We start from the raw sequence: 225,000 nt of genomic DNA on the forward strand, positions 1-225,000 counted from the left end.
CAGAGGAAAAGGGACATGAGACATATACTGTTTGGTATTCAGTTCAGGAGATGTGGAACTGATGTGTACAGCATGTGTGTGAGGGAGTGCATGTTAGAGAGAGAGAGAGTGAACTAGTAAAGATATCTAATAAGGCACCGCTCCGTACTGGTGGGGAGACACAATCATTTCCCTTATGTCACTGAGTATGATTACCAAACACTATAGATTTTCTTGTTGTATCCATGAATCATTGTCTTGGTGAATCAACATCTTGTTCTTACTCTAGCACCGAGCACATTTACACCATGATGATTATGATTATGCCAGAGGTTTGTTATTATTATAGCAAGAAATGAGCATAATATAACACCAATATCATATTTGGATCCCAAAGGGCTCTAAAGAGATTGGAAATATTCATACAAAAAAGAGGAACACCACTTCTCAGCGCTCCTGCACCTTGCAAAAGCGTTTTGGATACGTACATGTGATTTGGTTTTTGAAGACAAACATTGCCACATTTGAAAAAACAATATTATGACAATTTTATTTTCATAAAGCCTGGCGCTTATCTGAAAGGAAGAGGGGATACAGAAATTAAAGATTGTAACAACAGTGCAACCTAGTGGTTGAAACTAATTATTCACTCATAAAATGTTTTATTCATACCAGACATTAAAATCACAGTGGAATATTTTTTGTTACTGAAAATATCTATATCTTTATTTTTTTCCAGGACTCAAAATCGTGGCTGATGAACTTTGCATCCGTTCATACAATGTATGTGTTTACCGTCTAGCTTACAGTTGGTGACCCAGTCTGATATTGCATTAATTAAAATCTTGATGTAGAAATTGTGCTTGCACTATTTGTGATTATACCAAAACAACCTCAAATTTATTAAATCCCCAAACTTACTTGGGCTTGGAGTTGGAAGAGAACACTACAGAAATCTTGAGACAAACAAGTCAAAACAAACTAGCTGCACCCACACAGTCTCTGGATAATGAGGTCCCCCGCTGACTATTCCCATATAAAATACGTGTCCAATCCATGACCTGGATACTGACACCATTCTACAATCTAACTTTTCTTTTCTTCAAATAAATAACTCCACAGTATAAAAAGATAAAGAGTATAGGTACTATGTTGCAAGTAAGTTGTATGTATTGCCGTAGTTACAACCTAGTGAAATATATTATTTATTGAATACACTGCAATATATTTATGGTGTACTATACTAATCGAAGGTAGTTCAATCTTGATATTGAACTACGTTACATTACCTTAAAGCAATAATGTGTAATACCCAGCACAACTTTGATCTAACACCCTCCCCCTTATACTGTAAGTGAGTCTTGTCTCTTTTGATAGATCATCCACATATCTACTTAGATGAAATGTGGCATCAGAGATGAACTGCCAGCTGTGGAGATGTTAGGGTGAAGAACTAAGCTACAGTACTTGCAGGTTGACATGGTGATATCCATAATTGGGCCTAAGTAAGCCATGGCAGAATGTGCAGAGGGCAGAACCAAACCAACCTGATCAGCTTCCAATGCTGGGTACAGGTACTGAGGTGGAGAGACCAGTAAGATCTGGACCGAGGAGAGGATCGTGGGTGCTGACTCAGGGTGGAGACAGGGAAGGGAAGTGGGTGAGGGCAGTGTCTGGGTCATCTAGGCTAGGGGCCAGTAGTCTCTGGGGCTGTATTTGACTGTGGGGGGGTGCTGAGGAACATGTAGATTGCAGGGGTGAAGATGAGGATGGTGCCCAACACTGACACGGTGAGGAAGGCCCACAGGAAGATCCTGTCCAGAACCTGAGCCACAAACTTCCAGTCCTGGACCACCTGGGAGGCAGAAGAGCGAGGAACAACGGGAATGCCAAGAACCAGGAAAATAAGAACGTTAGAATATGTCTACTTTCTGTGTCTTTGTGTCAATAATTATAATAGTCATGACACAACTTTCTTGTGTTATAATGAACAGCATTTGCTTAAAGAGTGCTTTCGCATCACACATTAGAAACTTAAAACACAGCATTATAAAATTGTTTCTGAAAAATGCTCCATAGGAAATAGGTTCCATAGGTTTGTACGGTTCTATTCTATATAAACCTTATACAGGTCAGAAGGTACTATCTAGGGTTCACAACAGCACGTTCTACCAAAAATAATAATAATATTTTATTGATACAAATTGTATTTGTAATATATTATATGCTGCACCTTATTTTAAGTATGGAGAAAATTGTTAAAAAAAACACTGAAATCTATTAAATGTGAATGAACCAGGTACATTGCAGGCTGCCCCACCTCTCGGATGAAGTGCTCTTTACGGATATGGCGACTGATGTAGCGGACTGAGCACGTAGCCCTCTCCAGCATGTTGAGCCAGGCCTGGCTCTCGTCCTCCTTCCCCTCTGGGGAGGCCTGTCCGTGGGCCTCGCCAGAGCCCCTCTGGCCCCCCTTCCGTGCCCCTGTCTTGGGCTTCAGCTCGGGGCTCTCAGGCGCCAACTCTGGGTAGTGGTAGCGGTCGGTATGGCCCCGCATGCAAAGCATCCTGGGTAGCCTCTGGAGGAAGAGGTTGCGTACCCACGGCGACATGGGGTGGTAGGTGGACGAGGAGCGGTGATGCACGTTGATGACAAAGACAGTGACGATAATAGAGAGGGTGACGAAGATCATGATGAAGAGCAGGTACTCCCCGATGAGGGGGATGACCTTGGAGGAGGAAGGGATGATCTCCTCGATCACGAGCAGGAAGACAGTGAGCGACACCAGGACGGAGGTGGAGAGCGACAGTTTCTCTCCTTCATCCGACGGAAGGTAGAACACCAGCACGGTCAAGAACGACAAGCCCAAGCAGGGGATGATCAGAAACAAGGTGTAGAACAACGGCAGCCTCTTCAGGATGAACGAGTATGTGATGAAGGGATAAGAGTAGAGGCCGTCTTTCCGGTTCCCCTTTGCCCCTGTGGCGTTGAGGATCTGCCACTCGCCGTTGTCAAAGAAGTCCTTCCTGTCCACGTGGTCGTCGATCAGGACCATGTCCACCATGTTGCCGTCGTACGTCCAGGAGCCGAACTTCATGGAGCAGTTCTGCCGGTCAAAGGGGAAGAAGGTGACGTCCATGGTGCACGCTGACTTGTAGCTGGCCGGCGGCGTCCAGGTGATGGCGCCGTTGAACTTGACAATGGCCTTGGTCATCAGGGAGCCCTCGAAGCGCCCATCAGCACTGGTGGAGGAGCAACAGCATAGTCACTATTCCATAAGAATCATCATATCATTAATACTAACCTTAATATAAACATAATCATTGAAATTAAAATGTTGCTGTTATGTTATGAGCAATGTGCAATGCTCGATTTGTTAACCTCCCAATCCATTCACACCGGTGTGTAATTATCTCCCACTAAAACCACAGCAGCACCAGACTTAATGACTGTTAAGTCATCATCTTAATGAATGTCCTCTATTTCTTAATTTAAATAATAAATCAGTTCTAAGAATACTGGTGTGTATTTGTCATAGTCATTTGTCGAGACCTTATAATATTTGCTACTCACTATATCACCACAATGATTTAATATGAAATGTATTTTCTTGTTTCAAGTCATACAAGTTCCTCTTACTTCTCATAGAGAACAATGTCTGGCAGCCAAATAGTCTCTGAGGGAACTCTGATGGATGTGATTCCTCCATAGTGAGCAGGGTTCCATCGCAACTTGTAGTCAATCCACTCCTGTCCAGGAACATGTTACTGTGGCTTATACCATGGTCTTGGTGAATACTCGATTCTGATTGGCTGCAGGGGTGTCCATTATCAGGTGATATTGTACACCTCGTCGGGCATTATCCCTTACATAACCCACATGCACTGCATCCCAGACTATAACTTTAACCATACAGGGCTTGGAAACCTCTCCATAATAGGATACTCATGTTTATCTTAGATAAAATACATCCCTTTCCATTAACCGGACCAAACGGTGCATGAAGTGTTTCTGAATAAAGAATAAACTTTATCCTGCTCACCTGCCAGAGCCAGACATTGGTGGTCATCAACTGGTTCTTCTCATCCTGTTGTAAGAAATCAGAGAAAGAGCATTCATTTTAATTGATAGGGGGAGAAAGAGAGAGAGAGAGAGAGAGAGAGAGAGAGAGAGAGAGAGAGAGAGAGAGAGAGAGAGAGAGAGAGAGAGAGAGAGAGAGAGAGAGAGAGGGAGGAAAAGAGACAGAAACAGGCAATAACAGCTAGTTTTGTATCGGTCTCGTACTGACACTGTGGCCTTTCTACATCACCAGGGCAGAGGCTCGTTAAGAAAGAGAGAGAAAAAGATAGAGCGAGCAAGAAGGAGAAAGAGTGCAGTTAATCGTATTAGCTGAGCAGGAACACAGCTGTCAGAGTCAGTTTGATGTTGCGGTGATCACATAGTCCAGAGGTGAACTGTAATCCAATACAGGTCTGCTGTCTGGGAACACTGGAACACACACACACACACTATCTGTGGGTGTGTATGAGGCTCTCCTTCTGTCACACACACACCCTTTCAACAACATCCCTCCCCAGTCTCTCTTTCTTTCTCTCTCTCTCTCTGTCAGAGTAGGTCTCATCCACTCTCTCAAAAGGACCATTCAATATTTTAGCAACCTACTACAAAACCTCACGTAATTTCCTGAGCCACCTAAAACAGTCATGTCACAAAGTTATGATCTTGCCTAAACAGAAGAATTGTCTTATGGCACATATTATCATGGAGAAATAAGAGTGAGGAGACAACCCATGACAGAGAAAATCACTCCATCAACCAAATTAAATTAATCCACCAAACACATTCATTTCCATCACTGAAACAGGGCAAAACCTAAAAACCCACGAAGCTGTGTTGACACTACACATTACCTGCTGTTGTTGTGTGTGATGATGTGTCATTACAGTATATGCTGATTGTTTTCTTGTTGGTCCAATAGAAATACTTTTTTATTGAATAAATAAAATGTTCAGTGGTAGGTCTTTGCACCATCATGGCCATGACTGTCAGCAACTGAACATACAATGCATAGTTTATACATAACTTAGGCTTTAGCACTCACACATACAGTACGACTGGTGGATAGCGAGGTGGCATGGAGAAAAAGGATGAATATTTTAAGCACATGAGGACGGATGTTCCATTAGCTCCCTATGTTCTCAGCTCAATAACAGCTAAACCACCTTAACCCATCACAGCCAGTTATTGAAAGATTTAAATCAGGCCCTTGTTGGGAATGGAAAGTAAAGAGGAAGACTTGGAGATATGGGTTATGGCTATTTCAGAACCATGGACAGCCGCACTGTGGGACGAGTGAGGTGAATTTGTCAGAGGTGCTGATTTCAGCACCATGGACAGCCCCACAACTCAACTGCTAAAGGCCCCTTCTGACTGATAGTACACCATTAGCTTCCTAACTAAAGCGAAGGCAGTGTCTTTTACATGTAATTCAGATTTGAAGAAATGCATCTCTCTTCATCTCAGTGTGTGTATGCTGGTGCCTGTGTGCGTACTGCAGGCGTCCTCACCACGTCGACCAGCTGAGAGATCTTCAGACCAAAGCGTACAGTGACCGTGTCGTTGGCGTGCTGGATGGGTCGGACCCAGCGCTGGTAACCCTGGAACAGGTTCCTGAGCAACGCATCCTCCATCTCTGCCAGGGACACAAACTCACCCGGGGCTGGGAGAGAGGATGGAGAGAGGTAGAGAGGGGGGGGAGGAGGAAGGTAAAGAGGGAGGGAAGGGGGGAGGGAGGTGGACAGGAGGAAAATGGCGGAGGGGGGTAAAAGAAGAAGAAAGTGAAGGAGGGAGGGAGGTAGAGAGAGGTAGAGAGGCATGGAAGGAGAAATGTAGGTTAAGTGGCAGGAAGGAAATTGAGGGACAAAAAAAATGCAAATGAAACACTGTTTAATGTTTCTTATGAATACACACACAACAAAACTGTGGCTAAATTAACAACTCAGCACGGGGACAGAGTGTGTCATAGCATAAGAGTGGTGTGAAAGGAAGGGATGTCAGTAGACAGAGAGAGGGCTGGAGTGACCTAGCCTGTCACCCAGACACCCTTCAGCCAGGGGCTGTGTGCTGATAATGGACATTGGTACTCAAGAGGAGAGACGGCAGAAGCTCAAATGGAACGCCAAGGGTAGAGTGTGTTTAGGTTTAGCCTTTTATCTAGAGTTTCTTTTCTCCTCCCCTTTGTGTGTGTGAGTGTGTGTGTGTGTGTGTGTGTGTGTGTGTGTGTGTGTGTGTGTGTGTGTGTGTGTGTGTGTGTGTGTGTGTGTGTGTGTGTGTGTGAGAGAGTGTGTGTGTGTGTGTGTGTCTGAGAACTTTCACCTGCCAGGGGAGTTCATCCCCCTCTGGCTGGCCATCTGTAGGACCTCACATCATCTCCTTCTAGGACTCATATCATGAGAAACTCACTAGTTCTCACTTAATGTTGGTGTGTGAGGGTGTTTGTGTATTTGTGTTATAAAAGTGAGTGATTGTGAGTGCAAGAGGTCATCTTAGAACAACATTTTAGTTCTCATTGTCATGTAATTATTACAAACAGATCATAACTGTTCATCAAACATTTCATGACTGTAAATTGTATCTGGCAGAAGGAAAGAGCATAGCCGGAAAATAAACACCGTCATTCGACCCCTGTTTTGTCCCCGATGCATCTCGTCATCCCGGCGGTCGGCCAGCAGGACAGACCGGGATCACGCGCACCAGAGAACAAACCCCGATTCCGGGGAATGACTAGTGAACAGGGCTTTTTAGTTTGGAGGTGCATAGACAGAGCAGGATCAAATCCAAAATCAACGCTTAGGAAGATTAAAAAACACATAAACCCCACGGTCAATAATCAAAAATAAAGCGTGCGTTTTCATGCTGACAGACACATGGCTACAGAAGAAACTGCATGCACGACTACGGGGATTGAGACAAGAAGTTTACCATTTCTCGAATATAGTCATAGCTACTTACCCGGGATAGTGGCAATGGAGAGCGCACACAAGACAGTCAGAAAGAGTAGGGAGAGTCGCAAGTTCATGGTGATTTTCTTTTCCTTTGAAACCTAAACCTATTCAAACTAGAGATAAGTTATGGCTCTGCGTCGGGTTGGAAGTTACACTACATTCCAAAATAAATTTGTATTTACTCCTGAATTACAGTTGGTGATGAAAAAAAAAACAGAGCCCCGATTCCACGAAATGAAACTCTTGTCGCGAGGAGAAAAGGCACCGGTGACGCGCCACAACCGTTGTGCACGTCTCTCCAGCGCGAGGCATGCACGGCCACAACGGCTACCCAGTAGTAAGTTGTGGAAGATAGGGGGCGCTGGCGCGACCAGGACGCGAGCTCAGGGGCGGCTTGGATCAAATTGCCTCAAACCAATTAAAGATAAAGATAACTGTATTCCAGTCGTGCGCCCTCGCCGGAAAACAAAACATGAGGTCATGCTCGTTTTTTTAAAACATTTTTATGAGAATCATTTTGTTTTAAGTAAAGGCTTTTATGTAGGCAACTTCTACAGTTGTCATCTTTGAATGGAATTGAGAGCAACGTGTTAAAGCTTCATACCAAAAGAGAAATAACCATGGAAAACAGGAACTTACCTGTAGGAACTGTACCACAAGTAAAAACATTTTTTGCCTTCCCGTTGCTTGTTGACTCGATTTCCTAAATGGAGCGCATGTCAATACCGTAGCAGCCACTGGGGAGCGCTGTAAAGCAGTACAGTTCCATACAGTGCCATCAGGTAACCATAGGTCTTCACCGTGGATTCTCTTCACACATGGTTTCCTTTGAAACAAAGATACACAATGGAGAAATGAACCCAGCTTTAATATTGAGGCGAGCCAGTGATGCTTTATTGAGGTCAACCAGTGATGCTTTACTGTAAATTCACACTCCGCCCCCCTCCTGTCTGTTTTTTTATGTGCATTAGTAGGTTACATCAGCATGTATGTGGATCGGTCTGTATTTTACAGTACCCTAACCCTTCCACCTCACCCCAATCCTCTCTCTCTCTCTCTCTCTCTCTCTATCTTGTGGCCCGATGTTTCTTACGTCAGTCAAGCATAATTTAACTGACTTTCCTCACGTGCCTTACTAGCAGCAGCCGAGGGATTGTCAGTGTCTGCGTGTTTGTGTCTGGTGTGTGTGTGTATATGTGTGTGTGTCAGGAGGGCTAGGGGGTGGAGCTGGGCAAAGCATCAGGATTTGTGTGGCATAATTGGGCGTGCATCAGTGCAGTGTGCCCAGATGCAATGCCAACCTTTGACTCCTACTGGTGGCACTCCTAGGGGCATTGTGAGGTGCCAACCTCCCCCTGAGACACACACAGGAGAGAGAGAGAGAGAGAGAGAATGAGAGAGAGAGAGAGTGAGTGAGAGAGAGAGAGAGAGAGAGAGAGAGAGAGAGAGAGAGAGAGAGAGAGAGAGAGAGAGAGAGAGAGAGAGAGAGAGAGAGAGAGAGAGAGAGAGAGAGAGAGAGAGAGAGAGAGAGAGAGAGAGAGAGAGGACTCCACTGCAGACTCCCTGGGGATAATCCGGCTGGACATGAGCCTTAGTCTTCTGTGCTTTCTTTCCATAGACAAATCAGGTCGAGCCAGGAGAGATGAAATCAGAGGGAGATTAACTGAGGGCAAGAGAGAGCGATATCTTTAAAGAGAGATGACACACATTGTGCAGACAGTGGCACACATACACACACTTTGGGAGACATTTAGTCCTACATTTTCTCTTTTGTATTTGTACTCCTCTCAGTTCTAGGGAAGTGGCCATGATAACGGGAGGCTGATTATCACAATGAAATTATCCTGATTTTCCGCTCCACTTGGGGCCGCGGGGCGGGCAGCTGCTGCCTCAGAGAGGCTCCCGTTCTCCTGCCGCCGTCGCCCGCCCCATTCCTAATCGCTCGGAAAAGGGGTATTCTCGCGGGCTAGAAACCTGTACGCCAGTTCTCATCCTGAGTGACCGGGGGCAGCTGCAGTGTGTGTGTCTGTGTGTGTTTGTGTGGGAAAGAGAGACAGAGAGAAAGTGTGTATGTGTAAGTTCATATATAAGTGAATACTTTGTGTATTAGCCTGTGTGTATCAGTCTGTGTGTATGTGTTTGTGTATGTGTGTGTGTGTGTGTGTGTGTGTGTGTGTGTGTTCTCTGTCGGCATCTCAGTTTTTTAATTTTTGTTTGGCTTATTATTATTTTCTGCATAATTTGACTTCACTCACAGAGTATAAATAAGAGACACAACCTAGTGTTTTCTGACCTGAGGGCTCATCTTAATCTGTTTGTTATTTTAAGGATTAGACATGACAGATAAACCAGGACAGGCCAACTACCGCCATCGAACCTCAAACAGGCGAGCTTCAAAGGAAAACCACTGTTCCAATCCCAGTTAATACCATTAGAGATCCCACAAGCACCAAGGCAAAGATGAGAGATTAATTTCTAGCAATAGTGATTTGCAGCTGAACCCAAATATTGTTTGACGTAGTTTTAGAAACGCAGACTTAGCTTGTTGGAGATGTGAGAGAATGGATATCAAGAGGTCTCCTAATCTGCAGGAGTATAAGACTTTCATCAACAAAGACTTCATGGTCCGAAAACCAACAAACGGGAGACCAAACACTCAAAGGCACAGATCGTGACAAGGGAACTGGCTCAGAGCAGAAAATAACTGTATCAGGGAGCAAACACACACATGCCAGGAGGAGGAGAGGGATTAGCAGAAAATGGCCACTTAGCAATTTCCCAGTGCATGCTATGGTTGTGGACCTTTGGAGTTCAGGGGTCAAAGGCTAGGTAGAAAAACAGAGGAATGTCCGTCTGTCTGCCTAAAGCAGAATCCTCCAGAAAGTTGTATTTGCTAAGCAGACTCTAAATATCTGAAAATACACAGACGACACATACCCTCTCTGTGTCACAAACACTCACATGACTTTAAGAGGACACAGCACAGCCATTGCCTCACATTTGCTCTAAGGAACATAGAGGGCTATTGACAACATACTTCAGATCAATGAAGTGTTAAACAACGTCCAAAAGCAGGCTGGAAATGTTCTTAACCCAAGCATGCAAGCCAACACGCCATCCCATAATTTTGCTCCTAGTAACACGATACCCTGTCAGAGATATTGGAAGAGCACTGTTGGAATGGTGCATGGAATTTCTCTCAAAGGATGATGCCGAAAAACTAATACATGCATTTGTTACGTCCCGAAACATGGACTATTGCAATGTGTTGTTCTCTGGCCTCCCAATTACCCACCTAAAAAATTTACAGCGGGTGCAAAATGCTGCTGCTAGACTATTGACCAGAACAAGAAAGTTTGATCACATAACATCTACTCTTGTCTCTCTACACTGGCTCCCTATCCAAGCCAGAGCTGACTTCAAAGTTCTACTACTAACCTACAAATCTCTGCATGGATTGGCACCACTGTACCTCTCCGGTCTCCTTGCACCCTATTGCCCCGCAAGGACACTTAGATCTCAAGATGCCGGCTATCTGGTGGTTCCCAAAATTAAGAAAAAAACAGCTGGAGGTAGGGCGTTCTCATATAGAGCACCTCTTCTCTGGAACAAATTACCCGTCTCAATTAAGGAGTCTGATACTGTTTCGACATTTAAAATTAGGTTAAAAACGTTATTGTTTAGTCAATTCTACGACTGTTAAAGGTAAGTATGTTACTAGTTGGAGGCAACGTGGGACGGGTTGTTTCCATCCTTATTCTATAAGTATAACTTATTTTAGAGTTCTCTTCCCCTGGAACAGATTTCATGTTCCAAATGAGGGGGGCTGTCGCTGTCTTGGTGTGTGGGGTTGCATAAAATTCCCCTTTTTTGCTCTGTTAAATTGCTGCACCAGTCCACACTTGACCGGTGGGGATCTCATTCTATTATGACTGTAACTGTTAGCTGCTCCTGGCATTCTCTAATCCCTGCTCTCCTCTCTCTGTGTCCCCCCCACACACATCCCTTGTGGTGTGGGGGGTTTGAGTTGTCAGCACCTGCCTGGTCGTCGGTCAGCCAACGCTGGACCTGGTCGCGAGTCTCCCGGTCCTGTCCTACATCTATAAAGTTGAACAATGGATTTTGGTGTTTTAAAAACCCATCGACACTGTATGACTATGTTTAGCCTGTGTTCTGCTCCTCTCTCTCACCAACCGTCTCTGGAGGAGGGGATCCCTCTCTGAATTGCTCCTCCCAAGGTTTCTTCCATTTTTTTCTCCTGTTGAGAGTTTTTTGGTAGTTTTTCCTTGTCTTCCTTGAGGGTTTAGGTTGGTTGAGGGGCAGTTCTATGGGCATATGTGAAGCCCTCTGTGACATGCTTGCGTGTAAAAAGGGCTATACAAATAAATTTGATTTGATTTGATTTGACATGGAAACCTATGCAAACTACATAGCAGTAGCGTACCCACAATCCATTGACACCATTGACGCCCAAAATACAATTCTGGCCACGCTACTGCTACATAGTACTCATTAATGGAAAATAGATAGTAATGTGTTGATAACCAGCTATACACAAATATCATACACATTACGGTGAGAGATGGATGGTTGATGTAGCACTGCAAACACATTATCAGCATGAACATCTACTGTAACTCACAATCATCATGCCTAATGAACAAATTAATAAGCAGGGGGGTATTCCAGAAAGCAGGTTATGCAACATAACCGGGTAAGTTAACCCACCAGCTGATTCACAATGTTGCAGCAACCTCCTGGCAATGTTGCTACAACGCTGGGTGTCAGCTGGGGAGTTAACTTACCCGGGGAAGTCACATAACCTGCTTTCTGGAATAACCCCCTGGTGTGGGAGTGTATCTCTTTTGCCCTCTCTTTCTATCTTTGTATCTGTCTTTATCTTGGTGTCCGTCAGTGAAGGAATTTAGCGCTTCTTGTCACGAACTGATCAGTCTTTCATCTTTTGCGGCATTGAGCATGATCCAAGCATGCACACATGGTCACACGCGCACATCTCCAATGAGGAGTTTCCCTGTTCGCTCTCTTCTCTGAGGCTCTTCTCACTCCGGTCCTCCTTAACCGGATCCTCACAGCACTCTTTGCCTGTCCACCCTCCCAGTCTCACACACACAGGCTACATCTGGGCACACATGACTTCACCATGCACATTCATGTTAGTGTGTGGAGCTCAGTTTGCCATAGGGCTGTGCAGTGCATTACAGAACAGGGAACTAGTCCCTCATGTTCATCACCCCATGTATAGTCCATGTTCCACCAATCTCACACATGACATTGCATAACACATACACTAACTTAATATAGTCTGTCATTGATACCAAGACCCTTAGAGGCATGAATGTATACCAGTAAATACAAACTCTGACCCTTGAGAACATTTTGGGAAAAATAGTTACTTTGACACACACAGACATGATAGACAGTACTATCTATTTGTTGTATGTATGTATACACACATGATTTGTGTATGATTTGTTTACAATAGCCATTTTACAACTTCCTCACTACAAATTCATCACTTTCTAGTGACCAAAAATGTATATTATATTACATAGATATAAAAAAGGGAGTGTGGTGCAGAAACATCAAAGAAAATGCTACAAAAAGTTTGTACTATTAAATATTGTATAATTATCTTTTTGGGAAATATCTAAAAGCAGAAGCACGGCTCTGAATGAAGGAACAGTAAATCATAGCTTTTTCGGTGTACATTAATGCTCTCACACAAAGACAATACAGTCCATAACAAATGCACATTTCCTTTCCAAAACAAACATTATTTTCTTTTCTTAATTTAGCGGACAGTGTTCCTTAGTCCGACCTTCCATAAATATTCAGCGGCGAACAAAATTAGGACCGCGCTCTCCCCTCTATGAGTGGGTGTGTTTGTGAAAGTATATTAGAGAACGTCTGCCTGGGTGTGTATGTGCATTAGTACTTGTGTGTGTGCGACGCTTACACAGCCTCTCATCGGTATGAATTATTTAACAGAGTCTCCTCTGGTTAGCCACGGTCGACTGGCCCCTGGCACGTACCGTTCTCCTCCGCCAACACTGGAGAATACCCCCCCCAACTTACCGTTCGGTTTCACGTCAACCACCGCCTTACCACAGCCATCCTCCCTCATCCCCTATCATCGCCCCTCTCTCTCTCCTACCCTGGTCCTCACGAATGCTGATTGGACAGACAGCTCTGGATTAACGATATAAGACAGATAGAGGGAAAGACAGGAAGAAATAGGGGGTGTGTGAGACATCACCAACAGAGCAGTTTGGGGGAGAGCAGAGAGGGACAGATGGAGAGGGATAAACAAAATAGGTGTCAGAGAGGAACAGAACAGAAGGGAGAGAAAACGATTGAAACAGTAGGAAAAGAGAGGTGGAACGGAACAAATGTGGGGAAGATGAGCGGGGCATCATGGGGATCAGTGAGGATCAGTGAGAGACATGGAATGAGGGAGGGAGAGAGGAAGCCTGAAGGCCAAACACCGAATGCATCTTGTCTCACAGAATGATGTCAGACTCCAGAAATGTATAAAAGTTTGACTACATGAGACATGTTGCATGAGAGATATCCATCCTGTCCCAACTAATATGAACAGTCAATAGACACACACACACACTCACACACGCACACACATGCGCACGCACACACAGACACTTTCGCAAGACATCTTGAATGCTGTGAAGCTTCTGACGAGTGAAAAGAATCATGTAAAATATTCATCTTTAGTCACTCTTAATAATGTATAATCCCTTCCACTTACAGGCAGGCTGGAGCACCAGGCCTTATACAAGCCAGCCATGCGATAAAAATACACTGCATTATCATTAAAGAGATACACTCCCTGTCAGCCAACCATCCTGCAAGCCTGCCGACCAGTCATGCCTTGGACTGAGGACCGTTGCTACATGTACATGGATGACGTGTTTGCGGGGGGGTGGGGGCTGCTGGCTAGGAGGGAGATCTCCGGTGACAGGTGTTAACAGGAGGATGCATTCCCTGGCTGAACTGTGATGACGTCCAGAACAGAGGTAAGCTGAGGTGGAAGAGATGGGTCGTGGAGAAGGGGTGGTACCAGGGGAAAGAAGAGAATCAACTTCACACCTCAAATTACTTTAAATATGGGAGGCCCTTGTCACCCTCTTTCTGTGTCATCGTCTTTAACTTGGGACACACAAAATATTCTCTCTTTCTCTCTCTCCCTTGTCAAATACACTCTTCTCACTTAACATTGAGGACCTGTTTCATCTCCATAGCAATGACGCGAATCCTGCTTCACACATACACACACACACACACACATCCAAACTCCCCATCAGACAGAAGCCTCACCCCAGGACAGAGGCTGTAGTTCTGACAGGGATTTAGCCCACAGACTTCCCAGGCAGGCCAGGGAGGTCATATTCACCATTTACCCAAACACACAGACTCAGACAGACTTAGACTCTCGTCTGGCAACGGGAGAGAAAGAGAAAGCTGACCAGCATATTCTGCTTCACCTTTGACCCCCAAAATAGAGAGGGAATAAGTCAAATATCGAAGTTTGTGTGTTGAGTATGTGGGCAAGTGCATGTCTACATTTGACATTGACACAAGAGCAAGGATCATGTTGATATAAATGTGACTCTGATCCGGCCAGAGTCTACAACAGACCAAGTCATGACTCATTAAAACCCAAATGACATTAAATAGCCCTCGGGCTGTTCCTAGGAAGCACGGGTTGACTTTGCTGTCCTCTTCTCCTCATTCCTTTCCTTATCTACTCTTTTCCTAGCCCGACTCCTCTCTTTCCTCTCTTCCTTCTTCCTCTCTCCCTCTCTGTCAATCCTGTCTCATTTCTCCTCCCTTTGCTCTCCTCTTCCCTTGCTGCCCTGCCCTTCACTTCCTCGTCATCCTCTTGCCTCTCCTCCTCTCCTTTATTCTCAGTGTCTCCTAGCCTCTGGGGGCATGTGTGATATCAGACGTGCTCCTCCTGTCTCTGTCAGCTCCCAGAGGCGTTGACCCCAATGAGAATTCGTTTTTTTTACATAATCCCATTGTAGCATTAACCCTTTCATGATGACATTAGCATTATCCCCCACCCCCCACCATCTGCTACATGAACACAAACACACATACCTGCACAGGGCACTTAGACAGGATCACAGATTTTCACCCTGCCTTCAAAATACTGCATGGAGAAGAGCACTTTTAAAATGTTGGAATCTTATTGAATATTGGAATCAGCTTACAAACAAGCACTCATTATATATAATGTATGAATCTGCCTATGGGACACAGTATGTGTCTCTCTAACACACACGCACACACACACACACACTACTCAGAACTAAAACAGAGATACAATCACACCAGAAACATTACTACTTTAAAGTCAGTTTACAAGTTTAATCAAATGGTGCAGTTCAAGTGTATCTTTACATTTAGTACAGATGAACAGAGAGCAGGTAGTGTGTGAGATGTGTACTTTCATACTATGTGTATGAGAGAAAGAGATTGATAAGAACATCCTACAACTATGTCTGTATAGTACACATAATATGCCTATACAGCCATCATGCATCATTGATTGGTTTTTAGGTATAAACAGCCTAACACAGTGTCGCTGTTGTCTGACAAACGGTAGGCATAATAAACAGATTGTTTGCGACAGTTACAACATGACATGTACGTTACACCATCACGGTTCAGTTATCTACACGGCCTCGGTCACAGAGCTCGATGCAGCAGAGAGCCTCCGGTCGAGGCTGGCATTCTTCACCAGGGAAGGGGGGTCTTTGAACAGACCAGCAAACATACAGGAATACACAGGAAAGGACAACAGGGAGATGGGAGACAGAAGACTGACAGAGAGGGGGGGGGGGGGGGACAGAGAGAAATATGTACGTAGAAGTCCAGTAGTTCATGTAAAGAAACCCAATAAAAGACACAAAGGGAAGGAGGGAGGAGAGGAGGAGAGGAGGAGTCCAGTGGCGTTCATGTGAAGAAGCTGATGAGAGGCTGGAGGAACAGTCCCACAGTACCCAGCACACAGACTGTCACAAAGACCCACAGGAAGATCCTGTCGATCACCATGGCGACGTACTTCCAGTCATCCTCCACCTAAGAAAGGAAGGTGATGGAAGAGAGAAAGAGAGAGAGAGAGAGCAGGAGCGAGATAAAGAGCCAGAGGGGGAAGGATAGAAATCGTGAGCGAGAACAGGAAGGGAAAAAAAAGAGCGACAACTAGAGAGAGCGGAGGGCCTCACGCGTCGCTGAGGGCCAAAGAAGAAGAGCAAAACAAGAAGAAAGGAGAAGGACGTGGGCATGTGCAAAACACTCCTGCCCCTACATCCATATATCTGTCTCTTCCTCCCTCACTGACAAACCTTCTGTGAAAACACATCATTGACCTTTCCTTAACGGCATCTGCAAAAGCCACAAGACTTCCAGCTCCAGTAGATCATACACTAACCGTCACAGTATTACATGCTGCCACCGCACTAGTATGGTAAAATAGTCTTAACTCTGAATTGTGCTAAATACTCATGCATAAGTGAGAACGAGGGATTAAAGGAAGTTATGGAATGTCAAAGAGGGGGAGTAAAGGAGAGAAAAGATGGTGAAATATGGCATTTCTACACACCCTACACTCCTGGCCTGGGATTTAGGGTCTGGTGTGTGTGTGAGTATGTATGTGCGAGTGGTATGCCTGTGTGTGCGTGATTGCATGCCTATGTGTTAGGTTAGTTGCGTATGTGTACTTTTGCATGTGTGCTTGCATGCATGCATGCGTATGCGTGCGCCTTTGTAGGTGTGTGTGTGTGCAAAGCTGAAGCAGACAGTCAGATGTGCTCCACTGGTTCAGTAATGCTCCAGTCTACTGAGGGATATAGCCATTGTGTATGCATCATTTAAACACTGGGGCCTTACTAAGAAAAGCCTGGCCAACCACAAACGTATCAGGAGGCTGCAGGAAGAGAGGCCAGAATGCTAAAGCTCACAAACAGCTTTACACGCCCGTTATAGCCCCGCCTGGAAAAGGCTTTACCGCAGTTTAGATCAAACCAGGTAAAAACCAGGGAAGTAGATAACGTTCAGTCACGTGTGTGTGGGGGAGGGGGGCGTGGGTGTTTGCGTGGGTGTGTATGTGTGTGCAAGCGTGTTCTCAATGCATGTGTGTGTGTGTGTGCGCATGCTTGTGTGTGTCTCAGCGGTGGCGTTTTAAGAGTGCTTGGCACAGCACTATTGGCCATCCCATTTCTCAGACGTCCAATAACAGTTTCTATCATATCCCACCACAAGCCACAGCACAGAGTAATATCAGCATCTGGAAACACCTCATATCTGCAGGTCTCACTTGAGGATATAATCCAAATCCTCAGCTCCCAGGAGCTGAGCTAGGACTAAGACGGATGACTGAGGGACTCTATACCAACTCAAAATTGGGCCACCTACTTCTACCTGAATCTCTGTGAAGGACTTTAAAACAAGTAGAAATTATAATTAAAAGCCATACTGTATATTTACATTGACTACTTAAATTAGAGCGCTGTTTAAAAAGTGCATGAAGACACAGTGTGTTTACCTCCTTGGCCTTGTTGCGCGTTCTCATGTTCTCTGCGATGTACTTGACACTCTCGATGGCCTGCTTGATCTCGGGCGACACCACAGAGAACGCCACCACGGCGCTGATGGGCGGGGGTGTGCTGAGTGCCCGGGGCAGCTTGGGAAGCTCCGCCTCTGGGGGCACTGTGACGGGTGTGGGAGGGGCCACGGGAGGCAGGGGCGGAGGTGTAGGGATGGGCACCTCCTTCCCCCGGTAGGGCCCCTTTCTGTTCATCTCCCCATACTCCACACAGTTCAGGGCCCCGCCCCCCACCGCACCGCCATCCGGCTGGAGTTGGACTCCGACAACGACACTGTTCTTCCTCTTCTTCACTCCTGCTCCTCCTCCTCTTCCTCCTCCCCCTCCTCTTCCTCCTCCCCCTCCTCCTCCTCCCCCTCCCCCTCCTCCTCCTCCTCCTCCCACTGCTCCACTTCCACCACAGCTCCCTACCCCCGTGCTGGTCAGACTTCCTCCATCTCCTCCCCCACCCACGCTGCTCGCCCCCGAGGAGCAGCCCTGGTCGATGGGCCTCCTCATCAGCATGACCCGGGGTAGGACCCCCAGGAACACGGAGCGCACCCAGTCCGGCATGGTGTGGGTCATGGGGGTGCGGTAGTGCACGTTGAGCACGAAGACGGTGATGACGATGCTGAGGGTGACGAAGATCATGGTGAAGAGCAGGTACTCTCCGATGAGGGGGATGACCAGTGAGGTGGAGGGGATGGTCTCGGTGATGACCAGCAGGAATACAGTGAGGGAGAGGAGGACGGAGATACAGAGCGTGACCTTCTCCCCGCAGTCGGAGGGCAGGTAGAAGACCAGCACGGTGAGGAAGGAGATGAGCAGGCAGGGGATGATGAGGTTGACGGTGTAGAAGAGAGGAAGTCTCCGGATGTAGAAGGAGTAGGTGATGTCGGGGTAGATCTCCTCACAGCAGTTGTACTTGATGTCGTGTTTGTAGCCCGGCGCGTCAATGATCTCCCACTCACCGCTCTCCCAGAAGTCTTTGAGGTTGACCTTGGACCCAATAAGGACTAGGTCGATCTTGGCCTTGTCATAAGTCCAGGAACCGAACTTCATGGAGCAGTTCTGATAGTCAAAGGGGAAGTAGGTGATGTCCATGGGGCAGGAGGACTTAAAGATGGCCGGAGGGACCCAGGTGATGGTGCCATCAAACTTCAGCAGGGCCTTTGTTTTGTCTTCAACCAGGAAGTCACCCACAGCACTGGTAGTGAGAAGTGTAGCAGTTAGCGATTAACATTCAGTAGCATTCAGCTTTAAATTGTTTCAATTAGAATAGAAATTTCCAACGGTTGCTTAAAACAATTGGACTCCAAGATCAACTGCCTTTTTACAATGCACTTTAAGAGCATTAGCAGAATGTCCAATATTCATGAGATGCTCACTTGTTGTAGAGGACTATGTCCGGTCTCCAGATTTTATTAGAAGGCACCCGTATAAACTCTATGCCATCATAATCAATAGGAGCCCATTTCAGCTTATAATCATTCCAGATCTGCAGAGATTGAATAACAAGGATATACATGGAGTTGTGAAGTGACATTACGTTCAGGATTAATCTTTGATAATGTACTATCCTATGCTAGAATTTAATGTACAGTACTATTTGATGCGAGACTATACTAGCCATAATATACTTTGCTGTTTTCTAAACTCTCCATATTAAGTGTGTAAAGTGAACGTACATGTGTCAACCATAGATTGGTCTCCATAATCTGATTCACCTCATCCTGGGTAAAAACAAGAAGGAATGTGGTTTAACAGGTGTTGAACAGTAAATCACTGTTACTAAAAGGTTGTTTAGTAAGTTATAAAGTGATGTTTCTATTCATTGCTACAATGTCATCATTATGCGCTCCACTGGTACACGGTCCTGTTGTACAGTTGTACTGGATTGTGCAGCCTCACCACTTTGACCAGTTGGGACATGGAAACCTCAAACTCCACAGTGACAGGGTCTGAAACATTCTCCACAGGTCGGATGAACTGGTTGTACCTCCGGAACAGCCTTCGAAAGAGCCTGTCCTCCCCCTTGGAGGCAAAACAATCTAGAGAGAGAAAGAGAGAGGAGAAAGGACAGAGAAAGAGAGAGAGAGAGTGTGAGAGAGAGAGAGAGAGAGAGAGAGAGAGAGAGAGAGAATAAAAGAGAGTGATGGCATTATCACTTGTAGTTTTGATCTTTAACTGCTGTGCTCCTGCTAAGTATATCTGGTAAATGTGCTACTCAACCCATATCCTTTCATCGCTCTGTCTATATTAATGTTTGAACTAAAGCGCTGTGCAGGGGACAGAGAGAGGGCTATGGAGGATCAAAACCTGGTGTGAGTCACATGTTTAAGCTGCACATGTACAAGGGGGCAGGCAACTGGAAACTTTGAGCAAATCTCCCTGGCCCGACTATTTCATCCAGAAGCAGAATTAGAATGTGTCCTATCTGTTTATATGTGTGTGAGGCTTTCCATTGTAAATGCTGAGTGCAGCTGCACCAACGCGAAGGTCATTTTATTCCCCAAAACATTTGAGTGGTGGAGTTGCTGGGCACGACGCACTGAAACCACGCCCGCCCAAGCAGAAAATGTTCCCTCGCATGGGACATCCACCAACTCTGACCCCCACGCCTCGCTAACAGCTTTTAAGGACTCACCTTTTTTTAGAACTCAGTCAGACAGTCAGGATTACTGTTCGTTGTCAGGCGTTCCAAACCCCGTTGGGCAGTCAGTCAATCAGTCTATCTATCAAGTCAACCAGCCAGTCTACTCAGAGGACAGCCACCAGCACACTGCTCATACATGTGGGGTACCATGCATGGTGGAACTGAGGGACAGAGGCTGTTACTGCCTCTGCCGAAACAGGACCAAAAAAAACCAAGTTTTCCTTGGGACAAATAAATAAAACATGCTTTCAAATAGGACACAGACACTTTCATCCAAGTGTCTCCCATCGTGTACTCAGTTATTCATCCATCAACTTCTAAACAAAAGAAAGGCCTGCGTCAGTATGATCAACCATCTGAAACACAACTAAATATTTGAAATGTATCTGTGTAATCACAGCTCTCAGGGTCATTAAATTGTGTGGGTCTTTAACATCGGGGGTTGGTGAGAAAACGTCCCACAATCCCATTCTTCCACAGACACTGACTCTCATATTCTCCAAAAGAACACTTTACATAACAACCACCCTCATTTGTACATGACCACACGCTGGCCTGTGTGTGACACACAAACTCATACACTCACACACACCATCTGACAAAACATGAAGCAGGTCAAAATGTCAATCTTAAAAGATTACATCAACTAACATGGAAGATTGGAGACTGTGGAGGAGAAGGCAAAAGATTTAACAGATTAAGTCTATCTGTTAGACCTGGATCAGATCTTGAAGAATTTTAAATGTACAGTATTTGAAGGACACTTGATTTGAAGTCTGAGAGTATTCAAGTTCCTTTTCTGTCAGTGGTCAAAATGTTCAACGCAAACTAGCATGAGAGTGATCTTGATGTTAGGAAACATTCTCTGCATAAGGGCTCTAGAGTTACATCACAGCCAAACTTTGCTGAAGTTTTCTTGAGGTCAGTCTAGTGGCGCGAGCAGAGTCTTAGCATTTAATGAACTAGCTTCTCTCCAGAGGCCTGCTGGGTAAATTTCTGCCTCGGCTACCTGCCTTAAAACATGCGGCACTCCCTGATTCGCTGTGCTCCAAGAACCTTGTTTAAACCTCCCTAATTGGCTAAGGGAAAAGAGGGCAATTATAATCTGTTAATTAATTGGACCTTTTGTTCTCAGTGAGGAATGAAGGAAAGTATTCAGCTCTGCCGATACAGAATTCCTGTTTCTTTTCCTCTTTCCTAATGCTCATTTGAAGGATCTATAATGAAGACCTTTACCCTTTTTAATCCTTTACCTTTTCAACTTAAACAAAAGTTAATGTAAAGTTTGGTAATTAGCTACATTTGTTACCATACGGAGTCTGAGAGTGTATGAGAGAGTGAGTAAGAGATTGTTTTATATATCAACTTTGTGCCAAGCTCTGTTTTTCAATGAACAAATCCACTCCTCTTTATCCCCCTTCTCGCTAAGTCCCGATAAACTGACAAGCCGCCTCTTAGACGGCGTTGAGAGGGAGCGAGACAGCCAGCAACCGCACATTAGTCCTCTCAACGTAAGCATTGATTTTGAATTAGGAAGTCTAACAGAGAGCTTTCCTTTCCTGCTAATGGCACCCGGAGCCACGTGGATCGTGGCCCCTGCAGCTGAGGGCCCTTTGATCACGCATGGTTTTGACGTGATCAGCCCAAGAGGCGGGGGACATGTGTCGGCCCGCTCTTAGGGAACTAATTACGTCCCACAATAAGCTTCCAGGCCTTGATTGGTCTAGGACTGTGTGTGTCAGCAAGGGAGAGATGGAGGAAGGAGAGGGGGGGGATAGCAAGACAGAGCAGGGGAGAGGGGTGGAGATGGCATCAAAGAGTGGCAGAGATGAGTATGGAGGGAGATAGACAGCAAGGAAAGAGAGATAGCATGTTTATTCTCTTCAGGGTCCATGCTGTTTGGGACACGTTTCGTAATTACGGTTTCCTGGCTTTATTGTGTGTGTGTGTGTGTGTGTTTCACATGGACTCCCCTTCTGCCGTCTGTCCATATCTGGGAGGTAATTTGGTTACCAAGGGTTATCCAAAGTTTATGGCTGCTCTCCAACAAAAATAAACGCTATTCCCCATGACACAAATAACCCCGCAAGTGAACCTCATACACACACCAAAACCATTCCATCCTACTCCCCCCCTCCAAACACACTCAAACGCAGACACATACACACATAGCCAGACAGATGACACACACTCCAGATTTCACAAGAGAATCCCTGACCCCAAACTCCACAGAAAGGTCCAGACTTCACCATTTGCGTCAGATGAAAGCAGGCGGTAAATCATGGTGAGCTAGATAGAGACTGGCATATGCAGAGTGCACATGCAGGCAGCAGGCAGACAGACAGAGGGGGAGAACATCAAGGTGCAGCAGCTCAGTGGTGACTGTCCAGGGAAGGGAACATTCAGATCATTCAGCATTTGGTGATGCTTCACTCATGTTCTAAAATGTCGAACACCTTTAAAGGAGCACTTCACTCAAAGTATTTCCATCCATGTACAAAAACACACATCAGTTTCTATGTAACAACTTTATAGTGCTACATCAATGTGAAAATACTGCTGATATCTGATACAACTATATTGTGATTTTCACCGATTCCATATACTTCTCTGACACAAACCAGGAGTGTATTTAAATTGGACTATTACAGATTTGATGTAAGATGTAATGTAAATAATAGTAAAACTCTCTTTCAAGGTGACTTTTACAGTTGGTTTGGTGCCAACCACAAATGTGTACATAAATATAAATGTGTGATCATCAATGCATCTTTATTCATTACTTTAAGAAACAACTTCAAAAGGATATATCTGTGGATAGTTGTTTCTAAATGTTAAAATAGTAGAGTAATACGAGGGAGAAATGGAGAAAGGGATGGAGAAGTGTGAAGGAAAGTGAAAAGGGGATGAGAGAATGATTTTGAGACTTGCTGTTGTTTTAGAGACTCTAACATGAAAGCACGGATCGCAGTACTGTCCTCAAGGAGCAGCGGGTGCTGCCGTGAGGTCCTCCTCCGTCCCAAAGCACTCACAGGCGGTCAGTCTCACTATAGCCTCGCGCAGCACCACTACTTTCCTTACTGAGGTTGGCAACACTGCTGGGGAGGCAAATCATACGAAGCCAGGCACGTGTAAAGTATGCTAACCAGGGCTATTCCGGAAACTTTTTTATTGGATACGTCACCTTTGTCACTATGGAAAATGATTTGCCTAAATGAAAAAAATAAATTACTGTTTGTGTAGTGTTCAATGTTGTTATATGTCTTGTTGGTCTTCATCCCCCATTGAAGTTTCACAACAATCTTGTGTTTGCATTTCAAGTGACACTTGCGCTTGTGCTGGTTGAATAGGCTAACGTTAGCTGTTAGCCTCGTTTCCCTCAGCGGAAAAAATGTCAGACAACAGACAACAAAATGTGCTTAACTTTTTCAGTCCCACAAGTAGCCTGCTGTTTACATGGTCATGGTCACATGATGGACTGTTTGTCTCATCCACTGCGTTTTTGGTTAATTTAATCCGATGGATAATTGCTGCTTGTAAAAACGATTGTTGCAGTGTTTATTTTTAACGTTTCACACCCATGCAGTGCATGTTCTGAAATTAAAATATACACTGCCCTGATGTACAAGCAGGTTTTTTTAGTCAGAGAAGCTATGTAGGCAGTGTATTTTTTTGTGTTCGTTTTTTTCGGTTTACTCCAACCCCCGTTTTGAGTCGCCGGATCCACCCCCCTTCTGCTCTTTGAGACCTCCCACTTCGCTGGATATACAGAAAATACACCGAAAATACAGAGAGAACACTGAAATTGTAAAAAAAAATTCTTCCCCCTAATTTGCTAAACAAAACCGAACCGAAACTGTGAACCAAAAAAACGAACCGAACCGTGGGCTTGTTGAATTGTTGCACCACTAGTACTTACTGTAAGCCGCTCTGGATAAGAGCGTCTGCTAAATGACTAAATGTAAATGTAGGTAAGAGGAAAAAATGGAAAGACGATGGGTAGAGGGATGGAGAGAGAAATGGTAGTACATTATTGATGCAGTTTAAGCCAGAAGGGACTATACTAAGATGTACAGTGGCTTAACATACAACCGACAACCCGACATTTACTGTAAAGCAAGAAGATAAAACCTCAGAGACTTCTTACAATGAAGGGTACGTGGAAGGATGGAGAGAGTGGATACTCAAGAACGGCACCTCAATCTGCTGTGAAGTATTCCTTCTTTTTGTCATCCCTCCATCCTTGGCTATGACTCACTACGTTGGCTGCGGTGAAGACTATGATGTCTCTGGGGAGACATGGGATGGGGGGTGGTGGTATAAGCCATAGGGGGCATAGAGAGGGTCCCGTTTCTTGCAAGACGAATGTGTGTGTGTGCAACAGCGTCCGTGCACATGCCCGTGTGTTTGAGACGCGCGTGTCTATAAGCAAAGTTTATGCGAGGCAATCGTGTTAAGAGGATCCTCAAGCTACTTACACACACACACACACACAAGGACACCATGAAAGGCTGACAGGCTTGGGAGACTGTAGCACCACGGCTGGAGGGAGAGGGGCTCATGCTGTGAGAGATCTAGAACCCTGGAAACTCGGTATTGAGGAATGGTCAAACATGGGCCAGATGTTTGCCACAGATCGGTAATTTACACTTCAAGAATGATGGCCATTAAGGTGACTGGACCTTTAAATGTGAGACTATTTGTGCTGTTGTTTGAAAGCACCGATTAAGTTTGGTTGTGGAATAAATAACCTAATACCAGATCTCCACAGACGGCCATACCTTCAGACTGAGATTAGATTTATTCTCTGATAGTTGGAACAGACTTAAAAACTTGGTGGTTGTACTTAAAATGGTGCGCTGTCATTGGTGTGACAGGGACTGGGTGGTGTCGCTGACGACTCCCTCTTCTTAAAAATTATTCTATCCGGCTACTGTCACCAAAAATACCTTTCAATCCCTGGATTGGCGGATCAGCAAATTCTGTTTTAGTTGGAACAAATCACCACAGATACGTGTGACTGAGACAATACCTGCTGTAATACCCTCTTACTGGATGCGGGGGGAGGAGGGGTTGGAAGAAGCCTTGTGTTTTACTGTATTCCTCTGATGGTACACACTGCGAGGCTCAGATACAGGCCACACACATCTGAAGGATGGGCAGGAAAGGAGGAGGTGATGGGGGGGCATGGAGAGGGCAGATTAAGCCCATCTACGCCTACCATGAGACTGAAGGAAGAGAGAGGGTTAGGTTAGGGGGAGAAGAAATCAGACTATTAAACCCAGCAGAGGGAAGGATGGAAAGAATGACAAATGTAGAAGGGCGGGGGGGGGGGGTATTATAAACTATACAGGTGCAAAGAACGGTCATCAATTAGTTTGAAAAAAATATCACTAGCCAAATATTTCTACTAAATTCCCTGTTCCATCTACAGCAGTAACAGCCATGACACCAAACCCAATCTGAAGACACATATCAACATAAAGATGTCATCTCCTTTAACTCCACCTGGATAATCAGAGAACGACAAAATGCAACATGTCCTAAACACGCCATACTGGTCTCACAACCAATTCACACCAGTTCAAGGACACTGCAGTGAAGCTTGCTGATCGAGAGACCACTCCACCCCAGACCTGGTGTTCACACACATCTCTCCCCTGACCTTCTCCACCACACTGTTAGATGGGGAGGTCTGTCACTGTCAAGCCCGGGTGACAGTGTGACAATAAGGCACTTAGCACTAGCTCCCGGGGGGTGTTCCTCAAACAAGAACACAGCGGAACAGAACGACTTAAAAAGCCCAGGAGACGGAGGGACTAACAGGAAGAACGCACGCCCCCATCGGATCTGAAGAAGAAGAACCAGAGTGCAACCAGGCTAGATCCAGACTAGAATTTGTTTTGGTACATGCTAGAACCAGGCTAGTTACAGGCTAGAACCAGGCTAGAACCAGGTTAGGTCCAGGCCCTGAACACAGTAAGGGTCAGCAACGAGATAGAGACACTGTGATTTGGTTTTCTGTAAGTCTGTCTGGGTCAAACCCACTGAGCTTGCATTCTCATGAAGTTAAGAACAGGTGTAGTGATGACCTCTCCAAACAGTGTCAAAAGCTCCACACAAAGTTATTACTATATGCGTGATGCTTATCAATTTCCCATTGAGGCATACTCTGACCTAAAAGACGAAAATATGTAATCTTGTGACACGTGAGTAATGTGTGCAGCGTTGTCAATATACGAATCAATAAACACACAGGCGCGGGAGAAACGTATGCCACACGAGTTTGATTGCGCGTGGATGCGCTACTCGGATGCCTAGTCTCCGGTGGCTCGAGGGCTGACGCATTAGACTTTATTAAGGAGGCATGTGAAGACGACTGATCATCCTACGGGGCAACACTACTTGACTGGTCCGTTAAATTCCCCGCGTGCGAACGTAACATATGAAGTGATGCAATATTAAATGCCGAATTTACCCTATAGGCTATGTTGTTTTATATTTAATCCAACAAATGTCCAATGACTTAAAAGAACAAACTACTTTTACGCATAGCTCAAGCCTCAAGGTGACATATGCTAGAGTAAAGTTCTAGCTCCCCTTCGGAAAATGGGCATCGTCCTAAATACGGATGTAAGATGTAAAAGGGAAACAACGAAATATTACGAACATTCTTTGACATGTTTAACCCTTAATTATTACTTTATTTGTGTGTTTTTTTTTATCAACTGCATCTGAAGCCCGTCTTTACCCGTGAACAAATTACAAAAATACGACACTGAACAACACCGTCGCGCTCCCAAACTCCAAAACCCCAATCAAAACACATCGTCTTACCTTGCGCTGGAACTAGGACCACCAGCACGAGCGCGACGGTGAGTTTCCCTAATAGACTCATCTATACGTCGTCGCGTGGGGAGTACTCTGTGTACAGAAGCAAGTTGGTTGAGGAATAAACGACAAGAGGGGAAAGATAAATCAGTGAAACATTTTCGGGGCGCCGAGCATGGAGAGGTTGATGCCAGCGCGCGCTTTCCGAGTCCGACATGGAGAGCTCTGCTTGTCCCGCCCCCCCTCGGGCGCAACCTCACGCTCCCTGTTTTTACATAAGGTAGTAATTAAAAAAATCTAAACCCAAACCCCAAATGTGTTATATGCAATGGCTGATTATGCTCACAAATGAATATGTCTTTTGCGTAATTGTGCATTGGGCTATAAAATAAACATATTGGTTGTATTTGACAAAATAATTGGGTATGTTTTTTTATATAGGCAAGAACTTGGCTTAAGCAGGTTAAGCCAGGTACATTTACCACAAGACCCCCACATGCGCACACATGCACGGCAAGAAAATGAATGTTTAAACAGAACAAAATGTGCGTGTTTGCTAGTAGTACGCTACACAAACACAGCCATACACAAGCTGATGGCGACGCATACACAAATACACATGTATGCCCTCACACACTGTGCCCACATACAAACATACGTTTTTCTTGCTGATCTGTCATTGACCTATTTGACAGATAATTGATTTTGCTTGCTCAACAATGATCAGCCTGCTCCAAATATTAATTTAGAACTCAAGGAATGGACTAGGAGGACCCAACACTAACCTTCACAACTTGCCAGAGTAAGTGATCCCAATGACTGTGGTGCAACACTGAACTGTGAGGAATTAGGAAAACCCCAGGCCTCTTCACAGATGATCTTGTCAGCAAGACATTTTAGCAAGGGTTTTCAAAATAGAATAAAGATGTTAGTTGCTGTGTGCGAGGTGTGGCAGTTGGAGACTGTGTGCGTGTGCGTTCTCACAGAGACAATGTACAGCTGGTTTGTATCACTAGCACCATGCATTCCTCTTATCTGATTACCATACATGTTGTACTGTGTTCCTGGCTGGTCGTTGACCCTGAGATCAAGAATGTACACATACAAACACACAAAAAACACTTACACATAAACACACAATTAATCAAGCACACACTGTCATTATAAAATGGTGTTTGTGTGTGTGGGGGGGGGGAGTTTTGTCAAGAATTTAGGTAAGTGCTGATAAGGTTCAGATAAGGTTATGGTCATAAGTTTCATTCTGGGGCAGTAGAGACCAACAAAGAGTGAGAGAGAGAGAGAGAGAGAGAGAGAGAGAGAGAGAGAGAGAGAGAGAGAGAGAGAGAGAGAGAGAGAGAGAGGAGGGTGAGCAGGGAAAACAGATAGAGAGTGCCGGAGGGTTAGAGGATGGGGGGGAGACCTACAGCATGATGACAACCTCCCCCAGACCTTACATCACCACCCAGCCCACCATCAAATGTTAAAAAAGGTTGAAAATAGACTTCACCTCCAGGACAAGTGAGAGAAAGAGTGGAAAAAAGGAACGGATAAAAACGTCTGGATGAGTCTCCTTCAATGTGACAGAGCTTCTATTTCCGGAAGGTTCTCTAGACTCTGAGCACAAGGAGCATCCTCCCATGGGCACTCTGACTTCTCTCTCTTTTCCTGCTCTCTCTATTTCTCTCTCTATCTATACCTTCTTTCATGCTCACTTGCCTCTCTTTCCAGTCCCATACGAAACACTTCTCTCCTCTCAGCCCCTCACTTCCGCACACGCTTCTCCATTGTTCACCCTCTTCGTTTGTTCTTCCTTCACTGTCTTTTGAGCTTAGAGGATACAGCACAGTACTGTTTAAGGATCCAGCCAACATGACAGTAAACTATCCACTTTTATTATCTCTCTAACCAAACGCATATACAGTAATCTATTTCAGGGTTGTCTGCCTATAAGAGAGGTTTTGGACAGACAGGTCCACTACCCTGTTAAGTAACATGAAATATGTATTAGCTGTTTCTTCAGAATTGATGAGCCAAAAGCTCTGTTTGCTATGTTGATGTCCGCTGCTCTCTGTTTCCTGGTGAGCAGACAGAGTTTGGACTAATGTTCCTTGATCAACCCTAGAAAGAGGCTCATGCATCAGCAGTCATTAACGCATCACTGATTCACTGTCAGTGGCAGTGATATGAACAGATTGTGTGTGTTTTTGATGTGTGTGCATGTGGCTATCTATATGTGGGTGTGTGTGTGTGTGTGTGTGTGTGTGTGTGTGTGTGTAGCATGCTCACATGCCATAATCTGTGGACTCTGTCTTTCTGAGACAGGAGAACAGCTTGTATTTACTCTTACACATCTTACACATCAGTTAAACAACAGCTCGATGCTCCGAGCAACCCGATGAGAGACAGAACAAGGGATGACTGATGACCGCTTTGTGAGATGGAAGTAAAGAGACGAAAGAGAGAGGGGAAGGGGAGAGAGAGAGAGAGAGAGAGAGAGAGAGAGAGAGAGAGAGAGAGAGAGAGAGAGAGAGAGAGAGAGAGAGAGAGAGAGACAGGTCTGTGTAGGTCCTGGTGTGTCACAGTGGCTCTGCTGGTGTCAGGGGTCTGGCGGTCTGGATGTGACACGCCAGCTTCGCCACGCTACGAGGACGAGGAAAACGCAGTCCTCTCTCTCCCACTCTCAAACCAACACACACACACTCTCTTTTGCTCTCCTCCTGTGTATCCAGCCATTCCCAGTCTGCGCGGTTGTTGAAAACAGCAGGCATCCGCTCGGACAGCTCGGACAGAACGGCGAGGACCCCCGAGGGCAGGCGGAGACGTGGAGGGAAAAGGGCAAGCGCATCTACATTACCCAGTTTTGAACACGAACGTCTTCACTCACACATGTCAACCCTACACACACACATCTTTCTCCCAATCTCTCTCTCGCACACCCTCTTTCTCTCAGAAGCACACACTAACCAAATGGCTTTGACTTCCTGACTCATGCTCTCTTTACCACGTTTTCATTCCTCTCTCTATTTCTCTCTCTCTCTGTGTTGTCTAACTGATTGGGATATCCCCATCCTTTTCTTAATGACATTTCAGTATACACAAGGAGAGAGTGAAAAGTGGGGAGGGATGCAATAATTAAAAGGTGATAGATAAGAGGAGGAGGATGAGGAGGGGAACTCTCGCCCTTTGTCTCTGCAGAAACATACTCATTGTATTATCTTGCCTTTACCATGATCAAGACACAAATGTAGCCACACAGCCAAGAGCATGCTGCAGGCTGGTTTGGAGGCTGTTGAATGATGTTATGGTGTTATGAGTGTGTGTGTGCATGTGTGTGTGAGAGAGAGTCAGTGCTAAGAGAGCGAGGATGTTCATGTACAAATTTGTTTGTGTTTGCGTGTGCTTATTTTGCGTGTGTGTGCATATGAACTGACCATTGATAGTTGCAGATTTTTAGGCTGTATTCTCCTTTTACAGGAGGAAACACAGCGCTGCCCATGAAACACTCTAGTGCATTCTTCTGCCCCAAAGTGCCATGGACACAGACAGTATGATCATGCATTGACCTTCTCCTTAAAGTATGACTGTTGTTTCCCAAGTGCAATTTACATTTAATCTGCTAAATAAGGGAAAGTATTCAGTTCATTTCCCCTCTCTTTCCTTCTCGCTCTCTGGTTCTTTCAGTCAAGTCAGTGAAGACTCACCACTCATTTGAGCGTGTCTAAAATTTGCTGACTCAGAGGGAATGTGGAGATATGACAGCGGCACGTGTGCTTGACCCCACTCACCCTCTCTTCCTCCTTCTCCTCCCCACTCCATCCCTCCCTCCTCCCCTCCAGCCTCCCCTCCAACCTCGCCCTGCAACGCTTGCCTCAATTCATCCCATCCCACCAAAACCTCCAGCCAATTCCCTCCCAGCACTCCACCACCCCAAGCCCAGAACCCCCCCCACCCCCCTGTCTTCCACACCCAGAGTCCACAGTGTGTTTACATTAGCGAGCTTAGCTAAGCTAGCTTCGCTCTGTTTATGAAGCTGCTGTACGCTTATGCTTGGTCATGCTGAGGCCTGTCGCCCATGGCAACCAATTAAACTCCCCCGCTGCTGAAGTAACTGTTATCTGATTAAAGCCATCGTTGCTAATTAAACAGCCATCTTCTCTCTCTTTTTGTTATTCTTTCTTTCCCGCTGTGACGTACATAGCGTTTCTCTTTCTCAACCCTCCTCCTTCACAATATCACCCTCCTCCCTCTCTTTCTTCCTCTCTTTCAGAAGCAGTCAACCTCATCTTGGCCTCTTTCACTTCTGCAGGGGGAACTTGCTACAATGGATGTGACCACTAGTTGGCAGTAGCTGAAATGTGATCTGTCGGGAAGGTGGGAGCCTTCAGATGTTTATCACTGCCCCACAACAGCCCCACAAGGCAGACTGTGAAAAGTCGGTAGCATTTTAATGCCAGGTGTCTATCACTCTCACCATCTCTCTGCCTGGGTCCAAGAGTATGACAAAAGTCAGCAGAGAGAGAGATATATAAAGAGAGAGAGACAGAGAGAGAAAAAGACAGAGACAGAGAGGAAGTGAGTGAGAAAGTGAGGAGGAGGAGGAGGAAAGAAGAAAAGGAGAGATCGATGCCCTCTGGCCCCAGTCGCTCAGCAGCTACACATGCAGTCATGCAGTAATGTACTTCATAAATATCGACTGGAGAGCCGGAATGGGGGTTATAAATCCTGCAGCATGTCCTGTTGAGGAGAGAGAGTGCAACTGGGAGACGCTTCCGTGTCACTGGGGCGGCCATGATGCCTCAAACTGGAACGTATGTTTTAGACGTTATGTGGGTAATAAATTGAAAAGCACTGAATAGGGTAGAATATATGATGTATAATAAAACGAATTGAGGGTGTGCACGTTTCTGAAAACAGGAGATGCATATTGATCTGAGTATTTGCTTTATGACTCTTTAATATATCATAATTTCTCTCTCTCTATTTCTTTTTCTCTCTCTCCATCCCTTGTTTCTATCATTGCAGGAACTCCATCTCTACTGTCCTGCTTCCTGATCACCACGTATATGTGCGTGTGTAAACCACCCCTCGGTGGAAAAAAAATGTAGTACTATTAACTGTTGGTTAAAGAGCTAAATCTAATTTTGATGCTACATGCTACATGGTTTTATATATTTTAATATGAAAGAGGAATGCTACATGACAGTGAAGATAAATAGTAACAAATAAACACAAATAATCCACTTAAAAAAAGGTTACATAATGTTGAAGAAAACTTATAATGGTATAGCTTATTGAATATTAGAATAAGCCTTCATGTGATATTTAAAAAACAGAAATATGTGATTGATATATTGACTCTGTCATGCTCCCTCACTGCACACAACTGTACATGCACACACACATCCACTCCCATAATGGAAATTGATGCAGAAGTCAGACATATAATTTATGAAGCATAACAATATGCATATTGGGGGCCATGAAACAGACTGTTTATCTGCCTGAGCCTGCTCAAATCAATGTTCATGTCACCATCTTTATTCATGTGTGTGATCTGATTCCATGGCCCCATAATGTCCAGTCCACAAGGAGGTCACAACATCCACATTCAGTGTTACATCAATGGTACATGCATGGTACTATATTTGTTATATTAAATGTATAATGTGAAGTATATGAGCTTTTTATCAGCCCTCAGGAGGAATACAACCTTTTGGTCCGATATTACCTTTGTGTGGCTTTTCATGTGCCAGTATGCAGATGTGTGTGTATGTGCAGGCACAGGATATCAATGCACTTTACATGTGCACGTGTATTTTTTGTGTGTGCATAATTAAGTGGACCGCCATCTCCCCCTCTGCCATCCCAGGTCAACAGCAAGTGGGGTGTTACTGAGACAGAGACAGAGCTTTCTACTGAAGTCTTACTCAGACGACTGACATTTTGTCCCACACTATTTATAAGAGACAAACAGCGCCTACAGCCACACGCATTCCAGAAACCTCCAGAACCAACTGTTGTGAAAATATGCTCAACTCTGTGTGTCATCTGTGTTTCAGAGAAATTGCCATATTGCTCGTATTCCTCCGCCGATTTTAATGAAGACCAGGGGCCTGTTTCATAAAGAGAGTTTACTGAGTAAGCCAGGCTTTTGTCAGTTACTTTCCCAGACACAAGCCTGTCTTATTTGGTAAACTTGCTTTATGGATCAGGCCCCATGTCACATGTTTTTTAAAGTTGGTAGCTTGCCGCCCACGGAAGGCAATAAACTGAAGTACACGTTGAAACACTAATGGTGTCTGTATAGAGGATGGGAGGATGGGGTTAAACCAAACAGAACTTCATCAAGTTTGGGTCTGCATTTTCATTTTTATTGATTCCTTTTGCATGGCATTAGCATAAATTACTTATTTAGTTTTTATTGTTTAGTTTTTTGCTTTGCTTGTCCCGGAATATACCTGTCCACTTAAAAAACTAAAATAGGTCACCTGACATGGATAGCCAATAGAAAGACACAAAAGCCCTGGCCTTCCACTGAGAGAGCAAAAGACAGGAAAAAAATACACTTACATTTGTATCATAAGCTTTTCCCTTGGCATTGTTAACAATTACAAAGTGAATTTTGACAGTGATGAGAAGTTAAAATAGCAGATATTGTTGACACAGAAGGATAGAACTGACCAAGAATTCACACCAAAAGCAAAGCTTGCATCTTATTTTCCTATTGAATTAAATGGATAGGACATAAATGTGTAGTAAAAACTAAAAAGTCTTAAAACGTTTAAATTGAACTTTATTTAAATAAAGATGCAAGCCTTGGTTTAAATGCTTAGTAAATCTGGTCTGGAATTCCATAACATTTCCAGAAAACACAAAGCGATATTCATACGGTATGGTAAGACTGTGAGTGTGTAGACAGACCTAGTTAAATCCTGCAGGTATGCTAGCTGATATGTGTATACAATACTGTATGTACTGTACTGCTGCTGGTTTCACTGCATTATGTACAGGGACACTTCTTGGATAAACCAGCATACTGTATCTTTAAGAGAAGCAAAGTGAGTGACAACAGCCTCATTGGTCATTGTTGTTAAAAACGACAGAATTTCCAAAACTATTATACCCCCCTGCTTCCCCACACCCCAAAAAATTGCCATTATGCACAGAAAACATAGACACAACTTGGCAGACGGAAGTGATTCGTTGTTATAGCTTTCACAGTCTGTCAACGGAGAGTGGCCAGTGGCGGGCCCTGTCCAGGCGCTGTGGCGTGAGGGGAAAATGCCTCCACAGCAAAACCAAGTTCCTTCCGGCGCTCCCGTCCAAATCCATCCCTGTCTGCCCCATCCTGCGGAAGGCAAGCGTTACACGTTCGTGCGCGTCGTTGGCAGGGAGACACAGAGGAGGCTAAGCCATCGCCCTCATCATCAGGGATTGGTGCTTTTTGCATGTGTGCGACTACTTGTCCATGAGAATGTGTGTGTGTGTGTGTGTATTTGTGTGTACATGTTGTGTCCGTGTGCGTCTAAGTGTGTGTTTGCGTGTGCGGATCTTTGGACTCAGCTAATGATTCCGGAGTGGTTCAGAAAGGATTTCCAGTTCTCTATATCTGTCCTGTATCTGCACATGAGGCCAGAGTAGAATGTCACATCCCAGTTCTCATAGGCTTCTCACAGTCAACAAGACAGACTGAACCAGAAGAGATTGTAAGATTGTGTGGGGAGAGAAAAAGAGAGAGAGAGACTGAAACGCATCTGAACAGAGAAGAGAGTCCAGTCCTGAGTTGCTCCTGGTCAGGTGACTTCTTGAGAGTGACCGAGGAAAGGGGGAAGATGAGGATGGAGGCCTCTCTTTCCTCTATATGCAGTAGTATGGGTGGAGGCCAAGGGCATCACTAGAAGAGTTAGAAAGCAGGTGTTGGTGTGTGTGTGTGTGCGCGGGTGCATGGAAACCTTAACACAGTTCTTTATCTGCCGGGAAGGAGCAGTTTGTTCAGTGTTGGGGGGTCAGGAGTGTTGAGGAGGAATGGGGGGAGGGTTAGGGTTCAGTTCTGTTCTAGCTCGTCCACTGTGGGGGTGTTGTAGCTCTGGAAGAGAGGCTGCATGAAGAGGCCCAAGGTGCCAGTCACACACACCAACACGAAGATCCACAGGAACAGCCTGTCAATCACCATGGCTACATACTTCCAGTCTTCAATGATCTGGGGGAGAGGAGAGGAGTGGAGAGGAAAAGAGAGGAAAAGAGGAGGTAATTGAAGTATTTTGATATGAACAATTAAAAGAAAGAGTGTTAGAAACGACAACAAAGTTAGAAAACACAAAATATGCCTTTAAGAAAATGTGCACTGTTATAATAATGATTGTGAACAATGCATTGGGAAAGCAGTCACAGTGTATCTGTACAGACTGTAGCTGCAATTCATTTTGGCCACAGATGGTGTGCAGTGCCTGCAGTTAGGACATGCCAAATACCCTGTGATGCAATAGGCCCCCACTTAGAAACAACATTGTCTGTTTTGACTTTTTATATAACACTGGAACACACTGCGCACACACTGCGCACACAAACAAATACGCACACATTTCTCAATACGTCACCCCAGATACCACTCACCCCTTCATCGTCGTCCTCACTCTTCATCTTCTCGGCCACGTAGCGCACCCCGTCCACCGCCTCGTCCACGCCGGCGTGACACTTGACCGTCATCCTCTTCCTTAAGTCCGTGTTGTCCCCCAGGTCGCTGATCCTCCAGCCGTAGCGTCGCGCCGACTCCTCGTTCGCAAAGAAGGACGAGGGCGATGACTCTGCCGCGGCCGCCACCGCCCCAGCCACCGCCACCGCCCCGTCCCCCAGCTTGAGGTCGGAGTAGTACGAGCGCTGATGGTGTTTCCGGCGGAAACGCTCCCGGATGTTCGAGCTCCCCGGGCGCCGCATAAACAGGAAGGAGGGCAGGCGGTACAGGAAGATGCGTTTGACCCAGGGGGGCATGGTGTGCGTGCTGGGCGAGCGGTGGTGCACGTTCAGCACGCACACGCTGGTCACGATGGAGAAGGTCACCAGCACCATGGCGAACATCAGGTACTTGCCGATCAGCGGCACCGCCAGGGAGGTGGGCGGGACGATCTTGGAGATCAGGAGCAGGAACACGGTCAGGGCCAGCAGGACGGAGATGCACAGGGTCATCTTCTCTCCGCAGTCGGAGGGCAGGTAGAACACCAGGATGGCCAGGGAGGTGATGAGGACACAGGGGATGATCAGGTTGATGGTGTAGAACAGCGGCTTCCTCTTGATGATGAAGTCGTAGGTGATGTCCAGATACGTGGCATCGAACGGGTCCTCGTTCTTGCGGCCGGGCAGCGCCACGATGTCCCACTCGCCGCTGGGCTTGAAGTCGTCGCGGCTGGCGAAGTCGCTGAGCAGGATGAGGTCGATCTCCGTGCGGTCGTACGTCCAGGAGCGGAACTTGAGCGTGCAGTTCTGCTGGTCGAAGGGGAAGTCGCGCACCTCGATCTTGCACGCCGACTTGTAGATGGCGGGCGGGAGCCAGGCCACCTCGCCGTTGTTGGAGATCACGGCGTTGGAGTAGAAGGACACCTCGTAGGTCCCGTCTGCACTGTGGGGGGGGGGGGGGGGGGAGGGGGAGGGGGGGAGGGGCATTATTGTGCACCGTCTGTGTCTCGCTGTCACATTGAAGTAGGGATAAGAAGGACAGTTGAAAGAAAAGGAATATGGGAGGACAACGAAAGTGGGTAGAGAGAAAAAAAATAGAGAGAGAGAGAGAGACAGGGAGAGAGAGAGATAGAACCACAACCACACAACACAGTATCTGTCGCTGAAGCTGCAGAGATTCCTAATGTCCCCATGACACCATGCATTAGACATCCAAGACTTATCAATAATGGAGAGGGTCAGCACCCGAATGCACCCGTCACACTCATTCTCCTCGCGCCGTTGCCCCGAAATATACATCTAGTTAAATATGAAGAGCTGTAGCCCACACACCAGTCACACAACACCTGCAGACATCAACATGTACACCCTAAACATCAACCAGGCTCCTGTTTGTTCATGTCCCAGTTGATCAGATAAAAGGTTTGCACCCAAAACAGCAGTGAAACTCTAGAACCTTAGTAGCTGAAACTCAATCGCAAAACAATTAAGTGCTTCAAGAAAACACATTTTTGTGCAGTTCAAATTCCACTTAATGTCATCAACCAAACCCAATAACTATCATATCGACCAAACCTAGCCATGAAAAATGAAACCAGTTTACATTTGTGACAAGCCACATGCGAATCAAATCCAGTCTTATCTCATTAACGCTCCAGATGAAACATGACAGAGAAACTGGGCTCCGCTCCCGCTTGCGAATCCGTGTTCCGGAGTGTCCTGATGAGACACGCCCCAGACCCCCTCCACCCACCAGCCCCAGACCCCTTTACCACACACACACACACACACACACACCCTGAGGCAAGAGGACGAGCACCTCGACATGCCCCAGGGGCAAGGCTGGCATGCTGTTTTCATAATCTCCCCCACCCCCCACCTCCTCCTCTCCAGATTGACATGGCTCATCTAACCCTGCTCGCTAAGCCCTCATCTCAGTCACCACTATGGCCGACGGGTTACATAACTTTCCGACCTTGGTTTAAATTGGGAGGAAGTGCAGAAGCAGTCGGCCCAGTGAGTTGGAACACACACAGTAACAGAGTAACTTACCCACTTGCATTGTGAATATGAAAGAAACACGCAGGTGGTTTATGGAGCAGAGATTTCTACTCATAAAACCCTAATCTCATAAAAAGGAAGGAATATGTTGTTCAGGGCTGCACACCCAAGACAAGCAGAGACACACACACTACGCTGACTCACTTGTTGTAGAGGACAATGTCTGGAAGCCAGATGTGTTGGGAAGGGAGGCGAATCTTTTTAATGCCTTCATATTCCTCAGGGTCCCACATTAACCTGTAGTCATGCCACCCCTAGGAAGATCATACACACAAACACACATTTCAACTAGAAAAGGTTATCCACATTAGTCTATGTAGCATAACATACATGTGCATAAGACCTTTGCAAAGGTCTTTCCAAAAAAAGGCCAATGTGCTGAGGAAGGTGGTGAAGAGAATAACAGAACTGTCTGCAAAACCCTGCTGATGAGAAAATTCAAACTGACAATATTGGCCTCACACACACACACACACACACACACACACACACGCGCACACACACATGCGCACACACACACACACACAGGCAAGCCCGGTCCTGACCTGAGTGAGCCAGCAGTTGGTCGTCATGATCTGTTCCCTCTCATTCTGCAAAACACAACAAGGAAATTAGATGTGTGTGTGTGTGTGGGGGGGGGGGGGTTGGGATGGCATGAGAGAGAAAGTGTGTGTTAATGGAAGTAAGATAATCTTTGGCAAAAAATGGCAATCTATTTCTTTGGTATACGTGTGTGTGTGTGTGTGTGTGTGTATGTGTGTGTGTGAGTTTGTGTGTACGTGTGTGTGTACTTACCACACTGATAAGCTGCGCGAGGGACACCTGGATGTAGATGGTGACCTGCTGGCTTTTGTTGACCGCTGGTCTGATCAACTTATTATACCGCTCCGGAGACAACAAGTGGTTTACTAGTCTCTCCTCCACCTCAGCGCCCAAGGCAGCTGCACGCACACACAGACACACAAGACAATGGTCAAACTACAAGCACTAACATAAGAGTTTTAAAATGAGCACAAACCTTTAATACATTATAAGCCTAACCCTATACTAGCACCTTCTTGGAAGGCTAAACATATATTTTTAAGTATTCCCTGATCATAACATGACCCCATCCTGTCACAGTTTGTCACTGAAAACCCTCAAAACAACCTAAAGACCTATCTTCTATCTTTTGACGTCATCACAGTGAAACGGATATTCATACAAAACACCTATCATGCATCTGATACATATTCATGGTTTTGTTCAGAATCCATTTAGTACTGTATGCATCTGACTATCTCTCTTGGTGTATTTTCATGGGTCCCACACACATACACAAACATACACACACAGCTGTGTAGCAGGCAGCCGCTAGTCATCGAGGCTTATCACACAGCCAGGCTGAGTCAGCACGTTCTCTGATGGAGCTCTGCTCTAACTGCATCTTGATGAACATAATCGCATGAACCCGTAATTAGTGTGAAAACGACCGCCACACAGGGCAGTGTTAAGCGAAGCGATGTGGAGATCTCGTGCCGAGCAGAGCTCGCCTCCTCTGGTCTGAGGGGCTGTTGGATGCTCTCATCATCTGTTGCAGAGATAATGACAAGGCAATATACCACAGAGAAGAGTGAGTCAGTGGTGTGTGTATGTGTGTGCTTTTGTGTGTGTGTGTATTTAAAATGTGCAAGAAGGATTACTTTGGTGACAGTCCGATACACATGCCCATGCAATCATTTACATAAACGTACACCCCTTCTACACACACACGCACACACATAAACACACACACACACATAAACACACACACACACATAACAGATGTGGGGGCTTTCTATTGCTAGTCCCATATGGCCCTGGCTCCATTACAACATCCTCAACTCTGACACATATAAGAAGAACCCCATCTTATGTGTATATGAGTCTCTGCAACTGGTGTATGCAAAAGAGGGAGAGAGAGAGAGATAGTAAGATGGTAAGTGATTAAATGATTAGGTAAGGGAGATGGTTTCAGACAGATGTAATCTATTCAGCCGTGCTTTTTCTGGATCAAATGCAGATGATGTCATGACACAACAGCCCAGGAGGTCAGTGTTTCACTACGCAACATAAAGAATAGGTTATGGCACTGTTTGTGCGCATAGGCAGTGAGCCACAGCGACATGATGCTAACGCACCCAGAGGGCTGGTGTCCTGAGTGAAGTATGATACACTGAGACCTGTCACTCAGGGTTAGAGAGAGGGAGAGAGGGGAGAGAGGGGAGAGAGAGAGAGAGAGAGAGAGAGAGAGAGAGAGAGAGAGAGAGAAAGAAAGAAAGAAAGAAAGAAAGAAAGAAAGAAAGAAAGAAAGAGAGAGAGAAAGAAAGAAAGAAAGAATGAAGGTGCACGTCCCAGAGTAGTGGAGGGGTCTGGGGAGGTCAGGTCTCTTTACCACCCACGGACACACTGATGCATTAGTGAGCAAAAGGGAATGTGTCACACAGGGGCTTATGGGTGATGGATTTCATCAAGGCTCTAGCTGACATATGACTCAGGTGGCTCACCCAGGGCTGCAATGGAAACACTTCCTGTGGCAGAGAGAGAAAAGACCTTTGAAGTCACCCAGACACACACCCTCACTCGTATCAAAACACAGACACTACCTCAATGACTCTTTCAGACTAAAAGGAACACAGTCAAACACAGTCCCATGAACACTGACACACACACGGAATGTTATTCACTCATCAAGGTCCTACAGGCACTGTCCAGTGCATCTGGGCTATGGTGACAAATGATTGACAGATGTGAGTTGAGTGAGGTTAAGTTATCTGGGTCTCTGACCCTGTTGTACAGGTTCTACTGTCTACCTATGGTGCTGGCTGAACAACTGAACACTGGTAGACAGACATGGGTACAGCACAAGGCACTGATAAGTCAAATATGCCAATAACAGTGTAACTTTACTATGAAACAGTCAAACATCATGCTATCAGAAAAATAATGCATGAAGGAGTAAAGGATGTGTTGATGAATAAACATTAATTAACGAAGTATTGTAAATAGACTATGTGTGTAATACATTTTTGAAGGACCTATGGCAAATAGTCTTCTTCAGACCATTATCGTTTTATCACACACACACGCATGCAGACACACAGACACACTCACACACACAAACACAGACACACACACATACACACACATAGACACACCTACCTCCGGACCAGAACACACACACCTTAGCACCAACACACTCACATACACACTCCTCCATTCGGTCAGTCCGCCTCACTGCACTCCAGCTTCAATAATTAATTGCAGCTAAAATAAAAACGCTATCATCTCACAGGCCCAAACCCTGAGCACAATCAAAGGTTTTTCAACAATGCTTTACAACAACCAAGATCTAAACAGCTTTTCTTCAACAACATATAAACTTGAATTATACTGTGCTTCTGTTGAATTATGTTATGCTTTCGAAAGATGTTTGGTTGGTAACAGCACAAAGAATCTACGCACCTCATATTTAGAGGGGAGCAGACCTCCTGTGTTAATTATTAATTGTACCGCAAAAACAGGTCATCCCTGCCTACATTTCCCAGCATTCAACAGTTTAAAAGTAGCCCTTGATGGACCCAATGGAATTGTAGTCAAAAGTGTACTGGTTTAAGATAATCTTCATTGATCCCCCCCCCCCATCGCTCTCTCTTGCCCTCCCTTATCTAGCCCACCTTCCTGGTTCCTCTCATCACATGTTCTCCTTTCCTTTTCTACCTATAATTCCATCCACCACTTATCCACCTCTCCCTATTCCTCTCATCTTCTCCACCTCCAGTTCTCAACCCCACCAGAGACTGAGAGGATTGGTGGAGGGGGACAGGGCTGTTCTTCTCTTCACCCACGCCTTCATTCTCACATCATCTGCTGTGGGACAGAGATAAAGACTGCTGCCTCTTACCACACACCTCTCACTCCTGTTGTAATTGTTTGCTGTATTCATTCTCTTTCTGTTCCTTCTTTCTTCCTTTCCTCTGTTTTGTAGATTGACTGTAAACAGCAAGTGTTGTTTTGGGCTAGAGTTCTTCATTGATTCTCTAGTGTTAGGGTCTGCAAGCCTTGTGTGGTTTTGTAGAAGGAAAATCGTTCCTTGTGTGAAAACAACAACCTAAGAATAGCTCTTGCGCCAATGACCTAATAGAGAGAGGAATATGGGCAGGCCATGACGTTGAGGTGATTCCCATGCCCGCAGACTAATGTGTGTGTATGTGTCTATGGTAGGGGTGCAACACATGCTAAAGAGAGATGATCATGTGATTCCTCCTTTTTTTTGTGAGTCAGCGAGCAAGAGATCTAATCAGGGTTACAGTAACGTTAGTATGCCTTACAATGCATACTAGAAAATGCAGCTTCCATCGAGGGAAAGCGAAAGAAAAATAGAAAAAGAGATGAGGAGGGGGGGGGGTGGAGAGGGAAATAGAGAGGGGAAGAGGGAGTGAGAGAGAGAAATGAAAAAAGAGACAGGGTTAGGTGGGAAGAGAGATCAAGAGAAAGGGGGAAAGACGGGGGAGGGAGAGAACGACAAAGGAAAATGTAGTGAGAGACACAGAAAGAGAGAGGGAGAGAGAGAGGTGTGTGTGAGTGAGAGAGAAAAGTGGCTACGAGTGAAGAGCGTGTGTGAGAAAAGAGAAGTTGCAGCCAGTGAGAGATGCACAACCCAAGAAAGAACAGAATGTTTAAATGGAGGGAAAACATGACAGAATGGTAGAAGGGAGAGAGGAGTAAAGAGAGACCATTGGACAGGGGGAAAGAGTATGAGACAGGCAACATGAAACTCCTGTGCAGTGGGTTGCCAGATGTAATGGTTGCCAGATTTATCCCCTCTAGGATGAGGTCTCTCATCCCACAGGATGAGTTCTGAAGGTGACAGTGACTTAGTCACACAATGACAAGCCAGTGTCCCCGGGTGACCCTCAGCCATCCCTCCCCCGACCCTAAACATTGACCGCTCCACAGCAGGTGCACTGCCTCTCTGTGTGACTTGGTACAGGGCTACAGAGAGAAAATGGTCAGACACACTGTAATATACATAAACTATCAAGGTATAGTACTAATCCGGACCCAGGACAATCGGTGTCCGTCCATTACTTGTGAACAAAATATGGAATTGTTAGTCTGTTAGGTTATAGAAATGAAAACCTAACGTCTAAGGAGTATAATCTAAAGGAATGGAACATATCAGCCACAAACAGGAAGTCGTATGAACTAATCTCACTGTCCTCTGATGTTTCTTCTAATTTCTTCTCAACTTTAGAAGTTGCATTAACCCCAGTAATACTTTGAGGGACCTACAGCATAACTGGAGCGGAGAGACTAGGGTTCAGCACCATGGACAGCACCACTGGGATTTCCAATTGACACTAAATCAGCAGTCTGGTCAGATGACCTCCACAGTCTAGCAGATCTCCAACTCACACTTAAGGGTTTTCTGCTGGTCAGTCTGTTTAGACTGTCCATGACTTTACATGACAGTCCATAGATTGGAGCTTGAATCTCTCTGAATGGCAATACATTTTAAATTAGTTGTCCATGTTCTTTCACCAGGACTGAATGGGACTTGAATCCCTGATAGTCACTTTTAGTAGACCGTACCCGTCATTAGACACATAGTGGGCCAAAATCATATGATTTATATTTTACTTTAATATGATTCTTAATGTGATAAATGTATCTGTTAAAATGCCTGGGCGATTTCATCAATCTCTGATCTGGTGATGAGAGATGTCAGTAGGATAACATCAAAATGTGACCCATATTTAAATCCAAATAGAAATCTTTAGAGCCTATGAAAAGAGTATTTCATAATTTCACGTCTTTCCGCCTTTTGCAGTAAGCTTGTTGTTTGTGGTGTAAAAGAGAGAGTAAATTAGTTAATCGAAGCGTATTATAAATCACGTGCTAAACACAATCTGACGCACGAAAAACGTCCACTACTTTTTGCCTGCGAATTGCTGTCCCGTTGGAATGTGTAACCTGAAGAGAGCAACAATTAAATCCTAGACATCACAATCATTTTGACACAATTCAGAGGATTACGCATATCTTCCACTGTTGCCTGTGCCTCCAATGTTAGCTCATCTATCTCATTTTAACTTGTAAGCTAAATAACCTATCGAACAGTGGATGTATAGCTAATAGTTGACAGGCTACATTGGAAAATGGAGAGCCGATATGCATAGTCAACAAATATACCAAAGTGCCAAGACGGTCATTTTCCCTTCCGGGCGTCCAAATTAAAGGGGATTACTTACATGCCACGGTGAGAACCAGGAGAGCGAGTGTCGCTGTCACCGAGGCTGCCATCGCTGCCTCCCTCCAATGTGACCGAAGCGCCGAAACTTGGCGATGAAGGAGTTGCGTCTTTTTTTCGCTTTTTTTTTTGGTGTGAAAAAATTACATTCAATCAAGACGCCACGTAATAGTGAGTGTGGAGACGGTAGTTTATAGAGGTGTCATCTCCAATCTGTAAAATCCGTCAGTGTCTATTCATTTCATAAAGGCGGGAGTGTTCAGCTCCGGTGTGGAGACTGTTGTTCGCTGTCCCAGCATGCGAAGGTCTCTCTGTGACAGCGCGTAGGAGTGGGGCTGCTTGTCTTACCCCCGCTAGTCCTGGAACTGCCAGCGCACAGCAAACCGGGAAGCTGAATCGGTTCCTAATTCCGCTAGAGTACTGTCAAAAGAGTTTCCCGAAATGTGACGACTATGGAAACAACATATTACCCGAAATACATCAATCTCGTTGATTGTGGACCGTACATGCTGAAGCCAGATAAAAGAAGAAAGCGTCCGTCTTCACTTTTGCCCTGCCGTGGTGCGTTCTCAGTCGGGGCGGTGATTCTATCCTTATTCGCAGCCTCAACTGACTTGACATATGTGACAACAAACAAGAAGCAAACCCCAGGCAGTTTTTAGAAAAAGGCTATTGGGACAGTGGCCTCTTATGCTCCATTATTTCAGCTACAAATAGAATCATACCCTGCAAATTGGTGTTTTTAAGTTGTTTCCAGAACAGGAAATGACTCCACCCTCGGCGGAGTATATTAAAAGCGTCTCCAATCACTAAAATCTCCCATTTGAATAAAAAGAAAACTTTTATATTTTACCCCCTTCATAATCAGGCAACGAAGAAAAAAATATGAAAGCCCTGAAATCTGTATTTAGATTAAATTACCTTTCTGTTTTCGACGGGCACAATGTATGATGTCAGAGTAATCTACATTCTACACATTCGCCCCGGGTGGCTTCACCGCTTGAGGCTTGGAAAGGTGCCGTCCGCTGGGAACCGAACGGTGGCGCGTCCGTGCTGCAGAGTGAGGTTGAGTCACTCACAGGGCAGAAGTAATAATTAATAATCTGATGTCTACCGATATAAATGTAGTCATAAATGGGGTACCCAAGTTACTTAAACGATTTTAGAGGGCATTGTAGATGGCAGGGGAATGGAACCACATTTTATGGTTTAGTTCACAGGGGTTGCTAAATAATCCCGTTGGTAAAATGTGTCAGATAAGGCCAAAATGAATTAGGCCCACACTCACAAAACGCACACCCACACTGGAAACTAGTTCACACCAACAGTAGGCTACACACATAGAATACAAGGACTCAAATCCGCACAGAACAGATGGGTGCATCCTAATGGGCAACTCCGTATGAGGTTAGCGGGGAGTCTCGGTGAAATAGGTCAACGGAGACAGAACAACGCGAGTCATTTCATTTCATTACCCGGGAATAAACACAACCACTTCAGCTGCGCGCGCGGTGGACTCAGCTGGTAACCAGGGGCTACGTAACAATTACGGTGGGGGATTATGCAATTAACTTTGTGTGAACTTAATTAACGCACGATGAACGGTAACCTCACCCGCAAAGTGGCCAACGCTGAGACTGGCCCTGCTTAACTACCCAGAGAGAGGGGGGAGGAGTGTGTGTTGGGGTGGGGTGTGGGGGAGGGTGGGTGGGTGGGTGGGTGGGTGGAAGAGTAGAAGAGAAAGAGGAAGAGGACAAGAGAGAAGAGAAACCAACAGAGCCATCACTCCATACCTGCTTCTCTGTCATGAACACACACACAAACAAATATCTATCTCTTAATTTGCCATTATCCTGGTCTCTAAAAACTGTGGAGTAGGAGGGAGAGGAGCTATGGGAGAGCATGAATCTAATGAAAGCTACTTAGACCTCTCTGAGGGCCTCACTATTGGGACTATGAGATCAGGCCTTGGAGGGAGCAGCTAAAACACACACACAAAACACACACACAATCCCCATGCACTTTGTCCTCCTCTCTACACACTGCATCATCAGGTATGGGATAGTGATCAATCACAACTCCCTCACAGGCACTCTTACAAACACACGCACACACATAATCTCATTCAATCATGTAATGGCAGCACAGTATCCGGTGTGCTCATCCTATCTTTCTTCTCACTACTAAAACAATGGTAACGTGATCAACACTGGCACCAACATACAGTATTTGTCAGTCTCCTCAATAGATGGGTTTTAAATGACTTTACACCCCCCCCCCCCCCCCCCCCCGGCGCACATATGTCCCCCCAGGTCATCATTAACTATGCCCATGCCCCCCCACCCCTCTCTTGAAATCTTGGGTTGTGGTGTTGTCATGCGTTCCCAGGGACCCAGAGACATTGCTGATTGCTGTGCCTGTTTGAGTCTGATGATGACCCAGATGAGCCTGGGTTCTCCTTCTCCCATGCTGGTGGACTGTCACATCCAGGCTCTGTCATTCTGATGGTTGAGACTTGGAATGGGACTTCTCTCTCTCTCTTCTTTCTCACTTTGCTCACTCACTCCATTTCTCCCACTTTCTTCTTTTTCCTTTGCTTTTTCACACTCTCGTTCTTTCCCCTACTTGTTTCTCTCTCGTACCTTCCACCTTCCCCATGTCTCACTCTCTCACACCCCACCTCTCTTTCTGCTTTCCTCTGCCCCCCGTTTCCCTCCGACTCTCTCTCACCCTCCTCCACCCACATTAAGAGCTAGTACAGTGTGTCTAGCCTCACTCAACAGACTCAGCGGAGTGTTCCGGAGCACAAAGCCTCTTGTGTCATCATCGCTGAAGCCCAGAAGAGATGCATGGCTCAACATAATCCAGACCCGGCTCCAGTGTGAGCTGTCACCTACGAGAGTTTATCCAGCATGACAATGTGACACGCTTCAGAATTTCACATGCTTCAGTCGTGTTCCAGCATTCCCAGGCAATAACGAGCAAGGGGAAGTTGAGGGAAGAGTGGTGCAGTGTATGTGTTTGTGCGTGTGCATGCATACTGACGAGATACAGGTCCAAATTCATTCATCCAGGTCGTGTCAATTTCAGGAGAGTAACAGTCCTGGAAGTGATGTCATTTTGTACACGGGTGACAGGAAATGTTCCATGTTTTTCCTGAAAAGATGTATGGCATAACAGGCACCTGAAACCAGTACCAGGCCAGCGTACAACATACATCATACGTCTGACCACACATGGCGGAACAAATGTAAAGAGAGAGAACGCTGGGACCAACATCTCGAGTGAAGAAGAAGGGAAGGAGGGGAAAAGGAGCTAAAGTGAAGAGGTAACAGCTGAACAGTGGTCACAACACTGCCTGGGGCTGTCCCCAGGCACAACAAGAAGAACTAGAGAGGGTACCATTTCTGGGGAAATTGTAGGGTGTGCTTGCTTGCGTTGGTTGCACAGGGGTCCATTTTTGAATTACATTTTTACAACTGATATTTCTGTATATTTTATATAAAAATGCATACTTATTATTTATAAAGATTACATAGATTTAAAAGCTTTTTTTTTTTGCTGCTCACTTACAACTGAAAATACGAGTGAAGTGTAGAATGAAATAGATGGCTTCAAATTTCCCCTGCAAGAGGCAGCCTCATCGTTGAATCAAAACGAATACATTTGGCAGACCGGTGTAAAAATTGACCTAATCTCTATGACTTAAACGTCCTTTTAAGTGTTTCACTTCTCGTGATATTTTCAGGCATTTAGCCTACTCATTGCATTCATTCATTAATAAAGCACCCCCTTTGAAGATTATTCTACGACGCAGTACTGTAGATTAGAAGATGGAATTGCGATTCAAACAGTACCATCTGCTAACTGAAAATATGCCCCCCAAAACGTAAATAAGCTTGACATTTATTTAGTGGAAAATCGCTCATTCATAATAAGCGTCAGTAACAACGCAAAATGCGAGAAGCTGCCCCGGTAAATTGTACTACTACGGTACAGTACTAGACTACTGCTGTGTTTGTCTTGGTAGCGATTGTGTTGGTTGAATTGGATTTAACGTTCCGTTGTACGGTTTAGGCTGAAATTAATTATTTTCATGAACAGATTGACAAAGTTTAGGCTGTGGCAATGAAGTTCAGGTTAGTAGTTAGATAGACTTTTGATTTAAGTAAGGGGAGTGCCGAACATGTTCTGTTGCCGTTTGACTTTCTAAACAGCTGTGTAGATGTTTTTGTAGTGTCTCGCGTAGGCTACAGCGTTGCAGTGAGCTACACTAGTTTGAAACGACAGGTAATGATAATTTCACCCACAAATCGTTTACTTGTAATCTAATGTCATAATAAATCCTACAACGAAAACGTATTTGTGAGGAATGTTTATTTTAACGATTGAAAACAGATGCATCATAGACCACTGTTATGTGTTGCCCGGGCAACAGAGGCTAATGTCATGATGCTAATACTTCAGTGAAATAGTAGACTACTGTTTCCGAAAGTAGATGTACTTCCTTAATAATATCAGCTTATATTGTACATTACACATCACAATTGTGTGTCATATCACAAAGTAAAATTAGTAAATAGTTATCACCCTGGCCTCTTTGCTTGTGGCGTTTCTGCAGCTGCCTTGCAGTAAAGCTATAGTTAGCCTAGCTATCTCCCAGAAGTTAACGAGCTGCTAAACTAATATTCTGCTAGAGGTAGTCACGCGAGTTTTCGTGACGTTAGTGACGTAAGTAGCGTCATTGACTGAGGTTAGCAAGTTAGCCACCGTTAGCTTCACTTTTCGACACAAAAACGTAATTTCTACTTAAACCGTGCAACGGAACTAAATCCCAATAGAAGCAACTCAATCGGTACCAGGACGAAACGTTTGACACCTAGGTTGTCTATGTAGGCCAAATATTGACTGAGTTTTAGGGGGGCAAAAAGAATAATAATATATATGTGAGAGAACAAAGGTTGTGCCCTTGCCGAAGGCAAAGCACACCCAATGAGGGAAGAGGAAAGCAGAGGGAGAGGGAGGAACCTACGGCTGAGGCCGAAATACTGAACAAAACCGATCAAACGTCATCATTGCAGAAAACCACAGAGACACTGCAGATGGAAGAGCATGGTTATCTATTCCATGATATTTACTCAGACTGCCTTCAAAATCATGGATAAACTGAAATACCCCCCTTAACCTGCACTACAGATTGTATGTGTGTGTGTACATTCACACACACGCACACACACACAATACATACACAGAAAAGCCCTGTAGGTAAGGTCAGCCTGTTACCAGTCCATAGATATGTACCTATGTGAGGCAGACTTCAGGCTATCAAGACACCAGTGGAGTCCTATATAGCATGAAGTGGGCAAATCTCTCCAAATTAATCTGGTATGAGATTCTGAGGACTTTTAACATTATAAACCAGGCAAAAACTAACTAATTAACATGCTAATTAAGTACTGTTTAAGCTGTGAGGATTCTTCTTATTGTGGATTATTATGCAAAAGTAGTTTCTCAAGGGGAAGTTTCAGAGCACTTAATGATGAGAAATGGGGCAGAGAGAGGAATGAAAGATCATGTATGTCTGCCTCATTAACTCATCGGAACCCTTCTATCTCAGTTTTTCTTATTATCGTGTATTAATTCATCTCTTTCTTGAAAACGTACTTGATTTTGGTATTTGCACACAATAAATGTGGGTGTTGATGGGTACCACCACACCATTTCATCTAATCGAGTTTCAAGGTCAAAAGATGTTTGACTAAAGATCTGCCTGTAGGACAGATAGCGATGGTGAAAGAGATGGACAGAAAAAGAGAGTGTTTTGGCTTCTGGCTTTCAGCTGCACCTGCTCTTTCTTATTCCTTCTTTTTCTCTCTTATTCCCATTTTCTCTCGCTGTGTGTGCATTTGAGCATTTGAGTGTTTTTGTGTGTGCGTGTGTTTTCATTAAACATAATTACCAGGATGGCCAAATCCCACTCCTAATACCAGTAGGTTATGAGGCTTGGGTCCTCCCTGCAGTACTCTGGAGTGTCAACATACAGTATGTAAACAGGAGGCCTGTACCATGTGCATGAAGCACAATGACAGGGCCCAGAGTAGAGCACTTTAGCTCCTGGAAACAGGCTAATGTTTTCCACTATTGTCTAAGTCAGAGACCGCTTTATTAAAGAATGTAAATTTACAGGACATTTGTAATGGCAACTATCATAGGAAATTGTATTATTGATATTCAGACTGCAATTCATGCTAGACCTAAATAGAGTTTAGAGCACATTTGTATCAGAGAGGGAGCCAGCTCTCCAAAATAATATCCGACCATCAAACTATAATATCAAATTTTATTGAGGTCTCGTTTTCTAAGGACAGCCGGGGGCATTCAGGGAACAACAAACTAAAATCTAATCACAACTGATAATGTTATCACAAAAGTCAGATACGTAAATGTACACAGACAAACACACACACACACACACACACATTTTGATTGTGCTGTCATATATTAGATTTAAGGTGTATTGGATGCTACCTCATTCTGAAGCTTTCTACCCTCACCACCTGCTACCCGGGACATGGGGGAGGAGCCTATCGGAGTGCTCTCAGAATCCAACCAATCACGAACAAGATAGCATGGATAAGGATGAGTCAGCAGACAGATTTTATAAACAGCCAATCAGTGAAGCGGGATAAAATGATCGGTTCCTGCTGGGACAAGAGCATAGTGAATTACAAGCCACACCACATAGTTCCACACACAGTGTCTCAAACAGGAGAAAGGTGCGTTTTCTGGATCCCTCTCACATACATAAAGGGAGGGAAGGATCGGGGGTCAGAACCAATCTCACCTTCAGCAGCACCTACACCTATATGTCCAAACACATGCTCAAACTTCCCAGATCTAATGCAAACGGGTTTACAAGTCAAACCCCTCTGTTAGTGTGTGTTTCCTCCAAAGGTTGTTTAAGCCTTCTTCAACCCTAGAGACATCTTCATCTTCTGAATGTACTCTTCAGAGTACATTCAACGTCTATAGATTTGAGTGACCCCTCTGGTGAAGCCAGATGTAGCTGGGTTTCCTATGATCTGAGTTCTCGCGGGGTGGAGCATATGTACAGCCCAGGGCATACGGATGCACGTCCACATCAAACCTTCTCCCTCACCGTCGTTTTGGCGCTCTACCGCAGTGGAATGTGTCAAAGGGACAGCCATGGCCCGACTCTTAAACCCTGCATGGCCCTGAGATATTTACACGCACATACGCACACACGCACCTCAGTTCCCGAGGATGACAGTGATAGTCTGTGACAGCTCAGAACATGATGACATGGCTGGCAGTCACAGTGCAAGCAGACAGGGGGGGAATCCCTAGGAAATAAATATCACACAAACACACAGATATAGACGCACACATTCCACTCCAGGAGATGAACTAACAGGGAATTAAACCCCTTATGTACAGTATCTTCCCTCTGACACATAAAAGGTTATCCCTGGCACTACTGGTTATGATGTATATGTGGGTGTGGGTGTGTGTATGAGGGTCAAGTGGGTGAAGCTGCGTGGGTAAGAACATGCATCTGAGCTCAGTGCCGCGGCAGCCTTTAGCACAAGACAGGATGGAGAATCCATGTAGTCTGTCAACCTAGAGCACACATGCGTTCTGAACTGTGGCTGAAAAACACACAGACACGCAGTGAAATACACAAACAAGCTGAAAAACATACACGCATTCTTATATACACTCACAGACACTTAAGACTGAGGAGGAGGGAGACAGAGTTAGTAACAAATGACCAAAAATAAGGGTAACCAGTTCCTTCATACACACACTTAGACGAAGTTTGTGGACTTCTGGGGAGGTCGTTCCACCAATAATAAAAGAGCCTGAGGACACAGAGCCAATCCAGGGCAGCTGGAGGACAGCCAGTAAACTGGAGATTGGAGGAGAATAAAACAGGGGAAGGGCTCTTGGAAATTCAAAACTAATAGAATATTGTTTTTTTGTGTTTCTCCATGTGGAAATTGGAGATAAAGTTATCTTTGGAAAAATGCCACAAGAAGGCATGTTCTTTAGGTCAAAGTGTAAAGCGTTTTAGGTTTTGTTGAACTGTGTCTATGCAAACAGTATTAAAACCAAAGAGTTGTAATTCTGATGTTATGTATCCAATACAATCCACTTTTTGTAATTAAAGCTAACAAAGTGATACATCTTGGAGTGAGAGAGTGAGAGAAAGTGAGTGAGTAAGTGTGAGAGAAAGTGAGTGAGTGAGTGAGACAGAGAGAGAGACAGAGAGAGAGAGAGACAGAGAGAGAGAGAGAGAGAGATAGAGAGATAGAGAGAGAGAGAGAGAGAGAGAGAGAGAGAGAGAGAGAGAGAGAGAGAGAGAGAGAGAGAGAGAGAGAGAGAGAGAGAAAGAGAGAGAGAGAGAGAGAGAGAGAGACAGAGAGAGAGAGAGAGAGAGAGAGAGAGAGAGAGAGAGAGAGAGAGAGAGAGAGAGAGAGAGAGAGAGATAGAGATAGAGATAGAGATAGATATAGAGAGAGATAGAGAGAGAGAGAGAGAGAGAGAGAGAGAGAGAGAGAGAGAGAGAGAGAGAGAGAGAGAGAGCAACAAAGAGAGTGCAAATATTTTCAGTGAATTCATCATGCTTTAACTGGAGAGACAGTTTTAGGCGGAAATCCAACATTTCTTCAATGTCACTGAACCCTGTAGAGGACAAGTTGGTTAGACTGCAGGGCGGCAGTTACAGTGAGAGGGAGAAAAACAGGAAAGCCGGGTTGTAAAGGACAGAGGGTGGACCACTTGTTTTTCTGACGCATACTCATTGGACCAGGAGGGCTTCTAATTCAATTAAACATGAACTCCCCCAAAAACTTGCTCTTCCTTCTTGTCCTTCTTTTACTGAACTATCCCTCTCTGAATCCATTCCCGTATACATGTGCAATGACCTTCCCACTTTCCTTTCTGTCTGGCCCCTATCTTTTCGTGTGGGTGTCTGTTGTATGTCCTGGACATTTGTCTTTGTCTTGTGTGTGCATCTGAGCAGAGGAATTTCACCCATATGACAGGACAAGGACACCTACACACCACTGGAGCCTGACAGGACAATAAGCAATAGCTCTCTCTCTCTCTCTCTCTGTGCAGATAAAAGAAAGGGAGAGGCTCTCACACACAAACATGCAGTCTATCTAACATGAAACAGCCCCAGCAACCCTCTCTTGCCATGTCCATGTGTTGCTAAACAACAGCTGTGTGTCCATGCACAGTTCCACCTGAGATCTGAGACAAAGTGGTTCATGATTAGGTTGCTTGATCATCGCAAATACATTCAAATATAACTAGTCATACCACAGCGTGTCTAATACACTACAGAAAACAACCTGTTCTGACTCCCACTACCCCATGGATGGAAAATTAAAGTGGAGATGCTTAAACATAGACTACACATATGTAAAAGGTGCTACACTTGAAGAAAGGTTCATGGAATTGAGTCCCTTAAGATTTTAAAAGGGTCAATGCCAAAGATATGCCAAGGTAAGGCAAATTGTTTGATAACTCTGCAGATTCAAGGACGAAGGCGGAAACAAAGAGCATATATTCTCACCATTCAGACTTTGGAGATCTACTAAAAGATGATTGGCATAACATCGTGTGTAAAAAGGTTCTTCATCTGAAGCAACCCACCTTGTCGAAGGAGCAATGACGCCCTCATGTGGCGATGTACGTTTAAGACTTTCAAATACACATGAACGACCCACTGATGAACTGACAGGGTACAGAGCTGCTAGTTGTATCCAAAAACGAGCCAAGTAGTGAACTGTTGGTGAGTATTATTATTTTATTGATTTACCACCACCTCAAATCTAACACATTCAGCACAGAGAAATCCAGCACAACCAAACTGTAACCACTGGGCGTTTTTTAAAAACTGTACAAAAAGGTGACTTATATTTAAAAAGTTCATATCAAGCCTTTTATTTGGTATACAGATAATATTTCATATATTTATACAGTCTTGTATATAGATATAACATGTGCCACTGCAAAGTCACAGACAAAATCTTTATCTTTAATAGGGACGAAACAAAAACAAGAAGAAAGAAAAATATATATATAAGGATACAAACGCGCTCAAGTTGAGTACAGGTAAGTGTTGAAGTGAACAATGTTCAAAAACGGAATGATGAGGTAACTGCTTAGCAGAAAGAACTACTGAGACGCTAATAATGGCCCAGATGGATCGAAAGACACACCGGTGGGGCAACCGATGGGGCATGCGGGCATTGTGGCGCTGGGCTCCTCTCCTACTTTACCACACTGCAGCAGTCACAACACCAAATCAGTAGCCGTTGGAAGTTCGCAAACACTAGAGAAGCAAGTCCTCACGTCCTGTGCTGTAAGTTTGGTTGAGACAAGCTACAGCGGTGAAAAGCCAGCGTGCAGCATTTGTAAAACGTCTACGTGATTCAACTGCATCTGACAAACGTTTAGTGGCAGGGGAGTTGTGGCTTGGAGGCAAGTTCCTCAACCTCAGGGAGAGACGGTCGACACGCTTCATCCTCCATCCATGCAGACGCCTGTTCACCACCAGTGAGGTAGGAATCGGAGAAGTCTGTTTTTAAGCACTGGAAAACCTTTATAGACATGGACCTGTCATTTGGTGGTATTCACCCCTATGTAAGTCAGTTGGCAGAAGGATTAGATCCCAGACATGATGGTTGAATTCAGGTGGAATGAAGCATATAAGATGCCCTGGTGTGCGCGCGCATACTGTCCTGCTCACATTCATTCACACTCAGACATATCTAAGGTCTGGTACATATAGAAACTCATGCATGCTCAGAAACACCAATCCAGTCTCACAAACACACAGACAAACACAGAGGCCAGGAATCATACACACAGGCAATTTTATGTTCATACATATGCATGCACATGTAACAACCAATTAAACTCGGTTACACACACACACACACACACACACACACAGGTGCAGTTCAAGCTGAAGGACATTCACAGCTGAGAAGACGTGAGGCTTAACAGAAGTCGATAGGGTTGGACAGGATTGTGTGTTTGTGTGGGCGAGGGGGGGGGGGCAGTGCTAAAACTGTTTAACAGTTGGAGTGGTTTGTCTCCCTCTGGTGGTCACTCAGAATCTCGCTGGACCTCGGAGGCGTCGGCGCGACAGATGGGACACGTCCTGTTAGCCTGGGTCGGGAAGGAAGGAGAGGACAGCAAACAAGAAACGAGAGACGGAGAGAGAGTGAGGCAGATGAAGACAAACAAGTTTTGTGTTCAAAACCTTTAAACTAAATACATCAGTCAATAGCAAAACATCTTACCCTTAGCCACTTGTCGACGCACTTGCCATGGAACTCGTGACTGCAGGGTAGAACTCTCAACAGCTGGCGAGACTCAAAATCACTCATACACACCACACACCTGTGGGGAAAGCACATTAATATGGGCAAAAACATAACAACCAATAACCAACGTGCAAGATTGTAAACGCCAATGAACCTCTGATCCAACTGGCTGCTTCAAGGGGACAGAGGGAGACAGAAAGCGCATCAAAACACTGAGAGAAAGAGCGAGAGAGCACTCACAGGGTCTGTTCTGACTGGTGGTTGTTGGGGTTGAAGCGGTAGGAGGGCAGCTGCTCGATGTCCCCCTTGGTCAGGCCCCGGAGCTTGGCCTCGCCCAGCCGCTCCGCCAGGTTGAGCAGGGCCTCGTAGTTCTCCACCTCCCCATCGTCCACGTCCAGCTCCAGGCTGATGGCGGGGCCTGCGGGCTGCACGGGCAGCATGGACCTGGGGGAGCACAGGACCAGGAGGAGACACTTCATGACACTGAACGCGCAAGGTGTGGATCAGTAGTTTAAAGGTGTGGATCAGTAGTTTAAAGATGTGGATCAGTAATTTAAAGGTGTAAGCAGTTCCAGATACAGCACCGACGCCATGATCAGGAGGGATGGTTAAACCGCCTACGGTGAGATTCCTCCAGGAGGTCATGAAAGACGCTCGTTTTAGCTTTTCACAAAAATCCCCAAAGGGGCCAATGAGCTACTTACAGGAAGTAAGGCAGGAAGCTGGGGTGGTAAGGCGAGGGTGGCAGTGGCAGCTGGGAGCGGTGGCGTCGCCCTGGGATACGACGAGGCATGAAGTTTGGATACGACTTAGAAGCAGAGAGCGAGAGAGAGAAAAAACAAACAAAACGTGGAAATCATTTACAATTAATACATCTTAAACGTGCCTCACTGAACTCTCTTTTCATGTGGTGGTGGGGTATAGCTCACCACTCCAAAGAACTCCTGTGGCAAAGGATCATGGGAGAGGAAGTGCAGCTGGGTGGAGTGGGGGGGCAGTGAGGGGTGTGTGGCAGGGGGGTAGTGGAGCCCCGCCCCCAACGACAGGTGCTCCCCCAGGAGCTCCACATCGTTCTCTATCCTCTGCAGGGGCTGGCACCAACGGATGACAAGAGACAGGGAGGACGAGAGAGACAGACAATCAAAATGAAGGTTGCAAGTGCCTTCCTAGAGACTCAAGAGTGTTGAACGACCTTAATGTCAGTTCCTGTAAATTCACATGGAAAGTTTTCACCACTGAAAATTCCTGTCATTTTGCAACTCCAACTAGGATAACCGTTTGCTCTGTAGCTAGCACGACATTTATTCCTGTAGAATAACCTAACAGACTCATCTCACCCAACCCCCCCCCCACACACAGAAACATGATCCGTACGCCCCACTCGGACACTCACCGAGCGGGCCTGCTGGGTGGGGTAGGGTCCGAACTGGCCCGGCTGGGGCAGGTGAGCGGGGTGGTGGGACAGGTGTGGGGGTGGTTGATGGGAGAGGTGGGGGGGCAGGAGGAAGGCGGGGTCACTGGAGAGCAGCGAGGGGAAGTGGTAGGGCATGGGCAGGTGCTGCACAGAGCAGGTCTGCAGAACCTGAGGAAGGGAGGGAGAGTGTCAGCTCCCACCAGATCTGCTTCACGGTCACTGCTCATCCATCACACAGATTAGACATCCAGCCCATCTCAGCAGGCAGACAGAGGGACACATTTCCAGTCACTGGTGGAACTCACAGGCGGTGCCACGCTGCAGACGGGGTAATGCTGACCGCTGAAGACCACTGAGCATGCTGGGAGCTGCTGGGGGGCGGAGCGGGGGGGCAGGCCAGGGGGGGCCCCTGGAGGAGAGACTGGGTAGGACACCTGAGCAGAAGCCTGCGGGCGGGGGAGAACGAAGGGAAACAGTTACTCAACAAATCAATATCTTGCGCTCTTGTGCATTTACCGTCCGTCCACCAATTTCTTCCATCTGAATCTGACACACTTGACTCACTTAATAACCACACACAAAACATTCAAAAAACCCACCAAACACTTTAGGGGCCTACACTAGACACACACTCGCCGCCAGAGAGTTGCCATCAACTGCCACCCATTTACATTTCTGAGTAAAAACAAGACATGACCTTGACCTAAAAAATGATGACAAAGAAAATAGCTACCAACCTGGTCATGGAGATCCAGCATCATGGTGCTCTGCTGCTGGGGAGGGTGGGGGTGCTGGGGAGGGTGGGGGTGCTGGGGAGGGTGGGGGTGCTGGGGAGGGTGGGGGTGCTGGGGAGGGTGGGGGTGCTGGGGAGGGTGGGGGTGCTGGGGAGGGTGGGGGTGCTGGGGGTGGGCGGCGGGGTGCAGCAGCCGAGGAGACAGGTTGGAGGGGTGGAGGCTCCGTGGGGACAGGTTGGAGGGGTGGAGGCTCCGTGGGGACAGGTTGGAGGGGTGGTAAGGCCTCTCATCGAGGGGAGGACCCCGGGGGGCCTGCTGGGCGAAGGGGTACGTCTGGGGGAGCGTGGCGTGGCGGTAGTTCTCGTCCTGGGGCCCAGAGGGAGGGCCGTGGTGGGGGTGAGGGGGAAGGTGGTGGTGGTGGGGGTTGTGATGGTGGTAATGGTGCTGGTGGTGGGGGTGAGGGTGGGGGTGAGGGTGGTGACGGGTGAGGCGGTCCCGGCGGCCACGCTGGCGTCTCATTGGAGGGCTGGGGAGGGGAGGGTCAGATTAGCACCGTCATCAGTACTATGGTTATCATCATCAGTGCCATGGTCATCATCATCAGAGGGCGCTGCGAGGGTGCTCATACCTGCGGCGGTTGCGGACGGGCGTGTGACAGCGCTCGGGCATGTAGTGGGGGTGAGGACGGCGACTGGGGGGCAGCTCCCACGGACGGATGGGGGAGGAGGGAGTCGGGGGGGAGACCGAGCTGAGGTCCAAGACAGACTGCTGGGAGAGACGCTGTCGCTTAGGGCTCGGACTGTCCTCCATCTGGAGGAAGAGACAGGAGGGGGATAGAGAGACAAAAGAATTTCATTTACTGGTCTGTTAGCAGGTATAGATATCATGACAAATACATATATGTATATCATATCTACATTATGTAAATACCATGTTACTGATATAACGCAGCCATATAGGAATTTGACTAAATCTTGTGACATCATTTAATAAGGTGGTACTAAGAGGTTCTTCCAAACTACAGGTGGATTATCCAGCTCACCTTGTCCCGGTCGTCATTGCACACACTGTCTGAGTGAAAGTGAAGCCCTCCCCCTAGAGGATGGAGCGAAAACAACAGCCTGAGGTCAAACACACCAAACATCACAACAAGCGCCAAGACCTCATCCTGCTTCACCATCACAAATACACCAGTAGTCACTCCCTCCCCCTCTTTCCTAAGTATTATTTTTCATCAGTAATAAAAATTATCTAAGGGCCCAGCAAAAGTGTTTGGTGTTCAAAGATGGATGATGTGTGGATTATGACTCGCCGCAATCACCCTGGCCTGGGTTGAAAGTCTGCGTCTGAGAGAGAGAGAGACGGGGAAAAGGAGAGAACTCCGAGAGACACTGATCTATTACAACTCTCACCAACTGTCCCTCTGATCTCAAACATGACTCTGCTATGCCTTTCTACACTCAAGCACACCAACCTCCAAGCACGCGCACACACACACAATCTCCACCAATCCCACAGACACACAGAGTTGTCCTTGTGCTCTTCTGAAGGGAGTTTTTTTTATCTCACATATACAGTATATATATATATATATATATAAGAGTTATTTGAAAACATTCAGAGCACCACTGTCTACCCCTCCTTCAGCAAGCCCCCTCAGCCTGTTTAAAAACAACAGATCTGAAAGGCCTCTGCCTCTCTTTCTTCCCTTTGCGATGGTGCTCTGGAGCGCTGTGAAGTCTGCAGAGAATGACAGCTCAAAGAGGCCCAGTCGGCGGCTGCAGAGAACAGGCCACTTGCATGAGGGCTCCGACCGAGACACCAGAAAACACAAAAGCAGAAAGGGGGGGGGGGAAACTGAGGTCCAGACATGTTTCAAGCCTTGCTGCTCTTGACAACTGAACACCAACAGCTTCCAAGACTAAACTGTAAGACTTTATCGACATAACAAATTTAGCTGCACAAAACATCCAGTGTTGTCTGTTAGAGCTAAAAGAGATAAAGACACACGCCAAGAAAGGAAAATGAGAGACTGAAAATGATAATGATATTCTCAGCCCCTCCAGATCCAGTCCTGACACATTCCCCTGAAAGTGATGTTAAGAGTTGTGAAATCCTGAGCGCTCAACTGCCCCCCCTTCCCCTCTCCCTCCGAGAGGAACACACACACACACTTCAGAAAAAGGCATCTGCAGCTGCTAAGAGAAACGAGGAGGATCAAACAGCTGGGAGACAGAGCATTTCAGTCATGCACACATGAATCCCTCTTTGTAGTGTCTGTGCCTGCAAACTGGGATGTGTGTGAATGTGTTCCTCTGCGTGGGTTATTTTGGGTCGGGAAACAGCAGTGCAATGCCATTACAACAGCGCTCCATTAAAAGCTTGTATTCATTCATGGCTCTTTCTGCCGAGGGCAATGCACTCCATTAGAATGACACACTGCTTCCTCCTGCTGCTGCTTCCTGGTTAGTGGAATCCACTAATATCACTTTTAAAGTTCAGGCACTTCGGACCTCATGTAACTCTGTGGTATTGAAGAGAAGGGTTTAAAGTGACAAATAACAGGTTCAAAAGTTCTAGGTAGGTGCTCTTATGGACCTTTGCTGTGCTCTCTGTTTAGGAATGTGTATTTAAAATATGATTCAGTCAATGCTAATACTAATACTCCAGATCAAATGAGTGACAACTCACTATCCATCTATCGCTTACTGGAAACGTGTTCATACTGAGCCTTTGGGTGATTCATTTCTAGTGACCAAGTGCTGAGAAGGTCCAGCTTTGTCAAAAAGGACTGGTTCCATTCTAACCATAACAAAACATAAGCAGGAAAAAACAGCATGGAGATTACATGGAAAGCCCAAATCAGCAATATTAGAGACATCATACTGCTTTGAGCAGTGTGCTAGGCCTGCACTTCACACCAGTCATACCACCAGCGGTATAATCACCTAGGAGGTGAGATGCATGCAGATGAGAAGTCTGCCCTGTGATGCAGCATGTAGCTTACCAGCGCCAAGATGTCTGTGTGCTCCGTGAGAAGCATGCCGCTGAGCCCCGGCAGGTAGGTAGTTCCCCTGGGTATGTTGGTTATCCGTGTAGCTGCGTGCCCCGTGAGGCATCCACCCGGGGTTGTTCTGTTGGGGGTAGTTAACCCCGACCCCGCCGCTGGAATTTAACATACTCCCGTTGCCGATTGCGTTGCTGCCGTTCCCTCCCCCGTTCATGCCATAATGATAGAATCCTGACCGCGATCGTGAGCGAGTCCTCGGGGGGTCCATGGCTGAAGGAGGTGGTAGTGTGAAGCTGTATTGAGGTAGATGGCTGATGTCTGGACGAGGTTCACCGTAGCAGGAGCCTCCTTCTTTTCAGGCCGACTTGTCTCCTCGTCCCCTTATCCGCCTGGGTATCTCAGTTGCCGTCTTCTTCCTCCGCATTAACCGTTTGTTAAAAGGAGAGGTAAACTGCTAGTACCGAATAATAGGTAGGCTACAGAGCCGTTATATAATGCTCATCATGCATAAGCATTAGGTCTTTCTTTTCGACTCCCCCGAGTCCAGCTGTGTTGTTGCACCTCAGCTCACGCAGAGTGCAGAACGCTCGCCCTAAAACGATTTTATATCCCTGTTAAATCAATAATGTGGTATCAGTTGCAGTAATGATCACACCACCAAGACACAACAGCCTGGATGGCATACCAACATTTTCATTATTTCAAAACTGCAGCCAGATGAAGGAACAGTTGAACCAGATCGCTTTATGTTACAATTTCTCCAGTATGGAAGCCTGGCAGATATCCCCATGTTCCCTACGCCACGCAAATAAATATTTGTAGTTTATTTGAGCACAACAAAGTTCCACGTAGTTGGCGTGCAAATCTCGCTTTTTTTTCCTTTTTTTTTTTTACAAATAATTTGAAAATATAAGATATGACTCAGATATTAGTACTAATACCTTTCAACTACTTTTGTTCTTGGTTAGTTAGCATTCGGCGCTACTAGCTCGTCAAGCACGCAAGGCAGCACAAACCAAGGGGAGTCTACCAGTAGCTACTACTACTACCTAGCTAGCGTTAACTCGGTACTGTACTGTAGCACTAGCCAGCTTAATCGACCAAAATGTACGTAGCTACATATTAAACTATTAGATTGATCACATGAAACCTTTGAAATCTGAAACATACTGCCACATTATTTAGCAATCTCAGTATTCTTGCCCGGTTAGCTCAATCTAGTTATCGCCTAAAAATATACCATTGTCGTAGCTATCATTGCTAGCCTAGCTAGCTAACAACAACAGGAAAGCTAGCCGAGTTAGTCAAACAAGCCAGAGCAGCCGACATTTCAAGCTACCCAGCGATGTAGTTCAGCAAGCACACTAACCTCTTTGAATTTTTTTTGGGTTACAGCAGATATTGGTACGCGAATCCTCTGTTTTGAGCAATCAACTGTGTTCATTTGTGTTCAGATTATTGGTCTTCGTCCAATTTAAATCCACACACTATACATTCGCTGCTGTTTTCTCTGGATGTCAGTGGGGAGCGCAAGTGAAGATCAATCAATGGGATTTTCAGATCTGTTGCCAGGCTAGTCAAATAGAATACAGAACAAATGAAACGATTTGTCCTTTCACGCCCAAAACAAAATACGGCAAATACGGCTACTTGCAATGATTCACTTTGTACGATGTTTTCAAAGAGATTACAACAGAATGCAACGAAATGGGCGGTGACAATGTATCAAGGAAACGGAACATCGATAATCGATGCCATGATCGACTCGTTTTGTCTGACAAACGACTAGTAATAACCACGCTAATAATTGAGCAGACCGTTTCAGCACACGAATCGAGAAATTACATTGTATAGTGTGGCGTGATTTGAGCACAAGGCATACATACTATGTTATTAATAACATGTTTGGCAACATCTTAAAATATAAACATCTTAAAATATAATAACTTATTATATTTGAAATATATGTTGCCAATCATGCCTAGGTGTATACTGTAAAATATTATAATTCTTGTTTTTTGTTATAAAATAAATGTATTCTATTCTAAAAAGCAATAGGTTAGTAACTCTTTTCCAGACCTGGCCTGCCCCATCATGTCCTACTATGTCCTGCAATGCTTCACACCAGTGATCTACAACAAACTGAATGGTTGTAATTTACCCTCTCATTCTCCCTCTAATTTCATACACCATTATAATGTGCAGTGAAAATGCTGTTTTAAACCACACATGTGATAAAGGGTATGCTTATAATGTTTAAAACCAATAAAAACAATTGTGTGTTTGTAACTGCAAACATACCGACATGTGGAGTGTGTGTGTGCGCGTGTGTGTGAAAGGGAAAGAAATAGCAAACATCAGATCAAATTGAAAGATTTCTCTTAACAAGAATGTAGTTTCCTGTAATCTGTAGCAAAATGATTTGTTCCAGGCATGCAAGGCAGTTTGGAAATATACATGAAAATACAGCATCTTAATCAAAATGTGTGACACAATGCAATTTTCTGGCGCAGATGGAAAAACGTTACCGAAACATTTTGGCCTGCCAACTTGGAATAAAAAATAGGACCACAACGGAAGTTACTCTGCTCTGCATTGCATCATATTTTTCCATGTCCATAAAAACCAAATATTCTTTAGTCCTTAAAACAAAAGACCAGGATTTAACAGATGTAAATAAATAAATGTTGTCTGGCTGGGAGCATTATCAAGTGCCTTGCATGATTACTACTTCTACTTCCTTTCCAGTCATAAGACAGGCCTGAGGCAGCAAGTTCATTCTGAGGTTGGTCATGTATTCAGGAGTCACACACCCATCCTAACTCCTGCGGTTCCGTACCCTGTGTTTGATGGAGAGAAGGGTCTCGTCCATGGGTCCAAGGTCATCTCGCAAATACAGATCCCCACGTTTCATCCCTCCTTTCTTTTTCCACCTCTCTGCCTCTCTGCTCTTCCTACTCTTCTCCCTGCTCTGGCTCCTTCTCCCCCTCTCTTGACTGTTCCTCCTCTTCTGCAGTGGAGGTGAGGAGTCCCTATAGCGGTTCCTGTGCATGTCTTTGGCATGGCTCTCTTTGTCAAAGCCATCCCATGTGGTGGTCCCTAGCCCCCCTTCACGCCTGGCCTGGGCTTCTCTCCTCAGCATCTTTACCTTCCGCCTCTCCCTGCGTCTTTCTGGCCATGTCTTCCTCCTACCCCCCTCCCTCCGAGCCTCCAGGCCCCTCTTCTTGGGAGCTGGGGGCTCCTCCTCACCGCTGGCCTCTGTAAGCTCAGAAGCCCTCTTGTGCTCTGGAAGCGAGGTGTCGCCAATCTGTGTCGAGTCTGGGTTTGGGCAAAATCAATTTGCTATTTATATATACTCAGCTACTGTAGTTGTGAGTGTATGTGCGTTTGCATGCTGATTAAGTGAAAACACATATTACCCCTGCATTTCTTCTGTATCCCAGCATCGTCTATGAGGTTGTCTCGCAAGTCATCATAGCGACAGACATATGGGAGGGAGGGAAACGTCCCACTGATCATCCTTCTCACGGTACACTCCTGCAAAAGAGAAACCGAGCAACGGTTTCCCCCCCCATCTCAAAAGAATGAGATGGGGGGGAAAAGGATAACGACAAAACGACGAGAGTAAATTAGAGAAGGAACCAGTCCATCACACAGGTAATGTGTGACGGAAGAGGAGAGCAGGAGAGAGGAGAGAATGTTCTCATTCATACATGCCCATAGTGTCCTCTCCTGGAGCAGTTGTAGCAGTGGGCGGAACGATTCCTGTAATTGGGGGCGTGGTCTCTGTGTGGCCTGTGGGGTACTCGGTCTTGAGTCTGAGGAAGGTGAAAACACAGATGTAAGAGGGCTTAAGTCCAGCACTTCAACACTCCTCTTTTCTTCTCTTTCCACCAATCACGGTGACTCACTGTGAGGTGGTACTGTCTCCATGTGTCTGGGCAGCCCTGTCGTGAATGCAGAGAAACCCATAAGGACAGAGTACAGGCATGGAACAAAGCATGTCAGAAAAAAACAGACAGGTAAACAACAAACCGAAAAAAAGTACAAGTACAGTTTTTATTTATTCATAGCAAAACCTCACAACCTACAAGCTAATGGTTGTGTGTAAACACAACGATGGACAAACATTTCCTGATAGACTTTATCAGAGGCACCACACAAACACAGAAAATACATATGCACACACACACACACAGGCAGTGGACATGCACACAGACTCACATCAGAGAGGTGGCCAGTCATCCCACAGCGGTGGCAGTGCTGGTACCAGACAGGGGGCTTTGGGCAGGCCTGGTACCCATGGGAGGGGAGTCCGCAGCTGGGACAGTGCCGGCCAGGACAGGCCCTCTGGAAGTGGCCCTGAAGCCCACACAGCACACAGGTGGGTCGCTTCTACGGACAGAAACACCAAGCTGGTGACTAGTGATCCATTTCAAGCATCATTGTCAATGCAGTATAAAGTATACACCGTTCTGTGTGTATACACTGTTCTGTGTGTACACTGTGTTTGTGGGGGGGGTCCTACCCTGGGGATGGGGCAGTTCCTGACCAGATGTCCTGTCTTGTTGCAGTTGTGACAGGTCAGACTCCGGTCGGGGGTGTAATAGCGGCTGGGTCGTGATTGGTTGTATACTCCCTGGGCATTAAAGAGAACCATGACAACACCTCCTAGCCAGCCAATCATCTCAGACCAAATGTGCCTCTCACAGACTACTCTTTAACAGATGAAATTAAATGTTTATATATAGTACATCCCCTTCGTGATTTTGCCGTAATGATGAGACTACTACCTTGTCTTTTGCTGATATGGCCCAGTCGGGATTAAAGGCAATTTTTGACTTCTGTTCCTCTGTTGGGATGACAGAACACTTCAGAACAAGGCTCCAAGAACATAACCGGTGGGACCATAATACTGTGTGGATAATGTGCCTGCTTAATCAACTACTAAGGGCATCCTTGCTTAAAATACAACAAATGCACAAGTTTCTGGATGATTTATTCAATATATTCCACTGTGGTAGTAAAAACGTTCCACAGTCATTCAGAAAGTCTGTTGAACTGTCACAGTTCTAACTGCAAACTTTTCATTGCCTTTGTAGTTTTCACTATTGGGGAAAATACAGAACTTTCCCTCTGTATATGTAACTCAGTGTGTACATGCTTTATTGTTTGTGTAATAATTGTATGAGGACCTCAGACACTCTGTTTTGTCTTTGGAACTTTTATTGCTTAAGGGAACTCAACCTCAGCCTCTACAATGTTAAAACTCAACTGCTATTGTATGTAACTTTCTGTCAGGGGAACTGTCACTGTGTAACTATCATTATGTGTGGAACTCCCATTGTCTATGGAACACATTGTGGAAGTATTGTTGTATGTGGAAGTCTTGTTGTATGTGGAAGTCTTGTTGTATGTGGAACTCTTGTTGTATGTGGAAGTCTTGTTGTATGTGGAACTCTCCTCATCTGTGGAACTCTGCCTTGGTCACTAATAGGTTAGTGCTCTGTCCTATCTGGTCTGGTGTTATGTCAGTTGTTCCGCCTGGTCCTCACCCTCATCTCCAGAATCTGACTCTGAACTTCCACTGCTCCAGTAGCCCAGGTTGAGCTGAATTTTCCTGTCTCCATCCTGCTCCTCTTCTTCCAGGATCATCCACTCCTCTATGGGCTCGTCACAGTCCACGTCCTGATCCTCTTGGTCTGAGTTTCGGCCATCCCTGGAGGATGGACTGGGGCACCTGACTTGTTTATATCGGCATGCGGAAAAGGCCAGAACTAGGGGAGGAGAGTTGCCTGGAATGGCGAGGGGAACCCTTTGTGAGCTGGGTGTCCGTTGTAATGAACTAAAACCCAACTCACTTTCTCCCTCTGAGGCACTGTCACATCCCTCAATGTAGTGTACGTTGTATCGTCGTACAGTTAGTTCAGCGCCATCCGTCTTTTTCCCACCAAACATCAGTTAACCAGACATATCACCGTACAATAAACATATTGCAGGAAATGAACCCCATAGTAATTTTTTGGTTGAACAGCTCTAAACGTCATGTGCCTTAGCATTAGCTAGCTAGCCTGGCTAAATACCTGTCAAAAAAGACACGTGTAGTAGTAGTCATGTGTAATGATTAATAATATAAAAAAAATACAAAAAGAATCGTGCTCATAAAATTTCTTATTTTTACATATGATATATTCCAAATTATCTCATAGAAAAGACGGCTAGTTTATGCCACTCTGAGTTTTCAATGCAAAGCTCCTCAGTGGATGACCGAAAACCATCGCAGGGTTTTACGCTACACGACGGTACAAACTCAAATATTTGTTGGACAACAAAAGTTGAAGTCGCTTAGTTTTATGCACTAGCGTAGTTTAGTACTGGGGAACTGTTTTTGTTAATGTCTTTCCTTGGCAGGCGACTCTGTAGTTAGTTTCGTTGCTATGCCAGATGGTTACCCAATTGAAAGTAGAGGTGTGCGTACATGGCATGCGCTGTTTAGAAGGTGCCAAAAAGCTTCAGAAAACGGCGCTGCACCAAGCAGTGTGATCCCACCTTTGAGCATCTGTATTTGAACTGCACCTTTCATGTAGGCTGATCTCAACATTTCTTTGTTATTCCTTTAGTCAGTTCCCACACTTGAAGTAGATTATATAGGCTAGTCTATAGATTAAAGCAAATTACTATTCTTCCAACAATTAAATACAATATTTGAAACATTTGGATTTACTTTTGTGATGGAGATACGCTGCGGCAAAGTACCACTCAACATGCAAAGTAAGTAGAAGTGTTCTTGCCAATGATCTATTGATGTATCCTACTTCGCTAGATTATATTAGCGAAACATTTTCTACAATAATATTAAAGTGTGTGTGGTCTAGAGAGTCTGTGTGGCAAGCGCTGTGCAACAAACGGAACGTGCATAAAGTTGATCCATAAATGTCTCCAATGCCCAGGGCACGGTGGGGTGAACCAGCTGGGTGGGGTGTTTGTTAACGGACGACCGTTACCACAATTAGCCAGAAAGCGCATCGTGGATATGGCGCACCAGGGTGTTCGTCCGTGCGAAATATCCCGCCTGCTGCGCGTCAGTCACGGCTGCGTCAGCAAGATATTATCCAGGTGAAAATAACTCACATAAATTGTTATCAGATTATGTTGAGCACTGTGCATAACCACCACAGCTGCGTAAACTCCCTTTACTCAGGTTCCATGAGACGGGTAGCACCAGGCCAAGGGTGATAGGGGGCTCCAAGCCCAAGGTGGCAACCCCCAAGGTGGTGGAAAAGATCATCGGGCTGAAGCAGAGGCATCCTGCCATGTTCGCGCGGGAGATCAGAGAGAGACTGCTCCTGGAGCGGGTGTGTGACCATGACAGAGTACCCAGCGTTAGCTCCATCAACAGGTGTGTCTGTGTGGGTGGGTGTTGATAAATGCTACAATAGCCTACATATCATGATAAGAATTCTATTGGTTATTTCCTTGTCTCTTTTCAGGATAATAAGAGATAAAGTTCAACTTCATCCTCTTTCTTGTGAAATAGGTACAGTAAGTGCCCTTCTACTCTACCTATTTTGACACTCTTCACTCTCTTTCCAAACATCTTCTAATCTTTGACCCCCTCAGTGTCAGTTACCACAGGTAACAGCTTCTCTTCTAACTCCTACTCTATTACTGGTATTCTGGGAACTGGTTCAAACGCAAGCAAAAGTGTCAAAGGTAGCGTGTGTATTTGTTTGCTTGTTGTTTTTGTAGCATTGCTTGAAAAATATATAAACTCATTGGTGATATGTTACTGTTAGTCTGGGTTTAACAACCTTCCCAGTGTGTAACCCACCTCCAACCTCGAGGCTCCTCTCTTTACCCAGCATGCACTCTGTCGCCACCCGACATTCCATCTTCCTCACACTCTCATTACAGGCCTGCTTACACCTCCAGTGTTTCATCACATAATCTATTAGTGGTGGAAGAACACATACTTGCCTGCATACTTTCAGCATTTCATCATGTCACCAATTATAGCAAAAACAACAGGGAAAGCCTGGAAACGAGGGATAGGATAGCAAGAAGAGCAGGAGAGAGGGAGAGGAACTGAGTGCTAAATGCAAGAACAGACAGAATTCCAAACATTGGTCTGATATGAAATTTATGAAAATTATTTTCCAGGTGATTTCCCAAGCAGTTTCTATTCTGAAAATCACAGTTCCTGCCAAACCGAAGCCTGGAGACTCTCAAACCTCAGCTTGACATCTCGCTCCGACCTGCCAACTAACCTCAGCCATAGCCTGCCTGGTCAGTCCTGTCAATGTGCTTACCTTTAGCACAGTCTCTTACAACAAAACCTAGCTAATGCTACATCCGTTTTTCATACTTGCCCAAACTACTCTGTTTTAACATGAAGTTACAGAAACACTGCACTGATTATTTTCTTATGGTCTGCAGGGAAGCCATGCTGCTACAGCTAAGATGGAGAGAAGAAAAAGTCACTCACTAGTATCATCATTGTGATAAAAGTCATCACTCACTGCAGTATGGTATTGTCTTTATGTATTTATTATAGTAAAAAAAAAAGCATGCACTGCTGTGTTCTCTGACTATGACCACAGAGAACCAGCATCGAGCTAAATAAAGTAATGCTGTTATTTTGTGAAGACATAACTCAGTCACTTTGTTGGTTTCAAAATAAATGACCAATCAGTACAATGCGTGCAGTCTCTCTTTGTTTCTGTAAGTAGATAACACTACACACACATAGAACTAAACGAGGCCCATCAGTGCTACAGCTCATCTTTCCACTGGTACCCCAGGGGCTCGTCTGTTACCACTCCTGTCGGGGGCCATCATTAAGGTCCCTGTGATGGAGGGTGATGTTTGTCCTCTCTCAGTAGGGGGCGCCCTCGCCCATCCTCCCCCCCAGACTGATGGATGGCAGGATTAAACAGAGAAGCAATGCTGCTCAGACCAGTGCTACAGGGGTCAGACATGAGTGCTGAGAGAAATAACACCTAGAGCTCACAATTAGATATTAGCTTACACAAAGAATACACACGGACAAACACGAACAGGAACGAAAACATCACACTGTGTGCTCTTGCATATGGATGTGATTGTTTATTTGGTTTGTTAATATTTTCCATGGGAAACAGCATTTTAAGTCATACGAAATGTAAAATTGTGCCCAATTAAAGGACATTATTGAAGCCTATTACAGACTAAAGAACAGATTTATCCGTTAATCCCTACGAATAATGAGAGCGATCCCATAGAGTATAGAGATGCTACCAACAGTATAGACAAAGTTATTGAATATATTGTATACAATTTCACACAGTAGGAGAATGCCTTGGAATATGATGTTTGCCAAAATAAAATAGATTATGGAGAAAACCGATGAAATGAGCCAAACCAGCAATCCATACAGGCTGTAGAGGATCACCCAGACACACCAGAAGGGAAAAGACACCAGGAACCAGACCACCTCAGAGACACCTCCCTTCTTCAGATTCTACAAAGGGTAGATTACCCAAAAAGAAATAAAACACGTAGGCCATACCTAGATGAGTCTAAATAATGAGTAACTTTACGAGGAGAAAAAAAGAACAGGCGTGTGTAATTGAATAGTAGAATAGGAAGAGAGAAGACATACCTGGTGTCTCAGATCAGCAGGACAGATGTCCGGCTCTGCCTGCGATCCCAGCTGCTCTGTATTTTCTGTATTATAAAGGCTAAGCACTTTAACTGTAGAGAGAGGGTAGTTATCGTTATGTGTTTTTCTAAATGTACTTTATTTGACCACTGTATTGTTGGTATAGGCAAATGCTATAACTGTACTACTCACAGAAAGTAGCGCTCGCTAGGATTATGAGAAACACCTGTGGCCATGTCACAATGTTGCCTGTCCCACTTCCTGGAAATGGAGGTATCTGGGGAGAAAACTAATATTTGTCCATTTAGCAAAAGCCTACTTAGTCCTAGTTCAGCAGACTACATATAAACCCAGACTTCAATGGCTGGATAACCAAAGGCTGCCTCTTTGTGTATGTGTTTGGCATCAGAGATTACCTGAGAAGACCCAGGCCTCTGGTAGGCATCAACGATGTTAGCCAGACGGTAGTTCTTGATGACATCGCTGTTAGCTGGGAACTCTTTTCGACACTCAGGACAGCGGTACTCCCCTCTGCTCCTCATGTCAGCCATGCAGGCCAGACAGTAGCTATGTCCACATGGATACTGGTGAGGCTCCGTCAGGGTTTCCATGCAAATGCCACAAGTCATTAGCTCCAATAATAACTTGTTATCCATTTTGATCAAATCTAAGAGCTAAATAAGGTGCTGCAAGGTAAAAACGTCATGATAGAGTAGAAACAGTTTAGACGTTACAGAGAGTAGCACCATAAGTAGCAGCTGACAAGTGAAAGTATGTGAAATTTATTTTTAGGAAAGCATTACAGCTACTATTTTTAGTAATACTAAGCACCACAGTCAGAACTATCGAGGTTGATATAGATTACAGAAAACCAACAATAAAGTGTGTATGTAGCAAGACACATTAATAAAATATATATATTTAAATTAAAGACAAAGTTGAAAAATTCCACACTGAAAAAAGTGTAGTATGTCCTCATTCCATTGTATTAATATTTAAACCCTGATTGCAATCATGGGTGTGACCAAGAACAGAATGGCAAAAAAAAATTGGCTTTGACCTACACAAAAAATGTTTGAGCAGTACCGTAGTTACTTCAAGTTATAACGTATTACAGTGATCGGTACATTAAGATCCCTGATAGTTTTTACAATAAAGCAAAACCACCACAACCCTCTCTACCAATGCACTTGTTCCAGCCGGTGAGACACTAGTGCTTCCTCATTTAATACTTTCTGAGTGATACACAGCAGCTTCATCACCAAATTCTCATATAAGACACTGATATGGAATGGAGGTGCTGAATAAAGCTAACTAACTCTCTTTGATATGGACGATAGTTCAGTCTGCTTCTCAGGTCAGCGAGTCAGAGCAGACACTGGCTATGTCACCATGGATACTGGTGAGTCTCAGTGTGTCCATGCAGTAACTCTCCATTTAGTCTGTCAAATGTCTATTGTGGAACTTCAAGATTGGGTACCAACACAGGAACTAATACAGAAATTGAATGCAGTGTGGCTTATATATACAGTATTTACTACACACAGTTGATTGAGATATCACCAAGAGTGAGTGTGTAAAAAGGGCGCCTACGCAACCAAGAACTGATACTGGACTTTCACCCACAGTAAATTACTTTGCTTCCTTATTATTTTCAGTGGGACCAGCTCAGACAGGGGGGAACGAGACGCACATTTGCTATATGAGAAAACAGTCAAAATATGGTAGCTTGGATTACTTCACCTGAACCGAGCTGAGCCAAACCAGACCGGACCGGGCCAGCGTTGCAGCATGGCAGCGCCCCGTAGGGTGATCACCAAGAGGAGGGCCACCATCACAGCTCTGCCACTCTACCACTCTGGAGCTCTGCTGAAGAAATACACCGGAGAGAAGGTAAAGAATAGAGAAATAGAGAGACGGCGAAAGCCCATAGAGCAGATCAAAGATGAGAATAGAAAGATAGAAAACAAGACAATCAAACAGGGGAGTCAAGTGAAGTGCACTAAAAAGTTATGTGTCAAAGACAAGTGAGTATTGTATCATTCAATGCCATGGAATATGATCTGCATTGCTCATTGCATGTGCACTAAACATTTTGTTTTCTGTGGTCTCCTAGGACTTTAAGAAGTACTATGGAGAACTACGTGGATCCACCATTTTCCTGTACATGGACGAAACACAGGACACAGTAAGACAGCCTAGAACTGTGGACTTGATAACCACAATCAACAGCCATATTGATTTAACCACTACTGTGCCTTTTCAGTATACAGAGAAACTGGATTTGCATATGCTGAAGGCCATGGAGATGCATTCTCTTTATGTGAAGACCCCGACCATCTTCACACTCTCTCTCATCAACGAGGAGGTTCAGCTGAAGGTCAGCAGTACAACCTTGTACCTTAGTGCGTCACACAATCAAAAGCAGACCTGGGCAAACAAATGTATCAAATCTTTGTAAGTGTATGATGCAGAGTTAACATAAGCCAGGCTATGAAACAGGGGACATTTTAGGTCAAAAGTACCTACAAATACAAATAAAACATTGTAAATATGATATATTACATGTATTTGACTATTTCTTGGTTAAATGGTTAAAGTGTGCCATAGACGGGATCGAGTCATTGTTTATGTCTTCATGCAGATGGAATGCCCAGACAAAGGAGAGGAGTGGAGGGGTTTCATCATGACTGTGGCATATGTGAGTATAGTATATAATGCACTGTCATTTAGTTTGAGAAAGGCAGGCTGAACACAAGTCATGTCACAAGAGGAGAAATTTACTGACGAAACAATGTTGACCCCCATTCACAGAGTCAGCACCAATGTAGCACAGTGCAACCTTTGTTATCGAGGATGATTAAGGATGTTACTGATCATGACAAGAACTGCATGTGTTTTACAGAAAGAGATCCCAAGCAAAATACAACTGCTCCCAGGCCAGATTGAAAGACTGAAGCAAGTTCTGTACGATGAGAAACAAAGACTTTTCCCCCAAACGCCACCTGACCTGAGCAGGAGTTTCATCTCCTGCTCACCCTTCCTGGGAAACACACAAGAAACAGACAGCCCAGCTGCAAACCCAACGTGAGTTTATCTGTTGGTTTAAACTGATCTTTGAGAAAGTGGGTTTGTAGGTGCAAGCATCTCTGTGATGTTATTCAACACGGAATATTTTTTTCCCACAAAACTCGCAAATCCTGTCTCCTGATCTTTCCCTTTTCCTCCTCCATTCTCTCCCCCACCATACTTCGTTTACACCTCCCATCTTTCTATTCACCATACCTTCATAGACATCTTTCTCATCCGCCTTTCATGCTTCCTCTTGTCAACTTTCTCCAGGTGTTTGTTTGACGTGAGCCGCCAGGAGGCGGAGCGTATGCTAACGGAGAACCCAGAACGTGGGGACATCATCATCCGTCCCTCCACTTCCAACTACGCTGTGACTTTAAGGCATAATGACTTACGGTATGATCTCTGACCCTCAACCAATGAGCACAGAGCTTCAACATCAACAACTTTGTCCTGGACTGTGAAAGGGACCAAATCAGAATTAGCTGCATCATGACATTGTACAGACCCTCACTAAACTGGTCTGTTCGTTGGCACCTTCAGGAAGGAATGCTCCTGACAAAAACTTAAGTAAATAATGGGCCTTTTTATATGCCTGGTTTCCCAGGCATATATTGCACCTTGTCATTTGTGTCATTTGGCAATGCACTTTAGTTTAGAAGAGAATTTGAAATGGAAACACCAAATGTTAATAGTTCATTGTATCAATATCTTGAACACAGGACTAAGGATGTTTTCTGTTTCAGTGGGACAGTATTCAAGAACTACAAGGTGCTGCATATAGACAGGATGTTAGTCATTGAGCTGGACCCCCCAGTGAGTCACATACCTGCCCCCGTACACCTACCAACCCAAAGACCCACACAACCAGACAATGAAGTATACAGTATAGGTGCATCCCATATGAATACAATACATCTGATGCTTCAGTGTTTGTCAACCTGTCTGTCTGTTGTATCAGGTGAAGGTTCATTCGCTGAGGGACGTGCTTGACCACTTCCTGAAGGAGACCAAATATCGTCTCAATCCCTATGTGATTCCCCAGGTCTATGACAACAAAATTGGTAAGAAAGTATTTTTCAAATGTATCCAAATAGTCACCACAGCAACTATACAATTTAGAGCATGATAGCAGACCCTTGAAACACTGTGTGTGTGGTCTAAACAGAGGTTTCACCTGTGTTGGACCGTGCAACAAAGCCAGTACCCCATGCCAGAGTGGCACCTATGATCCACATTCAGACCACTTGTGGCAACATGCCTCCAACCACTCCACCACCCGATCCCCCCTGTCCAACTTCAGACAATAAGGGGGACTACATGGAAGTGGACGTCCCATCAAAACCAAGTGTGTAAATGTATAGATATGTGTTTGGGGGCGCTGAGTAAAACACATCTGTATGTTCCAATTGACCATGTTCACATGAGCATCCCTGATACCATATATGTGCTGAGTACATGTCAGATGTAGTTTGTGATACATGTGTTTGGTGTCATCTTCATACCATTCTTCCTAATCCATGTCACTCCAGGCACCAGACCGGCGGAGGTGGATGAGGAACTGCAGACCATTCTAAAAGCAAGGAGGGAAAACATCTACAAAGCAGGGTCTTCATGACTGACACAAGTAACCAAATAAAAAACATAAAAAATTGACAGAATGTGAAAATTAAATAAAGCTGATTGATGTGCAAATTATATCTTGTGAAATAATTATGGTATGTATTGTTAGTGGTCTTATCACCAGTAATATGGCAGTGTTGTCTTTATGATAATGTGTCATAAAACCTAGAGTTTGGATGCAAGGGGGAGTTGTTAAGAGCCAAAGAACCAAAAGAGCAATGTCCAAGCACTTATCAAATGGAATTGGTCAGTTTGATATTCCAAACTATTAGACATGCCAATGTTCATGCTGATGGTAGGGACTAAGTTAACAGTAGGAGTAAATCACAAACCAAGAGGCTTCCATTCATATTTGTTTTTTTATAATACATATTTCAGTAAAATCTACTTCAATTCACTTTGAGAGTACAAGAAAATAGCATATACTTCAAACGTGGAGTACACTTATCTAGTTCCATATTGACAGACGGACAACCTTTCACTCCCTTTTTCCCCCTATGGTAAAAAAAAGAATAGAACAAGTGACAGGGTAGAGTGCTATGAGGAATGGGTGAGAGTAAGAAGACTAGACAGGGAAACAGAGCCCCCTAGGAAGAAAAGCAAGGATTCAAACTATATGACAGACAGAACTTCTTTGCATTGAACCTCAAATGCATACATAGCCTTGCTGCAAAGTATCAAAAAGTTGTTTTCTTTTTTTTTTTTTTTTTTTTCATTTCATTACACAAAATCTTGTCAGGCTTTTTTTATATTATGTTTTTGTTTACAAAAAAAGATTTTTAATTTACAATCTAAGGCAGCCCATCTTTTTAAGGATTCCATGAGCTCTAAAGCGTGTAGGCAGAACGTTCCTTCCTTCCTGTTGTCGTTTGCTGACTGACAAACTGAGCGGAGGATGTGCCATCAGTTCCAGTTGTGGACCAGGACTAGCTCGAGGTAGGGGACTCTCAGCTAAGTCCAACCCAGAAAGGAGTTCCTCTCTAAGGGTCTGAATCCCGACAGCTCCAGCCAGAGGAGTGGGGTGGAGATGGGGGTTGGGTTGGTGATGGTGAGAGGGGCTCATCTTCACAGTGTCCAGAGTCAGAAGCTCTCTGACCTCCACCAACCGCAGATAATCCTGAGGGGGACTCTCTCAGGAGGACGGGGGCTCTTGGTTCTGGGCTGAAGATGAAGCGCTGGGCTTGGGAGACGGGCTGTCCTCTGCAGAGGGGGGCAGGTCAGATTCCAGGGATGCTGTGGTTTGGGATGAAACAGGGTTTTGTTTGAGGGCGGTGGGTACCGGGGATGGGCTCACTGACACAGGGGTGTTGGTGGTGACCGTGGAAGGGGAGGGCTGAGGGTTCGCTACAGGAGGGACTTGGGCCGGGGGCTGAAATGCCAGGGGTTGTGCAGGGGCAGGGGACACAGCAGTTTTGGCCAGTATAATCTGGGTGGCTGGTGGCCTTGCCTGTGTTAACTGCATTGTGGGTTTAGCTTGCGCTAACTGGCTTATTGATTTAGCCTGGATGAACTGGGTTAGTTGGCCCGAGGAGTTAGCCTGCATTAGCGTGGCTAGCTGGTTAGCGGGAATAGTGATGATGGTGATTTTGTCTCCACTCTTGGTTCCTGCTGGCATCATGGTGGGCATGGCCTGGATCACGAGTTTAGTTGGAGCCCCCACGTTGCCAACGGTGACGGGTGCTTGGACGGCACTGGTGAAGATGGGTGAGGTGTTCAACGTCACCTGGCCCAGAGAGTTTGTCATGACAACAGGCATGGCACGAAGAGTCCTACATATACTGACAGTGAGGCAATTAGGTAGAGGGGAGGGAGAGAGAGAGAGAAGAGATCTGTGTTAAACTTTATCCGTGATAGTACGATGAACTGGAAAAGAGGAAGAAAACCAAAAACAGCCCCTTACTCTAGCCTCACGGCCCACACAATTAATCCCTCTCCTCCATCCTCCTTACCTGGAGCCCGTTGCTGAGGGGATGACGGTGACGTAGCTCTGCTGAGTCTGGACGGGCATGGCGGCCGTGTCGGAGGTGAGGGCGTTGACAGCCTGCTGGTGCTCGGAGGCCATGCCCTCATCCTCCTCTCCCTCCTCCCCCTCCTCGTCATCGATGACCCGGATGTTCTTGGGCATGTCCTTGAACTGGTAGGCCAGCCGCTGGCCCTCCACCTTGGCCAAGATGCCCCGCTGGTAGTAGTATCTGGCCACAGGAGACAGTCGAGAACACATAACATTCTAGATCACCTGTTACAAATGCTTATACCCCAGTCATCGACTGCTCTTGGTAACCTCCAGAAACACTCAAAAGGAACAAGATGTGTTAAGTCTATCAGGCTGTCTCAGTGTGGGTGAGGGAGGAGACAAGGACAATAAATATTCAGTAGCAATCTTAAAACACTTGATACGGTTTTGTCTTTGACCTCCCCAGACGACAACCTCCCCTCCAACTCCCCCTGCCTCACCTGAGCGCCCGGCCCATGGTCTCGTAGTTCATGTCAGGCTTGTTCTTGTGCTTCCCCCACAGCTTGGACACGGCCTTGGAGTCCACCAGCTTGAAGATGCCTTTCTCCCTCTGCATCCACTTGATGTACCTGGGACACGTGTTCTTGTCCTGGAGCAGGTCCAGCAGAAACTCCCACAGGTACGTTGTGTTGCCTGGAGGACACCGGGTTAGGGGGTGGTGGAAAAAAATAATTAACTGATTTATTTTTATTGTTTGGCAAAATTCAGTGCAATTCCTAGTCCTACAAGTCCAACTAGAGGGAAGGCACCCGTTTGTTGGGGTTTGATAAACACAAGTCATATGTTTCTCCAATGTGTGACCACCCTGTGTCCAAGTGTGAGGGTGTGCTAGGTGCAGTGTGTGAGAGAGGCACGCACCCTTCCCCTCTCTGGGTCTCTTCCTTATCCCCAGGTCGATGGAGCCGTTGGACGCAGGCTGGTGAGTCTTAGGCCTCCTTCCACCCCCTAGCGAAAAAGCCCCCAGAAGAACTTAGCTGAAAACCCTCCGATGTTCAATCCTACCATCTGTACATAAACATCCTAAAATGAACGTTAAAAATACAGCTTTGAGCTCTGTACCTCTCTTCTTCTTGACTGCAGGCTCACAGTCTGGGGGGATGGGGAAGGTGTCTTCCTCTATGGGTTCACACTCTGTAGACACCTCCACCACGGTCTCCATCATCACATCTTCTACTGGAGGACAAAGGCAGGGAGTGAGAGGGCAGGAGGGAAAAAAAGAGAAACAACAAAAGTCTGATTAATAAACAGAAATGGATGAGTGAACCTCGAAAGTTGCTAAACGCCATCCCATTTTAAACACATCAACAAGAACAGGAACAGGGAAATGAGTACCTGAGTGACGGTCATGAAGTACACCAGACGGAGATTCCATGTGCAGGAGAGCCTCGGCAGCCTCAAAGGTTTTGTCGAAACACACCATGTCCCCGTGACTGGACACTTCCACTGCAGAGGGAGGAGAGGGTGAGGGAGGAGAGGGTGAGGGAGGAGAGGGTGAGGGAGGAGAGGAAGGGATACCAGAGGTGAGAAAAATTGAAAGTTACAGCGTTCGGTGTTTGCTTACCTGACATGACAATCCAAATAGTTTCCTCTACCATCTTGTGCACCCCACACTCTTCATGCACCCCTTGTCTTTCTACAGCTTTCTACAGTCTCTATACACCAAACCGTAGAGGGCTCAAGGTCATGCACTTGTATACATCCACCACTAGAGGACATAACTGAGTTTGTTGGGGTTAGTTCTTGGAGGGAACAATACTCTGGTCTGTTCTATTTATTACACAGCTCAAAGCTTGGCAGGGTGTCTACAGCCCTTAATATTATGTACAGTATGACATTGGTCAAACACTTCTCAGTAATAGACAGCATTTGTTCATTATTACCATTATATACATCTGGTCTGCTTCTCCACCAAATAAAGCTGTCTGAGGTTGTAGAAATCATAACAGGAGTTTGATTCACGCACTACAGCTTCTCTCCTTACAACACTCACACACGTCTATCGATCCATCACAAACATAACCCTTCAAATCAAACCGCTAATATTCATCATCGTCCAAACGCGAGTCTATCCAATCTTCAATAATACCATACTGTCTGTTCCTAAACCGGTCTGTACCACTGCTGCACTGCCCGTATTCCCACCCAGACTCACCGGTCTCCACCACCTCCGTCACCACCTCCTGCTCCTCTGCCACGCCCTGCATCAGGTAGGTCTCGTCATCGTACACCAGCACCTGGGCAGCGTAGCACTGCTCCACCTGTGCGCTGGGCACCTCCTCCACGATGACAGCAGGACACTCTGCCTCCTCCTGTTCCGCCTCCTCCTGTTCCGCTTCCTCCTGTTCCACCTCCTCCTCATCCTCCATCACCACCATCTCCTCCTGGCCCTCATCTCCAGGAGTCTCACTCTGGCGGGGAGGTTAGAGACAGATGTTTTTATGCTTCAGCATCACCACAATGCCAATAGAGAAATGCAAGGTGGTTTGAACAACAGCGGTCGGTACATGGTGTTCCCGGCTGAGAACGTAGTAGCTGAGCGGGGTCATGTTATGTTTACTTTTTGAGAGGACTTATAGGGATGACAAAAAGCAACTGACAAAGAAGGACAGGGCGGTTAAACTCTTACCTGCTCCTCCTCAATCACAGTTACATACTCCACAACGTTCCCTCCTCCGTCTGCCACCACTACAGAGGTCATCACTCATTCCTGAAGATAATGCCAACATAGAATGATGTGTGAAATAGGGACAGGGCCATCCCAAAGGCTATTGCTTGCCAAGGAATACTGAAAGTTGTCCTTGTGGAAAGAACATTACTCGCGCTCCACTATGAAGTACACAATCTATGCGTATGCACCGAGTATGCTCATTATGTGAAATTAAATGAAAAAGGTAACAACATACACGTATCCACGAATCAGTTGCAACACCTTTTCAGGTTTCCGTGCACTGCATTATGATGGGACAATAAGTACACGAAATTCACAAGCATGCCCCGAATGTTTACATCACGGTTTGGTGTTTGGCAGTTAAGATGTAGCTTGTTAGGCTACACCGTTACGTCGTTGGCCAACGAGTTAAGTATTATTTGGCCGATTACCTTTACATTAGTTAGCTAGCTGGCCAAAGTGGTTGTTAATTGATGTGCACAAGTGTAAGATTTTGTTAGAAAGCTTGCTAGCTGCAAAGTTAAGAACGGTAGCCTTAAAAAAAAGAAGCAGGATGGCTAACTTTCGCTAGCTAGCTAGCTACTAGTTGTTGGTAGCATTAGCCAGCTAGCTAACGCCTGTATCCATCTTGTGCTACAATATATGTAGGTTCAGTATTTTATGCATGCTAAAAACTACATGCACTGACACAAACTTCGCAACTCACCTTCTTGTAATGTCTTGTAATTTTCGTAGAGTATAGCCTCAAGCAAACGTTAGGCCTGTGTAGCTATGCAGCTAGCTAACACAGCGAGCTTGATATCTAGCTAGTAGCTAGCCAAGTTGACAAGGCCGTCGCGATTCCTTACTTTTAAGTGTTTGCTAGCTGATTTAGCAGTTGGCTATCTCGTAAGCTAGCTAGTCGCTTTGGCAAACTAATGGTTTTCAATTACGTATAAGAACGCTGCTACACAAACTTCAATGTTTTGATTATCGCTATTTTCCATGATCTAAAGATCTATCTTTCCCGTTGCTTTCCTGCGCGCCCTCTCTTTGCCAGGAGATTCAGGTCAACCTCAGAGACCGCTGGCGAATGACACACTAGTCACGATGACGTCATGACACCCATCCGTGACACGGGTCGAGTTTGCATGTTTAGTCCTGTCTTTGTAACCATTAAGCGGCCTTCAGGCACATACAAAACATCTCTATTTATAAAAGGCCAATAAAGTTATCGATGCAATACATATGTCGTGGATGATTGAGTTTGTGGACGCAGCATGAAGTAATTGTACAACCGGCTTGCTGTAATAAGCTGTTTATGCTACCAATGTATACTTAACAATGCAAAACGCAAATGAGATAAGACAAGGTGGCAAATGTTTCTTGTAGCACGAACATGTTTGATTGTGAGTGTGTTTGTGTTAGATAAAGATAGAAACATTTATTGAAAGGGAAGTCAAAACAAACCAACGTTCCTTTTGATTACCTCTTTATTTCACAAAAACAGCAATGTGTCACAGTCAGTCACAGTTTCTGGCCTTAACTAGACCACTGCCAAGCCATCCATTCACAGAGCAGAACAAACCACTATTATAAAACCTGCCTGCAAACATGAAGGCAGACACTGAACAATCTTGATTAATTAGGAATAAGCTTACATTCGTTTCAACATCTCGGTCCCTTTTTAAAATGACTAAAACAGCAACAAATTAAATATAACAAGTGAGTGAAGCTAAGAGAAAACTATTTTGTCAAACACAATACATTACTCTATGGATTCTCTGATAAGTACAAGTACTTATTTGGACTTTCTTGATCAAATTGAGCTATTCAGTTGGTTAGCCTTCAATATCTGTTTTTCAAAACTCATTATCATAAACCACTTCCTGTGAGCCTATGAAAAACATCACCAATGATGGCACACTGAAACAACGGACTTAGACACCAATGGGATCAGTCGAGTGCCTCTTTTGACAGATTCACCAAAACAGCTTGTACTAAGCCAAAAACCCATCCTATGCAGTCCAAAACTTGCTCAAGTGATCCTTATTTTCTTGTAGATGTTATTCCAACAATCCAGAGGATAATCTGTGGGGTATAGTTTGGGAAAACATGTATAGACTCCTGCAATGGTGTCAATCAATGGGAAAACAGCAACTAGGGGAGGGAGAAGGTAAAGAGATGAAAATGTCTGCCTTATGAAATCTTAAGAGGTGATGCTGTTCTAGTGTTAGGACACAAACATGGTTGGTTATTCAGCTGTGACTTCATAAACTATGGAGTCAACCTGGCAAATTTGGTTTGTGATGCTGTCTGTAACACTGGCATATTCAAGTGAAGTTCTCCAAAAGGTACAACAAAGAACAAGTGAGGTAGTGAGGTGGCCTACTGAGTAACGTTCCCCAAGAAAGACCCATGTTAAGTTTGTAAAGTGAGGTGTAATTAAAAAGTGTCTCAGACCACTTCAGCTTCAAAGCTGAAAATACTTGTATTTATAATGTAAAAATACATTTTTTTTATAATGTACAAAAAATTATTTTTACATTAAAACCAGTTTGACCTGAAGAATAACAGGTTTGTTCAAGGATGCTGTCACACAAATACAGGCCTCGCTATTGCAAGGTGGTAGATGAGTGATAGGCTGGGAAGTGTGTACCACTGCATTTGGTTCTGACAAAGCAAACACCATTGCAGTGCTTTACAGTGAGGTCTCTGAGGTGTAGTAAACTAGGACAGAGTTTGGGAAACGACCGCCGAGAAGACAACCTTACCCTTCACAGTTGTAACCAGGCAAAAACACAAATTGTGTGCCCTAAGGGAGGAGAGTATATACCAATATGTGTATGCAGTGTCACAGGTTGTCTTGTGTAGTAAGCCATGTAAGCCAATTGCCAATGGTTCGTAAATGAACTAGAGTTTTACATTTAGGCAACTGTAAAAGGAACAGGAGTGTATATCCAGAAAATACTCCAGGTGGTTGTTTCATAAAGCAGGCATCACATGACTAACGTACATGTACAGACAAATCCCTGGAGCGAGATAGGGAGACGACAAGTTTTAAACTACAGATACAGGGAAAAAGGTAAGGGATGTTGAGGAGAGGGGTCTGCGATTGGAGGGAGGTTGGGGAAAGGCACATCCTCTTCTCTTCCTTGGGGGAAATATTTCACGAGATGAGAGATCCAGGAGATTTCTAGAACAGGAGGCAAAAAAGTTAAATGTAATGTTCATAGTTATTTTTGTGCAGAAAGAAGTATTCAATACTGGGGGTTCTAATGGCAACGGAAAAGTAAGTACCTCACAGCTGGACCTACTGCATTTGCATCCTAAGCAGCCGCCGCTTGCCCTGAGGAAAAACGTCTTTATTAGCAATAATATTTTCTATATAATCTACAATATTTGTAGATTTGAACATTAATTTAATTTATGTTATTATATTAAATTATCAATTAATCTAACTGCACAAAATAATCACAAATCTACCTTTAACCTAAATATTAGTTCCTGTTTTGACTTGTTATGGGATTAGTACTGAGATTACCTGTTACCTCAGCAGCCGGGGCTTCATCTTCCTCTGGGGCTGGGATGATCCTTCCAGTCATGGGGCCGACTCCCAGGACTTTGGGACTCTTGTCAGATTTGGGTGCTCCCTCCAGTACCACCACAATGTACTCTTTCTTGGGCTCTGAGACAGAGGATTCCTCAGGTGCTGCTTCTGCTGCTACTTCCACAACTGCTGGAGCTGATGCTTCAACCGCTGGGGCAACTTCTACTGGGGCTTCAACCGCTGGGGAAACTTCTACTGGGGCTTCAACCGCTGGGGCAACTTCTACTGGGGCTTCAACCGCTGGGGCAACTTCTACTGGGGCTTCAACCGCTGGGGCAACTTCTACTGGGGCAACTTCTACTGGGGCTTCAACCGCTGGGGCTTCAACCGCTGGGGCTTCAACCGCTGGGGCAACTTCTAGTGGGGCAACTTCTGCTGGGGCAACTTCTACTGGGGCCTCAACCGCTGGGGCAACTTCTACTGGGGCAACTTCTACTGGGGCAACTTCTACTGGGGCTTCAACCGCTGGGGCCACTTCTACTGGGGCTTCAACTGCTGGGGCAACTTTTACTGGGGCTTCAACCGCTGGGGCAACTTCTGCTGGGGCTTCAACCGCTGGGGCAACTTCTGCTGGGGCAACTTCTACTGATGGTGCAACCTCAACAACTACAGGGGAAACTTCTGCTGGGGCAGCTGGGGCCTCTTCTACTGGGGCTGGTGCAGCCTCTGCTGGTGCTTCAGCTGCTGCAGCCTCAACCTCAACAGGTGCCTCCTCCACTGGGGCAGCCTCCACTGGGGCAGCCTCCACAGGTGCCTCTTCCACTGGGGCAGCCTCCACTGGGTTAGCCTCCACTGGGGCAGCCTCCACTGGGGCAGCCTCCACTGGGGCAGCCTCCACTGGGGCAGCCTCCACTGGGGCAGCCTCCACTGGGGCAGCCTCCACTGGGGCAGCCTCCACTGGGGCAGCCTCCACTGGGGCAGCCTCCACTGGTGTTTCGGCCTTCGGGGCAGCTTCTACTGGGGCAGCCTCCACTGGTGCAGCCTCTACTGGTGCTTCGTTCTCAACAACACTTTCCACTGGTATGACAGCTTCAACTTGCTCAACAGTCTTCACCTCAATGGACGAGGCGGCTGCAAGCAGGTCCACACTGGCCACTGCAACACAGAACCCATCACAACCCAAGCATCACTCACTCACTCCTTGCTGAAGGACTGAAGCCCATGCCGTAACTTTGTGACTGTTAATGTATCCAGTGTTGGTGTAACTTTCAGTTAGTTTCCTAAAAAAGTGGGGTAGGTAGCCATGCTAGCAATAAAGTGAAGGTTTTACATATCCCAAGTTTACATATAAAGTTTTTAGCAAGTCGGTCAGTTTTAGAGAATGCCCAACCATGTCAAATAAATATTCCAATCCGGAATCCAAAGCGGAATATGTGTATGTTTTGGGAATTTGATATAAAAGAGCAATTGACTCCCATAAGCGACCATGGTGGGTTAGATGTTAAAATACTGACGAGGCTTACAGGTGTAAAACTACAGCTACTGAGGCATACAGGAAGAACATTGACATTGGGGCAGAAAGCAGGCACAGTAGAAGAGGGAAAGATGAGAAACGTCCTGATATTTGACAGGAATGAGCAGTGTGTGCACGCAAGTCAAGACGACGAGTCGGTGGAATAAACTATTGAGTATAGTTGACTATGGAATTGTGTGTAAGTGCACCAGATGGACAACAAAGCACAGACCGTTAGACATGTATCTCAGGACAGAAAGTGCATTAGCCAAAAATCCATTCACAAAGTGAGTAGAGAATTTAAAACATACAATGTATTTGTAACCGTTGCACCCAACTCAATGGAAAAAAAAATGGGCCACACCATGTGAAAGGCTTTCCTGCCAAATATCACGAAGAATACACACACCAGATTGAATGGTAGTTTGATTGAAATACATTTAAGTATAATTTAAAGCTCCATTTACGAAACAATTGAATCAAACAATTGAATCAAACATTGAATCAAAATAAGACAAATATATTTTGGGCAAATCCTTTCTTACTATATGCAGCAAAGTTAGAAAATGCTAGATATATCCATACCAAACAAATTAATTATGTTAGGGATGCTTGCCGACGTACTTTCTAAAACCGTGTCGTTTTAGAACGCCGTTTTCGACACCAAAAACCCTATAAGCGTAGCCGTTAGCGTAAGCAGACCAAATTCAGACAAATTAAACACGGGAATGGCTCTTTCCAGTTTGACAATACTTTTATTGTATGGCTCGTAGAATTCCCTTCATCAGTTGACACTACCACTGTTTTAGCCATTTAAAGGATCATGTCTAGAAAGACCACACGTTTGAGTTCCTTATGTCTCTTTAGACTTACTTCACTTGTTCATTTACAGTTAAGAATAAAACACACCGCAACAGTTACAGAGCTTGTACAGGTTTCAGAGTTTGTCTAGAGGTAAAGCCATCACATAGCTGATGAGACAGACAGCAGTTCAGATGAACAAAAGCTTCCACATTACATTGGCGTGTACCAACTCAGTGATATATGGCAGAGAAGCACTCAAGGTTTGAAAAAAGAAATACAGTAGTAAAAAGAAAAAAATCACAGCCTGATTTGTTAGTGATCAGTTGTGGCCAGGGCTTTACACATTACAAACAGAGGTAACAAATGGAGCATTTGCTTGTTTTCCTGTTTGTTTTGTTTGTGCATGCAACCTGACAGGTGAGAGATTGTATGTGAGATCAGCCAAGTCCTCTGGAGGTCAAAGGTGAGTGGCAGTATTTGAAGGGTAGAAGGGAAAAAGAAGCAAGGTACAGACTTTTTGTCTTCCAAGGTAGCCCAGCTGGGTAAATACAATGGTGCATGATTAGAACCTCCTCTTGAGGGCTACCCTGGATGGCAAAACGTTTACACCCAGAAGTAAGGAGGTTTGTCAGGAGAAGCAGGACTTTGGTAAAGAATTATGGGAGCACAGTGACTTGGTTAACGATGTATCTCTATTCTTACTGTCTCAATAGCATGGGTTCTTCATAATCATACATCCTTAACTGAAGTAACTCTTAGTGCTAAATTATACAGGGTCTAATGATGTGTTTCTCTCCACTGTTGAAGAGTGAACTCATGAACAGATGGCCTTTATGATACAAGCATTATTAGGACTTGCACCCCATCAACAATATCCTGAACATAACCTGGAAAGGGACTTTGTCAAGCAATACGTTAAAATCATATATATTATCTACAGCACACAGAAACAAGTGTGAAGAAAGGGGAAAATAACAGAATAATCTACTCTGTCTTCTCTCTTTTCACAACTATGTCCAATCAGCAGTATTCTTACTCCTTGCCATTCCAATAAATACTAGGGTATATATATATTTTTTTTTACATGGATTTGTTCATTCTGAAAAAACTCACATAAGGAATCTGCAACCTAGGTAATGCAAGGAAAAACTCTCATTCATAAATCATTTTATGTTCACGACTGAGGGGACCAGTGTTAGGCTATTAGGTATGGCTCTGTTACTAGTGGTATGATGAGATTTTATTTTTATTTTTTTTAAGTGTACGCCTTTCTATTGGTGGGCTGTGTGTGTTAGCACAGGTGTGAGGGTGTGAGAGGAAACTCAGGCATCAGCAGCCTCAGATGCTACCTCCTCCTCAGGGGGAGGGGCCGTACCATTGCTCTCTGCCTCCGGCTCTGCTGCAGCAGCAACTGTCTCCTCTGCAACCACGGGGGCGGCGATAGCCTCCGCCGCCACCTCCACGGCCTCGGCCACTTTGATTACTTCCTCTGCTGCTGCCTCCACTTCCTGGGCTGCCTCAACGACTACCTCTGCGACTTCAACGACTACCTCAGCGGTCTCGGCTACCGCAGCTGCGATCTCCTCCACCACAGTCTCTGCTGCTGCCGGTTCCGCCTCCAATGCTGGTGCTGCCTCGGACTCAACTGCTACAGGCTCCGCCTCGGCGACTGGCTCCGCCTCGGCGACTGGCTCCGCCTCGGCGGCAGGCTCCGCCTCAACAGCTGTTTCCGCTTCCTCAGCTGCTGGTTCGGCGACCTCTTCTGCAGGCTCAGCCTCAGGCTCAGCCTCACTTTCAGCCTCAGCAGCAGCCTCACCCTCCTCCCCTCCAGCCTCTTCTGCGGCCGCCTCACCTTCTTCCTCAGCAGCCTCACTTTCTTCCTCAGCACCCTCACCTGAAACGAAAATGCAAAACTATCAGAAACATTATTTTTTTTTTTTCTTTAACACTCATTTTTTCCCAACTTGCTTCAGTATGCCATTATAAATCTATACAATCTTAACATCTGTATAGGCATGTTTCTCATACATCTCTTATTTTGCATCCTATCATGTATATCTTTACACACAATGATTTGAAATAAACTGTATATTAAGTAACTCCTATATCTTGAACTAACACACATCCACTTCAGCGCACACACACACACACACCCCCACACCACTTCAAACCTCTTACCACCCCTCCAAACCATGTTCCACACCTGCAGGGGGTAAAACAAACGAGCAGAGCAACATCACTGCAGCAGAGACCTCAGAACAGAACGCCATGCAAACCCGGGAGATAAAGAAAAAGAACAAGGCATAAAACCAGAGTGAAAGAGAGAAGAAAAAGATAAATTGGGGTGGATGGGAGGAGAAGAGTAATGAGGTTATGGAGTGGGATATTGGGGAGGGGGTAAAAAGTGCCTTACCATCCAATCAAGGCTATCAGAACCTGGAACTTGTAAGTCTAACAATAACAGAGACAGTCCAGGTGTTTTGTGCGTGTTTATTTAATCTCAGTCAGGGGACTTTTTTTCTTTTTTTTTCCCTCGTCATTTATCAATTTTCATTTAACATTACATCAACAAGAGACCATAATGTAGCATCAGTTTAGTCAATGTGAAATGAATAAAAGCAGAGTACGCAATGAGAAGCATCCAGGAGTTACAAAGTTTAGTGACAAGCATTTGACTGGACTAGTTCTTAGCAGTACAGAAGAAGAGGAAAGACGAAGAGAGGAATTTCCCCCAGATTCATCCAAAGAGTCCAGTTCTATAGTCCCCTGATGCGTAGGCCGCAGAGGACCGTATTTAGCCTTACAACACTGAAAAGAGCAAAAAAAATACAGACAATTAGCAAAAAGATTATTTTTGCTTTTAACATTAAGAATTAACAGGTAAAATTACACGTTTCAAATCGAACGACGACTATACTGTTGAACTACATGTAATGCATCTTTTACGTATTCTTTACATCTTAAGAGTACGTGGATGCTTGTGCAATGCACTGTCCAACAAATCCCCTCATTGTGGCACTCTATGACAAAGTCACCTGTTGTCTCGGTTTGATGAAGGGCCTTAAGTGTGGACTCAATGTAGACAGCAAGTAGAGAAATCAATTTTTGAAGGTTTGGAAGGGAGGACTGAATGTGAGAAAGGGGAAGGACAGTATTTGTTTTGGGGTGGAGCAGAGTGTCATGGAAGGGTAGCCCCCTGTTCTGATTAACAGGTCTTTTGGCCAACAGGATCAAGTTAGGGAAAACAGGGAGGGGGTCAGATGCTGAGAAGGAACACCAAGAAGTTCTACCTCTATACAATTCAAAGTAATTGAAACTTAGTACTGTGGGGTCATTCTGTATTTAGATGAGTGAACATTATTACATTTAATTGTATTTATGATTAACTTTAAAGATATAAACACTTTAATAAGGCACCTTAAGTGAGTTGATTCTTCTACAATATAATATAGATACATATTACCCCAAACCTAAATTATTAAAAAAGATGCATATAACACTGATACTAATAAAGCATACAGAAAAGTCCTTACTGTTGATTAATCTGACTGCCCTTTTTTAAACTCAGGCAGGGCACTTCTTATCATTAATCAGAACAGGGACATGACAGTGTGCTTTAGTGGCTAGCCAATGAGAATTCAGGAGCCCAACCATACATGGTGAACAACAAAGTTCAACCATCTGGATTAAGTAAACCAATCTGAATACTCTGATTCCACCTGTGTTTCAGAGCTCATGAATCCGCTACTCCTCCTCCCATATTTGATCTGGAAAATGCATTTTAGTAAACAAGGCTGAAGAGAGACCTAGCTTTGTGAGTGCACCTAAAAACACACATTCAAAGTGTCAAGGCAATAAGTGAGAATAAAATAGTGAGAATGAGTAAGTCCATGCCAAAGTACCCCTTGCCAAATTCAGTGCTTCATTGGTCATTCAGTATTTAAGAGCCAGGCTGTGAGTGAGAAGAAAAGAAAACCCAGTAATTAGTCACACGAAGGCACTCACCCTCCTCTTCCTCCTCTCCATCCCTGCCTAAAAACAGAGACAGAATCACAGTCACAGAAGGCTCTAGAAGGAACAGAATATTTTATGGAATGGTTTGGCAGATACGAATGTGAGCCGATGGATGGTTGTTCTCGTGCATCTACCATGTGTAGGGGTTTACACTGAATGATTATCATTGCACTCTCACAATGAATGTCAGCGGTGAGACTAACAAGACTAATGTGAGCTCAGCTAAGTGTGCTCAGATATAAAATGTGTTTAGTTTACTGCTCTGATGATCACAGCTAGTCTAAATACACACACACACAAGAAAAATAAAGCTGCTATAATTGCATCTAATCTCATCTGGCTCTTAGTTTGGCTATCTCCCAAAGTAAATAAATAACTTAACGGCTTGTAAACTATCCACAACTGACATATCAGCTGATGGAACATGCACAGTGGAACTTGGACAACCACATTGTTTTTGTTTGTAGGAAGTGGCTTTGGCAGGAGAGAATAGTGGAGGGCCGCAGAGGAGAGATGGGCAGGCGCCAGGGGCAACACCTTGCCCAGGCCAGAGAAGGTGCCATGGGGGAGACCTGGACTGATGGTCTTGGCTGAGGTTCCATAGCTACGTTGAGACCAAGTACTTGTTAAATAACTGCTGACCCCACACACCCCTCTAGAAGTTAGTCATGTCCTGGTGTTGTTGGATCTTTGTGTCAGGGAAGGAAAGTAGTGGAGGTACTGAAGAGACCAATTCTGCATGTGTCTGTGCTTGTGAGTGTGTGTGTGTTTGGTCCTGCACAGCTAAACAGGGTTCTCAGTGGGATCAAGTCTCCTTGAAGAAACAAGATGACACATAAGGACAGGCCAGGCAGAGGCTTTGGGAGTATGACCCTGCAAATGTGGATGTATGTGTGTGCGTGTTCACTGTCAATGACGTTCTTCACGCTGATATAAGTAGAGATTATCCAGGCCTCCAACTGTCCCACAATCCCTAGTTTGGACCACATCTCTTGCTTTATCCACATGCACAGCAAAGCCAGAGGACACCTGTTATGCAAAGATCAGTCAGTGATCAGGCGGTCAAATTGTTGACTTAGGGGCTAAGGAGAGTCAAAGGGATGAGTGTCAAACACTGGACTTCTCCGTGGGGATTTTCCATGCCCTGAAAGGATTCTTTGGATTTGCTTTATTTACCTGTATGTGATAACTACTCTATAGGTGATGTACTAAGGAAGCAGATGGTGATTGAGTGGATGTGAATGACAGATGAGGTGGAAGGAGTGGGGGCTTACTCTTTGGGGGCCATGGTTTGGGTGTCCACTCTGTCTTGGGTCTCGCTTTTATTTCAGCCACGCGGTCTTTGAATCTTTCGTGGTCTGACGTCACAGTACTGTAAGCCTGTTTCGGAACACACAAGAAAGTCTTATTTCAGGACGTGTGGCATGCACAGATATTACAAGTTAGTTACTAGGAGAGCGTTACAACATCTCAACTCACAACATGTTAATGTCATGTCATGTTTTTTGTTGTGGTGGGAAGGGGTGGAGTCAGGCACTCACATAGGTGACTGATCCAGCGAAGGCCCCACCACAAAGGAGGGCATAGATAATGTTCTCCCCAGTTCCACCTGGGACCGATGACATCTGACGCCTAGGAACCACTGCAAAAGGGTAAAGGTCAGTGGTTAGAGGTGATGTAATCTCCTTATAGAACAATGCATTGTCATCTCCTCCTATTATTTTTGTATTTTGAAGGTGAGAGAGAAAAAACACGAGATTCCAATGAAAAAAGATGTACTCAAATAAGTAGTCAACCAAGATACCCCTCAACCCTCTACCATAGATAACCGGAAATACTCTGTGCGGTGGCTTTAAAAAGATTGCAACCAGATAGGCCCAGAGTGCAAACCTATCAGACACGTCTCTCGGAGCAAGAGGGTAGGTGCCCCGAGACGCTTTGTTACAGCAGAAGGCATTGCTGTTATTGGATTGTGTGCAATGGGTTTAGGAATCCAGGAATATGCCTGTCAGAATCAATTGAACTCCTGTCATGCTCAGGAGACTCCACAATGTGGTTTTTGAAAGGTTAGGCTACAGTCATGTTTTTGTGAAAGTATACTAAATCAAATTTCCTGATTGCATGTCATATTCTATAAATCCATTGCAAATGACATAACTTTATCTCTACCTCTTTGTTTTTTTAACTTCGGAAGTGTGTCAAGTTTCCTGCTAATGCGATCAGGTCAGAGCCCTCACAAACAGAAAAAACACCTAAAGCATGTTAGGCATATTTCAGATCAGGCACACATCTTATTTCTAAGGCAAAATATATCTACACTGGCTGTTAGAACACGGGACTGTATCTTCTGCCAGTGAATACCTCAACCTTAGGGATCAGGTTGCATTTTGTAAACAACCATAATAGATACTGTTGGCCGAACTCTAGTGTTTGCCTTTTTCATTCACTTGTCAAACCACTGAGGGAAGAACTATTCTTTCCTGTCTGAATCAACATTTAACAATGTGACGGCACATCCAGAGCCTCAAGCTAAGGTTAATAAATGTAATAAACTATAAATATAACAATAATAAAGATATATTTTTGGGCAATCTCAAGCTTTATTGGATAGACAGAAAATGTAGGGGGGAGAGAGAGGGGAGGATATACAGACTGGAATCCCATATGGTACACACCCTACCCAGTGAGCCAACAGGGCACCCCGTTATTGACTAATCTTAACAGACAACATTGCTGTGTATTACTTTGTGTTGCTGCTGTCCAGCATTCCCTTGTCAAATGTGTATTCATGTTACTGAACAATGTTAACTCCTTCAACGAATGAGTTCAAACAGTTGCCACGGTGAAGACGTGGTCTTGCACATGAACTTCATAGAATCTCCCTGACAACCACCACAACAGGACCCAATGGTGTCCAATGGGATTTAACCCCTCATACTCTCACTGGGATAAGCCTGTCATTGCAGCCCCTACTGAGCTCCCTAACCAGGCTCTCCCCCAACACCTCGTTATTTATACCTGCTAAGCTGATAAACCCTCAAGTACTGGGAGTCAAAGGGTTAAGGTGGTGAGCATCCTGACAGGAAGAGGGGAGATGGGTCACAAGGTCATGGAATTAATCTATATTATCCTCAGGGGCTGTATAATGGTGAGTGCCTCTGGAGGCAGTGGTAAAGGAGGAATCCGTGACTCCCGTCATGCGTGAGCAGTGCTTCACTGGACACCAGCACGGAGAAGTGAACTCACACAAACAGGCATAATCAGGGGTTGACGTTGCGCAATACGAGGACACCAGTGGTTCTTAACTGCGGGACACCCGTCTATGTGTGGGTTTAAGAGAGAAAATGGAGCTTAAAATGGCGAAGCAAAGACAGCAAAAACATTGGCATGGCCAGACCAATGCTACGTAATCAAGAGAGAGGGGTGCCATGAGGTAAGGGGAGGGGTAGCAATTGAGAAATAGCTAGCGGGAGGATCGGTTTTACACATTGCTTATTTCTTTTTACTTTTCTAGACGTTTTTTGGTACATTTCCCGTCCATGGACAGGTTTATAATACAATAACATAGGCCTAATGGAACAATTGATCACGGCTATTGGATAAACAACAAGCCACACAGCATCGAAGCATCAAGTACTTAATGTACAGAAAGTGGACCAATAAATGCTGGACAATTGTTTTTGTTGAGCACAGCTTGAGTGTGCAGAGGTGTGGGGCTGAAACAGTGAGACGCTTGCATTGTCCGCTGTCTATACATTAAGGACACCGTCACACGTTCTCTACCACGTGAGCAAGAGCAGGAACCATATTTATGTTGCACCCTTGATCTACTGAAGGTCACATATGGATATTTCAAATAAAATAAATACATCATACTTCATGGCTATGCTTCAATCAGTAGACACTGGGTTTTTCTTTCAAATCTGTTGTCCAATTTTAGCGTATAGTCATTATAAATGTTTAATATTGACATCCAAGACAAAGTAATCGCCTTCTTTACAATGTAACAATTTATCTGAGACCGGCGACTCGCACGCAGAGTAATTAAACGATTGAAGAGGATTTACAGATTTGGTAGAGCAGTATCGCTTTACGTTGAGTTTGCGTAACAAAGCACCAATGTGTTTGTTTCATATAAAATCTTAGGCCCTGTTCGCATTCTTTAAACTATACGTGAAAGTCATTCGAGAGAAAATATAATTGACTGCCTTTAAAGTAGGCAAATTAGCTCCGCAATATACCAAATGCACTTTACGAAACAATTAAGAGTATCTTTGCCAGAAATTCCAATTGACCTTCATTCCCCCTGTTAAACAACACCGGTGCCATCTTTCACATTTTGAATGCGGCAGTTTAAGCAAAGTCAAGCTGCTTGAGTACAAAATGTTCTATTCGGAAAAGTAGCCTACCCATGGACAATGCCAAGTTAAGAGATTACGAATTTTAAAAATTGTAAAATGCCCCTACATATAAAATGTGTTCCAGGGTTCTGGCAGTCTACTACTCACCATCTCTAGATAACCTGTAGGCTGTTTTCCGTGCCAAAGGCCCAAATCTTTGCCAGGCCGCTCTGCAGAAAAACATCGTAGTGCTCTATCCGATAATTACGGGAGAAATAACCCACAGCGTGAGTTGGGAAGTTGACAGGATGACTGCTTGGCTGTTAGTCGGCCGCGTGTGAGAGGAAGAGCCCTGCCTCGAACGCGATTGCTGTGCGACTGATTTCTCTTGATGGCTTCTCACCTCCCCCTTTCTCACGCACGTCACGCATGCACCCTCACCGGGAAAAGGTCGAACAGAATTGTTTCTCATCTTATTGTAGTTTGACGCATATTTTTAAATGAAACCCTAATGTCATCAACATTAAATATGGCCTAGAAATAAATATAGGAGTGCACAATCAAAATTAACTTCAAATCAATATTTAAATGTAAAATCCCATAACAGGGGTGACCCCCTGGAATAGTTTAGGTTTGCCCAAACAACGGAGATCAGAATTTGTTTTGTTGGTATAGAGTAGATTTGCTCACTCACTATTAGCAATGTTGTTTTCAAATGTGTGAATATGAGTTAAACAGTAGGATAACAAGCAGTAACAAGCAGATAAAAGTACTTGGATTTTACCACCTTTCCCCATAAGAAGCTACAAAGGTAATTTGTATGTGTGTGTGGGGGTAACAAAAAATGAGAAATAGCAGCAGAAAAGAATGTAGACTTTTACCATTTACATTACTTGTCCTACTGACAACCATTAGGCTCTGTGGAATCTGATCTAAAACAGCAACCATAATAGGCATGCATAAATAGCACAAGAGCTACGTGAGAACAAATAGCTTCAGTACAACTGCACTGCACATCATCAGGGTCCTCAGTAATCTGGTTAACTAATTGTATGCTGCAGTTGATCTGTTTACGACAAAGACAACATGGGCACTGGCAATGCTCCGTCTTGGTGTTGTCATCTGGCAGGTGAACATTTACGCTGCAGTGTCTTCATTCTCTCTCTCTCTCTCTCTCTCTCTCTCTCTCTCTCTCTCTCTCTCTCTCTCTCTCTCTCTCTCTCTCTCTCTCTCTCTCTCTCTCTCTCTCTCTCTCTCTCTCTCTCTCTCTTGTTGGTTTATGAGAAGGACACAGGGTGATATATGTTCATAACTTTATTATACAGTACAGGGTAATCTGGACACAAGATTATCACTCCCCCCAAAAAATAGACAAACAAAAGAAAAACATCTATTGGATCAATGAGACTGACCCTCCAGGTCGATAACAGCTCTAGTCCTGCAAAGAAAGCAATGATTTGACTGAGTACTTTTACAAAAAATAATATTTTCAGAGCTTGTGTTACCAATGATTATATTACAATACAATTAATCATTTAAAGAATGAGAATGGCACCATAAAGAAACAAACCCGTATTGCCTGATTCAAAATAAGATTGTAGTTATTTTTAAAGGTTAGTTCTGTGTTTTCTTTCAATTTTTTCCTGACAGATTCAACACTTACATGTCAGAGATTTTATTCCAGGCCATTGCTCACTTTGTACTCATGTACATCTGTGCTGTGCTGTTTGAAGAGCTGAAATCAGAAACATACATTTCTAGTTAGCATTTATGGGCCATTTTAAAGACATTTATGGTCCACATTCTATCTCTTATCTTGCGTTCACACCCCAATACATAAAAGGTGTTGGTTTTGTGTAGGATCAACACCAATAGCTACTTAATACTTTTGTGTTCATTATTTTTGTGTTCATTATGCGGGCTTAAAAAGTGGAGAAAAAAAGAGCACGGAGGCCACAGTGGGTACCGTGTTAGATAGTAGGGAGTACTTACCAGGCCCCAAAGGAATGCAGATGTCCCAAAAGCCAAGCCAACACGCGCCCAGTTGGGGTTGTTGTAATCTGGCCTCCCAGCCGTAAACGCTGACCTAGTCCCACCTGCGATTCAACAAACAATAGACTACTTTCAACATGTTGTTTTAAAGCAACGAAACATGAACACAGGCGTAGGGTTTTGATGCTTTTTTTGTTACAAAAAGTGTAATCGTGTTCAGCAAGCACTAACCCATGGAGTTATTCAGTGGTATCCGAAACCAATGTGATAGTCAATGAGTTTGTCATGAATTACAATAAATCTGACAGCTATGCTATGCACATATTTCGCAAAATATATTTGAATCCAATTTTCTAGCTACATAAGTAATTAGCGATTAAGTAAGACATATGTTTACATTTTGCTGCAAAATATAAAACACACAAGGATTTGACTAACCTAGGCGAGTGGGTTAATGCCAGTGTGACTGACTGTATTGGTACTGTATTGACATTGGTTTGCTAGTCGAAGAAGCTAAGCTAAGCTAAGGTCAGGCCTAAAAACATACTAGTGTTTTATTAGCTATCTAGCCCAGTTAGAACGTTACCATTTATTAAATATTTGTTACTACTTTTCAGCCACTTACTTTTGTTGACGATTGCTGCCCGCGATAATAACCGACTGAGTGTCATTTTAGCAGCACACAAGAGGCAATCCCTCACCCACAGTGTGATCGAGGCGTGCTTTGATTGATTATTCGAACTGGTTGGCTAGTACAGTACAAGATAACAGAAAAGGCGATGAAGACCTGCTGGGCTAAATTCCATTCCAGAAAGATACGTTCTCTACTTTGTTAAATTCATGCCTGATAACACGTATAACCAGAGATAAATTAAATTATTTAGTATAAATACTTAAAATTAAAATATGTGTGTACAGATGACTTGAATAACTACCCTCTAATTACTACCCAAGGAAAGAATGTGAGTGTTTTTGGAATTGAATGCATCCATGCAATTCAACCCGTCTCCTCAATATAAAGTGCTCGATGTTATAGTCGAATATGAATGCTACAAGCATCTATATCATCTGTATCCAAGGTTTTTTACCACACTATGTAAGCATAATTAAATGTCCATGCAAACATACGTGTCCATGAAGAAATATATATTATAATTACATTATTACGACCGTAATAACTTTGTTTCTGGTTCTCAGTTTATATGTGTGTGGATGCAAACAGGTAGGCCTCGTAGTAGACACGCAGCCGCAGAGCACAGTTTGACCCGGAGGAGAAGGTAACCAGCCATTTTGGTCTGAAGGGGGCCCTGGCTGCCTGTCACCACGTGAGGAAGAAGAGCCCGAAAGAGAGCGAGACAAGTCCGGGAGCTTTGTGTCAAAGAGACCGAGGGGGGAGAGAGTGGAAACTTATATCACGATTCATGTGTGAAGCTACACAATAATAGCCAGTTTACAGAATGCCCACAATCACCCTACCGCCGAAGGAGAATGCTCTCTTCAAGAGAATATTGGTAAGCTAAATGCCAATGCTAGCATGCTAAATATAAAGTTAGCTAGCTAGCCAACCTGCTAGCTTCTGTATCAATTTCAACTTATCCAGCTAGCCAGCTATCAGGAAGCTAACTTGATTAGCAAGACAGCGAGTACCGATAGCTGTCCGTCTTGGATGTTTGTTGCAAACCGAGTCACAAGTAAGCAGACTAGATAGTCAGAAACGGACCGCCTTTCATACACTGATCTCGCGTCGTTTATCATGTACTGCTGGGTCAGCCAATATTGCAAGGCTTGTCTGAGTGACAGCAGCTAGCTAGCTACCTAGATGTAACGCCTAAACTAGCTAACAGTTAGCTGCCTGCAAAGCTAGCTAGGCACACTGCAGACTCATTCCACACCACCGGTGCTAGAGAAAGCTAGTAGTATGCATACGTTTGCTTTATTGCTAACAACATCATTTTACTTATAACTGTGAAATCATGGATGCGATAATTAAACATAAGACTTTGACTGCTATCCCAAAGCACCACTAAAGAGAATCTTTCGTCACGCTTGCCACAGTAGTCTTTGCTGTTACGCATGGCATGCCTCGCTAAACGTCGATTGTTGCCAACTATTATAAACAGTTAGCCGTTAGTTTTGGAGAAAAAAAACCCCGATGTGGTTATAAAAATACATTTACCGTGGCATCTTGAAAATTTTTGCTCGTTTTTTTCCTCTTACCATTTAAAGTATCGCTTAAAAGTATTTTTTTAATCGACCCCACACCCCTCCAAGTACTGTTGGATCGACTCTCCTCAACCTGTGCCAGGAGGGATTGGTGGGCATTGTTGTATGGTTATTGGCAAGCTGTGGTTCTGGGGACCCAGGCCTTGCTGTGCTGACTGCTGACCCTGGCAGATCATGCAGGCAGATTCTAAGTCTGTCTGGCAGGCTCTCTAATCACTATTCTGCTCACCACTGATTCACACAAGCTTATGTCGCGGACTTCCCTCAGGATCACACTAGCCACAGTGTCACAGAATGCACACTCTGCTTAGGTTTGTGTGTTTTTGTCTGAGCTGGATGATACAGTAGCCTGTTGTTTTTGTGCGTCACATTTTCTTTGCCACTAGAATAAGGAGGCATCAGATTGCAACACACGTGCAGCAGATTAGTAAAGATCAATATTCTCCCCCTATCTGATCTGTCCTGCAGAGATGTTACGAGCACAAGCAGTACAGAAATGGACTCAAGTTCTGCAAACAGATCCTCACCAACCCAAAGTTTGCAGAGCATGGAGGTAAGACACTTCCGCACACATCCGATCCTGTCTGTCTGCCAGAGCAGTTAAAAGAAATGGAGAAATAAACGGAACCCATGTCATTCCCTCAACCTTTACCTTATTATTTCGAAAGAACTAATGAGGTAGATTCTATTTCTTTCCTTCTCTCCGTTTCCCTCAGAGACCCTGGCGATGAAGGGGCTGACCCTGAACTGTCTGGGGAAAAAGGAGGAGGCGTACGAGCTGGTGAGAAGGGGCCTACGCAACGACCTCAAGAGTCACGTCTGTATCCTCCTGCTGCGCTGAGAAACGCCACTTTAACCAGCCTGCCAACACTGGGATGCATTGATGCATCTTGGCTACATGGTTTTGGCCTCAACCCCTCCTGAAGAGGGAGGAGAGAGAACTAGATCTTGTGCAACACACTGTGACAGCATACCTGGTTTTGCATTATACCCATGTCATTAGTCACTAGTGTAAGTATCAGGTTTCTCTGCATTTATGGAAGTGAGTCTTGAATGTTCCCCACTCTAAGTGGTCCTTGTGGAGAGGTTTAGGTGGTTCAGGTATTTGGTGGTTCTTTCCTCCTGGGTGGTTTCCATGTGTGTCTTGGCCTCCTTAACCCCCGCTGTCCCAGGCTGGCACGTGTACGGGCTGCTGCAGAGGTCTGACAAAAAGTACGATGAGGCCATCAAGTGCTACCGCAACGCTCTGAAGTGGGACAAGGACAACCTGCAGATCCTCAGGGACCTGTCCCTCCTGCAGATCCAGATGAGGGACCTGGAGGGGTACCGGGTGAGGATGGGAAGGAGTAGGAGAGAGGGGTGGGAGAGGCATCAGGGGATCTGCTGTGTGTGTGTGTGTGTGTCTGCCTGTCTGCCTGCCTGCCTGCCTGCCTGCTTCAACCCTTCTCTCTGCCTCTCTAGGAGACACGTTACCAGCTCTTGCAGCTGCGCCCTGCCCAGAGGGCCTCGTGGATCGGCTACGCCGTAGCCTACCACCTGCTAGAAGACTTTGAGATGGCTGCCAAGATTGTAGAGGAGTTTCGCAAAACGCAACAGGTGAGCCAGACTCATCGTTATAACAGCACAAGCAGTGTATCTGTGGTCCGAATTCAAGGGCTCTAGCATTAATTGAAAGTGTTTGGTTGTCTGCCCCATATCGGTAAATATGATTAGTTGCCGTGCCTGCGCCAGTGAATGTGATTGGTGTCGGTATGTTGTTCCAGACGTCTCCGGACAAGGTGGACTATGAGTACAGCGAGCTGCTGCTTTACCAGAACCAGGTGCTCCGGGAGGCGGGCTTGTTCAAGGAAGCACTGGAACACCTCACCACCTACGAGAAACAGATCTGTGACAAGCTGGCAGTGGAGGAGACCCGAGGTACGTGTGTGACCTTCGATGATGGTTGTCTTTATGATGTCCAAGTGGGTTTACAGTAGAAATGTGTACGTGTATGAAAGGAATCTGGCACAGACCGTTTTGTGGTAAGTGAGGCCGTGAAGTCTTCTTGAGTGTCTCCTAACTGCCTGTGCTGCTGCAGGAGAGCTTATGCTGCAGCTGGACCGGCCAGAGGAGGCCCTGGAGGTCTACAGGAGACTCCAGGAGAGGAACCCTGAAAACTGGGCCTACTACCAGGGTCTGGAGAAGGCACTGAAACCAGGTACGCCATCACATAGCCTCTTCTGAGTCTGCTCTTCAGCTGTGATCCAGGGAGACGCTGAGGTTTTGTGTTTCTGTGGTCTGCCTGTTGTGAACATGTGGTCAGTGTTGTACACCCTGACCCGTGTAACGCGTCTTCGCCCACAGGGAGCGTCGAGGAGAGGCAGAAGATTTATGAGGAAGTGTGGGTGAAGTTCCCCAAAGGACTGGTGCCCAGAAGGCTTCCTCTCACCTTCCTTACTGGTATGTGTACTCACACACACACGCTTATGCTTTCTACATAGTAAAATAATGTCACTTAAAGTACCGTCGCCATAACTCCTAACATTTGGTAACCAGGTGAAAAATTCTGCGACTGTTTGGACTGCTACCTGAGGATGAACTTCAGTAAAGGCTGCCCGCCAGTCTTCACCACTCTCAAGTCTCTCTACAGCGACAAGGAGAAGGTAAAGACAATTAGAAAGATACGCTAGAAATTATCTCCAAGTTCGTGTCTGAACCCATCAATGTTGACGCCCTTATTTTTTTTCCCTGCAGGTGTCAATTATAGAAGATTTAGTAGTGGGATACGCAACTTGCCTAAAAAGCTGTCGAATGTTTAGTCAAAATGGTAAGTATTAGATTGTAGTACGTTGATGGGTTTTGTAAAACCAAAAAACATATTTTGTGGGCTGTATTTGTGTCAGTGATCGTGTGTGTCTTATAGATGATGGGAAAGAGGAACCTCCCACTACACTTCTGTGGGTGCAGTACTTCCTGGCTCAGCACTTTGACCACGTTGGCCAACAGGCCTTAGCCCTGGAGTACATCAACACAGCCATCGAGAGCACGCCCACGCTCATAGAACTGTTCCTCATCAAAGCCAAGATTTACAAGGTAGAGGGTGCAGGCACTTGCATGCAGACACACATTCACATCTGTCAGCAGCACACCCACGTTCATACACCTGTCCTAGAGAAAAGCCAAGCAAAACAAGGAAAAACATATTCAGAGAATTGTTCTCTCTCAAAGCCAAGATATGCAAGGTAGCCCGTGCAGCCATGTTATTGACACTGACAGAAAACAAGACCCGCCTGATCACACCAACGCACCACATCCAAGATGCACCACGCGCCAAACTTCTCAACCTCCCTAGGCCATCAAATCATCAACTGGACCATTGTTCTGACATTCCCCCCCCCCCCCTCCCCACAGCATGCAGGGAACATCAAGGAGGCAGCCAGGTGGATGGACGAGGCCCAGGCCCTGGACACGGCCGACCGCTTCATCAACTCCAAGTGTGCCAAGTACATGCTGAAGGCTGGCCTGGTCAAGGAGGCTGAGGAGATGTGCTCCAAGTTCACACGGGTGCGCTTCCGCCTCGTCCTCGAGTCCTCCTTTTATTGTTGCACGTCCCAAACTGGAGCGTGCGTGTGCGCTCTGGCCGCTGGGCTGTTTGAAGGCTGACGCTGTGCGTGACGCTGTGCGTGTTTCAGGAGGGAACGTCGGCGGTGGAGAACCTGAACGAGATGCAGTGCATGTGGTTCCAGACAGAGTGCGCCCTGGCCTACAAGTCCATGAACAAGTTCGGGGAGGCGCTCAAGAAGTGCCACGAGATCGAAAGGGTAAGCCACAGCATGCTGAGCTCTGTCCGATCTTTCATCCTCCAAACAACCAATCAGAATCATCATCCCCTCTTATTTCATTTGTCTGACATCAGACAGGGTTGCCCGATTTTTAACCCACCCCATCAACTGACAGTGGTTTGGAAACGAGCCAAGAACAGGGTAGTTGGATGATCCCACTTGCAGAAAATCAGGAATTGTCTCCCTGTATCCCCTCAGCATTTCGTGGAGATCACGGACGACCAGTTTGACTTCCACACGTACTGCATGAGGAAGATGACCCTGCGCTCCTACGTGGACCTGCTCAAGCTGGAGGACGTGCTGCGCATGCACCCCTTCTACTACAAGGCAGCGCGCACCGCCATCCATATCTACCTGGGCCTGCACGACAACCCCCTGGCTGACGACAACAAGGAGCACCAGGCCGACGCCGGTGAGTGTGGCAACGTGTGTGTGAGCGAGTAGGTGTATGATTGTTTTAGATGTGTTACGTGTGTGTGCGCCCTAAAACATGTCTTAAGTTTTTGCCTCAAAATAATATGTAAACCCATCCATTGTACTTGTGTTTCTCTACATCTCATCTTTTTTTCTCTCTCTCTCTCTCTCTCTCTCTCTCTCTCTCTCTCTCTCTCTCTCTCTCTCTCTCTCTCTCTCTCTCTCTCTCTCTCTCTCTCTCTCTCTCTCTCTCTCTCTCTCTCTCTCTCTCTCTCGGTCTGTCTTTCCACCAGAGAACCTGACGGACAAGGAGCTGAAGAAGCTGAGGAACAAGCAGAGGCGGGCGCAGAAGAAGGCGCAGCTGGAGGAGGAGAAGAAGAACGCCGAGAAGGAGAAGCAGCTGAAGAACCAGAAGAAGAAGAAGGAGGATGATGACGAGGAGATTGGAGGGCCCAAGGAGGAGCTCATACCTGACAAGCTGGCCAAGGTGTGTGTTTTGTCTCCAGAGATATAAACAGATCCTTTAAAGCAAGGAAAGGTGTGTGTGTGTGTGTGTGTGCGCGCTGATGAAGAAAGTGTTTTGTCCGTCTCTTCATAAACGGAATGACTAAGTTCAGTTGAGTTCTGTATTTTACTAAGTATTATCAATCTGCAGAATGGGAGAGAACCAGACCTCTGACCATAAATGACAACACAACACCAGGCTTAGGTCTCAATCATGTCTCTCTCCGCTCTGAAGGCCGGAGGACCATCTTTTATAGGGCACAAGAATGTGAACATAGATAGTGACAAATCAGGCTGTAATGACGTTACAACAGTCTGACACAGACACAATCTGCTCTTATTAATAGCAAGCTTACATGAGAACATACTAACTAGTATCCAATGACTAGTTCTATTGATTAGTGAATAATGTAAGCACACAGGAAATCCCAATTTCTTCCACAGTGCGCGCGCATGTGTCTGTCACACCTTGTCAATACCCATGAATAGTTAGTCAGGGTGTGAGAACCCAGGAACCCAGATCGACAAGGCAGTGAACGTCATGATCCTCCCCCATCTGCAGGTGGAGAGTCCTCTGGAGGAGGCAGTGAAGTTCCTGACCCCTCTGAAGAACCTGGTGAAGAACAAGATCGAGACTCACCTACTGGCGTTCGAGATCTACTTCAGAAAAGGTACCACGCATGCCCACCAGAATGGAAACGAATGTTTCAGAACCGGTTGGTCTGGACTCCGATGACCTCTCCTAACCTCTTTCCCTATCTTTATGACCCGCCCCCCCCCCCCCCCCCCCCCACCAATAGAGAAGTACCTGTTAATGCTCCAGTCGGTGAAGCGGGCGTTCTCCATGGAGCCCTCCAACCCCTGGCTCCACCAGTGTCTAGTACGCTTCTTCAAAGGAGGTACGCCCAAGTGTTCTAAACCTCACATGCACCCTAGGTGACACCAGAAGTTGTATACTGAATATTCTGTGGGAGCTGTTCCTCAAAGGGGGCAGTGCTACTTAGCCATCTAATCAAAGCTCCCTGAATGATGCCCAGAGAACACCCAGAGTCTGCTTGTCTCTGTAGCTGTCTCTGGTCTCTAGTATCTGGGCCACAGCGAAGTCTGGTCTGTACCTCTGCATTGGGGGGGCGCATTCCTCCCCCACATGTATTCAGCGGACCTGTACAAACATCCTGTCAACCTTTCTGATTAATCCTAGCCTGGTACCTCAGTCAATCGTCAAGACGCAGAAGAGAGAGGGGGAGTAGAGGGAGTATCTGTTGGGATGTATGTTAGTGTTCTTCTGGAGAAGGTGAAGTGGTGTTCCAGAACACTGTCCTGGTTAGTTGATAATCCTCTGTTTGTCCTGAATGCGTTGTGCAGTGTCTGACAGCCAGGACCTTCCGGAAGCTGTGAGGACGGTACTGAAGCAGGAGATCTCCCGGCTGTTTGGAGAGAGCGACCCCAAGAGCTTCAACAAGAACTACCTGAGCAAACACTCCAACTCTGTACCGCACCGCTTAGCTGGTATTCGCACACACGCACACACACAGCCCCAAACAGTGCACTCTGACTTGTCCACATAACAATGCAGAGCCACAGGCGTTGATATCCATGTTCCTCCTCTTGCAGCTGCTAAGATGATGTTCTACCTGGACTCCTCGTCCGACAAGATGGCATGCGAGCTGGCTACGGCGCTGGACGAGTCCTTGACTGGGAGGAGCATCCAGGTAAGCCGGCACTCTTCAGTAAACGGCTCATTTGGTTTCGGGTCTCAGTGGTCAGGTGTCTTGACGGCTCGCTCCTCACCCCCTCAGATCTGTACGGAGGCTCTGCAGGCGCTGCGTGAGGGCAGTCTGGGGGAGGGCCAGCAGAAGGCCACCGAGTCGTACCGCGCCGCCTGCAACAAGCTCTACCCCTACACGCTGGCGTTCATGCCCCCGGGTTACGAGGACAGCACCACAATCAGCGCCAACGGGGACCTGTCTGCCGGGGAGCACGACGAGATGGCTAACGACATGTGAGGACGAGGAGGAGGAGGAAGAGCGCGCTCGCACACACACGCCTCCAGCCGCTAGTCTGCCAACGACACCCTCCCCACCCCACCCCCCAGCTTCGGCTGTCTGTGATTCCCCCCCCCTCCCCCACCCCCTGCAGTGCACTGATTTGGATGGACAGAAAGCCACAGAGAGAAAGGGAAGGAGAGAGAGATGTGGAAGAGGAGAGGAAAAATAAAGCCCATTTTACTTTCTTTTTTTTAACCCCCGGTGACAACTATTCTTTAAAACGACAAACAACAACAACAAAAGGAAATAAAAACGTACAGAGAAGAGGGAGGACGTGGAGAGCAGAAAGCGGGTTGGGTGGAAAGCTTCTGTGAACAGGGTTTCTGTTTCCTGTGATTCCACCACATGTTCCTCTGCATCTGCTTCTTCTCACGTTTTTAAAAAGGTAATTTATATATTAAAACAACAAATAAAGAAATAAAAATGTTTGAAAACGGAGATATTGTAGTAGTGCTGGGGACTGTGTTCATATGTAGTGTTGAGGCTGGCATGTGCCAAATATAAGAAGGTGGAACACTCAAGAGGAGGCAGCACTTGTTCCTGGGGAAGCATTGAGGCGTTGCACTCGGTTACAATCGTCTGAGCTCATGTAGTCCTCTACTCAGCCACCAGGGTGTCCAATGGCAGACGTCTAAACATGAACTCCAGGTGGAAAGGGGCCAGAACACAACCGGCCTCAGTGCAAAGACACACAGAGCTCAGAAGTCCATCTGCTGAAGTAAAGCTTTATGACTGACAAATCCATTTTTATTTCCTTCTATTCTCTTTGTATTTCTGCAGTTTTACCCTTTGTGAAAAATGTGTGGGTCCCATTTAAAACAACCACTTATAAAAGATAATCACTCATCACAACAGCATCCTACAGTTATCTGGCTTTTATTTCAGGGGTTTGCTTCTGTTTGTCCATCATAAGGTGTAAATGTGACGGCATCTCTGTTACCACTCAGTCTCATTGTTTTACTTTTCATTTAGGTAAACAAGGCACTTGTCAATCACATTGAACTCTTCACACAGACCACTCCTCTCTAACATCAAGGAGTTATGAATTAAACTGAGTTGAATAAAATATCTCTTGTGAGGGGGTTTGTCTGGATTTTATTATATTGGTGCCCTGCCTTCACAATTTTGGCCCTCCTCGACCTAGCCAGCAGAATATATCTAAGTGGCCTAATTCTCTGTTCTTTGTATATGTAAATTGAATCATTCCTTCCCACAAGAATTCCCCAATCCTTGTTTAGATGATTTCAACCAAATGTTTTAACTTGTATCCGAAAATACACTTAGCACTTGCTCTAGCAACCGTATGGGATGTAACAGCTCATGTACGATGGGGGTGTGGTTCCACTCAGAGTTTGGCTCTGGGGGTACTCCCTGTTGAGCCGGCCTGGGCACTGAGAAAGGTGTGGTCCAGGTTCAGGTAGGTGGTGAGGAACTCTGGGAAGTCTCTCTTCTGCACGACTTCCAAGAACATGGCAGCAGCATTGAGAAGCCTCTGTTCATCTCTACCGGAGAAGAGAGATGGGGACAAGCAAAAAGCAGAGAGCTGCTGATGAAGAGCTGACAGGAGTTTATAACAGTCTAGATGTTGCTGTTATTGTAGATCGTCCCTTTATCATGAAACTAATTGTACTTAAAACATCCTGTACAGTTTGGAACAATCTGAATGTCCCTACTGAAATTGTAGAACAGGCTTGTCTTGACTCAAGACTGCCCTCTCTTACCCAACAGTCTGGCAGTGGGTGACTTCCCGGAGCTCCCCGATGACTTCCTGAGTGAGGTCAGTCACCAGCCCCCGGGTAACCACGCTGCCATTGTCCTCCAAGAGGGCCTGGTGCCGGATCCACTGCCACACCTGCAACAGAAACAGGAACTGTATCTCTCCTCTTAGGTCTAGGACTAAGGGTGGAACTTAGACTAACATGAACTTTACCCTCCAACTAACCTCTAGTAGTCTAAGACAAAGCAACTAAGTAAAAACTGAAAGTAACTATTACCATTTACGGTCTCTGAAACTTAACTCATAATGTGGAACACACACCTTACAACGGAATCGTGTGCGTATGAAGGTCATTAACACACCTGGGATCTGGAGATCTCTGCAGTGGCAGAGTCTTCCACCTGGCCTCTGTAGAAGAAGTGGCCCTTACCTGCATTAAAACCACAGAGAGACGGGTCTTTGAGTCAAACATAAGGAAACATTGAGATTTAGGTATTCATCATTTAATTCATTCATTTCCCTTCCATATATTGGAAAGTAGTTTGTAGCTGGTAGAAAACAACACAACTCAAAAGACTTTTCTCACCTGTAAGCCATGCCTCAATAAACAAGATACCCACAGCAATGTTATATTTCAGACCATATAGTGTTACTCCACCCTGTCACTCACAAAGCAAGAAGAAGACATCAGTTAGATTCGTATACACTGTGTTTGAGAAAAGTATAATGAGTTGGTAGACAGGTGCAGTTGGTAGATGAGTTGGCGACTGACTGCTGGCATAGAAAGTAGGTCATCGGGGGTGACCACTAGGTCCTCTCGAAGCTGGTACAGCTGGTTATCACCCTGGGTATGGAGCTGGAAGAGCTGTGTGGCAGAGAGGGAGAGAGAGAGTGATGAGGATTAGGGAATGAGGTTATCAAAACACGTTGAAAGGTAGTTCACACTCAATGATCACAACGAAGAACGTACTTTCTGCATTGGTTCTATGAGGTCTAGGTCGTACACCATGAAGCCGTCAACACCAGCATCGATCTCCAGTAACTTCAATCTGAAATATGTAGAGACAGATATGAAGAAACCTGAAACAAATGCATGCATAAGATAATACTGCATAGCCTGCCTAATGGACAAAACTCTTGACAAAAAACATACTGGAAAGATGGCATGACACTGAATCTGAATATGAATCAAAGTTACAATTGAACAGAGTTGCACTTCTGCATGCATGCTCATTTAACCAGTGACTTTGCCTGGTGACAGTAGCCAGCACTGTCCTGTAGGTAGCGCTCTCCCTGTCTGGAGGTAGAAGCAGGGCAGCCATGCCTCCTGTGGCTAACGCTCCTCGCTGGTGACATGTGCAGACGAGCAGGTCCATATAGCTATGCAGGAAACGCTTTTCCATGTTGACATATTTGCTGCGGTCGGGGAGCAGAAAGGCCTCCCGGTGACCTGGAAGAGTAACAAATGACCTCTGACCTTCAGAGTGATGGAGCAGATTCTATGAGCAGCAGGTGTGACTGTGCCATGTTTTATAACACAAACTCTTCCTAGGAATTCACCTGTCATAATTATCTGCTGCAAGTATGCACTTTTTGTACATTGCTTTGTCACTGCCAAAGAATGTAAATGTGATTCAAGTCATATTTAAGGATGTGGAAGACTCAAAAAGATGAATCTTCAAGGTAGAACTTAACTCTTTTGGAGAAAGTGAAATTTGTAAACTAATGTTGCATTTGGCCTTATTTGATACATTATAGATATATTGTAATATGAAGGGTGAGAGGATAATCGACCCATGAGGAAAATGCTTCATATTTAGGCTCACCAAATTTGTTGACAAAAGAGGCGGAATAATCCCAAATGCCACAGTTGAGACCAGCGGAGTGATCTCTCAGCTCGTACAGAATCTCTTCCATCTCAAATGCTGCCAGAACGTTCTCTATCAGAACCGTGGCCTTGATACTGCCAACAGGTAGGCCCAGCTATAACACACACAGATACAGAGGAACAGACATGCACATATGTACACACCCACACACACACAAACTCATTATGCATACATTGAACATACACAGTAGATACACACATACAGTACATCCGCACACAAACCTTGTGCTCTGTCCATTCAAATATTTTGTTCCATAATCTTGCCTCAAGGTAACTCTCCATCTATTTAATGAAGGGGATGAGACAGAAGAAAGAGAGGGAAAGAAATAGAGAAAAAGGTAGATGAAATTAAGAGGGGGTTTCCTTGTGGGGTTAATTTTTTATTACCCCTCCACCATCTATACATTTCAATGCAGCCTTACTTTGGAGAGGTAGAAAAAGGGCCCACTCCCACAGTCAAACAGCAGCTTCCCACAGTGGAACATCAGGAGGCCAAAATCAAACAGAGGACCAGGAACCTCCTTCCCTCTCACCTGTGAAGTTACGTGGATGTCCATTACAGACTTCTAGCAAACCTAAACTGGATTGTGAACCAAGCAGTGCAACATTGGCAGAACAGTCAGGTGTTTCTGTACCATCATGTTGTGTTCCACCATGTTCCATGCACGAGGGCGAAGCATCAGAACGGGAGCTTGGGAAATTGGGGGGGTGTCTGTTGGAGGGCGACGACAGCAGAAAACACATGTTCATGAGTGATGTTTATTTGCCCTTTAGAGTGTGTTGGTGACTGAAGAATGTGTGTGTCTGAGCATATACAGTACGTGTGCAAGAGTGTGTGTGACAAAGCTATAACTCACCTGGAAATTTGTTATGCACCACCTCGTAAACATTAAATATGCCTTTAATCTGGTTCCGGTATGTGGGGCAGTTACCATCATCGAAATCAATCTGCGCGACACAAACAAGACAATAATAGTGAACAAAGGAGATATTTATGAACAACTCTTACTACTAGAAATTACAAATCCAACTAATTGTAGTCCATCCTGTTGTGTTGGCCAGTACCTGTAGACCCTGAGCAGGGGAGCGGAGAGCCTGAAGGAGGCGTTGGGTGTCACAGGGGGCCAGGTCCCCCACATCCACATGTCTCTTCTGCAACCGGGGGGGCACTGGTCGGACCCTCCAGGTAGAGTCACTCCTGACGTGGGCTGTGACCTCTGAGAACTCTGGGAGGTCACCTGACAGGTCCAGGTGAGCCTTCCTGGAGATCCGGAGCTTCAGGATCTAGAATATCACGGTGCAAAGTGTGCATCATTGAATCTCTTTGTTTGCCAAGATTGTTGTAAAGCATTCCATTTAGTAAAAAGTCTCATTCAAATTGCTATTGTATGTGATTTCTTTTTCAGATTATCATTTAAAAAGTGTGATTTTATGAAACATGCGTAATATAGAATTAGTGTCATGTCTCTTACCCTGTCAACCTCTTCATCAAAAGTGGAGATGAGCTCTTGCAAGAAGACCAGAGACCCAGTGGAGAAGATGGTCTTATACTCAAGATCCAATCCTGGGGGACAGGGAGCCAGATCCATGTCTGTTTGTGCCTGGGAGTTCAGAGCCACACAATAACATGGTTCAGACACACAAAGCAGACATAAGAGAAGTTTTAGTCAAATAATTCAATGAACAAGCATTCTAAGCATACCTTAAATTGTAGTTTACTTCTAATGTAAAAATGTTTTGTCATTCATGGCAATGGTTAAGTGCTCACAGACCTGTTGTACTCGGGTTGTCAACTGCACAGAGACTGGGCTGGACTTTGATACAGTGGAATAATGTCCAATGTTTGGCCAGGCAGCAGAGTATTTGTTTGGAGCTGAGGTTAGAAAACCTCCAAACTGGGAGCCTATAGGTAAAGGGATGTGTTGCCTGACTGTTTTTTTTTTTTACGTTTACTGGTGCTATTCAATGTACTGGGTCACTTGCTAAACTATAGAAAGCAGTGGCAAACATATTTGGCAGTCCCAAAAGGCTGCACTTATGAGTTTACATCCTGAATAAATTATTCCATGTAACAATACTTTTGGACCTTCCCAGATTATATTTCACTCAACGCGAACACGTCTGTACAGTAGAGCTTTAGAGCTTTCTGTTTAGAGCACACTTATTTGACAAGAGCCAAAGGGCCCATAGACGTTTAAACCCTACAAATGTTAATGAGTAAGACTTCTTTGGAAGTGAAAAGCTGATTTATTCAAAACACGCCTATTTGGTCGAAACGGATCCAATCAATAAAGACTTTCCTTTTCCAGAAGGTTCTCGCGAGATGAGTCCTTCAACATTGTACGTGGCGACGTACCAGCCACTAGCAGCATAGTATCCATAAATATTATTTTTGAGAACAACAGTTCAGAGCTGGTACGATTCAAGACGTAACCAGGTAGCTGTTTGTTGCTGGTGGCCTTGGTTACATATGAATATTAATTTGTATGTCTCAAGGGCAAGGTTGTCCTTTTCCGACAGCTCAGTTCGCGAGTCACAACATATTTGCTCGTGGTCGAGCTAGCTACAGCTCGTCTCGATTAACAAGTTTAGTGGCTTGTTTATCAATATGGCAAATCTGGAGACCTCTACTGAATTTGCCAATTCTCTGACCAGCGTGAACCTTCCGCCACCACGGACACGAATATTCAAGATCATCGTGATTGGGGACTCTGGTGTGGGCAAGACATGCCTCACCTACCGATTCTGTGCAGGCAAATTCCCAGAGAAAACCGAGGCCACGATCGGGGTGGACTTCAGGGAGAAAGTTATCGAGATTGACGGCGAAAAAATAAAGGTGAGCGAATGAAAAGTGTCAGACCATTGGAATAAGAAACATGAGTTATTTTACATGGGTTCTTACAACGATGCACAGTATAAGGCCAACCAACCTTCAAGATGAGGGTATCTTGTAAGGGTCCTTTATCTAAAGGGCAGTGGCTGCAAAATAAGATCCACTGTGCTCTGGCTGCCCTCTGCAGAATCATAAAAACATTACAGGACATATGAGCAGCTCTCATACCCGTTGAACAAAATAAGTGATTCCTCTGAGTGTGTGTATGTCGATCTTACTTCCTTTCTTCTGCAGGTCCAGCTGTGGGATACAGCAGGACAGGAACGTTTCAGGAAGTCCATGGTACAGCACTACTATCGAAACGTCCACGCGGTGGTCTTCGTCTACGACATGACCAGCGCCGCCAGCTTCCGCAGCCTCCCGGCTTGGATCGAGGAGTGCAAGCAGCACGCTCTGGGACAGGAAGTGCCCAGGATCCTGGTGGGAAACAAATGCGACCTCCAGGACTCCATCCAGGTGGGCACGGACCTGGCGCAGCAGTTTGCCGATACTCACTCTATGCCCCTGTTTGAGACGTCTGCCAAGAACCCAACGGCTGGCGTGGACGGATCCATAAACCAGCGAGGAAGCAGCGACCATGTGGAGGCCATCTTCATGACAGTGGCGCACAAGCTCAAGTCCCAGAAACCTCTCATTCTGAGCCAGCCGCCCGGCAGTGTCGGGGGACACACAGTGACCCTAGGGAGGGGGGGTGGCGAGAGTGAGGAGAAGGGTGGCTGGGGCTGCGGCTGCTGAGTGAGAAAAAGAGAAAAGGGACAGGAAGTGAGGAAGGGAGAATGAGGGATATAGGAAATTGAAGAATCAGAGGTGATTGTGAGGAAAGCACAATTTCCATACTGCCTGTTATCTGGCCTTTCAACTCAACAATCAAAAAGCGCTTTTTTATCATCATATCTTATCTGAAATATTTGAAAACATACTATCTGAAAAGACACTGTTTGAAGGGAATTATAACTTGTCAGGGTCTATCATCCATATTGATAAAAAATATACTTTTATCAATTGTGTCTGAGCCCAGTGAAACATTTGAAGGGATAACACACATACCTCTATCCTAGTCAGGCCCTAACCGTAGAAATCACTCAGGCACTTCCAAATATAAAATACATTCATAGGTATTATGGAAAAACAAAATAGTCACCCACTGCTTTGTTGTAAGTAGACTTCTTGGCCAGTGAGTAAGATGTGTGGGCAGGGACTATTCTGCTTTAGCTCTAGAACAAGTTCAACAAGCTAACGATTTCCTTCACTATGTAACAATCTGAAGCATGTCTAAAATACACTAATACAGTAACACAATATATATACAAAAAGAAACATACTTTAACTCTAAGTACTAAGCTATAGCCTACAGTTACACATCCACCATAACCCTTGCTGTATTCAAACTCAGTTTAGTGGTGTTACCCTAAGGTCTTTTACGTCTTTTTATTTAATCGCTGTTGCTTTATTTCTGTATTTGGACCTCAGCAGGTTCTGTGGCCCATTGATAACACGTTTTTATTTTGATATTGTCCATTGATGAGAGATTTTCAGGTGTGTATGGTATGGAAAGAATGTTGATAAAACCCAACTGATTCAGAGCTTGGCACAGTGTGATAGGATTTGGCCAACTGACCATGTAAACTGTCTATCATCTTTTCGCAAGGTAAAGACAATGGATTTGCCTCCTTATTTTGATTGAAAGCCAAATGTGTCATTGCCTATGACAGATGAATTGGCTAGTTGACTAAGGGGGAGTTGCATAAAAATCTAATGATGCTCTGTTAAAGTTTGCTGTACCGTGTCTTAGCTGGTCTGATCACACAGCCTCCTGGTAGTGGTCAGTTGTATTAGTGTCTTTGTCTAAGTGAGCAGTGTACTATCTTCATGGCCAGCATAGGACTCCATTTACACCATGGTCCAGATTTACTGTTTTCTGAAAAAGGTAACTTACATCATTTACATTGTGCCATAATAACATGGTCCCTCTCATAAACCATGCTCTTTCCTTGTGTGAAGACAAGTTTGGCCTGATACTGTAGCAATATTTTACAATTGAGCTGATAAAAAAAGCCTTCTCACAAAAGTCAGATAAGCTTTTATAAACATTGATACATTTGACCCAAAGGCTTGTTAAACACAGATAGCCCTGAAACGTAAGATGGCAAGACATTTTGTAGGGATCTATTGGAAGTCCTATGTTGGTGGTTTAATATTCAGTTTTGTTATGGTTCTTATTTGCATTTTTCCAGTCCAACCTGGGTCCAAACAAATACTGTTTTCTGTGTAATAACCATTTAGTACATTCATGTACATGTTCATGTACATAATCAGCCCCATATCCTACGTTCAAGTGTGTTTCACTAGCTACATTGATCAAGTGAAACAAGATAAGCAGCATACTCAGTCTGGTTGACCGGGTTAACGAATACACTGGCACTGAATATTACATCTGTTTTTAAATCAGGTCACTCATGCACTGACTGTACAGGGACAGTGAATCGGAGCGTACTGCTTTGCAATGGTTTTATGGAATTATATCAAATGTTATGTGTAACCTTGCAATAAAGCCTCCCAAAACATTTTCAGTGTCATTTATCAGATGTCTGTGCTGTTCTCTTTAATAATTCGTAAATATGTATATTTTGTTTTATTAAATATGGCACACAGTAGCACAGAACTTTACAATACAACAATGATCAATTTACCAGGTTTAAACAGCTGACTGTATAAAATATAATACATGCATGAGCAATAGCTCTGCTGTATTGGATTAAGTATAAAATTGCATTAATTTACACTCTGGTCTGGTTTCAAAGATCCCCCCCCCCCCCCACACACACACACAAAAAAGGGAAATCCCAAAGCTTAGTTCCAGGTATACCCAAGACAACACAGCATGAAAGATGTTCTGAAATGAATTTGGCACAAATAATGTAGGGTCTTTCCTCTTAGCTCTAGGGAGACAGCAGAGAAGAATAAAATGCTGGTGGATACGTAAGGTACATGTGAACTGTCCTCAAGTGCTAACACTGGACTCCTGTCCTCCATTAGCCTATAATAGCACCACTGTGGGTTTCCCTACATCAACCAGAAGGCATCTGATCCATGTCAGTGATCATAGAACTAAGGATGTAAAGAAAAAGTTAAATGTGGCCGTAACAAAGTAAGGTCACACAGTGGCCAGAGCTCAGGTGAGCCTGCTGTATGCTGGGTGTTTGGATGGAACCTCTGCTTCCTCTGGGTCCCTGTCACTGAAGGATGCTGGCGAGTTAAAGATACGGTCATCGCCTCCTGCTGGTAAGAAAGGGAAAACTGTTTTGGACATGTATTCCAGTCTCAAAACACAGGCTAAACACCTATCTATACACAACAAACAGCATAGTACACCAACAGGGTCTTCCCTGTCTAGAATAATAGTGGTAATATGCAGTCTCACCGTCAAATCTTGACCCGCCTGTTGCCTAACAGCACCCAACACAGTTGGGCGGCTTACCTTGCCAGGTGCACACAAGCTCCGTCTGAGGGTAGGGGTCACTCTGAGGGACCAGGGTCTCCTATTAAACACGGTGGCACATGGTTGAGAGGAGGGAAGGTTTACAGGTTTCTTTTAGACAGGGAGTGCTGTGGTTCTCTCCTCACCAGGCCTGTGATTCCATCGTAGCAGCCACAGAGAGGCAGACTGCGGCAGCCCACGTAGGAGATGAGTGATGAGAGGAAGAGGCTGACAACACAGGCTAGCAACATGGTGGCATTGGATCCCCTCACCATCCGACTCAGCACAACCTTCTGAAGGGAGACAGGAATATCTGTTGATATCATTACCGTCCTTATGTTGCATACTTGGGACTCACACTAAGACAACGACAATACAGGGTGTGGTTGGGGGAAAAAGTGAGTGTCATTAGACTGCTCGTTCTGGTCATTATCAGTGTGGATGTGTTTGTTTTAGGTGGGGGGAGAGTGGCAGGGATTTACCACTTCAGGTATGTAGTGGTGGTGAAACACTTCTTCATCATCCTCGCCATAAGTCAGTGTCAAACTGGCATATGATATTACAATCACCACGGCAACACAGGAGAACACTGAGCAGATGATCATCACGTTCACCTTAGGGATCATTGGAAGTAGCATACTTTAGATAGGAAGAGTGCCATTTTAAACAGTTAAGTAAGCCTACATTAACACACAGGCTCTCTCTTACCAGTATTGGATTCTTCCTTTGAGAGGCAAATAGAGCTAGTACACCGGGAGATGCCATGATCTAAAGGCAAGGGAGACAGAAACAGTGATGCATCATAAAACATATCTATAGGCGAACATTGGGAGATTTTTCATACAATAAAGTAATCCAACTATATTATCCAAAGTTTTACACACCAATCCCGCCCATACTGGAGCTCTGGTCATGCTTAGTGGTGTGTCTTTGCGGAAAACTGCGTCCATGACCCCGCACACCATACACAAAGCCCCACATGCCACCTGAAGGATACCTAGAACCACGACGCTACGCTGGTTGAAGATAAAGTACCTGTAGCGGTCCATTTGATCTACACAAAACACATAGAAACGACGAAAAGAGTCAATGTTAAAATACTAGTGTAGCCTACATTTATGTTAAACAACGTTACATGTTTCGGTACACCCATCACATCTTTTGATACGCCGCCTTTTGTAGCCTACAATTTAGTGGGCACCCTACTTCACACATGAACATCTGGGATTAAACTCTGAAAGACTATCACAAACGTTTAGCTGCTATTTTAGGCAATATTTCAATTTGTATTATCTCATACTCACCGAAAAGTAGGACTAATTAACCTACTTTTGCCCACTCTCAGTAGTCGCTTTCTTCCTTCCGGGCAGTTTTCAGTTTATTCAACAGGTGAACTCAAGGCAGCGTTACCCATTAACCTACACGCGCAGGTGCAGCTCGACAGCCATGCAGAAGTTTAACCCTTATATGGCCACCATTTACATTTACATTTATTCATTTAGCAGACGCTTTTATCCAAAGCGACTTCCAAGAGAGAGCTTTACAAAGTGCATAGGTCACTGATCATAACAACGAGATAGCCACAAAACATTGCGAGTAGCCAAAACATGAAGCACACATTGTGAACGACCAAAATAAGTGCCAAAGGGAAGAACCATAAGAGCATGTAAACAAGTTACAATTAAACAACATGAGCTGCTATAAGTGCAAGTGTACCTGTGGAAAAAAAAAGCAAGTAACAATAATAAAACAATATATCACAGCGAGTACAAAAATTTAAGTCAGTTACCACTAACCACAAGAGCAACAAGTCTCTAAGCAAGTCATTGTGATCCTTGAGGAAACTAACATCGGGTCAAGCGAACCATTCCTAAGTACCGTTGTACTCCCGGAACAAGTGCGTCTTGAGCCTTTTCTTGAAGGTGGAGAGACAGTCAGTGTCTCTGATGGAAGTGGGGAGTTGATTCCACCACTGGGGGGCCAGACAGGAGAAGAGCTTGTGTTGGGACCGGGCGGTCTTGAGCGGTGGGACCACCAGGCGGTTGTCTGAAGAAGACCGTAGGTGACGGGTGGGGGTGTAGGGCTGCAGGAGAGACTTGATGTAGACGGGTGCAGTCCCGTTCACTGATGCCCAGTAGACTCTCCGAAATAATTTTGTCATATGCCCTATAAATATGAAATTTGCTACTTGAGTTTATTAGGCTACTTTAAAGATTTTTGACGCTAATCTTTATTAAGGCGAACTTTTTAAGTAAAGACAAATTGCTGTGGCAACTGAGTTCAAGTGGCACAACAGAACACATTTTAATAGTTTTACTAGGGTGGGAATCGACAACATCCTTTTGCAACGTCAGTCATCAAGTTCTCAGACACAAACACACACACTCTACACAGTCGCAGTAAAGGATATAAGTATACAGTAGTATGGTAGTCTTTCTCCTTTTAGCTACAGCTGATATCAAAATATGTAAAATCCAAGACACCTACAAAACACTTGTCATCTTATTTCCAATGGTTTGTACGAAACATAGACCAAGACCAGTAAGAGACAGACCCTTTAGGGCAGCCAGCAGTTCCTTGTACTACAATTACTCCTAAAAAAAAAATCCTTAGGTGCAGTGCCTGTCTCAGATTTCCATCATGTCTGTGGGCTGCTGTGGCATGGAGTTTGTGGATCTCCAAGTCATCCACATATTGCAGTGTTTCATTCGAGTGGAAAAGACGAGTTCACTGAATTTCACTGAAAAGGAACATGTTTACTATTGAAGGTTGGAATATACATAGTGACAACCTTCTTGTTAAGGTACAGGTTGTGCAGGTACATGAAGTTAAGAATGTTTTTGACCAATTATGGGATGCTTTGTGATTCAGTTCAAAGTACAATGTTAGTCCAGGCTTAACTATTTAAAGTCTGCCTGCCTGTCCATAAAAGGGCAGGTGAGGGAAGGTAGGTGGTATTTCAGTGATGAACAGTGAGGGGTATTGGGGGCGAAGGGTAGGTAGGGTAGCAGGGTGTGTTCTATTCCCTCTCAGCTGCCCGTCTCTGCTGAAAGGCCAGTAGCTCTCGTTGGTACCAATCAGGGGCCTCCAGTCCACTCTCTCCCGATGGCTCAAAGTCGTAACCGTAGGCCACCATGAGCTCTTCATCTCGTTGCACTGCCCGCAACGTGCGGATGCATTTTATAAGCCCAAAACGAGGATGGACGTATCTAGAGAAACCAATCAACAAACACATTGTAAGAACACAAAAGCTTGCTTCCCTGTACATATAGTTAGTCATCAAGAAAAAGAGTAGGCATTTTGTATTTGGTAGTCAGTGTCTGTACGTACGGGTCATATTTGCAGTTAGGGGTAAAAGAGTGGTTGCCCTTGTGTCCCAGTGAGGCACAGTACATCTCCATCTTGTCAAATGGCTGGGGGACATCAATCACAGTGTCTTCGTCCAATGAGATGGTGTTCCCGTTCAGTGCCCAATCCCGGCTGTCCACCTAGACGGTGAGACGTGGGCAACGCCACAAACAACAATAACAGTGAAACACCTTGCTCAGACCTTGTATTGTTCTAATTGTTCTAAACTAATAAATTGAGGTTTGTTAATTGGAGCAAAGAGACACACCAGAAATGTGCCCTGCTGGCTAAGACAGAAAGCTGAAGAGGTGGTTAAAACACCTGGAGCTACAACATATATTTAGCATTCACACAAAATACACAAGGGATTTTCCATGTGCCTTCCTCAAACTTGTCCACTTCCTAAAACATAAACAGACAGACAAAGACCTCTACCTCAGAATGTGTGATGCGCACTCCATTATAGAAGGCCATGACAGTATTTGGCTCAGCGTCCACCTTGGCAAACAGCCCATCTCCTGCCCCCAACACCAGGGAGTCAGCCACATACACTCTGAACCCGAGAGGAAATTAGTTAACATGCTGCATCAGATCCTCTGCCATAGACAGTTTATAGAAGTAGTTAAAAAGTAGAAATCTAAAGCTTCCCTCATCATCCTTCCAATTAGATAATCACTATTTAAAGTAATCTTGGTTCTGCTTTGTAGGGTCTATGTTAATGAAGAGATTGTTATATGTTATTGACTTGAACAGTCCTTTGCTTATGGGTCTAGTTCTGCGGTCTAGATTAAGCTAATTTACAACCACAAATGTTTCATGAACTTGGCTAGGAGCACATTTAATCAGTCAGGGTTAACTTGGCAGGGTTAGGAAACAGGCAACAGGGCAAACCTTTTGCTCTCGTAGGGGTCTGGCAGAAAAGTATGGGTGGCGATACAGGTCGAGGTGGACTTGTCATAGGAGTACACAGGGCCTAGGAGAGGACATAGTTGGTCATTGCTCAACCAAAAATAAAGATGCATAAGAATCCATCGGCAACATATTTTAACTACGTTAAGGAGGAAATGATTACTCACTGTCAGGTACAACATCAAAGTGCGGTCTACCCGTCTCCATAGAGACCAGGGTGGCAAGTCGAGCCTCAATCAGCTCCCCCTCCACAAAGGTGCCATAAAGAGCTGTGCACCCGTCAGGGTACACATACGCTACCGATTTACCTGTCATCTCTCCATCTTCGTTAACCTTCCCAAATAGGCAGCCTTGATCCTAAACACACGCACACACAAAAGCATGGTCACACTTTCCTGATGTCCAACAGGCTCTGAGACTTCAACTCACAAGTCATACAAGGTCACCAACCATACCAACTATTACATATCTACCATGTAACACCTTACTGGGGACCCACAGGGTAGTAAATCCAGCACTCTCCATAGCGGCTGTTGTCCTTGTACTGGCCCTTGAAGGTCAGACGACCCTCTGAGTCGTACTCCTGGGCCATCCCGTTCAGCTCCCCGTCAGTGTAGGTCCCGTGAAGGACACCACCATCCTCATAGGTGTACACCCCCTGGCCCTGCAGGGCGTCGTCCACGTAGTAGCCCTCCAGCGTGCTGAGAGGAGATAGGGGGGGGGGGGGGGGGATGAGGGTCATCAGGAGAGAAAAGTCCAAAAGAAAGAGAGAATGTGTGTGTGTGTGAGATGTCGTATAGGCACGTGTGTGTGTGTGAGATGTTGTATAGGCACATGTGTGTGTGTATGTGTGTGTGTGAGATGTTGTATATGCACATGTGTGTGTGTATGTGTGTGTGTGAGATGTTGTATAGGCACATGTGTGTGTGTATGTGTGTGTGTGAGATGTTGTATATGCACATGTGTGTGTGTGAGAGATGTTGTATAGGCACAATTAAGTCACTTTGTCGTACCTCCCATCAAAAAAAAAGAACTTTCCCTTCCCGTTTTTCTCTCCATGTACGAAGTGGCCTTCAAAGCGGTCACTGGACGAGTAGGTCACCTTGCAGAACCCATGAGGCTGGTCATCCTCGTCCAGAGGACCTGCATGTACACGTACGAGCTGAATTGGTTAAACTCACTCTACCCCTGCCATCGAAGAGCTAACTTTTCAGGGTTGTAGCAGGTTAAAGCTGTGTTTATGGGAGGTGGATGTTTGCGAGCTACTGGATTCGTACCCCTCCTTACAACCAGACATTTTTTCGGCATTAGTGCCAGGCTACTGAGTCTGGTCTTACACACCCTTTTTCTTACAGTCTGATACATCATCAACTTTTTACATTTCTATGGCAGCCTCATGAGTCATGTGAGCTGCATAGTGCATACTGTATTCCCAGAACAGAAGTATAACTCTGCATACATTAGTGCAGCCAAATAAGGCACTTCAGACAGGGCACAAAAACTAAGATTGCTTAATATTCACGTTAAGAAGTGTGTCATTGTATGCGAGCTCAGGTGTGGCGAGAACATTCAAAGCTGAAGAGGGGATTGGAAGTGAAGGTCTTCTGAAACGTAGTGTTCACGCGTTCATTGCAGTACATTTCCGAAAATTCCTACGGTTTAACAACAATCTGGCATAGCTGGCCATCTTGTGCTGTGTCAGTCAAAATAGGTAGCCTAGCTAGCTGTTAGCCTGCTACTTTCTCTTTTCATCTCTACATGAACTGGACGTTATTAAATAATCATTGTGCAGCAGAAAATGTTACCGCGAAGTGATATGAAAAACATGACAAATAGACTAAATAAACTCTAACACTTGTCTAACACGTTCGTTAATAAAACATCATATTTATATTATTCCAATTTGGCAAGCTTATGTGCACATGTGGTCATCAATGAGCACCTCACTGAAGCACGGAAGACGACCGTCATTCAATGTAGGTTTTCTATCAAACCTAGAAAATGTTTAATCGAAAGAATACACCACCAGGTCTAACTAAGTGTCTTCTCTGCAGGAGAAGTCATGTGTCATGACTGTGGGTTTCCCCCAGAAATAAAGTCCCTGGCGCCACTGCCAATGCTATAGACTATGGGCCTACGTAAACTACGCTTAAAATAAGCCCACAAATACTGGAAAGTTGTCAGCTGAATAGATGAGTGCATGTGTTGTTAAATATCTTTACAATAACATTGTTAGTTCGTATGCATTCTTACCCTCAACGACTTCTTCTCCATTTTCGTCATCGCTATCCATAGCCTTGCCGCCGTAAACTGACTGTCTAGCGTGGTAGGGTGAAATGTTGAACTCGGTCCACTGCCCTCCTCGAGTACTTCCAGACGAACCACTGCTAACCTACTCCGCTAGCAAACAAAATACTTAACAGTGCCTAATGTAGACTAGTCTAATAAAAAATAGACATCCTTGTGATTGAATGTGTTGTGTGAGTTGATCTCTCGGGGGTTCTGCAAACAAGAATACTGGCATTCAAGCCCTACCAGTATATAAATACTCATAATGCTTTTCCTAGAATCACAGTGAGGTAGTCTTCGGAGACCATCAATATCTAATTTGATTCTTAGTTATTGATAGCACTAGCCCTTTACAAGCAATGTCACAGGGCTTCTCATTGGCTATACGCCCATAACTGCACCTAAACAAACGTACTTAAATCCCCAAGAAAGACAATGAAGAACTCCAAGGATAATCCCTTAACAGGGAAGGTTAAAACGTTGTTATTGTATTTAACCTGTGCAATAAATTGTGCCATTTATTTCTAAACAGTAAATATAACAAGCTTGCATCACCCTCTAGCGGCCATGTGACGAGTAAACACGAATGATGAAGCGCTGGACACCTTGACATCTGCTGTTAATCGCCTGTTTTTCACACTCGAATTTTGCTATCCAGCCAAGGTTTAGTTCGTTTATTTTTTACATTAAAGGGTATGTTCGTAACTTTCTATTCAAATGAATAGAAAGTACCCGTTTACATTACTTTACGTATCTTAAGGCTGTACAAAGCTTGGGGACACAAGCTAACGTTGGCTAGCATTGCTAGCAGCAGGCCTGTGTGTTGTCAGGATTTAATTCGCCCCATCAGCTGATCATCTTTCTATTTTGCTAACGCCACTGTTTACCTCATTGAAAATTCCAACTATTGTTGAATTTGGCGAGGTTAAAAGGAGTAGAAACGTATTTTAGTAATGTATTGCTAGTGCTAGCTGAGCTATCTAGTTGGGAACTTTTCTTAGTCTTTTTCGTTTACCACAGTGTCCACGTGAGTCGCAGCCCTGCATTCCAAAAAGGAAGACGAGTACTTCACCATGAGCTCCGAGGGGGATGGTAAGGAAACTCAGCAGCATAACATCCCTGCTCACGAACCGAGTGGCTTTGCCTGTGCTTTCAGAGACTCGAGTGTGTGTGTGTGTGTGTGTGTGTGTGTGTGTGTGTGTGTGTGTGTGTGTGTGTGTGTGCGTGCGAACGCACAGGTGACATGGAGAATCAGGCAGAGCTGGAGGAGAAGACGAGGCTCATAAACCAGGTGTTGGAGCTGCAACACACTCTTGAAGGTGAGCAAAGTGGTCACACACACACACACACACACAGGCTCCTTGTTTATCAGACCCAACTGGGATGAGTTTGTATTATAAGTATGTAAGTAACTGTAAAGACTAATATTGCAACTTAACTGCAAATCTAGATCTGTCAGCGAGGGTGGATGCAGTAAAGGAGGAGAATCTGAAGCTGAAGTCGGAGAACCAGGTTCTGGGTCAGTACATCGAGAACCTGATGTCGGCTTCCAGCGTGTTTCAGACCACGGACACCAAGAGCAAACGAAAGTAAGGAAGCCTGGAAGCCCCCGACGGCCACCCCTCCTGCTTCCCTCGCTCCTCAACCCACAGCTTCTCCACCCACTTCACCCCAGACCACCGCCCTAACACCCACCTTCCAACCCCTTCTATGAACTACAACCGGCAAATCGAATGCCTTTAGCCCTCCTGACACACCTCACATCATGCTTTGGTTTACATTTTCGATTTTACGGTAAAGCTGCAATGTCAAATGTTTACGTTCGATTACTCATGGATTACCCTTTGTATTTATGTTACGGTATATACTTGATATGGTTGCCATTGTTTCATGTTGTCTGTTACATGTTTATATTACTCATGAAGTCACTAAGTGAAAATATTCTCATAAGGGAACAGTCTGAATACATTCTAAATGAGCTGTTTTTAGACAATGCTTTTAGATGTAGACTGCAATGACTATGACCTTGCTCCACTGCCAAACATGTTTTTCATTTGAGTTAACCATCCCATGTGTCAATCTTAATCCAAACTCAAAATTGTTTCAAACGGAGTCCCGCACCTAATGTATCCGCCTTAAATTGTGCAGTTGATACAAAAACTTAGACCAATGGTGGAGAAGATTCATTGCACCTGTAAGGCTGTGGCACCTTAAACCTGAAGTGTTTGTGCAGCATACACTTGTGAAATTCAAATATGTTGCTGATTTCAAAAGAAAATTGTTTTAATAAAAAAGTGTTTGCCTTTTTATGACCTGGTCTCCATGGTAACGCTCCCCTACCCTCACTCTCATATTTCTAGTCCTCCCTGTCTAATGGTTTCCAATTTGTATTTGTTTACGTTTTCACAGAGTCACTAAAGGTGCCCGGAAGGACAAATGAGCAACAGCTTTTGCATTTTGATGTTCTTCATTCGACTTTGTGAGGACATTATGTATTAATAGTCAAATAGAAGCATGTCAACTGCTTACTCATGGTAAAATTCTAACATCCCCATTTGGTTAGCAAATGGATACCTGACTTCTGTTAATTGTTTCCAGATAAATGTAACTGGTTGGGAGGGATATTGAAAGCCTAGTTATTCAGTTGACATGCACATTCCCTGAGCTGTTGGTCTGTGTTCCCATACCTTACTAGTTTTAGTCATCACCTCATCTAGAAACAAATCCAGTGTACATTCTGTTCCAATTCAACAACAATTGTAAAGAGTGCAGTTTCTGAATTGATGCAAACTGCTCATTTATTGAGAAGTGGAGCACAAGGCTGGGATACATTCCATAAAGTGGTTTCTTCCACTCTCTCCCTTTTCTTAGGGGAAAGGGAGTAACTTTACAAATGGGATGCAGCCCTTGTGCTCAACAGCAGGTGTGTCTGGTTGACACACCTACTGTGTCAACCAGACACAGTAAGGCCCTGAACTTCTCAGAACAGTTCAAGCTTCTGTGGCAGATGTCTTGTACTCTTGGCTGGCTAGTATGGCTTGGCTCAGCTCAGTAATAGTCAAGCACTAACTACACCTTGTTTTGTTACTATTTCAGTATAAAGACAGAGAATATTAAAGTGTTGTGGAACAATTAATGAGAATGGCATGTTTCAGTAAAATATATAAGAAATCATGATTTTAACTGGTTAGTTTTTGTAAAGGAGTGTATTGTATATTTTATTTACATCACATTCAGTAATGGTACAAGGTGGGACATCTTCACTGAAACGTAAAGAATATACTCCTAAATTAATCTTAACATTATCTCCTGTATCATTAAAAAAGGAATTAAATCTGACTTTTTTACTGTATTAAATGGATATCACACAGTCATTACCTGTGCAAGTATTAATATGACAGCTCTACAGCGCTTTGGCCAAGGATACACATTCTTCAATTTTTTAAGGCTCTAACAACTGTCAAGACCTCCAAACACAGCATTATGTTGTGTTTATATATTACAACTGATAGTCATATGTAAAATAAACAGTCATCCCTTTACCATGTTAAGAGTCTTTAGGGAGGCTGATCCAAAGGTCCTCTGGATAAGAAGATCCGAGTACAGGAAACTGCATACATGTCTTTGTCCACCAGATGATGGTATTCAGCCAGTTGAGCACAGTGACGGCAAGTGGAAGGCTCCTGTTTCTCCTCTCTTCTCTCCTCATCAAACTTTAATAAATATCTGACAGAGTGGAATAAGCACTGAGCGTTAACCAAACCAATGTTGCTGTATCACCACACAATGTGCTTTCCATCAAGACCCTCTTTACATAAATGTTGTACATTTTATTGCTGCTGTTGTTTTGGCCATGTCCCCCTTGTAAAAAGAGATCTAGCATCTCAATGGGACTTCCTAGTTAAAAGGTTAAATAAAAAATAAGGACACATACACACACAGTGAAACATGTTTGTGAGTTCCTTATTCAGGGCATCAGATACAGGAACTTCCTTCGCTCAGACTTTACCACACTATTTGCATGCACACACCTACCCACACCCCAGTGCACTGTTAGTCCTCCAAAGAGGAGAAGCTCATTTTTGGCTTGTTTTTCATAAAACATTTGCATGTATTTGGCTAGTTCACTGGCTAGTTCACCCCTACAACACTAGCCACTGGCTAGTTCACCCCCAGAGATGCCGAGCGTCCATGGGCGGGACATAATCGCAGCATTTATCCAATGACCGTATAATTTCGAAGCACTGAAAAAAACTGTTCAAAGCAGCCCCATTGAAGCCCATGGACGCCAGGTTTCAACAGGGAAATGCACTGTGACGCTACGGGAAAGTGTGAGAAGGAAATCGAGTCAGTCGACCTGCTATATGTAGCTAATTCTGAACTAACTTGCCTTCGAGATGAGCGTGTTCTAACGCATTTAAAATGTTAACACAATAGTAAATATTTGACCATTCATTTTTTGACATTTTAGGGGAAGCCGAGCTTCCCTTGCAGTCTTAAAGAAATTGCCACTGACACACACCTACACAAACACACACACCATACCTCACTCAACAGGACCCAAACATCAGAGTCAGAGTGCACCATGAGGCGTATTGCAGAGAGTGACTGAATGGCCGTGTTAATATCTCCTTCTGCCACCCCATCTGTAAAGGAACCTGACACACACACACACACAATGAAATAATGTGTAGAGAAGACATACAAGCTACTGTTGCCTCAAGCTCAGAAACTGGTTTCATTTCTACCTCACATTTTCTAACCCACACACTGTAGTTGTACTCAGCACATGACTGGTATCAGTCTAAAATCTTGTTATCTGTGTGTGCCTCAGGTCAGGTGTGTATGTCAGGGCAGAAAAGCAAGCTGAGACCGAAAAGTAACAGAAGCGGTATCACAGTTAGGTACCAATCACTATGAAGCCGTCCTCCAATATTTGGTATCCAGGAGACAGGCCTTCTATTTTCATGTCTCTCTTTAAACCCTGCGGAAGATAAAAACATGATATAAGAACATTTATTCACTTAGTATTATTTTCCATTGTAAATTATGAAAATATTCTGTCATTTGAACACTGCTTTGTCATTAACTGTGATTGTGATGATCTACATTTTGGTGAAAGTCACAGAAAAAGGATAGTGCTTTACTACAACTCAAACACATTCAAATTCTCAACCTAGGCCTTTGTATTAGCATTCGGTATGTAGCCAATTCTCACAACCAATGCAAACCTTATCTGGGTGAAGTGTGCTTTAAGTTTACTCTCAGCATGACCACATTTCCCCTTGAGCATGACAGTGTCACTTCACACGCACGCACGCACACACGCACACACACACACACACACACACACACACCGCTTGCAAGATATATATAAACTTTATTACAGGCTCTAGACCCAATAGCAAGACATACACCATGAAGAAAACAGATACATAAACACATACAAACATACTCTTATTCATGAGAGTCTTACAAGGCACCCATACCAATGTTTCCACAGATATGATTGACATCTGACCGAGCTACACCTGGGACTTTTCAGCAGTATCCTCAGACAGTCATTGTATGCTACCTGAAGTTTGCGCAGGGTTTCCTTTTTGTAGCTGCCCCATAACGGGGCTGCATACATGGGGGTGCAGTAAGCACGAAACAAGCTCACTTTCACATCATCAGAACAGTAGTGGAATTTCCTGACAAACATGTTTGCTTGGACATACAACATTCGTCTCTGCCTGTACATGTCAGCATCATCTTCCATCTTCTCAGTGATGATGTGCCCAAGATATTTCGTGCAGTTAGACACACAGAGGGATTGCCCTGACAGGTCAAACATTGGAAAGTGTAGCTTCTGATCTTCCTTGGTCCTACATATCAATACAACACACTTTTTTGCATTGTTCTGTACGTCAAACTCAACCCCATACTCTGAGCATATATCCAACAGCTGCTGGAACCCAACAGTGCTGGGGGACATAATAGCCAAATCGTCTGCATACATCAGATGGTTTAACAAAGGCAAACAACATCAGACAACCTGTCTTACACTTCCCCAACTGCTTCGACAGGTTGTCCATGTATAGGTTGAACAGGGCTGGAGACAGAAGCCCCCCTGCCGTACCCCATTGCCTACACTGAAGGGTTGGTATAACAGTAAGCCAGGATTTGTATGATGTATCCAGGCACACCCCTAAGCATGAGTTTAGTAAAAGGCTTATGGTGATTTACTCTGTCAAATGCCTTGGAAGCATCAATAAACCCTAGAAGCATTTTAGAGCCCTGCCTTCTAGAGGATTCAACAGCTTCTTTCAAGGCATAGATACATAGATCTGTACTGTGCTTAGACTTGAAACCAAATTGATTCTCAGTGGTGTTAATGAATTCACTCAGTCTATCTAGTAGCATTTTTTCTAACACCTTTGAAAGAATGCTGGCTAAGGCGATGGGTCTATAGTTGTCCAAACTATATTCATCTTCATATTTGTAGCAGTCATATGGGGTATAAACATTTAAAATGATAAAAACATTCATATCATGCACAACTTTAATTGCAATACACCAGTCAACCTCTAAACTGATAATACTGATCATTGGATCATATTTCTTGCGCCACAAAATGGCTACACCTCCAGGTATTCTACCACGCACCATTATAGAAGATAGAAGATCACTTGTCTAAGATGGTGTTTCCTGTCACTGTGTTACCTATTCCCCAAGGTATTTGAAACCTGAGAGGGTGATTCAGCCACCTAGAGATAGCCATGTAACACTACTGACACCAACACGCACACGCGCACGCACGCACGCACGCACACACGCACACACACACACACACACACACACACACACACACACACACACACACACACACACACACACACACACACACACACACACAGATACAATCATACCTACATATAGTTTCATAAAGTCTCACACAGTCACACAAATTACACATAGCCAAACACACACAGTAATCCATCAACCAAGTGGCTGACATGTTGACAGTGTGACCTCTGTTACTCACGTCACTAGGGAGGGCTTCCACAGTGGTGTTGTAGAACCTATCCCCATTGGTCTCCAGGTTTCCACTGCGGAATCGGTACCTGTAAGCGTGGGAACAGAACACCGGTCAGCCAATCACTTTCTTTGTGAATAGAAGAACTATCAGCCAATTACTTTATAGGGCAATAGGGCAATAATATTTATATTGGTATATTTTATGATGTTATCTCATCATATAGTTTATGTGCATATTTCTCTTTGTGTATATGGCCAATATTTCTGTTCTACTTAGCTGCACTAGCCCAGGTTGCTCTATTGAAGGTTAGATGTCTGGTGAATACACTGCCACCAAAAGCATGATGGAAAAGTTGATGTAAGTTTATTGAGTAGCAACCTCTCCTTTCTATCTAATCTATGTAGGCTAATGCCAGCCAATTTGTTAACACGTCAACACACTTTCCTACACACACGTATAAACACTCACACACAGGAGCTAGAAACCAGCTCATATACTGAATGAGCTACTGCAAAATATTCCCCCCAAAATCTAGATACAAGACAAGAGTGTGAGTGCATGTACTCTGTCTTTCTGTTTTTGTGTACACACACACACACACACAATTATAATGTGTATATGTGTGTGGCCCTTCCACTGACCCTGTGACTTTGAGGGGCTGGGTAAAGTGGATGAGGATGTAGTCCCCGGTGGTGGGAGAGAGCCCCCAGAAGAAGTCCTCCCCCCTGTAGGCCCTCTCCAGACTGTGCTGCTGGTAGTGCTTCAGACTGCTGCTCAGCTCTGCTGTAGGGTTGCTGTGGCCCACATACTGGGGTTGCTTCCCAAAGTCCTTATCCTGGGGAGAAGGGAGGGAGCCCACTCACATTCTCACAACGCAGACAAAAAAAGGTGCGTACATAACTATCATGGTAAGAACCGGATCCACAGCTGACAAATATTTGAGTTGTAACACACTCTCCCCAGAATGAGTAAGTAAAAAAAGAGAAAAGAGAAAGAGAGAGAGAGAGAGAGAGAGAGAGAGAGAGAGAGAGAGAGAGAGAGAGAGAGAGAGAGAGAGAGAGAGAGGAGAGGTCTGACCTTGAGATGTTGTAGTTTCCCGGGCAGAGAGGAGTGCAGGCCAACATGTTGGAAGAGAGAGGGCGAAAATCTATGCTTGAGCGCAGCCTTCTGCTGGTTACAGTCCTTCTGCACAGCACAACAAGACACAGCAGGTGTCAAAGCAGGAGGCAAACACTTTATGGTTTCCTTCCAACCATCCATTCATTGTTTCGTCCATCCATTCATTGAATATCCATCCATTCATTGAATATCCATCCATTCATTGTTTCGTCTATCCATTCATTGTTTCGTCCATCCATTCATTGAATATCCATCCATTCATTGTTTCGTCTATCCATTCATTGTTTCGTCCATCCATTCATTGAATATCCATCCATTCATTGAATATCCATCCATTCATTGTTTCGTCTATCCATTCATTGTTTTGTCTATCCATCCCCTTTCAAAATTGGATGGGAATTAGATGTGAAAATTAGGAAGCTATAAGGACACCATGATTTTAATGGGATTGAATGTTAGCTTGACACAATATATACTGTACGTCATAGCACAATCTTGTTGGCTTTTATTTTATTTTATTGTGTGTGCTAATGTGTTGTTTATTTACACCAATGTTATCTCACCGCATCCTTCTCAGGGTTACATGCCTTCACCCACAGTATGTGGTCTAACAGCCAGTCAATGGGCTTGTCTTTGTGGAACATCAGAAAGAACTCTGCTATCATTGGTAGCTCGCTGGTCCGAAACATTTTACCTGGGGGATCACACACATTTTAATGTACCACAAAAGATATATATACGAATTGAGGTAAACGTGCAATGGTGGACATATGTGTCATAGAGAGAGGCACAACGTGTGTGTGTGTGTGTGATGAAGAGAAAGAAAGATGTGTGTGTGTGTGTGCAGTGAGAGTGCAGTGTCTGAGTGTAGTGTAGCGTGTGGATCCTGGATTACCTGCTGTACCACCTATTTGCACCGTTTTTATATCTCTTGGTTAAATTACATGGTTAAAGACAGAAGAGAGAAAGTGTGTGTGTGTGAGAGAGAAATAAAAAGAGGTGTGTGCTGCTTGTATGCATGATAAAGACCAGGGCGTGTGTGAGTGCTAAAGAGTTGTGATAAAGAGTATGTGTGACAGAAAGAGAGGTGTGTGTGAGGGGAGCGTGTGTGTGTGTGAATTAGACAGAGGCGCGTGTTCTCACCAATGAAGCCCAGCTGAGAGAACTCTAGAAAGAGCCAGTCATGGTTGGCCCGCTGACTGGCACAATCCTTCATGGTCAGAGAGTATTTAGGCTTGGCCACGATGTCATCCTCTAACTGACAACACACAACACAGGATGTAGCAGTGATGTCAGGACATACAGCTGAGCATACAGGGAGACAGTAAAGAACAGACAAATCAGATAGACAGGTCAGCAGGTGGGAAAGACAGGAAAAACAGGCAGACAATAAAGACAGAGAGACAGACACCAAGAGGAAGACAGGTCCTACCTGTACATAATAGGTCCCCTTATTCTGGGCATAGAGCATTAGGTAGCTGTAGTCCAAGTTCTGCTTTGTTCTCCATCTGAGGACATCCAAAAGACAAATGGCTGAAAGGTTTCTGACACATTGTACGTGACAAATGTGTGGAATTTTTTGCACCTATTGCGCTGTGTGTGTGTGAGTGTAAGTGTGTGTGCATGTGCGCATGCATGCTCCTCACTTGACCCTGTCCTTGGTGTCTCCAAAGGTTTCTCTGAGGCTGCTAAAGTTGGGGTAGAAGTACTGAGAGGGGGACACCACCTCCAACAGTCCTGACTGCACATCCTTGGGAAAACTACAATACCCAGACAACACCAGAAACATACAATGTAACTACAGCTCACAGCTTTACATTTACATTTATGCAGTTAGCAGACGCTTTTATCCAAAGCGACTTCCAAGAGAGAGTTTTACAAAAGTGCATAGGTCACTGATCATAACAACGAGATAGCCCCAAACATTGTGGGTAGCAAAACATGAAGCATACATTGTGAAAACCAAATAAGTCACAAATGGAAGAACAATAAGAGCATTTAGTTAGACAAGTTTTAAAAAGTGCTTACTTCTTCTCTATAGTTGCTGCGACACTTCTCACATACTCTATATCCGTCTGTCCAGAAGGATAAATAAGATACGGGATAAATATAGAGTAATAGGAATCATGAAGAGATGCGTCTTGGGCAAATCATTTTGTAAAGTTAATCCTCAAGAACAAGACATTGGGGTGAATCAAATCCTGTCACTTCCCTCCAGAGAAACTGATTTTACCGTAGGAGCACAATGTAGGGAATTATTTCATGTACTGGTCTGTTTTTGAAACTGAAAATGTATATCCTGATACAGAAATAGAGACATTTAGGCTTGTATGAAAAATGAACTACTGTATATAATTACCATTCACTTTCAAAACTCTTGTGCATGTGTTCACGAATGCATGTATGCTTTCAGACAAAAGTATAAAGAACAGTGTTGTCATCCTGGATTTTGCTCCGCTGGTCAAACAGGTCTTACCATGAATTCCTTAGTCTCTGTCCCTCCCACTTTGACAAAGTCGGGCAGGGAAACATCATTATTCTCTGTCACCAGTCTATTGCATTTTAGTGTGTTTTACTAAGTAACTATCAACAGGACCCAACTAAATAGCAGTGTGTGTAGGTGGGTGGGTGGTGTGTTGTCTACAGGCTTCACTGGTTACCTCAGCGACAAAGACAACGATCAACATGTCATTCCTTTCAGATGGCGTAAGGTCGTAGAGGAGAGAGTTGAGGGTACTAACGAGGTAGGTCTGCTTCGCCCTTTTTACTGTAGGGATGCCCAGCACCAGTGACACTACACCCCCCCCCCCCGACACACACACACAGTGGAGAGAGAGAAAGGAGAGAGAAAGGAGAGAAAGAAAGGAAAAAAGGATAATGGTCAACAATGGATTACTCGTCACTTAGAAAATTTAAAATGCAAAGTATAAGCCAGCAATTTCTATAGTAATGAGTACAATTATCTATATTTCCTAAAAGTCCACACTCATTTGACTCCTATTACAGGGGACGGGTGTGTCTGTCTATGCATTTTGCTGAGCTAATGACACAAAATGATGACGCTCATTCATCCATCCATTCACCTCTTGTGCGGCCCTGACCCAGCAGCACATTGGGGGTGAGGCTGTCTGGATGGTCCCTGAGATGGGGCAGGTAGAGGTAAGGGTTGGGCAGCATGGGTGACAGGGCGCTCCATTTCTCCTTCTCTGGGAACCAAATCCAGGCACCGAACACAAAACAACACGTCATTAAAAAGATCACAAACACCAAGACCAAAGTCTTTCTAAAAATGCCATAAAGAGCCTATCAGTTTATGGCAGGCCAGCAATATGCCAAGGGATGACAGGAAATGAAAGAAAAAGAGAGATTGAGAGAGCGAGAGAGAGAGATTGAGAGAGAGAGAGAGAGAGAGTGAGAGAGAGAAAACCAGGAAAAGGGCCATTGTCAGGCATTTCCTTGTTTGTTCCAGTTGCATAGCAGAATTAATTAATCAGACATTAATCTTACGAAGCATTCTGAAGTAGGTGTGGTTACCTGTGATGTTGTGAGTCTTGTTGAGGTTCTTGAAATGGCCCAGAACCCGGCTCAGTTCTACAGACAACAACTGGCCCTTGGACTCGGCCTCCAGCAGACGCTCAAACAGAACCAGCATACTAGGGTTGACAGCATCTACACATACACATACACGCACGCACACACGCACGCACACACACACGCACACACACACACACACGCAAGACAGATGCACTTAGCTAAAGCCTGTCATATCAGCCTGGTATTGGTTAATTTGAAACATTTTAAGAATGTGTGTTGATGACAGGTATGAAGTCTTGGGTTCCCCAGCTGTGGCCCTACATACTGTAAATGACACACTCGCCAAACTAATCACCACTAAATGAATTTCAAGCACAAAAAGATTATCTGGCCTGTCCCTTTGAGTCTGACCACGGATATTTCCATGACAACCCCACTAATGCCATGTTCTCCCACAGAGCAAGAGGCTAAGATGGGTTGCTGGGAAACACATTTGAAGAAGGCAGGCGGAAGAGGAATTAATTGTGTGTACCTTTCCCAGACCAAAAATAATAGTAGGGAATACACTGTTTTTCCAACTGAAGTAGGCATATGCATAATACCAACCTGTTGCCTATATGATAAATGTATAGATTTATATCATCTAGTGGACCGTTGCAACTAATGGTGTCACTGTTGAAAGTAGTTAATGTGCTAATTATGTTAGGGGGGCGCCCCGCCTCCCCAACGGCCCCCCCTGGAATATTTTAATTTAAAAAATGGTTTTATATATATAGCGCCAGATCACAAAAGAAGTCATTTAAGGTTACCTTTCCTATAAAACAGGTCTATAGCTTGCTCTTTTATTAAACAAACTAAATGGCCATATGTTATTTATCTTATTTACACGTCGGTATGTCATTTCTGACAAACTAAACGAAGGCCAACTGTAACAACATTTGACAACCACAGATATTTGAACAGGTTTGACCTGTTGATTGAACAGGTCATACACAGAACCATAATACAGTAGGCTAAATTACAGGATTTCCTCGACCGAATGATGTAAATGAGCATACATTATTAATCTATAGACTATAGATATAAGTGAAAAACTCCCGGATTTAGCCTGTTTTTTTTTATCTCCGTCCCTCTGGACAACCCCGTGGGTCGAGTGCCCCAAGCTGCTCACCTACCTCCAACATATGCTTAATGCAGGCAAGAGTTTGCGTATGTGCGGCAAAAGTTCCTTACCCTGTTCATCACGAACCGCTGTAAACCAGGTGAGGGACAGAAAACTTCCTAAAGCTAGAAGACATATACATTTGAAAAACGTGAGCTTCATCTCATTCTAAAACACGCGTTATCTGTAGAAAGCTACCCACTGACTCTGTTCCCAAGAGAGCACGGTCTAGCTTCGGTGTGTCATACCATAGGTGGACTATCAGCTTCTTACGGTTACGACATGTTGTCAGACGTGATTACTAACACAATACGAAGGGCGTAAAATAACTTCCTAGTTTCTTTAAATGGCAGTCTACATATGAATGCAGTGTTCCTCGTGAGTGAAAAATGATGCGAGTGTCTGACAGGTGCAAGTTCGTGTGTTGCCAACTCCGTCTTTCGGTCAAACGTGAAACTGCGATAATTTATGCAAAACAAATTGCAAGAGAAACACGTTTTCAAAAATAGGAATAAAATTACGTGAAATCGTTATAATTCAAAGAACTGCAAATAAAACCATTCAGTCAATTCATTTATGGGGGCCTTAAGCATAATTTATTTGGGGGCCCCTCCGAATTTGTATAATTACCATTAACATAATATATATAATTTTTAAATTAAGATGTAATTTCATGTGCTCTTGGGGGCCCTCTGGTGGCCACGGGGGCCCTAAGCAGTCGCTTAGTTCGCTTATGCCTTGGGCCAGCTGTGTCTATTGTATGCTAAATGACTAAATGTCATTTAAGAAAGAAGTGTGTAAGTTATTCTGACAAATATTAATTTTCCTCTGGGTCTGCCAATTTGTCACCACAAAACTGCAGGAAGAAAGCATCTCTAGGTGAAGTGCAAGTGATATGAAGAAGTGAGAAAACGTGTTTACCTGTAGAGAATGTCCCTTATAGGTCATATTACACAGCACATATATAGTGTTCTCCTTGTGTGTAAATACATGTAAAATAACCTGCAACTCCATCACAGGTGAACAGTGGATGTTGTTGTAACTTGAGACACTCTGCTTGTTTCCTTGTTTCCAGCTGGGGCTCCTAGTCTTTCCTAGAAAATGAATGATCATGGTCACAATTGACAATTCACAAGTCATACCGTCAAAGACACACACACACACTCTATTGCGCTCATTAGCACTCACTGAAAGATGTCTACATCTTCACTCACTCACTCACTCACACACACACACACACACACACACACTCGCAAACATGCGCACACACAACAAGCCTACCTTAGATGCACATTAATCACTTGAGGCTGTGAAATCTCCCCCTGAGCGGAGGGGGGGGGGGGGGGGGGGGTGAGGGTGGTTAAAACACACCCTGTTTCTGACTAGAATGCTCAGCAGGCTGAAGTAGGATAGTTTCTTGTGCTAGAGGTGGTCAGACCATGTTACAAAGAGGAAAAACATTAAAACAGAGGAGAAGCATGACATATTTAATACTCTACATGCTCTATTCTATCAGCAATCAATACTGAGGCTAAATATCAATATCATATCAATATTACTGTTTGTAACAAAGGGGTGCTCAACTTACTATATCATCTGTTTGATAAGTCAATTATATAAATGTTTGCATTCTTGATGAATCATTTGAATGATTAGTAAACTTGCTACATTGTTTCCTGTTGAATATTGGGAAGGGATAATCATGACAGTCTCAATCTGCAAACCAGGGATGGTTGTTGGAGTATCACATTTCACACCTGTCCAGTCCTCTAGTGTTTACTAATATGAATGTTGTAGGGAGCTGACATAGGAAATGTTCACATTATGTAAATCCGGAGAAATTGTGTGTGAGGTTATACAAATGATTAATACCACAAGGCATGATCCATTTACAAATATAGCACATGTTGATGTATGGTAGGTAGCCTTAACACAGTCATGTTGTTGTCAGCTCAGTTGATCTATTGTCACCTTCATCTTTAGGTTAAATCTGGAACTGAAATAATTGACCAAAACTTGGGTTCATGATGCTAAATTATTCATTCATAAACAAATAGTTTGACATCAATATTTCTCTTTATATGTAAATATATATATAAACATGTAATTCTACAACACAGATTCGAGGATAATAGTCATTTCAGCCAGTATCGTTTATTGAACAATGATCAAACTTTTCACTTGTCCATTCTGTCCTTGTCCTCTGTCTTCTGAGTACACAATTCTGCAGGGAAAAGAAAGAATATCAGCTAAACCGGAGAATGTCTGCTTTGAAAGACATTTTGAAACAGGGAAAGTGTGTTCTAAGACCGTACTATGCTTCTGTGACAGCAATGTACCTGATAAACAACCAACTTAACTCTCCAGTAATGATGCACCCCAAGGGGTAAAGGTTGTACTGAGACTATTGGGCAAGACAGGACTCTCCATAATTGTATATGCTATGCATTGTGTTGTTTCAGTCTTTGTCATATAACCTGCAACTCCATCATAGGTGAACTGTGGAGGCTGCTGGAACTTGAGGCACTCTGCTTGCTTCCTAATTGTCTCCAGCACAGGATCAGGCAGTTTGCTAGTGTTTCCTGGAATTGAGAAATCAATCACAGTAAACAGGACCGATCCAAGGACATTTCAGGTAAAGTAACAAGCGGTCTCACAAACACACACACACTACCATAAACAAGAAGATACTGGACAAGTTTCCCTCTGGATGTGACGTTGTCATGTATAATGAGGCACTCGGGGCAGGTTTGCAGGAAGCTTGCTATGTTGGTGTCATTCCCATCTGAGCAGAGAAGAGAGAGAGGGATTAGCGCTCTTCTGTGTGCTGACCTAAACCTAGAACTTAGTGGTTAAGAAGAAAGTCCTGGATCAGTGTCAGGTATAACAAGGATTGGCTGATTACACCTAATTGCTCTATAAAAAAAGGATCGCAAATGTGCATGTTCATTTTATTTTTTGCATGTGCAGTAGACTTACTGTTCGCAACGAGAGTGTTGTTGACCACAGTCATGTTCACGGAATAAAAGACACACGTCTCCTCACTGAAGGGAGGTCAAGAAGACAGTGACCATCGCAGATAATCCTTATAATCAATTACTCACAATAATCATAATAATTACTCATGATAACCATGGTAATCACATATATTGTGGATCATTGGACACTGATTTACAAGTGGAACTGTTATAAAATGTGTTTAAGAAGTGACACAGGCTGCTTACTGCATGATGCCCTGTTGCAGGATGAAGGTCTTGTTGTCTGCTGCAGGGAGAAAGTCTGACCAGGTACTGTTGGTTTCCAGCAGTGTCTCTCCGGCAGTCTTATAATCACAATAGGCCTCAAGGAGGATCCATCTTCCAGAGATCTATAAGAAAAATTCTTCATTTACATAACTTTATCTTTACAGTGCAAGATATGCTAGGATCATATGATCAGAAAAACTTATCTTTGCATTGTTCATCCTTTGTGTATGTGGTTGTATTAACAGGTTTTGATGGGTGCATGTCTTTGTGTGTGTGTATGTATGTATGCATGTATGTGTGTGTGTGTGTGTGTGTGTGTATGAATCCCACCTTGTAGAACTCTGATTCCTCAAGGGGCTTCACCAAATCCTCACATTCCTCGGGGGTGGGAGCTGTCTGCCCACACTCTACCAGCACCGCCAGGAGAGCCGCTCCATAGAGAACCATCATGATGAAACACTGCTGTGGAGACCCAGCGAAGATAGATTCCTTCTTTACTACACACAACACAATCTAACCACAGTGTGAGCCTTCACTTGTCTTGTTTATGCTGGGGATGTTTCAGACTGAGCCCTCTGCCCACGCCTTCATGAAGTCCTGCCAGGAGTACAGGGTTCATTTCACCTCTATTGATGGTTTGGGTTTATATCACTGAGAGCATTGATCTTTAGCAAAACCTTCCATGTTGATACAAGGTTGTTTATTTGACAGAACCTGAATTTATTGACCGTATGATGTTCCTTACAATGAGGAGAAGCACTGCTGACAGACAACACACACAAACAATAATTACATTCTATACTCAAGTTTCAGTCCACAGATTGTGCAATCAATCTGTGGGACTTATCTTCAGTAGAGCCTCACAAAAGAGTTGAATACCGTATTGTGGAATACAGATTAACAGTTGAATGTAGTTGTTGATCCATAACTGACAACAACATTGTTGTTCTGTAAGTGTGTTCTGATAGGAAAGAAATCTAAATAAATGTTTTGTGAGTGTTTATAAAAAGGGAATTAAGGCTAGGTAATATTTGACTTACATGTGACTTGAAAGGTGTTGTTAGAAAATGTCATGTTGGTGACAACATTAAGACATATTCCATCACAGGAATATGAAAGAGATACAATGTTTACTCAACATTAACCGCCTGCATCTTCAAGATTTGAAATGTAGTGCTTGTTGACAGGCAAGAGTGACCAAGAGCTCCCTCCAAATGTAGTCAATTTCAAAACTGGCCAAACGGTTGAGCGCAGCTAGAACTACAACTGTAATGACATGAGAACATGCTCGGGACAAAGACCTGGGAACAACAGCCTTACCTTGGCAAGGTCTTCCGGAGTGAATGTGGGTGTAAAACTACAATCCTCCAGCGCTGCTTTGCACACGGATATTATTGAGGATTATGGAAATGGATTGGGGGACATTCATGGCAAAGAGAACACTGATCAACTGTGTAACTACCACAGAAAGCAGACGCCTGTTCAAAAGGGTTGAAATATTTGTCTTTTTATGAATGGTAAGTGTTAGTTACAAGAATTGGGTGGTTCTTCCCCAACTTAGACAATTTTGAGTTTGTCTGAATCAATGGACTTTAACACAGCTAGTGCTCTTGGAATGTTCCAATTTTGTTTTTTGTTTATTGGCCAGTCCTGTCCCTGCGGTCTTTGACACTTCTTCCCACTCAGGTACATAGGAAATGTCAACATTGCTGTTGGATACTACTGAATTTCAACGTGGTCAATTGTTTCACTATTCACATTTTTTGTATTTGACAAATAAAAATACTTGACTTGACTGTTAATAGATAGTTTGTTTGAATTACAAAGCTTGAAATAGGTTGCCAATTAATGAGAGGGGAATAGGTTGTTTAACATGTTTTGCTGACATAGTTTTCACAAATACACAGCATATCTTTGTATATCACTTTTTACATAGTTTACTGTGGGACAATACATCCTCATCCATTTTAAAGTCCTGCACAGCTAGAAAGAATGTTGTAGGTAAATGTTCCAGATTGCATTCCTGCTTAGTTAGCTCAGGCTGTACAACCAGGTGGTCTGGGCTGTTGAGGACCGACCGTTCCATGACTTGTCAGAATTTTCCAAATGTCTTGTTGAAGCAGAGTCAATTAACAAATGAAGTCTCAAATATATATGACTCAGACAACTCCCATTCCTCAGCACTGATATCGAGCTAAGGGGTTCATGAAGACCAGAGAAGGGACCACTGTGATCTGAACTAAGATGTGGTCCAATGTCACTCAAACAACAGAGGGATTAACGTGAAAACCAGAATAGAAATCAAGGGAGTCACGTCGCCTTCTACTGCTTGGTTCATGCAAGTGCATGGCCAGGGCTGCAGTCCCTCTCTGCCTCTGTGTCTGTCCAGACCTTGGTCTCTCCTCTGCCCTCCTTTCTCCTCCCTCCCTCTCTCCTCCATCCATCTCTCCCGGAGCTCCTGCCGTTCTGTGGGCGGAGAGAAAGAGAGAGAAAGGTCGTCCAGGACAGGAGCTGATGGGTTTGGGCAGTCCAGCCAATCGGTAGCCAGGGATCGAGGATACCCCTCCTCTAGGGCGGAGCCTGGGTAGGGAAATTTCCAGTAAGAATGTCCTTTGAAGAGAATGATGGAGCCTGGAGAAGTAATATCCAAACCAGATTTAGATACAATGCATAGGTTTGTAGATACAATAGATTAAACATGCCTATGTTATGGTAAAGCACACACACACAGCTTCTTACCATCTTGCTCTTCGCTGATCCCATTCACTCCGTCTCTAATGAGTTTTGTCCAGGTTTGACTATCCTCTTCCTGACCTCCTGACCCCGCCTCCCTGGTCTCCGCCCACACTGGTCCCTCCACTGAGTCCCAGACCAGACCTTGCTCCACGCCTCCATTTTCTTCTGCCCCAGAACCAGCTCCAGCACCAGGCAAACCCCCAGGCCCAGACTCTGACCTGGTCCCAGCCTCTGACACCTCCCTGAGATCAGAGAGTGGTTGTGGGTAGCCCTCCTGGAGTAAGAGGTCCCTGAACAGCCAGAATTGGGAGCCTGACAAATGAAAAACACAAGCATCAGTTTGCAATAGTTCCAACCACCGACCAATCGACCCACCAACTGACAGTGCGAGCTGGTCATCGCAACGAGTCATTTACTGGTGAGGTCACAGAAAATAATTATGTTGTGTGTGTGTATGTGTGGGTATGCAGTTGCAGAGGGGCGTACCACTGATGAAGATGATGGCGTGGTCCGAGTGTCTCTCCAGCACGGCCTTCAGGGGTGGCAGGTCAGGAGGCAGACCCCCCCACAGCCTCCGCACTGAGGCTGCCCGGCCTGACACCAACCCTCCAGCACTGACCCTCCACATACTCAATCCTGAGATAGAAAGAAAGAGAGAGATAGAAAGAAAGAAATTGAAAGTGAGAGAGAGAGAGAGAGAGAGAGAGAGAGAGAGAGAGAGAGAGAGAGAGAGAGAGAGTGTGTGTGTGTGTGTGTGGAGGGAGAAGGGGTACGCTTGCAGCTGTGAGATACTACATCCCATGGGAAGCAATCATGAACCCTTTCAGAAGCTACACTGAAAGCTTCAATGGGAGGAAAATCCCAGCAGCCTCTCTTACCCTTAAAGAAAAAGGTCTCTCCCCTGATCTTGGCCACGGCATCAAAGCTGGTGTTGCACCGGTCTACAGAGGGACTAGGACACAAAACAGATTTATGAATTTCTTCACATAACGCTCAAGAGATTTGTTACCATAAGACTGAAGACAGGGAACAAACTTGATAACTGAGAGGCAATATTTCCAATATTTCCTCCATTTATAATTCAACCGTCCCCTATGTCTATGTACCGAGTATAAAATTCAGGTAAAGTCATGTTCCGTATACGTTCCATTAGGTCAGTGAGTAACCAGTTGTACCTGTGTTTGTGTCTGTGTCCATGGCCTCGATGGCGCAGCTGAGCCTCAGTGGCGAGGCGAGGGGCGTCTGAGGCCAGCAGCTGACTCCTCTTACCTGCACACACACACACACACACATACGGAATAAGCTACACAATATGTCCATACGTACTTGACTAACCCCCCAAGAGACCGACAGACTGACCGTAGAGGCTGGTGATGTGTTCCTGGTCGTGGCTGCCGAGGCGATATTGGAGTGGGTCTCCTGCAGGACCCTGGTAGTACGGCCTCATCACCGAGCGCCTCGTGGAGGAGTGGGACAGGCCCAGGGCGTGGCCAAACTCATGCACCAGAACAGTGAACAGATCAGTCCCCTCTGAGGCTGGCGAGAGGGGTGGAGACAGACGGGTGGAGACAGGGACAGAGGAGTGGAGACAGAGGAATGGACTACACTCATTAATGGGTAGCGTTTGAATATTTAAGATGGCTCCAGTGGGTCAACAGCAGTGTGGAAGTATAATGCTTGTGACCTAAGTCAGCACCTGTCACTCACCTGGCTGGCGGAAGGCCCACTCCTCCTCTGCATCCAGGTGGACCCCACCCGCTCGGGTGGGGTCTGAGGGGAAGAAGGCGTGGCCAACAGCACCCCCGGCTCCGTCGAAGGGGTAGCCGTCACCGTGGAAACCGCGGAGGAAGTCAACTTGTAGGTCGGCCATCTCGGGGCCTGCCACCTGCGGGTGAGAGAAGAAGAAGTTACATGAGAGACAGGAAAACGAGACAGGAAAACAGAGAGACCAAAAGAGAGACGCACTTCATGGAACTCCAGAGGTGTTGGCTCTGCCCATACCCTCAGGGCATAGAACACCAGGGAGCGAATCGTCTCACGGGAGAGAGAAGATGTTACAGGATAGGAGCCCAGCCTATAGGTAGAATGAGAAAGGCCCTGGGTCAGAAAGTACACAATGAACATCAGGAAAAGTCTAAAAAGCAGGGAAAGGATAGAGCTAGGCTTATTTTAGTTTTAGGAATAGAAGTGAAACAGCAAATACAGGGGGATGAGAGGGACGACAAGTGAATGACGGTGACAAACCTCCAGTTGATGTTCCTGCTTGTCCACGCAACAATGGCCCGCTTCCTCCTCAGGCTCCGCCCCGGGTGGAGCTGATTGGCTTGGGGTCCGAGTGTCTCCTCCTCATTGTCAGGCAAAGAACAGCGTGGTGTTTGCATCAGAGTCAGTGTCTCCTTATCTAAGCAAGAGAGAGAGAAAGTGTGAGAAAGAGAGATATAATGAAAGAGAGAAAGACGATAGAAATGGGGTCATTTCATAGCACCTCCAATGGGTTGACTAGATGACTGAACAGTTTCTCTAATTTCCCACCTACAAATCCAGTCTCTTTCAGCCCTGCAAATTTCTGCATGGCTGTCACAGCATGAGTGACAGCTGTCCAGGCCTGTAGCTGTCCAGTGGAGGGGTCAGGGGGCGGGAGGTAGCCATATCGCATCAGCCAATCCTGGGAGAAGGGAGAGAGCTGTATTGAAAGGCATAACTTAGACATGTGTCTAAGTGTGTCTAACAAGACATATGTCTTGAAACAATTAGTTGCAGACTAAAGAATTATAATGCTGATCATGACCATGATATAAAATATGATTAAATAATGAAACACATTATGTAGATCTCATGTACATTTGTTTGTGTGGACATCTATCTCTAAATGTAGGGGCATACATGCCAGAAAAGGACAAAATATTTGTTTTAAAAACATTTTAAAGTCACCAGTGTTTGATAGTGTATAACAATATTCTCACCACTAATTCCGAGCTCTCGTCTTTCGTTGGTGTCACCGACTCAGGGGAGGAAGGTAAAGTTGTGTCCGTTGGGGTGGCCGCGCTTGGGACTCCAACGACGGCCACCGTTAGTGTGCGCCCGCACAAACAAATCAATAACACGCACCAAACCGCCGTCTTCATTGTGTTCACATTTTACATCAAACTTTCTTAATAAAGCGACCTCTCTACCGTCTTCTTGCTGCAAAGATTAATCATTTCCAATTTTCAGCAACTTTGCGAGGTCATCCGTCCTCCATCGTCGTCGTTTGATCAAGGATAGCAGTGCAGCAGCCACACGAACGGAATCTCCCGGGAGCAAGTGGCTGGTAAAACACTCTGCACGGGGGAGCGTGCAACACACGGCCACAGATAATATATATCCCGTGCCTATGGACAATGAAAACATTCCTGTAAGCTGTCATAGAGATACATTTCATCTTCATACATGATTGTCTGAAACTGTGTGTGTGTGTATGTGTGTGTGTGTGTGTGTGTGTGAGGGGGGCTATTTAATCCACAATTTAATGGGGTTTACAAATTACAACATTCTGCACAAGCCTCAGTGGAATATATGTGGTTGAGGGACATTGTTATTTATGTCCCACTCCCACTTTTAGAACATGTACAATCAGGTAGCCCATAAAACTCTGAATTCCAATTTCAGATAAAAAGTAATAATGACAGAAACGTCAATAAAGTAATCCAGGCAGGCATGGATATGTAAAGCAGGCAGATGAGTCCAAGACCCATCCAATCAGGAGATGGAGTGAGATTACCATAAAATCCCAGGGAGGGAGGGAGGGAGGGAGGAGATGGGTGTTGGGTGTCTGTGTACAAGTACAAGACACTTGATCTAATTTCAAAGAAGGAAAGTGTTTGGGCTGTGTGTGGTTGGCATGTGTATGGGGGGAGGGGAATACTGACACAGAGGATGTGGAGTTTTAATTAAATTAGCTGGCATCATTTAGTTAAAGAAAGTGGGTAAAATGGGAGGGCGGGAAGAAGGACAGTTGTAAAGTAATGGGATTAAAGTGGAAGAGGGTTCAGTCGATTCCTCAAGGGACTCATAGAATGAAAGATGTCTGTTGTGCAGATGAAAAATAAGAATAAAGGGATCATGAGATTGAAAGGAAAAGAGAACTGGTTAAGAGAGGTTGAGGTTGAATGGTGAGGTGATGGGGAGGGGGGGGTACAGTGAGTGAGTGTGGGAGAGAGGGATTTAGTAGAGAGAGAGAATAGAAGACAGACTAGTGCAGTAATGTAGGTGCTTAGGTCAGAGCTGTTAATGAATTGAATTCTTGATACTTTAATTGTAGTGGGGTGCACACACACTTCAAAAACCATCTGGTTAAGCACTGACAAATGAACAATGCCACAATATGGTTTACAAACCTGCTGCCGAGCACACAACACTAACATCAATGCATACACACACCCACATGAACACATAGACAAGCAAGCAGACAAACTTTTAAACTGATAAAAATCTGCATGCAGAAACAATACGATGGCAATATAACAAAGTGCAAAGTCACATGGTGCATAAGTATCCAACTAACCCTAAATGTTTACACAATCATTTTCAACATCCGTGGTTCCATGCTTACCTTCCTCTTCCTTGCTGCCTTGTGTCTCCTTCGCTGTGTCCCTTGTCTCTCACTCTCTCTCACTATGAGCAGATGTGCCCTTCTTTTCTCCCACCCACTCCCCCGTACCTCCCTCACCACCCCCCCTCCCCCTCCCTCAACACCCCCCCCCCCCTCCCTCCCTCACTACCGCCTCATTTCCTCCCATTGCACACCCTCCCTCCCACGATGTTTCAATAGTCTACCCTGTAAACCTCCAACAACAAATCTGTGTGTGTGTACATGTGAGTGTGTGTGTGAGCATGTATAACATATATGTGTGCATGGAGGGTAAAGAAGGAATCAATGTCTCGACTCCCTAAGAAGATTTGGAGTTTCTTTATCTCCCGCTTCTCTTACTTACAGGCACACACACCCGCACACATACACATACCCGCACACACACATCACATACTGTCCTGCTGTCCACCTCAGATTTAAAAAAAAATACACATAAGGATATCTAACATGAAAACATACATGATCTAAATTAATCCCTGCATCTAAAATGATAAAACAACCATTAAGCCTCAGAAGATGTTGGGGTTATGTTGTATAGAGATATACTGACTTTTAATGTGTAACTAAAGGCTTTCCCTGTGGGATTAGTGAGAGTGGAAAAGCAAAGATGGTGTGTGTGTGTGCTCCGTATGTTTAGTGTGTGTACAGTGAGAGGCCTGGCTAGAATCGTTTTGATGCAATCCTCTTAACCAAAGGATTACAAAAATAAAGATGAAGATTTTAACTGATCTCGCCCTCTCTTCTCTCTCGTTCTGTCAGTGCATTGTTTATGTTATCATGCCAAATGTTGCAGGGTAAGAATCACAGACTGATGCCAGATTATGGAGTAGGTAGACCTTCAAAAGTCATTCTGGAGGCAGATTAACTTGAACCAATGAAATAGAATAGTCAAATACACAAATGAAGCAAGCAACATAGCCAGAGCACTGGACACGATTCAGGAAGTCTCTGTGGGTGAGAGAGAGAGAGACAGAGAAAGAGAGAGAGACAGAGAGAGAGAGAGAGAGAGAGAGAGAGAGAGAGAGCAGGGCACAAATACCTGCCTGAAAAAAACGGAAAGATACAGAACAGGGGGAGTGACAAGAGAGAGAGGACATGCAGACAGAGAAGCATTAGAGTATATTTCCAGATGTTTAATGTCACTCTCTAGCTCCCCCCCCCTCCCTCCCTCCTAGGGTAATGTATGATTGAAAAAGCACACTTTGACTCTACCGCTGTGTTTTTCTAGAGAAACTGGATCCCACTGATGTAAACTCAATTCACAACCTGTCACAGTAGAGACACAACGGGATGAAATACCACCTAATGACAACATCACCACCTCCACTCATTACACACCCACATGCACACACACACACACACACACAACCTCATTTAACTTCATTGCCATTCAATTACTCCTATTGACTTTGTTAAAATGCCTTGAATCTAAAGAAAGTTTGCTGTGGGCCAGACTAGGTGGGGAACATAGTTTCCAATGTCGCCTTGACGACAAGTCAGACCCACATGAATGTGGTGGTTGGACGGGGTCAAAGGTGAGGTGTAGGAGGGGGGAGATGGGAAACTGAGTCTGTATTTTTGGACCCCTGTGGTGGGGAATGGGGGGGGAGGGTTTGGTGGATATATGAATAGGGCTGTGTTTCTGGGAATGTCCCAATGCCCCAATTGTAGGTCCCAACTTGTTGTTGTCCCTAGCAACTGGGACACTTTTTGGGGAACATAGCACTGCATGGAGTCTTTTGTTCATGGATGGTTTGGAATGACAGCATACCTCATCAACTCTCTATCTCTCTTTCTCTGGGCCCCAGCACTTCTGAAGACTTTGGAAATACGAGTTCACGCACACAATTGAACTAGCAATGTTGTTGCTGTGTTGCCTGTGGTTGCTATAGGCCATTTAAACAATAAATCTGCTGTGATCGACCAGCATCATGTCATGCTGCTGTGTGTGTGTGTTTATGTGTGTCAATGGAGGAGTAGGCCTATATAGCTTTTTACTCAAATATTGCAAGAGTAACCCAACCACTAGCAGACCCCCATTGTGCTTCTGGAGACAAGCTGAATAATTAAACATCTTGGGCTATACATCAAATTCCCGCAGTTTTTTTTCAAAGAATTCTCATTTGGCAATCTAACACTATCCACAATCCATCTGTCTGTACCCTATAGAGGTACGCTTATGGTAGACAGTTCCTTTTTACATATTAAAATCTAAATTCACAGAGTTTACTGTGTCTGACAGTGACCTATTCCAATCCAGCAACACTAACTGCGGATATGTTCAAAAGATGTGGAGATGCCGGGGATTGAACCCGGGGCCTCATACATGCAAAGCATGCGCTCTACCACTGAGCTACATCCCCTACATGACCGTAATGTCATAATTATAAATTATATTCCTTTTTACACAATAGTGGCTAGTTGGAGCAAAACCATGGCCATGAGCCATTTTATGTCGGCTACCATATAAAATAAATTGTGGTTCATCGTGGCTAGAGCCATAGAGACAATTTCGTGCCAGCTCTAACTATATTTGCAGCGCCACTCAATGGTGAGCTGAGGTAGCCTGCCCGGTAGCAAGCGACTCGCTTCCGCTTGAGAAGGAAGAGTAGTCAGTGCGTCCGACTTTACATCCCCACCATGGCCGACAAAGCGCAGATTCAAGAAGCGATTAAAACACAAGGAGAGGTCGTCCGTAAATTAAAGACAGAAAAAGCTAGCAAAGATCAGGTCAGTATTCACATCTGCGTCATTTGTGTTCCATTGTTCTGCTACGGCAAAATGCCCATTGCCTGGCTTGATTCCTTGGCAGGAACACATGTGCCATCAAGTGCTAGCAGAACAGTAGCAGCAGTACTGTAGCAGCAACCGGCAAGCTGGCAGCTGTAGCCAGCCTAGATGTCAGTCGAGTTGGATGAATGGTCGTCGATTTGAATAGACTCTCGCCCTGCCTCAGCTGATTTTTAAATAGTTAGCTGGCGTTTAACGGCCATACAGGAACGTGTACCAGCACTCCAGTAGGAATGTTTGCGTTGCTATACACGTTAGCCTGGAATAGTATTAGCTTAGCCTTAGCTGGTATCTGCCTTGTCAGGTCATACACGTCTTGGTTAATGGGGAACTTAAAAACTAACGTTAGAGTAGACCAGATAAGAAATGTTACAGTTTACAACCGTTAACTGGTTGACGTAAAACGTGAAAAACGACCAGACGTCAGTATTACTGTCAGTATTGAGCAAGTCAACAGTACAGTAGCCTACATGCTAAGTTAACAGCTGACGCAATATATAGCATTTTTTGTAACATTACTGCGTTGACTAGTGCTAGCAAGTGCGCCAGTCAATGTAGCTAACTCTTCTTTCTGGTTGTTGCTGATGTGTTTGGAGTTATGTCAGATGACTGGACCCAGGTGACGCCTGTCAGGTTGCCCTTGCTAGACAGCTTTATAGTCCTGTACTAGGTGCCTGAACATCTTATCTTACAGCATTGCCCATTTAGATTTCTATAAAACGTCAGGTAAGAGAGATGGGATACAAGCAAGTGATTAACCTCACAGATGTCACCTATCCAGTCATGTCAGTTCTGTGATCATGCATAGAACTAAGAAGGAAGGTTTCATCTAAAACAAGCCAGGTGGTTTCCAGGTATGGCTGTAGGGGTCGGCATGCCTCCCCTTCTGTCTGAGTCAGTCTTCTGTCTGAGTTCTCTGATTGGCTGGTTAGTTTGACCCCTGCTTTTCATGTTTTATCCTCCATGCTGTGATGCGTCATGTACTGCACTTCCCTAGTGCTAGGGTCGCTCACCAATTTTCTCCTGTTCTTCCTGCCCGACGACAACAACATTGGCCTGGCTCTACCTCCATCATCATCTACCTCAACACCCTCTACCTCTCTATGGATATATCTGGACAATCTCTGCTTGGGGGGACGAAACGTCTTCCTGTTTGGCACTCATAAACTGTTGTGATTGGACGTCTTGGCGGGGTGAAACAATGCTATTGGAATATGCCTCTGCTATGATGCTGCACTGCTGAACAAACCCTTTTTTTGTCGAACACTGTTTCTGGGATGAACATTTGGGGTATGTTCTCCCTGCGTGTGTGTATGGGACTGGCGCGCCACCGGACTTCACTATGTACCCGCTCTCTGTGCACCGTGTCTGGGATGACTGTGTCTCAGGTAGGCCTCAGCTGGGTGGTTGTGGAGCATGACCTGAACTGACCTGAAGAAAAGATGGCTTTGGATTTCTCATATTTCTCAAAGCCTGTTATAGTATATGGTGTCTGAGAGTGTTTGTGTGTGTGTGTGCTTGATGCAGATTGATGAGGAAGTAGCCAAATTGTTGCAGCTGAAGGCTCAGCTTGGAGGAGATGATGGCAAACACCAATTTGTGCTCAAGACTGCCAAGGTAAATGCAAACTGGTCACATTTTTGTCTAGAGACAAAAGGGACTATTTACAAATGTATAAGGCTCTTTTTTTTCTTTTCCTTTCTCCTTATAGGGCACGAGGGACTACAATCCCAAACAGATGGCCATCAGAGAGAAGGTTTTCAGCACCATCGTTAACTGCTTCAAACGCCACGGAGCAGAAACCATTGACACACCTGTGTTTGAACTGAAGGTGCATCTGAACCCTCTCTCTCTTACACGCAAACTAAATCTGATAACGGACAAGTCAGCTTGCTGTTGCATGAAGTATGACATTGGTATCGTCTCAAGCTGTTCTGTGTGGCTGTGTGTGTAGGAAACACTGACCGGGAAGTATGGGGAGGACTCTAAGCTCATCTACGACCTCAAGGACCAAGGTGGCGAGCTGCTGTCCCTCCGATATGACCTCACTGTATCCTTGGAGACCTAACATTAACATCTGGCTCACTGCCTTAGTACTCTTTAGTTCGATGTTGATAGAAATTGACTAGACCAGTAGAAAACTACTGCCAGTGGTTAAGACTGTAATTGGGGCGCTGGAAGTTATGCTGGGGCACCTCCGGAAGAACAAGATTGGTTTCTTGATTGTCGCTGTTGAAGATGGAAAGTCGAGTATTATCTGCCCTTAACCCCACACCTGTCAGGTTCCCTTTGCACGTTACCTGGCAATGAACAAGATCACCAACATCAAGCGCTACCACATCGCCAAGGTCTATCGTCGTGACAACCCCGCAATGACCCGCGGCCGCTACAGAGAGTTCTACCAGTGTGTAAGTGACGGATGACAAAAGCTCTGTCCGATTTGCCCGTCGGACAACACTTACAGTTAGGTCCATAAGTATTTGGACATTGACACAATTTTCATCATTTTGGCTCTGTATACCACCACAATGGATTTGAAATGAAACAATCAAGATGTGCTTTAAGTGCAGACTTTCAGCTTTAATTTCAGGGTATTTACATCCAAATCAGGTGAACGGTGTAGGAATTACAACACATTTTATATGTGGCCCCCCCCTTTTTAAGGGACCAAAAGTAATTGGACAATTGGCTGCTCAGCTGTTCCATGGCCAGGTGTATATTATTCCCTCATAAAGGGAGTTCGTTATTTCATTGACAAGGAGCAGATAAAAGGTCTAGAGTTCATTTCAAGTATGATATTTGTGTTTGGAATCTGTTGCTGTCAACTCTCAATATGAAGGACCTAACTATGTGCTGTATGTTGTCACCACATGTAGGCCATATTACGTTAGTGTTTTTAAAGCGAATTCACACAACTTTTGCTGTCTGTGTATGTCCCTCCAGGATTTCGATATTGCAGGGCAATACGATCCCATGATCCCTGATGCTGAGTGTCTGAAGATTGTCCACGAGATTCTGAGTGAGTTGGACCTAGGAGACTTCCGCATCAAGGTGAGAATTCCCCCTGCACCCCCACACTCCTTTCACACACACACACACACACACACACACACACACACACACACACACCATGTCCTCCCACCTCACTCCTCCACCCTCTCCGCAGGTCAACGACAGACGGATCCTTGATGGAATGTTTGCCGTGTGCGGCGTCCCCGACGACAAGTTCCGCACCATCTGCTCCACGGTGGATAAACTGGACAAGGTAACACACACACACACACACAACTGCAATTGAGCACGCCGGGAGATGGCAGTCCAATCAAGCCATCTATGGGATTTTGGTTTGAAAGGTAAACAAAATCAAACTCTCATCTCTGTCTCTTTTGTTCTCCTGCTCCCTTCCTATCTATCAGATGTCATGGGAGGATGTGCGCTGTGAGATGGTGAAGGAGAAAGGCCTGTCTGAGGAGGCCGCAGACCAGATCGGGGAGTATGTCAGCATGCATGGTGAGGCAGGAAGTGGGATCGTGCAAATACTCTTGTAAAATACTTGGTGAGCCCTTGATTTAGAAATGGAACCAATTGACTGGAACCATAAGTTCCAACTGTGACGCCATTCAACCGCAGCTCAATCAGCCCTTAATTCTTATGTAAGCTCCACCCAACCTTTGACCCAGTGTGTGATTGGTGCTCGTGTCACAGGGGGGCAGGACCTGGCAGAGCGTCTGCTGCAGGACCCCAAGATGTCTCAGAGCAAGCAGGCAGTCGCCGGCCTGACAGACATGAAGCAGCTCTTCAGCTTCTTGCAGCTCTTCCAGGTCACAGACAAGGTAAGGGGTCAGCGGAGGGGAAATGACAGGTCTCACCGTGCAGCCAACATTATTATCCACTCTACCGCCAACCTTTTGGTACCTCCCTCCCCCTCTTTCGAATGCCATTCAGGACCTCCTCTCCTTTCCCCCCTTTTAAGCTGCTCTCTCCCTGTCTCTCTCTCGTCCTCCCAGGTGGTGTTTGACCTCAGCCTGGCGCGGGGGCTGGACTACTACACAGGCGTCATCTACGAGGCCCTCCTGACCCAGACAGGACCCATACCGGCGCCCGCTTCCGCGGCCACAGAGCAGAACGGTGCCGGCGGTGACGAGGGGTCTGTGAGCGTGGGCAGCGTAGCGGGCGGCGGGCGCTACGACGGCCTGGTGGGCATGTTCGACCCCAAGGGCAGGAAGGTGCCATGCGTGGGTGTGAGCATTGGCATCGAGAGGGTCTTTTCCATCTTGGAGCAGAAGGCAGAGGTATGGGGAAGCATGGAGGTGGCTGATTTAGAGGACATTAGGGGTTTGTTAATTGCAGGCCAGTTATTTTTGTTTGTTACTTTGGGTTCATTTTGCCTTGTTTCTTTGTGTAATGTTTGTAGGTATGTGGGGGTCATTCATATCTTTCAGGTTATTTAGTGTGTTCCAAAATGTTTCAGTGGTTGTGCCATGAGTGGCAGTTCTCCAAAGCTTAGTGTTTTTAGCGGCCATATCGATCGTTAGCCCAGACTGTGATTGAGCACATCATCAACGCCTCGCATCTCCACAGGCATCAGCTGAGAAGGTGAGGACCACCGAGTCCCAGGTCATGGTGGTTTCTGCACAGAAGAACCTTCTGGAGGAGAGGCTCAAACTCACCGCCGAGCTCTGGAACGCTGGCATCAAGGTGTGAATGTGTGAGAATGGAAGAGGGCAACAAAACTGGATTATCTGTCTGAAGTATCATAAGCCTCTGACTGACGTGTTTGTGTGTGTGTGTGTTCAGGCAGAGGTGATGTACAAGAAGAATCCCAAGCTGCTGAGCCAGCTGCAGCACTGCGAGGACTCGGGGATCCCCCTAGTGGCCATCCTGGGAGAGCAGGAGCTCAAGGACGGGGTGGTGAAGCTCCGCAATGTCGCCAGCCGAGATGAGGTGACACACAAACACACACACTGTTGCTTGATCGAATTGAGTGCTGTATCTTTGCAGTTTGAACACTGTCTTCTCGGGTCTGGTTTGTATCACAGGTTGACGTGCCAAGAGCAGAACTAGTGGAGGAGATCAAGAAGAGGACCTCTAGTTTAGCCTGACATTTCCCCAACAACTCGACTCTGCCTCACCAGATGGATCCAAAAACACAGAGCTACTTAATCAGAATGAAGGCTTTGTTTTCTGCACTTGAGTTCCCTCAACCACGGTCCTAGTACAATGACTGGCCTGCGTTCAAATGAATATTTAGTACAAAGAGGAGAAAATAACTATAATCCTGTTGGACCTGGTTTGAGGGACTAACTATATACTAGATATATATCTAGCTATTGCCCATTAATGTTTATCAGAATACCTTGAGATTTACTTCAACTCTAGGTCTGATCTCTTCACTTTAAGACTCATGTGTCTGTAATAAACATGCCTGATGTGTCTGTAATAAACATGCCTGTTCTGTCAAAGCCCCAAATACAGATTAATTCAATATCTAACCAGCCAGTGTGTCTGCTTAATGACTGTATGTATTCCTTTCTCACTCAGCAGTTAAAAGGTGGGGTAGTTGGTAAAATGTTTTACTTAAGATTGGTGAATGGGTGTGACGTCACTAACACCACTTGCTAAAAATAATCACATGACAGGCCACTCTACCTCCTCAGTGCCTGCCGGGTTGAGACTTTACATAAGGAACACATCAACAAATAAACAAGGCTTTTCATCATAAATCTCTCTTTTTAATTAAAAGGAGAAACCAATAAACCCAAGTGCAGGAAAAACATGCAAATTCAAAACGGTGGTTACAAAGTCACATCATGCAAAGAAGAAGAAACCCAACATACAAATTAAGATCATAATTAAAACATTATTTAACATAAAAACAGTAGCAACTGGCCTTGCTGACAGCGAGGGGGTGAATGATGAGAGAGGGGGATGACGCTAGATCCTGTGGAGGGCCCTGATGACCTGCTCGGCAGCAGCACGTCGAGCCTCCTCCTGCACGGCCGTGGTGCTGGGCCCGGGCAGCGTCTGCACCGTCCCGCTGAACGGCACAGCCAGCCCCGGCACACACACCCGGTAGCTGAAGCGCAGGAAGCCGTCGGGAGCCGTGTCCTGGTAGAGCAGCTCGTACAAGGGAGGCCGGCGCCCGTGCGCCTCGCACAGCTGCTGGAGCAGCCTCACTGCATCCACTCTGCCCTGCTCCTGTCCGGGGAACGGGGAGAGCGGGGGTGGCGGAGGTGCCAGGTGGGCAGGGCTGCCCACGGCCCGGGAGAAGCCCGGGGGCAACGGGGGCCGGATGAGCCGTGGGGGCAAGAGCGGAAGATGGGTGCGGTGGGGTAGTTTGAAAGGCGATGGCGGGGTCTTGGGCACCCTCGGGGGGGTCTTAGACTTGGTTGAGGTCAGCCACTTGACAGAGATGGAAAGGCCAAAACGCTTCTTAAAGGCTGGGTTGATACAGAATAGGGGGACATTAAATCAAAAAAAGATAATGAGCATAACTTTTACACAACGAAAGTGCATGCAAAAAATATCCCCCCCCTACCCCCCCCCCCCTGAAATAAAGCATTTAGTTCCTACTCAGTGAGCCTACCTTCCACCAGCACCTTCTTGGCCATGGAGGCTAAATGATGAGAGAAGTAGACCACATCGGCAGACACGCCCTCCTCCCCGAGCGACGACTTCAGGGTCACACACTTGACACCCTCAGTAAAGTCCCTCAACACCTGCAGTGGAACACACTTTTGAAAACTTTTGATTTTGCAGATTTGGATTTTGGATCCACCCAACACACACACACACACACAGTCCCTGACCTGCAGCAGCTGCTCTCTGCTGGTGTTGGCGGGCAGCTCCCCCAGGAGCAGCTGCCGTTTCTCTGTGCTGCGCCGCACGCTCAGACGCACTCCCGGCTCCAGGGCATGGCCGTGCAGCGAGCGGATGGCGGCAGCCGCCAGGGCAGGGCTCCCGTACTTGGCGTAGGCGAAGCCGCGGTTCTGCCCGCTGAAGTTCATCATGAGGCGGAACTCCCAGATCGGGCCCACAGCGCTGAACAGTGGGATCAGGCGGTCTTCATAGACATCCCTGGGAATCTGACTGATAAAAACCTCGCATCCGGACCCAGGGGGGTCGCCGTGCCACACTGTAGCCACCAGGGGGAGACATTTAACAGATCACTTAGGACAGGTGTATGTCTGCCTTGAGCATGTGTTTACCTGCCTATCTAGATTAAGTTAGAGCTTTTAAATGAAAACCGATGGGACTGGCTGGAACATTGTCCAAATAAATGCAAACTAGTAGTTTATTATTAGTTCAATGGAAATAGGTGTAAGCAACAGGTATAGAACAATTGGAAGCTTGTGATACAACAAGACAATTCCAAGGGCAGTGACTGAATTATATAGGCCTAATTATCTTGTGTGGCAGTTTCCAAGCAGCCAATTAGAGGGAAAGTTACCACATTGCTTACACCTGCTAAACATCCACATCACCCACACAGGTGTGGCTTTCATTAGTAATGAGAAGGAAAGCCACTTAACTAAAGCGTTTTGCTGCCATAAGGAAATGTTTAAACTATCAAACGCTACTTCAAACATTACTTGGTAGAATCGTTTCTAATTCATAACACCAACCATCAGGGGGTCCTCCATATCTCCGCTGTCCGTTCACCTGGATCAATTTCATATGAGTCTGTTGCAGCCATATCTCCAGAGACTTAAGTCGTTCTGGGATAAGCACCTGGGAAAGAGGTGTTTAGGTCAAACTTCACGTTGGCCTAGTTGTGACAAAGCATTAGTTAACATCCGTGCGTGGACATTTCTGTCTGTTTAACGTCTTAAGTCACTCACTCTTGACCGTGAGTTTCAATTAGAATCGTGAGACCTTACAGATACTTGCAGACAACGTGCCAAGAAAATAAACTTTGCGTAAACCCTAGAGTAGGCATTATTTCAGAACAATGGCAGGCTATAGTCGTCCAACAAAGATTTTCCTTTAAATTCACAAACATAACATGTTGGATGAAGTAATCTTAGTTTTTCGTTTACAAACGAGATTTTTTACGCGCATGCCACGTTAACCGTTTAAGCTAAGTGAAACTTTTGAAAAGTTGCAACTTGCTACACGTGGAGTCTACTAATTAAATTCTAGCCCAAGATATAATCAAACAGAGAATAAATACTATCTTAATAGGCTATACCTGGTCCTTTTCAGTGCGATCCATCACAAGTTTCTCGAATATTGTTCGTAGATTGATAAACGGCACATTGATGGTACCCCGTGACATTGCGGCGAGAGGTCATTGGATAGGGGCGTAGGCCTATGAACACGTTTGGCTTTCAATAACAGTTGTTGTTTGTAAAAAAAGTTTTGATTGATGGTTTGTAAAGAACACCACTTCCATTTTTGCGCTGTTGTATCAAAACACTGGTGACATATCTTTTTCCATTGTATTTTGGAGGCAATCACTTCGACAAATCCACCTAACAAAGTGTGGTCCCACTCTCATCAGGATGTGAGAAGCTTAACAACATCTCCGCAAGATGTCAGTGTTCCACAACGTATGCTGTGTGTATTTTCTTATTTACCCTAGCTTATCTCCTTGAATAACTGACCTAATCTCCGCGCACAGCAGACCACCTCTCACCCTCATGCGTGCGCATAGTATGTTTTGGAGGTAACGCAGTGTCTTTAGACAAGGGTTGGGTTTAAGGTCACGGCGCTTCGTGAGATGTGCTATGTTGGAGGCTAGGTACTGACAGGATTAGGGTCTCTTGTCTCTGAGTCTGGTGGTTATGAAAGACAGTCTCCCGCTGCTTTCTCCTCCCCGTCACATCTGCACTTCAAGGGGCGCGCTCTGTTACGCATCCATTTTTCATCCTGTAAAAATCCGTTTGGCCCATGTCTCAAATGTTTTATTCAAGACCACCCTTGTGTGTGTGCCTCTGTGTTAGGATCACAAACAGTTGATAATTAGTTCATTTGATAGAAGGTGAAGGTAGAAAGAGAAGGAGATAGGAAACAAGGAGTAAACACTCATTGATGCCTCACTGACTCAAATGTTCCTGCCTGGTGATTAATAAAGTGCTATCTTATTTGTGATCTCTGGGTGTTAGAAGATAGACATACACTGACTGTGGTTATGACTGTGCTGTTTTGGTACTGGGTGCTCTGCATTAAGTGTTATAAGGAAAAAAGAAAATGGGATAAATGTAAAACAAGAGGTGTAGATGTAGAGAGAGAGAGAGAGAGAGAGAGAGAGAGAGAGAGAGAGATCCAGGGGGAGCAGATGAGACCAAGAGGCTTGGGAGACAGGAGAGATAAAGAAAGGGAGGAACACAGTTTCTTCCTATCTGACGGTTCCCAACAGAGTGCTTTACCTCAAGTATCTGGGTAGCAAAATGAATTAGTGTATCTAGACCTGGCCAGATAACGGCCCTGTTTCATGACAATCAGATTTGCATCAAGGTCTCGAACATTTGTATTGACCGTGCTCCCTGGAGTCCATCCTGAAGTGGATTTGGAGGAGATTGAACGTGTGTGTGTTGTAGTAAGCCAGAGTGTGGATCTGTATGTGTTTATGTGTGTGTGTGTGTGTATAATGGGTCTCCTTTCTCACCCTTTCTTTTCTGTTGTGTGCTTGTGTGAGAGTGTGACCTTTCCATTGAATACTTTGTTGAATGACTGTTACTACTGCACGTCAACACTTTATATTGTATGGTCACACGCACACACACACACGCGCACACACACACTTAACCAACATCTTGAAGAATCGTTAGTATATCCTTCAGCTTGCAAATAAGTGTGTACCTAACCTGACATACCTAATATATTCTGGTGTGTGTCCTTGGTGGGGAGGTGAGTGCAAGACAGATGTGTGGGAAGGGGGGCTTGAATTCTGAATGTTTCTCTTTATAGTTTACTGTTAAACATGAGAAATTGATGTTAACTTTGTTGGTCCCAGACTTACAACTGTAATTGGGAAGTTCTGGAGTTCGAGTATTCAAGCATTTTAGAAACATCCAAACATACGCTCAAAAAGAAAAACAATTCTGAAACGTATTGACGTTAAACCATGTCTATATAAACTATGACATGTATCAAAATCGAATTTAATGAGATGCATATAGCCTAGTTTCTACAGTCTTTAGGTCAAACTGAGGAAGAAGTTTTCCACTCAGAGGAAGTTTCTAGAATGTCTCCCGTACTTGTCAGAGTCAAATGAGTCTCTGAAGTGCTGTCATTCTGTTGCTAAGAAGTGTCAGCTGCTTTGCGACAGCACATCCTGAGCCGTAGGGCCCTGACACACACACACACACACACACAAACCTTCCCACACACACATCGACACACAACAAACATCCAAATAAACAGACATATACACACTTAAACTCTCTCTCACACACATACACACACACACAGCTGTGTCCCCGCCTTCCCCACCTCAACATTGGGGGACCATGCCTCTCCCTCTCTCACCTGAGGGCTAGCCTGGAGCAGCAGCAATCTGTTCGCTGTCACTCCTCATCACTCGTCATCTCCCCATCCTACAGCCCTCAAATAGTCTTAAAAGACTTTGAAATCCACTTTAATCATCTGACTCCCGTTGCACAGCTGTGCTTGTATAGGCCTACAGTATAGGCTGGCTAATGACAGGACCTTGATGTCTGCCTCATGTGAAGAAGCCGTGGTGAACACTTCCTTCCCTGCCTCACTAGACTGCAGTCCTGTATTTTATTTTAACTGTGAAGGCAGAAATATTAGATTGGATTTTGAGTCTTATAAGAGAAATCCACAGTATGGTTGCTTGGTGGGAAATGATTCCTGTTGTTTTGCTGATGAAATTTGCAGATTTATGGGTCGCCTGTAAAAGGCTGGACCACTGTTCGCAATGAGAGTACCTCTTCAGTCCCTTCTCTTTCTCTCACTCCCTCCAGTAGGAGGGACTCTGTACTTGTTGGCCCTGCAACAGACGGTCCAATTCAGCCAGGTGATAACGCGTGTCATTGCTCCATTGTGCGTCCCTCGGTACTGTTGCTAATTTGTACCTGCTCGTGTAGCCGGGCGTGCAAGTCAATATTAGGTCTGGAGGCTCTACCTCAAAGGGAAATATTTACCTTGCCTCCCTCCTCACCTTCTCCCTCCCTCCCTCCCTCCCTCCCTCCCTCCCTCCCTCCCTCCCTCCCTCCCTCCCTCCCTCCCTCCTCACCTTCTCCCTCCCTCCCTCCCTCCCTCCCTCCTCACCTTCTCCCTCCCTCCCTCCCTCCTCACCTTCTCCCTCCTCACCTTCTCCCTCCCTCCCTCCCTCCCTCCCTCCCCCCTAGCCCCGACCCCAGACCCTGCCCCTCTCTGGCCTTGCGATGTTCCCAGTAGCGCACACGGAAGGCTCACTCACCAGCAGCTACGCAGGACCCTTCACTGTGCCAACAGTGATCCACAGCACACCAGCAGATGTTTGATAAAGAGGGAGGTGTGTGTGTGTGGCTGTCAAAGCTGTGCAGTGTCCCTGAAAGCTGACTCTCTAAAAGTCAATATAAGTTGATTCATGGAACACATATTGCATCAGTGCATTTTTTATATGCAAGACTGACGAAGAGCAAGTGTCTGATATTTCATGTCATAAATATTTATTTATGAACATTTTATATTTATTACAGAAAGATGGACATCATTGTTTGCTTATGATTATTTGAGATGTGTATGTGTGTATGTAACGCTTTCATGTTTTTATAGACAGTCTAGTGCAAGTTTCAAAGAATATATTGTTTGTTTTTCTGATGCCTTGAACTGGTAAGCTACCGCATCACTGGCTTAGATTGTTTGTCATTTGCCATTTGAAGTGGAACTAACAAGCATATAAAGCAAAAGCGAGGGAGAGAGAGAAAGAGAGAGAGAAATTGCGTGTGAAATTGTTTGCGAAATTTCGTAACAATATCTGGTATTACATGCTTGTATGGAGATTCACCCCCGTTCCTCTTGTTTTCTGTCTCTCTCACACCCTATCCCTTCATCTTTCACTACTCCTTTTCATCTGGCTGGTGATGAAATACACGGTTCACAGTGAGGGTCACTGGGACTGTCTTTTAGTGCATAAACAAATTGTGAATGAACGGAATAAAGGCAAATAACATCCATATTGAAGAGAGAAAGAAGAGACCAAAGAAGAAAGATAGATATTGTGGCTGAAACTGGGCAGAAAAGAGGTGAAGATGAAATGAGAACAAGGTTGCAGACAGAGGTGGGGGAGAGATGAGGCTTGGAGGCCAGATGGTCATCCAGAAGGGTCCTGGCCTGTCCATTGTAATGCCACAGTGCTGTCCAAAAGGTTCTAGAAAAGGGTTAGCTCTCGCCTTATTAGCTGAACACTGATTACCCAGCAGGCCGTGGGGTTATACGACCTCTGGGGAGAACAGAGAGCCGTGTAATTTGTTTGATGGGGCCATGCTGTTAGTGCACGTGTGTGTGTGTGTGTGTGTGTAGGATACAGGAGAGAGAAACAGAGAATATGGGTGTCATCACTGAAATGACCTTTCTGATTGCTGTAGGCAAGTTGTAATCAAGACTGGAAAAAAATGAATATCAACATGAAGCATAAACAGTCCTAATGGGTAGGCGATGGTTAAAAACGATATATGCCGACAACTGCATAAATAGTCATGGCCATACTCATGTATCTCCCCTCTTGAAGGTTGAATATTCTGATTAGTGATGATTGGAGATGGATGGTGCTGTGTACCAAACACCAATAACAAGAAACACCAACTGTGCTTCCTACTCCCGTCATTATGTTTCCCATCGTCTTAAATCGATCAGCAAGACAACTAGACAGGCTCCAAATTAGCATATGCAGATTTTGTGCTATAAACTCAGACTTCTCCCAGGCCGGTGAGTTTGCCAATTAGTAAGAAGTGTGAATAATTCAAACACGCCGGATCTTTCTTTCCATAGACGCCCCAGTGATTGTTTATGGTTGGCCTGTCATAAACTTTTGACAGCCCCCCCCCCCCCCCTTCCCATTTAAACATCCACTTCAGCTCTCACTCAATCATCTCTACCCTCCTCTAACAGCACGTTTCCTTTTTCTGATCAATATGTTGTTCGATCTGGTCCCCCTAACTAAGTCAAACAGATAGAACTGGCTGTACGTTATGTTAACGTTAGATGGATGAATGGGAGAAAGGAAAAAAATAGTGGAGAGAAAAACAGTGGAGAGAAATTGGAAACTTGGAAATGTAGCCTAGTCTATTCGTCTTGATTTTAAAATAAGAATAATCTGAGATCTGATAGTGTTTGTAAATAGATTACAAGTAGTGTCTTGGCAACAGCCTATTTCACACTACTTTCAACTCCATCCATTTTATCTGAAAAGATGGATCAAATAGTGACATGATAAAAGGAGGAGACATATCCCTTTTGAAAAACAGGCAGAAAACATAAAAGTAAGATATTATGAAATGGTCAATTTGTAGCCAAGTTATTAGACTGTAGGCTAGGCTATGTTTTTCCATTATATGTTGTCCTGTAAAATACGTTTTAATTGAATAACTGGATTCTGCTGTTCTTAAAAAAGTTTTTTTTTTTTAAACGGCCATGCTAATCCGGAGATAACTAGGCTACATCCTCTAGTGTCCCTGCAGGAAGACGTGGACGGAGGTGCTCAAAGTCTATAAAGGCTGTAAATTAAGTCTAGACTATACGATCAGTCAGTGTTTGATTAGCCTAATTAGCGGAGACATGGTCCTAAAACATTTGGAATAGATGTCCAAAGTTCCGTCTTGGGTATGGTTACCTTGAAATCTCCAATGGAATCTTTTCCCAGGGGGGAATATGTGAGGGAGTGTGCACGGCACCCTAATGTGTCCCAGTCGTCGCGTCCTCGCACCTCACAGCCTATCATCAGTTCTCACTTCAGTCAGTGAAACTGATGCTGTGCTCACACTGTCATTTAACCCCCTCTTGCGCGGCGAAAGGACGAGCGCGTTTATACAGGCTTTAAGCGGTTGCTTGTCCGTTATTCTCACATTTGCAGCATGTAAACGAACTTCTCATTACCCAGAGAGCCTGGAGATAATGGCGTGATGATCTTCGATTTCCTTCCGAAGGGTAGCCTTGCCTACTACCTAAAATTTAACTAGTTTGAGCGGTCAGTTGCGAAACAACACAAAGGGCACGAGCAGTCCACTGCGCGTTTGACTGTGACTTATTTGGGGAATTGTTTTTGTAGACAGCAGACTTTTTACCTTCACCTACTTGGCTCGTGATAGATCGTGACTCGTCTCCCGGTGGATGTAACGCGGAGCGGAGTGGCTGGTCGGTGTCAGCGGGCGCACTGCGCGGTGACTGGCCAAGTGCGCTAAGTCAAAATCTCACCATCTCACCATCCCGTGTCCCGGTGCCTTTTACACCTCATGATGGAGTTGTTGACAGAGATGTTTCTACTCGGAACGTTATTGGCCGTATTCCTTTCAGGTAAAACATTAGAACTCAAAGTCAATGGGCATAACTATTATTGTCACTGTAGCCAACACACTATTGGTGACTGTCAATGTCTAACTCAAATTGCTGCTCGTGATATTCAGCGTATGGTTTGGGTTTATAAGGTGAAATGGGTCATTATAGTATAGAAGTTTTCTTCTTGGATGCTTTTTTATGTAATTTTTGTTGGATTTTATTTAATTATTTGAGATGACATATTGTATATTTGTTTGCCTAAATAGCATATTCTATTTGATTAAAGATTAATTTGGGAATATAGGTTCTTAATGTAGCCTATCCTTATATTGTTTATCAACCTGTCACGAACCTTCAGAAAAGGTTCTCTTAAACACAACCACCCTATTTGTTCCCCAGGACAATGTGTCTATTTTTTATTTTGTGCCAACGATATGGCCGTAACAGTAGCTAAGCTGTATCCTGCATGCACACTGATCTTTATTACAACACTTGAAGGAACTTCTGTCTTTCGTGGGGAAAAAAGGTACAGAATGGCCCTTGTACGTTTGTCCTTCTGCAGTTTGTATGGGAGTCATGACTGACACGCCAAAACATTTTGTATTCTCAGTTGCTGCTGCGCTATATGAGCTTCTCGCATCGACAGATTTATTTATTAGCCGTATAGATGATTACATGTTTGATGTGTTTGATGTCTTGGTGTAAGCGACATTCTCAAGGGTCGAGTCATATATCAGAGCTGTCTCTCTGTCTCTCTGTCTCTCTGTCTCTCTCTCGTTTTTTCTGTAAGGCGTGTAATTTATGCAGACACCTTTCTGTGATTGAGTTTCAGGTCGTGTCTGATTCTTTCCCTTTTATCTCGATATAAATTCACCTCGCCTCCAACTGCAGATCAGAATAAATTGTGAAGTTGTTGTGCAATGAGGAAGCGCAGTCAACCGGCGCCGGTGTGCAAACACATCGGGACTGGTTGACGTCTTATCGGCGCGCAGGTGCGACTGGCCGACAGATGCTCGTACAGGTGTATTTGAGTACTAGCCGTAGAGATGGACAGATTTTGGGCCGCGCACATACATGTGTTGACAGTCGGACTATAACCCACTCGACTTGTCCTTAGCGTCAGTAGGACTTTGGAATTTGTTCAATCACTGATAAAAACCCAGACATAAACACCTTTATGGCTTCCCAGTCACATAAACCCAATGGAAAGGTTAAATATTGTTTAGTCATGGGAGGAATTGTCCTTAGGTAATTGTGCATGTGTGTAGTGTTTGACAGGAAGCATTTGTTGTCTGTGTGAGGGAGATGGACGGAGATGAGAGAGGGAGAAGATGTGATTTTGTGTGATGTGTGAGTGACTTGTGCGTGTCTAGGGGTTGTGTGCGTCCAGGGGGTAGTTAGGGGTCGAATGTGTGTTTTGTTGATAACTGGGATTTGGAACTCAAACACAGAAGCACCAGATGGTGTGTTGGGCTTATGCCTTTTTGGCTGTGTGTGTGTCTATGTCTTTCACTGCATCTGTGTGTGCTTGTCTGTGTGTGTGTGTGTGTGTGTTTGCACACTTGGCCTCAATCAGACTCTTGCACTGTCATATTCCCATCCTGCTATTCTCCAGGGTAATGATGTCATACCTCACTGCTCGCTAAACTGAACTCTGTGATTGGAACTCTGATGAACTCTATTACCTTCTACCCATAATAACTGAACTGGGGTCAGCCTCTGCTCTTTCCTGGCCCATCTGCAGACATAATGAGACACATAAGAACTGGACTTAGACCTGGGACTGGGAGAAACTATTTGACCTAAGTATGATTCTTTTAGGGAGCATCCCACAAATCTAACACCTATTCCTTTTCCCACTAAAAGTGTTTGATTCTTGTCATACCCTCTAGATGATTTAAGCTATTTGAAGACTATGCCTTTTCTTTTAAACCAAATAGCTGGTTGGCTTTGATGCCCCCTCCCCCAGCCCCCAAGCTATTTCACATGTGATTGTGTATTTCATTTGAATATTTTCAATCATTCCTAAAGGGGCCACATTAGTTTGGATGATGCCTGCCAGTGTAGCCCGAGCAACACATATATAAATATAAATTGTGTTGGATCCATCCCACCTCACATGCTCATACTAGGAGCTAGTAACCATAGAATGGAAAAGCAGCAAGGGTGGGTGGCCCACTGCACCAAAACAAATTCATCCAATGACTCAATAGGCCTACTTTTGATTGGACTTTATTCTGTTAACCTCATATGGGTCACTAATCTGGTTAATCGTAAACCAATCGTGAACCGCACTTTATTGTGGCTAATTCAATCTGCCTGCGATCGAAATAAAAAAGTATAATGTATGTAGACACATCCGTAGTGAAAGTCAATTTTCATCCAGTTTACTGATCTGTTGTGTTAAGCGGCTTATGCTCTTTCAACCACTTCATTCCTCCACTGTATTGTGCGTGTGTGTGTATGTGTGTGTGTGTTTCTGTCTGCTTCTCAGACAGATTGCTTTGCCCCCTCCTGTGGTGGTGCAGTATTGTGTTTTTTGTAATAATGATAGTCTCTGTGCCTCCTAGTCTCCCTCGCAGCATGACAGACATGAAAGGGTCCTTCTCAGGGCAACCGTGTGTGTGTTTTCTTGTGTACCTGTGTGTGTACCTGTTTTGTTGTCTACTTGTGTGCGTCCGTGCGTGTGTGCTATTTTTAGCACATCATTCCCGGCACATGCTGATTGTGCCTCATACTGTGCGTCCTTACCACTAAGATTCCGATTGGTGTGTGTCTCTGTGTGCCGACGTTCCCTCAACCTGGTGTTCTACCTGTCTCCCAGTGTTGCTTCCCTCAATTTCACTCTCCCTTTTTTGTCAATCTTACCCTTTCTCTACCGCTCTCTCTCTCTCTCTCTCTCTCTCTCTCTCTCTCTCTCTCTCTCTCTCTCTCTCTCTCTCTCTCTCTCTCTTCAAATTCTCCTCCCTCCATTGCATTACATCAACTCTTCCACGTGTGTGTTTACCTATGCCTCTGATATTTTTTTTGTTGTATAATTGATTGTAGGAATAACAGCCCAAAATACCTTGTGCTATATAAAATAAAATCTGTGCCACAAATATGAAATGTCATGCTGTGTAAGCTGTAGCTTTTATGCAAACGCTATAACTCACACAAACACAAGTACACATACACACACACACAAAATATGTTTTTGATTTACTCAGCCAAGTGCCTTGCAAGACCATGAAACAGAAATTCATCACAAAAGGAGTCAGATCCAAAATGGTCTCTTTTTGTATTCCATTTACTGTGGAAATCGCACACACGAACAAATGTAAGTTTACATGGAAGGCTTTTAGTACTTGAGCTTGAGTAACTTTATGAATCTGGACCGTGAGATGAGTTCAGTATGACACCTTTGTCTACATCAATAGGTTGATTCACATTGGGGAAAGTGGTCAGAGTACACAGACAACTTCCACATACAGCTATTAGGCCTAGCAGGACAGACGAGACTGCAAGAGCTGGTTGATTGGGTCGGATACACATCCCCCACTTAATCTGTCTCGAATTCTACAATGGCTGACCTGATACTTGACCTGTATCACATGACTCAACCCCCTACACCCTATTTAACCTGTCCTCCCCCTCTTCCTTCCCCAGGTGCGGCACCCTCCCTGCCTAAGACAAACTGTCTGGAGGCAAAGCAGGTCTGCCTGGCTGACCCCCAGTGCGAAGCCTTATACCAGACCCTGGAGGGATGTGCGTCTGACCGGGCAGTGTCCTCGCCTGGCAGTGAGGACCGCCTCGAGTGCCTGGAGGCCCTGGTTTCCCTGCACGGCGACCGACTCCTGCTGGGCTGCAAGTGCCATCGAGGCATTCGCAAAGAGCAGCACTGCCTTAAGGTTTACTGGAGCCTCCACTTCCTGCAAGGTGAAGTTCACGGGGGCGGAGTGGTGTAAGAGGCGACTGATAAGATACTTTAATGTCCTTTAGTTACACAGAAGAAGATAGAAACACACATCAACATCTTGACAGTACAGTGGCGACATATTGCACAACCCTCATGTCCAACATCTGCATTACATGTTAGTGTTAAGAAGCTTGATGGACAGAGACAGGAATGAATGTTTTGAATGGTCCAGCATGCTCTTGGGAACCCTGAATCTTCAACTAGACGGTAAGAGCTGGAACTCTGGGTGGAGAATGTAAGTTGGATAGGACATTATTTTTGATCCAACTCACATTTTTTACCCAAAGTAGTTGTGTACAAGCAAAGCAGGGGTTAGACTAAAGTTCCCTTTCACCTTTGTGTGTGGGTTCCAGTGCATGTTTGTGTGTAACTGAAAGGGCAGAAGTACTACCTTCCAGCCCCCTTGCCCCCCCACGATGTCAGTGCAGGGTCAGTCAGCCTTTGTCCGGGAGCCAGACTAGCCGTCCACAGCTAATGCTAGCTAATGGATCCCTCCCCTGTGGCCTGTTAGTCACCATGCATACTGTAATTACACAGTTCTCAGCCTCAGAACCGCCCATGCACTCCTACCTACCGTGTCATTACACTAAATATACAGCCCAAATGGATTTACATACGAAAGTCTGTGCATGTTATTAAATATAGATTGAGTGTTTTTTACATGCACCGTGTAATTTGTGGAAATCAAAAACCCTTGCGAACGTTTATTAGAACAAATGCAGAATCAATCATTGACGGATTAGAATGGGTTTTAGAATTAGCAGGAGAGGGATGTGAAATTTAATGCGGTGGCACAATGACATTATGAAAGAGCGTCTGGAAGTTAAGCTGACACATACAGTACATTTGATCTTGTCCTTGTCTCACATGAGCATATGTTTCTGCATGAGATGATCAAATTTGATATACCTTTTTGGGGGGTTATGACTCTTATTAAGTTACCATAAGGTCATGATTAGGTTATGTACTGAACTATGTACTGTTAGGTTTGCAGGTTATGTTCTGTACTGCTGTGAATATCTGTGTTCATTAAGTAGATGTTATGGTGTAATGATGGTATGATGCTGTGTTATGACAGTAAATTGTTCTCTTGTCAAGATTTAAGGTACTTTTTCAGTCATGGCTCAAGACTAGCTCTCCATTAATAAACACGGGGGTCATTCATTGTGAAAGCTTCCCTTGGATGTGTATGTGATGTTTAAGCAAATGTATAATATGATGCTACTGTCAGGTCTTGAACGGACGTGTATGGAATGTTATTGCTAAGTTATATCATTATGTTATTGCTAGGTGATAGCATTATGTTATTGCTAGGTCGTATCATAGTTACTGCAAGGTCATAATGTGGTCATTAATGCTAAGTTCAAATGTGAAATGACTAATATTATTGGTCATACTGTGACGTGTATGTGCTGGTATTGCTAAGACTTATGTGTTGTTTCTGTCCCCTGTGATGATGTAGAAGATGATGAGCAAGACTCATCTCCCTACGAGGACCCGCCTTTCCAGATGTCCCGCATGGCCTCCATAGTGGCAGGTATGAGGTTGAGTCCCTCTCGGGCACCTGGCCATCGTTTCGTCATTACACTCTTAATTAGTCTCTTCTTTCGACGTATGATAAATCTGTCGAGTTAAATTGTAACGGCATTGGCTCAAAAAATGGCCCTCGTTTTCATTCTCCCTCCCTCCCACCCTCCCTCCCTCCCACCCTCCCCTCCCCTCCCCTCCCCTCCCCTCCCTTCCCTTCCCCTCCCCTCCCCTCCCCTCCCCTCCCCTCCCCTCCTCTCCCCTCCACCACACCCTCCTCCCCTCTCTTCCCCCACCAGACACCACCCTCACCCTGGACGGTCAGAACCAGTGTCTGAAGGCGGCGCAGGACTGCGGCCTGTACGAGAAGTGCGGAGCGCTTCGCTCCGAGTACGTCCTGGCGTGCACCAAGCGCATGGTGGGCGCTGACCACTGCAACCGGCAGAAATGCCACCGGGCCCTGCGGCGCTTCCTGGAGCGCGTGCCCGAGGAGTACAGCCTGGGCCTGCTCTTCTGCCCCTGCACGGACACGCTGTGCGGCGAGAGGCGCAGGAAGACCATTGTGCCTTCCTGCTCCTACCAGGAGAGAGACACGCTCCAGCCCAACTGCCTGCACCTGCAGAGCTACTGCCAGAGGGACGAGCTCTGCAGGTGAGATGTGCACATGCACATGCTACGCACGCACACCACTGTTTCACTGCACTTGAAACGGCTTTTCTCAGACATACAGTTATTATCTTGCCCTGATACAACATTATATTTCTCTCTCTCCTCTCCTCTCTCTCTCTCTCTCTTTATTTATCTCTTTTTACAAACATCTATCTACAACCTAAACCATCGAAATAGAAACTAACCTGATTATTCTGTGTGCCTCAGGTCCAGACTGGCTGATTTCAAGCTCAACTGCCAGCCCTCGGGTCTGTCCCCCTCCGGCTGTGTGCGAGAGAACGGCGCCGCATGCCTCAAATCCTACGCTGGACTCATCGGTGAGTAGGAGAGAAGAGGAGCATAGCTAGGGATGGATAGAGCTGGGGAGTGAATGGCAAATAGCAGTAATTGGAAGAAATGAGGAACAGAAAGGGTATTATTTATTTTAAAATTGGGATTCAACTTTGGAGTTTTCCAGCACTGAGGATGCTTGAAAGAAGGTTCTGGCAACCCCTGGTGCTTTTTTGTATGTCCAAACTATGAAAATGCAAACCTATATGCTATGTTCAGCCCTGAGTTTCTAAAACAGAAGACCAGCAATTCACATAAGACTAGTTATTTTTTCACTTTGTTGATGGTCCCTAACTGCTGTTAGGGAAACTAATGTGGAATATCTGTACCTGTACCTGAAAACAGCTTTACTTTGGTAATAATGGCTAAATTGAACGAGAGTGAAATCTGAGGCACTGAGGGGTGACATATTTCCAGCTCACATTTTCAGCCTATTTTCAACCTCTTTCGGTCCAAACCGAAAATGTACGCCAAAATGTCAGTGCATCCCTAGTACTAACACAGTGTACTGTCAATTTGACCTGAGGTTTAACCTTGTTTCCCTCTAGGCACCTTCATGACCCCTAACTACGTCACCAACAACAGCATGGCCGTGTCTCTGTGGTGTGACTGTGACAGTAGTGGCAACCACTTGCAGGACTGCCTGAGGATACAGCACATGTTTACCAACAACCCCTGTCTCAGTGAGTTGTGTATATACACACACACACACACACACAAACATACTCACAAAAACAACCCCTGTCTCAGTGAGTTGTGTATACACACACACACACACACATACTCACACAAACAACCCTGTCTTAGTGAGTTGTGTATATACACACACACACACACACGCACACACACACACACACACACACACAAACTCACAAACATGCCTGTTAGCGTATCCCTACGGTACACTCAATGTCAGTCATTTAATGCGTCTTTGTATTTTGTATAGAGTAACAGCCAATAGGAAAACATTTTCAGATAGCTACAATCGGTCATAGTCATCCACAGTACTGTCTTACAATAAAAAAACAAACACATTAATATCCTTTTCACTTTTCTGTCAGGGAACTCCATCAGTTCCATGGGTAGCTTTGCCCCTCGCCCTGTGGAGAGCACACCAGTCACGCCCCTTCGCCTTTCCCCACTGGACCACCAGGAAGAGCTCAGCAACAATGCCCTTCCTGAACTCAACTCTGTAAGTACCCATCATTTCCTCTTTTAACACTTGGATTTGAAGTCTGGTCTAACCATATCTAGGGAGTCAGGCTTTTAATCAGAAGGTTGCTGGTTCGATTCCCACCCGTCAAAATGACGTTGTATCCTTGGGCAAGACACTTCACCCTACTTGCCTCGGGGGGAATGTCCCTGTACTTACTGTAAGTCGCTCTGGATAAGAGCGTCTGCTAAATGACTAAATGTAAATATCTACAAGAGAAATAGAATACTTCAAGTATTGAGTGCACTACAGTCTAGAATAACTTGACCCCTGCAGAACATGACCCCACAACTCTACACTGATTATATACAGACTGACACACACAGTAGTGACCGATGGCCAATAGTAACTGACCTCACGTCTGACCACTGTTAGACTGACTGACTGCAGTTTTTGGATAATTCCAGCTGGCCGTGACAAATGTTACTGACTGCACAGTGTCGTACCCACTGAAAGCTGTCAAAGCCATTGACCAGGGCAGTCTCTATAGTGATTGCTGTCAGACCCATTTGACCGTTCTACCTTTTGACCACTGTAGTACCCACCGACGGCTATTATAGTCTAATGGCGTGACAGTAGAGCTCACTATGTTTCTTTGCTCCCAGCATGCATCACACAGCCAGAGATAATCTGGGCTGCCAGACAAGAGGGGATTCCAACTATCTCCCCCCCCCCCCCCCCTCTCTCTCTCTCTCTCTCTCTCTCTCTCTCTCTCTCTCTCTCTCTCTCTCTCTCTCTCTCTCTCTCTCTCTCTCTCTCTCTCTCTCTCTCTCTCTCCTTCGCTCTCACTCTCTTGGTCTCTTTCTCTATTGTTGGTTTCCATCCCTTTTACATTTCTCTCGATTTGTTTCTCTCTGTCACTTTCTGAGTGGTCCCAGCCTCTTTCTCTTTTGCTTACTCTCCCTCTCTTTCTCTCTCTCCCTTTCTCTGTCCCTCTGTCTGTGTCGCTTTCTGAGAGGATTAGATAAAGGTGTTTGCAGGAGGCAGAGCATCCATCAGACATCATTAGTATTAATGTATGCAAGACCATCTGTCTCTCCCTCTTCCTCCATCACACTCCCTTAATCCTACCTCCTTCTTTCCTCTCTCCCCTAGCTTACTCTCTCTCTCTCTCTCTCTCTCTCTCTCTCTCTCTCTCTCTCTCACTCTCTCTCTCTCTCTCTCTCTCTCTCGCTACCTCTCTCCCCCCCTTTACTCTCCCTCCCTCTCCTCACCATGTTCCACATCGTAATCCCTCGCTCCATTCTCACATACTGTACACTGTACACTGTCTCTCTCTCTCTCTCTCTCTCTCTCTCTCTCTCTCTCTCTCTCTCTCTCTCTCTCTCTCTCTCTCTCTCTCTCTCTCTCTCTCTCTCTCTCTCTCTCTCTCTCTCTCTCTCTCTCTCTCTCCCCCTTTGGTTCTCCACCATCCATCGCTCTACGTTGCTCCACGCCGACATCCCTTCCTCTCATCTCTCTGGTCTCTTCCAATCCTCTCCGCATCTCTTCTAACGGCTTTGTATTTCTTCTTCTCTCCCCATCTCCCTCCCCCTCTCTTAGGTAAAGGAGAGCGAGGAAATGAAGGGTGTGGAGGAAGACGACCAGGATCAGGATCAGGAGGAGGAGGAGGAGGAAGGGGGTCAGTTTGACGTGATCCCCCTGTATGCTGAGAAGGCCACCGTGGCCAACCTGGGGTCCGGGGCCGGGGGGGCCTTCCTCCTGGCCCCTGGTCCCCTTCACTCCCTGCTGCTGCTCCTTCTGCTGCTCTCCGTCTGCCTGAGCTGGGGCTAGAGGACGAGGAGGGGGGACCCCCTTTGAACAACCAACAGCCCCCAAATGCACACAGACTCAGAGACAGGCACGCAGAGAGAGAAAGGAGAGAGATAGAGAAGAGGGAGGGTTATAAACTGAACCTCTCTTATTCCTTGGCCATCTCTCCATGTTCCCTTGCTCCCCCCCCCCCACTCTTTCTTCTGAGACAGTCTGTTTCCTCCGTGTGTCTCGCCACACCATCCATACCTCCCCACTTACCCCTGTGATCACGGAATGGTTGGGCCCGATAAAGACTTATACATATTAGACTGGTATGGGTTTGGACCAACTGTGCAGTAACACTAGGGGATGTTTAATGTACGAGTAATTTATTGGTGAATATAAGTGCCAGGATACCTTGAGTGTAATTTGACTTCAGTGCATCTCACACACCCCTCAACCCATATACTTTTACTTTGCAGTGATGGACAAGGACCCGCACACACATACACAGTTGATGACTCACAGTCAGTGGGCTTGCTAGATATCTAAGCTAATTTGCCATTTCTACAAATAAACCAAGCATAACCGTCCCGTGAAGACGCGAGAGTGTGCGTGCCCGTGCTTAAAGAGATTACCAAGAAAACTGCACAAGGCTTTTCATATTATCTCATCTCCCACCTCATTCTTAGTCTCGTCAGCAGTCATGCTCACATGCACACGCACACACACACACACACACACAAACACACACGCCAGCCCATCATTCGATCCAGCAGAGGCAAGCGCCTTGGCACCTTTATTGCTCTATCTGTGTCTCTATCTGCTTTCTTGTGACTCAGCATAGATATGGTAGAATGACCACAGGGATAAATACAAATAAAACAGTCATAATAAAACAATATGAGTTATAAAGTGGAAGGAAATAAAGTCAAATGAGTTCTGGGCAGGTGCAAACACTGGTCTGGGGTTGATGCTTGCAGGCAGAAAAAGATGGAGATGGAGAGCGAGAAAGAGCGTGAAACTGAGCGAAGGAGAGAAAGACAGAGAGAGTGAAACTGAGCGAAGGAGAGAGAGACAGAGAGAGTGAAACTGAGCGAAGGAGAGAGAGACAGAGAGAGTGAAACTGAGCGAAGGAGAGAGAAAGAGGAGGAGGTAGGCGATTTTACAATGTGAGGTCTTTCTCATAGTGTTTTAGTTGTTTTAGTCAGAGGGCAATAATAGGCCGTGCCGTGAACTCTTTATCTTCCAGTGGACTCGTGGGGGCTGCTAGTGAGAGAGAGAGACAAAGAGAGAGAGAGGGAGGAGAACAAAAGCGAAGGAGAGACCCTCCAGCGCAAATATACCATAGAGAATCGCAGGCTCTCCATTTTCTGTCTTATAAATCTTTTGCTGACACTAATGTTTTTTTCCTGCGTTTCTTGTTCTTTCCTATTTCGGAGGGAACGTGTAAAATTAACTTCCGTCCGGAGGGGCTGGAGATGATGGTTGGTGGGGGGGGGGGGGGGGGCGTGGAGTCGGTGGGTGGCATGGCTACAGTATATGTCTCCATCTCTCTCTTTCTCTCACTTTCCCAAACAATCATATTGAAACACAAACACACATACACAGCTGTCCATCTAGCCGAGGGAAAACACCCCTTAAACAAAGTATATGTCAGTCACCCCCGACTTGTACACACACACCCCTCCCCCCATTAATAACACATTTACCTGCCACCCTGTCCCTCCATCCTGTGAAACAGCCACTTCAGTGGCAAGGTCAGCTAGTCGACCACAGAACCTCTCCGGAGGTTAATTGAGATCAGCGAGGGGAGTGGGTGTTTGATTGATGTGGCTGTCGGGCCCGCATTGGGCCTTTTACGATGCCGTTGTTATTTTTTAATTGTTGTCTCGGCCGTTTGTCGTTGGCTGACATCTCACTACAGCGAAGGGCCGAACGGAGAGAAGAGAGGGAGAGGAGAGCAGATACCAATGATTTACATCTATATGCCTGAAATAAATAAGTCGAGAAGCCATGCGTTAAATCAGCTAACACAGAGAGAATGTGCGAGAGAGAGATAGATTGAGGGAGGACTACAAGAAGGAAGGAGAGAGTGGTGGAGAGAGAGGGACACTTGTCTTTTACGGCTGTGTTTCTTTAGGATGGCAGTGCATTCCCGCCGCAGATTAAAAAAGAAACGAACACGCACACACACACACAAACACTTTATATACACTGTACTATAAACCCATATACACACATTACTTGTCCACTCTTCACACACAGTGGCCTATGTACTCAACACTACACAAATTCACACACACTGTCAAGCATGAACACTACACTGTAGAAATACACACAGACGTACACTATGTACACTGTACACTATAGAAAGACACACACACTATGTACCATAAAGCATGTACACTTCACACTATAGACATGCATACACGCTATGTACACATGTACACTTTAGACTCTGGACCGACACACACTATGTGCACTCTACCCTCTATAAACAGGCGCGCACTAAATACATGCACTGTCAGACTTTTAGTTTAATACGGCAGCCCCTCCCATATAAGTCTGTTTTCTAATCCATTGTTGCTGTGACACCGAGATGCTTCAACACAATGGTGTGTTCTGTAGAAAAGCACAGGGAGAGAGAGAAATAGACATACCAGGAAAATACCGATAAGGTACAGACAAAGAATGGGAAAGAGCGGTCCACAAACAGACTGATGGACAGAGTTAAGGTATGAAAACATATGGGAAGAGAGAGAGAAAGGCAGGAGATGGAGGGAGAAAAGGAGACGTGTCAGAGGAGGAAAGGAGAGAGGAACATTTACAGAACAGCAGAAGGTGGAATTGTGTCACAATGGGGAGGAGAGAGAAGGAGAGCCTCGAGAAAAGGGGAGGAGAGGGAGAGAGGGGGAGTGCAGAGTGCAGATATGCCTTGCAGGCTTATAGCAGTATTAAAGCTGTTGCTGGCCCTCCCTGATCTATTTCACACTCTGTAGGTCCTATAGCGTCAGCGCCACTGTACAGAAGATGACCAGAACCTCCACTCCGCCTCAGACACACACACACACACGCACACAAACCGCAATTGACACACCTCCACAAAATACATCTACTCCCACACACACACTCCCACAAACATGCATACACTCACAGCAACTGTCAAACACACACAGACACACACACACACACAGAGCAATGATTACACAAACAGTACACACATGCACAAGAAGAGTGGAGGAGAGAAACTGGTCTTGGAAGGGTTCACCTCATGTATTTTTATATGTACTTCATTCTTATTTTATTCTACCTTTAGAAAGAAAGTGACGACAAGGCTTTCATCCTATCTATTTTGTATCCTATCTATTTTATGTGTTCATAGTTGTACATAAGAGACCGTAAAGCTTAAAGGGGACTGCATCTTTCTCTGTTCCTATGTGTTCACCCCACGCTTGTGTGCTCACAACATTGATTCTCTCGGTTGACTTTGTTCCAATCCAGAGATCTGTGTCTATGGCAACCGTTGTCCAAATGCTGTGTCTCGTCATATAGATATACATGTATTGTGTGTACCTATTATGACCATTAAATTCATACCGTCTGCATCTCATGAATTATTTGTTATCTTCTGTCATGTTCCTCTGTGCAGTTATAATGTGGGGAACATTTTGAGTGGGAGTTGTTTTTATGGAAACTACTGGAGGCTTCTGAACTGCACCTGCACCCAACTCTGCCTGTCCGTCAAACCCTGTATCCATGGTGACGATGTCTCTGCTTCTGTTTGTCTGATGCACCAAATAATGCTAAATGGTGCTGAATAATGTGCGGGTGCTGAGTCTTTCTCGTTAGGCACCTGCAGAGGTGAGTTGTGGACCGGGCGGCCATTTTGAGCAGCTTTTCCGCCTGACGGCCCCCTCGATCTCCCAAGGCTTCCGTTGCTGAAAGGGATGTCGCCTCGGAGACGAGTAGAGCGTGCGGCGCGCACACACACACACACTAGGACTGCAGATGAGGCTCTCTCATGAGCAAGCAAAACTGTCCGCCCCGCAAGGTCTCCACAAGACATTAAACTTTCTCCGTGTGCCACGGAACGCATTCCAAATGGCCAAGTCCCGTTCTCTCTCCATCTCTCTCACACTTTATCTCCATCTATAGAAATGACTTTACATATAACTTTGTGCCCTCCCTTGAGGTATTAGCAGGCTGGTTGGAGAGAAAAGAACTATTTCCGATCCCCTGATGTGAGTGCTGAATAATACAAAACGGAGTGAGTGTTCAAGGCAACCAAACGCTGTATTATGAGACTTCTTCTCAACGCAGCATGCGGAGACTGAGAAGCACCTGCAGAGAACGTTCCCTCTGTCTCGACACTGTCAGACCTACTGTACCCACTCCTGCCACTGTCTGCTACAGCTAACATCCCTTACCCTGCTCCAAAGATTGCAGAGTATTTGACCTAAACTAGTGAAGATAATCACTTCCTTTCTGCACAGGTGACGTATATGATGTTAGACCATACTGACAATAAGTGTCAAGCTGATGTTGAACACATAGAGGATTTGAATGTCCCTTTGCTGGTCACTTACCTGTTTACATTCGAATGTTTCCCTCACAGACTATGAGACCACCAGCACAAATGATTATATAGCGTTGCTGTGTCACTCCTTGTGTTTACCACACATTTGGCCCATCCATTTTATGATCAACACTTTCCTGCATTCTTGCATACTTGTGTAGAGTATGTAAAGGTATTTCAGCATGTGCGTGTACCAGTGGAGGGAATGGTTCAAACCTATGGATCAAGCCTTGACTCATCCCCCGAGAGCATGTGTCCAGGCCTCGTCTTCTATTTTGGTCTTCAGGTTTGATCAGTGTTTGTCCATTATGGGAGGTGGGTGTTCAGGATCGTTTCCCACACACACATACACACAAACACAGATTATGAAGATAGGCGAATGATTCCTCACTATGTGTCAGAGATTGGATGCGTTCCAAGTGATCTGGAATGTTCCAGAACACTGCACAGTGCTGAACGTCACCCCCCTCCCACCCACATACACCTCACCTCAACCCCAGGTGTTCTAAAGACACTAAAACACCCATACTGTGTACGACTTTTTTTTTTACCATATTTGTGTTTCATGTAACGGACAATTCCAATAAAATGTCAAACCAAGAAGGATTATATAGATGTTCAACCAAATATTAGTAAATGTGACACTAACATTCTACTAATGAAACTAACCCTAACCAGAACCCTTCATCTCCACAAGAGTGACTGTGGACAGTTTGTGACTTTATTATACATTATACATACTAATATTTATTATTGAAATTTTTTGTTGGCTACCAGCACTGGCAGCTTTTTTGTCCTCCACCCTCGCATCATGTTGAAAATAAATCCTTCCTGACAGTTTAAACAAACTAAAAACAAAAAAATACTGACTAAAACAATCAATCTTTATTATAGATTTTCAAAGACTACAAAAATAAGAAATACAGCATTTCCTATGTAAACTTCCTATGTAAACCATATTTAACCATCAAAGACTTTCCACAACACTACCCACACTTTGCATGTAAGTTCATGACCTTAAATGAGGAAGAAGAAAAAAATCACTGAGAAAATCACCGGCTTACTTGCATATCAAGCAAGTCGAAAGTAGAAACGGATCAAATTCACCTGCAACATGATGAGAGGGTTTAGAAAAAATGATTTTAAATACCACACATGCTTTGAGACTACCGCCACCTAGCATGGCGCCCCGCTCCTTTGCCTTGGTCGGAGATGATGGTAATGATGATGATGGCGCTGCCTCTACATCAGGATTTAATGAGGTTGTCAGTACGAGGCTAATGAAATCCAACCCATGTCTGACTTAATACTCAGACGTCTCCAACGCTACGGCGAATCAGGGCATTATTAGATCATTAAAGAGCTACAAGCAACTGAGTCTCATATATACAGGTTCACTTCTCTCTCTCCTCTTCCCTCTCTCTCTCTCTCTCTCTCTCTCTCTCTCTCTCTCTCTCTCTCTCTCTCTCTCTCTGTGTATCTCCCAATCTCTGTCTCTCCCCTCTGTCTCTCTCTGTATCTCCCAATCTCTCTCTCTCTCTCTCTCTCTCTCTCTCTCTCTCTCTCTCTCTCTCTCTCTCTCTCTCTCTCTCTTTCTGTCTCTATTTCCCCCCTCTTTGTCTCTATCTCTGTCATCCTTTAGTAATTGTATCTTTTTATTTTTACTATCTCTACTTCCCTCCCTCCTTTTATTTAGGTATTGTTGCCTTGTATTTCTCTCCTCCTGTCATTCTCTCTCTGACACACACACTTATAATGTATCAAACCATACAACACAGAGAGAGAAAGAGAGAGGGAATCGGTGCACAGGCTGTGAATCACAGGAGCACCAATCTCAGGCCTATTAAATAATCAGGCAGGTTTCTCTCCTACTGTGTCCAATCAGAGAGAATAGGGCTTGTCTCAGCGTTGCTGCCTGGTTCTGCTGTGTGTGTTTGTGAGTGTCTGTGTGTGTGGAAGAGTATGTGATTGGTATGTAACAGTTGTATGTTTTCATATGTGTCTCTGTGTGTGTGTGCGTGTGTGTGTGTGAGTGTATGTGTGTGTGTGTGTGTGTGTGTGTGTGTGAGTGTATGTGTGCGTGTGTGTGTGTGTGCGTGTGTGTGTGTGTGTGTGTGTGTGCGTGGGTGTGTATGTGTTGCCTCTGTGCACTGTCAGACTCCCTGAGATCAACACGTCCAACCGTACAGAAACAGGGTCTCAAATTAGAGAGGTGCACGGGAAAATGATATGGCTCATCTCACCCAATCAGCCAGTTCAAATTGGAAACTCCCTACCTGGAAACACTCATTCTCCATCTCTGGGTCCTACTTCATATTCTGTTTTGGTCTCAGTCATCCTGCTTCTTTCTCTTTTTCTATTAGTATTAGTTTCTTTTTTCACACTTGCTCTTTCTACATTTCGCTTTTCTCTCTCTGTCTCTCTTTGACTCTCCCTGTCCATATCTCGACCCATATCTCCCCCGCTCACTTTCAGTTTAAATCCTCCTCCACTCCTCCATCTCTGGGGAACCCAGCAAAACCCAGGCGGACGAATGGAGAGAGGGATGAGGAGAGTGAGACGGATGGGGAGAGTAGGGGGAGGAGGAGGACAGGAGGCCCAGTAAAGCTTTTAATCTGTAAATGGCCAGAGGTAATGGTCATTTAAAGCATTAAGGTCTCTGTTCTCCCTTCTCGTCAGTGTTTGTTGTTTCCTAATGCTCCTTAAACATTTATGACTCTGATAACAAAGAGAGACGGAGTCCGCAGCGCAGACTAATTTAATAACTGCTGGTTAAGATCCCGTACTCGGAACTGCAAGGGGCCATGATGGTGTGTGGGTATGCGTGTGTGTGTATGTGAGAGTGCAGTGGAGAGTGGAGGTGTGTGTGTGTGTACGGGGAGGAGGGGGAGTACCTTATCTGACTCCAGATCTGCTCTTAAGTGGTCGTCCGCATATTTCAGTTACAGTAAGTACAGCACGCTGCATTCTGTCAGCGTCAGTAAAAAAACACCCACCTGTGCGAAGCCATTCCTCTACCTACTCCTGAATTACCCAGTTACAGTCCCCCCCCCACCTCCCCTCCCTCCCAATTTCCCTCAACTCCTCTCCCCACCCCTCCATCAGTCGAGAACCAGGAGAATGTACACAGGGGTGAGGCTGCAGAGGGGTCTGTCAGTGTGTGAAGAAGCACGGACAGATAAAGGTGGATTTCATTTACAGAGAAAGAGAGAGAGAAATAGGAGGAGGAGGAAAGTAACTGACTTCCAGCCTTAGGGATCTGTGTAGCTCTAGCTAGCCCACTAGTTCTCGGTCTGAACAGGCCTGTATTTAGAGTGATGGGGTCTCAGTCCACAAAGACTCAGTGGGCTGTATTACAGGGTCATTGAGGTTAAATGGGCCCTGGTGTGGGAGTGAGACAGCGTTATACACTACATTACACATCCTATTACTCCCAACTCTGTTTTGTTCTCTCTCTCTCTCTCTCTTCTTCCTTCTGTCTCTCTACCTTTCATTGTCTGTGTCATTACCTCTCTCTCTCTATCTCTCTCTCTCTGTCGCAACTCTGTCTTATACACCATCTACCCCCCCCTCTCCAACCCTCTTCAGGTGTCTACCTGTCTGTGTGCACCTGAAGGCTTCTCTCCACCTACCTCTGCCACTTTCTACACTGAATAGATTCCATGAGGCTGCACTAATAGCTGCTTCATTTCAGAGCAGCGGGGTATGGTAACTGAGCCTGCCTGCTGCATTTGCCCCCACCTCAGTTAATTATACTACACTGTACAGCCTCCATATTGATTCTGCAAGGGATGCACCAAGCTGAATGCATATTACAGTTGGAGCACAGCTCGTTAATTTTGCGCATTATCATCGCGGGTGGTTTTTGTGTATGCTTCCTGTCTGCAGGGTAGCGCGATCCCTTTGGTGTCTGTGCACACGCTCAGTCCAGGCCTTTCATTATCAGGACGCGGGTTTGTGCTGTTTGCTGTATCAATATGTAATTAGCGAGTGTGAATCACTGCAGAAAGGCCGAGCAGTGTGTGTGTATGTGTGTGAGTCTGTGCTGTGTCTGGGAGGTGATAGTCTGTGCTTCATAAGTGTAATGATGGGAAACAAAGAGGCACACAAACACACACGTACACACACACACACTTACACACTCACACATACACGGGCAGTTTGCTGACTAATGGAGCCTCTTCTCTAAATGAGCGCTGTTCTTGTTCCTCTCTCTCCTGTCCCCTTCATTACCTCTCTATCTCTCATCCCTCTCTTCCGTTCCTCTTCTCCTCTATTCCTCCACCTGCACCTTCCACCATCTTTGCCCCTGCCTCGTACACATACTGCAGCCTCTCTCCTGTAGTCTCCTCTGCTTTCTCAACTGTCCCTTACCTGTCCTTGTCTCCCTAATGCATCTCCTCCTCCCTCTGTCCAGTCTGTCAACTCCATCTTTACATCTCTTTCTGTATGTGTCTCTCTTCCCCCCCCATATCTGTCTTTGTTTCTGTTTCTCGGTCTCTCTCTCTCTCTCTCTCTCTCTCTCTCTCTCTCTCTCTCTCTCTCTCTCTCTCTCTCTCTCTCTCTCTCTCTCTCTCTCTCTATCTCTCAATCTTTTCCTTTCTCTGAAATGACTTCACATGCTTCTCTCCCACACCCTTTCCCCTCTCTCACTCCCTCCCCCTTCACCTGTTTTGACTAGGCCTGTTGCCACAAGGCCTTGGGCGTTTGTCGCTGGGGGGTGGGGGGCTTATTGTGATTGTGCCTCACAGACAAGCTTTGTCTCCTTGTGTCCCTCCGTTAATAACACCAAGGTGCTTCTGACGTTTTATTTATGATCTGTCAGCCTTTATGGAGGTGTCAGCAGCTTTCACAGCCCAGGTAAGTTAGAAGTGCAGCGTTTAAGAAACAGTACTGCCTGTAACGACTATCCTCTCTCTCTCTCTCACTCTCTTTTTCAAACATGTTTTCTCTTCCTGACACTCACTTCTGAGCCCCCCCCACCCAAAAACCTCTCCACACCTCTTCACACCCACCCTAAGATCACTTATTCACTTATTCAGTTTCTCTCATTTTTCTCACTCCCTACCTCATTCCCACTTTTCAGACAACTTTTGTCAAACCCTTTCTTCAATGACTTTCTCTTATTCTCACCCTTCTGCCCTTCTCTTCTGACCTTCTTGTGTTGACTTTTATGGTACCTCACCCCTTCCTATCTCCCTCCATTCATCCTTCCTTCCTTGGTTCTCCAGGTCTCTATCATTCTCTCCATCTACTAGACCTTCCTGCCTATCTGTCCTTTCATCCTTATCTTCCTCCATCGATCACATACGCTGCATGAACATCCTCGCCCCCTCCATCCGTCTCTTTCTCTCCTTCTTTCCGTCCTTGTCCCCTTCCTTTATTCGCCGTGACCTGCGATGTCTCCTGTGGGAGCCCATCTCTTTATCACCTCTCCCTCTCAGCCATCTCTTCTTATCCCTCTCTTTTTCCTCTCCCTTTACCGCTATCCTTTTTTCACTTTTTCTATCTTTTACTCTTTTCTCTATCTGCCTACCTTTGACTGGCTCTTTCTTCTCTCAAACTAAATCCCTAGAAAAAAACTGACCTGCTTATGTAATACAATAAAATTATTGATGGTACTAGTCTGCTTATTATAAGAAGGTTACAGTAGAATTGTATTTGATACTAATTCAGTTGATGTCCTTAAGGTTATGGCAGGCAGTAATTTGTTGGGCTATCAGGGGGATTGCCTCTTTCACCCTCCAATATTTAACATTTTTCACTGTCTTCTAGAATATGTAAATCTGAGAATTAGTTAATTAACTTGAGGTAAATTGTGGTCTCTGAGGGGTATTTTAGACAATGAAGGAGGAAGCCTCTTTCTCTGTGTCTCTTTCACTCTGCCTGTTATCTCTCTCTCTCTCTCTCTCACTCTCTCTCTCTTAATCCTCTTTCTCTTTCCCTTTCTCTGTCTTTCTCTTGCCAAATGTGTACTACTGAACTTTTGTTTGGACAAGCTAAGCTTGCCATCTAGCTGACACATAGAAGCCATGTGAGGGGGAGTGGGCTTGCTTACTGACCCAGAACAGATGTTGTGAATGCTATATGTGGTGTTTGTCTGCTGTCGAGCTGCTTGTGAGGGGTGCTTGGAGTGTTCAGGAGGTGACACAAGAGGAAGTTTCGAGTTTGGCAAGGGTGTGCTACAGGGCTGGGAGGGGATGCACGCTTTGAGACATGACCAGACAGGTGTTACAGTAATGTGTGGAGGTCTTGCAAGTGCATGAAAAGTAAAGGTCTCTCTCTCTCTTACTTCCCTCATACTCCTCTCTTACTATCTGTCACTCTTTTCCTCTGCGTTCTCATTATTTCTTGGTCATTGTCTTGTATCGTCCTTAAAAGTATAATGAAGCATACATTTTCTTTTGCCTAAATCATCCCACTGAAAGCTCAGTTAATTTTCTCTGCGCAGAACAATGGTTGATCAAACTCTCGGGGGTAATTCACAGTTTCAATGGAAATGTCCTCTTTTTTTTCTTCATTTCTTTCTTTTTCCTTCTTTCTTTCATTCCTTATTCTCTTCCCTTTTCTTTCACCGTCTTCCTCCCTCTTGGTTGCTAATTCTCTCCTAGCGGTGGTAATCTACTGGCAGCGGGATGAAAAGAGAGGGAGAGAGAGAGAGAGAGAGAGAGAGAGAGAGAGAGAGAGGGAGAGAGAGAGAGAGAGAGAGAGAGAGAGAGAGAAGAAAAGAGTGGGGGTCAAAAAGAGGTTAGGAGCAGAGAGGTGAAGGGGTAAACGGAAAAGGGAGGGATCAGGGGCAGGAGAGGCACAACACAGAAGGCGGGCGTGATAAAGAGATCGAGGGAAGAAGTGATGTAGGGATCAAGAGGGCAGGGAGGATGAGAAGAGAGTGTGTGGGGAGGGGGGGCGAGGGTCGATAGGGAGGCCGGCTGACGCACTGTAAATCGTTCATGCGTGTAAATAATTCATAAATGCATCTCTCTCCACACTGGTCATCATTCTTTTTTATCACTCCTGCTCCTTACGTTCTCCCTTCAAACTTTCAATAGCACTCCAATAACACATCCTGCACCCCTACACCCCCATCCAGCACCTCTCTCACCCCCCCTTTCTCTCTTTGTCACTTGAAAAGCCTGCCAACTTTTTACACTATTCTTCCTCTCGCTCTTTCTCTCTCTGTTTCTGCCTCTCTCTTTTGAGAGATGGATGTTGAGGGAGGACAGGTGGACAGAGTTGTTACAGATTCTGCCACGGGGAATGACATGTTGATGGTGATGTGCAGAGCTGGATGGGACTGGGCTTTCCTGCTAGTTAAAGGTGGAAGAAAAAGGTGGATGAAAATAAGATGTGAGGGCCGTGTGTGTGTGTGTGTGTGCTTAAGTGTGCATGCATGAGCATGTGTGTGTGTATGCGTCTGCAGGTGTGGGGCTGGGTAGAAGTGATTTGAGGCCTGTGGGTGTTTTCAGACCCTGTCATAAGCGATCGATATGTACGTTTATTCTGAGGCATACCGTACTGAGGCCTGAAATAAATAACCCTAATCACAAATCGCCTGAAGATTACCTTTCAAGGGAATTATCATTCTTTTCTCTTTGGCAGATTTGGATATTGCTCCTTGGGGGTACACAAATGACTTGTGTGTATGTGAGTTTGTGAGTGTGTGTATATGTGGGAGTGTGTGAGTATGTGTGTATGTTGGAGTGTGTGAGTATGTGTGACATACAAAACCAGTCGTGTTTACTGCAGCGTGTAAAGTGTGAGGGGGTAATGCAAGTATGTATTACAGTAACGTGTGTGTGTGTCCATGCTTGTGTGTGTGGTTATGTGTTTCTGTGTGTGTTGCCACCGGGTGTGAACAAGAACAGACTACAGTAATTGAAATTCTCTGTCTCTGCCTCAGAGTATAACCATTACCACTGCACGATGAGCACGATCTTACAGACACTCTCATTCAGGCTCATTTCATCTTTACCACACACCAGTTGGTTTGGTCTGTTTCCCTCTTCAGTTGTTAAGTCCCCGCGAGTAAAAAAAAAAAAAAAACGAACAAAACACTGCTCATCCTCACATTGTAGTTTGTTAAGTCGAACCACGTGATCAGAGTGCATCCACTGTGAACTTAAACAAAAGTTAATGTATATCCTGGTCTCAGCACGAACCAAGGGAATCCACAAACACACACATGCGGAAGAGTACACACACATATGCACACTTCCCATGTACGCCCAAACATGAGCACACAAGCATACACAACACATACACACTTACTCAAGGCTATAAATGCACATCATTTAGATGCACAAGCAAGCATCACAAATGTGCATCTGAATGATTATTGTGATTCATAATCAATGATTAAATTGCATTAAATATATAAAGTGTAACTCTAACAGTAGACTTAAGCTGTATATGTTCACATAGTGTGTGTGTGTGTGTGTCTGCATGTGAGCACTGGTCTGCTTGTGGGCTTTTAAGTGCATAACCTAACTATACCCATCCTTGCCCTTCCTTCATGAACAGCTGTCTGACCTTGAGTGGACTTTGAACTTTGAACTGTATTCTACCAAGCAGCCACTTGGGGATTGGGGCTCCCCTGGGGCTCTCTTCCTTATTGGTTGATTTGGTGAATTTGTCCCGCCCCTCCGCTTTGTCATCCCTTGAGATTTGATGTCAGGTCACTCGGAAGCAGCAAGGCAACGCAAGGTTTTTGCTACTATTTTTGTTGTTGTGAAAAGCACACCAGTCAGTACAAATAAATGTCAATTATTGATTGGTGGCATGATTGATGAAAGCGTTTGAATGTGTGTTATTTATTGTCAGGGAGAGGTGTTTTGTGACAGAGGTTGATGGAAAACTATAGATCACTGAGGTGTGTGTGAGGCGTGTATACACACGTGTTTGTCTGTGTGTGTACATGTTTGTATGTGTGTGTGTGTGTATGTGTGTGCGCGTGTGTGTGTGTGTGCGTGTAAAAGCTTTATGCATTTACACACACTACATCTGTGCAGCTGAGTGATAGATACGGGCTTCCAGATGTACGTTATGTTTGCTTGTTTTCATCCCCTCAGGGATACTGCTGTCACCCAGTTCATCTGATTCCCCCATTCCCCTCTCTCTTGGCCATATGTCTGGATTTTGGGCTGGTGTGTGCGTGTGTGTGCGTATGTATGCGCGCTTGTGTGTGTGTCTTTGTGTGTGTGTGGCGAGGTCTTAATCAGATTGGAGGTGGGGAGTGAAATATGATAGGACAGGCTCATTCATTAGACAGGCCACAGCTCGAGTGACGAGCTCATGGCTGCACAGACACCTATGAGTTCACTTTATTTATACTGAGCATTAATCTAGAATAACAATTCTCCTAAGAGCATCTTTGTCTCTCTCGCTCTCTGTCTCGCTCTTATCGCTCCCTCTCTCTTTCTCCCTCACTCATTTTACAGCAGTCCGAGGGTTTGTCTGGGAGCAGGGTTTTGACACTGTCAGTTTGAGCGTGTGCAGATACGTGCGAGCGTGTGTTGATGTCTGTGGGTCTGCTTGCCCGGTATGATTAGTAAGAAAGGTTAACGTCCAAAATGAACAAGTGAATGATGGACATAGAGAAAGAGAGAGAGAGGTGGATGAGGGGAGGATGTCTAGTAATAGTCTGATGATGGCGGACGTGACCAAATGATCCGTGTCGCCTTCCAGAGTGCTACAGATGGCTGTGTTTGTGTTGACGCCAACAGCAGTCCATTAGCAAGGTCTAATTCACATATAATCTACTGGAATGTTTCTATGTAGAGTTTTTTCATTCAGACCAATATTCCTAAAATAATTTGTCTCTATAACTGCATGCTCTCTTCGTTCTACATTCAACATTCAAGGTTCTAGGTCTGTGATAGCTCTACCCTCCCTACCCCCCCCCCCCCCGCCCCCTCACGAGTCATTCAGGCCCACCCAGGTAGGAAATTAAACAGTGTAGTTGTCTTTCCCTGTGCCTGATCAGAACAGGTCCTCAGGCCCCCTACCTTTCCACATTAACTGGTTTTGTTGGTTGCTTTAGGGACATTATGGTAAATTATACGTGGCTGTATTAGTAATGTTAGGATTTCAATAATGGCCAGCAAGGTCTCAATCTAAAATTCAGAAGGTTGCAGATTTCTATTCTTTCAAGTGTTTGTCCACCAGCTAGCACCTATAGTTTGTGTTGTTTATGGTTTCTCTTTCTATCACTCTCTCTCTTTTCCCTCTATCCCTTTTTTTCCTTCAGTCTCTCTCTCTATCCCTCATTCTCTCGCTCTTTTTCCTTCTTTCTCTCTCTTCTTTGTGTGTGCATGTGTGTGAATGTATGTGTAAATGTGTGTGTGCATGTGTGTTCTCTCTGTTTCCCGGGAGATAAAGTTTCCGTTTTCCCCCTTTTGAAATGTTCCCTCAGCGCAGATAGATATTTGTGCTTTACCAGGGACTGACAGACAAGACACACAGGCAGCCTCGTGGTTTTGATGTTGTCAGAGAGAGAGAGAGAGAGAGCGAGGGATGGAGGGGGGAGAGATAAAAAGAGAGAGAAAGAGGGACAGCAAGAATGATGAGAGGAGGAAAGAAGACAAACAGTAGCAGAGAAAAAGATTGAGAGAGAGAGTGTTAGAGAGTAAGAGAGAGAGACAGAATGACAGAGTTAGAGAGAAATTTAGAGAGAAAGAGAGAGAGAAAAAAGAAGATGTGTGGATGTAGTTGCTACAGAGAGATTCTGCAGACATGTTTTTAATGACCAGCTTTCCTGCTGTTCCACCCAGACACACTACACAAACCCTTCTAGGCATCATTCTGTGCATGTGCACTACATGTGCTTCATTATTTTTACCGTAAGTATAAAGTTATTTTTTTTCCGGTGTTAACCAGTTTAAACGTGTGAGTGTTTGTGTGTGTGTGTGTGTTTGTCTGCTTGTCATCAGCTTGTATGGATGGGTGATGAAGGTAAAGCACAGTAAACACTGGCCCAGTGAAGGCAGGATTAACGTAGAGTGAAATAGGAGAGAGTAGCTCAGTAGATCAGTCCCACACACACACACACACACACACACACGTGCACACTATGGCATTTGGATTCCATTAAAAGTCTTTGTCTCTGATCAATAATTTAATAACCTGAAAGGATGAAGGACTCATCATAATCAATAATGCTATGGTGTGTGTGTGGGTGCTTGTGCGTGCGTGTATCTGTGAGTGTGTGTGTACGTACGTGTGTATGTGTGAGTATGTGTGTGCGTCTGTGTGTGTGTGTGTGTGAGTATGTGTGTGCGTCTGTGTGTGTGTGTGTGTGTGTATGTGTGAGTGTGTGAAAGATCATAGATAACTTAGAGTTGGCTTCAGTTTGCCTTACTGTCTGAACTATGACATCCAAGACATGTATTACTCCAGTATAAAACCTGTTTCAAACATCATAATAACATAATCATTATATTATAATAAACGCAAACATTTTCTACAAGTCATGTAGGAGGTAAGACTTTGTCGTTTGTCACCTATACATCCATAACACAAAGCTGTGTTTATAGAATGGCCTACAAATATCCCTGAAAGCAAAGCACTTCATTTGAAAGGATAAGTGTAAAAGGGTCCTTCATCTGACAGAAAACATTGTGATTGTGAACATGCCCTTGTTCCGTAGGTTGTTTACACAATCAGTTTGCCGTTGCATAGTCAGTGTGTGTGTGTGTGTGTGTGTGTGTGTGTGTGTATGTATGTGTGTGTGTGTGTGTCAATGTTGCTTCACTATAATTGTCTTGAGTCAAGGGGCTTTCAATTATGCTCTAGAAGCCCTAGGTCTCTCTCCCTCTCACCACTTACATTCCTCTCTCTCTTCCTCTCCATCTCTGTTTCCCTGGTGTGTCTCCCTCTCTAATTTAGTCGCCTTTTCCATCTCTCCCTCTCTCCCTCTCTCTCTCTCTCTATTCCCCATTCAACATTTACCTCTCTCTCTCCCTCTCTCTCCCGCATTCAACATTTTCCTCACTCTCGTTCACAACTTTCTCTCATTCTCTTTCCCTCTTCTTCTCTTTCTCCATTTCATTTGCACTCTTTAAGAAATCCCATTCCAGTGTGTGTCTGTGCTGGCAGGACAAGCTGAGCTACTGCCAAGCCAATAATGAGAACTGTCAAATACCAACAAATGAACAGGTGAGCGAGAGAAGCCAGGAGGAAAGTGGGAGAGAGAGGGACATGAATATGAACGACCACTGTGACAAGCAACGCAAACGCAAGCAGGTATGCACACGCGAGCGCACACACACAAACGCACACACAGGCACACAGTCTCTCACTATTTTTCAATTTCTCAATTACTAAGATAGACAGACACACAATGTTCTAGTTTTACCTTGCTTGTGTATTCTCCCGATCACATTAAGTTTGCAGTGAATAAGTTCTTTAATGCACTTGCCCATAGTGCTGCATATGGAATGGGCTGTTGTAATTTATGTCTGACAGCATCAGCAAATAGAGTATACAGGAGATGGAGGAGATGCTATGACAGCATGATAGAGAGCAGAGCCAGTTACGATGTGTGTGTGTTTGTGTGTGTGTTTGTGTCCATGTGTTTCTGTGAGTGTGTTTCTGTGTGTATGCTGGTGTGTGTGTTGGTATGCATGTTTGTGCATGAATGTGTGCCTCTGTGCATGGTTGTAATTGTGTCTGTGTGTGTATATGTGTGTGTGTGTGCGTATGTGTGTGTAATGTGTGTGTGTGTGTGTGTGTGTGAGCGTGTATTAATACGTGTTTGTATATGTGTGTGTGTGTGTGTCAACAGAAACATCTCAGAGTGCTGAAACAGTTATTACTCTGTCTCTTTCTCTACATCTCTTAGAGTCCTGACGTAAATTATGCAAAGTGCTTGTTTTACAACCTTTTCACAAAATCCAATCATTCAAAGGGAAAAAAACATGAAAGCATTCAACACATAAACACTTAAAGATCACACACTCACGCACACGGACACACTGAGTGTCGAAGATATAAAGTAGATACTGTGGGAATCCTGACCCCCCCCTCACACAAGCTGAAAGATGTAGTAAAGGGATGGAAGGAGGGGTAGAACTAAAGCAGGAGGGGGGGAGACAGTGAGAGAGATAATGACAAAAACGAGGGATGAAAAGAGTAGGAGATTAGAGACGAGGAGGGCAAATTGAATTTACTGAGTGGTGGAGAGAAGAGTGGAAAAGGCAACAGAGATCACTAGAAGGTAAAGAAAGGTGGAGATACGGAAGACTGGAACGTAAAGAGAGGTAGTGATGTTAGAAAGTGAAGGAGGAAGTAAAGAGAGCGATGGAGAGAAAGTGAAAGGCACAGGAATAGGAAAACGAGTAATATAACTTTGTCTATAGAGGGAGGGGACGGGTAATAGAAGGAGGGGGAAGGACAGAGAAGAAACAGAAAGAAGAGTGGGTTGTTCTGTCTGGAGAGTGGGGCGAGGTCTATATGAGGGATGAGGGTTGAGGAAGAGGGAAGGAGCTGAAGACAAAGGAAAAGTGGAGGTAGAACATTCTGGAAGACAGCGTGGGTATAGGGTGGTGGAGATGAAGAGAGAGATGAGAGGAGAAGAAATATAGACAGTGAAAGAAAGAGGAAGATATGGGACGGAAGCAGAGGATAACAGAAAGGTCTGATAGGGAGGGAAAGAGATTGAAGAGAGTGAGAAAGAAAGAGAACAAGAGAACAGAGAAAAATATGACAAAGAAATACAGTGTAGAGAGAGAGATGGAGAGAGGACAGTCCCCCCCTCAAAAAGCAAAGAGCGGGGAGAGGGCAGCTTGAGAAAGGCAGGAAGAGATGACGAGGGGAACCGGATGATGGAGAGAGAGGGAGGGAAGAGTGGAAGGGTAAAGGAGAGAGGGAGGAGGAGAAGAAAGCCCTCAGCGATGAGAACATTATGGAGGATAATAAAGAGGTTCCACCCTGTCACACACACCATTCCAGCATCATCATACTGACCCCAAAATGTCAACAAGCAAAAAGACTGAGTATCAGCGCATTAGGACATGTTCCTATTGCATAGATTGCACACACACAAACACAAACTAACACATGAACAAACATCTAAACATACTGTATTCAGACGCACATGCTTGGACATGCAGTCATACATGTAGACACAAACTAGCGTGTACAAACATAAATTCCAACACACAAGATATTAACGATATCCTACCCCCCAGCCTCCTGCACATGCCACCCATGTATTACACACAAAGTAACAAAAATGCATCATAACAGACTTTGTGTTTAAAGTGTTGGTATTTGCATAGTGTGTATGTTCATGGTTTGTTTCACAGGTTGCACATCGTATCATTGTCACCTACACGTTTCACTCACACATACAGAGACAAACAAACACACTCACACATAGGCAAGACTTTCACGCACAGATACACACACACATCAGTCGCCTACAAAGTTAAGATTATTTTCTTTACTTTTCAGACAGAGCTAAGCCACAGGGACATCACAAACTTCTTGTTTTTCAAATCAATGTTTGCTGTGTAAATATCACAGTTCCTATTTGAATTCACCACGAGATAACAACTCAATAACTGTAATAAATAAAACATGATATTTCCTTGTGTACAAGAGTATCTCTCTTTGCACATCTGACAAGGCAATCGGAAACCCTTAAACAAAGAAACTTTTGTAGCAGAGTTATCTCGTGTTTTCATTAACAGTGAGTAAAATAGGTGACCCATTCCTCTATCCCTAGCACTCTGCTAATACTTTATCACACACACAGGCTCCCTGTTCACTAGTCGTCAATGTGTGACTATCTAACTCCCTTTATTAATTCTGCCTGCCTGCCTGCCTGCCTGCCTGCCTGCCTGTCTTCCTTCCACTCTGCTAATATCCTATATGCTGTGTTATTCACTGTGACTGTCTCTCTTTTGTGACCACCCCCCCCCCCCCCCCTGGCCAAAACCCTTTTGTCGTCTCCCCCCAACAACCCCACCCCCCTCCTCTCCTCCCGTCCACTCCCCCCCCCCGGTCTTCCAGTCCTACTGTGTGTGTGCATGCAAGAGTGTGTTGAGGGTTTGTTAGTGCGGCAGACTCCTCCAGTGCTGGTTAATCTGAGGGGAGACGGATGGATGAGGAGGAAAGCCTCTGATGTCTCCAGTCACTTTCCCTGAGCCTCTGGGATTAACTGGGACACACACACACATAATAAGCACCCACACACACACACACACAAAACCTGGAGGCACATATCCATGCTCAAACACACACGCAAATACACAAAAAAGGATGCTGACGATGATAACAATGGCGCTGGCGACGAGGCGACGAGCAGTATGTCTGCCGTTCTTGTTGCCTTGAAAACAATCCTCCATTTTCATCTGTCAGTGTGACCTTCTCGCCAGCCACTGGGAGCCAACGCTCCTCCCTCTACCACTCTGCCTAGGCTCTCTCCATACTGACTAAGGTCACACAGGAAGTGGTGACCTCCCTGCTGTGTTACGTTGTTTTGGTTCCCCCCTTGCCCTGCAACTCCCCCAGTCTCCTGCATTAAATATTTACAGCGGCCAATCATGACCCTTAATTTAATCTAGGGGCCCTCCCCCCGGGCGACGGGCTCCTATCAGGGCCAATTAGATGGGGCCATGGCTGACAGTAATGGGTGCTGTCTGCCAGTCCCTGGAGGGTGGTAGTGGGAGGAGTACATGTGTATTGGGGCAGGGGGCCCCTCAGTGATGCACCAATTTCCCCCTCTGAGATGGACACATACACACAATATGCAATACATGTGCAAAAACACACACAGTAGCACACACAAATACAACACACACACGCAAGCGCACACACATACACGGGCACACATACTAATGTCAAAGGAGGATGGAAGATAATGTCCCCTCCAGTGACAGGAGGGAGTAGGGGAGGAACCATGCAAGTTTCCAACCCAAAGGTGAAGACGTGAAACAGTCAGACAGACAGACAGACAGGTGGATAGACAGACAGGTGGATAGACAGACAGGTGGATAGACAGACAGATAGAAGCAAAGTGCCAAAAGAAACTATGGAAGGAGGGGGAGAAAGAATGCGAGAGAGATGCAGAGAGAGAGAAAGGGAGAAAAAGAGAGCAGACATCTACATGTGCACAAAAAAGCTTACCTCCCTCCTATTACTTTAATTCATTGTAATTCAGCCACCAGGTTGCTATGCGCAGCACACCGCAGCATGGCACAGCACAGCATGGCACAGCACAGCATGGCACACAGCATGGCACACAGCATGGCACACAGCATGTCACACAGCATGACACTCCTGCAATTTGAATTTTTGACTCCTCTTTTCCCCAAATGTTTGGTCAGCCTGCCAATGACAGTTGGCAAACATTTCCAATGTCATGGCCCGTGCTTGAGTGATGTCACTGACAGTGAAATCTACACCCTGGAGCACACATCTTACACAGCGCTATCTGATTGGAGCTCTGAGGGATACTGTAGCCAATAAGTTGACACGGAGCACAGGAACGAATGTGCTGTTCCGCTCATCATCCAGGGACGGGGCAGGTTCAGGGTTCATGGACAATGAGGCCAGGGAGAGAGAGGCAAGGTGGGATTGTGTGCATGTGTGCGTGTGCCAATGCTGTGGGTCCATGTCTCAGTGCAGCTATCCCCCATGGGTAACCTTTGCATATGAGTCACCCCACAAACATCCCCCCCCACCACCCTCACCCTCACCACCCTCACCACAACCCCGCACTGTACAGCCTCATTCACAAAGACTTTCTTCAGGCCAAATGCACTTGAGGAGAATCCGGTATTGTTCTCCTTTTCACTGCTGCTAAGGGTGGAAAATGTCATGTCTCTTTCATGTACTATAGACTCTTTATTCTCTTTCTTTCTCCCTCTCTTTCGGTCCCTTTTTCTGACAGCAATTCCAACACCACAAGCCATAAGAAGTGTCAGAACCTCACACACAGCCTGTTCGCAGCTGCCGTGTTTATTGTAAGCCCATCGTGTGTGTGTGTGTTTGGAGGAATGCTGTGATGAACTGCTTTTCAGAGGTGAGAAACTCTGTGTGGCAAACCATAGAAGTGTTGCCCCTAATGTTCTCCCCTTCAAACAATCAGATGCAGCATGACATGATAGGCTGTCACGGAGTCACATGGGTGGCTGGGCAGAGACGGGGGGGCCGGAGGTGACCTCAGCGCTGGTCACACCTATGACTCACACACAAACTGTACACCCATATGTATGAGGCAGACAGCAGACACATGCATCTGCACATAAGCTCATGCTAGGGCACAACGCACACACACACGTAAACACAGACACAGTGACCCCAAAACATGCATACATGCATGCAGACACAGACGTGTTGAGCTAAGAGCATGAGCTCACACACACACGGGGGTGTCACTGGGAGGTGTCACTACACGGATAATGGCAAGGTGAAAGGTTAGGTGTCGGGTGGAAGACGGGGAGAGGTAAGAGGGGGGACAGAGCACTTTGGGTAATTGGTTATTGTCCCTAGGGATGGGTAGAAGACATGACATCATACAGTTCCCCAGAGAGAGAGAGAGCGAGAGAGAGAGAGAGAGAGAGAGAGAGAGAGAGAGAGAGAGAGAGAGAGAGAGAGAGAGAGAGAGAGAGAGAGAGAGAGAGAGAGAGAGAGAGAGAGAGAGAGAGAGAGAGAGAGAGAGAGAAAATGGGACACTCAAGTGCGTTTTCACAGTGTCTTGTGGATTTGACATCAAAAACACAAACACACAAACTCAAGCCAGACAGAGAAGGTAGATGAAGGAGAAAGGGAAAATAGAAGAGTGAGCAGTTGAGTGGAGAGGAGGATGTGAATAGAGGGCCAGGAGCTGAGAAAGCTATCTCCCTCCACTGCACAGAGCTTAGAGCTCCTCTACTTAATGGGTTCTCGGAGAGGGAATGAGGGGGAAAAGAGAGAGACAGAGAGACGTGGGGAGGGAGGGCTGAAGAGAGTTGGAGAAGGGGGAGGAAAGAAAGGCACCCGGGGAAGGAAAGAGAATAGCTGAGTGGGAATGAGGAGAGGGGGAGATGGAGGTAAAGAGGCAGGGAGAGAGCAGGCAGGGGAGAACAGAAAGAGAGAGAGAGAGAGAGAGAGAGAGAGAGAGAGAGAGAGAGAGAGAGAGAGAGAGAGAGAGAGAGAGAGAGAGAGAGAGAGAGAGAGAGAGAGAGAGAGAGAGAGAGAGAGAGAGAGAGAGAGAGAAAAGGGAAAACACATTAATGGCATGATGCTGTTATTAATTACACAGCAGTAATAAAACCTATGTCAGCAGCTCTCTTCACCTGTGGGGAATTGCAGTGTGTGTATGTGTGTTTGCATATGTTTGAGTGAGTGTGTGTTTGTGTGCATGTGTTTGTTTGTTAAAGCAAACTCATGTACTCATGTACTCATGTTCATATATATCAAAATAACAGTCTACATCTATGGAGCACTTTGTGTACGTGTTCCTCTGTGGTGAGTATGTCTATATGTTTTGACCCTGAGGTAAGAGCGTTATGGCCCATTTTTGGGCCAAAAGCTGTGGCTGCATCGATATTTACTTAGCGTAACATGCCATACTAGAGAAAAGAGAGAGACAGAAAGAAACAAAGAAGAAAGGGAGTGAGAGAAAGAAAGAAAGAGTGAGAGAGGTAGAGATAGAGAGAAAGAGAGGGAGAGAGAGAGAGAGAGAGAGAGAGAGAGAGAGAGTGAGTGAGAGAGAGAGAGAGAGAGAGAGAGAGAGAGAGAGAGAGAGAGAGAGAGAGAGAGAGAGGGGGACCCCCCTTGGCAGCGTAAACACACCTGCAGTGCAGTAGGAGTGTGGTAGCTCAGTCTGGGCTGCAGGAGCGTGACTCCCCAGCACCTGGAAAAAGATCAGCTAGGTCAGAGGGACCATGCAGCAACACAATGTGTGTTTATGTATGTACGTGTGCACAAGCGAGTGTGGCCAATTCACCCAAAATATTCTATAGTAAACTCTGTCCTCCAGTGTGTGACCCAGCTGCTATCAAGCTGTCCCTCTTCTCCCCAAGGACGTTTTAACATCTCTCTCTCTTTCCCTCTCTCCTTCTCTCTTTCTCTCTCTCTGTGTCGAAACAATAAGGTCACGCTCATTTGTGTAGATGTCAGTTCATTAAACTGAACAACTGAAAAATATTAAATGAACAGGAACAGTTGGTAATTAAAAATAAAATAAGAATTGGTTAATAAACAAGCTTTACTTACAGCTTACGAGCAGACTGCTGCAAGCGTTTCCTTTCTAGTACTTTTATCTTGCCTTACGGCGCCATCTGGTGGAGAAATTGGCGCATCGTTTTACTGATTTCATTGTGCAACATTACACTATGTACGTTTCACCGGGGGATTAGCTCAAATGGTAGAGCGCTCGCTTAGCATGCGAGAGGTAGCGGGATCGATGCCCGCATCCTCCAATGTCTCTTTTCTTTTCTGTAAAAAACACGTGAAGAAGTTAGCATGACAGTTTTTCCTTATTTGAACTCCCGGTATACTATAATATCTAAAGAATTATTCTTCCGATTTAGCCCCACCTGTTTGGAAACTAAACACCACGTAAAACGAGTTGAAGGTTTTATCTTTAGTGTGATATAATTCACTTCATATCCAGTAACTGCATATATTTCTTTCATTTTAGATAAGACTTTAGTTGACACCGGCCATGCAAACTATGGGAGGATGTGGTACTGGCTCTGTGATGACAGTGGGGTCACATATTCGGACGGCTGTCAGATATGGTGACCTCTGTGGTGCTGGCTCTGTGATGACTCCAAATAAGAAAACATGTGTCCAGATTAGTGTGAATGGATGACATAACTACCCCAAACAATATTTTGAAGTTTAACTCAATACCTCAGACGCTTTTATCCAAAGCGAATTCCAAGAGAAAAGTGCATAGGTCACTGATCATAACAACGAGATAGCTTTCACTGCAACACCCTTAAAGAAAACTTATGTCAATATGTGAAAGTTCTGTTTTTGTAAAACGTTCAAATGATTTAAGAATACCTCACAGTTTTATACATTCCTCTGAGGAGCCATTCTCTGGTGCCCTTGTGCTCTATTTCCTTCTTGGAAAATATTTGCCAAATATCTCACAACTCTCCATGTCAGACTATTACAGGTGCCATCATACATTTGTCTTTCCCTTGCATTTGTATTAACAATGTTCAGTTGTTCTATAAATACTTTTTAAACTGGGTTTGGACCTGTTGGTTTAAACACTTGCATACCCAATAATAGTTTCTACAGCTTGCAGTGTCGCTATTTGTCCACTAGGTGGAACCAATGTCTTATTATATACTGTTGTCTACGAAAGATGGCGAGCGGAGTCGGGAGTGAGTATCAATGTTTACATCTCTTTCACTCCTTTCTTCTATACTTTAATGTCAGGTAACGGCATATTTTATATTGTAGCTTTCTAATGTGATGTCTCTACAATAAAGCAAGCTTGCTAATCTTGCTAGTTTACACGTCAGGTGGCCAGGGTTGCTAGGGTCGGGAGCTTGCTAAATAGGTTGTTAGCTCGCTAGCTAACTTAGCTAGCATAATGAGTAGTCGCTTTAACAATTGTGGTCCAAATATACAGAATACGCCCTAATTCGCTTACTTTTGTCATTTGCCAGCTTGTGGCCATAGATGCCATGCGTTTTATAATTTGACTTGAGCTGTAAAGATCACGTAATTCGTCGTGCTACAGTACTAGTAGCTGGTTGCGCTATGTTGTATACGCTTTGTTTGTCTGACCCACATTTTTTGATCCCCCACGACGGTTCAGTTCTATTTTTGTATACTCAAGCAAAACATAATGCCTAGTAAAATAATAAGATCATTTTTTATATTGTAACATTCTCCGTCATGTCCTTTTGTCCCATAGAACACAAGATGCAGGCGGTTGGGCCGAAAGAACCATGGTCAGTGAGAGAAAAACTGTGCCTTGCATCATCTGTTATGAGAAGTGGAGACCAAAACTGGTAAAAACTCGTACTCATATTATAATTTTGTCAATCGTTTGTGAACCACTAAACAAATGAATCAAGTCTACATCTATTATGAATGCTTTGTCCGTTACCCAGGGTCTCAGTAAGCCGAGCCATCAAGCCTTTCTCTGAGTCTGGGCGCCCCCCTGACTGGTTTTCCCAGAAGGTAAGGGGAATCATTTTAATCTACACACACACATTTTTCAAAACTCTGCAGTTTGATGTCTGACTTTGCTTTCTGTCTGTCTTCACAGCACTGTGCCTCTCAATACTCTGAGCTGCTGGAGACCACAGAGGCCCCAAAGTATGTACTCTGTCAACATACACAAACAGTATGATAACTCCTCTTTGTTGTTATGCGTTACTGCAAGGTTAGATAGATTGCAGAAACTAGTTAAGTGTGCCTATGCTCTGCCTGCCAGGCGTAAACGTGGGGAGAAGGGAGAAGTGGTGGAAACTATTGAGGATGTTATTGTAAGGAGACTAACCGCTGAGAGGATAGAGGAGCTGAAGAGACTGCTGAGAGAGACACAGGAGAAATACAGGTGAGCATCGGTAAAGGACACACACACCTCCTCCTAACGTTTGAGGTTTGACCACATACAATGATCTCTGAGCTCCATAGCATGGTTATGGGAAGGGATATTCCGGTGTGAATTTTGTACTTGACCCTGTACTTCCTGCCGTGACAGGAAGCTTAAAAAGGAGGTGGATCTGATCCAGAGTGGTCACCTGGACTCCCAGCTGATGGAGCTGTGGGCAGAGGTTTCCCAGTAAGACACCAGCTCACCTGTCTACCTGGTGGTGTTGTCAGTCTTTGTTCATCTGTCTACCCACTTTCTGGTCTCAGTGTCCTATCTACTTTTTATTAGGTTTTTATGTCATTGTAAATGTTTTGAAATACAAATCTCTATTGGTTTACCTCAGAAAGAAGAAGCAGGAAGAAGAGGAGGCAGACTTAAAGAAGAAGGCAACAGAAACAGCCTATCAGGGTAAGCTTTGTGTGTGACCCCCATGCATGCATGTGACACCTGCTCTTATTTCTTTGTGGATTGTTTGTGTTTTAATGCAATTTTATGAGTCTTTCATGAGTGTATGTTATGTGTATTTGAGCCCATAAATAAACTTTCTAGCATAATGTGATTAAAGTGTTTTTTAATCTTTTGAATGCAGCTCGCCAGGCAGTGAAGAACACCCCCAAGCGGGTGCCCAGCGTGACGGTGCGCTCCCCCCTGGGGGCCAGCCCCGCCAGCCTGGAGGGCGCCCAGGTCGACGCCCCTGCACCCCCCATGGACACAGCCACGCCCTCCACCGAGGACACCTCAGCTAATAGCGTGGTAGGAGCCGGTGTCAGAATTGACTAAAACAACCTTGGTTTTTATGTGAACAGGTTGCTTTGAAGTTGTTAAAAGTGAAGTTGCATATTTCATATGTTTTTCTGGTATTTGTTGTTGACCACTTAACCCTTGTGTTATCTTCGGGTCATTCTGACCCATCAGTCATTGTGACCCACCGTCGTATTGCGACAACTATACTGCATACAAAAACAAAGTGAGGAATTTTCTTTTAACCGTCGGGCTGTCTCAGACCCCCCACATTGCGAAGGTTAAAAGAAAATGCTATTTATTGTTTTTGTATTGGGTAAAATTGGGTAAACACAACGATGGTTCGTTGTGAACCTTTGGGTCATGTGACCCGAAGGTTCACAAGGGTTAAGAGACCAATGTATTTACTGCCCTTCTGCCAAGGCCAGCATCTCTAAATGTTACCCCCTCCGCTGTTCCTTCAAGGCCCAGGTTGTAGGTGTGTTCCTGCCTGCTTCCGAGACTCCAGCGGCAGGGCCTAAAGAGGGAAGCTTGGGGCCTCTGGTAGACGACTCCCCACAGAAGAGGCTTCTCAGTCAGAAGTCCACCCCGCCACCCTCCCCCCTCCTCTCTGAGTTGCTGAAGAAAGGCAGCCTAATATCTTCTAGTCCGAGATTGGTGAGGGGCACACCAAAGAGATACAGGATCTATTATAAATTGGGATAGTGATCCATTCATTCTGACAGACTGGTCTAAGATTGATTGTTTGGGGAATGGCTCTGGATTTCTGGTTGTTGTTGTAGTAGTAGGTACTTTAAGGAGAAATTGTGGCGTTGCAGCAGGCAAAAAGAGGAAAAAATATATAAATACATATACCCTATTAAATTGAGATTTTTACCAAGTACTGTGAGATATACCTACATTTTACAAGTGCTGGGTTTCTAAACATAGTAGGATTACACATATTGAAAATATATTGTCTGGATGAAAACGAAAGCGTCTTTGAAATAATGTAATATCTTTTCAGGTGGTCGATGGAGAAGCTGGAGCTGGATTGGCTAATGGAGTTCCAGCTGCCATTGCTGCTATCCCCGCAGGTAACTGTGACAACCAGGCTGTTTATACATGTTCCTCATCTAAATGTGTTGTGATGTTTTGGTGTTTTACATTTTGTGTTTGTGTGTGCTGTCCTTATGTGTTAAAAATGTGTGTGTGTGTCATTAGATACGTCTTCCTTGTCTCGTCCAATGGAAAGTCTTGTTCCCCCCACCACTGTTGCTCCTCCCCCTCCCCTGGCCAGCCCTGTTCCACCCAGCTCAGGTTACTATTCTGTCAGCCTCACCCTCCCTTCCCCTCTTTCTATTCTCCCAGTTCTCCTAGTTAAGTCTATCGATCTTTCTCTCAAGTATAGGAGCTACCTCTAATCCCCAACTGCCTCAACTACCCTTGCCCGATTTGTGGTGACCTCAGTTGTGTGTTTTGTGAACAGAACCAGGAGTTGAGGCTGTAAAGGTGGGGCCAGAGCTTGGCGAGGAGGCGGGGCTTGTAGAGGAAGATTTGGTGTCCGTCTCCTACATGGGGGACGAGCTTGACCTGGAGACAGTGGGGGACATCATCGCCATCATTGAGGAGAAGGTACCGTGTGTGTGTGATTTTGTATGGGGGGGGAAAAAACAAAGGCGCTTTTACGCTCTCATTAATACCTTCTCCCTTTGTCCACTTTTCTTTCCGTCTCTCCTCTTTTTTTTCCTTCTGCCTCTCCCAGGTGGATGACTCTGTGGAGGCTCTGGACGCGGCGGCGGTGGAGGCCGCTCTCTCCCTCTGTGAAGAGGCCGTCTCTGGGGGACACTCCCTCTCCGGCCCCTGGGAGTCCCAGGAGGCGTCAGAGCCGGGGGCCACAGTACAAGCAGATCCCATTCAGGAGCTTCAGGACGGGGATACAACAGAAGCTAACCCCGGGGGGATGGAGCCTCAGGGACAAACGGAGGCAGAAACTGAACAGGAGCAGCCAGAGGAGGAGAGGGGGGATGAGGGGGTTGAAAGCCAGGAAGTTGGGGGCACTGATGGTGTCACTCCCTCTGTTGCCCTTGACAACAGCCCGGCAGGAAATGAGGTCACAGAGGATGAGGTTACCGGAGAGGAAGGGACACTGTGCGCCACTGTGAAAAGTGAAGGTGAAGAGTGGACACAGCCGGAACCCCCTTGTCTAGGTAGGTCTCACATACACACATACACACACGTACACACCCTATAGATCAGTCAGGGCTGATGTGTACATTCCTTTGTTGTTGTTTTTTTATTTAAAACATTTATTCTTGCAGACTCAGAGGATAGTTCTATCTCGGGAAAGGAGTCCAAGGTAATTTAATGCTGCAAGCATCTACTATCTACACACCCACACCCACACACTTGTCAATGGTGCAGTCTAATGAACACGTTCTGTATATAGTCAATGAGAGTGAAACAGGTGTACAGATGGGTTTGAACGTGTCATCTTCTTTCCCATTCTGTGTGTGTATGTGCAGGAGGTGAAGGATGAGGACGCAGGAAGCGATGGAGATCCCGACGAAGGCATGGAACTGAAGGAGGAACTAGGAGAGGGGGAGGGGCACTACCTGTCAGAAGTGGAGCCAGCAGCCAGTGAGAGCGAGGACGGCTATGGCCTCTCCTCCCAGCGCTACACCACAGCCGATTCGCTGGCCAGCAGCCCCGCCTCCTCTCAGTTGTGAGTGGCCCTACTGTGCACATGTTGTTTTGTATCCATCCACATTCAGTCTAAATAGTGCTTAGGCCAGTGGGGAGCTTATTGACCTCTGTTTAAACTTAGGACCAAGTTTTGCTGTCTTAAGCTTTCTTGTCAGCTTGTATTTTTTTCAGTTTAATTAATTTCTGTCTCTTTTGCTATACTTGTCTTGCCTCTTCCCCCCCCGATCCTTTCCTCTATTTCTCCTATCCTCTCTCTGTCCCTCCAACTCTCAGTTCTATATGTGGGGAGGACCAGGAGGCTGTCCAGGCTCAGAAGATCTGGAAGAAAGCCATCATGCTGGTGTGGAGAGCAGCGGCCAATCACAGGTCGGCACCTCTAGGTCCACCCCCCCCCCCCCCCCCCTCCACAGTCAATCACAATAATTGGGTCTTAATGTCTGCTACTGTCGTCACTCATGCAGATACGCCAGTGTGTTCCTGCAGCCTGTGTCCGACGACATCGCCCCCGGTTACCACAGTATCGTACACAGGTGAGACTGAAACAGGTGCAGGGCTGTCTGTGTAGTTTTAGATAACCTAGGGGAACTACAGAACTAGCTATTGCTGCTGTGCTTAGATCACACAGGGTGAAAGAGCACCTGGTGGAAGACGACACCAAAAAGATATTGTCATAAAAAGATACAGTTAGATCGTTTTTACTAAAAACACCTTCTCGTTCTGTTCTACCCCACCCAACACACACTCACTCTTTCTCCATTCCACCCCCCCCCCCACACACACACACACACACTCTTTCTCCATTCCACCCCCCCCACACACACACACACACACTCTTTCTCCATTCCACCCCCCACCCCCCCCACACACACACACACTCACTCTTTCTCCATTCCACCCCCCCCCAACACACACACACTCACTCTTTCTCCATTCCACCCCCCCACACACACACACACACACACTCTTTCTCCATTCCACCCCCCACCCCCCCCACACACACACACACACACTCTTTCTCCATTCCACCCCCCCCCACACACACACACACACACTCTTTCTCCATTCCACCCCCCACCCCCCCCACACACACACACACTCACTCTTTCTCCATTCCACCCCCCCCCAACACACACACACTCACTCTTTCTCCACCCCCACACCTCCAGGCCCATGGACCTGTCGGCCATCAAGAAAAGCATAGAGTCTGGTCAGATCCGCACCACGGCCGAGTTCCAGCGCGACATCATGCTGATGTTCCAGAACGCCGTCATGTACAACAGCTCGGACCACGACGTGTTCCACATGGCGCTGGAGATGCAGCGCGACGTCCTGGAGCACGTGCAGCAGTTCCTCGCCACGCAGCTCATCATGCAGACCTCCGAGTCGGCCGTCAGCACCAAGAGCCTGCGGGGCCGCGAGGGGGGCCGCAAGCCCGGGGAGCCTGTCGAGAAGGTGAGGGGGGACACACACGCTGATGTAGAACGCACGCAAAGTATACACACTCCCTAAGATTACTGTATTGGCTGCTAGCCAACACATGCAAATGGAATGTAGCCTAGCGTAGAGGAGGAGGAATAGGCATTCAACTAACCCACACACACATATACACACACACACACACACACACAGAATATAGCATATAGACAACTAGACATACACACAGCTGTGTAAAATGTTAGATACTGACAGGAATTGCCCCTCTGGTGTACATAGAAAGTTCTGTGATTGAAGTGTGTTGAATCGTAGCTGTTGCCAGGCAAACTTGTTTTGCATCCCTGCTCATCCCTCTGTATACCGTACCGATCATCTTAATAACTCGTCTTTCTCTTCTGATCTCACAGCCATTTCACTCCCCATAGGTGCATGCAGCCTCCATTTCCTTCTCTAGGGTCTGTCTGTCCCATACTCTGCAGAGCCTATGTGTTTTTCACTGGGCTTTCAGGAGTGTGTGTGTGAGTCTGTGTCCCTGTCTGAGTCCTCATCAGTCTATGTACCTCCCTAATGTGTGTGTGTAAGGCTAGGTGTGTGTGTGTGTGTGTGTGTGTGTGTGTGTAAGGCTAGATGTGTACCAGATGTTGGGTTGGATGCTTCATGGAACAGAGAGGGAGAGAGCGTGTGTGTGTGTGTCTCTCTTTCTCACTGTAATGTTTGTCCTTCTACAGGACAGTGTCCCAATGGCTTCTCCCGCTTTCCTTCTCTCTCTCTTTGTAAGTATTCAGGTCAAAGGTCAAACGTCACCAGGTCAAGTCACGCGCATACTCTGTTTCAACGTCTCTGTTACACACACAGACAGGCTTCCAATACACGTACACACGCACACACACACTAACTCACCCGTGTTTACATCAGTCACACACACTAAATACATCCACCCTCTCCTCCGACATGCTCTGAACACTCTTAACACTCGTCACCCAAGTCGTGGACCTTCAGTAACCGTTTCTGGAACAGACCCATTCTGGTTATGTATGTTTGTGTGTGTAAGGTGTGTGTGTACGTTTGCGTGTGGTTCCTCATTTTCCTTCTCGTGTACCCAGTGGTTCTCCTGGACGTGACTCTTTGCATGTCTGGTTCACAGTGTCGTTCTGTTTTCGGTTGATTATCATTTTATTTTTTCCTTTCTTTGAATCTTTTCATTTTTATATATTTTTTCTCCTTCTTTTCCTCTGACGGACAGCAGAGATCGTCTTGTGTTATGTGCGAGCCAATTGCAAGCCACCCCTGGGTTTTTTTTCCAGGATGCTGTTTGGTCATCTTTCAACTTTGACCTTCCCCTCCTCCCTTCCATCTCTCTATTTCTTCACAGGACGGGGGCACCAGGGGGCGCCGTTCTGCCATCGAAGCTGACCTCAAGATGAAGAAATAAAGAGAATGTCCCAAACCAAAAGGTCAGGCCGTTTAAAGAGAGACTTGTCGGAGATTGGTCCGATGAGATCACAGAATGTTTTGTGGAATAGCTTCTGTTCACTGTTGTTGATGGGTTATACATTTTGTCTGGTCACTCGTGTCTGCCAGGTGCAGTGTCTGTGTGTGCGCGCGGGCGTGTGAGTGCGCACCTGCGTCCGTGTGTGTGTGTGTGCGTGTGTGTTCTATGTAGTCCTTATTCCCAGGCCATCTGAAATGTGTCAGTGCTCTCTTTATAAAATACCAATAGAAAGCCAGCACACCAGTTATTCAAGTGTAAAATTGATCTAGATTGACAGTTAGCACTGGTAACCAGCAGCTTCGCAGAACTGAATGTGTTTTATTAAAGTATGGAGTATGCCTGAACCTTCTGAATCAACCTCTGCCCCCACCCACAACTACACACTGGTGTATATTTGAAGTTACATGATGGGTCAAATCCGTACAGTAACAGCTCTATTTGCCCTCTGATAGGCCAAGTTAATTTGTTGTCATGGGACATCTCATGACAACAAATCCCATGACAACAAATTAACCTGGCCTATCAGAGGGAAGATATATATATCTATCTATATATAGGCAGGATTGATGAGGAATTTCTTTCTGTTGACACAGGAGGGTGAGGGCCTTGTTTGTTGTGTAGGTTTTAGCCAATAACTACAACATATGCTGCAAGGAATCATGTGTGTTCACCATGTGTTAGAGGGAGTACAAAAGAGTAGTTTTGTACTTGTGTTGGACATTGTGTACTGTACATTTTGTTAATTTCATTTCATAGTGCGTTTTGTTGTAAAATTGTTTATTAAAAGATAACTGATATTACTCAGATTTGGCCTGAGGGATTGTACTTTTAATGTTACAGTGCAAAATAGTATGTATTTGACATTCCTCTGTTAAACAATACTGCAGCATAATTGTCAGATAATAAAACGCAGTCAGGGGCAAGACCAGCTTGCTCCAAATGTGAGGTTTCCATGGTTTTCAAGTAAGACATCAAATTTACATGCAAAAATATAAATGGTACAAAAATGTTGGGTTATAAGTAACAGAGCGGGATCGTTGTCTTAACCACTGGCATTCTGTCACAGTCATTTCTTCTGAAATGTATGCATTCATAACTTAAGTAGTACCTCAGAGGCACTCAACCCTTTTATATTCTGGTTTCATTATTTCTGTCTACATTAATTTACACTTAAGCACGATTAGGTGTGCTACAGTGGTGTGCATTTCGGTCAACAACAGATATAGTGCAACATAATTTCCGTTTCAAAATCCTAGGGAATGTACATTATGGTGGCCTGATATCGACTAAGAAGCAACATCTCTTATCAGTAAAAGTCGTGAACAACTGGGCTGGCAGAAGAGTAGAGTTTCTTCTTCACTAGCCGGTATTCAGGGCGCAGTTTCAACACTTTGTCATGAACGAATATGTGCTTAAGTGGTGGCCAACCGTCGTTGTCAAGTTTGAAGACGACAGACAGCTCAAAGGTAGGAGTGACGCCCGGATCTGGTGAAATGGTTCCCAGTGACAACAAGGCATTTTTACTCTCCAAGTAGATACTGATAGACGCCCCACGCAACCCACAAGGCTCGTCCGCCGAGGAGCGCACCACATCCCGGGCAACTTTTGCGGTCAGCGGGCGAGGTAGGAGCAACACCTGACAGCGGAGACTCGAGACTTTGGCATTGGAGAGACAACTCTCTATTTCCCGGCTCACATTCCGCTGGAGCAAGGCTTCCTCATATTCCACCGACGGCTCAAACCATATATCTGTAATGAAGAGACGGTGTTATGACACATGATCTACAACTTCTAGCTGACAAAGATTGGATGGAATAGAAATTGCGTAGGCTATAAAAGTCCGACCTAGATATTCCCTTCCAACATTGGCCTATATATATTATTAGAATCCTGGTGGCAGACTTGGCCTACATGTTTGTTTTTCATTGCTCATCACAAACACTCGTGGTTGAGAAATTAAGGACACACTAGATGACCCATTATCACCTGACAGCTGCCTAGTCATGTGCACTGGCAGCAGCTGCTACATAGCATACTGTGACAGTTTCACGTTACAATCTCATATTGGACCTATTAGCCTACATTAATATGAAATACATTAATTGAAGCATCTTCTAAAAGTGTTCTAATTCGTATAAAATCTATAATAAATAGGTTAGTTTTATAAGGCTGTGGGGTACATTAGTTCATAATTATAAATCAAGACTGAAATGGAACATACTTGAAGAGTTTTTTTCCTTGTCGAAATCCTCTCTGCTTTCCAGACTTCCTTGGCGTTCACCTTTGTCGCTGGAAGTAATTTGATAAATAAACTTTCTCATCAGCTCAACGATGCTGTCTTCTTCCGATATTACAGGCATTCCGTGTCCGAAGACTAACGCCGGGGTATAGACCATTTTGAGTCTTTATATAGCTCCACTGCCTCAATCAATCTCTCACGTTTCGCCTGTATTCTCTCCATGAAGAAGTGTTGACGGCGTGAGCTGCTGCTCTCGCTGCTTAAATAGTAATCGCGTTGCATCAGCTGAGTTTGCTCACGTGTGGGACGGGCCTTTTCGGTTACCATAGCATTTTAACTTTGAAGTGAGAAGTGTCGGATTGAATCAGTTTGTCTCACGCAACATGCCCGAACATTACGATAAATGTAGCCTGATGTAAGCTTACTGAAATATCTATCACCTAGCCTCAGCCTTTCATCAGCTACAGCGCATTGGTGTTTCTATCAAATGATAAACCAATCAACATTTAGGCTACAAAACATTCACACTTACATTTAAAGTCGCATCTCCTCCCATTTAACCCGGACTAGCAGAATCTTCCTTAGAGTTTGTTCTCAGACAAACATAGGTTTAATTAAAACAAATAATCTTAGAAGCACTTTTGGCAGAGATAACGTAGCCTACATTTTAATAGGCTATACTGTATTCTTTCCCTTCTGTATTAATTTACAGTTTATAGCTACGCTATACAATATAGCTACTGATGTCAAGTGAAACAGATCGAGTATGCTTTAAAATGTTAGATTTGGCTGGATAGGAAACCTGGAGAAAAAATACTATACTGGACCCATGTGTGTGTGAGACTTTACAATCCATGTAAAGTTCAAAAATGAAAAATCTTCTTATCTTAAGCAACGTATTTTAAACGTGACAATAAGCATGAACTAGCTCAGAGAGCTGAGTTCTGAATGACACATAAGGTTGAGTCAATTCGGGGAAATTCCCTGTTTATGACCTCACCTTTACACCACAGACAATCATCTTCATACCTGACCCGTTTTCTTCCTGGTGTCATAATGATGATTGCCAAAGAGGAAGTGCATGTAGAAATTGAAGGGAAATGACACAGAATAGCAAGTAAGATTGACTAAACTGTCTGTCGGCTTGTCTGACTGAATGTCGGTCTGTTTGGTTTGCTGACTGTCTGCCTGACTGGTGGTCTGTTTTTCTGTCTATAAGTCGGACCGTCTATTTGACTGATTGTCTGACTGATTGTCTGATAGACCAAACAAGATAAACAAGTATCTATCCATCTCAGTCTTCAGAGGAAACTGGTAAAACTGGCCCTGGTCCCGAGTTCTAATCACCTGGCTGGACAATCACAGGATGGCCTGTGGCCTTGTTAGACTGCAACCCAACATTGATTACTGCACTCCTCATCTCATCTTATCTCTTTTCCCTCTCACACACTGACCAAAAGACCTGTGGTCAGGAAGATCAACACTGTGGGCTCACAGTATCAAAAATAATATACTTGTGTGTTTGTGAGGCAGAGAGAGAGAGAGAGAGACAGTAACATCAGGTGTAATATCTGCTGTAATCATGGCCAGGTGTGGAAAAAGGAACATTCTAGATCATGAAGTGTGTTCACACACGTGACCAAGGGAGGGGTTCCAGACAGCAACATGTCTGTGTGGCTCGTGGCTGTCGGCCTCCTCTGTTTGCACAGAGGAGGCCGACACCTGCCTCCCTCCCTCTCTCCCTCCCAAGCCTAAGGCACAGCCCAATTCCAAACTAAATCTTGTTACCTAGCACCAGGTTCTTCGCTCATTCCTAAATGCTTTTTTGTTTTGCTTATTTTTCCTATAGATCTGATATAGATGAACAGGTTGTAGTAGAAGCGATATCTAAAGTGTTTACAGTGAATAGAAAAAAACAAAGATAACACAACCAAAAAGTGTTTTCAAAGGCAGGCAGATACTACATCACAGAACTGTCTGTCATCAAAACACAATAGGTTACAATAGGGACACACATATGAATGGATAATAGGACAGACGAAATGAACAGATGATAAGGTAATATGTGATTTACTGACTGTGATTCATCTAAACACATAAGAAATCTTATTTCTCACACAGTTTACACATAAACGCTACACATCTGAGGTCTCTACAGGGTCCTTGAGAGACCTGGGCAGGTCCTGGCTGATCATGAGTTCAGGGTCTACGCTCATTGGTGCATCACTGCACTGGTGGCCGCCCCCTGGCTGGGCAGGTGTCAATATATGGCCAACATCTTGGTGGGGGTGTGGGGTCAGACAGTACTCCTCCCTCTCCTGCTGCAGCAGGTGGCTGAGGATGGTCTTGGACAGGAAATGAGGGTCATCCTCACGCTCGTCTACAAGAGGAAGCGTTCGGTCAAGTGTCAGCTTTCCTCTGATAAACCACAGGGTAAACAGAGACATAAGAAAGAGTAACAGCAGGTCAGACAGACGAACAAACAGACCGAAATAGACAGAGACAGACAGATGGACAGACACAGACAGACAGAGAGACAGACAGTCTGTAGAACAGAGAAAGACAGATGGACGGACAAACAGAAACAGATGCAGCACTTACCATTGAGAAGGATGAGTGTGTAGCGGTTCCTGCAGTCCAGTGAATGCTCCAGGATGTCCTGCAGGGTTCTGTAGAACAGCAGGACCTGCTCTCTCCGCTCTCTCTCTCCAAAACCTGAGTTGCTCTCATGGGACATCTGGTAGAGGGTCATGAGAGAGGTGGCATACTCCATGGCACACTGGTGGGACTAACCACATACACATTGTGTGTTTACACATCAGCCCACATGTTTACACACAAAGTGAGAGAGTTACAGATAGAGGATTGAGGACAAGAAGCAGAGACGTAAATGGATGTGCATAAATGCAGAGAAGCACAAACAGGGGATTGATAATATGTTTCCAGTGGAAAAGGTTTTTAAGAATATTTGTAGTTCACACAGACGACCAAGAGATAGCGCCATGGTATAATTTTTTTGCCCGTTCAACTAATCCAGTTCATATTAATCATAAGGTATTAGCGTTAGTTCCAACATATGGCCATAGGATGGTGCCAGTTTGCCAATTTTGCCATGACATTTACATTTAGTCATTTAGCAGACGCTCTTATCCAGAGCGACTTACAGTAAGTACAGGGACATTCCCCCGAGGCAAGTAGGGTGAAGTGCCTTGCCCAAGGACACAACGTCATTTTCCTGGTGGGGAATCGAACCGGCAACCTTCTGATTACTAGACCGATTCCCTAACCGCTCAGCCACCTGACTCCCATGAGAGGAAACAATGAAAGTCTTGTGCAATACAGACTCAGTCAGCACACTGTTACATCAGAATGTTAATCACCTTTCCATTCTCATCCAATACACTGTAGACACTGTGCTTGTAGACCCGCCCCCTGACCCCTGCTCTGTCCAGCTCTATGTTGGGGAGGTTGTCATAGAATTGAATGTTTGTGTCCTCATCCTCCAGATTCTGAGCGATGTTGGCGTTGAGGGGCAAGAGTATAAGGAGTCTTCTGGAGCCCCGCTTCTCAAACGGGCCAGCAGAGTGTGTGGTGCGGAACGATGCAATTGAATTCTCCAAATCTGCTAGAACGGGAGGTAAGCAGGCGATTCACTCATACAAGAGAGACAGAAAACGGGAAGAGTTTAATGAATGAACGTTTGCCTGATGTCACTTTGCAGTGTGTGTGTGTGTGTGCGTGCGTGTGTCATAGTACAGTACTCACGGGGCAGCACCAGCTTGAGGTAGCCCAGGTAAAATGACCAGGCCAAACCGTGGGCTACATTGTTCTTCTTCTCCTCACAGATCGCAGACACCTCCACCTGACATGGTCCCTGCAGGACGAACACACACACAGTAACACATACACAAACACATCCATGTACACACTGTGGCATCAGGAGAGGACGTGTGGTAGAGGGGCGTTATGTTTCTCTCCAGGAGTGGCTACCAGGCCACAATATGGCTGACGGGAGAACTACGTCTCCCAGAATGCACCACGCAGACAGGTGCAAATGCCTCAGCCCTCTGATTGAAGCGGGAGCTCAGGTGTGGGAGAGCGTACCTGGCACAAACGGAGTTCGATGCCAGATGAACGTTGATCTTGCGTATACCGTTGGTATGGTCCAAATGAGGAGCAACTTTATGAAGCTTATGTTTTACTTAAAAATAATTTATGTTTGCTACCTGAAATACTTTTTTTTTTGGTGAATAAACCGGTTTCTTTGTTTGAACGCACTTTGGCCTGCTCTGTCTGGTTGTGACGCATTGCCCTACACCCCGCTTAATGGTCCAGCCTCTCATGATACCACAACAAACAAACACATGCACACGCAGGTCTCAAAATATATAACTCGACAACTACTGTGTGTTTTTCTGTGTGTTTGTGTCACTATGTATGTGTCTGTATGTATGTGTGTGTATGTGTGTGTCAAGGCCACAGACAAAGACTTTTGAGACAGTGAGAGAGGCCATCAAGCTAGACACAGACACACACATGTCCACACACAACAGAAACCAAAACACAAAGTCTGAAATTACCTAGCCAAATGGCATCATCCCGGTGCAGTACAAATCAGGCCATTAGCCATGCATCTGAAAAGTAAGCTAATGGCCAGTCGCCCTAGTTCTTGTGTCCTGTCACAGTAATGACCATATGAAATAGGTTGTTGTGATATCACACTTCACTGGCACCCTCTTACAGTGATAGTGAACCATCTGGAGTTTTGAGGAACACAGTTTTTTGGTTTCAGAGAGATCGGAAATTGCCTGTGACTATTTCAAGATAATCAACATGTGCTCTGCTCTGAGCCTTTGAGAGAAGACAAGGTTTTTCCAAAGAGGTTTTGGGGTGAGTGAGTGGATGGGGTTGTACAAAAACCTCAAGCTAACAAGGAGTGACCTACAATGAGAATTTTACAGACTTGACTGAAACCGGCGTGACCAATCATTACCACCCTTCCTATAAATGTTCCCATGCGTGTGTTTACGTCTTGCATCCGTGGTCCTATCCTCTCAGCATAATACAATGTACGCACATCTACAGACATCCAAATCTTTTGCAAGAACCTCCCCACTCTCTCACCAGTATTTCCAGGTTTTTGAGGGGGATGTAGAGGACAGAGAGCAGCACCACCAGTTTCCAGCGACCCCCCTCTGTCTGATGATCCCCCTCCAGGGCCAGCAGTAGCCCTGCCAGGCCCAGGCTCAGCAGAGTACGCCCCCCCACACAGGAGAGCAGCATCTGGCCTGTCAGCAACCTACCGCGGTACCTGGGGGGTGGAGGGGTTGGGGTAGGTGGGAGGGAGGGGGACCACAGGCGAAGAGAGAGGCCAGGGAGGAGGGAGAAAGATCGGTTGGGTAAAGCATAACAGATGAAGTAAAACTCTCTTTCTCTCAGTGTGTGTGTGTCTCTCTCTCTCTCTCACACACACACACACACTACCACCCTCACCGAGTAGATGAGCGGAACAGCCACTCTTCCATCAGGAGACAAACCCCGTGCAGCAAGGGCCCCGTAGTCAGCATGAGCATCGACGTGGCAAGCAGCCCGATGAAGTCCTCAGGTGCCATCATCAACAGGAGTGCCACCACCATGGCAGCCAGGAAGCAGGCACACGTTCTGGGCAGAGTCCCTCGAGGCAGAGGGACCAGCGATTCCTCCCCTACCAGCTGGCGCATTTCACACACCATCATAACCTGATGCTACCAGAGATAACAGTTTAGTATTCAGTGACGATAGAGGTGGAAATATGAAACAGATAAAGGATGTGGGAAGCAATTGTTGAAGAAACTAGACGTCTTCCAGAAGGATTAGCAAAATAGAGTCTGAGTCAGAATATCTTTTAAAAACTCAAGATGGCTTGGTGGTTTATTCAGCGAGGCAGATGCAGCATACATGGAAGGTTCAAAGGGCACTCACATTTACTTGGACATCTCATTATATAGACAAATATGAGGATCAGACCCCCGCCCTGTCTGATACAATGACGCAACCTTCTAGAATGTTCTTTAACCCGTTCCTATCCACCCCAAAACTGCGTGCGCATCCCCTGGCTCTTAAAGTGTTGATCAACTTTTCTCTTACTCCTCGCTTTGTATCTTCAACTCCCAACAACCCCACTTCAACTTTCCTATTGCTAAGAACCTATTACTTCGGATGCATGACTTTGGCCTGATGTGGAAAAAACATCAATACTGTTGTAATTATGAAGATGGGTAATGATTATGGATTTAATGAAACTTGTAATCACTTTTCTAGTACATGCTATATTATTAGAAACCAGATGCAAAGCTGTTGACTGATTATTGTTATCCCTAAACAATGGTAGGAGACATGAAGCCCAAAATATAAGGTTTAAATAATTAAAGGATGAGTGGGGGAGAGGAGCATGTGTATGCTTTCATAAAGGACCAGGATGCACAGCTATGACTTATGAGACGTATTTGTGGCCTTACGCCCAGGAGCCTAGTGCAGCTGGCTGCCCTCCTAAGACAGGAGCATCCTGTTGATTGAGTCTAGCAATTCATTGTTATCTAATAACAGCCCACTCTTCTCAAAACACGCACTCTTTTCCCATCCTAAGTTTGCCAAACTATATTTCCCGATCAGATATTCTCTCTGTTCTGGTTTGATCTTGTTCAGAGTATAATTCTACTGCGTAGGCCGCAGTCCGCCATCTTAGGCCCCAAAACTCTTCTCCGGTTGCCACCTTCCCAATAATCAATTTACCACCACACAATCATGTTAGATAGAGGCCAACCTAATGTTGCGGCACTCTTTTTGAAGGAACAGTACAACACCCAGAAGGAGAAAGACAATTCAATCCCTAAAAAAAGTGCAAGAAGTGTTTGCATGTTTTATTTATAAGTTGACGCTCTTACCTTCTATAGTTACAAGGGTATTTCACTTCCCATTTACACACATCTGCTATCACCGGTGTTCTTTACAATGATTAGACTTGATTCACAGATAAAACAAATCTAAGCTACACTCTTTCTGTGAAATGAAAAAGAGGTGTAGATGGTGTGCCTAAGATGCTCATTCATGTGTGTTTGTTCCCTGAGGCTGTAATTCAGCAGGTTGGTGCAGGGTCTACATTTCTGGGAAATCCTTTGTGACCTCATTGCTTGATACACAATCATACCATTCAATCACACCATATGCCTGGCTGTCTAACTCAAACTTGGAGCGCTGATTTGACTCTGTTTCAACTTCCATTTGCAAACCAAAAAGGTTGGTTTAGGTGCCACTGAATGGACATATGTGAAGCCCTCTGTGACCATTGCTTGTAAAAAGGGCTATACAAATATATTTGATTTTATCAACTATGTTGGACCTGATGTTAGTTTCCTCCAGGATCACAATGACTAGTATTGAGAGACTTGTTGCTCTTGTTGGTTAGTTTCAAATTCTTTTACTAGCTGTGAAATATTTTACTGTTATACTGTCTGCTAAATGCATAAATGTAAATGTAACTAATAGCACAATATTGCTGAAACATGAGATCATATCCACAAACGTTCATGGGTTCCTGATCATTTACATGACTTTTGAAACATTTGAATCTACAGTTAAACAAGATTTATAGAATATGTGATGCTGTCAGACACTGAGGAAAAGTATAATTCTTGAATCTGATATTCATCATTGTACCATTGTAATACCATGTGCTTGCTAGTACGCTTCAGTAGAATGTATCACTCACATTATGATCTTCTTCCTTGACCCAAATTTTCAAACAAATTATGGTTTCTGCCAATGTGTTGGATACACAGAGATAATTCTTACCTTGCCACAGAAAGATCCCACTTCTGCGCTTTGAGACTCTAGAGGAGATACAGGACACAAAGCAGGCAAGTGGGTTTCTCAGCGCTGATGTCACACTCACCTTCTTCTTCTAACTTCCTCTTTTTCTCTTTATGTGTTACATGTAAACTTCAACTAAACAAATGTTTTTCTTTCAGTAACTCAGCTGAATATCGAGTCGAGACAAGTGAGAGCGGAAATGGAGAGTTGTATCACCAGTTTTTGTATGAGGAGCAAATGACATACAATAGCATTTCAAATCATTTTACCAACTCACAAGGCTACTGTGTACAGCAGATTGTATCATTTATGGAGAAGATCTAATAGCCTGACGTTGTCATACTCATAATTATAGTCAGAATATGAGTCTGAAACCGCTCCGTTGGGCTGTGAGTATGGGGCGTGTTTCAACCGAACCCGGGAAAAAATGCCTCTCCGCTAAATTGGATAGACCTACAACCAATCAGAGCAACGTAATATGTTGTTTGTTGAAAACGAATTCAACCCAAGCGCTCTTTGGTGACGTGGTTGATTACATTACTGTTGATCATCTGTCCATCATCTTATAAAGCCCGCACTGACAATTTGATTGGACCGAACAGCTCCTGTTTGTACATACTTTTTCCCAAAACTAGCGATCCCAGACCCAACTTCCCGACCAAATTTTATTTTGTGGGCGGGGCTAAGTTGGGCTGGCAGCCAGGCTAAAGATCTAACTGAAATCCAAATGTTTGATTCATGTACCAGTAATGTCTGGAGGTGTGCCGGCCTTCAGGGGTATTACGCGTCAACGAATGTGTATTGTGTTATAAGAAACGGTTGAGAATGACATTTTTTAATTTACAGAATGACAGTAAACTGAGACAATGATCTGTCCTTCATACAATTGTATTGACCTTTTACGTATATAGGTATGTTTGTGAATTTGTAGATGACAGGGTCTGTTTGTATGCCCTGGGTGTATATGTTGTGGAGAAAAAATAAAACTAGAACTTAAACTCACATCATTCCGGAATTAGATGGACTGAACATTCTGTCCTGTCTGCACAGTGCAGACAGGACTGTGACGTGGTTGATTACAGTCCTGCCTGTCTGCACAGTCCTGTGCAGACAGGCAGGACTGTGCATGTGGACATGTCTGTATGCTTGTGTGGGGCGGAGGAAATAAGCAGAAGTTTACAAAAGGTTCATGCATATTTATTTCAAGAGTAAAAAAGTGATTTGTCCCGTGGGGCATGCTTACAGTGTGTGAGTGACTGGGGAGTCCGTCAGAGAAAGAGAGAGAGAGATAGAACCGTGGCACAAACTCTATGGCACAAGGTCCCCATGGGCTCACCGCTCCAAGTAAAGCACAATGAGACCAATTAGGATCAGTGAAAAAAAGAAAAGAAAAAAGACCAAATGTGAGAGCAATCAGCAGAGCGCTTAAGAATAATGTCCATAATAATAAGATAGAATAAGAAGAATATTATCATCATAATCATCATCATCAAAGAACAAGAATATTGTCAAGAAATATGATTAGAGTACACTTTTCCTTTAAAATGTGGAGACACACATCAGTATGTATTGGTGTGTCCGCTTGGTCTTCACAACTTGAGTTTACCATGCAATCATGCTCTGGCTGCCTGAATGCCGGTGTCTCATATAGTGTGGTCATTCATCAGTTAAATATTCAAAACAACTCCTTTATACCCACAAAGAAGAGAGGAGAGGACGAGTCTCGGGGACAGACGCCTCAGATAAGCGTACTGTCTTTGTACAGCATTGAGAGAAAAAAATAATTTATGAGTACAGTTATGACAAAAGAAATTAACATAAAAAAAAATCAATCACAAAATAAATACCAAAATGAAAAAAAAAAATTATGTACAAAGAAATTAGCATCCCTAAATTAAGTAGAAGTGAGAAAAATATTAGAACTTACCATAGTGAAACACAGCACAATTATAATTTTTCACATTATCAGAGAACTTAACCGCATGCACTGATGCATCTATAAATGCTTTTACAAATAACCCTCTTTGACTTCTGGCCGTTGCAGCAAATCTTTTAATGCAAACATTCCACTTCCTTGGTCAAACAAAACACCAGGTATAGCTGGTTAAAAGAAGTTTCATTAAATAAATAAATTAATTAAAAAAAAATGATAATCCAGTCTGGACAGAATATGCGAAAAGTCTAGAAATATAATACATGGAATGGATTTCAAATCAACTGTTCTATTCCACGTGTTTCCTGTACATGTGCCTTCAGTGTGTAATTGTCCATTCTGTGTTTTATTTCTGCCTTTGTTACTAGGTCAGGCTCGATGGGTACACATTGTCTCTGAACAGATATGAGGTCTGTGGCTACGACCTTGTCTATCTTATAGGGCATCATCTGTCTGTTGTACTGCACTGTGAGTCTACTGCATTCCACTTTTTTTCCCTTAAATTTTCTGTCCAGTTTGGTAATAAATAAGTGAATTTCCTGGTATTCTCATTTATTACTAGTAGCAAAACATGCTTGGATTGCAAGATCTTCTCGTACGTTTGCAGATGAAAACTCAATTAAAATTTCACCCACATAGATAAGAACTCATACAATTTTGCACACACACACATACAATCGCACACACATAAACTCCCACACACTGTATGACAACAACCATCCAGTCAATATTTCTAGCTATGTCCTTAGAAAATCAAGTAAGTGACACCAACCAGCCTTATAAACAGCTTCCAGTTTAGATGCAAAGAGGAAACATAAATTCACAGGCAGAGAGTCCACTCCCCCCTCGCCATCCCCCCCACCACCACCCCTCAGTGCCCCTTCCCTAGCCCTGATTCCAACCCCGGTTATACCAATCTATGCCACCTGAAACTGCCAATCCACCACACAGAATATGAACAGTATAGCTCTTGTCTTACATTTGTACTTTTTCTGTAGATCTTCCTTGTGTGGTCAGGTGGTGATGGGACTTGTAGTTTGTCTTTTTGTAGAAGCTGGTTAGTCCAAAAGAGGCCTCATTCAGCCTTTCATGGCATAGTTCTGCCACACCCGCATGCACACGCACGCTCACAGACAAGCACACACACACACACACACAGATCTGGCGAGCAACACTAGGGGTAGGGAGAGAGGAGGTTTATGTGTGTGCGTTTGTGTATAATTGTCTATGCACACGTTCGTACATATCATTTCTGCATATGAGTATTTCCAAATGGGTTTGCACTAGTATGCCTACTGTGTTTGTTCTGCTAGTGTATACACTGCACGTGTGTGTATGTCTGTCTGGGCATGTATCCATCTGCGTGAATGTGTGTGTATCACTGTATATTGCTGTTGTTATCGGTGCCATTGGGCTCTCCCATGTTCATGCGGCCCATGGACAGACCCACGCTGTTGACCACGTCTCTCCTGGGGGGCATGCGCTCGTTGATGCGGTCCAGCCCCTTGGCCTCCTCGAAACTACTGATCCTGTGTTGAGGGGAGAAGCCTCGGATTGCTGGGGAGAGAACACGCCGTTAGTGGACTGCACACACACGCCACTTATTTCCAGACTGCGACACAGACTACAAGTACAAGTCATGTACGTTACCAATGGACCTGGGTCAAATGTATGGATCAATCACTGAGACAGTTGATAGTATTTGCTTCAATGTTATGAATGGAATAAACCAAGCCCAGCCCAAGTATATTTTCAAATGGTACTTGACCCAGGTCTGGTAAACAGATATCAAATAGACTACACATAAAGTACAAACAACGTAGCTAATACACACCATTACCAGTTCTCTAGCCTACAGAACTATACTATACAAACATGAGAGACTAGACAGTGGGTAGACCAAACACAATAGAACAATATACAAGACACAGAATGACTGTAGTCAAACACGTCAAACCACAGACCCACTGTAATCAGATAAGAAATTGTATAATTATTCTACAATTTTTTTTTATCCTGTTCACGACATGATCTTCTCAATCTTAGTATGGATCCAGTGCAGGGGGCTGCATTGGCAAACCGCTTTGTCTGGTTGGAGAATTATGTGTGTATGTTAGATGCAAACTGCCACTTGGTAGAAATTTTATGACTGCTAGAATATGGAGTGACGTTTTGTGTATGTGTTTTTGCAGACTCATAACAGTCAACTTGGAGACTGCACCGGCAATGCTTTTTCTTGGTCATCATGAAATCATGAAATGTCACAATTTAGACTCAAGATCCAAAGCAGGGGCTGATAGTGGGTCATGTAACTGAGAGTAAAGCTCATCAACCCGATGTGGCCTATGCTGACTCAAAGCTATGTGTGTAGGAGGGTATATTTGTGCATGTGTGTGTCCACACTCGTTGGAAATGTGTGCGCACAGGCACACGTTTGGAACGTGTGTGTATATGTGTGTGTTATTTCCTGAGTGGGGACAAGGTTAGGAAGTGTATGTTTGTAGTCGGCCGGGCATAAGCAGAGTCAGGCGTTACCATGAACAGTGCTGTTAGAGGAGCTCAATGCTTTGTGGGTAAGTTTATGGCATCATGGCTAGTGGATGGGTGGCAGATAAGGACTCTGACAGACACACAAACACACACACACACTATCTCTCTCTCTCTCTCTCTCTCTCTCTCTCTCTCTCTCTCTCTCTCTCTCTCTCTCTCTCTCTCTCTCTCTCTCTCTCTCTCTCTCTCTCACTCTCTCACTCTCTCACTCATTCTCTCTTCAACCCCACCTCTCTCTCCATCTTTCTTTTATTCACACACACGCACACACACAGTGGAATGAGTGGATACAGTGAGCAATTACCTTCAGCGTCCTCAACTGTCTCGATGGCTTCAATGGCCTCAATGGTAGCTGAGGGATGCAGAGAGACGGATAGAGGTGGCAGAAAGAAAGGAGAAATGGGAAAAGAAAGAGAGCAAAGAGAGCGATAGGGGCCATGGAGAGAGAGAGAGCGAGAGACAGAAAGAAAGAGGGGGTTGTTTTACTCATGCAAACGCTCACAGCGGCACACAGAGGCCGATCGAGAGGGCGCTTGGTTGCTAGCGTGTCCTGCAGCTAGCGTTAGCTCCCGTCGGCACACACCCCCTCTCTCTCTCGCGCTCTCGCGCGGAACCTCTCTCTCACTCACGCACGCACGCACTCACAACCAGCCGCCGTTAGTAGTCCTGTTGGTGAGGTGACGTGAGGTGAGGAAGTGACAGAGCACGAGTGAGTGAGTCAGTGACGGGGCACGACCGATAGAGAATCTGACAGAAATAAAGAAAAAAGTAAAGGAGAAAAGGAAGAGGGGGGGGGGGGAGCCATACGCTCATTGTGTGTGCGCACACGCGTGTGTGTGTTCTGAACTCACCACTCTGGAGAGTCTGTTTCCCTCCGGATAGTACTCCGCTGGGCAGCATGCCTGTGGGGGTCAAGCCCTTCAGGGTCAACACGTTCTCACTTTCCTCCCTGATAGAGAGAGAGGGGGAGGGGGGAGAGTGAGGTGGTGAGAGACAGAGAGAAATAGAGAGAGAGCGAAACTAGAGCACATCTGATAGTGTGCACTCACAAAAAAACACACACACACACACGCTGTCTCACTCACCGTAAGACAGAGAACATTTTCGCCATCTTCCCAATCGCTCGGATCTTGTTCTTGATTACCTCTTTCCTGGCAGCTGCTGCATTGGCTGTAAGATAACGAATCAGACATGAGGACATTGCAGAGGAAGGTCCAAATCATAAGGAAAGGGTAGGTCCCTCTTACCGTCATAGATCTCGTCCCCATCGTTCATGAGCTCGTCATCAGAGCAGATACTGAGAACGTTCACCAGCATCTCGGTCACTGTGGAATGGTGCACACTCTAAGAGTCAGACGTGTGTGCAAGGGTGTGCGTGAACATTACAGAACAACTGAAAAAATGCATGTGTGTGTGTCTGAGCTGTGGTCCACCTTTCTCTCCCACGAAGGGCAGGGACCAGGTGAAGACGTCCATGAAGTTGGGCCCAGTAGGGGTGGGGTGAACAGTTGAACTGACGGATGTTCATCACGTTGTTCTCATACTTCAACACCGCCGCTGAGAGAGAGAGAGAGAGAGAGAGAGAGAGAGAGAGAGAGAGAGAGAGAGAGAGAGAGAGAGAGAGAGAGAGAGAGAGAGAGAGAGAGAGAGAGAGAGAGAGAGGGAGAGAGAGAGAGAGAGAGAGAAAGAGAGAGAGAGAGAGAGAGAGGACACCCCCGTTACACACTGTTACCTTGTGTGCTTCAGAGGTGTGTGTGTGTGAGTGTGTGTGTGAGTGGGGGCTCGTTTGTCTCTGTCATGTGCACGCTTGTAAAAGGTCTTGTGTGTTCTTGTTTGAGTGAGGCGTGTGCTTGCACCAATCTGAATGCATCTCTGCATGTGAATATGTGTGTGATTGTGTACGTGTTTGTGTCTCTGTGCAAGAAGTATACTGCCTGTGTGTGTGTGTGTGTGTGTGTGTGTGTGTGTGTGTGTGTGTGTGTGTGTGCATGTCAAACCTTTGTTGTTGTACACGTCCAGGTAGTTGGGTGCAGAGAATATAGTGATAAGAGAGGGGAAGCCTGTGGTCTGACTTTTCCTGTACATCCGGTACCTTTAGAGGGGAGGAGATGGAAGGAGGGGTGAGGATGGAAGCAGGTGGATGGAAGTGGAGAATGAAGGGGGCAAGAAATGAAAATGGAAAGCAGGATAAATATGAAGAACTGAGAGTCTAAGACTGACAGGATGTAACGGAAACTTCATAAACGCTGCTGAAGAGAGGGAGTTCAACAAACAGCCTTGGCTAGGTTTGGCTTTCAGGAGAAACTATAAAAGTTACACAATCAGGCTATTGACAGTTTTTCCATGAGTGGTTGACATTTGGGGAGGTGACGGGTTACAGGCGCTGCTAGTGATAGTGTATTTATAGTAAGGAACGTCAACATCGTAGTATCAGCTAACAAACTTGCTTGGTGTGTTTGAGTAACGCGATCCGTTAAATCACTGAGTCTCTGTGATGTAAATATCAAGGGACACAGGAGGCAAGAGATAAAGACAGCAGCTTTAACACAAGGCAAGTCACTGACGATGTGCAGTATCGATGTTGTTCAGGGGAAGGTGTCGTTTTTTTTTTTTGCTGCGTTTTGTAGATCTGATGTTCCCCTGACAACGTGCTACTCACCCAGCATCCTGCGCTTCATGCGCCCTGATAACTGACAGCAGGTTGTTGGTCTGTAGGAACTCGCACACCGCAGGGTAACTGGAGACCAGAGAGGGAGGTGAAGAAAGAGAGGGAGGTAAAAAATGAGAGAGGGAGGTAAATAGAGAGGGGGGAGGGCAATAAAGAAGGATAGAGGAGGGAGTGAGAGATGGAAAAAAGAGAGGGAGGTGAACAAAGAAAGACAGAGGTAGAAGAAAGAGAGTTCGAGAACATTAAAGGGTGGGAGAAATGGAGAGAGGGATAAAGAGACATAACTGTTAAGTCTTAACCAAACCTTGACTGTGTCCCAAATAAGCTTCCCCATGGAAAGCTAATAAATACAAATGAGCATTGAGTGTCGGTAGTAACAGACTTAGATTTCATTCACTCTTTTACCACCAGGTGGCTAAAAAGAGTATAAACTGAACAATAGAGGTAAACAATGTTAAGGGGAAAGCCAAAGCAAACAGCAGTGAATATAGTGCAGTTAAATACCATACTAGTCTATCACTGTCTCCTAATAACCGGTTCATGTCATCCTAAGCTCTTTCTTTCTAAATTCTCCTTTCTTAATATCTCTTTTTCTCCAGCGTTCCATCCCTCTAACTCTCTTCTCTCACTGTATCTTAATATCACTCCAAATCTGGCAGTAGTAGCCAGTTGTCATGGAAACAGTACAGTGCAGTCTCCCTAGGGATTCTGGGATATCGTTTTATGCTGTGTGTGTGTTTGTGTGTGTGTGTGTGTGTGCGTGTGTGTGTGTGCGTGCGTTTGTGTGAGAAGAGAGAGAGCTGTAGCTGTAGCTGTAGCTGAACTGGCCAATATTTTCTGTCTGTTATACGAACCCAATTATTCCTGGATATTGCATTTTGGAGAGTGCTGGCTTTCACATCTCTCTGTTCTCCCACTACTAACACCAACAGGCCCACCAAGTCCTGATGTATCTCACCAGGGTTGGTATGTGTGTGTGTTTGTGTGTAAACTGTATGTATACATAATATACTATACGCGCAATGTGTGTATGTATAATATACTGTGTAAATGTGTGTGTGTGTGTACTATACCTGTAGAAGTAGGAGCAGCCCCTGACTGTGTTGTGTCCAAAGTATTCTTGTGTTTTCTCATTGCCAAAGTCCTCCAGAGGGTCCGCCCACAGGAGGTCACACATGGGCCCGAATGCCGGAGGCTCTTTGAACCGGTCCAACTGGGCCACACAGAAGAGGTCAGAATCAGAACCACACATACACACTCAGAGAGAGTCGTCTCCATGGCAACTACAACCACACAGAGGGGAAGCGGTGTCACATCGTGGGGGAATCACCATGGAAACCGGCATTCATCGGAAAGATGTCTCTGTGGGAATGTGTGTGTTTGGGTGGGAATAGTGAGCAGTGCGTATACCTTCTTTATGTCGTCAAGTGTGTGTATCTCTGGCGAGAGACCTCCGTGGACACACAGGAACTGCTGGTTCATCAGGGCTGCCAGGGGCAAGCAATCAAACGCATCCATACAGGAGTCATACACCTGCTCCGAGTACTTTATCTTACCTGGGGGCAGACCGAGACAGAGAGTGAGAGGGCTAATATAGCAAGAGAACAGGAGAAAGAAGGGAGTAAGGGAAAGGGGGGAAAAGACAAAGAGAGACAAAGAAAGATCAAAAGAAAGATACAGAAAAATAATTTGAAATAAGGGGAATGGCAAGAGCAAAAGAGAGGATAGATTGAGAATGACATAGCAAGGGGGGAAAGAAAGATTAAGAAAACTGAGTGAGAGAGAGGAAAGATGGGTCAGGGTGAAGAGAGAAAGAGATGTGATAGGAAAATAAGAGCAAGTTGAACTGAAACACGATACACTGCAAGGTCTGAACCATTATACATTTGAGCTTTGTGTGTGCCCATGGAAGTGTGTACTGTTTGGGATGTGTTTGTGTGAGAGTGTTTTAGTTAGTGTGTGTGTCAGTCTCTCCATCTGCTGAGTGTGGACAGAGTGCTCATTAATACCAGCTCACCAGTCATCAGCTCAGTCCTCACACATGTAAACACACACATGCACACACTCATGCATGCACACACACACACACACACTTGAATGCATACAAACATACTCATGAAGACAAACACATGATACAAGATACAATCTCATGAAAAGGCATGCACATACACACATACACACAGAGCAGATGGTAATTGAGGGCGCCCACTATTTGCCATAAGCATCAGGGGAAATTAGCCTGTTCGTCCCATGGCCAATCACATTCCGTAGTCTATGTCCCTGGGCCAATCAGTGGAGGCCAAATTTATTTCCTGCTAATCACCTGCTCTATGACAGGCCACTGTCATCCTGAACCAAAGGAGAAAGGAGAGGATGAAGGGAAGAGAGAGGGAGGAATAGGCGAGAGAGGGAGGAGAGGAGAAAATGAGAGTGAGGAGTGAGAGAAGAAAGGGTAGAGTACGAAAGAGAGGGAAGAAGTACCAAAGAGGAGAGAAAGGACAGATGACAAAGGAATAGCATGAGGGGGGATGAGAGAGAGAGCAGGATGAACAGAGGAATGACAGAGAAGTGGAAACAAAAGTCTAGTTTGATGAAAAGGGTGGAGAAAGGAAGGTGAGAAATTGTTTTACGAGAAATGGGATAGAAAGTGAGAGAAAAGACACAAAGAAAAAGGAAAGGAAATCATAATAATAGGAAAAAACAATAAAGGGATTGAAAGGAACTGAGTGAAAACAGTGAGGAAGACAAGGGGTGGAAATGTAAGTAAATGGATAGATACTCACATTCTTGTTTGAAAGTGAAATATTCTGTCAGGTGTCTACATTCATGGTTTCCCCGTAGAAGAAATAACGTCTTTGGGTAAAGGATTTTCAATGACCACAGATACAACACACACTGAAAGAGAAAGAAAAAGAGAGAATGTCAGAGGAGAGGTAGAGAGAGAGAGGGAGACACAGGAAAGGATGTCACAGGCAGGCAAACATTGCCTCCCAGCTGTGAAAGCAGATAAGTCGTTTGTTGTGTCATCGTGCCATTGTAAGGGACACCGTTTAAAACATTCTGATGCTTATCATAGAAAAACAGAGGTTTATTCCATCCTGTTCCGTCAATGAGCAAACAGGTCTTGTTGTGTGGCACAAGAAAAATAACAAGATGAATCAATATAATATCATATGAACTGCGCTGGTTGAACAGATAGCAGTCATCGTTTTCAGTAAATGTGCTTACTGAATTCAGAACGCTGGAAAAACTAACGTCTACCAACAGAATCACAGGAGAAACAAAGTAGCACTAAAATCTACTTGAGAAGTGGATTCAGAGTATCTACTCCACTCTACCACCTCTATACAGTATACTATACATGTAGAGTGCTCTAGCACCTGGATTGTGTGCTTAGTATTAGTAGTGCTCTAGTCTAGGTAGTATACCCTATAGAGTGCACTAGAGGGGGTTTCGTGTGCCTACTCACCTCAATACTGAAGTATCCCCGGTCCACATAGTCCCCCAGGAATAGGTAGCGCGTGGTAGCAGGGGACCCGCCCACCTCAAACAGCTTCATCAGATCAAAGAACTGTCCGTGGATGTCACCGCAAACTGCAATGCAACGCCTCGCAATGTTAGTACAACGCTGTGCCAATGTTAGTGCAGCTTGAACTCACTGATCAGGGATGTCCCAGCTAGATGCAGCTCAGTGTCCGACCAACGTTTGACTGGCCTGACACCGACGTAAGACAGACGTTAGACTAACAAAATGCCAACATGGGATCAGCTTCGTAGAATTCTTACACATATCAAAGC

The 225,000-nt window shown here is 45.0% G+C and overlaps 27 protein-coding genes and 2 non-coding genes across 63 annotated transcripts in view; 9 read left to right on the top strand and 20 right to left on the bottom strand.

Moving 5' to 3' along the window:
• Positions 1-1,035: 1,035 nt before the first annotated feature.
• LOC134032559 (neuronal acetylcholine receptor subunit non-alpha-3-like) lies at positions 1,036-7,170 on the bottom strand. The gene is made up of 6 exons (XM_062476555.1): positions 6,991-7,170; positions 5,547-5,698; positions 4,022-4,066; positions 3,619-3,728; positions 2,300-3,221; positions 1,036-1,834 (listed from the first exon to the last, which is right to left on the bottom strand). The coding sequence occupies exons 1-6, from the start codon at positions 7,055-7,057 to the stop codon at positions 1,667-1,669; spliced, it is 1,464 nt and encodes a 487-aa protein (XP_062332539.1). The 5' UTR covers positions 7,058-7,170; the 3' UTR covers positions 1,036-1,666.
• An 8,213-nt stretch (positions 7,171-15,383) lies between these two features.
• LOC134032323 (neuronal acetylcholine receptor subunit alpha-3-like) lies at positions 15,384-27,314 on the bottom strand. Its single transcript, XM_062476259.1, has 6 exons — positions 27,104-27,314; positions 19,522-19,661; positions 19,299-19,343; positions 18,999-19,108; positions 17,572-18,817; positions 15,384-16,106 (listed from the first exon to the last, which is right to left on the bottom strand). Exons 1-6 carry the CDS (start codon positions 27,162-27,164, stop codon positions 15,981-15,983), a joined length of 1,728 nt encoding a protein of 575 aa, XP_062332243.1. The 5' UTR covers positions 27,165-27,314; the 3' UTR covers positions 15,384-15,980.
• A 6,134-nt stretch (positions 27,315-33,448) lies between these two features.
• On the bottom strand, positions 33,449-44,812 carry LOC134032324 (neuronal acetylcholine receptor subunit beta-2-like). Its single transcript, XM_062476260.1, has 6 exons — positions 44,101-44,812; positions 38,624-38,769; positions 38,374-38,418; positions 37,973-38,082; positions 35,711-36,710; positions 33,449-35,297 (listed from the first exon to the last, which is right to left on the bottom strand). Exons 1-6 carry the CDS (start codon positions 44,150-44,152, stop codon positions 35,142-35,144), a joined length of 1,509 nt encoding a protein of 502 aa, XP_062332244.1. The 5' UTR covers positions 44,153-44,812; the 3' UTR covers positions 33,449-35,141.
• A 9,105-nt stretch (positions 44,813-53,917) lies between these two features.
• On the bottom strand, positions 53,918-62,328 carry LOC134032421 (E3 ubiquitin-protein ligase RNF38-like). 2 transcript variants are annotated; one of them, XM_062476394.1, is made up of 13 exons: positions 61,993-62,327; positions 60,621-61,234; positions 58,656-58,708; positions 58,242-58,423; positions 57,848-58,139; positions 57,617-57,817; positions 57,185-57,325; positions 56,859-57,047; positions 56,395-56,556; positions 56,170-56,273; positions 55,706-55,909; positions 55,442-55,541; positions 53,918-55,307 (listed from the first exon to the last, which is right to left on the bottom strand). In XM_062476394.1, the coding sequence occupies exons 2-13, from the start codon at positions 60,889-60,891 to the stop codon at positions 55,245-55,247; spliced, it is 1,962 nt and encodes a 653-aa protein (XP_062332378.1). In that variant the 5' UTR covers positions 60,892-61,234; positions 61,993-62,327; the 3' UTR covers positions 53,918-55,244. The 2 variants fall into 2 exon arrangements, with proteins under 2 accessions (XP_062332378.1, XP_062332377.1); XM_062476393.1 differs by having other exon boundaries at positions 57,617-58,139; positions 61,993-62,328.
• Positions 62,329-62,985: 657 nt separating this feature from the next.
• On the bottom strand, positions 62,986-66,977 carry LOC134032803 (zinc finger CCHC domain-containing protein 7-like). Its single transcript, XM_062476869.1, has 8 exons — positions 66,179-66,977; positions 65,417-65,475; positions 65,152-65,262; positions 64,848-65,018; positions 64,535-64,570; positions 64,337-64,441; positions 64,043-64,160; positions 62,986-63,941 (listed from the first exon to the last, which is right to left on the bottom strand). The coding sequence occupies exons 1-8, from the start codon at positions 66,579-66,581 to the stop codon at positions 63,442-63,444; spliced, it is 1,503 nt and encodes a 500-aa protein (XP_062332853.1). The 5' UTR covers positions 66,582-66,977; the 3' UTR covers positions 62,986-63,441.
• Positions 66,978-67,354: 377 nt separating this feature from the next.
• LOC134032866 (paired box protein Pax-5-like) lies at positions 67,355-68,864 on the top strand. The gene is made up of 6 exons (XM_062476924.1): positions 67,355-67,394; positions 67,574-67,739; positions 67,825-68,022; positions 68,114-68,175; positions 68,226-68,336; positions 68,800-68,864. The coding sequence occupies exons 1-6, from the start codon at positions 67,355-67,357 to the stop codon at positions 68,862-68,864; spliced, it is 642 nt and encodes a 213-aa protein (XP_062332908.1).
• Positions 68,865-69,711: 847 nt separating this feature from the next.
• Positions 69,712-71,122, bottom strand: LOC134032450 (bifunctional apoptosis regulator-like). Its single transcript, XM_062476419.1, has 4 exons — positions 70,680-71,122; positions 70,456-70,552; positions 70,264-70,355; positions 69,712-70,122 (listed from the first exon to the last, which is right to left on the bottom strand). Exons 1-4 carry the CDS (start codon positions 70,917-70,919, stop codon positions 69,850-69,852), a joined length of 702 nt encoding a protein of 233 aa, XP_062332403.1. The 5' UTR covers positions 70,920-71,122; the 3' UTR covers positions 69,712-69,849.
• Positions 71,123-71,920: 798 nt separating this feature from the next.
• LOC134032344 (signal-transducing adaptor protein 1-like) lies at positions 71,921-75,035 on the top strand. The gene is made up of 10 exons (XM_062476297.1): positions 71,921-72,156; positions 72,380-72,451; positions 72,530-72,643; positions 72,908-72,964; positions 73,169-73,350; positions 73,606-73,731; positions 74,082-74,151; positions 74,297-74,399; positions 74,504-74,683; positions 74,868-75,035. Exons 1-10 carry the CDS (start codon positions 72,055-72,057, stop codon positions 74,951-74,953), a joined length of 1,092 nt encoding a protein of 363 aa, XP_062332281.1. The 5' UTR covers positions 71,921-72,054; the 3' UTR covers positions 74,954-75,035.
• Positions 75,036-75,303: 268 nt separating this feature from the next.
• Positions 75,304-80,763, bottom strand: elf2a (E74-like factor 2a (ets domain transcription factor)). Of its 3 annotated transcripts, XM_062476295.1 has the most exons (11): positions 80,347-80,763; positions 79,876-79,920; positions 79,599-79,679; positions 79,321-79,380; positions 79,125-79,290; positions 78,305-78,415; positions 78,032-78,145; positions 77,831-77,917; positions 77,413-77,605; positions 76,908-77,150; positions 75,304-76,736 (listed from the first exon to the last, which is right to left on the bottom strand). In XM_062476295.1, exons 3-11 carry the CDS (start codon positions 79,668-79,670, stop codon positions 76,091-76,093), a joined length of 1,692 nt encoding a protein of 563 aa, XP_062332279.1. In that variant the 5' UTR covers positions 79,671-79,679; positions 79,876-79,920; positions 80,347-80,763; the 3' UTR covers positions 75,304-76,090. The 3 variants fall into 3 exon arrangements, with proteins under 3 accessions (XP_062332279.1, XP_062332280.1, XP_062332278.1); XM_062476296.1 differs by lacking the exon at positions 79,876-79,920 and having other exon boundaries at positions 78,032-78,142; XM_062476294.1 differs by lacking the exon at positions 79,876-79,920 and having other exon boundaries at positions 80,347-80,762.
• A 331-nt stretch (positions 80,764-81,094) lies between these two features.
• mgarpa (mitochondria localized glutamic acid rich protein a) lies at positions 81,095-94,227 on the bottom strand. Of its 7 annotated transcripts, XM_062477017.1 has the most exons (10): positions 94,009-94,225; positions 91,042-91,142; positions 90,775-90,880; positions 89,492-89,518; positions 87,184-87,380; positions 86,862-87,147; positions 83,171-84,324; positions 82,920-82,968; positions 82,150-82,815; positions 81,095-82,107 (listed from the first exon to the last, which is right to left on the bottom strand). In XM_062477017.1, the coding sequence occupies exons 1-8, from the start codon at positions 94,082-94,084 to the stop codon at positions 82,933-82,935; spliced, it is 1,983 nt and encodes a 660-aa protein (XP_062333001.1). In that variant the 5' UTR covers positions 94,085-94,225; the 3' UTR covers positions 81,095-82,107; positions 82,150-82,815; positions 82,920-82,932. The 7 variants fall into 7 exon arrangements, with proteins under 7 accessions (XP_062333001.1, XP_062332999.1, XP_062332997.1 ...); XM_062477015.1 differs by having other exon boundaries at positions 86,862-87,354; positions 89,487-89,518; positions 94,009-94,227; XM_062477013.1 differs by having other exon boundaries at positions 86,862-87,380; positions 94,009-94,224.
• Positions 94,228-95,136: 909 nt separating this feature from the next.
• Positions 95,137-96,600, bottom strand: ndufc1 (NADH:ubiquinone oxidoreductase subunit C1). Its single transcript, XM_062476224.1, has 4 exons — positions 96,458-96,600; positions 95,833-95,936; positions 95,504-95,575; positions 95,137-95,278 (listed from the first exon to the last, which is right to left on the bottom strand). Exons 1-3 carry the CDS (start codon positions 96,501-96,503, stop codon positions 95,516-95,518), a joined length of 210 nt encoding a protein of 69 aa, XP_062332208.1. The 5' UTR covers positions 96,504-96,600; the 3' UTR covers positions 95,137-95,278; positions 95,504-95,515.
• Positions 96,601-97,044: 444 nt separating this feature from the next.
• naa15a (N-alpha-acetyltransferase 15, NatA auxiliary subunit a) lies at positions 97,045-105,920 on the top strand. Of its 2 annotated transcripts, none has more exons than XM_062476206.1 (20): positions 97,045-97,343; positions 98,524-98,608; positions 98,772-98,876; positions 99,228-99,385; positions 99,517-99,651; positions 99,819-99,972; positions 100,133-100,252; positions 100,399-100,494; positions 100,591-100,697; positions 100,789-100,861; positions 100,958-101,127; positions 101,446-101,598; positions 101,727-101,855; positions 102,075-102,288; positions 102,584-102,777; positions 103,357-103,465; positions 103,595-103,693; positions 104,160-104,303; positions 104,409-104,506; positions 104,594-105,920. In XM_062476206.1, the coding sequence occupies exons 1-20, from the start codon at positions 97,290-97,292 to the stop codon at positions 104,798-104,800; spliced, it is 2,604 nt and encodes an 867-aa protein (XP_062332190.1). In that variant the 5' UTR covers positions 97,045-97,289; the 3' UTR covers positions 104,801-105,920. The 2 variants fall into 2 exon arrangements, with proteins under 2 accessions (XP_062332190.1, XP_062332191.1); XM_062476207.1 differs by having other exon boundaries at positions 100,789-100,858.
• ugl (ureidoglycolate lyase) lies at positions 105,047-111,455 on the bottom strand. Of its 4 annotated transcripts, none has more exons than XM_062476210.1 (15): positions 111,378-111,455; positions 109,920-110,048; positions 109,513-109,731; positions 109,305-109,395; positions 109,083-109,159; positions 108,870-108,980; positions 108,670-108,729; positions 108,386-108,542; positions 107,811-108,009; positions 107,530-107,608; positions 107,332-107,424; positions 107,146-107,218; positions 106,922-106,989; positions 106,564-106,694; positions 105,047-106,344 (listed from the first exon to the last, which is right to left on the bottom strand). In XM_062476210.1, exons 2-15 carry the CDS (start codon positions 110,034-110,036, stop codon positions 106,188-106,190), a joined length of 1,632 nt encoding a protein of 543 aa, XP_062332194.1. In that variant the 5' UTR covers positions 110,037-110,048; positions 111,378-111,455; the 3' UTR covers positions 105,047-106,187. The 4 variants fall into 4 exon arrangements, with proteins under 4 accessions (XP_062332194.1, XP_062332193.1, XP_062332192.1 ...); XM_062476209.1 differs by lacking the exon at positions 111,378-111,455 and adding an exon at positions 110,220-110,350; XM_062476208.1 differs by lacking the exon at positions 111,378-111,455 and adding an exon at positions 110,150-110,258.
• Positions 110,765-113,904, top strand: rab33ba (RAB33B, member RAS oncogene family a). Its single transcript, XM_062476216.1, has 2 exons — positions 110,765-111,283; positions 111,575-113,904. Exons 1-2 carry the CDS (start codon positions 111,056-111,058, stop codon positions 112,073-112,075), a joined length of 729 nt encoding a protein of 242 aa, XP_062332200.1. The 5' UTR covers positions 110,765-111,055; the 3' UTR covers positions 112,076-113,904.
• Positions 113,905-114,168: 264 nt separating this feature from the next.
• On the bottom strand, positions 114,169-116,268 carry zgc:113425 (uncharacterized protein LOC541425 homolog). Of its 3 annotated transcripts, none has more exons than XM_062476219.1 (7): positions 116,123-116,268; positions 115,703-115,872; positions 115,527-115,586; positions 115,301-115,432; positions 114,965-115,111; positions 114,819-114,879; positions 114,169-114,616 (listed from the first exon to the last, which is right to left on the bottom strand). In XM_062476219.1, exons 2-7 carry the CDS (start codon positions 115,865-115,867, stop codon positions 114,513-114,515), a joined length of 669 nt encoding a protein of 222 aa, XP_062332203.1. In that variant the 5' UTR covers positions 115,868-115,872; positions 116,123-116,268; the 3' UTR covers positions 114,169-114,512. The 3 variants fall into 3 exon arrangements, with proteins under 3 accessions (XP_062332203.1, XP_062332202.1, XP_062332201.1); XM_062476218.1 differs by having other exon boundaries at positions 114,169-114,619; positions 116,148-116,263; XM_062476217.1 differs by having other exon boundaries at positions 114,170-114,619.
• An 829-nt stretch (positions 116,269-117,097) lies between these two features.
• On the bottom strand, positions 117,098-122,525 carry setd7 (SET domain containing 7, histone lysine methyltransferase). Of its 3 annotated transcripts, XM_062476213.1 has the most exons (9): positions 121,625-122,503; positions 121,329-121,475; positions 120,089-120,218; positions 119,575-119,776; positions 119,243-119,432; positions 119,058-119,139; positions 118,602-118,719; positions 118,149-118,306; positions 117,098-118,027 (listed from the first exon to the last, which is right to left on the bottom strand). In XM_062476213.1, exons 2-9 carry the CDS (start codon positions 121,366-121,368, stop codon positions 117,838-117,840), a joined length of 1,110 nt encoding a protein of 369 aa, XP_062332197.1. In that variant the 5' UTR covers positions 121,369-121,475; positions 121,625-122,503; the 3' UTR covers positions 117,098-117,837. The 3 variants fall into 3 exon arrangements, with proteins under 3 accessions (XP_062332197.1, XP_062332198.1, XP_062332199.1); XM_062476214.1 differs by lacking the exons at positions 117,098-118,027; positions 118,149-118,306; positions 118,602-118,719; positions 119,058-119,139 and having other exon boundaries at positions 119,249-119,432; positions 119,564-119,776; positions 121,329-122,525; XM_062476215.1 differs by lacking the exons at positions 117,098-118,027; positions 118,149-118,306; positions 118,602-118,719; positions 119,058-119,139 and having other exon boundaries at positions 119,293-119,432; positions 119,549-119,776; positions 121,329-122,523.
• Positions 121,914-124,506, top strand: LOC134032292 (short coiled-coil protein B-like). 4 transcript variants are annotated; one of them, XM_062476221.1, is made up of 5 exons: positions 121,914-122,057; positions 122,385-122,456; positions 122,603-122,683; positions 122,815-122,953; positions 123,774-124,506. In XM_062476221.1, the coding sequence occupies exons 2-5, from the start codon at positions 122,438-122,440 to the stop codon at positions 123,802-123,804; spliced, it is 270 nt and encodes an 89-aa protein (XP_062332205.1). In that variant the 5' UTR covers positions 121,914-122,057; positions 122,385-122,437; the 3' UTR covers positions 123,805-124,506. The 4 variants fall into 4 exon arrangements, with proteins under 4 accessions (XP_062332205.1, XP_062332207.1, XP_062332204.1 ...); XM_062476223.1 differs by lacking the exon at positions 123,774-124,506 and having other exon boundaries at positions 121,915-122,057; positions 122,815-123,671; XM_062476222.1 differs by lacking the exon at positions 121,914-122,057 and having other exon boundaries at positions 122,440-122,560.
• Positions 124,507-124,594: 88 nt separating this feature from the next.
• Positions 124,595-134,595, bottom strand: zgc:154054 (Alpha-1,3-mannosyl-glycoprotein 4-beta-N-acetylglucosaminyltransferase B-like). The gene is made up of 15 exons (XM_062476212.1): positions 134,272-134,595; positions 133,039-133,173; positions 132,588-132,710; positions 132,165-132,298; positions 131,533-131,579; positions 131,151-131,264; positions 130,937-131,012; positions 130,648-130,762; positions 130,068-130,198; positions 129,463-129,570; positions 129,027-129,220; positions 128,392-128,470; positions 126,273-126,348; positions 125,910-126,022; positions 124,595-125,090 (listed from the first exon to the last, which is right to left on the bottom strand). The coding sequence occupies exons 1-15, from the start codon at positions 134,360-134,362 to the stop codon at positions 125,073-125,075; spliced, it is 1,554 nt and encodes a 517-aa protein (XP_062332196.1). The 5' UTR covers positions 134,363-134,595; the 3' UTR covers positions 124,595-125,072.
• Positions 134,596-136,320: 1,725 nt separating this feature from the next.
• Positions 136,321-137,992, bottom strand: LOC134032770 (saxitoxin and tetrodotoxin-binding protein 2-like). Its single transcript, XM_062476829.1, has 6 exons — positions 137,776-137,992; positions 137,425-137,567; positions 137,180-137,244; positions 136,875-136,985; positions 136,678-136,782; positions 136,321-136,424 (listed from the first exon to the last, which is right to left on the bottom strand). Exons 1-6 carry the CDS (start codon positions 137,893-137,895, stop codon positions 136,378-136,380), a joined length of 591 nt encoding a protein of 196 aa, XP_062332813.1. The 5' UTR covers positions 137,896-137,992; the 3' UTR covers positions 136,321-136,377.
• Positions 137,993-138,932: 940 nt separating this feature from the next.
• On the bottom strand, positions 138,933-144,841 carry mmp17b (matrix metallopeptidase 17b). Of its 3 annotated transcripts, none has more exons than XM_062476824.1 (12): positions 144,773-144,841; positions 143,145-143,552; positions 142,714-142,846; positions 142,426-142,582; positions 142,147-142,255; positions 141,889-142,066; positions 141,541-141,711; positions 141,357-141,450; positions 141,060-141,133; positions 140,668-140,817; positions 140,185-140,493; positions 138,933-140,076 (listed from the first exon to the last, which is right to left on the bottom strand). In XM_062476824.1, the coding sequence occupies exons 2-12, from the start codon at positions 143,304-143,306 to the stop codon at positions 139,703-139,705; spliced, it is 1,911 nt and encodes a 636-aa protein (XP_062332808.1). In that variant the 5' UTR covers positions 143,307-143,552; positions 144,773-144,841; the 3' UTR covers positions 138,933-139,702. The 3 variants fall into 3 exon arrangements, with proteins under 3 accessions (XP_062332808.1, XP_062332806.1, XP_062332807.1); XM_062476822.1 differs by having other exon boundaries at positions 141,541-141,717; XM_062476823.1 differs by having other exon boundaries at positions 141,541-141,717; positions 143,145-143,501; positions 144,773-144,831.
• Positions 144,842-147,102: 2,261 nt separating this feature from the next.
• Positions 147,103-147,174, bottom strand: trnaa-ugc (transfer RNA alanine (anticodon UGC)). The gene has a single exon. It is a non-coding gene; the product is annotated as a tRNA-Ala (tRNA).
• Positions 147,175-147,379: 205 nt separating this feature from the next.
• On the top strand, positions 147,380-153,024 carry hars (histidyl-tRNA synthetase). Of its 2 annotated transcripts, XM_062475971.1 has the most exons (14): positions 147,408-147,541; positions 148,599-148,989; positions 149,129-149,218; positions 149,313-149,432; positions 149,556-149,651; positions 149,884-150,009; positions 150,545-150,652; positions 150,768-150,866; positions 151,018-151,111; positions 151,307-151,434; positions 151,609-151,893; positions 152,183-152,299; positions 152,399-152,545; positions 152,641-153,024. In XM_062475971.1, the coding sequence occupies exons 2-14, from the start codon at positions 148,879-148,881 to the stop codon at positions 152,701-152,703; spliced, it is 1,584 nt and encodes a 527-aa protein (XP_062331955.1). In that variant the 5' UTR covers positions 147,408-147,541; positions 148,599-148,878; the 3' UTR covers positions 152,704-153,024. The 2 variants fall into 2 exon arrangements, with proteins under 2 accessions (XP_062331956.1, XP_062331955.1); XM_062475972.1 differs by lacking the exon at positions 148,599-148,989 and having other exon boundaries at positions 147,380-147,541.
• Positions 153,025-153,297: 273 nt separating this feature from the next.
• On the bottom strand, positions 153,298-155,949 carry dnd1 (DND microRNA-mediated repression inhibitor 1). The gene is made up of 5 exons (XM_062475976.1): positions 155,793-155,949; positions 155,227-155,332; positions 154,411-154,736; positions 154,188-154,320; positions 153,298-154,041 (listed from the first exon to the last, which is right to left on the bottom strand). Exons 1-5 carry the CDS (start codon positions 155,877-155,879, stop codon positions 153,536-153,538), a joined length of 1,158 nt encoding a protein of 385 aa, XP_062331960.1. The 5' UTR covers positions 155,880-155,949; the 3' UTR covers positions 153,298-153,535.
• On the top strand, positions 155,204-175,090 carry gfra3 (GDNF family receptor alpha 3). 3 transcript variants are annotated; one of them, XM_062475975.1, is made up of 9 exons: positions 155,204-155,450; positions 156,054-156,160; positions 165,695-165,964; positions 167,467-167,541; positions 167,831-168,182; positions 168,408-168,517; positions 169,079-169,213; positions 169,592-169,722; positions 171,286-175,090. In XM_062475975.1, the coding sequence occupies exons 2-9, from the start codon at positions 156,136-156,138 to the stop codon at positions 171,514-171,516; spliced, it is 1,329 nt and encodes a 442-aa protein (XP_062331959.1). In that variant the 5' UTR covers positions 155,204-155,450; positions 156,054-156,135; the 3' UTR covers positions 171,517-175,090. The 3 variants fall into 3 exon arrangements, with proteins under 3 accessions (XP_062331959.1, XP_062331958.1, XP_062331957.1); XM_062475974.1 differs by lacking the exon at positions 155,204-155,450 and having other exon boundaries at positions 155,573-156,160; XM_062475973.1 differs by lacking the exons at positions 155,204-155,450; positions 156,054-156,160 and adding an exon at positions 161,530-162,064.
• A 20,302-nt stretch (positions 175,091-195,392) lies between these two features.
• On the top strand, positions 195,393-195,465 carry trnaa-agc (transfer RNA alanine (anticodon AGC)). Its single transcript has one exon. It is a non-coding gene; the product is annotated as a tRNA-Ala (tRNA).
• Positions 195,466-196,313: 848 nt separating this feature from the next.
• brd8b (bromodomain containing 8b) lies at positions 196,314-204,770 on the top strand. Of its 5 annotated transcripts, XM_062475892.1 has the most exons (20): positions 196,317-196,386; positions 196,926-197,022; positions 197,125-197,194; positions 197,283-197,332; positions 197,451-197,573; positions 197,721-197,801; positions 197,956-198,020; positions 198,202-198,365; positions 198,819-199,010; positions 199,360-199,429; positions 199,557-199,652; positions 199,822-199,967; positions 200,098-200,542; positions 200,654-200,691; positions 200,858-201,057; positions 201,312-201,404; positions 201,500-201,568; positions 202,205-202,490; positions 203,201-203,245; positions 203,845-204,770. In XM_062475892.1, the coding sequence occupies exons 1-20, from the start codon at positions 196,368-196,370 to the stop codon at positions 203,902-203,904; spliced, it is 2,409 nt and encodes an 802-aa protein (XP_062331876.1). In that variant the 5' UTR covers positions 196,317-196,367; the 3' UTR covers positions 203,905-204,770. The 5 variants fall into 5 exon arrangements, with proteins under 5 accessions (XP_062331873.1, XP_062331875.1, XP_062331876.1 ...); XM_062475889.1 differs by having other exon boundaries at positions 196,314-196,386; positions 203,201-204,770; XM_062475893.1 differs by lacking the exon at positions 203,201-203,245.
• On the bottom strand, positions 204,725-206,459 carry si:ch211-39i2.2 (DNA damage-inducible transcript 4-like protein-like). The gene is made up of 2 exons (XM_062475900.1): positions 206,186-206,459; positions 204,725-205,713 (listed from the first exon to the last, which is right to left on the bottom strand). Exons 1-2 carry the CDS (start codon positions 206,358-206,360, stop codon positions 205,271-205,273), a joined length of 618 nt encoding a protein of 205 aa, XP_062331884.1. The 5' UTR covers positions 206,361-206,459; the 3' UTR covers positions 204,725-205,270.
• A 1,467-nt stretch (positions 206,460-207,926) lies between these two features.
• On the bottom strand, positions 207,927-214,752 carry sting1 (stimulator of interferon response cGAMP interactor 1). 6 transcript variants are annotated; one of them, XM_062475895.1, is made up of 8 exons: positions 214,329-214,752; positions 214,034-214,071; positions 211,697-211,947; positions 211,328-211,514; positions 209,969-210,077; positions 209,584-209,828; positions 208,805-208,991; positions 207,927-208,583 (listed from the first exon to the last, which is right to left on the bottom strand). In XM_062475895.1, exons 3-8 carry the CDS (start codon positions 211,936-211,938, stop codon positions 208,339-208,341), a joined length of 1,215 nt encoding a protein of 404 aa, XP_062331879.1. In that variant the 5' UTR covers positions 211,939-211,947; positions 214,034-214,071; positions 214,329-214,752; the 3' UTR covers positions 207,927-208,338. The 6 variants fall into 6 exon arrangements, with proteins under 6 accessions (XP_062331879.1, XP_062331881.1, XP_062331878.1 ...); XM_062475897.1 differs by lacking the exons at positions 214,034-214,071; positions 214,329-214,752 and adding an exon at positions 214,134-214,154 and having other exon boundaries at positions 211,697-211,941; XM_062475894.1 differs by lacking the exon at positions 214,329-214,752 and having other exon boundaries at positions 211,697-211,941; positions 214,034-214,152.
• A 2,107-nt stretch (positions 214,753-216,859) lies between these two features.
• ppp3cb (protein phosphatase 3, catalytic subunit, beta isozyme) overlaps positions 216,860-225,000 on the bottom strand; it is a 14,365-nt gene continuing 6,224 nt past the window's right edge. Inside the window, 13 exon segments of the mRNA XM_062476675.1 lie at positions 216,860-217,541; positions 218,839-218,886; positions 219,386-219,483; positions 219,620-219,704; positions 219,782-219,859; positions 219,968-220,020; positions 220,022-220,091; positions 220,532-220,626; positions 221,194-221,271; positions 222,276-222,415; positions 222,613-222,758; positions 223,986-224,097; positions 224,672-224,796. Coding sequence (XP_062332659.1) covers positions 217,363-217,541; positions 218,839-218,886; positions 219,386-219,483; positions 219,620-219,704; positions 219,782-219,859; positions 219,968-220,020; positions 220,022-220,091; positions 220,532-220,626; positions 221,194-221,271; positions 222,276-222,415; positions 222,613-222,758; positions 223,986-224,097; positions 224,672-224,796 — 1,307 coding nt within the window. The 3' untranslated portion in view covers positions 216,860-217,362.

Source organism: Osmerus eperlanus, chromosome 13, assembly GCF_963692335.1.
Source record: "Osmerus eperlanus chromosome 13, fOsmEpe2.1, whole genome shotgun sequence".
NCBI lineage: Eukaryota > Metazoa > Chordata > Actinopteri > Osmeriformes > Osmeridae > Osmerus > Osmerus eperlanus.

Excerpts from the sequence above, each read along its gene's own strand:
- LOC134032559 (XM_062476555.1), bottom strand. The coding sequence starts at position 7,057 with ATGAACTTGCGACTCTCCCTACTCTTTCTGACTGTCTTGTGTGCGCTC. Across the intron at positions 4,067-5,546 it reads TCTCTCAGCTGGTCGACGTG|GATGAGAAGAACCAGTTGAT; the intron begins GTGAGGACGCCT and ends TTCTTACAACAG. Across the intron at positions 3,222-3,618 it reads GACATTGTTCTCTATGAGAA|TGCTGATGGGCGCTTCGAGG; the intron begins GTAAGAGGAACT and ends CTCCTCCACCAG.
- LOC134032323 (XM_062476259.1), bottom strand. The coding sequence starts at position 27,164 with ATGAGTCTATTAGGGAAACTCACCGTCGCGCTCGTGCTGGTGGTCCTA. Across the intron at positions 19,109-19,298 it reads CCAATCTATGGTTGACACAT|ATCTGGAATGATTATAAGCT; the intron begins GTACGTTCACTT and ends CAATCTCTGCAG. Across the intron at positions 18,818-18,998 it reads GACATAGTCCTCTACAACAA|TGCTGTGGGTGACTTCCTGG; the intron begins GTGAGCATCTCA and ends TCTCACTACCAG.
- LOC134032324 (XM_062476260.1), bottom strand. The coding sequence starts at position 44,152 with ATGGCAGCCTCGGTGACAGCGACACTCGCTCTCCTGGTTCTCACCGTG. Across the intron at positions 36,711-37,972 it reads GACATTGTCCTCTACAACAA|TGCAGACGGGACCTACGAGG; the intron begins GTGAGTCAGCGT and ends CCCCCCCCACAG. Across the intron at positions 35,298-35,710 it reads GTGAGGACGACGATGAAGGG|ATCATTGAAGACTGGAAGTA; the intron begins GTGAGTGGTATC and ends CCTCTCCCCCAG.
- LOC134032421 (XM_062476393.1), bottom strand. The coding sequence starts at position 60,891 with ATGGACCCCCCGAGGACTCGCTCACGATCGCGGTCAGGATTCTATCAT. Across the intron at positions 58,424-58,655 it reads GCAATGACGACCGGGACAAG|ATGGAGGACAGTCCGAGCCC; the intron begins GTGAGCTGGATA and ends CTCTTCCTCCAG. Across the intron at positions 55,542-55,705 it reads CACCAGTCAGAACAGACCCT|GTGTGTGGTGTGTATGAGTG; the intron begins GTGAGTGCTCTC and ends CTTTCCCCACAG.
- LOC134032803 (XM_062476869.1), bottom strand. The coding sequence starts at position 66,581 with ATGTTTGGTGGGAAAAAGACGGATGGCGCTGAACTAACTGTACGACGA. Across the intron at positions 65,263-65,416 it reads CCATATCAGCAAAAGACAAG|GGAGTATACAACCAATCACG; the intron begins GTAGTAGTCTCA and ends TTTAATGCCCAG. Across the intron at positions 65,019-65,151 it reads GGAACTGCCCCATCCCCAGG|AAGCGACCCACCTGTGTGCT; the intron begins GTAGGACCCCCC and ends TTCTGTCCGTAG.
- LOC134032866 (XM_062476924.1), top strand. The coding sequence starts at position 67,355 with ATGGAGATACGCTGCGGCAAAGTACCACTCAACATGCAAA. Across the intron at positions 67,740-67,824 it reads GTCAGCAAGATATTATCCAG|GTTCCATGAGACGGGTAGCA; the intron begins GTGAAAATAACT and ends CCCTTTACTCAG. Across the intron at positions 68,337-68,799 it reads CGCAAGCAAAAGTGTCAAAG|TTTCTATTCTGAAAATCACA; the intron begins GTAGCGTGTGTA and ends TTTCCCAAGCAG.
- LOC134032450 (XM_062476419.1), bottom strand. The coding sequence starts at position 70,919 with ATGGATAACAAGTTATTATTGGAGCTAATGACTTGTGGCATTTGCATG. Across the intron at positions 70,553-70,679 it reads AGAGGCCTGGGTCTTCTCAG|TTTTCTCCCCAGATACCTCC; the intron begins GTAATCTCTGAT and ends GACAAATATTAG. Across the intron at positions 70,123-70,263 it reads CTGCTGATCTGAGACACCAG|AATCTGAAGAAGGGAGGTGT; the intron begins GTATGTCTTCTC and ends TACCCTTTGTAG.
- LOC134032344 (XM_062476297.1), top strand. The coding sequence starts at position 72,055 with ATGGCAGCGCCCCGTAGGGTGATCACCAAGAGGAGGGCCACCATCACA. Across the intron at positions 72,644-72,907 it reads ACGAGGAGGTTCAGCTGAAG|ATGGAATGCCCAGACAAAGG; the intron begins GTCAGCAGTACA and ends GTCTTCATGCAG. Across the intron at positions 74,152-74,296 it reads TCATTGAGCTGGACCCCCCA|GTGAAGGTTCATTCGCTGAG; the intron begins GTGAGTCACATA and ends CTGTTGTATCAG.
- elf2a (XM_062476295.1), bottom strand. The coding sequence starts at position 79,670 with ATGACCTCTGTAGTGGTGGCAGACGGAGGAGGGAACGTTGTGGAGTAT. Across the intron at positions 79,291-79,320 it reads TGATGGAGGATGAGGAGGAG|GCGGAACAGGAGGAGGCAGA; the intron begins GTGGAACAGGAG and ends GAACAGGAGGAG. Across the intron at positions 77,151-77,412 it reads ACCATGGGCCGGGCGCTCAG|ATACTACTACCAGCGGGGCA; the intron begins GTGAGGCAGGGG and ends TCCTGTGGCCAG.
- mgarpa (XM_062477013.1), bottom strand. The coding sequence starts at position 94,084 with ATGTTTTTCTGCAGAGCGGCCTGGCAAAGATTTGGGCCTTTGGCACGG. Across the intron at positions 91,143-94,008 it reads CTACAGGTTATCTAGAGATG|TGGTTCCTAGGCGTCAGATG; the intron begins GTGAGTAGTAGA and ends ACCCTTTTGCAG. Across the intron at positions 87,381-89,491 it reads TGGAGAGGAGGAAGAGGAGG|GTGAGGGTGCTGAGGAAGAA; the intron begins GTGAGTGCCTTC and ends TTTTCGTTTCAG.
- ndufc1 (XM_062476224.1), bottom strand. The coding sequence starts at position 96,503 with ATGACACTCAGTCGGTTATTATCGCGGGCAGCAATCGTCAACAAAA. Across the intron at positions 95,937-96,457 it reads GGCAGCAATCGTCAACAAAA|GTGGGACTAGGTCAGCGTTT; the intron begins GTAAGTGGCTGA and ends GTTGAATCGCAG. Across the intron at positions 95,576-95,832 it reads CTGCATTCCTTTGGGGCCTG|CTCTTCAAACAGCACAGCAC; the intron begins GTAAGTACTCCC and ends TTCTGATTTCAG.
- naa15a (XM_062476206.1), top strand. The coding sequence starts at position 97,290 with ATGCCCACAATCACCCTACCGCCGAAGGAGAATGCTCTCTTCAAGAGA. Across the intron at positions 101,128-101,445 it reads TCAAAGCCAAGATTTACAAG|CATGCAGGGAACATCAAGGA; the intron begins GTAGAGGGTGCA and ends CCCTCCCCACAG. Across the intron at positions 103,694-104,159 it reads AGTACGCTTCTTCAAAGGAG|TGTCTGACAGCCAGGACCTT; the intron begins GTACGCCCAAGT and ends TGCGTTGTGCAG.
- ugl (XM_062476208.1), bottom strand. The coding sequence starts at position 110,191 with ATGACAAAACATTTTTACATTAGAAGTAAACTACAATTTAAG. Across the intron at positions 108,981-109,082 it reads TGGTGGAACACAACATGATG|GTGAGAGGGAAGGAGGTTCC; the intron begins GTACAGAAACAC and ends GTAACTTCACAG. Across the intron at positions 108,010-108,385 it reads CTCTTTTGTCAACAAATTTG|GTCACCGGGAGGCCTTTCTG; the intron begins GTGAGCCTAAAT and ends TTACTCTTCCAG.
- rab33ba (XM_062476216.1), top strand. The coding sequence starts at position 111,056 with ATGGCAAATCTGGAGACCTCTACTGAATTTGCCAATTCTCTGACCAGC. Across the intron at positions 111,284-111,574 it reads TTGACGGCGAAAAAATAAAG|GTCCAGCTGTGGGATACAGC; the intron begins GTGAGCGAATGA and ends TTTCTTCTGCAG.
- zgc:113425 (XM_062476218.1), bottom strand. The coding sequence starts at position 115,867 with ATGGACCGCTACAGGTACTTTATCTTCAACCAGCGTAGCGTCGTGGTT. Across the intron at positions 115,587-115,702 it reads CTCCAGTATGGGCGGGATTG|ATCATGGCATCTCCCGGTGT; the intron begins GTGTGTAAAACT and ends CCTTGCCTTTAG. Across the intron at positions 115,112-115,300 it reads ACCACTACATACCTGAAGTG|AAGGTTGTGCTGAGTCGGAT; the intron begins GTAAATCCCTGC and ends GTCTCCCTTCAG.
- setd7 (XM_062476213.1), bottom strand. The coding sequence starts at position 121,368 with ATGGATAGCGATGACGAAAATGGAGAAGAAGTCGTTGAGG. Across the intron at positions 120,219-121,328 it reads TGGAGAAGAAGTCGTTGAGG|GTCCTCTGGACGAGGATGAC; the intron begins GTAAGAATGCAT and ends GTGTACATGCAG. Across the intron at positions 118,720-119,057 it reads GACCCCTACGAGAGCAAAAG|AGTGTATGTGGCTGACTCCC; the intron begins GTTTGCCCTGTT and ends TCTCGGGTTCAG.
- LOC134032292 (XM_062476220.1), top strand. The coding sequence starts at position 122,454 with ATGGTAAGGAAACTCAGCAGCATAACATCCCTGCTCACGAACCGAGTG. Across the intron at positions 122,557-122,602 it reads GTGTGTGTGTGTGTGTGTGT|GTGACATGGAGAATCAGGCA; the intron begins GTGTGTGTGTGT and ends GCGAACGCACAG. Across the intron at positions 122,684-122,814 it reads GCTGCAACACACTCTTGAAG|ATCTGTCAGCGAGGGTGGAT; the intron begins GTGAGCAAAGTG and ends CTGCAAATCTAG.
- zgc:154054 (XM_062476212.1), bottom strand. The coding sequence starts at position 134,362 with ATGAAGCTCACGTTTTTCAAATGTATATGTCTTCTAGCTTTAGGAAGT. Across the intron at positions 133,174-134,271 it reads AGCGGTTCGTGATGAACAGG|ATGCTGTCAACCCTAGTATG; the intron begins GTAAGGAACTTT and ends GTGTATGTGTAG. Across the intron at positions 130,199-130,647 it reads CTCTCAGCTGGGCTTCATTG|GTAAAATGTTTCGGACCAGC; the intron begins GTGAGAACACGC and ends GTGATCCCCCAG.
- LOC134032770 (XM_062476829.1), bottom strand. The coding sequence starts at position 137,895 with ATGATGGTTCTCTATGGAGCGGCTCTCCTGGCGGTGCTGGTAGAGTGT. Across the intron at positions 137,568-137,775 it reads AGGAATCAGAGTTCTACAAG|ATCTCTGGAAGATGGATCCT; the intron begins GTGGGATTCATA and ends TTTTTCTTATAG. Across the intron at positions 136,783-136,874 it reads CCAGTATCTTCTTGTTTATG|GAAACACTAGCAAACTGCCT; the intron begins GTAGTGTGTGTG and ends TCTCAATTCCAG.
- mmp17b (XM_062476822.1), bottom strand. The coding sequence starts at position 143,306 with ATGAAGACGGCGGTTTGGTGCGTGTTATTGATTTGTTTGTGCGGGCGC. Across the intron at positions 142,256-142,425 it reads AGCAGGAACATCAACTGGAG|GCTGGGCTCCTATCCTGTAA; the intron begins GTTTGTCACCGT and ends TTCTACCTATAG. Across the intron at positions 140,494-140,667 it reads CGCCATCATCTTCATCAGTG|GCTCCCAATTCTGGCTGTTC; the intron begins GTACGCCCCTCT and ends TTCATTTGTCAG.
- hars (XM_062475971.1), top strand. The coding sequence starts at position 148,879 with ATGAACATTTGGGGTATGTTCTCCCTGCGTGTGTGTATGGGACTGGCG. Across the intron at positions 149,219-149,312 it reads TTGTGCTCAAGACTGCCAAG|GGCACGAGGGACTACAATCC; the intron begins GTAAATGCAAAC and ends TTCTCCTTATAG. Across the intron at positions 149,652-149,883 it reads CCCTCCGATATGACCTCACT|GTTCCCTTTGCACGTTACCT; the intron begins GTATCCTTGGAG and ends CACACCTGTCAG.
- dnd1 (XM_062475976.1), bottom strand. The coding sequence starts at position 155,879 with ATGTCACGGGGTACCATCAATGTGCCGTTTATCAATCTACGAACAATA. Across the intron at positions 155,333-155,792 it reads ATCGCACTGAAAAGGACCAG|GTGCTTATCCCAGAACGACT; the intron begins GTATAGCCTATT and ends CCTCTTTCCCAG. Across the intron at positions 154,042-154,187 it reads CAAGAAGGTGCTGGTGGAAG|CCTTTAAGAAGCGTTTTGGC; the intron begins GTAGGCTCACTG and ends GTATCAACCCAG.
- gfra3 (XM_062475973.1), top strand. The coding sequence starts at position 162,004 with ATGATGGAGTTGTTGACAGAGATGTTTCTACTCGGAACGTTATTGGCC. Across the intron at positions 168,518-169,078 it reads ATCCTACGCTGGACTCATCG|GCACCTTCATGACCCCTAAC; the intron begins GTGAGTAGGAGA and ends GTTTCCCTCTAG. Across the intron at positions 169,214-169,591 it reads TACCAACAACCCCTGTCTCA|GGAACTCCATCAGTTCCATG; the intron begins GTGAGTTGTGTA and ends CTTTTCTGTCAG.
- brd8b (XM_062475889.1), top strand. Across the intron at positions 197,023-197,124 it reads AGAAGTGGAGACCAAAACTG|GGTCTCAGTAAGCCGAGCCA; the intron begins GTAAAAACTCGT and ends TCCGTTACCCAG. Across the intron at positions 200,543-200,653 it reads GCCGGAACCCCCTTGTCTAG|ACTCAGAGGATAGTTCTATC; the intron begins GTAGGTCTCACA and ends TTATTCTTGCAG.
- si:ch211-39i2.2 (XM_062475900.1), bottom strand. The coding sequence starts at position 206,360 with ATGGTCTATACCCCGGCGTTAGTCTTCGGACACGGAATGCCTGTAATA. Across the intron at positions 205,714-206,185 it reads CAAGGAAAAAAACTCTTCAA|ATATATGGTTTGAGCCGTCG; the intron begins GTATGTTCCATT and ends TCTTCATTACAG.
- sting1 (XM_062475895.1), bottom strand. The coding sequence starts at position 211,938 with ATGATGGTGTGTGAAATGCGCCAGCTGGTAGGGGAGGAATCGCTGGTC. Across the intron at positions 210,078-211,327 it reads TCAAAAACCTGGAAATACTG|GGACCATGTCAGGTGGAGGT; the intron begins GTGAGAGAGTGG and ends TTCGTCCTGCAG. Across the intron at positions 209,829-209,968 it reads CCTCAAGCTGGTGCTGCCCC|CAGATTTGGAGAATTCAATT; the intron begins GTGAGTACTGTA and ends CTCCCGTTCTAG.